Source organism: Botryllus schlosseri, chromosome 16 (genome assembly GCF_051294905.1).
Source record: "Botryllus schlosseri isolate E-star chromosome 16, Bs_hap1, whole genome shotgun sequence".
Classification (NCBI taxonomy): Eukaryota; Metazoa; Chordata; class Ascidiacea; order Stolidobranchia; family Styelidae; genus Botryllus; species Botryllus schlosseri.
Genome location: NC_137251.1, coordinates 2200108 through 2486243, shown reverse-complemented (window position 1 = coordinate 2486243; position 286136 = coordinate 2200108). Strand labels below are relative to the sequence as shown.

Below are 286136 nucleotides of genomic sequence, written 5' to 3'. Positions count from 1 at the left end.
ACACAATCTATTGCCAACTATGCGATGTACGCGCACAACCGTTTTGTGTGTTCTGGAGATGACACGCGAAAATATAACTCAGTACACTCCTCTCCTGGTATATATCTACATGTTATTATTATAGCTTATTTCAATTTATGTCTCTGTGTTAATGGGTTGGCTACTACAAATCGACTGATATATAAATGAACATTTTACGTACGAATCCAGCAACAGACTACGACAATTGGGGAAACGAAAGTAAGTTACATAGGTTGAACGAGATCTATGCAATTCATTGCAGCAAAAAGGTAGTAAAATCGATCCGTGAAAATCATATTGAATGCACGAAGTTCACATGTGGTCGACTGATCGCAATTGGAAAATTATGCGTTTAATGTGTGGAGTCCAGTGGTTTCCAACCTTTTTCGACGCATCGCGCCCTTACCAAGCTCGATAGAAATCCCCCCTACTCATATTTACAGACCCGTAAAAGTGGACATAAGGGGAAATCTATTCACCTAACTCTGATCGCTGGCGAATTGACTAAAAAAGGTGATTTGTCCGAGTAGGTACTTGCTAACTTGATGATGGCACTTGAGAACATTTGCTTCGACTATAAAGTAGTTGGAGTCAAAGCAATATAACAAAGTCCGACCCGAGCCAGCATGTATTTCTCCGACACCTAAGAGTGTTGAAAAATTAGTTGCACATCGACTCCACAGTTTTTACGTCGGCCGAATATTCATATTGCCTATCCCTGTGTCTAAATATTGATGATTTGATATATTCGTCCCTCGGCGGGTGGAATCAGAAGACGAGATGTTCGTTTAGCACTTTTAGACAGGGTGTTGCATTCGCTGCATTATCGACACAGTACATTACATCACACACAAGGTCACCGCTGGCCGTCAGGGAATAGCGAGTAGATATATTTTCCGATGTCTATGATGTTATAGCATTACAAGTAGGACTGCATTCAAAACCAAAATCAATTTAAAACAGAAATGTTTAAAACAGACCCTTGTTTAAAACATGTGTTTTTAAGCCATGACGTCGCGACTGTTCATATAGTCATAGTGGATTTGCACTGACAATGAAAAATATAGGGTAAATATAGCCCCTTTCGTATCTACGTACTATAGCTGTTGAACCGACTACTTTGAGGGTTCCAACCATCCCATATCGTATACGTCGACTAAATCGAGTGGTAATCGTCCGTAGGCTCATACAACATGTTTTTTGGAAAGTGTTTACACAATTATGGCATAATTAATAATTATACAACTTGAAAAAACACCATTTTGTTTTGAAAGGCCTTTGTTTAAAACACTGTTTAAAGCAGTGGTTCCCAAACGGTGGGGAATTCCCCACTGGTGGGGAATACAATGGTTTCTGGTGGGGAATAGACCTATTTGTTGAACACTATACAGAACAGTCTACATATTTACGGAGACACATGCGCAATTACCGTTACCAGTTAACGGCTCTGGAATGTATGTATCGAAAATTTTATTGCGTGTTGCTGACAAAATCTGATCTTTCAAGTCGGGTAACCTATGTTGGCGTCACAAACGCATCCAGCACGACCATTATGACGTGAAATAACGCTTTCGCAAAATTTGGAGGGTTAGCGGTATCGGTTCACCATACGTTTTATGTTGCAGCTATAGGCGATTGTATTGCGTGCTGGTGTGTTTGTGTGTCTTGTGTACTCAAACAAGCAATATAGCTGCACCGTAATCACAGAAACTTTGGGTAGTGGGGAATGAAGGCTCGGAGTAAATCTGAAGTGGGGAATGAAGACAAAAAGGTTGGGAACCACTGGTTTAAAGCATGTTTTCAGGTGTTTTAAACAACCATTTATTTTAAATGCAACCCTAATTACAAGATAAACTTTTTTCAGGGATCAGCATAGAATAGGCTTACCATATTTTGGAAATGTAAAAAGAGGACACTTTTTCAGAAATTTCAGACATGCAAAACTGGAGAATTCTCAAAAACCGGTAAATTTTTCCCACTTCGTGATCGGTTGACTAAAAAAAAAAAAAGTCTTCTTTTCGCTCAGAGCTAAAATCACCGCTTTTCCCTCCGAAATACCCCCCGGAGCTTCACTTCTGCGCTAATTTGCGGCATATCCATCGCAATATCCTCTAAATCTGAACTAAATTTTCAAAAAAGAGGACAAAATCTCAAAAAAGAGGACAAAAGGGCGTCCTCTGAGGACACTTTCAAAAATGTCAAAAAAGAGGACAAATCCTCTTAAAAGAGGACGTATGGTAAGCCTAGCATAGAATGAGTTAGATATCGGCGATATCGCTACTCTCTTCCGCCGTTGGTGGTGATGGTAAAAAAATTCGTAAAACATCTGCGTCATAGGGTTGGAAAGGTGTCGAAATTTTATAAAAAAAAATACACTACAGCCTCAGAAAATGAGAAGATTAAAAAATCAGAACTATGTTTTTCAACCTGTGGGATGGTGCACACTTATACCGATGAAAAATATGCACCGCGGATAATAGTTATACAGCTTTATGTACTTTTTCAATTGGCACAAAACCTCACAACCTGAAAAGGACCCCGGTGGACTAGTTTACATAAAATCGTCTCGAGACACTTGATGACCTAATACGGGAAGCTTTGGGGCATGAAGATGCGCCTAACTGTATGGTCTGAAATTGTCAGACATATTCAGCAGCAACCGAATCATTGATTAACTTATTGGAAATTTCAATAAAAAGTGTAATAAAAAATTAGAGTGGATGGTTCCCAGTAAGGTTTAAAAGCATTTAACTAGAGTATAACCACAATACATGCATCCAATTATGACGTCATATATTAAAATACCACACAAAATACAGGCAAACCGTGAGCGCATTGACCAATTTTCAGTTTGAGCTCAACTTCGTTCTGCTGAAGCAAGTGTTGTTGGTGGATTTTCATTAAAAGTCGATTCAAATGTTCATTATCAAATTTTATTGTGTCGCCACACTGCGAGGTTTAACTCTTGCGAACTAACGCACGGAACATTCTATAGATGTGGTTCTTGATGTGGGCCCTATCAGTGGTGGCTTTTGGGGTGGGCGAGGTGGGCGGTCACCCGGGCCCCCCTGGTCGAAGCCCCCGCCCATTTGGATTTTGCGCTTTTTCGAGGAGAATGACGAATATACATGGAAATCCGTGCACCAAGCAAGAATATGATTCCGTACAGATGTGTCAATCATCATCAAATCACTGCATTTGTTATAAAAGTCCCGTATCCCGATAATCATCACGTCCCTGGATGTGGTAGAATTACTTAGTTTTGATGTAGTCTATCCTTGCACACATGCAAAATAGACATGGCCGGATCCAGCGCCTGGGCAAACCTTTGCGGCGGTGAAAGATAGATAATAATAACCGATGCGAAAGGGGGGTCTGGGGGGCAGAGCTCCCAAGAAGTTACGGATAGATACTTATAGGCAGGCCGTGTTATTTTTGGCATATGCCAAAACTGCCAAAAATAGCTTATTTTTGGCATTTTTCAATTTTTATTTTTGGCAGTTTTGGCATCGACCTCTAAAGAGATATTTTGAGACTCGAATTCGTCATAAAAACGCTTTATTTGGGTCAGTATATCAATAGAGACCAAAAATGTGCAATATCCTCTTATAATCAGTACCAACAAACAATAATAAGAAGAAAAAACCTAGCGATTACATAGGTTAATAATATCAAATGAAACCACAAAATGTGCAGTATCCATTCGGAACCGGTGCCAATAATTAGAAAGAATGAGAAGCCTAACGAACACGCTCAACACCTGATTGTTACAGTTTTTAAATAGACTTAAATTGTTTGCACTGTAACAGTGCTTCCAAACTCGGGTCAGCAAAGTTTCTCCTGAATTAATTTTTCGCATAACGAATCTGGGAAATATCGGCTTCAACAATAGCCGTTGAGGGAAAGAATGTTGTCAGACCCCACAAAAGGTTTTCAGAGCTTCAAAATTTCGGAGGACAGAACCGCCTTCCAAGCATCATGATAAGAGATCACTGCGCTAGTGCTATCGATATCATCGCGGAAAGAATTTTCTTCCCGATACTTTTCCAGGAGTTCCCTGTGTTGTCTCTCAACACATTCTATTTTGTAGCGCGACCATCCCATCTCCATCAGTCTACCGATATATTTTAGGAGGACTGTTGTCACGTCAGATGGCTTTAATATTACCAACTCACATGGAAGAGTCCTGGGAAGGTTAGCTTGTTCAAGAACATTAACGCAACAAGACTGTCTGGCAAAACGAGACTGCAGTTCAGAAATAGCCGGACTGTTTGTTGTGTCACAATGTTCAACTCGATCACAATGCAAAAATCGTGGTTGAATTTGGGGTTTCCAGATCCTTGAGCAGAATACAGTAGAGCGGCAGCTTTCCATTGATACCCGTTTTGTGAAATTTAGCGCTCGGCAAGCCGGTCTCAAATGGCCGTAAAATTGCCTTTGGACAAATGGAAAATATGACGTAACCAAATGCAGTCAGCCGTTCAATCTCACTGTACCCACACCATTTAGGACACCATGCTTTCTCCCCTAATGGGTGGGCTGGACCCATAGAGTAAGAAACCTGCCCTTCTCACACGCTCTTCTCGCTTGTAATGCGGTCCTGTTAACACAACACCATGAAAGAAATACACTATTGGCAGGCCGTGTTATTTTTGGCATATGCCAAAAATTAGTTATTTTTGACATTTTCAAATTTTTATTTTTGGCAGTTTTGGCATCTGGCTCCTGAAATGCCAAAAATAACACGGCCTGCTTATAGGGGCCCCCGGTAAGTCTCGCCCAGCCCCCCCCCCCGTTCGTAGGGCCACCACTGGGCCCTATCACCCCAGGGAACGATGTGACTTTGGCGAAGGAAAATACTCGGGGTCGCGTGGACGCTACGGGGCGCACAAAGAAGTTGACATAGCAATATTTCAATAGTGCTCATCATAAATTAAGTTTAACTGTAGTTCTCCTGGATCAAGGCCAATGGACATGCCACCTCTTCGTAAGCCTCATAACATTGCGATAACCAGCTAGGAGTCAAATATATTGTTCAATGCGATGTGTATAATTTGATGTTATATAACTACGTCATAATGCATATTGCCTGACCTCTTTTCGCCCGTCAATGCCCTCACGGAATTTTTTCGGAGTTTTATTTCAAATTTAGCTGAATCATCTTGAAAACCGTCTTATATGTCTTATAACATTAGGCAAGCTTTTTGACGACTTTGGTTTCAAAACGAACCGACTCCAATAGAATTTCTGCTGCTGCATGTCAGAAGCGAGTATCAAAACCGTATGCAAACTTCAGGTTTCGTAATTACACGAGTGTTACTTTCCACTCTGGCTTATCTGGAAGGTGGCGAAGTAACGCGTCATCGCTTCATATCCCTTTGCGAAATATCTGACACGCATCACTCTCTCGACGCGATCAAGCAGGGGATTTGGGATATGGATAGGATATGTGTCCTACGATACCAGCGGTGGCTTGTGTTTGGGCTGGATTTTAAGAACTCAATCGTCATTGACGTGCGCTTCGTGATACCCCAAGAACACGCGAGCGGGAGTGTGAAACGGCGGATAGTGTTTCTTCGCGACTTTTGTCAGCGCTCAATTCTGCGTAAATGTTCGGTAATTTAGTAACATTGCGATTCTTATCCCTACGTGTACTTTTATTCGATAGGCTTCTTCGCCCCCGTGCAGAGTTTGGTAGTGCCCGTATCGACAACATGGATACGCCGTGAGACTTGTCGTGGTCGAGTTTGAATCGGTCGTCACGCACCCGTCGATATACAATGAAACACCACCCCTATACAAGTAGGATCACTGGCGTAGCAGCATGTGCTGCCGCCCCTGGCTCTCTTGAAAATGCCGCCCCCCTAGGTAGACCGCATCAAATTTCGACATAGATTGATGTTCAAGTAATCTTGTCAATAGGAATAATTACAAATAATATGCCGCGTCTCAGCCTCACCGTCTCGACGTTAATGACGCCAAAAATAATAAAGACAAGAAATAGCGAACGAATGTATTGTGATTGTGATTGCTGAGCGCCTAGCAGGATAGCTGCGGATACCATTTTTCGAGTCTTTGGTATGACCCGGCCGGGGATCGAACCCACGACCTACCGCTCGAGAAGCCGGACGCATAACCATTACACCATCTCGCTAGCGATAATATCCTCAAATTCAAGTTTTTGAACGTAGTCTCTTTCTATAGACATAATGGATAGAGCTGATAGCCGATCATTATTCATGATAGAACTAAATACTAATCAGTTTGAGCTCACACAGCTCGCAGTTGAAACACCAATGTTCAGATAAAGTTTCAGACACGAGCATAAATACGGTGTCGAATCAAGTAGCTTTGCATTAACCAACCACTGTAAAACATCAAACGTTGTTGCACTACGATCAAACGTGGTTTCACGGCTCCGCACCAGCCTCTTAACCCTTTTAAAATCTCAAGTTAAACAACTTCATATGATTATAACTTAATTTGTGTTCATCCTAGAGCAGTGGTTCGCAACTTTTTATTAGACACGCCCCCCTTTAGGATAGTGAAAAATCCCGCGCCCTCGTGTCGTCATATTACAAGATCCAACCGGGATGCTAGCAACCCTAACAGATTGTTTGATGGCAGGGAAGGTTATGACTGTTGATGAGAGAATTCAAAAATAAGAAACTGGGTCTATATATAGAGAAACACGCGTGAATTGGAGGTAAATCGCGCATAGCGCGAATAAATTCATTTGACCGATTCTTTGCGCCCCCTTAAGATGCTTTCACGCCCCCCCCCCCCCCAACGGGGGCGCGCCCCCCAGGTTGAGAGCCCCTGTCCTAGAGGCCTCATATTGGTTTGTACGAAAAGCTAGCAATCTTCTGCTTTATATGATCCCTAATTCGAGGTATAAGTATTGACAATTTTCGCAGCTAACTCCAAAAAGTCCACCTCGTCGTCAAAAGTGCTTCTAAAAGCGCTGGTGAATAAATTGTGACTTTCGCTTTGCAGCAGCGCGTGGGAATTCAAAAATCCAAATATATCATTTAAGAGGTGTATGCCGGTAAACCTAGTTTCAGCTTCAAGTTTTAATCTGTCCTATGCTTGAAACATGCATCGTCTAAATTCTTCAACAACACTGAGGCCAGCATCTTCTGTTTGTTCGCCAGGCATTCTCCTTTTTGTGTGAACTCTCCGAACCATCGGCCGTGACGGCTATTTCGGAGTGATTCCATCGCCATGTTAACATATTAATTCGTGTTTTCGGAATCAGCGCGACACTAGCTTTCGATTGAGACCTGTTTGATTAAATTTTAGCTCACGGGACGCCAGCTATAGGACTACCAAGCACTCTTCTTTTAGCCGGCTGTCTACGCGCCGCGCGAGATAGTGTAATGGTGATGCGTCCGGCTTCTTGATCGGTAGGTCGTGGGCCCGATCCCCGGCCGGGTCAGACCGAAGACTCGAAAACTGGTATCCGCGGTTATCCCGCTAGACGCCCAGCAATCACGGAGGAGAAAAAAACGGGGTGCAGACTAGATGACCTTACTATAAAGTCCTTATCGCATCTCCGTCGTCAAAGCATCACGATGATGCAGGCATCTCTGTCACTGTGCAGCCTCATTTTGCCGCCCCCTTGGAGCGTGCCGCCCCTGGCGCAGAGCCAGAACCGCCAGGTGGCTGCTACGCCACTGAGTAGGATTACTAGATTTTGAGATCCGGAAAGATAGATACTTTTCACAGGCTGTAAAAGTTACGATAGCGGACGAGAAAATCGTCGATTTTCACACCTGAAGAGATAATTTCGTTGGGTTGATGAATCTGCCGGGCCTGGCGCGTGGAACAGTATCCCACCGGTCATCCGACAGTCGTCGAGCATGTCCAGACACCCAATTCGAAACACAAACAATTGCTACTAAATAAATTCAAGTTCAAGACCGATCATCGCCCCCCAAATTTTGCGTACCTAAAATTGGGCATACAAACTGTAATCACCGGCGGGTTGACTAAAAAAAGGTCAACTTTACGGCTCGCAGCCTAATATTTGACACTTTTGTAACTAAATTATTTCCGTGGGTTGACTAAAAAAAAAAGATAAGCTCTTTTGACGCGTCATCGCCCCCTTCGCCCCCCTATCGCCCCTTCGTCATTTTCGCCCCCTAGGACGCCAAGTCGCCCACGTTGGGAACCACTGGCCTAGGCCAAGGTGGGTGTCTGATTCAATAGACTACTCAAAGTCGCTTGACACCTTCCTATCTTTTCATTGTATCGCAATTTTGTGGTGTATTGAACTGATAAAAGTGCTCTAAACCAATGATGATGATGGCTGACTCCCGAAACACCCGCTTTTACCTTATATTAATGGTGTTGACTAAGAAAAGGACAAGTCTTGAGGGAGGAAAAATCCTCACAAAGGAGGGCACACGGTAACCCTACCTGTAAGAGAACCAATAGGTGCCACTGTGTATCATTGCCTGTTAATTTTTTTGTACAATACTGTGGGTTGTTTCTCTTGTTTCTCACTGAGTGTATAAAGTATATGTGCAATTCTGCATGAACGTAGAATGTGATGCCTCAAATTCCTGATGTAATTAAGAGATCATGCATTCGATCAAGCAAAAGAAAGTGTCGCGGTGGTTTCTTTGTATCAATCATTTGGTCACCGGCAAAAGTACAAAGCTGAAAATTTCTTATCGCTCGTAAACGCAGTATACACGCAATGAATAAGACACGTTGCATGTTCATCAAACAATTATGCGGCACATTTGACAGCCATAGAAACCGAATATCTATTTGTACAAACGATGAAATCGACTCTTGCAGTCCTCTGGCCGACTGACGAAGAAAGGATGATTGAGAGCATCCCTAGCAGTTATTCTCCCGTCCTGATCCTTGACCAGCAACCTCGCGATCAAGTCCAGGGCTTCGTCGTTTAAACGCGGGCGAGTCTCTGGCAAGTCGTATTCTGTTTCTAAAATTCGACGTTGATTCTCAACGTCGTTGGCATGATAGAACGGAATAATTCCGAACAGCATCATGTAAAGCAGCAAGCCGCAAGTCCACATATCGACAGGCGTCCCATATTCACGGTCGAGAATCACTTCAGGCGCCAAATAACCGCGCGTACCTACCACTCCATATCCGTATCTTTGCACACCGCGAGTTTGCACAGCTAATCCAAAATCCACGATCTTCACGACCGTGTCATTATGCTTATTTGTAAGAAGCAAATTGGCTGGTTTCAGATCCCTGTGGATCACGTCTTTCTCGTGGCAATACTCGATGCCTTCGAAGATCTGCTTCATACAGCAAGCGGCATCGCGTTCGCTGTATCGAGTTCGTTCAACTATATCGTACAACAACTGCCCTCCCGTGATCAGCTCGAACACCATGGCAGTTTGAGATATCTCGTGGAAGCATTCCAGCAGCTTTACTACGTTTTGGTGTTTCAATATTTTGCAGATCTCCGCCTCGTTCCGCGAACGTTCCTCGTTTGGACATCTTATCTTTACCCTCTTACTCTTTTTAAACTTTCTGACGAACGGCGGGCGAATCCGAATCAATTTCGCAGCGTACTCTTCTCTGCTCTCGTTGTGAAAACATTTGTAGACTTCGCTGGATGAACCGCTGCCGAGTTTTTCGGCTTTCGTGTACAAGTCGTCAAATCTTCGCCCTTCCATTCGTTCTCGACGAGGAAGTTCGCAGCAACGAAGCGGTGGACATCTTCTCTGGATCGTCTCGTCGTCGACAGCGTGTCAAATACACGATCAGTGCTTCCAATCATGATGCGCGCATTCCTAATCGTCATTGTCGGGATGAAATGAACGACTGAGTTCATGAAATGCAGCCGTAGCCTCTGCGGAGGCAATTAAAATGTACTGAGAAAAACTGCTTGACGTATGGTGCGTGTTGTTGCGATATTTTGGAACAGCTTGTTTTCCGACATCATGGTGGCAATTCTAAGTTCATGCAAAACTGTAAATATGTGTCATGTACAGTAGGCCTACTCACTGAATGAAAAGTACGCTAACAGAAGATATCACAGAGAAAGATTTCGTTGACTATGAAATGTCATGTGACGGAAGGCGAATCGATGTCAGATCGTGGTCCCGTACTCTCGCGCTGGCTATCTAGTATCCAATCAGTAAAATCTGCTTGTGTTTCGACTTAGTGTGGAAAACTGGACACGCTCGCCAACCGTCTGGTACCCGGAGAAATTCCGTCCCTCATGCATGGCGGAACAATAATTGCTTGCAACTTGTAACTAAATTGATATCTTGGCAAATGGGTGTAAATGGGGCCGGAATCGTTAGCACCGGGAAGTGGCCTTTCGGTGTTGTCGACAGTATCAGCCGGCGGTCTATAGGAGCTGAATTTCGCAGTATTGCATGTTGGTCGAAAGATGATGTCTTGCCAAGTTCTGACTGAAAGATCCGCATACCACCATTCGATTGGTGTGATGATCGTAGCTGTTGGTGTGATGATCGTAGCTGGTCACGTGACTATCATATCAATCGGAATGACTAAATCGTCAGGTTGTCCAAGAAAACGATGCACACCAAATTTGACTCAATTTCAACCAGTAAAGGCCGTGCAATCTTGAATTGAAATTTTTAATTTATTATTAAAAATTAAAAAAAAAAATTCTCAAATTTTTCTGTCAACCCTTTGAAATTGTTGAGCTGTCTTCAAAGACGATGCAAAACAAATTTGAGTCATTCCGACTTGTAGAAGCGGAGTTATTCGCGTTTTTCGTTGATAATTGTCGGATTATCCTTGATCCAGGGAATATCAACGAAAAACTCCGCTTCTCCCTAATCTACATTCTACACACAAAAAAAAATTTACCTCGATTTAACGCGAAATGTCTGGAAGCAGGGTGGCCAGCCACTTGGCAGTAATATAACATTACCGTCACTCAATGTAAATTCAACTTACACCCGTCCGGTAATCTAGCTTTACACGCCAGACTGTAATGTTACAGTCACCTCTGGTATATTCAATCTACATTCTCTCCTGTACATTTACGAGGAGACTGTCATTTTACCTCCTACCTAGTAGGCCTACCTACAACCCTACATGCTGTCCTTTGTAAATCAGATTACATGCCAGCTTCTAAATTCACGTACATCCATACCTATCCCAAAGCAACGCGATGCCAAAATACAGCAAGTTTCTTCACGCTCTAAAAACGACATTGGGACAACTGTATATTCATTCATGATTCAAGATGAAAAAGTATTGCTGCTGGAGGTCTAATTCTTCTGTAGGAGGAATGCAAATATAGCACAAGTGGTCCCAAGAAAAGGTGAATTAATTCCACCGCCGGATAAACTTCCAATTGTTTCTTTTTCTCGTCTTCATTCCTTCTGTGTGACTAGTATCTTGCAGTTCCACTAAAAAGAACTCATGCGTAAGTCGCTATATTAAGCAAAGTTCCTAATCTAGACATGACAATACAATAACTACTAAGACAAATAGGCTAACAAAAATATAACAATTTTTTAAGTACCGGTACTGGTACATTTTGTGACGACGGCTCCGCCTTTTACATGATATAGCAGAGATTCATGACTTACTTTATCTAATGCAGCGGTTCTCAACCTTTTTGGACATGCGCCACCCTCGGCGATGGCCAAAAAGTTTACGCCCCCCTGCACTTATCGTCACGTCAAAAAGAGCACATCATCTAATACAGAGATAGGCAACCTTTTTGCTAATCACGGTCACATTTCAATTACTTAGGTAGCCTAAGGCCGCATTCCAGGGCATAGCCGCCGCATATCAACCTATATTGCATCTTAGTCTGTCTTAAGTAGTGCAGTTCGCCAGCTATTACCAACAGCTACCCAGCGCACTGAGCTTTAGGCTACTGCCAAATCTATGAAGTAATGAATGACTTACACGTGGGAATTGCTCTAAATCTTCAAAGAATATCAAAAATCTGCTCAAATGAAGTTGAATGCGACTGCTGGAGTTTGAATTTGGCGAGCTTTCTTGAATACGAAATAAGTTTCTTCTTCAACAATCGTCTTCTGAAAAGTGAAAATGGTTGTGAAACACATGTTTAGTCAGAATTCAGACAGACTTAGTCAATTTCTCGCGCCCCGCAGGTTGAGAACCACTGATCTAATGTATTGAAGCAAAAGGTTCCTCATTTGAGGTGGCATGTGTGCCAAACAAATCCAGCAGTGGATGGAAACATCTCGGCACTTCTTCGATAGTAGGTAGACATCGACAAGTGTTCACCAGGATCACCAATAAATGTTTCCCATGAACACGAATAAAAATTTATAAACGTCAAAATGAATTGTTTTTGCGTTTGGAGAGGGTTAGGGCCAAAGTTGGGTTTAGGGTAGGGTTGCCATACGTCCGGAATTTCCCGGACATGTCCGGAATTTCACTGTTCAAACTAGCGTCCGGGAGGAATTTCTAAAATATGCCAAATGTCCGGAATTTTGACGTGGGCTCCTAATTTTTTTCGTAAATCAGCATAAAAACAATATTTTTTGGGAATATTTATGCTGATGTATGATATTTTTCTTCGCGCTGCGCGCGATTTACTGTCACCTTTATTGATTTTAATATGGAGACTACCACCCTCGCAAAAACTGCCGTAAAATATAAATAAAAACGACCTTCATTTACTGGAATAAGCCTACTTGTAATCACAATTATAGGATAACGGTATATTCCTAGAGATCGTTAAGGCCGTTCACATGCTTTATTCAAAGATAGTGGTTTCAAACGGAAGGGGGTCTTTTGCCTTTATTCTGGGGTTTGTGTTTTTTTTTTTTTTTTTTTTTCAGGGTATTCGTGGTGTTTGTCGACTACTATGGTCATTTACACCAGGCCGATATTCATCTTATTTTTCCGTAACTGGGGTTTGTGAATATCTTGAACGTAATCAGCTTCCAAAATAGCCCGTGAGTAAGTCTGGGCAAAGGTGCTGACTTCTTTTAGTAATCAGCTCGTCAAATTTTGAACTGGGCCACGGAACATTTTCAAATTGGAGATGGAGTCGCGACCATAAAAGGTTGGAAACCACTGGATGTGGGGTGTTTATAAAGCTCCGTGGTGAGCACCGGCATAAGGCTGATAAACAATCTTATACAGGCAGAACATGAACATGACTTAATGATGTGCAATTACGCTCCCTGTATTTTCGAACTCATCATCCTCCACCAGCACTACCGCTAACTCTGATCGTGAGGGCGGAGAGTAGTAAGCTTATATATATAGTAATACATGGAACGACCAATATTATTGACAGAATTTATTCAAATAATTTAACGACCAGATGCATATAGAAACCAGATTCATAAAGCAAGCACCCCCCGCCCAGAAGTTGCATCGATTACCCCATAGTGTGGGCTCAAAACCATTGTTTATTTGGGCGGAAGGGGACTGAAAATATGTGCTTTCGGTCCCGGTTACATAACACACAGCCACATACTCCTGAACCGGACCGTGGCCACCTCTGGTCTATGAGCAAAGCTTTGCTAGTGTGACGTCATAACTCATTTTGAAATCCACTAGTGGGCGCTAAAGAGTGTTCGGAATTTAGGTTGCTGAAATATGGTAACCCTAGTTTAGGGTATCCCAAGATTAGGGTTGGGGTATTAGGGTGGGAGGGGGGATATTAGGATTGGGGTTAGGGGGATATTAGGGTTGTGGGAGGGGGATATTAGGGTTGGGGTTAGGGGGATATTAGGGTTGCGGGAGGGAGATATTAGGGTTAGGGGGATATTAGGGTTGCGGGAGGGGGGATATTAAAGTTACGGGAGGGGATATTAGGGTTGTGGGGGGTATTAGGATTGGGGTTAGGGGGATATTAGGGTTGTGGGAGGTGGATATTAGGGTTGTGGGAGGGGGGATATTAGGGTTGGGGTTAGGGGGGTATTAGGGTTGCGGGAGGGAGATATTAGGGTTGTGGGAGGGGATATTGGGGTTAGGGGGATATTAGGGTTAGGTTCAACTTTGGGGTTAGATTACCCCTAACCGGGGTTTAACCCACCTCCAATCTCTCTTTCACCCAACCCTAATATCCCCTCTCCCACAGCCCTAATATACCCTAACATCCCCCTCCCACAACCCTAATATCCAGCCTCCCACAACCCTAATATCCCCTCCTCCCGCAACCCTAATACCCCCTCCAACAACCCTAATATCCCCCGCTCCCGCAACCCTAATATCCCCCCTCCCGCAACCCTAATATCCCCCTCCCGCAACCCTAATATCCCCCTTCCTAATCTTGGGATACCTAACCCCAACCCACCTCCAATTCCCCTTTCCTCAAACCTTAATATCCCTCTTTCCCAAACCCTAATATCTCCCCTCCCATAACCCTAATTTCCCCCAAGCCTAACATCCCCTCCCAAGCCCTAATATCCATCTTTCCCCAATCCTAATACCCCCCCAACCCGACCCTAATATCCGCCTCTATAAAGACACAAAAAACAACAATTCATTTTGACGTTTATAAATTTTTATTCGTGTTCATGGAAAACATTTATTGGTGATCATGGTAAACACATTTCGATGTCTACCTACTATCGAGGAAGTGCGGCGCTTCTTCGTTATACGATCAGAGAGAGTGAGTGCTCCCCATGGTACCGATAAACAATGTTCCCATTGAACATGATACAATGTGACGTGTTTCACATGATATCAAGCTGTGCTGCCCCTGAACTCGATATTTTTTTCTACGCAGGCGACCTGGGTTCGATTCTCGCCAGTACCCTCTTTCTGTGAGTCGCTGCTTGGAGATCCGGTGATGGGCATGGAGATTTAAGCAAATGAGAAGCAGCAAGGATTAGAGTCTGAATGACGATAACCAAAGGACTTATTTTTATATTCAATGAACACAGTGTGAAAGTGGTTTTTACTCGTATTTCGCATAGTCATTATGCTGTAAAGATACATTAGCGTCGTATTGGAAGTTCGGCCTTGCTCACACGATCGCTAGTCATGTCGGCTGATTAATTAAACTAATTAAATTCAGTCGTTCAATCACACAATATATGCAGTTCAAAGAGACATTTCGGGTGAAAGTTGTAGAGAAGACAGACAGAAGTATATGTGCAACAATACTGTGACAGATAGAGTGACCTGTGACTCGGACTTGAGCCGCTGGTGAATTCTTGAGAGATTGACCTGTGACCAGGGCATGGTATGGTTGTTGTATGTTTGGTGTCAAATTGGTACCGACTTCACTTTTGTTGTGATTACCTTTCTGTGATAAAGATCATTCGTCGTAATGTACTGGCGTGGACTGTAATGATTGCAGACTGTCTACCTGTTTCGCGTACTGAGAACCGTTATTCATTTATGTTGCTGTTGTCTTAACTGTTGGTATTGCGAGTATCGTAGTCAAGGTATTAGTTCATTTAAGCCGAAGTAATAGACTGCTTACGAATATTGTTTCGTGCTCACAACAATGGTACGGTAAGGTATGGAAGCATAGGCGCCGACTTTTATTTTTGCATGGGGTGGCGGCAGGCGCGTAGCCAGGGGGGTGTCGAAACCCCCTCCTTTTGAAACGCAAAACCCCGTCCTTTTGAAATGACCATTCTGATGCTAATATTCAGTTGCATTCAACAAGTCGTATAATCAGTGTTACGCGCGGTCGCAATCAATTAGCGAGATTCGTCTGTGCACGCAACGCGATCTCCCGCTGAGATCATTGCGAAATTAGGTTATTGATTGCCGAGCACTCGGCATTCAACTCTGGACTGAGCAGTGACAGGGCACAACAATTCTGGAACACGAAAGACAGACAAGAAATATGATTACAAAAGCGTGCGGTCAATCAGTAATTAGTCCTTACCTCCAACACAATGGGCTTTTACTTCGTATTGAGTAGCTCGCATCGCGACAATTGGTTGCCGATCCACTTTGCGCTCAGAGAATATTTATCACAAAAATGGTTCACAAAATATTTTAAACGCGGCTTGCGGCCCTCATCGATGCAAATATTGCACTTTAATTCGTAGAAGGTGACCGTATATTTGGTCGTCAAATCGCGATAGGAGATGGTGTTTCACAGAGCGCGCGATGAATTCTAAGTTTCTAGCGATGAGGTCGAATTTTTACATCTCATAACGATCGTTAGAGCATCAGTACGCTGTGCGAAATACAAAGTAGTGATCAATTTTGTCGGACTGTACAATCGGCAGACAAGGTTGAAATGATACCGAAATTGCAGACATGCCGCAAACCCGCAATAATTACAATAACAGGGTGCGCTAGTCATACCTAAATGCCCAGATTCGGCAATGGCAACGAGCACGATTTGTTCAGACGCGGGCACAAGTTTTAATCAAAAAGATACATAAACACACAATATTACACTCAGAGATTGTTACTGCATGCAGACGCGCTAAATCAAATCACCGACGATAGTGCACATGAGATATCGATGACCCATTTCGCATATAAATGATTCCCGCTAATTTGCAGTACTCCGCATCGATAATACGAATTGCGAATTGACATTTCAAAAGGACGGGATTTCTAGTTTTAAATGAGAAACTCACTGGCTACGCACGTATAGAGTGTTCTAATACCGACAACGCGCTGGTTAATATCAGCCCGGAGCCTACGGCATACGTAGGTATCGATCAGCCAGTCGAATTAAATCGTGAAATGGTGCGATTTTAATTGTCAAGGTGTTATTGCAGCAAGAGCAATATGGGCGCATGCAGCAACCTTATTAATGCGAGTACAAATCCCAATGGTTTGAAACTTGTTCCGCGATATGGTTGCGCCCGATAGAGTCCGTCCAGCAATGAAGTCTATTGCAGTATTCGGGAACCTATGGCTCGCGAGCCATATATGGCTCTTTTGGGCATAAAGTATGGCTCTTTGCGAAAATTATATTTTTGTGTATAATTTATCAATATTGCTGCAACTTGTTATTAAATCTTCAGTGTGACCAGTATAATTATTCTTGTGGCAGTATAAACATGTCTTTGATAGATTAATACAGTGGCTTATTCACGGTTAGGGGCTCGGGACCCCTTTTCAAAATTCTCAAATTTAAGTTGTCGCACCTGCGATCAATACACTCCCGAATTTAAGTGTACCCGACACGAAATTTCGGATTGCACGATACGTCGATTGATCAATGAGAATAGCAGAAAACGTGACGCCTGTATGACAATGCAGTTTTCATATACGCATTGTCTTCCTGATCTATGGCGAGAAATGAACTGCCGTGGAAGTGACATTCATAATTACAAATTCAAATTACAAACAACGTCTTAGTTATCCACGTTCTTGATTGACAACGTGGCTTTGTAGTTGCTGTTCAAATGTAGTCGTGCCCACTCGTGTGGCACAACGCTGTTTTACCACCGAATACTTTGAGAATTGATAGGTCGAATCGAAATCGGTGCGACAATTACATTCGATTATTACACTGGTCAATAAGATGACAAAAATTTGCAGTACATCTGAGCGCCGTTTCTGGGGGTTTTCGAGGTTGCTGAATACGAATATCACATAGTTTCGCCAGATTGACTCTTGTTCAGAAGCTACTTATACCCCTAAAAGGATGTTCAGATATACTCCGCTATGCCTCCATTGTAATATCGCCGAAACCGTCGACCATTTTCTACTGAATTGTGCAAGATATGATTTTCAACGGTCCTTTCTCATTGAGTCATGCCGTAATCATGACATCCCATTCACGACTTATAACCTCTTGGTCCAGCCTGAGCTATTAACCCCTGTGGCTGAAGTCGTGCTATCGTGTCGTAGAATCCTTTAAGATTTGATTCGTTTATAGACGATGTTGAATTACATTGCAAGGGTACTTATACCAGGAGGTAATTTCAGACCGTGGTGCACCAGATCCTTAAGGGAGATAAGCGCCACTACAACGTTCTTCATGTCATACATGTACGCAAAATCATACAATTGTAATATTAAAAATGGATTCCATTTCATGGGTGACGCTCAGGTCGCGAGATGCCACAAAAATTGAGATTTTGGTGGTAGTCTAAAGGCTGCTTTACCATTATTAAACTGTGATGAATTCTGAAGTTAGATTGAACTAAGGAGCAGAACACGCACTCTCCTTGATCGTTTTGCACCTTATGTTCCAAGGCATAAGGCAAAAGCTTCAACACAACCATGTGGGTTTTTCACCCTTTCGACAAACTGGAGCCTCCGGGACCTTTGTGTCAGCTCTCGAAAACGATTTCTGCTAGCAAGCATTATTCACTCGCAAAAAACACGCTGTATTTTGGATAGGAGTGCAGAACAGTTTTTTAACACCTGGCCATCCAAGCACTAGTACAAGGCTCTTCAAGTCTTCAACCGGGTGTTTCGCACACCCTAGGGCAAGGGTGGGCAAACTTTTGAGCTCGCGGGCCGCATCCCACATCTGAATCCAGTCGCGGGCCGCACCATATAAAATTATGATTATAAACCAAAACGCAATATTGGTATTTAATTATATAAAGTGAGGACATGCTGGAGATGCTTATTTAAAACAAACCAAGCATTGCTTTGATGATATCGTACATGCGTCAGAAAGTGTGGCGAAATTTATTAGGCTGGTCGACCTCAATCACCAATTTGTCAAAACTATAGCGATGAAAGTCTGTGTCCCGATTCTTAGAACAGGATTGAAATTTAAATCTGGGAGCAACGATCTGTTTATAGATTTGCTAATACCACTTTTGGTTCAGTTCCAGGACACACAATGCTGACAGCATCATAACCATGTTAGTTTCAAACACGCTTCTACTGTGTGTAAAGCAGGGTTACCATATTTTAAAAATCGGACTTGCAAAACCGGAGGAAAGTCCTGAAAATATGGTAAACTTTTCCCACATCGTGGTCGGTTGATTGGAAAATAGTCACCTTTCCGGCCCAGTTCCCTAAATACCTGGCGGAGCGTTACTTCAGTGCCGGTTCACTGTCTCGATTTTACGATATATTTAACGAAAATTCTCAAACAAGAGGACATTTGGGCGTCCTCCGAGGACACTTTCAAAAAAGTCGAAAATATAGGACCAATCCACTTAAAAGAGGACGTATGGTAAGTGGTAACCCTATTGTAGATAAAATTTAAATACCCGAATTCTACGCATACAGAGAAAGAATCTACCTAAGACACGCGCGAATTGGTTTTTTATAAGCACATCCATGAAATAATCACAAAATGGAGTGGCCAAACTGAAATCGCACTCGTGATCCAAATTACGTCAATCTCCTTTATGACTTCTGTGGTGTTTAGTAGTCAAAACCTTTCAAACTTCTTGGGCTTTAATATCGGGCTGTCGCGCCAGACATTAAACATAAAAAATAATATAGGAAGTATTTACCTTAGAACAGTGGTTCTCAAACTAGCAAATCTAACTGGTAGTTTGATCCCATGGAAGGTGACGACTGTGGATGAGAGATTTTTAAGTATTAAATTCAGACTAAATACAAATCCAGATGTGCAATATCATACAACGTTCATTGTTCATATCAGCTGCACGCAGCCTGTAAATGACATTGCTTAAACCTTATGTGATGTGATAAGCAAATGCTTTTCACAATTTAAACGTTGGTAATTGACTTATTTGTTCCTTTTGGAGTATAACAGATTTCAGTTAATATGTTTTCAGCTTGCGATATCTTTCTATATAATGAATCTTGAGGAAATCGCGCCGCGAGAGCTCAGATATTTTGAATTGGTTCTTTCTGCGAGATGTTCATAAATAGCGCAGCGTACATAATTGCTGGGGTGTAGCCAGGGTGTACTGGGAGTCGAGTTTGAGAACTACCGTGTTAGATGGTGCTCCGGCCTCCGGGAACCTCGAGCACTGAACAGTATCTAGCGCCAGCCTTTCTCATTCTTGTTTCAACCGACCATATTGGTGGCCAACCTGCAGACGTACGGTCGCATGCAGCCGTTACTAATTATGCGTTGCCCCGAATATTTCAAAGACTTCTTTACCTCGGAATCAAAAGCGCACAAGTACAACACACGCGCGTCCACGTCGTCCAAATATCATATGATCGACCGAAAAGTTCATCGCTCTATAAAATATGCCGGACCTGATGTGTGGAACAGTATCCCGCCGGCCATCCAACAGTCGTCGAGCATGTCAACATTTAAGTCGAAATACAAGCAATTTCTGCTAAATGAATACTAGTCAGCCCTCACCATTTACCGGACCACGACCTGACATATCGATTTAGCCTCCTGTCACTTGCCACATAATGTTATCTTCTTTTACTTTCATTCAGTATGCCTGCCTCCTCTTTACATCGCCTAGGCCCAGGTAAGTGTCTGATATTAAGACTACTCCTAGCCGTTTCGGCATCTTCCTATCGTTCATCGTATTGCAGTCTTGTGATGTTTTGAAGTGATAAAATTTTATGAATATACTTGAACTTGAACCTTTATATGAAAAAGGCTGAGAACAACTGCACTACTCAATCTACCAGGGTCGTGACCAAGTCAGAAGGTTCCGAGTCGCAGGTCAATCTCTGTCTGTCTTCTCTACAACTTTCATCCGAAATGTCTCTTTGAACTGCATATATTGTGTGATTGAACCACTGAATTTAATTAGTTTAATTAATCAGCCGACATGACTAGCGATCGTGTGAGCAAGGCCGAACTTCCAATACGACGCTAATGTATCTTTATAGCATAATGACTATGCGAAATACGAGTAAAAACCACTTTCACACTGTGTTCATTGAATATAAAAATAAGTCCTTTGGTTATCGTCATTCAGACTCTAATCCTTGCTGCTTCTCATTTGCTTAAATCTCCATGCCCATCACCGGATCTCCAAGCAGCGACTCACAGAAAGAGGGTACTGGCGAGAATCGAACCCAGGTCGCCTGCGTAGAAAAAAATATCGAGTTCAGGGGCAGCACAGCTTGATATCATGTGAAACACGTCACATTGTATCATGTTCAATGGGAACATTGTTTATCGGTACCATGGGGAGCACTCACTCTCTCTGATCGTATAACGAAGAAGCGCCGGAAGTGCCAACATCTCTATGCTATGGCCCGAAAATTACATGAACAAACCAACAGTTTCAACTCCTCTGTGGCGGAGTATGTGGTATCACAGGTCACTATGTAAGTCGACTAATATCCCAAAATAGAACAGAGAATGCGGCGAATGAAATATTTCAATAATGAAATCAAAGTCATCCCGATGGTGTGCACAGTCGTAGATATTCACGGTAACAAATACTATGTAGTACTGTACCTTTTACGATGCGTATCCCATTCAGCATTCCTAGGAATCTTCAAGGATCCACTTTCTTCAAGCACAACAAGCTTCGCTCCACCCGGGTTGGAATCCCGGTACGTTTAGCGAGACACCGATGACCGATGCCATATTGGCGCTCCACCCTTTGCTCAAATCTCAATAATGGCCAGACGACGATACGACACTCGAACGATTTCAAATCGAGTGGTATTCATCCGCTGACATGCCACCAATAATATTTACCGGCCACGTTATAATGTTTGATTTAGGTCGTATTTTTTCATACAGAAACAATTATCATTACATATAGTCCCTTTCTTTTCCATCTAATCTCGTATAAATTGATTATATATTCCACGTGATGTTCACTACTTACTATACATATACTTACCCAGACGCTGCTTGTGATGTCACAGTTGTGCGTTGGTTGTTTACTACGAAACTCAGAAAAAGCAGTAACGCGTAACCCTAACCTACTGTAACCTATGACAGATCGCCATGTCCGCCATTAACAAATGGTCAACTTAGCATGCGGTGCTGATATTTCCAGTTTCCCGAACAATATTATACGTATCCTAAACTGATATTTTAACTTATCAACCTATCCCTGATAGTGGTAACCAACGAAACCGGCCGTATAGCCATAGCCTTATAATATAATATAATATAGTGGCTATGGTGTACCACATTAGCTACGATTGTCAGTTGTTTCTTTTACCCCAGTATGTACTTTACTGAAATTGGTACTAGGGCCAACAATTTCCGTATGATAGACCCCAGTCTCGCGAACGTGGTTGAATCAGGTCAAATCACCACAAAAAAATGATATCAGTAACATTCAGTTCCACGTATAACATTGGCCGCAGCGATTTTCAAGCTAATCAATTTTGCCAATAGCCTGATATACTGCAGGAACGATTAAGTGCCAGTAATTTTGCGAATAAATTCTGGTAACTTGACTTTACAGCTAAATTAAGGTAATATTACACATCAAAATGTAACATTACAAGCTACTCACAGCTATTGGCTGCGACTAGTAATTCGTTGCAAAATTTACAGAGATTTCCCAGTAAATCTACCAGATTTTTTTGTGTGTACAGTGTACACTCTACAGCAGTGATTTTCCATTTGTGGGTCATGAAAAATACCGTATAGCCTATGTTGGTCGGATGTCTTTCATTAAAAGATTGGATAATTGATTTTAAACAGACATATAATGATAGTGTATGCTACTTGGATTCTACTGGAATTTTCACCAAAGCCAAAAGTCCGACACCAGCCGCCATCTTTTCATCAGGAAATCACTATCTTTGAATGTCAACTGTAGAAGATTGCTCGACTAACTGCTAATCATATACTAAAATATTGAGTAACTGCTGAGTTCCTGAATGTCACAAGACTTCCGTCAAATCGGAAAAGACATTACCAGTCGTAATTTATTTGCGATATTGCAACACACACGAGTTTAATGCTATTGAAGCGTTTGTTAGCCGGCCCTCATGGCTTCGAGAAATCATGTCTGTGGTGGTGCCATTGTGACGTAAATTGGCATCCGCACGTGACAGCAGCATGGAAAATTTTGAATTTGAAGTCACAATAATGTCGCACAATCTGAAATAGTTTTACATTAAATGTTTGCAACTCTCGACGGAATGGAGGTATCAGTATCAGCAAGATTTCACGTAATCTGTTATGTCACCTTTCCGCGGACAAAATTGAGTATTATGATTGGAACTTCCGGATCTGATGCGGGGGCTTATTAGTATATATCGGGTAAGGGTAGCGTTGCAAAGTTGGTGTCGTCCGATCAGCCAACTAATCCTTTGTTCGATGTACCGTTTCACCGTCGACATTTAGAGTTAGCTCGAGGTTGGCTATCACCTATCATCAATGTGGTTGGCCAATTCACCTCAGTGTCAGTCAACATAGGTCAAATCTGTATAATTGACGGAACGTGTCCAGTTCATAGTTAATTGTAGGTATATATAATTTATGCTCGACAATTTTACAAATGCCTCAGATGCTAATAATGTGCGAGCACCACTCGAAATATATTTTACGATGTGTCGACAATTTATGATTCGTATTAAGCTATATTCGCTTGATTTAGTAACAGATAATCGAGATTCCCGCAATTGTGCTGCGGATCTCCCGCAGCAGCGCTGCGATTTTCCAAAGCAGAATTAGGTCTATTGGAATGATTAAATTAGGCTACAGGGTTGCATTCAAAACAAAAATATATTTATAACAAACATCTTTAAAACAAGGCCTAATTTAAAACATAGTTTTTAAGCCATGACGTCACGAATATTCAATTGTGACATCATAGTGGATTGACATTGACAATTGAAAATATATGGTAAATATATAGCTCCTTTGACAAAATATATGTACTATCAATGTTGAACCGATTATTTTGAGGGTTCCAACCATTTCATATCGATATACGTCAGCTATATCGGGTGGTATTTGTCTGTAGGCTAATAGAACATGTTTTTAAAAAAAAGTATTTACACAATTAAGGCATAACAATTTTACAACTTGAAAAGGCCGTTGTTTAAAACACTGTTTAAAACATGTTTTGAACAAAGTGTTTTAAAACACCATTTGTTTTAAATGCAACCCAACATACATATGAGTCGCAAGTTCTAACTGAGGTACGGTGTGAAAACAAATCACCTAAGTGCAACGAAGCGGTCATTAAAATTATGTAACTGTGAATCACCCACGGCACCGTCTAGACCCCCTTTCCTGGGGCATAGTGAAGGCTATTTGTTTTGCCCAACCATACAAGCATCATCAGTCGTATTCGCGGTTGATAATTGAATGGTGACTTCCAGGAATAGCCAAGATTGAGGTGAAATGCTGCAAGTGAAGCGAAAATACTCTTTGCAGGATTGTGATCTCGTGATACGCTCAATTGGCTACCGATCACCCTTTACAGCGTGTTGTGCGATATTATCACTATCGCTGTGACTGAAGGGGTTTCCGATGGACACCAAAGACGGAATTACCTGCAATAGTAATGAGGATTAAGTCACCGAATTGACTCATTCGGAGACAAGATTCATGATACAGATGTAATTGAAAAAGGCACATATTGAGACCGACGCTCAATCCCCGAAGCGGGATAAGTATAAGCAAGGAGTTTAGAATTCACAAGTGAATTTATATGAGATATATTCGACAGATTCAATACATTGTTAACAATTTCATCATTGCAATGCGCCACAAGACCGCGATACATTGAAAAATGGGAAGGTGTCGAAACGACTTGCAGTAGTCTTCGAAATCAGACACCCACCTGGCCTAGGCGATGTAAAAAAGTGGCATGCACGCTGAATGAAAGTACAAGAAAATAATATAGAAGGACAGGCGAGAAAAAGAGGTGACATGTCTCAGAAGGCGAGATCGATATGTCAGGTCGTGGTACGGTAAACTTGAGGGCTAACTAGCATTGATTCAGCAGAAATTGTTTGTATTTCGACTTGAATGTGGACTTGGACACGCTCGACGAATGTCGGATAGCCGACGAGATACTGTTCTACACTTCGGGTCCGGAATATTCAATAGAGTGACGATCTTTTACAACCAAATGGTCGATACAGAATTTTGGTGAATCCGAAAATATTCATACAGTTTAGTAAAGTTGTTTGTCAAGGACTAGGTTAGTGGTCCCCAATTTTTCGCCTTTTCGGCAGCGTATCCAAGGGTTAAATAGTTCGCGGCATCTTGGAAATGGATCAACATTATGGGGTTTCAGTATTTCAATGAACGACGGTATCGAATACCGCAGTACACGTTGTGAAGTGTAACGCATTTCGATCATCCTATTTATTCAAATTTCTTTGTAAAAAGTGGTCAAGTTATAAATTAAGCTGATAACGTGACGAGAATAATGCTTGAAATAATTTTTCGGGAAGAAAAGCTACTCGTTCAAGTCCCCTTTCCGCTTTTCTTTTAAATGAATACTAGCCAGTCTTCAGGATTACCGGACCACGACCTAACATCGACCTCGCCCTCCGCCACATGCTACCTCATTTTGTCGCTTGAGTCTTATATTATCTGCATTACGTTTCATTCAGTGTGCATGTCTCTTATTTACTTCGTCTAGGCCAGGGGTTCTCAAAGGGTGGGCCATGGCCCACTGGTGGGCCACAGAGCTATTTAGAAAATTTCAGTATTAATGTAAGTTCAGTTATATTTCATATGTTATTCGCTAAAAATACATTCGTATTATCTAATTATACGTAGGCTACATAAAGCTTTTTATCCGACTCTGATTAGACGTAGTGGCACGTATGAATGTCAGCTTGTACAAATCGAAAACGTTAGTGAGAAACGGTGGCTTTTTCTACAGGCTATGACAACCTACAGCTAACAGAAACTAAAAAAATTTCAAGCGTATAATAGGCCTAACTGGAAGATAATGCCGAAGTAACCAAGTATTCCAGCAGGGTCGTATGTCGTATGCCATTGAAAGGGGTAGTCATAATTGCAAATTATTAGCAACTTCAGGCGGAGGTATACTGCACCACCGCAACGAATCTTAATCGATTGAGGATTTAACGGAGCGCATTATTCTTGGAAGTCGGTTTAAGATGTCCGGCCTGGAAATCATTGTGCATAATGAAGACTCACATGAATAGATTGTATCATTGGATTGAATATTCTGACATCGCAACTTCAGTTGTTTTGGTACAAGACGTACAAAGTAGCCTACATCATGCATATTGGAGAATCGTTCTCCACTTCTCTGTAGTACCCCATTCACCAATGAATTGTTCGATGCTGGCCCAGAATGATTGTAATATTCCCCACAATAGTATCACTCAAGTCCTAATCGCACAGTGCGGGGATCTCATCATTGTGTTTCGCGACGCGAATGGAGCAGCGGACGAAAATAATCTACTTAGGAGGTTTTAGCATACGATGTACCAGGGCCGTAACTCCCACACCCACACCCCCAATTGGGGAGCTCGAAGGGGCCCAAGATTATTCCGTTGGCCGTTTATTGGAGGATATTTATTCAACTTGAAATATTTTTTCGCGCTTCGCGCGATTTCCTATCCCGGGAGATCGAGATTTAAATATCATCAGTTTGAGACAGGCATATCGGCGCTGTCCATGACGACGCATTAAACAGGATTATGACTGTAAGATATCAGGTGGGCCACAGCACATTTTATAACCGGAAAATGAGCCACGGCCAGGAAAGGGCTGAGAACCCCTGGTCTAGGCTAAGGTGGGTGTCTGATCTTATAGGCTACTCCAATTTGTTTCGACACCTTCCTATCTTTTCATGGTATCGCAGTCATGTGATGTTTTGAAACGATGAAAATATTGATAAACCTGATTGATTGATTGAATTTTTCAAAACAAAGATTTTTTATGTATATACCGCTACAGCGACTTCCCCACTCCACTACATGCGACTGCAGAAAGTAGTTGGTACTAATAACCGTGACGCGAAACTTGATACGCTCTGAAACCAGGACATTCGCTCAGAAAATCTAGTGTCCTATCTGTTTTCATGTCGAATGAATTATGATCCTTTTAAATGATTTATTTTAAACATTTTCACAGTCGAAATTGCTTGTATCCTGTTCGAGAATATGATAGGTGCGCTGTGTGACAGCAACTATTAGAGCCTCGCATCGGAATGCACAATTCATCAGAATTAGACATGATATTCCAAATGATGCATGTCTATCGCATGTAACCAATACCACAGATACCTTTATATCCCGATTTTCCACAGTTTGGCCTATAACTTTATTCATTTGTGACGTCTGTGACTGTGAGGGATAACTAGTTTTGCTTATGTAGCCTCATGATTCAACACAGCGCGAGGCATATGGTTAACTTGCCTCATTGAGTAATTACGCGGTCAAAGCCAAAGGATGCTTGTTACTGATAGCTGATTTAAGCCGGTATTATTTAAAATCAACTGTCGCTCTGATCCTGGAAAGGCAAGATGGGATCATTGACAGTGCACCAGAAACCCCCTCTAATATCGCATTGGATTATGACAATCGTCTTGGCTCCATACAACTGCACCGCAACAACACAACACTGTTGATTGTGACACAGCAATGTATTGAGTTTTAGTTCAATTCCGGTGTCTCCTCTTACGTAGATGTTCCAGTAATCAGTGCCTCACCAATTAAGTACCGAAACGTCGCCGGATTAGAAATAAATCAATGCCGCACATATCGGTTCAAGTTGAATAATGTAACTAACGTAACATTATATTATTATCACCAGCTATCCTTGACCATAACAAACGACACCATGTTTTATTATCACTGGACTACGCAATAATCAATTTACAGAGAATTATACAACGGCAATGCAACGCTTCAACGCGATGCATGTGCCGCTTGCAATACTAGTCTTAATATCATGTTGCGTGCATCTATCTTGCGGTCAGCGACTAAAGGGAAGGATACGAAGCTCCAGTTTCCAAAGAAATATGAGTGCAGTTACACCCGGAGCTGCAACTTTGGCGTTCGTTTTTGATGTGACTGGGTCTATGTGGGATGATTTACGACAGGTCACCGCCGGTGCCAAGAGGATATTAGCCACGACTTTGAACAGATCAGAGAAACCGCTGCACGACTATGTACTCGTGCCATTTCACGATCCAGGTAAGTCATGGGGATGGTGCGAGACTCTGTAAAAGTCCTGGATCGAGTTCAACAACAACTGTTGCCCGATGTTACAATGCTAACACAAAATCAATTCAATTTGTGCGCCTGAATTTATTGTATTCATTAATTAGTCAAAGTGCGCTTTGCGTTTGCGTTTGCGTTGCTGTGGGCGAAATTATCCTTCAAGGCTCGCATATATAACGTGATCGCGAACATTATGTACGCACCGTTTCTACCAGTTAGTCACATCAACTTTAATCCGGCTCACATCTGCTGAATTTTGTGAAATGTTGCGGGGGGCATGGAATATCCGGTTACGGTACGGCGCATCCGTGAGTCGTAGTAAACAGTTTACTGTAAACAACCAGAGTCGACTGAGCGTTCTAGCAATCGAAAACTCGAGCGAGATACCAGCGCAAACGTTTCACCTTAGAATCGTTACCTTAGTCTGGCGTGACCTACTTTGTGACTCACCTATGGGTGAAAATGGACAGTCGCGGATCAATGAATAGCAGCAAAACAAGACTATAGGTCCTACCACAACATTATGTTACTACGGACTGTTCGTTGAGTCAGACTCTTGAGTATAACATGATTTGTTGTGATATTTACACCTGACTGAAATCTTAAACCTTATTCTTGTAGGGTACATATAAATGACAACTTGCTCGAAAGTGTATCGTTTAAAATCGTCCAACGTACGGAGTTTTAGCTTCTTATAATTACCTATCTAAGAAGAAATGTAACAATGCATTTGCATGGAACGTGCCACACGATTTAACAGCACAGATACAGATATTACCAACGACTACAAAAGTTTGCATATGTCACGAATACGATAGTCGATAGTATCCTGTTAGACCTGAGTAAAATCAGTAAATCCTTAATTTCGAGTCGTCTATTTTCAAAATATGCCAACCAAGTCTATGCGTATACAAAAGGAATTCGTGTACCATCTAAAAAAGTACATTAAGCTTAAGCTCTCTCTTCTCCCCGATTATTCGAAATTTCATACGGGTGACGTCATATTTTGTGATACAATTGTTGATATACAATGTTCGTTCCAATTTTCTACTCGTTGCTGACGATTACCCCTGGCGAGTGTCAGCTGAAAATACTTGGGTTCATTTCAATATGAATATACCATTCCATTGTATATTCAATTTATATATAGAAATATATTATCTGTAAATCGTGAAAACCCAGGTCGTCTGTTGAGCAATCATAGGTTCGCGAGTCGTAACGCGTTCGCTAGTTGTTGGCTGCTCGAATCTGGCCTCCTGCCTGAAAGTTGCCGAACCCCGCCACAATAAAATTTCCCTCAAAATCACCTGATAGCATGCATTACAGACTTTTTTTGTTATTTCGTCCAACATCGCCATTTCTCAAAACACGTCTCTTGTTCCGATTTGTATGTCTGCGTTTAAAAGACCTTCGCTAGATCGTTTGATGGGCAATTCAGCACTGGATGCTGAATTGAAAACTTTTGAATTGTGTCAGAACGGGGCCTACGATATTCGTTTATTCAATATCGTACTTCCCGGTTAGAATTTTTAATTTACTCTGCATATACTAGTAGTGACCGAGAATCTGAATTTCAGTTGTCGGGCCAATAACGGTTACCAGCGACGGGGAATACTTCCAGCGTCAACTGAAGGACCTGTACGTCCGTGGCGGAGGTGATTGTCCGGAGATGAGTCTGACTGCTATTAGGTATATATGAATATGGCTAGCGCATCTACTGCGGTTGGTTTGGTCTTCGTGGTGTTTCTTATACTATATGGTCATTGGTCAATGGTTATATACAGTTATACACCCATGTAATGATTCCTGATCTGCCGATTATACTAGATTATTTTGCGGGGCCAGACTGGTTGTGACTACGGTAGGCTTCGTTGGATTTTACTGGCTGATCACTAGTGATAGCTTTCAAAATTGCAATATGTATATTCGGAACTAAGGCGGAATGGCGACAACAGTGCAATTCCCAAACAGTGCAAGTGCAATTCCCCAACTATATAATATGTTACCGACCTGTTTCTGCGACAATTTCCCCATGAAAGTGACACAAAGTTATCCAGAAAAAAGGCCTTATAATAGGTAAAGAACTCTAAATATTAAAAGTATATCGCTTGGAAAAACTCGAGATAACTAACCTACGGATAGATGAGCAATGAGCATGCGCATCGCCCGCCGCCACGCTCTAATACCCAGAAAAGTTTACAGCTGAGCAATCTAAGAGCAGCATAATGGGTCTGGTCTGGTCTCAATAGAAAGCTTTTGCAGTGCTGATTCCGAAAATACAGATAAAAAATCTTGTCAGGGTAACGGAACCACCCCGAAGTAGTACTCAAAGTCTAAAAATCGACATTGTTCCCACGACGGGAAATCCGCAACACAATGACCATAACAATGATCAATTGCGTCGAACGATCGTTTAAAACAATACCGATTTTCAAACTTTGGTGGCTATTTCGGGGTGGTGCCATTTCCGAAGTAGACGTGAACTTTGCTTAAAACCAAAATCACTCGAGCAGGTAGACAATTTCACTTAAGCTAGGGTTACCATATTTCAGCAACCCAAATTCCGGACACTCTTTAGCACCCACTAGCGCATTTCAAAATGAGTTATGACGTCACACTAGCAAAGCTTTGCTTATAGACCACTGGTGGTCACGATCTGGTTCAGGAGTATGTGACTGTGTGTTGTGTAACCGGGACCGAAAGCACATGTTTTCAGCCCCTTCCCGCCCAAATAAACAATGATTTTGAGCCCACACTGTAGGGTAATCGATGGAACTTCTGGGGGGGGGGATGCTTGCTATATGAATCTGGTTTCTATATGCATCTGGTCGTTAAATTATTTGAATGAATTCTGTCAATAATATTGGTCGTTCCATATATTACTATAGGAATACTATACTCTCCGCCCACATGATCAGAGTTAGCTGTAGAGCTGGTGGAGGATGATGAGTTCGAAAATACAGGGAGCGTAATTGCGCATTGGTCATGTTCATGTCCCACCGATAAGATTGTTTATCAGCGTTATGCCGGTGCACACCACGGAGCTTTATAAACACCCGATATCCAGTGGTTTCCAACCTTTTATGGTCGCGACTCCATATCCAATTTGAAAATGTTCCGTGACCCAGATCAAAATTTGACGAGCTGATTACTAAAAGAAGTCAGCACCTTTGCCCAGACTTACTCACGGGCTATTTTGGAAGCTGATTACGTTCAAAATATTCGCAAACCCCAGAATAAACGCAAACGACCCCCCCCCCCCGTTTGGAACCACTATATTTGAATAAAGCATTTAAACGGCCTTAACGATCTCTAGGAATATACCGTTCGCCTATAATTGCGATTGCAATTAGGCAATTGCAATGAAGGTTGTTTAATTTATATTTTATGGCAGTTTTTGCGAGGGTGGTAGTCTCCATATTAAAATCAATAAATGTGATAGTAAATCGCATTCAGCGCGAAGAAAAATATCATGCATCAGCATAAATATTCCCAAAAAATATTGTTTTTATGCTGATTTACGAAAAAATTATGAGCCTACGTCAAAATTCCGGACATTTGGCATATTTTAGAAATTTCTCCCGAACGCTAGTTTGAACAGTGAAATTCCGGACATGTCCGGCAAATTCCGGACGTATGGCAACCCTAACTTGAGCACACCGAAACAGAAGTACATCTTTAGTGACCACCGTTGGATTTTCCACAATATTAAAATAATTCAAGGATGGACTTAGATTTAAAACTAAACCACTGGGGTTCGATCAAATATATAGGCTATAACACCAGCGTTGACGCTCGCTATATCCTCACTCACAGGGAAGCACTTGAGATCTCCCTTCCCAGCTCTTTTATTTACGTGTTCACCGACGCAAGCGCGAAAGATTACGGGAGACTTCACGACATCTTGAAAATCATTCAACGGAAGCAGAGTCAAGTATACATCGCTTTCACGACTTTCGGATGATGACCTAAACTTGACCTAGACACATGTCATCACATACAGGTTGTGTTTGTTTTGACGGGCGATTGCAACAACCGTGAAAGTCCGGGATACAAGGCGTATGAAAAAATTGCAGCCACGAGCTCGGGGCAAGTCTTCTTCATAACGAAAGACGATGTGTCCGAAGTGAGTTCTAATTAAGAACTATGTATCAGCCACTCTAACAGATACTTGACCCCATTTGAAGAATGTCTTCATATTTTGGAGCTACATAATGTCACTATACCGCTACTCCTGGTGCAAAGCCATATTTATACTTGGATCTGATATTTCTCTGCAGTGTTGGGATGACTCGAGTCACCTTTTTCGTATGACTTGACTTGACTCGAGTCACTTTGCTAAAATGACTTGACTTGACTTGACTCGACGTATCAGAAATGTGGATTGACTCGTGACTCGGAGCAAAATTCAGGAGTCAATTTCAAGTCATCAGGTAATCGGTGTCGATAAAACTCACTGTATCTTTCATATGGTTGAATTGCTCACGAAACGCTGGAGTTAACCCGTGACAGCGATTATTCATTCAATGATCGTGCGTTTCACTGAGCCTCCATTGTTCTGTCACAAATAAATTGACCGCAGACGAAGTGATCGAAGCTTATAGCTTAAGATGTCGTAAACTAGTATCGTAAAGTAATTTAATAGCGAAATGTCTATTTCTGTTCTTACCTTAACCAAACCTCTTGTTTTATTGAAATTGAATTCGAATATAGTTTATATAGTCATTAACCATTGGCGCAGACTCGAATTGCATAATATCAATTTGTAAAACTGTAATGCATTGCATCTTATCAATTAGTTTCTCTATTCTCTATTTTGGCTGGTAGCTATAAACTGAGGCTATGCAATTTTACGCAGTTTAGCAGTTCTACGTATATGTGAGCGATACGGCGTCTTCTTTCGTGTATATTTAACTCTATATTCGTTCATTGGTTTAGAATCAATGACCACTCAATCTGTACTTCAGACAGCTAGGAAAATGCAATGACGTAATCGTGCCTCATACGTCGAAAATACAACTTGACTTGAATTGTGACTTGACTCGTGACTTGACTTGACTTGACTCGACTTGACTCGAGTCACCTCCAAAAATCGAGTGACTTGACTTGACTCGATCCACCTTTGAAAATCGATTGACTTGACTTGACTCCAGTCAAAATGTCCAATGACTCGAAATGACTCGTGACTCGAAGGTAGTGACTTGATCCCAACATTTGACCGAACTATGGCTACGAATTGCGTTCTGAATGTCTCATAATCATAGGCAATGGCTTATATTGTTTTTATCCGCTCAAGACACATAACACGCAATGCGATACACAAGACGAAATGCGACTTCTTTCAATCGAACACACATCTTGTCCTAATACCCGATGCAAGAGTGGCCGATCGTGATCTTTCGGCTGTTTCCCTAACACTTTTCATCTCAGGGTCTTTGTTTGGACTTGTTTGTTAAGATTCCATAGGAAGGATACGGTTACTCCTTCCTTACAGGTCAAGTCTCGTTCCACAGACAAAAATATACCTTGTGTGTAACTAGCAGGGTTGTAATGACTCGAGACATGACTCGACTCGAGTCAGTCTGTGTATAGACTCGACTTGGACTCGAGTCATTGCGCATGACTCAGACCAAGTCATTTGACTCGAGTCTCAGACGGCCAAGATCGACATTTCATTGGAATTTCGAAGAATAATGAAGTAATCAGACTACTGGTATTTCGTATATTGGTACTTGAAAATGCGATCGGAAAATGTTAAAAGTTAGGAAAATTAGTATATTATAAATTCGATCCATTTGATATCACCAAATAGAGTTATAGAAAATGGATTTAACAAGACTTAAACTCGAAACTGGGCATTTAACGCAATGACTCGGGCTCGGACTTGAGTCATAATAACATAACTCGGACTCGACACTCCGCTCAATGACTTGGACTCGGGCTTGGCTTGATGGTGAATTGAAAATGACTCCACTTGACTCGTGACTCGCCTTGTGGCTTGGTGACAACGCTGGTAACTAGCCTACAACATCATTCAATACTGAACGTCGATACTTTCAGTTGACGTATATAGTTCCAGACAAATCGTTTAATGTAGCCTAGTGAATTAACCTATTTTAACTGCTTTCAGGTAGTAAAATTCATCGAGGTCTCAGTGCAAGCGCATAAGGTGGTCTTATTGGCAACTGATCACGCAACTGCTGGTGATCGAACGTGGGAAATACCGTTTGATCCAGAGTTGAAAGAGGTGACGCTATCATTGAGCGGACCAGGTGAGAATTTGCGTTTAGTGAGAATCCGTAGACCTACTGTATCGAGCTTGTGTCCAAATCTAAACTAGGATGCACATTGCACATGTGAGGCAAACGTTTTCGACCCCAGGTCTACGCCGCAGGCTATATCACCGTTTTCACTGTACATAGTCTTGGTCATATTAATATTTATTGGGCAGATAGAAGGCTACGACTGATTGATCCAAGAGGAAGGGTATTCACTGAGCGAGACGGTTTGGAAACGCTATTGGAACTGGAATCTGTCTTGATTCTCAACATCAAAAATGCTACAACAGGCAAATACAACTGATGATTAATTATGTTCCTCCACTCTAGAATGTTATGCATAACGTTTTCCAGGCATGTGGCGCGTGTCCGCGTACAGCAGCGGGGAACATTCGCTTCGAGTTACGGGATTGAGTACGTTGGATTTCCAAGCTAGATTTTCGCGGGTTCCCACGTTGAACTGGGATGACACTGGTTTTCAACCTGTTGAAGGTGAGCTAAGAGTTATCATCCTCCGTCCATAAATGTAAATGATTTGGGGAAATCTGCTTCCAAGATTAGCACCATATCTAAGGCCTAAATATGTGTGTGGCGCTGAGATGATATGGATTAGGATTAGGATTTGTAAAAACCGGATTTGGGAAATTTTGCTGGATTAGGATTTGAGATTTTATTTTTATTGGGTTAGGATTAGGATTTAGGATTGGATTTACCGATTGGCGAATGGCGATAAAGTATTTCGTCATACAACGATTTTACGAAGTTTGGAAATTTATAACTTAATGTACTTTTACACTCATTAAGCTTTTATTTCTTTTTACAGAATTATTTAGGCATAAGATGTAAGTTATAGCTTTCTAAACGGAATTCCAAGTTTGAATCGTATTTGGAATAGGGTTATAGGATTTGAAGCATCGGATTTGGATTAGATTGGGTCATGGAAATTTTAACTTCACTCGTATCTGGTGTGGCGATCAATGAAGTTTGTTTATGTGCAGAAATTGAGAACTGAAATAGGTCATTTGCACATCAATTTTGAAGTTATTTTGTGATCAGTTTATCTAATCTTACAGCTCTACTGGGACACGTTAACTCTGTAATTACGTGGCAATTGTGATTCTGTAACTGCGTTTTTACTGCGACATTTCTATATTTTTAAAATGAGTGTGTCCTGGCTTGATCAACCTTTGACAAAATGATTTCCTGGCTCAACATAGCCCACATCAACTTTTCATTTAATTGAATACTTTTCAAATATCGTTCTATTCCATTTTGATTGAAAGTAGGCAAACTTCCAATTTACTGCTTGCATATACTTCAATAGCATAGGCAACAATAGGCATACTTCTGTTTAAGATTCCCGCTGTATACATATCTACGCACATATCCTTCATTTTGCATTGATCAGGGGCGACCACGTACATGCTGGTGAACGGCACTGGCCTGAAACCGCCTGGTGAATTTCGGGAAATCACTCTCAGGGATATCAGTGGCAATAGCATCAAGGTAATATTAGCTGGGAATTGAATGTGTATCCCATATCTCAGATATACATCACAGCTTTTATGATAGGCGATATGAAATGAGAAGCACGATTCTCAGTAGCACCGAATTTGTTTTAGGAACTAGTCATCATTATATGTAGGGTTATCGTAAAAACAAGTTTTGCTTTTGAAACCCCACTTTCAGATCCATCTACTAGCACAGTAAGGATATTCATTCGAGTCAAATTTATAAGGAAGGAATGAACGAATGTATGAGTTACCCACGGATGAGTCGTTTTGTGAGCAGTTTTGATACAACAAACGACAACATTGCTGTAATTCACCGGCTTCGCATATATTATATCGTCGTTGTCATCGATATTAGGGTTGCATGATTAACACCCAATATGCTGCCTTTAGTTAGTGCCTGATAAGCACGTGTTTAGGTGTGAAGACTTTATTGATTTTCATTTATGATAAGTATAATAGGTTATCAAAATGGCTTACGAACATCCACATGCGACATATGGTATAAATCTTTTCTATCTTCTAAAAGCGTATTTTTATCACTTTAATTGTTAATTCAGATCTAATCAGTCCGTTTTATTGTAACAGGTTAACACATTACGTTATTGGTTGAAAATCTATTTATTAAAAATACCACCAATGTAGCTGAGACATCTCTTACCTTCCAGACCGCGCAATCCAAATTTCTGTTTGTAGGATATTGAATTCGACTCTCCACCGGATCCCACTCAGCCGTATCTGTATGCGCCGAGATCGTTCCTAACACCGGAAGTGGACTTTTATGTTTACGTTAATGGCGTGACGCAAGGCAACTATCCGTTTCAACGTGCAACCAAAAATGCCATTTTAAACATCGAACCAGGTGCGTAATTATTTCCACAATTAAACACTGTACAAATACGATAAAATGTATTTCGAATGAAGTCGCTCCATCCGTATTTATGGAGCGGACTCACCCTGGATATTTCGACTATCCTGCGGAGATACCATGCCGGGTGACGAGCTTGCTCCCCTTCCATGTATCATGGGCCAGGAAAAAGGCCGGCCGTTGGATACCAGCTGGAACAAAGTCTTTACATCAGTAAGTAGATTATTTGCGCAGTAACACGCCGGCCCACAATCTTATTTCGTTGTGGACAAGTTGATCCTGGTATCTTCCTGAAGTGCCTAACAATGACAGGCTTGATGCGGTGTGCTGCCGCCGATGAAAACGTTGTGGATTTCAGACACCATATGACTTAGAAAATTACATTTGCTCTTCAGGTATTGCGTATAAACATCGGAATTATGGTATATATATATATATATGTATATGGGGACAGGCCTACCACAAATATTATGTTGAGTGACGTCCAAAATTGGCGAAGGTATCAACTGCCAACCTCGTAGGCTACTATTATTCACAACTTCTATGATCTGTGACTACGGGACACTGTTCATTTGTGCGTTCTAATTCACAATCACACGTCTTACGAGAGGGTTTCTGTACCAGAGACGGCCGGATTCCCAGATTTAGGAACCCGAATCCATCCAGCTCCAGCAGGCCATTTGAAATTCGGAGTCTGAAAAAATCCGGCTGGGGAATTTTCAATTCAGAGTCTGAAGTAATCCTGTCTAATTCACGCTAATGTTTTGTATTTCTGTGGAAAAATCTTGCTACGAGAAAAATCTTGACCAGCGAGATAGTGTAATGGTTATGCGTCCGACTTCTCGATCGGTATGTCTTGGTTCGATCCCCGGCCGGGTATAGGCTACCAAAGACTCGAAAATTGGTTTACGCAGCTATCCTGCTAGGCCAGGGGTTCTCAAAGGGTGGGCCATGGCCCACTGGTGGGCCACAGAGCATTTTGAGGTGGGCCACAGAGCTATTTAGAAAATTTCAGAAATAATGTAAGTTCAGCTATATTTCTTGTGTTATTCGCTAAAAAAATATTCGTATTATCTAATTATACATAGGCTACATAAAGCTTTTCATCCGACTCTGATTAGACGTAGTGGCACGTATGAAGTCAGCTTGTACAAATCGAAAACGTTAGGGAGAAGCGGTGACTTTTTCTACTGGCTATGACAACCTACAGCTAACTGCAACTAAACAATTTTCAAGCGTATAATAGGCCTACTGGAAGATAATGCTGAAGTAACCAAGTATTCCAGCAGGGTCACATGTCGCATGCCGTTGAAAGGGGTATGCAATGAACTCGCAATGAAATGCAATTGATGTACAGATTTACTGTACTTCGGCAGGCCGTATTATTGCAAGCTAAAAATAGTCATAATTGCAAATGTAGAGGCCTTTGCTCAGATAGGAAGTTTATTCACTCAGTCGCACTCAACAACCCAGCAGCGACGAGACCAAACACACAGAAGACACGCCTAGCATGAAATCACTAGAGCATCACAAGGGCGCCAACCCAGATAGGGGGCGCACGAGGGCTGCCACATCACCCTCCCATCAATTTTGAGAGGTGCTACTCAAGTAGACTCTCACAACAAAATACAAGCAATAACCAAGCAACAAGCATTAAGTGAAAAAAAGCAAAAAAAAAACTTTCACATAACATAGTCATTAAACCGTGAGGGCATTTGTCTGCTACGGCCGGGCAGGGCGCTCGGTATCTCTTCCGACACAGCGATGTCGGTCTCACCGACTGAATCGTCCTCCAGAGCTGGAAGCGAGTCAACATCATCCACGTAAGGATGTAAATTATCCACATGCACAATGCGATATCGTTCGGAGTTCACATGTTTTATCCGATAGAGGAATTGTTCAATTCTCTCTGACACTAGCCATGGGCCTGTCCAACCCGACCTCAGTTTTGACTTTGCTGGTGGATGGAAGTACCAGCACAAACTACCAGTTTCCAAAATCAAGGGTTTAACAGATGGATCGAAGTTTCTGGACTGGCGGATAGCAGACTTACTCAGTTGCTCACGGGCATACGCAAAAGCATCAGTACTAGCAATGTCAAACCACTTGACAAACTCAGTATAACAACGATAGGCAGTGTTACGTGGTGGTTTACCGAACATAATATCAACAGGAAGGGATATCTCTCTTCCTAAAAACAAACGATTAGGGGTATAACCAGTAGATGCATGCACTGATGATCTGTAAGTCATGGATAAATAAGGTAAATGTTCATCCCAGTTGTCTTGGGCACTGTTCACAAAACTTTTGAGCATTTGCAGATAAACCCGGTTGTTCCTTTCTGTGAGCCCGTCTGATCGAGGGTGATAGGGGGTAGTGCGAGTTTTCTCAATATCAAATAGCATACACATTTGCTTAAAAAGGTCAGATTCAAATTGCACTCCCTGGTCCGTATGGATTATAGACGGCGCACCAAATCTGGTGAAAATTTCAGTCACAAGTACATCTGCAGCAGAGGCAGCCAACAAGTTTTTTAATGGGAATGCCTCTACCCATTTTGAGAAGTAGTCAGTGCATACCATAATGTACTTATAACCCGACTCCGTCTCATTCAAGGGACCCATGAAATCAATTGAGATTCTGTCAAATGGCTCAGCACATAACATTTTCTGCAAATTAGCCTTGTGACCACCATGAGGAGTTTTCGATTTGGTACACACAGAACAGTATTTAATCCAACTTTCAACGTCACGTTTCATTCCAGGCCAATACACCCTATCTCTCAATTTCTTATAAGTACGATCACGGCCCAAATGACCTGCTGTTCGCAATGCATGAAACTGGTGAAAAATATCCTTACGAACCGAAATGGGCAGGACTAATTGAAATATTGGTTTACCCCCAGGATTAGAATGCACAAATTCACGATAAAGTACTCCATTTCGCAGACTGATGAGTCGCCATTGCGAACACAAGTCCCGGACCAGTTTTGGCTGGAACAGAAGTTCAGTCCCAGAAGGTCTACAATCTCTTGTTTCCTTCATTGAAATGACTGTTTTCAAGTCCTTGTCTTTCATCTGCAGCTCCTTCAAATTTTCTTCTGTGTATGACTGCAACCAGTTTGACAAATCTGGTCCTGTAGATGCAGATTCTTCAGCAACCTGCCCCAAACTCCCTACAATCACCGCAGCACATCTTGTTGCTGGAGGTTCCGCAAAATCACAACAGTCCGAGCATTCCTCTCGCTCACAGCGTCTACGGTACTTCCTGGAGAGACCATCAGCATTCCCATGCAACACGCCTGGACGATGTTCCACCGTATAATCATAGCTGCTCAGAAACGCAATCCACCTTGCCACCAAAGGCCCATGGGGTTCGCTCGAAGTGAGAAGCCAACGCAACGAAGAATGATCAGTCCTCAGAGTAAATGGTCTCCCCCAAAGGTAATGCCTGAAATGCTCAATTGCCCATCTTGCAGCATAAAGCTCTCGATATGTAGCACAGTAATTCCTCTGTGATTTGTTAAGAGTAGTACTTGCATAAGCGATTACCCTCTCAAGACCCTCTTGCTTCTGAGAGAGAACCGCACCCACACCAAAAGCGCTGCAATCAGTGTCAAGAATGAACACTTCACCATCTTCACGTGGGTAAGACAGTATCGGAGATTTCGTCAATAACTCCTTCAAGGTGTCAAACGCATTTTGGCATTGATCGTCCCAGTTAAAAGGCACATTCTTCATTGTCAGATGTGTCAGTGGGTAAGCGATGGACGCGAATGACTTCACATACTGCCGATAGTAGTTTGCGGTGCCTAGGAAAGCTTGGAGATCTTTCAACTTCCCAGGAACCGGCCAGTCACGAATCGACGATATCTTTGTCTCACTGCAGCTAACCCCTTTGTCTGAAATTTCATGGCCAAGATATTCCACAAGTCTTTGAAACAACCTGCACTTAGTTGGTTTGAACTTCAGTCCCGCCGTGCGTATCCTGGAGAAAACGTGTCGGAGGTTCTCCATTTCGTGCTCAAACGTTTTTCCAAAAACCATCACATCATCCAGGAAAACCAGGGCTCGCGACCATAATACATCAGCAAGAACTTTCTCCATCAATCTCTGAAACAGAGCTGGCGAATTTGCCAATCCCATGGGAAGTACAGTAAATTGGTAATGGTTATGACCTGGAACACTGAAGGCTGTTTTGGGGCGATCCTTAGGATCTATTGTGACTTGGAAAAAACCGCTTGCCAAGTCCAAACATGAAAACCACGAGGCGCCTCCCAACGAGTCGAGAATATCTTCTATTCGAGGTAACGAGTATGCATCTTTGACCGTTACGCTATTCAGTTTCCTGTAATCCAGAACAATTCTCCAGGAATTATCTTTTTTAGGAACCAGCATAATTGGTGCATTGAAAGGCGAATCAGACTCCTCTATCACGTTCTGTTCTCTCAGCTTTTCCACTTCTTGAATAGCCAACTTGCGTTTCTCCCAGCCCATGCGCCGAGGACGTACTTTGACAGGCTGCTCAGTGGTGAGAGTGATTCTATGCTGCAAAACTTGCGTCTGTCCGAGTTTCCCATCCGGCCCAATGAAAACATCCTGGAATTCAGTCAAGAGATCCCGCACTGCCGACTGCTGCTCCCCCGTTAGGTCCTGAACCCCATCCAACATGGAACTCAGATGACTTGGAAATTCGCCCGTTTGCGATTTCGATTCTTCACCTAAATAGGACTTCGCTTCACCCGGGGGCACCTCTTCATCTTCACTCTTCCTTATACTGGCAATGCCGGAAACTCTTCCATGTACATCCTGGAAGTTGTCTGCAGGGCAAATCATGCCAACAAAAGTGCCAGAGGGTATCTCAACCACACGATCTGAATCATTCACAACCAGAACTGGCACCGAGCATTCTGATGCGGTAACGAAAGCAGGACACACATACACTCCCGACTTATTCTGTGCCCACGAAAAATCCCTGACTGGCTCAACTACAGCCGTAACTCCCTTAACATCCACTGGCCAAGGGTGGTTATTCTCTCCAGTCACACATAATTGACCGTGAGCGGGGACCGAAATTGATTCCCTAATGTTTATACGGCTGCACGTGACATTAGTGGAACTCATTAATTGAACCGAGTCATCACCCACTTGCATTACTCCACGTCTGGCATACAAGGTGACATCAAAATCCTTCAGAGCATCCATACCCAAAATACCAATTTTCGCTCCGAGCTCAGCCACAAACACTCGCATCCTCACACAAACTTTATTTATACACATCTTGAGTGTGCAACTTCCATGCACTACTAGGGGTCTGCCATTAGCCACTCTAAATCGATTGTCGTCCGGACTCGATTCTAGCTCACCGACATCAATAAACTGCCGTAACCCAACATCTATGAATGTTACCGGACTACCGGTATCTACCAAAAATTTATAATCTGCCCTGGCAATACTAACAAGTGTGTACCAGTTGGTTGAAACATTGAGGGAGCAAATCAAGTTATCAAGATCATCATCAACTGTATTACAAGCGGGGTTACTGGTTTCGCACCCCGCTACTGCGAGTTTAAACGACCGTTCCAATTTCCATTATTATCCATAGTTTGCTGAGGTTGAGGGAAATATTGTGTTTGCGCATTGGGCCCATGCTGCCATGAACTATTCTGATTGGAATATTGACATTGATAATCATAGTGCCCTGCATTTCGACAAAGTGGACAAAAGGGTGCCCTACAGAAACGTGCAGAATGACCAGACTTGCCACACCTGAAGCATTTACCAAAGAATTTTGACTTGGGAATTTCACGGTTTCTATTTAGTGAATTCGGACGACTCGCATTATAGTCTGGAACATGATTTTTATTAAATAACTCGGTCAACTCATTTCTCAAAGACTTAATCTGGTTTTGCAATTCACCAATACATTCATCACATTCTGATTTCGAGTTCAAGTCAGCCTTGCGAGTAGAGTTATTAACCACTGCCACATAAGGTTTTATTGTGCCCGCATTGGCCCCATGAGTAGCAGCCATTGACTCATAGTTTTCAGCAGCACGAACTAATTCCTCTAAACTGTCACTCTCACGCACAGCAAGCATAGCACACAGTGTGACATCAGAGAACCCCTGACAAAATTGTTGACGTACCAGTAACTCGGCAGCATTCCCGTTTATCATCTTGTAGCCTTTACGAACCAATTCTCGGAGAGCAGCAGCAAATGCAGCAGGGGTCTCATTCGGCTTTTTCCTTCGGCTGTTGAACTTAGCTCTGTAGTTTTGTCCTGATTGCTCATTCCCAAAACGTTTTCTGAGATGCTCCACTATAAGTTCGAAGTTCTGAGAATCCTCGTCGGAAACCTCCTTGGCGTACTTCAGCGCGGGACCTTCCAGACTCCAGCCAAAATATGAAAGAATTTCACGTACACCCCAAGATGGGTTGCAGCCAACAACATACTCAAAATGGCTTAGATGGTCTTCTAACGTAACGTCCGTTGTTCCACTGAACTTATTAGGTAAAACATTTGGCGTTTTCGATTCCAGATGAATAGGCTTACCAGGCACTAGTATTTCGGTTGATTTCTTGCTGCTCGAAACTATTGGATCGTCGGAATTAATCATCCTATTCGGAGCAGAAACACATGGACGATCAACACTGCCCTTGTCGTCAGAGCTAGTCTGTTCCGGTACAGTACGTTGCATTTCTCTAATTAATGAAACAACCCTGGTCTCCCACGCCTGCATTTTTCGGTCGATCATCTCTTCTACAGCAAGTAGAATTTTTTCTGAGACGCGCTCAATCTGCCCCGAAAGTCTGCTTTCGTTGTTGGTCATTCTCACTTCGAGGTATTCAATTTTCGTTCGTAGCACGTCTAGTTGATGCGACTCGATCTCTTCTTCGATCTGTCTGGCCTCGTAAATCAACGACTGAGGTGAACTATCCATTCTGGTCCTGGCGTGCTCGCCAATGTAGAGGCCTTTGCTCAGATAGGAAGTTTATTCACTCAGTCGTACTCAACAACCCAGCAGCGACGAGACCAAACACACAGAAGACACGCCTAGCATGAAATCACTAGAGCATCACAAGGGCGCCAACCCAGATAGGGGGCGCACGAGGGCTGCCACACAAATTATTAGCAACTTCTGGCGGAGGTATACTGCACCACCGCAACGAATCGTAATGGATTGAGGATTCAACGGAGGGCATTAATCTTGGAAGTCGGTTTAAAATGTCCAGCCTGGAAATCATTGTACATAATGAAAGAGTCACAGGAATTGATTGTATCGTTGGATTGAATATTCTGACATCGCAACTTCAGTTGTTTTGGTACAAGACATACAAAGTAGCCCACATCATGCATATTGAAAAATCGTTCTCCACTTCTCTGCAGTACCCCATTCACCAATGAATTGTTCGATGCTGGCCCAGAATGATTGTAATATTCCCCACAATAGTATCACTCAAGTCCTAATCGCACAGTGCGGGGATCTCATAATTGTGTTTCGCGACGCGAATGGAGCAGCGGACGAAAATAATCTACTTAGGAGTTTTAGCATATGATCTACCAGGGTCGTAATTGCCGCACCCACGCCCCCAATTGGGGGAGCTCGAAGTGGCCCAAGATTATTTCGTTGGTCGTTTATTGGAGGATATTTATTCAACTTGAATTTTTTTTCGCGCTTCGCGCGATTTCATATCCCGGGAGTTCGACATTTAAATATCATTAGTTAGCGGTAAATGAGCATATTTTAGACAAATAGGCATATCGGCGCTGTCCATGACCACGCATTAAGCAGGATTATGACCGTGCGATATCAGGTGGGCCACAGCACATTTTTAAACCGGAAAATGGGCCACGGCCAAGAAAGGGCTGAGAACCCCTGTGCTAGGCGCTCAGCAATCACGGATAGCATGGAGGAGAAAAAAGAACGGGGGCGCAGACTAGATGACCTCACGGCCGTATCGCAACTCCGTCGTCAAAGCATCTCGATGGTGAAGGCGAAAAAGAATATCATCTCTCTCTCTCTCTCTCTCTCTCTCTCTCTCTCTACAATACGACTTTCAGAGAAAATGTAAAGTCTGGGTCCATTACAGCTACGTTCAAAATCGATATAATCATGCTTATACTACTGCTCATATTCCGGCTCCTCTGGTGTGTGTCCGCGTTTGTTTGCGAAGGTTCGCACTACAAGCTATGTCAGTCTGATGACAGCACTTCCACGCGAGATGTGTATGACGTGACTTGAAAACGGCGTATGTGTGGTGTGTGCTAGTCGATCGTTGATATGCGAAACGAATCACGTGGCCGAAGTCATGCAAATAGCCTATAAGAATTCGAAACGAGCTTTATTTTAACAGAATGTGTCAGCATATGACACATGTGAACATGTGAACATACCCCGTGCGGCATTATACAATACACTGTTCCACGCGATAAAAACCCGATTTTGTCACAAATAAGGTGATCCCTCCTTGGTGAACGATCTTTTGCCGCGTCGATGAAATCGGAACATCGGAATTCGTTGGCCGGATTCAGATCAGTTACATTTCGGAAAATCCTTCCAATAATATTGCCACATGAGCCTCGCTTACCCCGGTCAGTGAATCTCAGCACTATACCAGACTCTCTCGCTAGGTGGTATCATTGCCGCGTACCACTTGTGTCAGTCGAGGGTGCTGCCGCCAGAGCTTGCGGTACTCCGCCACCTAAATGCTTGGCGCATCGCGCTGTTATCTGGCTGTATGCATAGGCTAATTTTTAGCCGCGGCGGCGAGTACATCGGTGTTTGTGGTCTTTTTTGATACAGTAGTGTATTTCCGCCTCTATTAGTACCAATAACGGCGATAATAAGTTCGGACGGAATTCATCCGATGGCGAAGATTCATTTCATAGCGGCCTTTTAGTGTCAGTAGGTGGACAGCAGGAACAGCACATCGCACACTAGTAACTCAGCAATTACTAAACAGCTTAGTCCCTTCATTCAGCAAGTAGCCTATGGAGTATAGACTTTATTGTATAGTAATTTTGTATCAATCATGCTCATGCCCACTGCGCAGGTTTGGTTCGTGGACAAACAAATAAATGGGGTGCTGCAAGATGTTCGAAAATTCAATTTGCTCAGGTTCTTCTACTTTTATTTCCATTGTCCAGACTACATCCCTGTTTCATTGAGGATATTGGATGTACTGAATAGTTAAGAACATCAGGGTAGCCTCTAGAAAGAAATCAGTACCGGTAGCGCCATATGACAGGTCCAGTACGGCATGGTCCCGACAACGGCAAGGGTTCACAGAACAACAAAACATGCTTGGCATAATATTGCGATTTTGCTTCCGAGCTGACTATATTAGGCTACTGATTTATTAAACAACAGAGAAGGCTTTCGGATGTACTTAATTACATTCAACTAGATAGCAGTACTGGTGCATCTGAGCAAGGTAGTGTGGTATGCGGTGCGTCATATGCCGGGTTCAATGGCAGTGCGTAACTCTCGTACACTTCATTACTTTCGAAATTGATGCGTTCATTTATAAAAGATGAAGAGGAGCCCTACCTAACCCATGTTAAAATTATCGTCGTCAATTAACACCACTCAGAAACTTGTCAAGTTACATAGCCAAATTAGCCGACTGACAATATAAAAAACTATAGATGACATTTGCATATCGATTTCATGAAGCTAGGGTGGCATTGATCCAACTGCCGTGCATAAATGCTTACAATGTTACTACGTCAAACCCTATTCATTCTCGCTGGTTAGCACAGTAACACAGCCGAAACACAGTGGACATTTAGCTAACTGTAACAATATATTGGCGCAGTGGTATGGAGAATATTGTAAACTGATATTACCACGGGTCTCGAGGAATGCAGAATATTTTTACCAATCTTATCAAACCATAGAAAAATTTATGAACTTGAAGAAACTTGAAAGAGTTTTTCGATTCAAATATGGATGGTCTTGAATTCGGTTAATTTTTTTGGTACGCTGCTGCACCTGCATTGATCCTGACATATCCTAACTTATCGATGATGTTTGCAGGGATAGTACAACAGTATTCCTGCGCATTGAAGATATAACAGAAGAGGCGGAAGGATGGTACCGTTGTCTTGCTAACAACTCTAAAGGAATTGACTATGGCGAAACATTCCTCGATGTTGAAGGTAGGTTCCTGGCTGGACTAGTTACTCCAAATATCATTTATTACCTTTTCGGACGCACTTTAACATAGGCTTCATCTTGGGAATTTTACAGAACGACCTCCTGTAGTTACGGTTCGGAACAATGTAACAGCGGAACCTGGATCAGATGTAGTATTGACATGTTCCATAACAAGCAGCACTAATTATAGTGTCTCTTGGAGTCGGCAAAGCCTCAAGACGTTTGATCAATCAAGGTAAGTCATGCCCGTTCAATGTTAATCTGTCCTGTTAATCTCATTCAACTGGAATTGAAGGGTGAGTATATTACCAAACAACTCGCTGGCAATATTGTCTGTGGTGCCGAAGGATCAAAGTTTTTACAAATGTGCAGTTACAAATCCGGGCGGAACTGCTTACGGCCGAGTGTTTCTGAAAATACAAGGTATGATTATTTCAATTCCAAAATAAATGCAGGCTAAGTATGGCACCTGATGTCATATATTCATTGTGACGTAGAGTCCAGATGACGATACAATGGGCAAGCTGAAATCTTGCCGGCTTAGGATGTGTTGAGTAACCTATACATGAGGAACTGGTAATTCAACATTTACCGTTTCATCAGTATAGTATGGTGATATTGCTCTGAAAACTTGCAAAGTGCTATAGTTAGATCTCAGTGAACTGTACGCACAGGTTAGATCTGATTTAATTTGTGATCTTGTAACTGATTGCTGATGGCTCAAGTCATTGTCATAGCCTATCTAAAGATAGAGAAAGTGGTTTTGTAACTCAAATTCTGGGTCTTGTACATTATTCTTAAATTTTCGTTGTTATGTCGCACATTCCACATGGTAATTTATATACGATTGCGCTTCATCTGGCTTCACTTTCAGCAGCACCCATGATCTCGTTTACTCTCATGCATATTACAAACGTTCACTGTTCCTAAAATCATGAAATTATATGGTATTTAAAGAACCAAGCAGTTGCCAGAGTCACTGAATTTACCCAAGTAGTAATTCTGTAGAAAATTGTATTTGGATAGAAATAGGTAATTTTTGAGGAATAGGACATAGTATATTTTTGTCCTTGATGAGGTGTACGAGAGCGCTACTACAAGTAGAAATAGAAAATGATCTATTTGAAAGTAGGAGCAATTTGGGCAATCATACTTGGTGCTCTAGGCAAATATGGGTGTTTGATTAAAAACTGCTCCATGTCGCTTCTAGAGCTTAATATCTTTACATTTTATTGCAATCTTTTGATGTTTTGAATTGATAAAAATATAAATAATTGAATGAGTGAATGAATGAATACCAGTATTATACCGAATTTCGCAGTGGTAAATGACAATTTAGTGACTAAATCAGAACAGGTGACGGCACTAGAAATAGGGATGTTGGAGTAGTTTGCAGCATTTGTTGTCCAAGGTCATGGAAATAGAACTGGAACAATTCAAACTTGTGACCTGATCAGTCACTCTTCAGTAGGGCTGTTCAAAAATAACCCTTTTTCCGTTTTTCAGCCATTCACTGATTAAAGTTGTCAGGTTACCCTAAAACACACCAATTTTGGCTCAATTCTAACAAGAATAAGACCAAGAATAAGATCCAATTAAATTTTTAATTTATGAGAGAAAACAAAAAAAAAATTCAAATTTTCCTGTCAACCCCATGAAATTGTTGAGCTGTCTTCAAAGACGATGTAAAACAAATTTGACTCAATTCCAACTAGTAGGAGCGGAGTTATTTGATTATTTCAGTGATAATTCTCGGATTATCCTTGATTGGTGGATAACCCAAGAATTATCAACGAAAAACTGAGATGAGCTTGCGTACCTTTGGACATCATTAGTCAATACACAGACTAGACCTACAGAAAAGAGAACCTGTTTTGATTTAATTCACACAACAGTATTTTGTTTGGAATAGAAGAAGACTACTTGTGTACCACCTGGAATACTACTGCGTTGATAACCACACTCAAACATGAATACAAATTATAACCTCTCCTTGAAAATACATACAATTTGCCTTTACGATACCGTATCTTTGAAAATAAGAGTACAAAAAAAGGCCATTACAGATGGGTATAATCTATTGGTATTTTTCCAGAGTTGAAACTATAAAATATTCGCCTAAAAATGTGTATGACCAACGTGTAATCCTATTCGATAGAGTCCCCGTTCGTTTCTGTGCGTCCGAAAAGACCGATCAAGTATGTCACCGGTGACACTATTTCATTGAGGTGTATCGCCTCTGGATATCCTCAACCGACCGTTACATGGCTAAATAACTCTCAACCACTTCCAAAAACCAGAGACATACGGTATGGTAAAGATTGTGTTTATATGCGGAATCTATGAAAGTGAAGATTTAACGTTTTTTTTTGTTTACAGAATTAAAAGGAAAGGAACTGAACTGCGTTTTGTCAGAGCGCAGAAGGAGCACGAAGGCGTTTACACATGCAAGGCTACCAATATTGCCGGGTCTGCTGTGGATAACGGAAAAATCGTGTACACAGGTAGTGTAATATTGGTACTTTATGAAAGCACATATTGAAGTATGGAAAAAAACCTTTCAAATACAAACTTGCAAATAGGTAACTGAAAAAATGGGATATACGTACAGAACATTAGTAGGGTTGAATATTGCTGACCAGATGATGGAAGTGAATGAGTATTATTTTCAACGAAAGCTATCAGTGGTGAAATAGTTTGTTGTTGAGGATTAGATTTACAATAGGATGACACAAAAATAGCGAATTCTACTATCGATCGTGGCAAAAATTGATGACAGTATTAAATCTCAAGTCCAAAATGGAACGTCAGTACTAATCCAGCTTCATGTGAAGTCTACTTTCGAGTTCACTGTCACATTGCATCATGCAGTATAGGTTTGTATTACTGCGAGTGTACATAAACGTAAACCATTTGTAATATGTTTTATCTGTTCAAGACACACAATGCACAATGCGATACCATGAGCAGACATAAGTTTGTTAAAGTGCTAATTGACGTCTAGCCATTAAACATACACTTTGACCTACTGGTGTTCCTAGTAATAATGTTCAGCACAATATGTAACATCATTGATTGTCTCTGTTTTTCATGCAGCGAATACCATACTCTGGTGTAAGTCTGGACTTCTGTGAAAACATTCTCTTTGTTGCTATCGTATTTATCATAAATTTTTCAACACCAAGCATAATTTAGTATCAAATCAGCCCATCCTGCCATCTGTAAATTTCAGAACTGCCCACTGCTACCATATCAGAGAAAAATCTGTTGATCCAAGAAGGTCAGTCGTTAGATATCACGTGCGTTGCGACAGGCACACCGAACCCGCAAATATTCTGGTACTTCAACGACGCGCCCCTTGCCAACGGACAGCGACACACTATCACGGTATGACATATGCAGAGCTGGCAAATTTGAGCACGATTCCGATTTGAATATTAGAATTTGAGTCGAGTCGAGTGTTTGAGTATTACTCATTTTGACGTCATTACAGTATGAATGATGTGGAAAGTTCAGTTATGTACTTTTTATGGGACCACAAAGTAAATATTGCCAGTTCTGCCGAATTTGATAATTTCGTATTTTTTCGACCATACCCATCTCATCGCAATTTATGACAATGATATGCATTGATGACGACTTCGCGGAGAAGTCATTTCCACTATGCGCAGTAGGGTTGTTCAAATTTAACTTTTTTTTTCGGATTCTGAGGATTCACTTACTTTATTGTTGGGTTGTTCAAAAAGTAACCGATAACGTTGTTAGTTTGCCTAAAATAACGCTGCACACTAAATTTGGCTCAATTCCAACCAGTATACGCCAACGCAGAGTCAATTCAAATTTTTGAATTTATTATAAAATATAAAAATAAATTTCAAATTTTACTGTCAACCCCATGAAATTGTTTAACAGTCTACAAAAACAATGCAAAATAAATTTGACGCAGTTTCAACCCGTAGAAGCGAAGTTATCTGAGTTTTTCATTCACAAATCTGGTACTTTCCATTGTCTAATATGTGATTTTTTGCAAATCCAAAACTTTCATCTGCAATAACTTCGCTTCTACGGGTTGGAATTGCGTCAAATTTGTTTTGCATCGTTTTTGTAGACAGCATAACAATTTTACGGGGTTGACAGAAATATTTAAAAATATTTCCAATGAAGAGCTTCCTAAAGGTACAGAACTTCAATAAACAATAGAATAGTATATTCATATTGAAATAAACCCGTATATTTTCGGCTGACACTCGTCAGGTTGTTGACGTACAATGTCCTTTCCAATTCTCTACTAGTTGCTGACGATTACCCCTGACGAGGGTCAGCCGAAAATATCCGGGCTCATTTTAATACGAACGTACTATTCCATTATTTTTAATAGTAAATTCAAAAATTTCGATTGTCTCCACGTCGGCGTATACTGGTTGGAATTGAGCCAAATTTGGTGTGCAGCGTTTTTTTCGGCAACTCAACAATGTAATCAGTGAACCCCTGGAATCTTGAAAAAAAGGGTACTTTTTGAACAGCCTTAATGCGCAGATATGCGGTACATAATTTGAATGCGGGGTACAACCAATCGATGTTACAAGAATTGGAAAAAGTATGAAAACAATAATAAGTCTTGTTGATAATATAAATCTTGGTGGAAACTTAACATGTGGAAAATGCAAAATTTCTGTCGCAGAACGGGAACCTTCGGATCGACGCACTGCAGATAAGCGATGGTGGACGATACAGCTGTGTAGTTGTGAACGAAGTTGGACGTAGCAAAGATTCAATGCTCCTAACAATCGGAACTATTCCAGTGGTGTCACTGGAGTCCGATGCGGAAGTTACGATCGGTAGTGATCAATGCCCGTTTCGATCACTTCAACCGAATTTTTACCTTTTAAACTCGCTTTTCAGGGAATAGATACCAAATCCAATGTCAAGCCACTGGTTATCCTGCCCCGGAGATGGCTTGGTCGAAATTGGTCGACGAGGTGGCGGAAGAAAGCTTTGAGATTATTATCAATAAAGACGAGGGGGCTGTTTATCACGATAGCGCCACCAATCAGCTGGTCATCCAAACTATGCGGATAGGAGACGTCGGAGTGTATTTCTGCTCGGCGACTAATATATTTGGAAGTGATGCAAAAGCCGTTCAGATATCTATCACGGGTCTTGGTGAGAGTCCATCTTTTTCAAGCCTCGGTTTTAATTTTAACGTAGGACCGTTGGAAATTGATGTAATTGATGTTTATTGAGAGTGTAAATTGTTGCAAATTCACTTTATGACTAAGCACACGGATATCAATGGGGTTGATCATAGATTGGTTACTTTCTATTAGGGTTGTAATGACTCGAGTTATGACTGTTAGCACTGAGGAAAATTACGATACTTCGAATGCGAGCCTTTTTAAAAAAAGGGCCATGCTTTCCAAAAGCTTATTATTGACTAGGCTCGTCTGTTAGCAAAACTGGTATATCATGAGTTGATGATATGTCAATTAATCTGTAATCAACAGTTGTACCAAGGATTGCAAAACCGGATTTAAGTCTGCATGTTGTGATTGGAGAGGATATAGAGATCCCATGCAAGATTCTGGCTGGCACACCAGTGCCACTAAGGCAGTGGTACCGTAACAGGACAGTTATCGTGGAATCTGAAAGATTATTGGTAAGTGTTTATATCCTCATATCATTGCCGATCGATTGGTATATATTAAATAGTGCATTATAAGTGATTAGTTTAATCTTTGTACTGGAATGCAAAATACCTAATTTAACTCTGTATAGATTGATGATATTGGTATCACCCCTGTTGGGAAATACTCTGCCATATTGTAATTTTTTTCATCCTGATTGATCAAATATGTAATAACTCAAACTGACATGAAGCGGTAATGCTTTCTTGTATCAATGAGAGTAAGTTTGCGATTATCAGTTCATAAATAACTTGGGTATTAGCTCGAACTATGATGTACAATAGATTTTGCATAAAAATGCTTCAAATATCAGTAAATTCCATGTTCATAATCCTAATCACCAGTTCCAATATTTTCATCCGCCGAATAGGCTACACACAATGTACAATGCAATACGCAAGACATAAAGCGATGTATTTACCAGATAGGAGAATGGGGAAATGACTAAGTACGGTTCTCAATCTAAGATCTACCTCTGCCTGCTGCTACCAATCATATTGATGCTGAAAATAGAATCTTAATGGCTTTCGTTAAACTTGAATTAATTCTCATTTCCTAATTTGTATATTACTACTTTTCATATTTGAATAGTACTGCTTTTCATTGGTTGTTTAATTTCCACAACAGCATTTACTTTTCCCATCTCTATCGTAGAATGCAGTTTTCAAAAGTGCAATTATAAACAGCACTAGTGTGCCTTTTCCGAAGAGACAAATATTCAAGTTTCGAAATTACATCAAAGACTGCATCTACTCACGCCACATATGATCTACATTGACAAAGTGCCCGCTATTGCGATAATTCATGTACACTTATAAATGTATTATCTTGATGTCAATTATTTGTTCCTTATCATTTTTTCGTATGCATGACTTGTCAAGCACTGATGTAACATCTTCAATAGGTGAACAATGAAGGAAATCTGGTTATATCGGCTGCTCAGATTAGCGACAAAGGAGATTACATCTGTCTTGCTGGCAATGCTGCGGGCACCTTTGAAGCGACTAGAGACCTGGATATTTGGGGTTAGTACGTTTATATAAATGCGGAATACATTCATTTATACTTTATACTACAGTATCTCCCACGATATCTACCCCGGAACGAAGATATGAAACCAACGAAGGGGTTGCGGTTACACTGGAGTGCGTCGCAGACGGCAATCCGGAGCCAATTGTTCAATGGTACAGGAGCAGTGCGAGACGCACACCTCTCGGCTTTCCGGATTTTACTGTCGAGGACGGCTCGCTAGTGATAAGAAATCCGAACCGAGACCACTCTGGGACTTACACGTGCAGAGCGAGAAATCAAGTCGATGCTTCCAGTATCGAAGCCGAGTTGGAAGTTTTCTGTGAGTTGCAAATTGTGAAAATCGTCAGACTAGTTACCATTGCTCAGGGAAAAGTTGCTTAGGCTGCTCAAACAGTTACGGTGTGGCGATTTTTAAAGTGGGTCACACTAACTATTTGAAAGTTTGCATTGAAATAAATGATCTGAAAAGTATTTGAATGAGTAGTTTAGGATGAGGTATATCAGAGTTTTGTTTGGCCATAATGCGCATCAACTTTCAAAATCTTCAGTTGTGTCTCTGTTACACACGATATGGCTTATCGCAGTGGAGCCGACACTTGAGGGCTTCTCATGCTAATTTCCTTATCCTGGCGATACCTTGAGCCATGATTTGTGATCACACTAGTTGACCTCTGTGTTGGTATCGATACCCAACACTGTGTAATCACTTTGCTTCTGCATCATCATAGGCCTACATGCCGTTTGTTTGATATTTATTTCGGTTTTCTAAAAAAAAAAACACTCTCTTTCTCTCTCTCACACACACCAAACATTGCAAACCTGCTGAACCTATTGTCTAAAGAAAAATGTCATCGGATCATCTCAGGTTTAATAATGACTTCATTTCTGTTAATACAAAGTCTATTTAGTGCCAAAATGAATAATTCATGTTGATATCACCCGTTTCACCAAAAATGACCTATATTGACAACTGCTGAATGGACTTGATGATCCACCACAAAAGATTGCAATTTTCTGAGATTGACATTGTAATCAATTAGTAGATTGGGATCAGTGTAAGGAATCCCCTCTGACTTACTGTGTTAGAAATAATTTTAATTTTAAAGCCACAATCTGCAATCACGATAACGCATGGTCACGTGTCACACTAATATTGTGATCATGAATCAGGGCATGAATGCGACTTAGGACATAGCCATGACATCATGCTATTAAAAAGTATTTTCATATCTGATAGATTTGCATCATATTTCACAATCATTTTTTCAGCAAATGTAGTAGGCCTATTGTAGTAAAGACAGGCTGGGATATTAACAGGGAAACAACCGTGTGTCTATTACAGATAAACCAGATGCAGTTGACGGATATCAAAATATCTATACTACAACAGTTGGCAATCCAGTCACCATGAGATGCCCCGTCACTGACAGCAACCCTAACCCGGCATTTGTTTGGCATTTTGGAAATACACAATTGACAGAGTATGGGACACGTTATGAACTATTGCAAGATGGCACACTTAAGATCCTTGACCCGAAAGTAGCAGATGACGGTAATTTGCGTTGATATTACGGATGATGCTGTTTTATTAAAAATGGATATTTTTGAAAGGTTCATATTCTTGTACTGCATGGAATCGTGCCGGAAGTGTTTCGCTTGCAATGTCCTTGTCTGTTTACGTAATTCCGAAAATCTACGGACCCACTTCTATCAAGGTAATGTCTCTATCAAGTATCGCTTGATGGCACTGTCACACTAGAAATGATGGATGCAGTTGTTTATTTATGATTTCTGGATTGTAAATATGTTCCCCCGAATACTATATGTAATTTTGATGATTGCGGTCTTACGTTGCTATTTTATTGAAATTGTTACTGTTATATGTCTGACTTTCTAATTGATAGAGTTTGTAGTATCATGAAATATCAAGGACATCAATTGGATGGACATGCTAATTGTAAAAACTATTTGAGCACAGATAGACAGACGAAACATTTTTGGTACTGTGTATAATATATCTGCTATATAATTATAGATTACAGCTTTGCTTTGGACAGGCTTGGCATCAAGCCCGTCAGTCGTATTGACTGTTGAAAGTTCTGGTTTGATCGTAAGTGCGAAACTGTGTGTAAAGCATGAACAATACATAATCTCTCCCACAATTCAAGTACGCTATTCCCATTTTTTGTTGATGCCCTGAAATTTAAATGCTTAGATATCCTGATCATTCTTCTAAAGTTTCATACTCCCGTGGACTGTTTCTTTTCAACAGTTGAACCGATGTAATAATAATCCTCGTGAGATTTCAATCAATCAGTGGTTTGTTGAAAGAAATTTACTTCGTTCAATTTCAGGCATTGGCAAATGAAGATATAGTAATAAATTGTGAAGCCCGAGGTATACCCACACCGTCCATTGAATGGTCAAAGAATGGCGTTCAAGTCACTTCTGAGGGCAGATTCACGTTGACGAACCGTGATGGTATGCCTTACAATCAAATGTTGGAGAGAAAGTTACTTTTTATTGTAACTTCCAGGCGATGATTTTGCGTCGGGCAGCATCGTGATCACACCAGCCCGTCTGACGGACGATGGCGATTACGTTTGCACTGCCACAAATGTGGCAGGTAGAGATACACATGCGATTTCACTGGATGTTCAGCAAAGGCCGTCGATTCGCAATATTCCCAAAAAACCTTTCACGCCTTCGAGAGGGACGCAACTCGTGATTCCATGCACAGCAAACGGTGACCCATCACCTACAATACGGTATTATTCTATTTTCCTTTTAGGTATAGCCTTTATTTATGTGCTTGATTCAATCTGAAATGGACATTTTCCCTTATATACAGTATTAACTGGATAATATAAGATGATTGCTGCCTTGTGTTGCCAGTTGTTTTCAAGGAATTCCCAGACCATGGGTCATGTATGGAATTCCAAGGTCGCAGAAAGTAAATCAATTACACAAAAAGTACTCCATATTATACCATGGTACTTTTTAATGTTCAATTTGGAGACTTCAATTTTGGCAAACCTGTGAAGTTTTTTTTTCACGCATTCTATCACATTAACCGGGCATCTCTAATTCTCAGATGGTATCACGGGAATGTTGAGATATTGAACGGAGAAGATGAGTTTGATATCGCCGACAATGGCTCCTTGATCATTCGCTCTGTCGATGGAGGTCATGGAGGAACGTACGTTTGCGAAGCTGAGAACGACTTGGGAAGAAGCAATTCAACGTCGGAAGTTATAGTTTACGGTAAACCACTGTATCATTGATATCATGACCTTACTTTAGGGGCATACACTGATCACTGCCAATTGTGGAATTGCGAATTTGTTATTCTTGAATGCCGAGATATCGCGATATGTAACTTACGTAATGCATATCTAAACATCCCTAATTATTGTGCTATATAACCCCACATTTATCTCGTACACATCGTATGAGAGTCATGAAACGTATTGAAGTAACTTATCCAATGAATAGGCCTACACCTGAGATAGGAAACTATCTTTGTGCGTTTCATTGTCACTGCCGTCAGGTCAAGAACCTATACAGTACCATAGTATCTGATTGATACTGCAATTTGACAACGCATAAAGGATTCATTCTTTCTACCCATTCACACTTTAAATTTTTGATAATGTGATGTATATTGCCCTAATAAATGATTCTTCTAAATCTTGTTGCATTATTTCACATATTCAGTCATACAAGTACAATAGGCCTATGATATCTGATTCCTTGCAATAAGTCATCCAATTAGGATTGTGTCACACACTTCCGTGTGCTATTCTCAGAGTGTGTGTATGTAATCAACAGCTCAATCTGAGCATTATGACTTCCTTGAAATTGCTTAAGTCCATTGGTATGGAAGCCAACGTTGAACCAAATCCGTTCTCATTCTGACATAGTTAACGACATGTGCATTTGGAAATGTATTTGTTATAATATGAGGAATGATCATGTTTCATTTCTGAAATTTACCGTTGAATATAGTCTTTGGTTTACCATGGTCCGATTACAATGATAGTGAAGCTTCTTATTGGGACTGGATTTATCTTTATCAATGTTCTTTACCGGAATCAAAAATCTGTTGTTATTTATCTGCACAATTTCAGAGCCGCCTGAAATTACTGGATCAAACGACGTCACAAGATTGTGGGTGCTTGAGGGCGATTCGGTGGAAATGCGTTGCCCAGCTACCGCGACTCCAACGCCAACGATAGCTTGGTTTCGAGACGGGACTCCGGATATTAGGGCAAGTAAAAATTTGAAGAACGTCACTTTCGGTCGTTTGACCACAGATACCTAAGCAGTGCCTTGTGAGTAATACATTGACTATTACCGTCTTGTCATTAATTGAATTTATTTGTTTTTCCTAAAATAGATCTTATTTTTGTACGCAGCAATCAATAGTACCAGGTAATATAGTAGCCATTGCAGTTAGCCGTGGAAAATTATACCACCAGTTTGCTGATTGATATCTGTTTTCTTTTGACTATATTATGCTAAATGGCTGGTTCGTGGTACAACCCTTGAAGATTGCTTCTATCACATCATCCATTGCAATACATTTATTGTAAGTTTCAAGGGTTAAGAGCACACACACACACACCAAAGGGATTCAAATACAATAATACGAATAACAGTCCATGACATACAAAATCTAACTAGTGGCATATTTGTATGTTCTTCAGAAAATCTTTTGTTTGCATGAACAATTGAACATGAACAGGGATTGGTGAGCTGAATAATTGTTGATTTGAACACTTGAAACACAATGAAAATGAAGATGTCGTCATTATAGTTTTGCGCACAAGAACCATTTTCACTGAAATGCTAATCAATATACGAAATGTTACTGTGATATTGTCAAATGAAACTGATTTTACAACATTTTTACACCGGCGAGCAAGCTCCATATGGTCGTAGACACATTATTTGATATTTTGTTCGAGTTAATAAAAATAAATCGAAACAATAACTTCATATTGTTAATTTATTCCCTAAAAGCTTTTCGACTGACTCTCATCAGTAGCGAACGTTAGTGATAGGGTTAATAAAATTCGATATGTAGGAACTATTTTGTCTGTATGACATAATAATAAAATAAATAAAAATGTATTCAAACAATGAATGTCGTGATGAAAGAAATTGTTGAACCAATGACACTTGAAATGAGGAAGGAAAGTTCGATTTTCTCAATCTCAGATTAACCGAAATGAACCTGGCCATATCGAACTCTTGCAAAGAGACACAGTTTTCAACATAACGTCCGCTCGCGTATCAGATGCTGGAAGCTATTACTGCACTGCAACTAACATCGAAGGCACCACAAGGAAGGTTCGACGCTATCTAATTGCAAGGGATGAAATAAGCTCAACATTGAGTGTATTTGCAGGAATTTGAACTGGAAGTTTATGTTATACCGTCCATTGATGACAGCGATGTTCTCAATACCCAGAACGTTCCATTGGGAGATGATTTTACGTTGCTGTGCAATGTTGATGGAATTCCGTTGCCGGCTATACGGTGGTTCAAAGGTATCGCTATTAGTGCGAGTTTTATTGTTACGTTTCACAGCACGACAATAAATAGATGCCGTCATTGTGTAAATGTTTTAACACATATTTAAATTTTTTTCAATTCTTCAGACTATTTCTCATTTAATGTCCATTCTTCCATTTGGCTACTATAGTTCAAAACTATGGTGTGAGTTTTATTGGTTGACTTCGCCATTTGGACTACTTCATTTTCATTGTGTTACAATTTGATAAAAATGACAGTACAAAATACTGATACTGACCAAATCTGCTTTGAGTGCCTGGCTGGCATTTACTAGTTCACGAATTTTATTGGTGTTATAAGGGAAGACAGTGTCATGAAGTACTTGTTCACATGGACAGCTATCTGTTTCGTTTCATATAGGCCTCCAAGAAATCACGCCTGAGAACGAAGGCACCCACATCGACAGAAACGGGCAAACGCTGACGGTTTACGATAGCACCCTGCAACACGGCGGTGGCTACACTTGTCAGGCAGAAAATGAAGTTGGCGAAGCGGTAAAGAAATTCCATGTCAACATATTCGGTACAGCTGATTTTAGAAAAGCCACGATTTTAGAAATTACTATGTGTTTTCGTTATTAGTGCCGCCATCTATTGCTGGAGGTAATCAAACGCACGAGGTTGCCATCAAGAGATACTTGTCGATCGAATGCAGGTACACACTAGAGCTGAGGAAATTCAGTCTAAATATATGTCTGTCTCTCTTTCTATATATATATTTCTGGGGGCTGGTGGTGCTAAACTTGAATGTTGCTTGCAGTTTAATTTATCAACTCCTTCCCCCTTCATCAAGAGTCAAGGGTGTCCGTCAGGGTTGTAATGACTCTAGTCATGACTCAACTCGAGTCACGACATTTCATTGTAACTTCGAAGAATAGTAAAGTCGCCACATTATTGTTATTTCGTCTATCAGTCCGAATACTTGGAAAATAGGGGCAGAAACTGTTACGACTGAGGAAAATTATGATATTTTGAATGCGAGCCATATACCACTCGAGATAAGTTAAAAAAAGTGGATTGAGTCGGACTCAAAACTGAATATTGGACACGATGACTTGGACTCGGACTCGAGTCATAACACTATGACTCCGACTCGACCTTCTGCTCACTGACTTGGACTCGGACTTGATTTGGTGGTGAATTGAAAATGACTCAACTTGACTCGAGTCAAAACTAGAAAAGTGAGATTGGCTTGTGACTTGGAACGTTGTGACTTGGTTACCATCCTGGAGTCTGTTTGCATGCTTGTTATTCTGCCGTTTACTATCGATAAAAGACACACAACAAGTTTTGAGTTCAAAACTTAACTGTGATGAATGTTGTCATGGATAAAAAATATGTGCGTTTGCCGCGAAAGCATTTTTAATAGAATTTTCACTGTATTTCCGAGCGCTTCCATATTGTCGGTAACTTCCCGCTATCCCAATGGATCCTCGCTCTGTGACTCAATCGTTTTACTTGTTTAGGGCGACCGGGGTTCCCACTCCGGTTGTGACGTGGTACCAGAACGATAGAAAGGTGCCCATCGGGTCAAGTTCCAACTCGAACGGGGCCAAGGTCCGTGAAAACGGCCGATATTTGGAGTTTAGGAGAATCCATCTCCGAGACGAGGGTATGTATCACTGCAAGGCCACCAACGACGCAGGTGAAGACTGGAGAACGCACACTGTAGACGTGCTGGGTGAGAATTTTCGATTCTTCGGTCACGACACAATCGCTAGTCGGTTAATCCTTGATTTTCAACTTGACTGATATTTATTCAACGTATTTACTGGTTACCATATGGAGAGAGTCGGTATCCTAGTACTTAGACATGTTTGCAGTACTCGAGTAAGTTATGGCTACATATAGGGTGATTACTTCAGTGAAGCAAGCAATATGGAATGGTAACGACTGATTTTTTGGTTCCGTTCCGCTGCGGTAGCGAATCTACGATTTCTGACAATGGTACAGCTGGTGTTCAGAGCACAGAATTTAATGAAACTGGTCTCGATCGAAAGCTATTGTCGCACTGATTCCGGAAAAACAAATTAAAATCTGATCGGAGCACTGGAACTTTCCAGAATTTGCCCTCAAAGTCTGAAATTCCGACATTGTCCGAACAATCTGAGCGCCGCAATAGGTCATTGTTATAGTCATTGTGTCACGACGATCTGATTGCTCGGAACAATGCAGATTTCAGATGTAGAGGGTGATTTTGGGTGAGGTTCCAGTGCCTTGATTAGGTTTTTATTTGTGTTTTCGGAATCAGCGCGACATTATCTTTTGATCGAGATTTAATTCTGCGCTGCCGACAACAGCTATACAAAGTGCAAGCTAAATAAATTGATCGTTACCATTCCATGTTTACATTCAAACGTTATTGATACTAAAGTATTTGTATTTGTGATGTGTAGGAAACAGTAGAATTGTATCTTCGTCACTATCGGCTTCAGTTTTACCGGACTTCAAGTGTTCCTGCATTGTTACATAGTCACTGGTTGAAGTGACTTTTTGGCGTACAAAACTTTAATAAACATTTTGTTTATATATTCATTATATAAATATAATACAAAGCGGAAGCTTTTCGAGTTGAGACTTTTGAGGGGCAGGGGCAATGGTCAGTGAATAAGGAATTTCAAAAGCTTGCATCTAGCTGTATTCCTTCCCCGTTATATTTAGATACATGCAATTTTTGAAATTCCTGATTCGCCAAGGATTGCCCCTGGATAGTGTCGGCTTGAAAAACTTTGGGTTTTTAATATAACGAATATATTATTGAAACGTATATCACTGATTACAAAAATATACCATTTTTGGGGGCCAGGGCACTAGAATGAATTAATTGATTACTTTGGATCCTGAGAAAACTATTTGAGGACACCTTTTGAGGCTAGAATAGTATTACTGTGTTGTATATAGTGTTATAGCTTCTTCAACTTGTGTTCGTGTACAAATTTATGTCATTATTTTACTTTCAATTGAATACCAACAATGGCTGTTTTGACCACCTCTTGTTGCATCACAGTGCCACCCACTTCCGATGTACTACCAACTTGGCTGTCCCGGAATGAAGGCGACAACGTGACTATGACATGTGACGTTTCCGGTGACCCGACCCCTACCGTACAGTGGTTGAAAGACGGCACTCCCATATCTGACGGGAATCAGTACGAAATATCTGAAAGTGGGGACAGCCTGACAATGTCTGGTGAGATAAGAAATATGTTGACTTTTTGGGGAAATTTTTTAAACATAAATATTGACATAAACCCGAATATGAATAATGTAGTATAAATATATTTTAATCTATTATAGGCCTATTTAATTTTCACTGATTTAATTGTTAGGCTACTTGAAAAACACTGTACACCAAATTTTGTTCGGTTCCAACTGGTAGGTGTGAGTGCACAGGAGTTTGAAAATTCTGAATTTAATATTTGAAAATGTGCAGAAAAATTCGAATTTGACCGTCATCCCCACGAAATTGTTGAGTTGTCTGCTAAAACGATGCTAAACAAATTTGACGCGATTTCAACCCGTAAAAGGGAAGTTATTTCAGTTTTTCATTCATAATTCTGGGATTACCTGACTATTTTTGCGAACCTCAAACTTTCAACTGAAATAGCTTCGCTTTTGCCCGATTGAAGTGAGCACGAATTGTTAAGCCTTGTTCTTGAAGACAGCATAACAATTTCATGCGGTTGACAGTTAAATTTGAAGAAGTTATTCATATAATTCGATTGTATATTGAATTTCTGTACCTCCAAGAGTTTCTTTGAATAAGGGTGAATTGGTGAATTTTTACAATTCATTGCAGACATCAAGTCTTCCGATAAAGGGAAGTACACGTGCGTCGTATCGAACGTGCTGAACACAGTTCAACGTGACCATAACCTGGACGTTTTGGTCGTGCCAACAATTGCCGGGCCGGACGTATCTGATGTGGACATTCTGAAAGGCGAACGTGTGACTTTGAACTGTATGGTCGACGGTAACCCTGCGCCGATTGTGAGGTGAGTGCCGGCGTTGTTTTGAAATAGTGTGTCATAGAATGTTATTAGTGGTAATAAAATCAGACTGCCTATATGCCGAACATTTTTTTTGTTCAATAAATCGTTTAATAATGGTGATTCGACCTTAATATTAGAAATCAATTTGAATGGACAGTTCTTCATCTTTTTCGCTAGTTGTACCACATCTTTACCTTGCCCTTTCGTTTTAGTTGGGAAAGAAATGGAATTGCGCTTGTGCCAGATGATAGAGTATCGTTCAGCTTGGAAAACCAAAGAATGATACTCAACAATGTTGATGAATCGGACACAGGAGTGTACACATGCACTGCTAGTAATATCGTCGGTTCGGATTCGAGACTTTTCAACTTGAACGTACTAGGTGGGTGGAGCATAGGTGTTTTTCTCTGGAATAGCTGTTTGCAATAGAACTGCTATAAATAACAGTTCTTTTCAAATTTTACTGTCTACTTGATAAAATTGTTAGGTTGCCTACAAAAATGCTGTACACTAATTTTGGCTCAATTCCAACCTATAGAACAGTGGTCGGGAACCTTTTCTGTCCGAAGAGCCATATTGACCCCATATTTTCCATTTCAACTTCCAAAGAGCCAAACATTTTAATCAACTAATACGTCACAATTGAAAAATCGTGACGTCATAGTAGCGCGAATTCGTCGAATTTCGTCAGTTATACAAGATCGTAGGTTCGTCTTGACGATATTCTTAAATGCGAGGACCCATAGGGACATAAGTAGGCGGAGCCAAACATGATGGTCGCTACACAGAAGCATGCATTGCATATCCACTTTAATATGTGATGCGTGAGTGACGTGGTTTCAGGGGAGGCACGTGAGGCAGTGCCTTACCTGTCTACTAGATTTTGAACATTTTTACTACGGCCGGGATTAGCATAGCTCAATTCATCGTAAATATCACAGAATTTATAATAACTGATAGCACTGGTCAACACATATTTTTAGGCATACAAAGTAAAAGTGGTTTTGGTGGTTCTGAAGGTCACTGATTATGAAAATGACCTTGGTTTTTTCAAATCGGCTCTTGTGTTGGAGAAAACCCATGGGGACGACATGAGGGTTCTTCATAGTCAATTATTATCTATTGAAGTGCCGCCTAAAATTAGAAAAAACGACGAGTTTTTTCTTGCCAAGGGAAATATTCAATGGTAAATACAGTAATTCTGGACTTTTTGATGGGTACAAGAGCCAATCTCTAATCCAGAGGTCTCAAACTCAAATGTGCTCGCGGGCCAATTCCTACTTTTTGATGGCGCCGCGTACCGCAGCACCAATAATAGGGGAATTCAATGTATTTCATAGTAGGCCTTATTTCCGGGTTTCGAGCATAGGCCTACTCCTGATAACTAGGCTATATTGATCATGTCATTACCGAAGTCAAATAGAATCAGCGATTGATTTTACCTTGAAATGTTGGGACAGGTCAATAACAACTTGAACATAATGGAAACTGTGCCATAGCAATAGAAATGTGCAATCGCCGAAGAATCCATAGGTGTTACAGCTGTAAAGCGTAGGCTACGACTAGTTAATACTCGCCACATTAAACTGGCAATAATGACATATATAAAGATACCCAAGATGACACAGGATGTATCCAACTATACATCAAAGGGGTAACATAATGCCAATGGCGGTTTCCATACCTACCTGCTTAGATATCTCAATAAGCAACCCAACACAAGCTACGACTTTTCGATATTTTACCATTTCTCATACCAGTTTCATAGTTTGTTCATAGTGTCCTATATGGTGTAGACACAAGCAAATCTTACGGCTCAGTCAAATTGGTCTACGGCACACTTTTCGTTTGGTCAAAGGCAATTTGACGGTAATTTTCGATTGGCTTTTCCAGCATTAAATTTGATAAAACGGGTATCAATGGGAATCTATCACCGTACTGATTGCGAAAATATAGATTTTATTCTGCTCGTGGTCCTGGAACTTCCCAAAATAAGCCTCGAATGTTGCATTGTAAGTGAGTTTGGTATTGTGACGCAACCATACCGTCTGAGCAGCTCAGGAGCAAATGCGCACGGGAGTGAGAGTGTGAATGCTCAATCGCTTGCGTAAAAATGGCCAATGCGCTTGCAGCTTGCGGTGGTCCTCACCTGCTCCCGCTGCGTCACAATACCAAACTCATTTACAATGCAACATTCGAAGCTTATTTTGGGGAGTTCCAGGACCACGAGCAGAATAATTTTATATTTTAGCAATCAGTACCGCGGTAGCTTTCGATTGATACCCGTTTTATAAAATTTCATGCTCGGCAAGCCGATCAAAAAATTACCGTCAAAGTGCGTTTGACCTAATGGAAAGTGTGACGTAGACCAATTTCCCTGAACCGTGAGATTTGCTTGTTTCCACATCATATAGGACACCATGGTTTGTTGCGTGCGTGGTTACAAGTCACAAAAGTCCTTTTCTGATTGTAACGTTTGACGCGACGAGTACTAGTAATTCTACAGAAGGTCGCGCCCTAGTCCAAATCACAATTTTCAGTCACAAATCATCAACGGGTCATGTTTTACGATCATAAACAAGTAATGTCACGTAATAGTTGATCTTCCACTGCGTGGTAACTTTTGAAAGTGATGTATTAGTGAAGTTTGATGAGTAGTTTCAGGCTTCTGGAGTAGTATAGAGCGAGTTTTAAGTTCTAAAATTAAAAAAAAATTCGAGTCAAATATTATCGAATACTTCGAAATCCAAAATGCCGTCGCGGGCCGCACAAAATGTTCTCGCGGGCCGCGTGTTTGAGACCTCTGCTCTAATCACTAATGTGATATTCGTAATCAGCAACCTCGAAAACCCCAGAAACGGCTCCTAAATGTTCTGCCCATTTTTTTCAATCTGCCGACTAGTGTAATAATGAAATGTAATTGCCGCACCGATTCCGATTCGACTTCTGAATTCTAAAAGTATTCGGCGGTAACACAACGTTGTGCCACACGCCTACATTTGAACAGCAACTACAACGCTACGTTGTCAATCAAAAACGTGGATCACTATGGCGTTGCTTGTAATTCGAATTTTTAATTGTGAATGTCACTTCCAAGGAGTTAATTTCTCGCCGTAGATCAGGAAGACAATGTGTATGTGGGTGTATTTGTGCATTGTCATACAGGCGTCGCCTTGTCTGCTATTCTCATTGCGCAATCCACGCGTCGTGCAATCCAGGATTTCGTGGCGGATACTTCGAAATTCGGGAGTGATATTGGTCGCAGACGAGACAGCAACTTGGATTTGAGGATTTTGAAAAGGGGGTCCGAGCCCCTAACCTCGAATACGCCTCTGTATTAAACTCTGAAAGACATGTCTATACTGCCACAAGAATAATTATACTGGTCGTGCTGAAGATTTAATAACAAGTTGCTGCAATATTGATAAATTATGCGCAAAATTAGAATTTTCGCAAAGAGCCATACTTTATGCCTAAAAGAACCATAGGTTCCCGACCACTGCTATAGAATCATTGCTATATAAGAAATAAAAACTAAAATAGGAGTTTTTAAACTTTTACTGGCTACCCCATGAAATTGTTAGGTAGTTTGAAAAAAAAGTTTCTCAACAAATTTGGATCAGTTCCAACTAGTAGAAGCGAAGTTATTGGAGTACACAATTTTGGATCCAAAAAAAGAAAAGTATTTACATTGGCAAATTCATTTAATTAGTTAATTGATTTGAAATCCTACATTTTGAACATCAATAACTCAGCTACTACGGGTTGGAATCAAGCGATATTTGTTGTGCATAGTTTTTTCAGAGAACCTAATAATTTCATGGGGTAGCCCAGTGGGATTTCAATATTATATTTATTTTTATTAAATAAATTCAAAATTTTGTAGTCTAATAACTTCACTTCTAGTGACTGGAATTAAACCAAAATTGGTATGCATCAATTTTATTTGGCAACCTAACAATTTTATCAAGTAGCCAGTAAGATTTTTAAAAAAAGTTATCTTCAAACTGCCCTACTGCTCATTCTTCACCTGAGTAATTTCAATTTCAAAAAATCTTCCGAACCATTTTACGCTGTAACTGATACATTCGCACGCAGTGCCACCGAGAGTTTTGCCGTTCGACCGCGATGTATACGATGTCCTGCAATCGGAAAACGTCCATGTCTCGTGCGCCGCGACCGGCATACCGGAGCCTAAAGTTCGATGGTTCAGAAATGGCGAACTCGTGGAGAAGTCGCGTTATTTCAAGGTAGCTTATCTAGTATTAGGCGTTGAGTCGGGTATAATGCTATCACTCATTGTGACAACATACCAGGGGTGATTTTTTTACCTAAAAAATCAAAATTTTGACTTTTTTGACCTTACAAAACTTAATTTTGACAATGTGTTGCTCTCATGTAGTTTGGCCTGAAAAAGTTTTTTTTGACTTGAAAACTGACAAAGATTTTAATTTAATGCAATCTGGACCTATGAAGAATTCCGATAATTACGTCACGCATTATGGTGGAAATAATTAAAATTTGTTGTAGTATGAAAGATACTTTCCCACATTCTCGCGTAGAAAGTGTCTCTCCTTACAAACAGCTTGCCAATAATGGAGAAAGAAATGAAAAAGTTTCCTCCTTTCCGTATCCCAAAATATGGTTAACCCTATAAAGTAGGCTTACCATAATCCTCTTTTAAGAGGATTTGTCCTCTTTTTAGACTTTTTTGAAAGTGTCCGAGGAGGACGCCCTTTTGTCCTCTTTTTTGAAAATTTAGGTCAGATTTAGAGCAAAATGCGAGTGATATGCCGTAAATTAGCACAGAAGTGACGCTCCGGCTGGTATTTTGGAGTGAAAAACGGTGATTTGAGCTCTGAGCGAAAAGTGGACCTTTTTTTTTATTAGTCAACCGACCACAAAGTAGGAAAAATTCACCGTTTTTTGAGAATTCTGCTCCGGTTTTGCAAGTCCCAAATTTCTGAAAAATTGTCCTCTTTTTAGATTTCCAAAATATGGTAACCCTACTATGAAGTATTGAAACTGTAATTCTTGTTGATGTTGTGATTCTTAGTGGAATAGGCCGTGTAATTTCAGCTCTCCAAAAAATCGTCATTCACTTCTTGACTCGATACATAACGATTAATGCTCCATTTGAATTTGAGTGCTCGATCACTGCGCAGTGCGCACGGAACTAGTTAAGCTTTCTTCCGTTTAGCATCGGGATCGTGGCAGACTTCTGGTGATTCTAAACGCTGATGTTGACGTTCACGACGGTGCGTTCACCTGTACCGCCACAAATTCGGTCGGAGAAGACAGCCTCGATGCGACAGTGACAGTTTTGGGTACCGTAATGAAAATCGACGATTTTGCGATTCGCTCGCTTAGATTTGAAATTTGCTGCAGTGCCTCCGTCGATTTTCGGTCAAGAATCTGTGACGCAGAGAGATGTGATTGAAGGGAACGAGATTGCTTTGCTGTGTCGGGTTACCGCGGGAAAACCGGAACCTGAGGTTGGATATGATATGTTTGATTGTCAGTATTACAGTACTGCATTTTGATTTCTTGTTTGAAATAAACTCGAAAATCTTTGACTGACACTCGTCAAGGATAATCGTCATCAAGTATTGTTTTTGCTATATTTTTTGTACTTTGTATGCTGAGATTTAAAACTTGAACCAGCCGCGTATTATACTTGGGTGCAGACTCTATCCCAGTTTTCATATGCCTTTTTAAGGGTGCGTGTTATACATGGGTGCGTACTATACATGGAAAATTACGGTGGCTCGTTAAAGCAAGACAAAATTGATATGTTCCAGGCGACATGTTTTCAGGCAAAAACAGGCTAGCAGTTTTTCGGTACCATTTTCTTGTGTTTGATCTTGCATGTGGATATACCCGTTGTCTCTTGGTAGCTCGTCGAATTTTTAGTATTTGTTTTCACTCACCAATTTGTCGTGTTGATGCGAGCCTGCTATATTTCAGTGACGACAAGTCTTTGGACTAGTAATTCGAAGGCGCTAATATTGACCACGGTCGAAGTGATGCATAAATTGTTACAAATTGTAGATTCCATGTGTCATTGATATATACAATGCTTTATTTGTAGCAGTGTTACGTGTAATCAACATTGTGCTATACTACTTATCTGTTGACTTACAACAGATTGAGTGGTTTTACGAAGACGTCAATTTGGCTCCCGAATTGAACGCCAATTGGAATTTCGATTTGGACACCGAGATACTAACAAACTCCAGAGCTGCGACAGACAACAGCGGTTCCTACTGGTGCAAAGCATCCAATGCAGCTGGCGTCGCTATCAAGAGATATGTTGTCGGCGTGCAAGGTAATATTAAATCACGGTATCCACTAGAAAACTTCTGAATTTGAGCTGATTTGTGACAGTCAAACCTTTTATTGACGGTGAGCCCACGGAAAAGAAGTATGTCATCGAGAATGACGACATTTCTTTCGCATGCGATGTTACCGGCATTCCACATCCGATTATAACGTGGACCAAAGACAACGCGGTCATATCGAATGATGACCTTGGAAAATTTGAAATACAAAGAGTCGCAGGTACGTTGGCATAGGTTCTGTAATATTGCGGCTATACGGTTTTGACAATTCATGAAATTTTTCATTCTAAACATGATTGATTGAGTTGTAATCCATTGAACGCTAGACTTCACCATCATTCGTATTAGCCTTTGCATTCTGTAACAAGTTACACGACTTTCAACGCTTTTTGCTTTTAATACATCCGATTTATTTTATATGCAAGTAATGTTTTACCCCTCTCTCAATGTCTATATTGCATTATCGGTATGCAATTCAATACTGGTTTCTATGGGTGCTGTATTGATGATTTAGACTCAAATGGATACAAGCTGACGTTATTTGGAGCTGAGAGAGACGATGAGGGTGTTTACTCATGTATAGCAACAAACGACGCTGGCGAAGATGTCAAGGATTTCAATCTCTCTGTGTACCGTAAGTGACAGCTGTGAAGTGCTTTAGAACATTAGTCGTCTTTCTCATGGATAGTTTGTTTTCAGGGTCATTAAAAATTGTATAAAATGTACAAATTCCTTTCAAAAGTGAATTATTTCATGATTTATACATTTCATTCATGATGGTGCTACTTGGTTCTTCATTTGAGGTGAATTGGCGGTGTTACAAACAAGAATTGCTTGGTGTATCATCTTGAACACATTGTGTCACGTTACCCTCACCTGGGGGCCAACAAATCCAGGAGAACGTTGTTCAAAATAACTCAGAAAATAGTCCTGAATAGTACAGATCACAGGCTTTCCATCGGTACCAAAATTTATGCTCAGAAGAAATTACTCTTCGAGTGGCGTTGAAATGTGCGAAAAGTGTCTCATCTTACCTTCCTCCCCCTATCTCCAGTATCGTGATGATGTAATATAATTGTGATATTGCCGAGGGGTAGTAGCACCAGAAACTATAATGCGTCATTAGGGTTTGTCGAGTTGAACTTCTTGAGTCTATAGGCCCATACTTCAATGCTATATTACGTTTCTAATTTTGGGCATGCCTTGCAAACCACTACTATCTTTCAACCCTAACTTTTTTTAAACCGTAGTGCCGCCTTCCTACGATGGTATTCAGCAAGAAACAAAAATAGTATTTGAGAACGAAAACACGAGTCTCGTGTGCGACGTTGATGCTTACCCGCCGCCGATTATTCGTTGGTATTTTAACGGGCGTCCGGTTGAAGTGTCTCGAAGGGAACAAGAACCAGGGTTTGAGAACAGAATATTGGATATCCGCCAAGCTAAGGTGTGTTCTGTTATAACATTAGTGCATTATGATCTTCAAGTGACTTTTATACTTTGAGCCACGTCCATTACAAGTAAGAGACTGGTTTGTTGGTTGCCTGCAAAAATGAAAAGAGTTTAAGAAATGGGGTAGTACTTCAAAGTTCTTTGTTACTGACCACCTTATTATATTAGAAATAAAGATATACATACATTCGTACATTTCTATCGTGAGCCTCACAGATAATCGGAAATGAGTAATTTCAGAAATAAATGATATGCAGCATCCGTTCATGGACCATCATGTGAATTTCAAGGTCTGAAATTATGACCGGCACATCATACATTGCCACATTGGTTTCACTTTTTGAATCTGTTTGAAACCTTTTCGAGAGTTTATGTCTGTTGATAAGAGGTACCCGTAAAGTCTTTGAATCATACTAAATGTATACTTGCGATCGATGTTGTGAAAAAAAAAATATTATGAAAATGCTTCTCTGTCCATCTCACATCAAGCTTTCCGACGCCGGTCATTACAAATGCGAGGCCGAAAACATCGCTGGAATAACGGACAAACACATCAGACTGCACGTATATTCGATGCCGAAAGTGGTCGGAGACGACGTGGAGAATATCAAAAAATGCAAGTTTTTTCGCGTACCTTGTGCGACTATATAACTAACGTTATTTTTGGCAGTGGTGGGTGACCGTGTCAATCTCCTGTGCGAAATAAGAGGCGTGCCGCCTCCTGTTCTTTCGTGGCTGAAAAACGGCCAGCCTCTGTCGCTGGACGATGACAGATACTCGCTTGTGCTGGGATCTAAATCTCTCGTCATATCGCCTGCTGAGGTAATTGCTTACTGTTGTGATCTGTGTTTTTTAGTTGGATTTTTTTACTGCATGTACTTCGGACCCTAATCCTAATCCTGTCGTACCCTTACCCTAACCAATAACCCTGACTCATGCCTTGCCTGCCAACCGGAATACATTACTGCATACAGACTTCACACAGTTACAAACCAAATACAGAGTGCCATATTCACAATTCATTTGATTCAATATCACATTTCCTGCTTATATTCAGTGAAACATTCGTTTTCAAATATATTAGGCAAGGTTGTAACCAAGTCATAAGACAATCTCACTGTTATAGTTTTGACTTGAGTCTAGTTGAGTCATTTCCACTTCACCGCCGTGTCAAATCTGAGTCCAAGTCAGGGTTCAAAGGTTTGAGTCATTACCTACAACCTTGAAATTGACACACTGTAGAATAGATGCATCACACATTAAATTTCTGATGCCAGATTCACTGGTAACCACATACATAGTTAGAGTAGGCTACATTACGTATCAGCAGGGTTGATATACGTTATGATTACTAGTGACCAAAACAGGACAGGGGGTCAGCCAGAGATCCGAACCATTCTGGTACGGCCATCAATACCACCGCCGTAACCAGCAAGCTACTGTTACTTTGCTAATGACAATTGTTTCAATAATTAAATTTTGATAAGTTGACATCTGGTTTGATGCATGTAATAATGTATCAGATTTGTGTGATCACCCTGTCAATCGATTTGAACCACTTGGAAAAGAGATTTATTCGAAATGTTATCAACTTGATGTTGTTCAGCTCGACGATGGCGGAAGATATGAATGCGTCGGGAAAAGTCTGGCCGGACAAGCTGTCAAAACATTTGCTTTGGTTATTCACGAGCCAGCTACCATTTTGTCGGACAACGAGGTAAAAATATCATCATGCACATTTTATTGCGGTAGCGTAGTTTCATACGGTTATGAAGGTTCAATAGATGTGCTTGATAAAATATATGGTTGTTTGGTTAAGCTCTGTTCAATGAAAAAGGTAACCTGCTACTAATCTTGGATGCAATTGTGTATTGTGTGTGATAGTGTGAGATTGTTTTATTAACCGATAGATGCTAATTGATGTATCTTGCTCATATGACATTGGTGGTGTGTCATACAAGTTTTCAAGTAAATTTATTGTCTACTTTTACATAATGATGCAGATTTTTTCTAGCGAATTTATGTTTTTGTGAAAAAACAATTGATGCGGCCCATCTGTGAATTTGTCAATCATGGATGTTTTGTCTTTGATTTGTGCGGATTCTTGACACGGTCCTATGTTTTCTTCAAGCTAATGTCATTTCATTCAGAATTCATCCCCACATACAATACTGCACAATATAGAAACCGCAGTGTTAACTATTGGGTCAGATGAATTTATATGCTAACTATCGCAGGATCTGTATGTCAATAAAGCTGATGACTTTTCGTTGGAATGCTTTGCTTCTGGTACACCCGAGCCGGTCGTGACTTGGTATAAAGACGGGAAGCAAATTTTCGAAGACTCCAGGTATGCATCTTTTCATACTTTGTGCATGACTTGTGATGATGCTGCTATGTTTGTTGAGTTGAGCACTGATCAACACATATGGAATCAGGTAGCGGGTAGCTCATAGCGAGATTTTACTAAACGAAAAATCATTCATCATACTTGAGTCTAAAAGAGCAGTGATACTGGGACTCGCAGTGACATAATGCCAGGGATCCTAAAAATTGCGCCGTGGGTACCATTCTGCATCCAATTCCCATACTCAACAGATCATTTATCATTGATTCACAAAAGGGCAGTATCATATTTGTCAGCTACCAAATTGATGTTTATTGATGCAGCGTGACGCAGAAATTGCCGAGCTATCACATAAACTATTCCAAATTTAGTAATTTGCATTTCATAGGTTTGAAGCCAGCTTGAATACTCACAATCAAACGGGCACATACCTGGTTATAAATAACAGAAACACTATCACAGAACATCCGTGAAATATTCCAACGGTGGCCTTGTTTTAGGTCACCGTAACATACAGCATGGTTGCAAATGTGAGTCAGTATGAAAGCACCTTGATTTTATTATCAACAGACACAATACAGTTAGTCGCAATCAAGTACTCAAAGTCTGGAACACTTATTCTACCGACGCTGGAGATTATTACTGCAACGCGTCCAACGTCGAGGCATATGACATCAAAGCTATCCGCGTCAAAGTGATAAGTATGTTTCAATCTGGGTTTACAAAGGCGTACGCTTATTGATTTGGTGTCGCCTTTGATAGCTCCTCCTACTATTGACAATGCGAGAGACGAACAATGGGTGGAGATGGGACACAATATCAACCTTACTTGCAATGTACACTCGAATACACTGTTTGACATACAGTGGTTGCATGAGGGGAGGCCAATCTCTTCATCTGACACAACGGGTGTAACGCAGGGTGGCAGAAAGCTTATGCTCTACGATGTACAGGTAACCAGTCAATCGTAGCCCTGATGATTATTGAGGTCTGTGTGTGTTGTTGAAATAAATTCTATTTTTTCAAATTGGATTTGGAAGCCCGTGAAGTTGTTAGGTAGACTAGAATACCGTTCAATTCCAACCCATAGAAGCGAAGTAATTAAAGTCTAATATTTTGGATTTGAAAAAATTGAATTATGCGAGAAATTCCATGGTTTAACTATGCTGTAAAATTGTCGGTTAGTATGTGTGAATTACAAGTAATACTAATGTAGCCTACGTAGTTAATTCTTATATTTAATTGAAACAAAGACATATTGCTATACATTTGAATTGAGTTGGACATCCGTTGTGTTGAAAGAATTATGTTTTAGCAAAAGAAAAATTCACTAAAATATTGTGAATAACGATTTAACCAAAGAAACGATACATGTAAAACACTACCTAGGTGAAATTTGAAAATAATCGTTTTTCCCAATCAGGGACTGTGTCACACGGTTTTTCAAGTTTCATATTCCAAGTTTTAAAAACGTCATGCACTCATGGTATACATATACATATATCGTCTGTATCTATATCATGAGTCGGTGTATATGCCGCAAAAGCATCAAGGACAAATATACAAAACGACCTATCTCTATCATATTATTTTGATGTATTTTGTTAGCGCGAGGGAGAAGGTACGTACACTTGTCTCGTGAAAAATACGGCGGGCTCCGACCAGAGGAATACGCTGCTGCACGTTTACACTCAGCCGATCATTCGTGGCCCGCAGCTGGAACTTGTCAACGTCACGAAATCACGATCTGTCTCGTTTGTGTGTGACGCGTCCGGGTATCCAAGTCCCACAATTCAGGTATGTGATTTAAAAGATATGTACTCGAATTACAGCAGATAACTTTAAGATCTGTATATCTCGGATGACAATCCGTTTTTGTGTTTAGTGTTTTGTGTTTAGTGTTTAGTGTTTAAACATAATCTTGGAGGTACAGAACTTCAATATACCATCGAAGAGTATATTGATATTGAAATGAACCCGAATATTTTCGGTTGACACTCGTCAGTGGTAATCTTCAGCAACTAGTAGAGAATTGGAAAGAACGTGTATCAACAATCGTATCACAAATGATGTCACTGGCATGAAATCTCAAATAATCGGAGGGAAAAGAGCGCTTCAGCTCAGTATATTACACTGGTCAACAAAATGAAAAAAAAATTTTTTAGGCAGAACATCTGAGAGCCGTTTCTGGGGTTTTTGAGGTTGCTGATTACGAATATCACATTAGTTTTGTCAGATTGGCTCTTTGTCAGGAGATATTTACACCCCTAAAAAAGCCCAAAATAACTGTTTTTGCCCCTAAATATTTCACTTGGTACGAAAAAAATCGTAGTTTTTTTCAATGTTATACTGCGTATGAATAACTAATCGACTATAATGAGTCCTCATGTCATTCTAAGTCGTTCTATCAATATTAACATGGCATGATGCGAAATATTTGTTTGTCAAAAAAGCAGTTTTTGAAGCCTAAAATTTGTACTTTTGCACAACGGAAATACATATTCTCTTGTATCAATTGGTCATTCTACCAAGATTAAAGATTGGTATAAAACTATAAAATTTGTCCTTGGAAGGCTTAACTACAATACTCATATGCGTCTCCTTTCTTTCGACTGGTAAATTGATAATTTTCCGCTGAGTCAACAAAGTGGGTATACCTAGTAACCCTATCAAACGAGAAGCTTGAATCTGGTATCTGGTATATTCGAATACCGATGAAAGATGCCAATTTTACATTAATAAGGAGTTCCCGGCATGTAATTTCTCCTAAGATGTAGTAAATAAAACTTTTTAGATGATCATAAAGCACCCAACCACAAACAGTTGGTCCGAAAATTCGTATCTTCATATCGAACACTTGAGCACAAACAGGAGCATAAAAGTTCACTTCCTGCTCAGAAATCTTGATATATTTCCCGATCATCTTGTTGATTAGCAAGGGGAGAGGTTCTACCAAGACATCAGAACAACAAAAGAAAGATATCAAGGCAGATAAGATGAACAATTGAACATATTACGTCAGATCATTGCCGCAAGCTTTCAAGAAACTGCACTAAATAGCTTACAGGCGAAAATCTTACAAAAAAACAATTGTGATTTAAAATATATCAATAATATTATATTCAAACTGAATATTTCAACTTTACAATAGCTGATTGACGTTAAACTGATTGAATTAATGCCACGTTATTTGAGCATCAAGGTAAATACTTATGTAAATGACTGGAGTTTATTTAAGTACATGATATCCGTGAAAATCTGCAACTATGATAAATCTATTACCCCTAAATATAGTCCTGTCGCTGTATTTTGTTTTAAAAGAGTCTTCTGTGTGTAAAAATAACAAGTAGATTGATTTTCTAAACTCTATAGTACGACTGGGCCGATTTTATATCAAGTCATTATCGCGAAAATGGGAGATTTCGGTCAAAATAGCCCCATGGGTTATCTCCACAACAAGAGCCAATTTGAAAAAACCAAGGTCATATTCGGAATCAGTGCCCTTCAGAACCCACAAAACCACTCTTACTTTGTCTGCCTAAAATATGTGTTGCCCTTATCTTTAGATGGTACACGAACTCTTTTTGTAGGCAAAGACTTGGTTGGCGTATTTTGATAAAAATTGACTCCAAGGCACCCGAATGGACGTACAAGCGGTCTCTCGTGACAACACGAAATCTGTTATTGACTTCAACGGCTATTGAAGTGCATCACGTTAATAAATTCAATAAATGCTTTTTTTTTGGTCTGTGTATTCAAAACTTGAGTTAACATTAAATACGATTTGCTTCTTGTATAGGTTGGTAACTACAAGATTAATGTCACTGGGGAATTTGCCTGCCCCTCTGCTAGATGTAATAAACAATGTCTTACCAAAGACACAGCGTGCAAACTAACGTAGTTATGACTTTGCATTTAGTGGGCGAAAGACTTTAGATCAATATCGTCCAATATCACAAACCAAGGCAAACACCAAATCAGCAGCGGCGGCAGAGTCCTGACCGTCTACGATTCCGACAATTCGGACGTAGGCTCTTACGTATGTACCGCTACCAATATCGGCGGGTCAGATGACAAGGAATACAGACTGGATGTTCTGGGTAAGACAATTTTTGGTGGCCGTGGCTTATCATTTTGCCTCTTCAACACAATCTTTGTTAGTGCCACCTGAAATTGTTCGAAGAGGCACGCCAGAAACTATATCGGCGAAGGAATATTCGTCGGTGAAGATGGAATGCGCGGCCCGAGGTCATCCTGTGCCGGAACTAAGCTGGTTGAGAGGTATGGTTGAGTTTTTTCTGTTCTTTTTGAGCTAACTGACACCACGACTAACTATATATAGGGAGATAAGTAAGTTAGGGTGCTTGTGTAGTTCAACAAAATTAAGCTTGGTTCATGCAGCTCAGAAGAATGTTGCGTCCTTTACAGCACCATGAATAGACTAGGTTGATTAGATTTGAAGGGGCACTGCACTCTGAATACGATGTGGTCTAAAATGAAATATAAAATCGGGAAGAATTTTTGGCTGCAGCGTTTTGCTTCAGAAAGTTTTTGGGGCAGCAATACGATATAACCCTTTCTAAAATCCTTGAAATGAATACAGATGGGCAGCCTTTGCATGATGGCGATGGCATAGACATCAGTAATCCGTTCGGCGATTCGATCAGTATCCTGGTAATTGACCGAGTGTTGGAGAACCAGACCGGCACTTACACATGCATGGCGGACAATCCAGTGGGCCACGACGAATTTGACACAAAACTGGTTGTCAATGGTGAGGAAACGTTGCAATTGTGACACTTGAAGTTTTAACTGACTGCGTAAATGCATATTTTAGTTCCGCCTGTTATCAAAAACTCTGACCAACTCATACCGGAAGCCGTGGAGGCACCTATAGGCAACAGCGTGCTATTGGAGTGTGTCATACTCAGAGGCCATCCGAAACCCACAATTGAATGGAGGAAAGGATCGCGAAAAATTGTTCCCGGGTATTGTGAAAAAATCTTGATATGAATAAGACAATGGTTTTATCAGCTTCAAGGTCTTTCTTTCATGACAATGTGGCTCGCAGTTAAGATATTTTTTCTGTAAAAATGTTTTCTCTCATAATATGAATTCAAAATTTTAACTAGGCTACCTCAGAACTAATGAATTTTGATATAATATTGCAGCAGTGTTGACATTTGAAAATTCAACTTGAATATGGGTTGTGTTGGTCGTTGTACTCTTATGATAATCATGATTATCATGTGTGATATTATTCCCAACGTCAGTTTCTTTCATATGACATCAAAATACCTGCAGGAATCATTGCACATTTTGTAGTGGTCTGTGAATCGAATTTTTATCATGTATTCAATTTTTACAGTTCTATTCAAGCAATTGCCTGCTGATCGATTGAGATCGAGTGGTTGAACTATAATATTATCTAGTTATACCAGTAAGATTTGACGCAAGGCAATCGATAACGTAGTAATTGCAAAATGTAAGTGCAATGTTTTGAAAAATCACGGTGTTGACATTTCCAAGGGAACACATCCAGCAATTGAACGGCGGCCGGTTACTGCAGATATCTGGCATGACGCTCGGAGATTCTGGATTTTACACGTGCATTGCTGAAAATTCTGTCGGGATCGATAACAAGGAATTCAACGTGATTGCGTTAGGTAACGCTGCTGTGTAATTATGTTTTGTTTATTGTTGTCAATTGTATATCATATCAATGAAACGTGAATTAAGAGCTATTCGAAATGATTTATCGATCTTAATGCCCCCTTGCCCGTATCTGAAATTCATGTCTCCGAAAGGGTGCGTCTGTCATAGAAATAATTTGGCCTAATCTGAATTCCAGCATAGGACTAGAGAGAATATTTGTAAAGTGTGGGCTTGTCCATTGTTAGAATGAGGGTGTGAATCCCGGCTAGGTCAGACTAAGTGCTGGTCCGTGAGAAGTGGTGTCGACTCCTTGATAGCTTGTAGAAGAAAAATAGTCATGGTGAAAAGCAGCAGTTTCTTTGCATATTCTCGTCAAAAGACATTGGTAGTGCAGATAAAAACCAACCTTGTACCATTCCAAAACAATTATCCGAGAAAACTGAAAATATATCTTTAGAACCGCCGGAATTCGATATTCACGACAAGGGTGATTTGGACGTGATACTCCGTTTCCCCGTGTTCCTCACTTGTGACATCTACGCCCGACCGCTGCCGCGTATCACGTGGCTCAAAGATGGCGTTGACATCTCGACCGATGAGAATTATCAAAATTTTCACAACGGACGTGTTTTGCACATCAGAAGAACGAAGTAAGAAATATGAATTCCATTGCTTTTTCATCACTGCCAACAAACTAAAATTACTTCCCTTTCTACCATTACAAAGTACAACTTTCTTTATTGTCGAAAATCGCCCGTTCCAAGTCTTGAGGTAATTCTGCAAAAGCGCAGTCAAACCAAATAATGACCAAACCACAATAAACGCTGTGTTTTACACAACCATATCATACGAATGCAGGATTTCAGATACCGGAGTGTACACATGCGTCGCCTCCAACAAGGCAGGCTCGGATACGCAGACTACCAATATAAATGTCCTGGTGCCGCCCAGTATTGAAGACGACGAAAATAATGAGATTGATGTTCTGCTTGGGTATCCAACCTTCCTTAACGTGAGTAAGATTTGTAAGCAATGGGTATTGTTATGGCAACTTTCTTACTGTGCGTTTGTTCAATGTCAGAGATTCGATCTTGATCTAAACAGGTTTTTGGACTTTTGGTGATTCGTTCTAACCTCAAATCTGCTAACTTCTCTTTAATACGATGATCATTTCATTAGGCAAATCATAAATTAGTATATTCATATTGAAATGAACCTGAATACATATATTTTCCTGCAATGTCGTATTGTTAACAATCCCATGTTTCAGTGTACCGATACAAGAGGTAATCCGAAGTCTGAAATTTCATGGTTTCAAAACGGCTTCGAATTGAATTTCGACGACAGTAACTTCATCACATACAACGGCGGGCAAATACTGAGCATCGGGTAATGACGAGATACTTTTCTAAAATAAGTCGCATATACAACGCTGTCCCGTGCAGATCGTCACGGTTAAATGACTCTGGCCGATATGAGTGTTACGCCAAGAACGCGGCAGGATTGGATCGTAAAGACTTCAAGGTCAACGTCTTGGTACCTCCGACGATATCTGGTCCCGCGTACGAAGAGGTTGTATTTTTGGAAGGACGTCGATATCAGCTTGAATGTAACTCGAAGGGTCTTCCGACTCCTGTAAGTAATACTACAGTCTTGAAATATTTTCCTGTAGCCGTGGTTCGAATGATTTAAATTGCCTGCAGATCAACGAATGGTACAAAGGATCGACTGCGATAATCTCAGGGCGGCGGTACTCCAAAATCAACAAGGGATTACAATTGGGGATCTATGATGCTGATGAGGAAGATAACGGCATATACAAATGCGAAGCGACTAACATTGGGGGAACGGTAATGCCGCATGAGATATGTCGCTATAATCTGTTACTGTTAATGATTGAAGTCAGGTCAACTGCCAGCTCATGTGCATTTTGAAATCCCAATATAGTAACCCGAAATCTAATCATGGTTATGAATGCAAGAATTCAATTTGTGATTAGGAAGAGTGTCATTAATACATGAATAGTTGTGTGATAAATTCCATTTTAATTTGTAATATACTCTGCTGTGTATGGATTAAACTGATGGTATCAAGTATAGAATCAGATATCAAGCCATGAAGTCAGGACGTTACAGATTGACTACTTATCAAGATATCAAGTATCTCAAACATTATTCCTTCAGGCCACGAAGATTATCAACGCAACTGTTTACATGATACCGTATTTCTTCGATGGTGGCTTACCCCAACGTGTAGTCGTTACGGAAGGAAATAACGCCACACTGGACTGTGTATCGGATACATTCCCGAAACCAACTGTTACATGGACTTACAGAGGAGAAAACATTGACGTATGTGTACTCTGTACTGTACGTATGTCACCGATAACATTAATTTTCTTGTGGTTTAGATCGATGGGGAAAAATATGTGGTCTCCGAGAGCGGTTATCAGTTGAAAATAGTCGATTCAGATTTGGAAGACGCCGGCGAATATATGTGTGAATTGCGTAACGCGGCAGGTATGAAATCAAGGTGAGATCCATTTTATAATTGTTGAATTTCAGATGTTGCAATATGCGGGATATCCCATTAAGTGGAGGCCAAGGGTAACAGCTTGGCAGTTGGGATAAGATATAACTAATAATTGTGTGATTTGATCGTGAGCAGAATATTAATCTTCGAGTTGAGTATTTGAGTAACACCTCTTACAACGTTATAACAGTAATAATAACCTGGACAGTTCAAACATGTTTTTTTTATCGTGGCCAAGAGGGAAATAATGCTAGTTATACATCATTAAAAATATTTTTCTATTTTGAAACCCTGACTATTTCATTGTGCTTTGTCGTTTTCATGAATATAGGTAGGCTTGTACAGTGGGTTTGTTCAAAATTTATTCAAAGTTTTGCCGCTATTCGACGAAATTGTCAGTTTGTCCGATAAAACGATGTATCGCAAATTTGGCCTAACTCCAACCAGTAGTAATGTAGTTATTGGAGTTGAAAATTTTCTTTCATTTGAAAAAAATGATATTTACGGTGGGTAGTCTCAGAATTATTAACGAAAAACTTTCCTTCTACGGGTGTAGATTGACTCAAATTTGTTGTGCATCGTTTTTTGTAGACTGCTTACCAATTTCAATGGTTAACCAGTGTATTTAAAAAAATAAAATTCCTCCATTTTTAGAACAAAATCAAAATTTTAAAGCTTTACTTCTACTAGTTGAAATTGAGTCAAACTTGGTGTGCAACGTTTTTTTAGCCAGCCTAACAATTTTATCATATAGCCCATAGAAATTCGAAGATAATTTAGGTTATTTTCAAACGACCCTGTTGTTCGGCATATTTTGGATGATGAGACCAATCTAGGTTTTGAGGATTCCAGGGTGGGTTGAAAGTATGAAGAATATGTTCTTCGTTAATAAAATAACTATTCCTGTGAAGGGCGTGTGTCATCATTATTGAACAAAATTGATTCTTGACTGGGATTTCAGCACTTGAATTACTGTTCCCAGTTCTATTTATGATGTGGAACAATTTCAGTGACTTTACTAGCTTGCCGGCCTAACAATATGTTATCACGTGATATTCTACGCAGGGATATTGAATTGCTTGTCCTGCAGCCACCTAAAATTACTGGCGACCAGTTTAATTTCCTGGAAAAGAACGTCGATAACACTGTCCTTCTGGAATGCAACGCGTACGGGTTTCCGAAGCCAGAAATTCGATGGCTTAAAGACGGAGAGCCGGTTACGTTATCGGAACGTGTCCGGTACCTTTCGCGACTTCAATCTCTCATCATAGGTACGCTTTTTCATTCCTGTTTTACGAATGCGACAGATCAATGTTATAGCATGATGCAATAATATGCAAAGATATTCCATTAGTCTTGAAGGAGATGTCTTTTTCAGCCTTCTCGTGAATTTAAATCTCATTTACTTCAGACGTATCAAACTTATAGTTTTTCTCACATTATAATCTAGTAGCCCAATTTCTATTGAAGTACCGTATATTCACTGCATTCCAACATTGTTTTTGTTCAAATGGACAACTCCTATTTAATTCTTTGGGTATTCATTCTGTTGATGTAGCAATTATGTTCCAGCTGTTCGGCCTGTGGCCATTTCACTTTGTTCCCAATTCATTTTTGAAAAAGAAACAGTTAGCAACGTATTATAGTTTAACATGTATACCCCATGAATGCAGTTGAATAGAAAGTCTGTAAGATCTCCTACAGTTAACATTGCCGCGAACCGCATTTTATTTTAATTGTAATCATTGTTCAATAAAGTTGTTGATCCGTCTGTTTGATGAATATTTCGCACCTCTAAGAACGGTCCATGATTCAGAACACTCCGTGGAGGACGATGTGGGTAATTACACATGCATAGCCGAGAATGTTGCAGGACAAAACGATAAGGATTTCATGTTGGACATATTGGGTATGTAATTGTTGACAGCGTTCTCGCGGATCCAGTGTTATTATTTTGTTGTCATCTTTCTCACGTTTCAGGGCACTTCCATTTCCTATGTCATGTCACTTGGCATATATGTGTCAATATGTTTTGCTTCCATAAATCGTAATGACATTGGTGACGATGATTGTGCTGTTGAATAAGTGACATGCAATTGTCAATAAACAAATATTAATGTTCCAATGCTCTCTTCACCAAGCATTGTCGTCCAAAATATGTTGATACAGCATCAAACTATTATAGCTGTCCTGAGCACAATACTATTCTGCCTTAAATACTTTGATGGAATTTTATCGATTTTGGGTAAATGTAGTAAAATCGTAGTAGAAATATCATGGAAATAACCAAAACAGCAGTTTTAAAAAGTAGACTTTTTGAGCCAAATTTCAAGCATATACGGTATATATATATATATATATATTAAGACTTCTTTCCTCAATTTACATACAGCGGCATAAGGTAAGATTGCAGCACTGCGTTCCTCCATCAGGTGAATAAAATGAAACTTGATCTTGTAAAACTCTATGTTGCTCTATGGTTGTAAAACAGCATCTATTGACCAGTGCTTTTGACATCCTCGCTACTATAGAAATGACAGAAAGCTATTTGAAAAATTTCTAGTCGGTACTAATAAAATATAGAAATATCAAACTCCAATGGGTGAAGTATTGACGTTGCTACATATTCCAGTGCCTCCGCATATTGATAAGAGCATTGGAGACGATGACATCCAAGCAATCCAAGGAGAAGAAGTCGTATTGGCGTGTGCCGTGAATGCAGGAAACCCGATTCCCGATATAGAATGGTTCAAAGATGGCCAAGCGCTTCCCGGTAAAGCACAATTGCTTGAGGATGGCGGCCTTCTTATTATACCTGACGCCGAGGTATAGTACTGTGAGAGAGGGATTTTGATATTTGATGAAAATTGATATTTTGAAGGTGACGGATGAAGCGATATACAAATGCATCGCTTCGAATAAAGTTGGGCAAAGCTATCGTGACATCAGTGTCACCGTGTTAGTGCCGCCTGAGCTTGATACTGTCGGATTCCCCGATCATGTTGAGGTAATTTTTATTTATGTAGCTTTTTTACATTCCCATCGGTCTATCACGGTCTTGTGGTGCATGGAAATGATAAAACTGTTAGCAATAAATTGAATTGGATTGAATAGCTTTTCATTGACTAGTGTGAAGCTAGGAAAATCTTCTATTACTGGTGTGAGCAATACCTTACTATCTTATCATCATATCACCATCATGTGGTGCCACATACCGATGAAAATATTGCTAAAGCGAACCAGAACCAGTGTTCTCTACTCACACTGCATGCTGAAAGGGTTTGTTTCCCCTGCGGGTAGTTATGCTTCGAGTTTTGCTCTTGAATTACCTCAGCTCAGAGCCCCGTAAGTCCTGCTTAATTTTGAAATTAAGTACCGGTATGCTTGCAGCAAGATGAGTGATTCTGTGTAGATAACTTGGATTCAATTTTTAATGCGCTCGTGTGGGCTATTGACCGGCCAAATATGAGGCTGCGTCTCCCAAGACTGCCTCTCTAATCTTCGAGTGCTTGTGATATCCTTGGAAATCCATACTCTTTTTACTCATGTTTTAATCATGAGTGAACACTGTGAACAGCTGTGTGACTTTGTTGTCTTAACACTCGTGCAAAAGCAACCAGCATAGGCAATATGATTTGGCTAACTGAATCTTGGTAGGATGTTTTATTCACAAGCTTTGAGCACAGGATTTCAAGAGTTATTCAAACTGGTTAACAACTGAAAGCTACTGTTATTATATTTTTATTATAGAATAATAGTTGAAAATGTATTCTCTCAAGTAGGTAATAATATAATACATATCAAGGTTTCTTGTATTCCATCATTGTTAATTTTGAAGATATCATTTGTTAATTAAAATTTTACAGGTTAACGTGAATTCCACAGCTACCCTGCATTGCGATGTGTCGGGCGGCATACCGAAACCTGAAATCGTGTGGTTCCGCGAGGATCAACCTTTATATGTCTCGCAAAGAGTCAAGACTTTTTCGGACGGATATCGCTTGGAAATATATCAGACATCGGTGACTTTGTTTTGAATCATGGTGTGGATATAGTTTGATGACATGATAATATAATCACATTTAGGTCAGTGATACGGCGAATTACTCTTGTATCGCGTCTAACGATGCTGGATCTGTGAGGGACACTGTGCGTCTTGATGTATACGGTAAGTAAGGGTTGTCGTGACATGACTCGAGTCGCGATTTTCTGATGACTCGACTTGACTCGAGTCGTTTTCTCAAAATACGGAAAATGACTCGACTTGAGTCAATCTGTGCGTTGACTCGACTTCTACTCGAGCCATTATGCAAGATTTGGACCATGTTATATGTCTCGAGACTTGGATGGCCATGACCGACATTTCATTGTAGTTTCGAAGAATATTCAAGTTACCACACTATTGTTATTTCGTCTTTTAGTACTGCTAGTTAAAAATGCGACCAGAAACTGCAATATGTGGGAAAAATTAGTATATTATAAATGCGAAGCGTTCGATATCACCAAGCGGAGTTGTAAAAAGTGCATTAAACTAGAATTTACCTCTGCTCGCCGACCTGGACTCGGACTCGTTGGTGATTTGAGTCAAAACTATATTAGTGTAATTGAATAGTGACTCGGAATCTTGCGACTTGGTTACAACCATGTTGTAAGTAGTATATGCCGTTGATCTCTTATTTGAGCCACTGCAACTCTAACAACTGATTTTATGTATGTTGGAGGGTGTTGACATGACGATAGATGCGGTGCGGACATCTAGGCTACTGTAACAGTAAATTCGAATTTTTAGATAACAAATTTGCACCAATGGATCATACCACGCTGCTTATGCACATTGTTTTCTACACTGCTTTCTTATTTCTTTTTTCAGGTTAAGCTAAAAATATTAACATCATGGCATCCTGTCTCAAAATTGTTGCACTGGTAATAGGTAACTAATTGGAAATAGATTTTTTTTTATATATCAAATAGCAACATGTAGATTACAATAAAGGAAATCAGGCTTGTTGAAGGATGCTTCCTAGGGGACAATTTTTTTCGGTATAATTTTAGCCCTTTGGTCTCAACAAGGATTTTTCACGTTATGTTATGTTACATAAAGCCTACTAATTCTGTAGCAACGATTTACCATTCCTTTTGTTTTTGATGCGCAAAAGTTTGTGAGTTACGAATTGTAGAGGTGGGGACTGTTAAACGCATGCCATAATTTTCAGTGCCGCCTCAGTTTGCCGAACCCGGAGATTCCGAGATCTTCCTACCACAAGGAGAATCAAAAACTCTGGATTGTAGCGTTTACGGAAGGCCGGATCCTACAGTCACATGGACTTATGTAAGATATGTTTAATAAGTTCGGTAATGAAGAAATGCACTCTTTATATACATAGTACTAAGTCAAATATGCGTTGACCTTTATTTTATGGACAGTTTCACTACCAAGGTACGATGGAAAAAGAAGTAGGGTATATATAGCATAATAGGTAACCAACTATTAATTGATAACGAAAATTGGAAGTTGCTTCTACATGCCATTGAGTAGAAATTTAAAAAGTTACTTTTCCTTCTACTTGAGTATCAATGCTGACTAATTTGAGCAGACCTACTAGTATGTCATAATGAGTTGGCTTCATGGCTGTCTAATTACGCACTATATATTTATAGATTGGTTATCATCCAGTTTGGACGTTATTAATTGTATCTCTGTTACTCTTCACAGAATTCAGAGCGTAGCATCTCAAGTCCGTTACGAGAACATGACCGCTTGACAATCGGCTATGAAAATATTACAATTGAAGATGCCCATGTTACCGACACAGGCGTGTACACGTGCATTGCATCGTCCATCTCCGGAACTGCCAATAAAGCGTTCAAGCTGTTTGTTATGGGTGCGTTGTCTCATTTTGTGGTAGTATCAAACCAAGTTTTTGTATTTCACAATACTGGGCGGTGGGCATTGATGAGAGAGAGTAATTTTGCTGAATGTTTCAGACAAAAGTGATGATACTTTTTTGATGCAGGCCAATAACAGAAAAATAGGAATATACGGTGCCAAGGCTAGCTTACTTATCCAAGCCCAATGCTTTTTTGTGTCGTAAAAGCAAGGCAAACAGATGAATCTATTTTGTCTGCCCACTCTAGATGCTGCGATACCATGTGGTATATATTTCTTGTGACTTGGAGACATCAATAAAAACATATTTGTGAATTGGATCCTTTACTGAAAGCACTGTGGTTAAGACTCAACCAGGGTTGTAATGACTCGAGTCATGACTCGACTCACTTTAATAAAAATGGAAAATGACTTCACTCCGGTCAGTTTATGTATTGACTCGGCGAATTCAAGTCTTGTAAATCAGGAATGATAATTGAAAGATAGGCTCAGAAACTGTCTTCTATATGTTTGAATAAACATGTTTTGAGTGTGAAAATGATTATATTATGAATCCGAGGCCTTCGATAGTACCTAACAGTTTTATGGAAGTGAGTTGAACCTAGCTTGAACTCAACAATGAACAGTAAATACAATGACTCGGACTCAAGTCAAAACTATCAAAGTCAATTCGACCTGGGACTTGGGACCTAGTGACTTGGTTACAACCAACTTGGTTACCTTTGTGATAATTTCAGTTCCGCCCAAAATTGTCGGAGGAAACGGAGACAAATCGCTTCAAGTCATCGAACACGACGAGTTCACTTTGGACTGCGAGAGTCGTGGGGTGCCACCGCCGACCGTGGCCTGGTTCAAAGACGGCACGGCGATGCCCATGTTTGGCGATTCGAGGATACAAAACAACGGACAGCGTTTAGTGATAGATGATGCACGGGTGAATGATGAGGAAGAAATTGGTGTCTTTTTCTAGTATTATGAACTGGACATTTGGGACTCGAGTTGGCAAAATGAACTTGTTTAGTCAACAAAAGAGGATTTCCTGTAAATATTTTAGAATCTGCAGTTTTCCAGTCCTGTAGTCTAACTTTTGTGATTGGTAAAAAGTGCCCGCCTTTCTGGATCCCAAATTATGGTAACCCTACTCTTAACACACTAACAAATGTATTCTTGCAATGGATGTTGTGACAAAAGAATTATGTTAAGACAAACGCTAATTGATTTAAATTGACAGCTTAACGATATCGGGACTTACGAGTGTCTCGTGTCGTCCGATGCGGGTTTCGCAAAGAAATTATTCGACGTCGACGTGATCGTGCCTCCTTCGTCTGGAAATGCGTTCAACATCACGGCCGTTGTCGGTGGCGACGTGGAATTGGACTGCATGTCGGACGCAGTGCCACCCCCGGATTTTTTCTGGTTCAAAAACAACTATCCGGTAAGTGTGCCTTGCAGCGCAATACAATACAGGTGTTCAATTATTTTCGTGCACTCAAAACACAATATACGACGCCATATCATAAGCTGATAGGAAGATCTTCTCGTAGATAAAAAAAACTTCAATACACAATAGAATAGTATATTGATATTGAAATGAAAGTGGATATTTTCGACTGACACTCGTCAGGGGTAATCGTCAGAAACTAGTAAAGAATTCGAAAGAACATTTTATATCAACGATCTTGTCACAAATTATCACGTCGCTGTCAAAATTTCATGCCACTGACGTCATATTTTGTGATGCGATTGTTGGTATATAATGTTCTTTACAATTCTTTACTAGTTACATCAACAAAATATCATTCAATGTTTGTTTTATGGATAACAATCTTGAGATATTCTCTCACTATTGCAACAGTTCATGTTTGTCCAACATTTATCTGTGCATTTAATAATTACTTCTCACACATTTGGTATGCCATGACTCCTGGATCATCACCGGAACACCTGACTTTGTGTCAAGTTCTTTTAGAAGTGCATTCTTTTGTCATACTTGGCAGATTGGTGTTTATTGGAATCTCTTTTTAACTGCTTTTATTTCGCTGTCAACTCTTGAAAAGGGGCACACAAATCAATTAAATTATACTGCAATGAATGCAGTCCTAAAATCATGAGGTATTGTTGACCCAATCCTACAATCCTCACGGCTATCGCATACAACGTCTTTTTGCAGTTATCTGCCAAAGGTGCTGTCATATCGCTAAACAACGTTCAACTGTCAGATGCCGGCACTTATCGATGTGAGGCTGTAAACGATGCAGGTATGATAAGGTATGATATTTTAAAATTGTGGCCCAACTGATGATTGCGTCTCTTTCGCAGGGACCTCCACCAGAATGATCGGGCTGAATGTTTATCAGAAACCTTCGATATTAGCGGGTCCTCATAAAATCATTGCGCATGTCCGCGAATCTGTGAAGCTTACATGCGACGCTGACGGCGTGCCTGCTCCGACGGTATGAATCTTACTTTGTGGCAATCAATTATTGCCGAATAGTTAAATATGTTAGCGATTACGCTACTGCAAATAACAGCAACCTAGTTTGGTACTACATTTACCACTCTAGCACAGAGATTTATCGCAATGAATACTCGGTTTGCTTACAGTAGGCTACCTTAAAAACAAAAGCATCGTTCTATAGTGATTTTGTTGGGATGATTATATAAATATGAAGAATGATTATTAGGGCTGTTTGAAAGTAATTTTTTTTTAAATTTCACTGGTCACTTGATAAAATTGGGGTAGAGTTAGATCTGTAATAAATAATGAAATAATTTTCCGCCATAAATACTATTTTTTCCAAATCCAAAATTTTGTACAATAACTTCGCTTCTACCGGTTGGAATTGAACCAAATTTGCTGCGCATCGTTTTTTCAGACAACCCAACAATTTCATTGGGTAGCCAGCAATTTTTTTTGTATTGAACCTAACAATTTTATCAAGTAGCCACTAGCTAGTAGGATTTGAAAAGCATCCTTAATGAATTTACGTAATATATGTAATATGGATATAGAGAATATGTGGAATATATGCCACCAAATCAAGTCTAGCAATGGAAAATAAGAAGAAAAGAATAAATTCAGAATTAGCGAATACATTGTCTAATGAACAGTAACAGTATTGAATGCATATGGATTATTGCCAGCATATCTGATAACTGCGGTAGCGCTCTGCACAATCGAGTTTCATTCAGCCGTTTTCAAGCCTGTTTTCGGCCACGAGATTTTGTGCCAGATGAAATGCCATAAAAAAGTATTTGCGTTTCTCTACGTCGTGAATTTGATGATACCTCCTGACATTTTTCTCCCGCATTAGATTGCATGGTGGAAAGATTCTCGCAAATTATTGCCTGGCGCCAATCCCCGAATTGCATTCACTGAAAACTCCATGAATATATCGAACCTGCAACTAAGCGACCATGGAGAGTATACTTGCGTTGCTACCAACAATGCGGGCTCTGCGCGTAGGAATACACTGATCGAAGTTCAAGGTACTATAAATATCGTTGTATAGAATTACCACTTTGCCATCTTCTATTGTTGAATAGACCCGCCGATTATCGCGGATGGACCCGCCAATGTCACTGTCATTGCGAATTCACCGGTTACACTCCAATGTAACGCCAGTGGCACTCCGACGCCGGTTGTTACATGGTCGAAGGATTACAGGCCATTTGACGTTGATATTAAAATCGGAGGGAGGTATGTTTTGAGAACGTAATCTTTTACGGAACTTACCGACTCGACTCGAGTCAATCTGTGTAAAGACTCGACTTGGACTCGAGTCATTGTGCATTACTCGAACTAAGTCATATAACCTGAGACTCGGACGGCCAAGACCGACATTTCATTGTAATTTCGAAGAATAGTAAAGTAACCACACTATTGGGATTCCGTCTATTGTTACTAGAGCTTGAAAATGCCACCAGAAACTGCTAAAAGTGAGGAAAATTGGTATATTGTAAACGCAAACCATTCGATATCACCAAACATAGTTGTAAAAAGTGGGTTTAACAAGACTTTAACTAGAAACTGAGCAGTCAACACAATGACTCGAGTCTTAATACCATGACCCAGACTCGACCCTCTGCTCGCTGACTTGGACTCGGACTTGACTCGGTGGTGAATTGAAAATGACTCGACTTGACTCGAGTCAAAACTATAAAATGAGATTGACTTGTGACTTGGTTACAACCCTGATTTTCTGTATATATATATTATAAATAGAGCGATATAGAGTAGATATAAGACTGTTGCCGATAAAGCTAAAATTTTCTGTCAATATCACAATGTAACATATTTCAGTAGTACTGGCAGTTATTTAAAGAATATGTCTCATATTAACTTTGGATATCTGCAATAGAACTACTGCTGAGTAGGTAACCAACGACTTCCAGACCAAAACAGATGCGATTTAGGCTTTTTCGTCAAAAGGTGAATTTCCCGTGTTTGAATCAATCCTACAGGGCTAAAGACTCATTCACCTGAAACAATTTTAGTAATGATGGCGTCATTGGACAGACCAATGAATATGGACCATAGTTGGTCAACACCAATATGTCTGTAGAGACAGCTTTATAGCAGCCGTTGTATCGACTGGGCTCTGGCTTTGAAGCTATAGCAATGTGCATGTCGTCAACAACATTAGCTAGGTGCTATGGATTGTTTTTTTAGTGCCCTGAAAGCATAGTAGCTGACCTCATTATAATTCATGTCGCAATTACGTTTTCCAGGATGGATCAATCTGGCTCGTTACATTTTGGCTCGGCTTCTGTCGAGGACACAGCTATCTATACCTGCATCGCTAGGAATGATGCTGGTTCCGCTTTCAGAGATATCAGCTTATTCGTGCAAGGTGAGTATTTACGGCAAAAACAAACTTTAAATTTTCAATGTAACCCTTCTGTCATCGATTGTTTACAGTTCCTCCGAGTATTTTAAGCACGACCGGCTTGTATGTGAAGGAACCTTTCACCCGCGTTACAGTACCTTGCAAAGTACTCGGGGTACCCAGACCGACTGTGACTTGGAACAGAGAAGGCGTGCCTTTGGAACAGTATGATTTTAGGATTAACTTATCATTATGTATTGATATGAAACGTTTGTTCGTGCAGAATTCCTGGTGCGTTCGTTAATTCTTACGACAATTCCTTGGATATACCGTCGGTTGGGAATATGCACGTTGGAAGATATACGTGTGTGGCTGAGAATGCAGCAGGCGAGTGTTTTTGTAATAATATTTTTATTTGCTTGTATCACTTTTCAATTTGCAATAAATTCGACCCAGGATTTTCAAAGCTATGGGCTGGGCCATGATGCTGTTTTCAGCGGGCCATAGAGCTTGCATGGTGTATGGTGATATTTGAAAAGTCTGGATATTATGAGTGTCCAAGTGCCGTCATCATATACACAAATAGCTAAAATCTCCGAGACTGACCACACCAAGACATGGATATAAAATGTTGGCAAGCATGTGACTACGCAAGTGAGCTCGAAGAAGGATCGCGAGCGATGAGATTTCAGCCCACAATTATCGACCAAGTTATTAGTTAACTTTGAAATATTTTTGTGTCACACGTGGCCAGTACATGAAGGCACAGTGCACAATGATTCTTCATGACATGAATGACAGCAATTTTGGTGCATAGTAGGATAAGCCTTGCGTTCACCGTTACCTAACCTAGTTCCGAATGAAAAGTCACCAAAACTAGAGTGGCCCGTTCAATGACTTGGAAAACCGCATGTGATTGACTTCTGATGATACATTCAATATTCAAGAGAAATGGAAGATCGATTTAGCCCAGATAAGTTAGTATAACGCAACATTATTGATTTCAAGGTCGCGCCGAACATACGGCAGAGATCAAAGTTCAGAAGGCGCCGCGAATATTAGACACTGTGGGAGATGTCACGGCTCAAGAAGGCTCCAGCGCCACGCTGTTTTGCACGGCTGACGGCACGCCTGCCCCGACCATCACTTGGAAGAAAGGAACTCAGCTGCTTCCGGACGACGATAGATACGCCCTTGGTTCGGACGGCGTGCTTGTCATCTCCGATTTGGAGGTGAATAGCTAGAAATGGAATTGAATTCATGTGATTAGGCCTTGGCTCTACTCCGGGGCTCTACTCAGCAATGACTTTTTTAGAGTATTCAAGGATATTTCACCTACTTATACTTGAAGGGCGCTGTGCTCAAAATATGATGACTTTGCAGTGTCTTTACTCGAGCTCTATCTTAGCATTATATTACCCGGAAACATTCGAACTGGTGACTTTTAAAAGGAAGTACCGTAATTTTCCAAGTATAGTACGCCCCCATGTATAATACGCACCCCTAAAATAGCATGTAAATTCTGGGAAAAAGCCTGTACCCATGTATAGTACGCACCCTGCATTTCAGTACATGGATAGTTCCGATTTCGTATACGATGTCATTCTGTTTTGCGATGTCACTCTTGAACAATCATTACACGACGATCGCTAATCATTATACAATTAGCGGGATTGTCTTTAAACGATAGCAGATAGCAGCCAAAGCCTGCGAGGCGGGCGGCACGATAGTTCAGGCTAGCGACACGACATCTTGAGCACGAGGAGACCTTTTACATATGCGATTGCTAATCATTATACAATTAACGGTATTGTCTCTAAACGATAGTAGATGGCAGCCAAAGCCTGCGAGGCCGACGGCGAGTTAGTTTGGGCCAACGAACCGACATCTTGAGCATCATGCCTATTACAGATGCGATTGCGCCTAGGCTAACGGTTATGTCATGCGCAACAGGTCTGTTGGAGATGCGACTGATTACGCGAGCGATTATATCTTGCGCACATGGCCTCTTGTATATACGATTGTTCGGGCCTGTCGTTGACGCGATGCATTGGCGAGAATTGCCGCGTGCGAGTGTCTATTGCTGACCTCATTTCGCTCGCGTACAAACGACAAACCAACTCAGCAGGAGATCGCGTGATTGTGCGCACGGCTCTCGTTAATTAGAAACGCGCTTCCCTTAATTGGCAGCGCGTCACACTCTTTAATACGAATTACTACCCGTGATGGCTGAAAGTGATGCGTGATTGGAAACAAACATGAAGAAAGGTGTGATTTCAAGTTTTCTATCGAGGGAGATTTTTTTTCAAGCGTGTTGTTCCCATGTATAATACGCACCCCCCGATTTTAGGGCAAAAAATCGTGTAAATTTTGCGGATTAGACATGGAAAATTACGGTAGCTTCTTTATTAGTTTATTTCTCGATTTTTTTCTTCAATTTGACATCGGATATTCAGGCCGCATTGACCCTGTGATCAAGTAGCTGTGTTTTTCGACTATTTTCAATTTTAAATACAGGCTTTTCAGACAAAACTACTTCATTTGTCACAATCTGAATTTTGTGGAATGGAGAGCAGGGTTGCAATGACTCGAGTCCCGATTTTTTGATGACTTGACTTGAATTATTTTCTAAAATATGGAAAATGACTCGACTCGACTTGAGTAAATTTGCGTATTCACTCGAACAGGTTTCTGACACGGATGAGTTCACCTGTGTAGCGCAAAACATCGCTGGGTTCGAGGCAGCCACCGTCAGGCTCGACGTCTATGTTCTGCCGCAGATTATAACGGAATTTGGAAACGCCACGATTGCAGTTGCGGGAGAGGTGAGTAGAAAAGTTTGCTGCCTCGATATTGTTGCAGTTTGAAAAACCGCTTTTGTATTACAGCCATTCAAACTCGCGGTGTCGACATCAGGCATACCGGCTCCGCAAATATTTTGGTCAAAAGATGGCGAATCTGTTGATTTCGATTTGGATGCGCGATATATCACTGATAGCGATGGGTCGCTCATTATACCAGTTGTAGTGCCTTCCGATGAAGGTATTTGATGTTTCAATAATGGATTCTTGGCACAAAACTTGAAGATATCACGGCAGTCATTCCAAGAATACATATATTATATTAGCTGTTTCATCGTACAAAACTTGACCATCGCTTTCATCAGAAGAGTCATTGTAAGGATCCATTTATTATACCTTAAAGACTGTCGGGTGCCTTATATCAAAAGTTTTCGGCACAGTGATTTGTTTCGTGATCATCTATGGATTTATAAACCTGACTAACTTTGTGGTTATGTAAATAATAACTGACATATACTGGAAAATGGAATCTTCAGTAGTTAACCCCCACATTTTAATTCAGAATATGGTGTATCTATTTTATATCTACAATATATTTTACCGAATTGGAGGTCTCTGTATATTATTTTTGTCCATGATGCTTTTGCGGCACACACACCGACTCATGATATACATACACACGTCCATATCCATACCACTGTCCATATGCATACCAGAGTGCATGATGTGCATATGCTGTTTGACAAGGATGGTGCAGAAATAGCCTTGTTATGTTTTCTGAGTCTTGCACAACCCCTCCATGTTAACACGGTAATGTTCAGCGCCAAGCCGGAAAGTCATGGACACCAGTGTTACTAATCGGGTCCTTGGTCTGACCCGGCCAACCGATCAAGAAGCCGGACGCTCCACCATTAGGATATCTTATTGGGAGCCCATCCAACTACCCAATAAACTTAGGGATCGACACTATGAACAATTAACAATCCCTGTACTTGACGATATCTATTTTGCGCAGGTCTTTACAACATTTCCGCCAACAACAACGCCGGTTCCGCATCCGCGTTTACGAGGCTCACTGTCCACGTGCCACCAGACCTGCGCACTGCCGTTTCCGAGATTTCCATCAAAGAAGGGGACCAGGCTCTACTAGAAATCATGGTCACCGGCAAACCGAAGCCCGAAATAACATGGTCCAAATCAGGAGAGGCGGTACGCTCCAACTTTCGCATTGTGTTGATGTTATGTTATATATGTATATGTGTATGTTGTATCATATTTGACGATACAATTTTTGACATACAATGTTGTTCCCAATTCTCTACTACTGTCAGCCAAAAATATTCCTTTATTTCAATATCAACATATTATTTAATTGCATATAAGATATGTGTTATTTGTTAGATATCGCCTGATCATGAAAGAATACGACAAACATCCGATGGACATCTTGAGATCAGTGATGCCAAATCATTCGACAGTGGTTATTACACGGTGACAGCCACAAGCGTTGCGGGACGTAGCTCGGCGCAAATTAAGGTTTGTGTGTATATGCTGAATTGATGAAGGTACATGGTTGAAGCTGTTCACCGTAACATAGGTTCGAATTTTGATGACTTGTCTGAATCCTGATTTTAGCGCTTTGAGAAACAAATGTTTAGTGTGATATGTCAGTACAGGTTCTAAAATTAAAATATTTAATTCGAAATTGAATTCTTTTTCTGTAAAATAGTTTGTTTGCTGTTGTGTGATATGTGATATTCTTGTCGATGTTATTTATGTTGTGATGTCACTGCGTTGACGAGTAACTCTCACAGAAAAAAGTTCAATCCAACAAGCACATTCGTAGTTGGGGCAAACAGTCATGGCAGCAACAAATATTTTGATCTCTGATCAAATTGAAGATTAAATCGCATCAACTTGTCTGCCACCAGGTTACTGTGACAAGACAATGTATCTTGTACGAAGTTATGACGTCACTTCGCAATAGTAAACCTGTATGGGGAACAGAACACTGTTTGGTGGTCTTTTATTATTAAATATAAAAATCCTCAACAACCTATTTCAAATTGTTTGAATGAAATTGAACCGTTAGATTTATTAAAAAGTGTCAATCAAGTTTTGGCGTGAATATCCACAATATAGTCTGCAATTTGTGCAACGCTAAGGATAACCCTGTAGAATTTTTCTGTTACCAGAACAAGGTTTATATATTGGTGTCGGTCAAATACTAACACCAACGTCCACGATATAGCTGCCCACTTTCGCAGCACTAATGTTAGCCCCAAATAATTCTACTGTTACCAGGTAACCGTATTAGTGCCGCCCACTTTCACGGAAACTCCGGAAGATCAAGAGAAAGTGAGCGGGAGCGATTTGTCGCTCGTATGTTCCGCTACCGGATATCCGACACCTACCATCACCTGGGAATTCGACGGCAAACCCATTCACGGCGTCGGAATCGTCACCAACACATCGGGCACCAGCGTGTATGTACATTGTTTCTGTGTTATAGTAGATTTTGTTTCAACCCGACCACAAGTAGAGTTGACCACCTTTAAGTCTAAATACAACCAACTTCTGCTGGCTAAATACTAGCGTGCGGATTGAGACTCTAGGGCAGTGGTTCTCAACCGGGGGTCCGCGGACCCCTGGGGGTCCGTGAAGCATTTTCAGGGGGTCCGCGAGGCCTCTAAATTTGCAACACGATTGATCACCAAATTTTCTAAGTTAGGGAGATCATAAGGCAGTTTGGCTTCGTAACTGCTAAAACTTCAGGACGTACATAAACAGAATGGCCGTCTGAAATGGAATATCTTATACCAGTGGTTCTTAACCGGGGATCGGCGAGACCTCTAAATTTGCATAATGACTGATTACCAATTTGTAACTTTTTTAAATTAGGGAAATCACGAGGCAGTTTCAATACGAAACTGCTAAAGCTTCAGGGCTCACATCAATAGAATGGCCGTATGAGATGAAATATCCAACCATGAAAACTAATTTAATTGCATATACATAGCATGCTGATACAAGCATATTGCTGTTTAGATGTGTTTTGTTGAGGTTTGTTGAAAATTATTTTTCCTACAAAAGGGATAAACCCACGTCACGGAATCCATTTTCTCCAGTGATCTAAATATTTGGCAGCGTTGCTCTACAATACTGTCTCTTATATCAATTGTATTAGGATTGCGTCGTGCTTTCACTTGCTCTATTGTATTCGGCGGTCGGACACTTGATAGTTGATAAATTCTCTGCAGCAGTTGCTGAATCGTGCGTGATTAACTCAGGTCTTTGACCCATATAACCACTATATTCCAAAATATCTTGAAGATGAGTTGCTAGACAGAAACGTGATGACTTCACTGAAACCTGTTCCTCAATGTTGGTGCCAAATATGTTTTGATCACACATAAAGGTGTCGTTGGAAGCGTCAGGCGGTAATGGTACATTCGCTGCCACCTATATACCATTTTGGAAATGGATTTCGGCACTCGTTCATATCAAATCGATATGCTTGAATTTTCAAGACACAACCACATATATGCAGCTGATGCAGAATTCGCTACGGAATGGTAAAAGAACAGCCAATTTCTACATATGCTGTGATATTATTGTCAAGAACGATCATTTTGTCGCTGTTTATGACATGCCTATAGTCGATATTTGCACAAGATAGATGCCGGTTGCACGATAATTGAGCTAAATTTGAAATAAAACGTTAGGGGGTCCGCGGGGTCGGTGACGGTTCAAAAGGGGTCCGCGAAGACAAAAAGGTTGAGAAGCACTGCTCTAGGGCTTGATTTTGAGATAACATTAACCTGTCCCCTTGCTGTATCGTTTCTCTTCTTCGCCTGCCCATCTTTTGATAATTGTGCAGGCTATTTCTCCCTGGCGCTTGAAGTGCATACCTCTTTAACACGTTCTTCAAATTATTTCAACTGTTTGCACACCAGCGTGGAAGTGGAAGTAGACGAAATATGGTAAATATCTACTAGTAGCCCAAAAGTGAGAGTAGCAAATTCCAAGTACATAAACAAGTATGTATTACAGGCCTAGTTTGCCATGGGCAAAAATGCACCTCTGGTTTTGTATAACTGGCGATTCATCTGACGTTTTTACTAAACCAGATTGTTCATCGAAAACATTGGCGAAAAAGACGAGGGCACTTACGTGTGTCAAGCCAGTAACGCCGCCAGTACGATATCGCACGGCGCACTGGTCCTGGTCGATTCGCCCCCGGTTCTGACTGGCGATTACGAGACGGAGATTGTCACAAATCTCGGTGAGGTCGTAAGAATCGATTGCCTTGTCTCGTCGAACCCGCCACCCGTGATATCATGGAGCAAAGATGGGAAGGTGAAGATGTCTTTGAGTTTGTGTTAATTGAATTGTGTGATTGATTGATCTCGCCTTCCGTCACAAGCCACCTGATTTTGCCGCTTGTCACTTTATATTATCTTCTTCTACTTCCATTCACTGAACATGCCTCCTCTTTACATCACCTAGGCCCAGGTGGGTGTCTGATCTCAAGGACTACTCCAAGTCGTTTCGGCACCTTTCTATCTTCCATTGTATCGCATTCTTGTGATGTTTTGAAGTGATGAAATTTTATGAATTAACTTGAACTTATGTAGGAGACTGCTGATTTCAACTTTAGTGACATCATAAGCTAGATCGGTGGTTCTCAACGCCCCCAGTGGGCGAAAATACCAAAGGGGCGGAATGTTAGAACGTCCAGTTAGATGTATTTAATTACCACCGGCTTTCCGGAAACATAACCTTTTTTTAATCAATTCACCAGCGATCAGGGTTGAGTGAATAAATTTCTTGTTTATGTGTCCATCCTTACGGATCCGTAAATATGAGGGGGGGATTTGTGTTGAGCTTGATAAGGGTAAGATGATTTGAAAAAGGTCGGGTACCACTGAGCTATAAACCCTTCATTGTATTCTAGTTGGGCAGTCATCACGTCAACCTAAACTATAGTTAGGTTTTTCCATTCCTAAAATCGGATAACTAATGACTGGACAAATTAGTCTCACTCACACCATACAGTATTTGTGGCATAATTGCTCGCAAATTTACAAATTTTATCAAATATTGATTTTTGTCGTTTTGTACTCGAGGCGGTTTGTAACAGTTTCTGAAAATTCGTACTTCCTGGATAGTGTCGAAGTTTGTGACGTTGATAGTACTTTGACTCGAGTATCACCGGTGCCCTTTTTCTCCACACATATCCTCAGTTTTGTTTTTCATTCAATTAAAACAGGGGCTCTTAAACTGATTTCCATGAAAGGCCAACTCTGAATCTGTTCAAGCTTCCCAAATTTTTAGATTAGGGTTAGATATTTAAGAAAATTAATGGGTCGCACTAGTAAAAGGTTATGAACACCCGAATCAAACAGTTCCACCTATAATCTTTCCTCTGTCTTTCAGAGAGTAATTTCCTTATCTACTTATCACTGATGGTCTTTTTGACGATTTGTCTTTATGATAAACTTGCATAGCTGTGTCGAATAATGAATATGATATTTGTCTATCAGGAAGTAACGTTCAACGACAGAATCTCCATGTTTCCGAACGGATCGTTGCTGGTCGTGGACATTCATTTGGGTGACGCAGGCGATTACAAATGTTCCGCATCCAACAAAGCTGGAAACGTATGAACTTACACTTTGTTGTGTTTTAGTATAGTGTTAGACCGGTATTTTCTCGCGTCCATAAAGTTTGAATGTTTTTCAAATATTTTAAAAACTGAATTTAGCCAATTTGAGATATTTTCAGGAAACAATATCTTAGAGGGCCTTGTGCTGATGTTTTGTGACTTGGAAATTTGTAATAGACTTGACTTGACTAACCATCTAAAGGCAGTGATTTCAGCCCACTATGCAATGCTGTATGTTTAAACCATAGCACTACTGGGTATTAGTCAAGTTATCCGTTGCAAAAGACTGGCAACGTGACTTAGCAGCACACCTTGTTTCGAAGCCCTAAAATTTTGTTGAACAGCCCTCAGTCTTGATGTGATTGACTTGATTATATTGCAGGTTGACGCTAAAACCAAACTAAAACTTCGACTCGCGCCATCGTTCGTACTGAAACCGACAGATATCGTCGCTGATGCCGGCAGTGCTGTTGTCTTTGATTGTACGGCCAAGGGTAGCCCAACACCAAGAATTCGTAAGTCGTTTTTTCTCAATGAAAACAACCCTCAGTGTATTAATGAGGCATTTGAGGGCAATTTTTTTCCATATTTTGAAATTCAATCCGAACACATACTACACCAAAGTCTTCCATGAGTCAATTTACTGTTCACTACATAAATGCTTGTGTATTTTTTTGTCAGGATGGAAGCTAAGGAACCGAAGACTTCCTCGTAACGGCCGATTCAACACGCTGCACAACGGGTCGTTACAGATTTCAGACGTGCAGTTGAAGGACACGGGGGAAGTCCGCTGTTTCGCCACTAATGAGATCGGGGCCAGGATGGCGTCTGCGTCATTGACAGTCAGGGTAATGCACCGTTGAAATTCGTCAATAAGAATACGAAACGTTAAGCACTCCGGTAATTAGAATTTCCAGCGGCATTTCCACTAAATTTAAATTGATTTTGGACATAGTTGTCATAGGTATTTTCAGCATGATATTCCCGCATTTTCTTGTGGAAAACAAGCTTACATAGTTAAACGGTTCAACCTGCAGACCCGGGTTCAAATCACATCGGCAACTGTCACCCGAAGACCCAGCTGTCAACAAACAGAGTTCACTCCAAAGCACTGATATATATAAGTAGGGTTGCAACAGGATGGGTAAAATGAAACTTGTTTAAAGAATTAAATGAGGGTTACTGATCTGCTGCAGCAAACCCCACACGGGAAATGTCAAATGAAATGAAGTAATAGTCCTGAGGATTTGCTTATTGGTATGATTTTAAAACATTGTCAGTTAAGGCGCTATCAAATGGACATTTCTTCAGTACAGTGCGTTGCAGATATCTCTTACCAGTTCTAGTAAATATCATCGCCATTTCCGCAGTCCCTGAAAATTTCCCCTTTATGCAGTGTCATAATAGAAAATGCAGTGGCATTGCGTAGATACTTTGAACTATGTCTTAAACCGCATTGTAGTACTTATCGCATTAGCTCTTTTCAAATCTATCTGTTTAAAGCCTCGATATGAATACTGCGGGTGGCGAGTGGCGTAGGGGTACGTTTCAACATGCCGGTGTGAGTCCGTCCGAAATATCTCCATCCCATGCATTGAAAAATCGCAACATCAGTACTAACGGTCCAGCTTTCAGCTTGTCACCATTTCGCGAGCTGTACATTCAGGCACAGAACTGGTTGCGACTGTGAGATTTTCTTTCCTGGCTACATCACATTTTTTCATAGGTAAACGGACAGTTCGGGGAGTGGACCAAATTCGGACCTTGCTCCGTCACGTGCGGTAGCGGCAATCAGAGACGGACCCGTTACTGTGACTCCCCGCGACCAGCAAACGGAGGCAAACCGTGTACCGGCGAAAGCGTTAACACCAGAGTATGCCGACAAGGCTCATGCCCAGGTAAAATACCACACTGGCGAAGAATTAGATATCTCGTGTACTATTTCAAAATATAATCATATTGAAATAAACATGGATATTTTCCACTGACACTCGTCAGGAGTGATCGTCAGCAACTAAGAGAGAATTGACAAGAGCATTGTCCATCAACAATCTATTGTTGATTGTTCATTACGATTGTTAATATGCCATCTTCTTTTAAATTCCGTATTAGTTCAATTCTCTACTATACTACTCTATATATGAACAATCGATTGTTGATTTGCAAAGTTCTTTTCAATTTTCTGCTACTTGCCGACGATTACCCCTGACGAGTGTGAGCCCGAAATATTCGAGTTTCTTTCATTCTGAAAATATTGTTTAATAGTATATTGAAGTCTGCACCTCCAATAATCTCTTTGAATACCTTGTCTAGTGCATGGAAATTGGGGAGAGTTTGGTCCGTGGGAGTCGTGTTCGGTGTCTTGTGGACGCGGACAGCAAGCTCGCACCAGGGAATGTAACAACCCAGCCCCGGAATACGGGGGCGATAGGTGCCCCGGCGATGGAAGTGAAACACGCGAATGCACTGCTACCGCGTGTCCAGGTAAAATAATCTTATTGGGAACGATGTGCCTACATTATTACACCGGTGAAATGAATTTTGTGTGTTTTGTGGAAATAGTCGGATGATGTAAAAGTAATCAGTGTTGCTGCTGAAGTAGAAGTAGAGCTATAGATAGCAATGTCAAAAGTACTAGAGTATGTACTTCCGAAAAGTAGATTTATATAGGGGTTGTATACATTTATGGATGAATATGGCTAATGTAACTACAAACAGATAGAATCTTTGGCGTTTCTTCGCTATACGCCCCATATCTAACCAGTGTTCTCCATGAAAACAATGAATGTTTCCCGTGAACGCCGCACCAAAATTTATGGTGTTTTGGGTTGTTAAGGTGTGAATTGAGCATTCTCGCGACCTGTTCTTTTGTTGACCCCGTAATTCGATTACAATCTCTACAGTGAACGGGGGCTGGTCGTCTTGGAACTCTTGGAAGCCGTGCAGCGTTACTTGCGGGGAAGGGGTCGCGTCTCGTACCAGAACCTGCACTGACCCGGCTCCGATACGGGGCGGGGAAGAGTGCCACGGATCAGCCACCGAGACCAAGATGTGTCTGCTCAGAAATTGCTCGGGTAAGCGCTGGTAATATAATAGGAAATTATGTACTACTTCTGGCAGAAGTCTGGAGTTTTCTTAAGCCTAAGTAGTTTGAACTTGCGTATGACGGCCAAGCGAAGATTTTTGCTGGAGATAAATGAGTAGGGCATTGTGACCTTCTTACATCTACGGGATCAAATGATAAATGCTGCAGTTGGTTTTGGTTCAAAACTGAGGTGAATAAAATATCATTATTGAAATAAGCGTGAATATTTTCGGCTGACACTTGTCCGTGGCAATCGTCAGCAACTAGCCTAGAATTGGATAGAACATTGTGTATCAACAATCGCGTCATCCATATTTCATGCCAGCGACATCATATCTGGTGATACGATTGTCGCTATACAATGTTCTTTCCAATTCACTACTAGTTGCTGACGATTATTCCTGACGAGTATCAGACAGAAATATTCGGGAGTCCCTCAAGACAAGTCAATTCGCTACGAGTCACTTATGGCTAATGACATGATCTGCTTTACAACAGTTAATGTCATTTCCTTTTACAAGGATAATTGGTTTATTAGTTTGGCCAGGAAATCCTAAAAGTAATACTGGTAAGAGATGTAGGCTCTCACTCTCGAAATCGGTAATGGCTAAAGTTTCCCAGATTCGAACACTCTGCAAGATTACAAGACCTGGTTGGAAATGTTTCGTTGAGAAAACCGATGGTATTGAAGGCTTTGCCGTCTAAAATATTGTTCGTGAAACAAACAACCCACATTTCCCACAAAATATTATGGAAACTTTACGCACACCGTTTGGAATATTTCGTGAAACGCGAAGAAAAATTTGATGTAACGAAATTTCAAATGAGAACAGCATTGAAATACTGTTGAAATAAGAATCATTGTTCCACTACACCAGAACAATACAACATTGTATTTTTTAGTGAACGGCAATTGGGGAGAGTGGGAATCGTTCAGTTTCTGCTCGGTATCGTGCGGTGGTGGGACCCGGAGAAGGGTCAGAACCTGCTCAGACCCGGCGCCAAGCAACGGAGGAGAAGTGTGCCCCGGATCCAACGCGCAAGTGGACAGCTGCAACATAGATCCGTGCCCAGGTGCTTCAAGTTTGATTAATCTGAGCATCAGTTTTATTCAGAAAATGGTGCAAGCTTGGAAATCTATGTAGCATACTACGATAACTTTTGACAATCTGGCTTCTTTCTGCGCACAGTAGCCTGAATTCTAACTATCGACATCAGTCAAATGTTAGTATAGAAACCTGCTGTCCATTCACGACATATGGCATTGACGCTATCTCAGAATTTGACATAATTGAATAGTATATTGATATTGAAATGAACCCCAATATTTCCCGCTGACACTCGACAGGGGTAATCGTCAGAAACTAGTAGAGAAATGGAAAGGAACATTGTATATCGACAATCGTATCACAAAATATGACGTCACCGACATTAAATTTCAAATAATCGGGATGAAGAGAGCGCTTAAGCTCAATGTACTATTTTTAGATGGTACACAAACTCCTTCTGTAGGCACAGACTTGGTTGACGTATTTTGTAAGGCACACAAAGGAAATTGTTTCACTTTGGATTGACTGTGACCAAACATTTCGAATCTAATCAGCAGAAATAATCACATTTTGAGAAGACATGGGGGTGATTACTGTATCGATGCAATCAATTACAATTACTGACAAAACATGTGATTACGGTTACAGCAAAATTTTTCAGTGGTTGATTCCGATTGCAGGGAAAATTTATGACATTTTTCGGGATTGTATTACGCATAAGCCATTTGTTACAAAAGCCTAGGTCGGAATAGGGCTGTGCAAAAAGTCTGTGACCTTAATAAAGAATATCGGCCTAGTACAACATTACACCATGAATACTGTAACAACCATGATCGCATTTTTCCTGTGTTTAGTCGTCACCGATATAAGTATCAGGTGTAAGCGGTGTATACTTCAATTGAGAAATAAACCCTGATTTTCAGTGAACGGAGATTGGGCAGACTGGGGAAGGTGGTCGACGTGTTCCGTGTCGTGCGGACAAGGTCAACGTCGCAGATACCGATCCTGTTCCAACCCAAGACCCCGGTACGGCGGAAAATACTGCTCTGGCTCGGACGTTAAAACCCAACAATGTGTCGTCAGAACCTGTCCGGGTAACTGTCTCATTTTGACCGTCGAGGTGGTAATCTGGATTTTGGGTTTTATTGCAGAGGACGGAAATTGGGGGTCGTGGGGTGAATGGAGCTCTTGCTCGGTCACGTGCGGAGATGGCGTCTTGACGAGACGAAGGTCGTGCAATAACCCAGCGCCGAGGAACAGCGGGAGGTTCTGCCGTGGAAATGCAACCGAGATTAACACTTGCACGCGTCAGGCTTGTCAGAGTATGAGAATAATAAAATACTTGTCTGTGCTCGAGATTATCTGACCATGGTGTGGCATATTGACTTGGCTTACTGTGACAACGAATTCAGCTCAATTCCAACCAGTAGAAATGAAGCTATTGGAGTTTGAAAATTTAGAATTTATGACACAAAAGTTGATAAAAAATCTTTATTCGAGGCAGAGATTTTTTGACGTTGAGGTTTGTGCTAACATGTAACGCTTCGATCATAACTTGATGTAAATTCTACTGCAACGATCTCGGTTTTTGTAATCCGATATCGATATCTGTGTGACAGGTAAAGCGGTGACCGCGTCCGGCGTTCTTCACGGCAACGTGAACGGAATTCCTATCATCAATTCCGCCATCTTGTCGCACTCAGTCGATGGGGATGATAAAGTCACCGTCATTTCCGTGATTAAGGATATTCCTCGAGAAATTGGTGAGTCAGCAATGTACAATTGTACACTGTATCTTTGTGACTACCGCAAAATGAATGATGACACTGCAAGCCTTCAAAAATATATTCAATTACAGTGATACATGGACTATCTTGTGGGTTTTCTTGACAACGTTACTGGTAAAAGTAATGCACACTTATGATTGTGCTGTTTATTTTTCAAACAGAAAATTGTTAGATGCAAGCAGTTTTACCTAAAAAAAAAACTGAAAGGGAGTGGAAGTAATCTAGAAACATTACCTGAGTAAGTGATGAAAATACGCGAGACCTGCTAAAGTACTTTTTAGAAGTAGTAGAAATGCTTCTTTATTTACCAGTAGGGTTGTGCAAAAATAACTTTTTTTTCGGATTCCGGAGATTCACTGATTAAATCGTCAGGTAGACTAAAAACGATGCACACCAAATTTGGCTGGATTCCAACTGATAGATGTGAGCGCACAGTAGTTTGAAAATTTTGGATTTATTACAAAAAAAGTTATAAAAAAATTTCGAAACTTTCACTGTCATGACAATATGACATTTTCGCTCTGAAAAGTGATGCTCACTCATTCCAAAACTGCTTTCTACTTTTTAAAATTCAGAGTGTGAAAAAGAAAGTGGTTATACCAAGTAATTAAAATAAGGGAAGATAGTCGAAGCATATCGCAACGCCACATCTAATGGTCGCGATTTGCAGGTGACGACTTGCGGAATCAAATATCGATTCTCACCCCGATCTATTGGACGTTCGCAAAGGAGATTAACGGAGCCTACAACGGCCACACGCTCACTACCGGGCAGTTTTTAAGACAAGTCAACGTAAGTTATGCCGTAAAATACACATGCAGTATAAGGATTCGATGCAACCTGACTTTCACCAGGTGGTTTACAATTGCATAGGAATAGTTTTCAAGATAGAAATAGAGCTGGTTCAAGTAATTAGTGTTGCCCTTAATTGCAAGCAGAATTAATTCTGTAATGCTGTCAAAATTATAAGGAGAAAATGAAGGCTTCAAAAATACCCAAAATTCTCGTTTGAAAAGGTAGATTTGATCGTGGGGTCCCATGCTTTAAGCGTTTAATCGAGGTAGCTACATTCGCAAATAACAATATGACAATTTCGCTCAGAAAAATGATGCTAACTCGACCCAGAACTGCGTTCTACTTTTCGAACGTTGAAGTGTAAAAAGGAAGCAGTTATGACAAGTAGTGTAAAATAAATAGTCCAAAAACATGGCAACCAAGTAGTACAAGAAGGCAAAATCTACTTGTGCACTCCGAAAACGTAGAGGTACATCGATGCTGACCACGTCTGGTTAGTGATGGTACTCACAATCTTCGCATTCCTGTTTCTAAACCCTTTCACGGATGAAAATTTTCATGTTAATTCAGCGAGCAGGTGGGTAAAATTTGGGGTTAGAGCCGGGTATGGTTTAGATTTGGGATTGGGTTAGAGTTAGGTTTGTGGTTAGGATATATATACGGGTTGATTTTAGGATTAGGGTAAGTTTTGCGGCTGTGCTAAAGTGTCGCATGCTGATCTGTCGTTTTTTATTGTGTCGTATGCTTATATGTCAGGCGACCGTCTGACCTATTAAATTCTTGTGATAGGTCGAATTTCCAAGCGGGGAAATCGTCGAGATGTACCAGAACGCAAAAGGCGTGAACAAGTACGGTAATTTGGACATTGAAATCGAAATCAATGGCGAAGTGCCGACGTTTCCGGCCGACATCGATCTCAAAATCAGGGTTCGTCTCATCGTCAGTAAATCAAATTGCGTGTGTAAAGTATATGCGATTGCTCACAGGACTACAACGAGGACTACGTCCAGACTGGATTAGACTCTATCTACGCACACTCGGACCGGCTTTTCACAGTAGACGGCAACGTTATGCTCTACACGTGGACTCATAATATCGACTACGATGAGTCTTGGGGTGTTGTAAGTTTACGAAACATTATCTAAACCAGCGATTCTCAACCACCAGTGAAACAGCGCAAGTCTGTGTCAACTTTCAGTTTCGTTCTTATCTGTGGAATTTAAGAGGCTCGAAGGATTGTTCATTGATTAGAAGAGGAATAAAACAAAATTTTAGTCATATTCAGAAATTTATAATGTAATTTTGATTCTTTTTCAACTGATATAGAGTGATAGGAGGAAAATTGTTAGGTCAGTTGGTTCTATCACAAAAATTCTATTTGTCAGCCTGTTCTATTATAAAAATTCATTGACAGTAACTGGCAATGCGCATCTGATAAAATTCGGTGTGGCAATTCTACAGAACCCCGCCACTGAATATAGAGTTCATAGTCTACTTTGGAATGTTCCTGCGTCGCAATGCAGAAAATGTTGTACAAAAGTTCCTTTACAATCTTAAAATATTTCAATATTATACACTGTCGTGTGTCTGTCCCACATTTTTAGAAAATTAGAACATAATTTAGAACACTTTCTGATGTGGTATAGAGTTTGTGGTCTACTTTCCACATATATTGCATCCAACTGCAACTAGTATCAGACCAGTAATATGTGAAATCTAATAATATTTTTTATACAAAATTTGGCAAAAATCAACAGTACAATTTAGAGACATTCGACAGTATAATAGAATCTACTGAGGGCGCGTATTTCAAAAGAAAGCCAACAGTCGAAACGCAGTCATGGTAGGTGGTTTTCTCAGGACTTTGCCTGTCAAAACATCAGATACGTATCAGATACAATTTGGAAAAGACGGCATCAAATTTCTCATTATATTCAAACTATGATTCTTTGCTTCGAGATGCGTACTTTTGTTGTATGTGAATGTAGATTACGAAAAGTTATTGATCCATGAAATTTGCTTTGAAATTTTACCTGCCCGCGTTCTTAGAAACGTTGAGAATCACAGCTGTAAAGTTTCTGATGATGTAACATTGTGATTTGTGACAGATGCCTTACCTGCTGGAGCAGTTATACGGCGGTAACATCGTGGCGGAGTATGATAGGAAGACGAAGGAGCTACGATTCCAAATCGACGTTTCCATTACGAAGGGAGACTCGGGAGACGAATGTCCGGAAGGGTTTGCAATGGATGAGAGTCGGAGTTTTTGTACAGGTGATGGAATTGTAACTCGAGTCATTACAACCCTGATTAGAGGGATCTAAATGATAGTTCCGTGCAAAGCATATTGAATACAATCTATTTTTTTGTATAGATATCGACGAATGTGAAGTACTGCACCCCTGTTCCCACTCTTGTCTCAATTTTGTCGGGACCTACATATGCGAATGTCCGGAGGGATTCCACATGGGCATGGACGGACGCACTTGCGAAGGTACTGCTCTTGACTTGTGTCGTAAATTGCGTGCTGCTGTACGACGGAATTGCGTTTCAGACGTTGACGAGTGTTCGGAACGATTACACGACTGTCAGGCGCCACGCGTTTGTGAAAACGGAAGGGGAACTTATCGCTGTGTGGTGCGATGCGGCGCTGGGTTGCAATTAGCCTCCGATGGGCAATCGTGCGTGGGTAAGGAATTATGTAGACTTATCATCTTGGATGATGGATTTTGTCACTCCTGGATCATATCCTATGTAGTACGGCAAAGTCCTATTTTAATTCATGCATTTCAGTATCTATGTAACTCTGATGCATGTGTGAAAGTATAATTGAAGGACTCTCTGTATTCTGTGACTATTATTGTAATTCATTTGCTGTTGGTTACTTGTGTGTAAAGATCTCACTGTAACACATCTGTGCAGTACAAGTCCAGTAAATCTCACAGGGTTGTAGCCAAGTCACAAGTCTCCGAGTCACAAGTCAATCTCACTTTTATAGTTTTGAATCGAGTCAAGTCCGAGTCCAAGTCAGCGAGCAGAGGGTCAAGTCCGAGTCATGGTATTATGACTCGAGTCCAAGTCATTCTGTTGACTGCTCAGTTTCCAGTTAAAGTCTTGTTAAACCCAATTTTTATAACTCTGTTTGGTGATATACCAATTTTCCTCACTTTTAGCAGTTTCTGGTCACAATAGTATGGTTACTTTACTATTCTTCAAAATTACAATGAAATGTCGGTCTTGACCGTTTGAGTCTTGAGTCATATGACTTGGTTCGAGTCATGCGCAATGATTTGAGTCCAAGTCGAGTCAAGACACAGATTGACTCGAATCGAGTCATTTTCGTATTTTGAGAAAATGACTCGAGTCATCAGAAAATCGTGACTCGAGTCGAGTCATGACTCGAATCTTTACAACCCTGTAAATCTGTGATGTCAGAGGTGTCCACCATCTTGCATTTCCATTCTGAATGCACGCATCATGTGTAAAACTATCGTGTTTCGATCAAATTGTTACTACGACAGAAGAAACATCTTGGCTGCAACGCAATGTAACAAAATGTGTAAATAATTTGTCATCATTACAAAACCTTGATGATGCGAGCATTCGATGATCAGTATGGTGTTATTTACTGTCAAGCTAGAGATGGCTCCTGTACTTGTGTACCGAAAATAGTTGCTTAGCTTACAGATGGTTGTATTCCGATATGTGTGCCTTCAAACAGACTACAATATACACGGGACACTGCATCATATTTTCAGGTGTCTGATAATGGCATCTTTTTTCGCCTATACCAGTTTTACATTGGTAATATTGTAACTGTCATAGAATTGATTTGATTGATCGTGCTGACCTTGCGTTTGATCCCGTCAATCATTAATGCAGTAACTGCGGATTCAAACACTAACATTCCACTTGAAGCGATTTTTCGGATGAGGTAATCATATACATATCAAATTAATAGTTATATCCTCACTCTTACACTGCGGACTTGTATCCGTGGTTGTAAATTTTGAAAATTATAACGCTATTCATTCCCGTACAGATATCGACGAATGCAGCGCGTCCACGGAGAGGATTTGCGAGCACACTTGCGTGAACACGCATGGCAGTTATGCTTGCCGTTGCCATGATGGCTACAGGCCCGTGAATACCAGCAAGTGTGAAGGCAAGTGGATTTTGTTCGTTCTTAGCGTTTTCGATTCTGACCTTGCTATGTTTGCGACAGATATTGACGAATGCACGAGTGGCGCTTGCGGAGGCGATATCACGCAGTGCTACAACACCCCCGGGTCTTACACTTGTGTCAGCAGCTGCCCCACTGGGTTCAGAAGGGATCTGGTAACAGACACATGCGTAGGTGGGTTTTTTGTCGTTAAATCTAGCCGTATAGTGCCTCGAATTCGGGGGATTTAAGTGTGAGTGTAAATCTAAATGTGGAAATCGTTTCGTACATAGTCCATATTCAAATGCCCATAAATGACTGAAATTTTTCCAAAAGTCGCATGAAAATTTGAAAGTACAGAAATTCTGTGGTCATTTCAAACCCATAATCTTGCGGTAAACTCAAAATCCACCCTGATTACACCGAAATATTGAAATCCCTTTTTTAAAATGAAAGTCCAAATCCCCGAATCATTTTGTATCAATTCCATATCCGGTAATGCCTGGAATTTTTTTAAAAGTTGCATGAATTCATCATCATAAAAAAATTGCATGGCCATTGGCCATGTCCGAATCAATATACGACTTAAAAGACATCAGCAAAATGAAAGAAAATCTCATTCCAGCCAAATTCTCAAGTCAGTTATGTTTTCAAACCAAAAACCTCACTTGATAATGTATTACGCCCCCAGTATTGACCAAAGTTTTCTCAAAAGACGCATTAAAATCGTAAATATGATGTTACTAGCATAAAATTTCGAATAATTGGGGCAAAGAGATAGCTTAAGCTCAATGTAATAATTCTAGATGATAGATACACTCCTTCTGTGGGCACAAACTAAATTGGCTCATTTTGATAAAAGTAGACTCCAAGACAGACAAGCAGAATTATCCGACAAATGTTTGCCAATCACACAATTCAAGACCTTTGCCTGTTTTGATTCAAGCTTCAGGAGATGAGTCAAGGGCAATCTTATCTCCGAACGTGATTAGCGTGTTCTAAATAATCTGAGGACATGCTGTTTTATGCGGCCCTGCAAGACACTCCTAATCAGGCTTCAAGAAAATTTGTGAACTCAAATCTAAATTTTAATTTCCGCCCGCCACAGACACGGACGAGTGTGCCGACGCTCGTCTCAACCACTGCGACCAGATCTGTGAAAACGTACGCGGGTCCTACCAGTGCTCGTGCAACGTCGGATACATTCTGGACGGAGTCACCGGTCTATGTCGAGGTTTGATTTTTTCGCTACGATTTCTTCACTGCGTCAGTTTTGTGACGGTGTTTTTTGGCAGATCTGGACGAATGTAGCTCTGGACGCGGACCGTGCCAGTACGGGTGTCTGAATCAGGAGGGCAGCTACAGGTGCTACTGCCCGACCGGATATCGGATCACGGCCAACGAACACTCTTGTGAAGGTCGGTAGAGTGTGCTTAACAGTTGAATCAGTGGGAATTGCTGCTCATGACCAGGGCAGAGTTAGTAAAACTAGTCATTGTAGATGCTCAAGTAGAATTAGAAGTAATGTTGTGTATTTATGCTTGAGTACAAGTGGAAGTATCCATTTCCAAGTGAGTAAAAAAGCAAGTAGTCTAGCGTTGGTTTTGCCTAGAAAACTAAATACTCTTAAGTAGAAGTTGCGGTGATCTAAAAACATAAGTACTTTGGTAAATGGTGCAAACAAGAGAAATCTACTTGAGGTATAAGTCGCCCTTCCTTGTTACCGGCCACTGCAGGCGATGGAAGCACAATTTTCGGTTGACTCGAGTCATTCTGTATTGACTCGACAAATTATTATTCAATTATCTTAAAACAGGTTGATAAGTATATTATGAATTAAAGGCCTTGGATATCACCCAAGGCTTGACTTGAACTAGATACTGAACAGTAAACAATATGACTTGGAGTCGGACTTGACTCTGTAGCGAATTGAAAATGACTCGACTTGACTCGAGTCAAAACTATAAGAGTCAAATTGACTCGTGATCTGGAACCTTGTGACTTGTTTACAATCCTGTTGACAATAATTGAATTTCTAGACATCAATGAGTGTTTGGAAGGAGAAGCCAAATGTACGGGTTCGGACGAACTGTGCGCGAACATGCTCGGCAATTACGAATGTGTCGACATCGCCTGTCCGCCCGGCTACAAGATGAGAAACGGGTGAAACAAAAATAAATTTCTTATTTAATCACTTGGAAAGCATTGTCTCGTTTAGGGTCTGCATTCGGACTTGCGTAGGGGAAGAATGCGGCGACGTGGCGAAGAGCGTGATCAGATTCAACTCGACTTTCCTACGGGTGGGCGTGCCTCAAAATCAAGACCTGCTGTCGCTGGCGGTGTCCTATTCCAGCGGGGACGGTCAACAGTTGATACACGGCAACACAGTGTAGGTTGCAGTGCGTATTTATAATAAAAGCGTGTATATTGTGTAGTTGAGATGTCTCTCAACAGTGATTACTGGGAAAAGTTTTTGTAACTTTTGCGACTTTTTTTACAACTTCCGGCTCCTCTAAATACTCAGAAGTTATGTGGCATGGTGTTTTAGGTTGGTTGGTCGAAACTTATGTTGCTACTTTTTGTAACTTTTTCGATTTTTTATGCAACCAACTTTTTACCGGAAAAATTTGGCAGTATATGGAAATTGATTGTTTCACTATCGTTTGAATTTGAGGTCCTTTCTGTTTGACGTAAATTCAGGCTGGATCGCCGAAAATTATATTTTCACTGGTTCATTTTTTTCAGGCTATTGATTTTGTTGAATTCGCCATCATTGAGTTTGACTGCAACAAAGACTTGCCCTAGTCATTATCTTCCATGGCATGAAACTATTCGTTCATCGAGGGGGGCGCATCTAAAAAATTCGAGAACCACTGCCCAAAGCAAAACCGCAGTCAATGTAAATTCATTTCACATTTCAGATTCCGTCTATTGACCCCTGTGACAGACAAGGCCCGCAGGCTATTTGGTCTTCGAGTGGTAGGAGACCACGGTATCATTTACACCAAGGTTCAAATAGGGCCGCAGGACGTGGACTGGTATCGTCTACGCGTGGCGTCGCATTCGGAGGGCGAGGACGGGTCCAATCACTTCGAAACCATTTTCAGCCTCTTCATCAACGTGGCGCCCAATCCATTTTATTAGCTAGCGGCGTGATTGTATCAATTCAAGTCGAGTGTTCCGTTTTCGAATGCGTCGGAGACTGATGTTTATAGAACTGAGTTTGTGAATTGTGATGACTTCCTTGTAATAATAACATTTGGGATATGATGATGGTATTGTAGTTGACAGGGCCTGCTGTTCCTGAAGTAACAACCGAATATTGTGGGTTAAGCTGTACCAGTACTCAAGTTATTTCCTGCTATCCTGCGTTTGGTGAAGTCTCAGCCCACAGATCCACCCAAAAGATATATATCAGATGCATTCGTTGCAGGTTTCGTAACAGCGAGTTAATATTGCCAATCTATTACGAGATACTATTGTAACACTTGTGCATTGTGCCATTTATATCAGGGTAACTAGCAGAGGTGGACACTAACGAAGTACTTCTACTTTTTGAAAGTACTCAAGCAGTTTTCCTCTACTTCTGATACTTACTCAAGTAGATCTGATTTTTTCTACTTCGTAATATTTTGTGATCTACTTACTTACTTTTCGGCATTTTCAGTTGGTCAAGTAGAAGTAGTTTAATCCCACAATACCAAAGATAGCCTGAGGAATGTCGGGACTGTTTTCACGGAGTACCAACATTTAACACTCATAAAAGTCAAGTAAAGCCAGAAATTTTGTTGCGCTTCGTGCACAGCAGTTGTGGAGTGACAAATATGTTTTCACGAAAGTATCAGTGAATATAATGTAGGTACCGGATTGCTTGGTTCCGCTCACACCGCATTGTCGCCCTAATCAAATATTTCATCACAGTAAATATGGCCCACCATAACGTTTCAAACTACCGTTTCGCAATCTAGCATTCGCAATTACCTATCATTTCGTAATCCAGCAGCCTATGGCATGCCCTGCTATTCTATAAAATCCGGCTTTTTTGAACACCTGTCGTAGCAGATCACCTTTGAAACTTTATGGACAAAAGGCATGAAATTTAGTTTCCGCTTTTTAGAAGTGGTATTTGTATTTCACTTTCAATTCCGAGTATCATACTTTGAGTTCTAATTACTTTCAGTTCTTTTGTCTGCAGAACGTACATGTTGAAGCATAAAAGCAAGCGTAGCCTAGTAATGCCTTTATTTTCCGAAAATAAAGCTACACTAAATATAACGTTTGCGATCCACAATATTTTTTATTAACGTATACTAATCACGCAAAGTGTTGAAACCGTATACGATAGAACTTCTCCGTATTGCTCTTCGCCTAAAATTGGGGCCTTATAATATGGAATAGGGTGCCATGCCATGATATTCTCTAAAACGGCGTCTTACGTTCGAATCCTAACAATCTCCACTAAAAATCCATGCGAATCCGAATAATGCCGTCCAGAATCCGAAAAATCCGAATCAAATAAATTTTGCGAAGAATAGGCTACTAATTGTACAGCTCAGCAGTCTTTACAAAGGCTAAGGTTAGGGTTAGCTGATTTACATTTGCTTGGATCTTGGACAAAACAACTTTAGAGTGCTACCAATACGATCAGAGCGTGTTTTCTGTCCATGCTTGGTTGTCGAGCTGACGAGACTTGGAATGAAAAGTCACGTCTGGTCCGAGCTATCCGAAGCAGAAGTTACAAATATCCGAAACAAAATCTGCAACAGAAACCCGATCCGAGTCTCAAAAATTGTGCAAAATCCGGTCCGAACGCTATCCGAGTCCGTCCGATGCTCATCACTGGTCGTCATACCATTGCCATTTTTTAAAATGGGAGCAGATGCAGCAAAGGTTAAAAAAAACAGTGAAACAATCGAAGATACAAACCCTTATTGTTTAGAAAAAAGACTAACTATACCTATATGGGGCATGAAAGCTGATTAAATATTTCGAACGAAGTAGCCTGATCATACCTTCTGTGAAACGTTGATAACTCAGTGATCTAAACATTTCTTATTAAATGTCATCCGCTCTCATTATCTGATTCCATCCACTGAGCCTGAAACAATGGACGTCAACCATAATTTCAGCTATTGCATAATCTATACACGACAATGACTATATAGGCCTAGATGTCGGGATAAAATACAGATGATATATTCATACGTATCAATTTACTTGTCAATTTAAAGAAGTGATCAATTCCAGGATGGCAGCATGCATATGAATTGCTATACAGATCAGAGCGAATGTAATTATTTTCATTCAAGACATTGATTCCTCGGGGAAACAGACAACGTCGCTGCATTTTGGCATGTTATTTTCCGCAATACCGAAATAATATCAATCTCTTCGAGATACAATGGGCGATAATTTCTTGTATCATTTCTCTACAATCGAACCGATGTATTGGAATGTTGTAATTGTATGCACCAGACATGGGGTGATTACTTTATGAATGTAATCGATTGCGATTACGATTACTTCGGAATCACGCGATTACGATTACGATTACGATTACAGCAAAATCAGGAAGTAGTCGATTACGATTACGATTACATTGTAAAAGTAATCACGATTACTCACGATTACATTTGTTTTGCTTAGGACTATAATCTTAAATGATATATTGGAAGACAATACAAGGATTGCGATCAAAAGGCTTAATGAGATATCAACTTTCTTCATACATCATACGTCATTTGCATATTACGTCATAATATACCAATTGCCCAATTTTATAGTGGATGATTTATCGCATCCAACGATTTGCATTATTGCCAGGTCTTTACCTGTCGCACCCTAAATTCCTTAATAGGGTGGGGAGTGTGATCGAAGGGGACTCAAAAGTATTTCGTAAACCAACATAAATTATAGAGTATTTTCGAGAATTTAATTAATTCTTGAAAATGTTCTTCGAGCTTTGCGATTCAAATGTCTCTAGTATACAGGGGTCACCAACGCGGACCAAATGAGTCGCCCGCGGTCGCTGTAGTAGTGGCGGCTTTTGGGGTGGGCGAGGTGGGCGGTCGCCGGAGGGGCCCCTGGTCGAAGGGGTCCCCTATTTGAATTATGCGCTTTTTTCAAGGATAATAACGAATAAAAATGGAAATCCGTGAAAAGCAAGTTTGGATTCCGTACAGATGTGTGAATCATCATCAAATGTCTGCATTTGTTAGAGAAGTACGATATCCCGATAATCATCACGTCTCTGCATGCGGTAGAATTACTTAATTTTAATGTAGTCTATCCTTGCACACATGAAAAAATAGACATGGCCGAATCCAGCACCTGGCCAAACCTTGATAGATAGATAATAATAACAGGTGCGAAAGGGGGGTCTGGGGGGCGAAGTCCCCCATAAGTTACGGATAGATACTTATAGGGGGGGCGGCAAGTCTCGCCCAGGGCCCCCCCGTTCGTAGGGCCACCATTGCGCTGTAGCAAATATCCAAATGAGAGATTTGGAAGTTGAAGCTGGTTTCATATGAGCAGCAGTTGAACATGGGTCGGCCGACCCCAATAAACATACGAACGCAGTCGCTCGGGGCATTGCTTGTCTTTGCCCACGCGGCGGCTCAACGGGAATCTATAGTTAATATTCCCGAGTCTCGACGCGGAGATTGGCGCTTCTGTGCGCACTGCAGCAACGCAACCGAGCTTGGAGGAGCTGGTGTGAGTCCCTGCGAGTGAGCGTTTTTTGTTCTAGGTAAGGGGTGGAAACCCGGCCCAGTGCTCTGATTGTCTTACTCTAAGTGAAGAAATCCAACTGAACACGGATAAACGGCGGGAGTACGTGGTAACCTGTCGGTCGTCGCAATAATCAGTACACACTACACAAGAAGTAGCTTTTTGTTTCAAAACAGTTGGTGACCCCTGCTCCAGTAGATAGCAGGGTTTGACATGCATACCTCTTCCCTCAAGAAAAAACATACATAGGCTATTTTATGGGAACAGGCATTTCGGAGCCGGTCATCAACGTGCCACGATCCCACAACAGACCAAAAGACATATGCAGTTTCGGCCAACACGCAACTCCACGGGATGTGATACCAAAGAAATACGTTGGCCGAAACTTAGGGTATTCGTCCATTGTCAATAGCCGCGCTGGGTGGGGGTGACTAATAACTCCTGTCCTTCCAATCTGGGCCCACAATGCAAATGTCACCCGCCGCATCCACAAAGGAATAAAGCCATGGCAATTTGTGTGTGCGTCTCACATAAGATATTCTTTTAGTCTGCTACGTTTGGGCGAGTACAATATCTTTTGATTATACAACGGACTGGAGGTCGCGAATTAACAACATACAGTAACTATAACAACATACCAGATGCTATGAATATGAATTACGTGACTCAGCTTTACAGGTAAATCCGACACTCGTGGCTCAGAGAGGTTATAAATGAATAGTAATATAATGCAATTACCAATATTATTGACGAAATTCAGTTTTGAAAATTTACCAACGGTTGGACAGGGGAATTGCTGTTTTGGCTGAATTTCTGATTCTAGCTACAACCGACGCTAACATGTCAGGCTATATAAGCGGATGGTAGTGGCGGCAGGTCCAAATGCTAATTAACGAACTGTGAAATAACGATTGATGCCCGTTTCAAGTAGTTATATGAGAATAAGATATAGTTAACATAAAAATTCTGCCTTCAACTTAATACATATACAGCGAGCTGCTGTTACGAGAAACGGCTAAGCACGGCTCGGTTACGATATATATTAGCAGCTGTTTATTTGTAATGCTTCGTGGTGGAAACTGCAATGTTTTATTCGACGAGTACAAAATTCCGAATCTTCGTCAGGTGCACGTGCGTACGTAGGCCTCCTGCTCGCCAAGCAGCAATGGTAAACTGCGTTTAACTATAAGCACAACCAAACATCAATTAGTTACTATTAGAAACTGTAGGCAGAGTGGTGATCAATATCCTGCTGCGAGGTAGGGGCTTCTGTAGTGTATTGATAACCTGATATACACCACGGGAGGTGTTCTTACAATCACACTACAACGTCCATCGCATGTCTGTTTACATCGCAATGACGAGCGGAGCTAATACTTTTGACGTAATAATGACTCAGGGGCGTTTGAAAACAGACGTTTGTGCTATCGCTAACGTGGTATATTATCTCATTCTTGTTCACGAATATTCAGTTTATGTCATAGTCCTTGTACAAACAAAAAGTAATCGTTCTTTCACAAAATAATCGATTAGATATGGGAAGTAGTCGATTACGATTACGATTACTTCGGATTTTTTTCGAATGTAATCGATTGCGATTACGATTACTTCAAAATGCTGTAATCGTCGTAATCGATTACGATTACTAATCGCGATTACCCCATGTCTGGATGCACTCATCTGTTCTGAATTCCGGCTGATGTGAAAACAATATCGAGTTGTGAGAAGAAAGTTTCGCCCGTGGATTTCTAAAATTTCTAGAAATCCCTGGTTTCGCCGCACCCTGGCAGACGAGAGAAGATTTCCCGGAAAAATAATACCAAAAGATAACATGAGATTTCGAATTATGGATGAACGCAAACAAGCGGGTCTCCGTCCATATGGTTCACCAAGTTCACGCTCAGTTCATAGATTTGAAGAAGAATGAACGAAATTAATATAGTTCATAAAGACTAAAACGCTACTGCTAAACCGTTGTATGCAAGTTAGATCAGCGGTTCTCAACCTATCTGATCTCGCAGACCGGTAAAAACTACAAAACAAATGTTGCGGACTGGCGAACTTTAAAAACCAAAATTCACCCTAAATTTAATTACGATAGATGCGTTACAGTAACTTGCGAATGGTAGTGTGTAATGATGGTTCCATTATCACGAAAATATGATGATTGTTCGGAGAACGAAAGCAGAAAGTCAAATTCACGTCATTTTTCCTGCGCGTCGCAGGCTCAGACGTGCTGATGCACTGTATACCTGCCCCTGCATCCGCTTTCCAACCAAACTTAATAATCACAATGCGCAAATGTAATAATTATAGTGCGCATATTTTAATTCACTACGGCTGGCGTGAGACAAAGTTTTTGTACAACCCGCGATTAGTGGTGCGTCGTAAAAGTCAAACAAGTTTTCACAATTGCGCCACAACGACAAACGTTAGGGATCCACTGGACTTGACTTTTCCCATTAGGTTTATTTGAATTATTCCACGTCAGAAAAAGTAACAATTATTTACGATTTCCATCCGCACTCATCCGCACCACGTGTGTCATCTGCACTGCATTTTTTTCATCCGCGCAAGTGCGTATCATCCCACGGGTGGAAAAGCACTGTACTATAGCTCTCTAGTATACTGCCAAGCATCGTTTAATTGTGCTGTGGGAACTTAACGAAATTTGTTTAAAAGGCTTCGCATAGCTTTCATATTTAGCTATACTATGCACAAAAGTATATACCTACGCCCCAGGGATATATAGAGCTCTATAGTTATCCCTGTTACGCCCAAAGTCGCCCATACAAAAATGCGTCCCAACCTGCTACATACATTTACAATTTGATAACTTAGTTCTCTAATTAGAAAGTGTCCAGCTTCTTGCATTTTGGAATTGATATAAACATTTCTAATATATCTGGCGGACTGGCAGGAAGCATACCAAGAAATTAGATAGCGCTAAAAGAATCGTCGTTTATAGTTATATCCTTGAAATCCTCCTCGGGGTTTTAATTGCTCGTACAATGTCGAGACGACGGCCACGCTAACTGTTCTTCTGAGCAAGCGAAAAAAAATTGATGTTATTAGGAGATATAGTCAAAGTAGTCAGCTTTTCCACTCAAGTAGAAGTAAACGTAACGCCTTTAACTACCAAGCGAGATAGTGTAATGGTTATGCGTCCGGCTTCTCTAGCGGTAGGTCGTGGGTTCGATCCCCGACTCGAAAATTGGTATCCGCAGCTATCCTACTAGGCGCTCAGCAATCACGGATAGCATGGAGGAGAAAAAACACGGGGGTGCAGACTAGATGACCTCATGGGGCCGTGTCGTATCGCAACTCCGTCGTCAAAGCGTCTCGATGGTGCAGGCGAAAAAGAATACCATATCTATCTCTCTCTACTACTTGAAGTCCGTAACAGCACTTCGTCAGCCCTCCCCCCCCCCCTAGAAACGTTGGTCATAGGGTGATGACTGAGTCTTGTAAAATGTAGGACCCGTAAATAATAATTAAACATACCCGCTGGTATAATGAACTCGTTACATGATGTTATTTGACCCCCTGTCTGCTATATCAAAAGATAAAGAAATCGCCCAACATACTAAAAAATTGCTATTTTTCAATAGTAATTAATTTGTCCCTGCGGATGCCATTTATCTTGTGGGGTTCAGATTGCCAGGACAGGAAAATTCGGCGCCAGACATTTAAAAGCCTATGAACAATTAAACATATATGTATATTGTATATATATATATATATATCGAAGTTTTCGGTCGGCATAAGGGCAGTCCTATTCGGCCAAGGTTTAATCACTGCCGATCGTTCTGATACACTTCTTGAAGTCGCATATACATGGTCTAAAACTTTGTATGTCTTGGAGCGTCGTGTGCGGTAATGACCGACGCCGAAACGCCCATTTCCATAAATCATTCGCATTTTTTCTTGGTGGAAGAGTACCCAATACCCAAGATATTTGGAAAAGTTGAATCGCGCACTGCGAGAAATTTTTTTGAAAAGTTCCATAAATTTCAAAAAACCACTGTACTATTTATGCTAATGCACGAAATAATTTTGAGCCCCCTTCGAGCTCACCCCCCCCCCAATTGCGTGCGGCAGTTACCTTCCAGCTTGAAGTAATTCCTCACTTAAAGTATGAGTCGCAACCGCATCAAAGCGATCGCTTTAATATGTATGCTGTTATACTTCGCTGAATTTTACAACATAGAATGGAACACCACTTCATTAGAATGTGTAATTACGTGCCATTATTTTCGAAGACACCACATACCAGGGTTGTATCGAGTCGAGTCGAGTCGCGATTTTCGGATGACTCGCTCGACCCGAGTCATTTTCTCAATATACGGAAATGACTCGACTCGAGTCAATCTGTGTATTGACTCTACTTGAACTCGAGTTATTGCGCATGACTCGGACCAAGTCATATGACTCGACTCTCGTTGCAATTCCGAAGAATAGTAATGTAACCACACTGTTGGTATTTCGCCTATTGGTACTGGTACTTGAAAATGGGACAGGAAACTGCTAAAAGTGTGGAAAACTAATATATTCTAAATGCGAACTATTCGATATCACCAAATAGTTATAAAAAGTGGTTCCAACAAGATTTTAATTCGAAACACGGCAGTCAACGCAATGACTTGGACTCGGGCTCGAGTCATAATACCATGATTTGGACTCGATCCTCTGCTCGCTGACTTAGACTCGAACTTGACTCGGTGGTGAATTAAAAATGACTCGACTTGACTCGAGTCAAAACTATAAAAGTGAGATTGACCTGTGACTCGTAGCCTTGTGACTTGGTTACAACCCTGCCACCTACGCAACTCCACCAGTATATATGATCACATGGCCTGAGAGAAGACTAAACAATGACATTGATTGAAGTAAGAACATATGTTATTGACAAAATTCATACATCCCCTTTGGAAAATTTGGAGCTTCGCTCATATGGAGATCTGACGCGCAATGATACGTAATAACAAATACACGTGCGATTACCATTGCAAAGTTACCTTGATTGACCAGGGTAGACAGCAGTTTAGGAATATGTTTGCGACACTTTAGCGAATATTTCACTCATTACACTGGATGAAATAGCCCCGTATCACGGTAACTGAATATAATTACGGAAACTGCACCTGTTTGTAGTGTCATTCGTGATTTTGTCGTGAAGTTAAAGTTGCATATCGCGAGTTCGAACGTAGCCACCTATGGCGGATCAGTACACGAATTCCCCGCCATACAATTACCATCCCTAGTAATCATTAGCGCCGATTGTGACCAGCACCGTCGTCTGATGAGGACTCGCCTTTTAACTGACGATCGACCGACGCTGTCGATGTGTTCATGTTGAAGAATAAAGTTGCGGCCGACTTTGACGACTATATGTTGCGGGCCGTAGAGGGAACATAACGTCTCGCATAAGATAGCCGAACGTGTGCCATACACCTTCGACGAATTGCTAAAATTATGCGACCCCCAGACCATAATTACTTTAGAAACTACTTATCTTCATTTTACTTCATTTTCTATTTCAACATGAGAAGCTCTGACATGCCTTGGAAATCACTGCATCTACTTGTGACTGGGTAGAATTTTAAGACGTGATAACTACCCTATCTTTGAATATGACAAATTTGGTTATCAATCATGTTGCTAATTTAGAGGGTTCGCGGAATCCCGGTTGAGAACCACTGCTCCACGCTCTACTCTCCACTACATAGTACATGCCGGTCATTGACATTCGAAATTAATCATTTCGCGTGAGTCTGTGTGACGTTTCAATGGAAAGAGAACTTTGAGACTTGGCAACCCAAAATGCATGAACACGTCACAAATCCACATCTACTCTGCAAGCGATGTTTATGAAACGACATCGGCAGGTTACACGCGACAAATCAGGATTTTACATTCAGCGCGATCGGCATATCGCAACATTAACAGGCGTTCACTGTATCCAGATGAGTTTAGACTGCTTTTCATGTTTATGTGGTGGCGAACGTGTGCTTGACTTGATAAAGTCATGTATCTGTTTCGGTTTGGAGATTGAAGCATCCCTCGTAGCGGGAAATTCTTTGAGTAATTGATGAGTAACACGAGAAAAATAAATATTTCCATCTCAAAGATTATAGTACAGGATGGTGTAAATCGATTAAGGTCTGACTTCAGTAACTGGGCAGCTTTACAATATTTTGGTATGGAAGCGAGCCGGCGATACGTAGCACTGGTTTGTCGAATTAGGATCATGCATGCGCTCATGCCAACGACATCAGAGCGAGCGGTGATACAGTTTAGCACTCCTGGCTGAGTGTGGCTAACTGACTATGCAAGTGAAAGAGATATTGACGTCATATCCGCGATGGCTGCACTACCAATTCATCATAATATGACAAGATTTTCCTCGTTGCTATTGCACGTATATTGTACATAATAACAGGTAGGTCATGTTCTTCAACAGTCGGTTCACGTCATTTTGTTAGCTGTTTTTTACCAAATGTTTGCGTTTTATATATAGCACAGAGTTTGTTTATGTGGGCGTGATATCACTATGCCGGGTGCAACGCAATAACCTGAGATGTCGTCAGTAATATATCAGCTAGTTCTCGACTGCTATGGAATTCTGGTAATCAACCGACTGTAGTCACGCGCTACTGCATCATGGCATTCCATCGAAGGTACGTGAAAAGCTTTATCTATAAATACAATCATGTTTACCTAGATACGTTCTCACGGTAGAATAACTCTGTAGTTGCGGGCATGCAGGTGAACGGCGTAGTGTAACGTCATATCGGTGCATCACGTAACATTGCGTTGGTTGATAGCCAGAGCAACGTCAATATGTAGCAATTGATCGCCAATTCGCTGTTTCGGTGGGCTTAGCAAAATTACGTGATACTCCGGCGTATCTTCTAGCTTATTTTCGCTGTTAACGAAACTGAAATTTTCATGTTACCTTAACTTGGTTGATATTGCGGTTGTCAAAGCGAATTGATACAATATTTGTATCCAGAGATATATGCGAGGCAAAAACCAGCCGATGGTTAACGGCAGGAGATGGTACAGCAATGAAGACTTCAACGTCCAATCCTTCATTATCTGGGTCGCCGTCGGTTAAGTTAGTTGAAACTAACTCAAAGTCAGCTCAATCTCTTGCAACTTACACTCGATCGTCAAGCACTAGCCCGAACTTCAGCGTGCGATTAAGGCAAAAGAAAGTGAATCGAAACAACCCCAACGGAGCTAGGCCGAAGTCGATGGGACCATTGGGATTTTCAAGCGCGAATCACAAGGTTCCGTCCGGATCTCATAACCGGATGTGCCTGACGGAGGCATTGCAAGATAAAAGTAAGAACTATACGTAATTTTATGCCTTGGTACACAAGGCCATGGTAATAGTAGAGTAGAGCCGATAACTATAACACAATAGAACAACTTCCTCTCTGGATGATTAAGTAGGCTACGCGAGTGTTCCATTTCCTTTTACTTAAAATGTTCCCTCGTCAGCAAGATTTAGCGACGATGTCATAGTAAATGAATATAATCATGGACTGTAATCATTAACAACGCTTTGATACATTGTTTTCGGGGCCTTTGTCCTCTTTGTTGAGAAAGCGTATTTGAGTTAAGATCTGCGAATATCTTGTAGTAGCACACTAATGCTACGAATATTCGTGAACTTGTTGGTCGGTAATCAGGGCCATTCCGATTGCTAGCTGCGACACAGTCGCCGGTTATGTTGTTCGCCGTGGCGAAGCATTCCTACGTCATATTGATGTCCAACAGCAGCGAAAGTCATAAACCCACAGTGTTTGAAAAGGGCGTCTAATATTTGCAATATTTACAAATAGGTGCGATGGCTATTTATTCGGAACATAATTCACGTCATTTTCGCGTGTAAATATGCGGGAGGTTTGCCGAGATGTTTGCCCGAAGTGTGGCGGTACGTCGATATTCAAGTTTTACTGCGATGTGTTTTCGGTGTCACTGGCCTTTGGCGATATGTCGGTGTGGGATTCGGTCGTGGTTTGGATGGGGATCAGGGTTTCGAAAATGATCTTAATGACGTATGCAATAACGACGCAATATGTACCCCATATCCATACGAGTTAACGAGTGTCTTTGAAAGGGCAAAGATAGACCCTGATCTAATTATAATTATAAAATTATTACCATTTAACGTTGCTTGTAGTGACTTTATTTATTACGAAATGCTCCCTCACAATTATAGCTCGTGGACATACGCTTCTTCTATGCGTTATACGACTTTTTGCCAATGCCTTACTCATATGAATGTCTCGATATCGTCTTCGATTTATCAGACGGCCTGACAGATTACCATTCGATCATTGCTAATAATGGCATAATGGCATCACTCCTGAAATGGTTATCGATGAAGGGCATAGTTTCCAGCACTGCTCTGGACCGAGCAGAGTTTATGGTGATAGATTTGGTCGTTTCAGTCACCTTAAAATATGCGCATTCTGTATGTCTTGCAATTTTACATGATACATAATGATGAAATGACAGCACTGGACAACAACACCTTGTTTAATGCCTGCTTTGCCGTGGACGGAAAGCATTTAGTTTTTTAATGTGTCTTGTCTGCATAACCTCGGTTAAACCAATATGTATACCTCGTATCCTCGATAACAGAGTACGGGATGTTGGTCATCATAATATTAATTATAACTTACTTTGTGGGCGCAACCAGGTTGCAAAATCATTGCAACAACATCGAAGAACACATATACGTCGTCACGATGTTCAAAATGTAAAATTGTAGAAATGCGAAAAAGCACGTGCCAATCATTGGCTTGCCGTAATCGCTACTGTAAGATAATTCTAGTTGTATAATGCGACAAATTAGATCGAAATTCCGGTCATCTAATTATATTCTAATTTGTGAAAGGTTGTTGTTGTATTTTCCTAACTCGAATTAAATTTCAAAGTTTTTCGAATTCAGTAATTCTAATAGTAATCTAATTTGAAAAGGGTGAGGCGATCATGCTATTTCGACGGTCGTACGCGCCGTGTTCCGATGCCATGTGTTAAAATGATACACCTGAATGTAAATACTGACTGCTAAGCGACAGATTACTATACTCCAGTCCTGTGGTTCTCAACCGCAGGTCCTTGTCGAGCTGCCTGTCAGCCCCCTAAATATTTTACACCTTTATAAGCCAGTTTCAAAATGAATGGAGTTGGACGCTTTTACATTATTCTGAGAAACCTCAAATTTTCAATTCGTTTATAAGTATGGAACGTATGTTGTATGATGTCACAATAGAGAGTTCATGGTCTGCTTTAAGCGTTCGTCGCAATGGTGTGAGTCAGTGGTTCTCGACCTTTTTGCCTTCGCGGACCCCTTTCGGATTGCCACGGACCCCCGCGGACCCCCACGAACTTTGAGCTCAAATTTAGCTCAAATATCGTGCCATAGTCATTTGTCTTGCGCGAATGATAACTGTAGGCTTTGTGATAAAAAAACAGTATCAAAATGACTTTAAAAAAAAATAAGATCATGTACTATTCATGTAGCAATTGGGTTGACTTCTATTATTTCAAAGCGAATTTTGCAAATATACTTCTTGAAATAGGCCTACGTGGTCGTGTCTTGAAAATCCGCGCCTTCGATTTGATATGAAGGAGCGCCGAAAATCCACAAATATAGGTGGCGGCGAATGTAATAATAACGCGTAACGCTTTCGACGACACATTTGGGTATGATCGCGACGGCACCAAAATAGACCAACAATTTTTTTAATTGAATATTTACCGTCAAACCTGGTCATTTCTATCAAGCAGCTTATCTTGAAGTTATCATGGAAAAATGGTTATGTATATCACAGGAGAAAATGAATTTTTGTACACATTTCGAAGTCACCGTGATTGACCTTAATCGTCCAACTTTTTACCCACAATCCCCAACAAAACAGCTCTAAACAGCAAAGTGTTTGTATCAGTAGGCTAATGGCAATTTAGCAATCAAAATGAGTCTACACAGTAGGGTATTCTATCTCAGACGGCCATTCTGTTGATGTGACCTCTGAAGTTTTACTAGAAATGAAGCGAAACTACATGGCGATTTTCTTAATTAAAAAAATACAAATTAGATTATGAACTGTTTTGATGCTTCGCGGACCCCCTTTTGAGAACCGCTGTTGTAAGTGTTACAAGAAGCTGTCCAAAAACTGGTATCGGGCAAGCTGTAAATGCTGTGCAAGCTACGAAGACGTTTAGGCATCGCAATTAAGCGATATTTGTCAGTATAATAAGGCTACAGCAACCAGTAAAGTCGCACTTCTTTCAAAGAATTCCAAACAATCATAATCAAATTAATGGTCTGTAACGGGACTGGACGAGCTTCGGCAGTGTTACAGCTGAGTCGCATGGATTTTAATTACTCAAATTTAGGATTAATTTTGATTTCTAAAGGTTCACCGGTCCGCAACATTTGTTTTGAAGTTTTACCGGTCCGCAAGGTTAAAAAGGTTGAGAACCGCTGTCCAGTCCATGCCCCAAATCACAGCAAAGTCCTTGGTTCTTCGCGACATCGAAAGTGAATTTCTCAATACAAACTGCCAGATTGTTACGTAATAGCGCTACGAAGAATTGTTTACTACGTTCAGTCGCGCTCGATACAAGATAACTTGCATGATTCACAGAAGGGGATTTTGACGTGATATGAGAACCAAGCGATGATTTTATCACAATTTTCGCTTCACATAAATGGATGTCGGTGAAATAATGACCAAGTGCCGGCGAGCGATCCCGTTGAACAGCCTAATGACATCATCTTGGTAATGCTATTCTCTTATCGATTGCTGACCCGTTGTGCGGCGTCCGGCCAGTGTGAAACTGATTCCGTAGTATTGAAGTACTTCTTCTTTTACAAGACTCATCAAGTAGGTCTCGTCTACTTGCATCACGTACTCAAGTGGTTGGTTTTAGCTGTACCCACTTCTACTTGAGTACTTTAGGTGAAACTACTGACCATCTACATTTTGCGTTTCTATATATAAAAGTATAGTTTTAGGAATTCATGGGAGGCAAGTGAGGCATTGCCTCATCTGTCGTCAGGATGAGTAAAAGAAAATTGTGAAACTTTCCATGATTATAACACCAATTATGATGTGTATTTTCCATTGATGTTCATGACCGACTATAATTTTGAAACACTTTAACCTACAAAATCACGGAATTTACGTTTTATTGTTTATAAATTTCGCGCCAAACGGGAGCTAAGGCACGGACTGGTCAAACCCCGCCCGTGATAGCGTAATTCATCATAAATAGCTCAGAATTTGTGATAACTAGTATTAATCGAATGCTATTGTCACGTTGATTACGAAGATCTAAATAATTATAATAATCAAAACTCTCCAAGGACTGTGAAATTCGGCATCGTTACGTACCGTGACAGCGTGGAGAAATAACGATGACCAGGTGAGGCACGGATGGATTTGCTTTACCTTCTGTTAGCTGACAATCCGACAATCCTAGCGTAATTATACAACGCACTATATCGACTTCGCGGCCAACGGTGCAGCATCTATGAACCGTGTAATTTCGACGGCTAACATGCATTGCGGCGCAAATACGTTCCCTTACTGATATATCTGTCATGTATTTTCCATCCGTATCGATACCTTCAATTGCTCATAGGCAATGTTCCCTCTAATTTTTCACGAGTCTGCGCAAACACGTTAACCCACTGCGCAGGCCCTTGGACAATAGTGCGCAACCAGCCCCCACATAAGGTGATAAATTTAACTTCTGGGGGGCTTCGCCCCCCAGAACTCCCTATCGGGCTCTGCGCTTTTGCCCGATAATTATTCTCTAAATCGGGGGCCGGTTTGGTGGGTGTGTCGCCTGAACGCGCGAAGCGCGAATATTTTATATGATTCATGATTGAACCGATCAATATGATCGGGAATTTCATATATCTATTGCTATCCATTTTTATCCTCTCTCTGCTCATATAATCAGACTTACAGGTAAAGCTGATCGAGTGAGGTGTGTTAGAAAAAGTAGGTCCTCTAAATATTAATTAAACATCTTCGGGCGCACCCGTTGGTATAATGACTTCGTTACATGACGCTATTTCGTGACCTCCTATCGGCTATGTCAAAAGACATTGAAATCGCTCAAACGTACTAAACTAACACACGAACACGATTTAAAATTGGTATTTCTCTACTGGCAAATAATGTTCCCTCGATATGGCATTTGTCTTGTTGTGGGACTCGGATCGCCAGCACATGAACATACAGCGCCAGCCATTTACGCGCCTATGGACAACTAAACTTATATGTATGAATCGAAGTTTTCGGTCAGCATATAGGGCAGTCCTTTTCGGCCAAGGTTTTCTCGCTGCTGAGCGTTTTGGCGCACTTCTCGAAGTCGCATGTCACATAGCCTATAACTTCATATGTCTTGGTGCGTCGTGGCAAGGCAATGGCCGACGCCCAAGTGCCCATTTCTCTTAATCACACGTATTTTTTGTTGTGGGAAGGGTACCCATTAATGAAGATATTTGAAGAAGAAAAATTCCCAAATATTACACCCTGATTTATGTTAATTCACGAAATGATTTTGGGCTCCCTTCGATCTCGGCCCCTAATTGAGGGTCTGGGGTGCGACAGTTACGGTCCTGAGGAAATCTTACGCAATGTTTATGACACGCGGAGAAGACGATGCGCTGGTTTCTCGCAGATTAACTTCGAGCTAGCCCCTTGTTATTTATAATTTTGTTAAACCATGTTATTTCGCCATTCCCAGAAAATAATGCGCTATTGAAATGGTAACAGTATCGCTCACGCGTACGAGACCATACTAAAAGAAAAGATTTTTCGTTAGGCGCTCGTGATTTCAAAGTCTCATTTCTTCACGGAGCGCAATATTTACCTTTGCGGGTCGCACTTGTGCCTCGGTGTAATACTTTAGCGATAACACTATTTGCCCCTGGCAATGTTCCGTCTAATTTTTCACGAGTTTGCGCGCCTGCGTGGTCCCTTGGACAACAGTGCGCAACGACTTGAAAAAAAACATCACTTCGGATTTTTTGTGCGCAGCTTAGATTTTCTGTGCGCAGAGACCGCTTCAGCACTGCGCATTTGCGCACGTGCGCAGCTTAGAGGGAACATTGCTCATAGGCATATGAACAGGATTGAACCCGAAAATGAACTAGCAACACATGATGAATTGCTCCCTGCCTTCTTCAAAACCCCATTCCTAACGTAAACTCGAAATGCCTCCAGGCTCCAGCTCCATTCCGAGTGCTGAAGTGCAACATTGCAAATCTCACGAGCGAGAGTCAACGCCACGCCTGTTCCATTATTAGAACTGCGACTGGGACTTCGGATGTTCCTGGAGTCGGAGTACAGCGCGGAGAATCTCGATTTTTGGCTGGAGGCCGAAGAGTATCGGAAGTTAAAGACTCATGACGATCGGCAAAAATGCGCGGACGCAATCTACAGGGCGTATATTGCAATCGGATCGCCAAATCAGGTAGGCGGGCTGAGCGGTTTTAATCAAAGTGTTCGGAGAGTTTTAATCAGAGATGGTCAGTACGGCTGATCAACTTTTGTTTTATAAATTCTACTTGTTACTTTGCTAGATTGCCTAAAACGTTGCATGCCAATTTTGGCCCAATTCCATCCCAGAGAACCATTGCTATATTAGGAAAAAGGCTTACCATATTTTGGAAATCTAAAAAGAGGACACTAAGATCATCTTTCCGCCCAGAGCTAAAATAACCGTCTTTCATTCCGAAATACCCGCCGGTGCGTCAGTTCTGTGCTAATTTACGGCATATCACTCGCAATTTGCTCTAAATCTGACCTAAATTTTCAAAAAAGAGGACAAATCTCAAAAAAGAGGACAAAAGGGGGTCCTCCGAGGACACTTTCAAAAAAGTCAAAAAAGAGGACAAATCCTCTTAAAAGAGGACGTATGGTAACCCTAATGTAGCCGATAACATTTTTGAAAAAAAAGCTATTTTCGAACAGCCCTAATGGTCAGTAGGACTAATTAATGAATATATCAAAGAGAATTATAATTTCGATACTATTTTCGACTGCTGAAGGCTGTGAACATCGAGAGGACGTATGGCACAATAGCACAAAGCTACGCACGTTATAGTGGAAATTTCATTTCTATAAAGCCGTGATCAACCCACAACATTATCGCAAAGTGCAATGAGATGAGCATAGTCGAAAAATGCCTAATCATCTTCAATGTTGTGTTGAACTGGATTTCTATTTTTGTGCTCGCCTAACAGGTAGGCTACATTTTTAACTTACCAGTAAATAGTATCTTGAATTCGTTTTCTGGTGCGATTACGTTCAGTGGATGGGGCCATCAGCGTCTAACTTGGACTATTGTCCACATTCGCAGACTCAGGCTGCGATAGGCCATGTTCAGATCACATAACATGAGGAAGTTCCGCTTGGAATTGCGCGTGATTGTCAGGATATTACACGATAACCGAGTGTAATGCGATAGAAAGACGAATTGTGACGCATATATTCGACCAGCGCAGTTTGCAAGCTGACGGATGCGGATCTATTAATGATCTAATATCGGATATTGTTAAGCCAATACAATATACAGCTGGAGAGAACAGCGATCAACCTCGCGTGGTCCCGATAAGGCTGTCGCTTTATTACAAACTATGGTTACACGAGCTGTGCAACAATGAGCACGCGAAAGTGTAGGATTTCATTTAATCCAGATTGTATTAAGCAGGGTGAACCAAACCCTGTCACGCTAGCCGTATACTATACGAGACAAAATCGAAAATTTACTATCCCTCGCTAAATAATTACTTATTGCAATAACGATACTCTCGGAAGCACTTCGGAAATTTTAAATCAATTTAAACCGCGTCCGTTGCAGCGTAGCAGCTAAACCCGAGTACAAACAGTTGAGTGTATCTAATCCAGTGGTTTTTCACATTTATTAACCAGGCGAACCCTTACGCTAATCTGCAAAGAGAAAACTTTCGACGAACCCAAAATTTACGCCTGAAATCGAGGCCTACCATATTTTACATTTAATACATCACTTCAGAACACTGTACCGCGAGATGAACTGTGCATCTACAACAATGTTAAAAGAACAAAACCATTAAAACATAATTCTCACGCAAAACAAAACGACTATAATATAGTATTTACTGCGTATCAGTGTGACCTCTGCCGTATGAGTCGACACTCGACAGTCGAGTGTGAGTCTTGATCCCCAGCCAACCCCAGAGACTGGCTTATCGAACCCCTGGTTAAGAACAGCAGAGAAAAACCTTGGCATCAGATTCACAAATGGTTGGACTTTCGTGTATTAGCATTGGGACAGACCTGCATATCAGGCCTGTCTATATTAGGGTTACCATGCGTCCTCTTTTAAGAGGATTTGTCCTCTTTTTTGACTGTTTTGAAAGTGTCGGAGGAGGACGCCCAAATGCCCTCTTTTTTGAGAATTTTGGTTAAATATAGGGCAAAATTCGACTGAGATACAGTAAATCAGCACTGAAGTAACGCTCCGGCGGCTATTTCGGGAGCTGGGCTGGAAATTCGACCTTTTTTTTTAGTCAACCAACTACGAAGTGCAAAAAAATTCCTATTTTTCAGGATTTTCCTCCGGTATTGCAAGTCTGAAAAACTGTCTTCTTTTCCGATTTCCTAAATATGGTAACCCACAGCGCTCTTGATAGGCGGAAATTATCGCGCCAATCCGTGACAGCGCGTTGATGTCGCCTCGCACTAGTGCTCAGATCACTTTCATGCCGACGTTCGGGACATCCGCTGTTCGTAGGGAAAAGCCAAAAATAGCGCTGCGTATGAGACATGGCATTACTCATATGACCGACACGCATTGTGGGAATGCTTACTTCTATCCGCGGTGTATTCGATATACGTCGGTATATTTGAATATAGAGCGCACTATCCTATCGTCCCATCACTATAAGAATCTAATTTCCCCGCCTGAACGAAAGAGCATTTGAGTCTTTTTTCAGTTTCACCCACGCTAACGCCATTTATGAGAGCAGCCATTATTTAAAGTTGTGTACCATAAACTCGTAATTCCGCCGGCCGACCGTATGTCCAGCTATAAACGTGGTCATGTGGTTACTGTAGATGTACTGTAGTTTTTGCTTTCGATTGAACCATCCTGTGGAGCAGCGGTCCTCTGTCTTCTCAGATTGCGGGCCGGGTGATCCTTAAAATCGAAATCAACCGATTATACAATTGCGGAAAAAGTATGTAACTTAAGACAAAGAATCGGAACATTAATTTGATGCCTTGCGACAGGTTGTGCTATATTTACTTTAGTTTGAATCTGGATTACCTGTGCGCAGTGCGCACTATGTAGGCTGCGAGATCACGGCACGTAAATAAACAGGCTTCAAAGTAAACGCACGCCTGATTCAGTTTATACAGCCTATGGTTTCAGTTCGCGCATGCGTTCAACAATAAGTTTTATGTACCATGAACTCCAAATAAATAGTATATTCATATTGAAATGAACCCTAATATTTTCGGCTGACACTCGTCAGAGGTAATCGTCAGCAACTACTAGAAAATTCAGAAGAACATTATATATCAACAATCGTGTCACAGAGGAAAGTAACGCAATTTAACGCATAAAAGTCAACAGAGCCTACCGAACGAACAACCAAAGATGTTAACATCCATCTTCCTTGGATTGGCCCTATTTCCACCCGCTTTGAAAAGCAATTGATTTAAGCGGTCAGTAAGTGTTACGACACAGGAAGACCAACATGATTTTACGACAACGCAACTGCTCCCCGCAAGTCTGCAACACGTGAAGAGTCTATAGACGTGCTTCCTGCACTTCAACGAGGCAACGTAGTTTACGAATTCAAGTGCCAGTGTGATTGTGTCTACTGGGAAGAACGTCAACGCGTTTGCAGCAACGTATAAATCAGCATGTCCCTAGATTTATTGGAACACGCGCATCACGCTCGGTGATAAGCTCACCCTTGACTTATCCGCTCAAGATTGATGCGGAACAATCAAAGATAATGAATTCTGCAATTGGCAAGCATTTGTTAGATAATCCCGTTTGTGCGAAAAGTTTTCGGCACGACAGATTTCGTGTCGTGGGGCCGTTCCCACTTCCAATTGTGTGCCTTGGAGTCGACTTATATCAAAATACACCAGCCAAAGGCTGTGTCAACAAAAGAGTTCGTGTACCTTCTAAAATAATTCATTTCAATATGAATATACTATTCAATTGTATATTGAAGCACTGTACCTCCAAGAAGCTGACCATGAACTCCGTGTCACGCCAGAAAGCGTTCTAAATCACGTTTTATATTCTAAACCAGTTCAAATCAACCTCCAAAATCTAAAGCTGCATCAAACTTGATTTCGCACCGGACGATGACATAATGTAAAGTCATTGGCGGTTCGATTCGAAATACTAAGTTTATTGATTCGGGGTATTGCAGTCTATTACACGAATCGTTTGTCGCGGTAGTGTGATTGAGGTCGGCCCAAATTGTCCGTGTGTCTGAGATTGTGTTTCAAACTTCGTCAAAGAAACCGCTTGCTTTTGAATTGCATTGTCGTGAAGGTATCACGTTTTTGGAAACATATAAATATCTGTGAGCAATTCCCTGTGGAGGGTGTTCCAAAAGGAATGGAAATGGTTATTGTATCCTCAATTATTTTGGTTTAAACTCCTATACACGCATACGATATACCTAGATGTGACTTCTATGGAATCAAATACTGCTGCGAGCAATATTATATCTGAAAGGAAAGTCAGAAAGAATCGGATTTGATAGTTATAAGTGTTTAAAACAGTTTGGAAGAAATGATGATAAAACCTCTTAACGCTTGACCAACGGAAATCATTCAACCGCGTCTCAATGAGTCTTTCCGCTCGTTAACGATGATAACTCGCGTGTGTGGGTACTGGGTACCTTTTATACGAAATTGAAAATGATGAAAATAAGATGGCCTACCCAAAATGTTGTGCAATTCATGTAGCGCGAAGGGTCACTGGGACGGCTCCCCATTCGCAATGTATTCGTCATAATCGTCAACTACTGTGCGATCTGTCATCAAGTTAACAGTGATAGCTACATTCCATGACAAACTGCATTGACCTGCTACATCCGGAAACCGAATACTTTTACACATGCAAAGATAACATTACATATTTGTAACGCACAGACGATTAACCTGGAAACACTGGAAAATGGCAGCTGTTTATTCTACGGTAGTAAGCTAATGATAGGCCTGCACAGCCCACAGCAATATCGTGGTTCTTCAAAATTTGTCATGGACGTTTTGGTTGTCGTTACATCCATAGCCTATGATAATTTGCAAACTATATATGCGTTGGTGCACTTATGCCAATTTCCTGAACGTCGGGCGTCCCGTTTACAATTCACCAATTGTAACTCGAGTTGCTAGTTCCATTCAAGGTGCCCTGCCGGCTGGAGCGCCGTGTTAGGAACAATTGAATGTCAGCCGTTTCCAACTCCTGCGCTTATTCTCAATGCCTCACGTCTTTACCGATGCCAAAGTAACAATTTTCGATGCGAGGGCTTCCTGCGATTTTCTCAAAACCGCGATACCTTGCGGATTAGTACGCCATGAAGTATATATAATCGTTGAAAGTAGCCAAATTCAAATGGAGTTTGAGCAATAATCTGGTTTATTAGCACAAAATGAGTTCCACGACCAGGTTTAATCTATACTATCGAGCGTATGAATTTTGTCGCGCAGCCCCATGTTATTTATACCAATCCACGGAACCTGGTCGCAGTGATGCTATCGGTTCAAAGTAGTAAGAATAGTCTGTCTTGAATCGGACAGTGGTTTCTTCAGAGTTCCTGAATTTTATTCGCATAGCGTGTAATTAGTAGTGTTCTTTGTACTGAAAATTGGCATCTGGAGGCTTGATCTGGCTGAAATTTCAACTGCCATGCTTAAACAACATTCATCACTACCGCGTAATTTGACCACAGAGTGATCAGGTTAGGGATGGCGTGAACTCCTCAAAGGCGTTGGTTGAAATGTTGTCAAGGCTCTGTGTGAACATAAACGTGAAGGCGGACTTGTGATAAATCTTACATTAAAGTCTCCACTTATAGGAATTGACGAAAAATCCGGTTTGAATTCTTGATTTTGTGTAATTTTGGTTCGATAGGTGTTGCACTGGAGAGCCATTTACTGGTAATTGGCCTACAAACCCATTTCTTTATAAGATATTGGCGCAGTAATGGTCTTTAATACAGTGGTATACGTTTGGTGCAATTCGTAAGATCTGCCTTATAACGATGTGACTTGAACGAAATATCTTGTGACCTGATGTGATAATAACAACAATAACTCGCTAGCAATAATATATAATTATCCCAGGTCACTTTGTGTCCTTAAAGGCCCTGCATTGGCATATGGATAGCTGTCCAGACGCGTGCAAGCTCATGGCCATGGTATATTTACATATCGCGGCGCATAGTGGGAGGGGGAAAGCGTAGTGGTGAGCGTCGGCGGCGGTTATTCTGGGATCCTCGTCCCCCGTGTCTCTGTTCTTACGGCGACAAAAAAGAAATAGCTTCTAAAAACGAAGAAGGATTAACATCGAAGAATGACTGTGACATCGGGCACTATGTCGAGGTGGATGCCAGTTTAAGAGACCCCAACTGGTCGGTCGTTCGGCATCTCCGTATCTGTTGATTACGCAGCATTGCATATCTGGTATATCGCATTGTACATTGTGCGTGTCTGGGCAGATAAAAGATAATCTGATAATTGTTGATTATTGATTATATTGATAAGGCTTGAAAAGTCATAAGCACCACTGTTTTGTCATGTTATGTGATGACTGGGGCAAGTTTTTGCAACTTTTGCAACTTTTTTGATAACTTCCGGCAGCTTCGAAAATACTCAGAAGTTATGTATCATGGTGTTTTGAGCTGTTTGGAGGAATCTTATATTGCAGCTTTTTGCCACTTTCCTTTTTTATGCAACTAACGTTTTACTGGAAATATTTGGCACTTTATGTAAATATATCGCTTGATTATTTCACTATATCTTTTATATTTGCGGTCCTTTCAGATTTGACGTACATTCAGGCTAGAAAATTATATTTTCACTGGGTCAATTTTTTCACGCTATTGATTTTGTTGATGTCGCCAACACTGAGTTTTGCTGGTGTGCCTTGGATACGGAACTTGGGGTATCTCATGCCCTAATAACTTCAAGGAACATGTCCATAAATGCAACTTTTGTGAAACATAAGTGCAACTTTCCACGGATTTTACTGCAACAAAAACTTGCCCTAGTGATGGCATTTTGGTGCAATATCGATTCGATGTATGAGTTACATCAGGACAGGACTGTTGACCTTAAGTGTTGCTTACAACGTGTCGCACATTTAAAACGCACCTACTTCGCGTTCAGATCAACCTGGACCACTTCAATCGCGGAAACATCCAAGAAGAGCTAGCGGCCGGCGGGGTGCCTTCCCGGGACTTATTCGTGGGCGCTCAAAAGTACATCTTCAACATACTCGAGAACGATTCTTTCGCGAGATTCACGCGATCCAGACATTTCGCAGCTACCCAGCCGCCGGCCAGGCGAAGTCCCAGGGAACTTTTGCGGGACTTATTTCCTAGTCGGAGAAAACACGTAAAGCCCGCCGCCCCCGACACTGTATGAAGCCAGCGATCACTGCTCATGATGTTTGGTTCCAGCTATACCATGGCAATATCTAGTAGCGATGTACGGGTCATGTACAGTACATCCAATCCTATGTGTCAGGAACACCCGCCAAATTCCTGTCAGGGTAGAATACCAAATCATGATCCTGTGTAACCGCTCGGTTACGGAGCCATAATGACTCCGGACTATCTGGTTGCAAGACCAGTCATGCGTAGGGTAGCATGCGGTATTGGGAACATATCTCTGATATCTACCCTTCGCAAGCCTAGTGAGCCGTAGTTCTGGTTAATATTCAACTGTAGCTATCACTGTCGCAAATTCAAATAATGAACTATTTTTAGAACCACAAACACTCCTAAATATCAACCAGCCTACAATATGGGACCAATATATAATGAAGGGAATGACGCAGTCACGGTCAAATGATATTTGCTGATGGACTGCTAATGTATTGTCGATTTCATTGCTTGTTGAATTCCGTACTGAAACATTCTCGTTCCGTCGCCGTAAAAATGTCGCCATTTGTGTTCACTTTGCTGGTATGTAATCAGCGTTTTTGCTATGTATTGTAATACGTAATAGTAATAATTATCCTTGCAAGAGTGGCACGGGATGCTACGTTCTACCGTTAACATTGTCGAAGATATGAACGATTTTTATGACTGACATATTCACGGCCAGTTCAATCTCTGTTTTTTCTTCTTCTGAGATTCTGTACGCCTGTGTTGCCTTGTGGCGAGAATACAATCTTTGAAACTGTTGTGTCGTGTTACCATTAACGGTAACACTACTTCCTCTGCACTATACATAATGCAGTCCATAGGTTGAAAACCGCTGCTCTACACCGACAACTACAGCTGGTTAACTCTGTTGTCGCAACGACCACCTGTTGATATAGTCAGTAGGTAAAGTATCATCACGGAAAATCTAATGTCGCGTAATTGGTTTATTTGAATTCACATCCATAGATAGAGATACCCATTAGCCAACTTTACGAAAGTGATAAATGACAGTATATTCGTCTAACAACAATTCGAACATGCTGGTCAAGCTAGGAAGTTATTGAAGTTTATATTTTCGTTTTTGTAGAGAGAAAAACGGGTTGCTATAGTAGGGCTCTAACCCGAAAAAGATCGCTTTAGAAACATGTTCTTCAGCTATATACGTGCGATATCAACAGCTTGAAAATGGTGGCTCGATTAGAGCGAACACTGTGATTCCGAGAGACTGCCGTTTCTCCGTGAAGATATAGATGGCGGAGACGAGGCATGGTGTGGACCGAGAGGTGTAGAATGAAGTATAGAAACCGCAAAATATTGATTCTAGGTATATGATATGGAGCCGCAAAGCTCTATAGTCCAGGGATGTAAAACTCGATCCGGAATGAGATCTTTAGATCAGTGGTTCTCAAACTTTTTTAGACAAGCCCCCCACCCCCATATCGTCATATCACAAAATGCAACCAGAATGCTAGCAATCCCAATGGATAGTTTGATGGCATCGAATGTTATGGCTGTTGATGAAAGAATTTCCAAATTTCGGACCATTATGGCGCTCAGGGCCGTCTGTCTATTGCGAGACATCACGTGTCACGTTCCATCTTGGGTCCGCGACAAAGAGACGTCAATGAGTGGGGCTGAACTTTATTCTCCAGCAAAACACACCAGCAGTTTTAACGTTAGGCAATCGAATCATACATAGCGTAGCTGCATCAGTCGTTCTTCCGTGAAAGATCGCACACATACAGCGCCGCTGGATCGTCAGATAAAAAGAAGGTCTTCTTTAAATAGTCAAAATCCAGATTGGGTCGCGCACAATGATCACCAATGATTGTAGTTGATGATCCGGCGTCCAGAGAGTAGGATGTGCTGTGTGCACCAATCCGCCATTATACACAGAGCAATAACTATAAATTGTAGGTAAATCGCGCATTAGATCGTCTGAGAACCGTATCAGTCGAAACATCATCATCATTCATCATTGGTTTATTAGCAATTTTATCAGTTCATACCAAAATGTTACGACCGAATACATACCGTTGTTTTTCACTGAAATGATTCATTATCAAACCCATGCATTTTGAATAATCTTCCTGGTCACAATCGCAAGTGGTCGATTGTAGCAACACCTTTCTTCGCAAACAACGGAATTGGAAATTATACATATACAATGATCGGCTGATTGAATACAGTTATAAACTACTAAAACAGTGGCTCTAACTGACGGGTGACGAAAACATTTTTCGAGCACCCAGGGACGTTGGACTTATTTTGAAAGGGCGCATTTGCTTGATAGAATAGACTAAATCTCTTTGTGAGGCACCGTGCCTTTGATTCGGAAATTATGTAGCAGAGAACATGTTCAACATTGACTGTCATTAAGATTATTTTAGAGGAAATATTTCAAACCTCAAATTTTGATAGCAAGGAGCTGGATATTATAAGCATTTATCAATAACTCAGCAATTCTTTGCGGCACGGATGAAATCGGGCCGTCTGTTTAAAACTCCAGCTATAATCTCTCTTATGAGGAGGTGGTCAGACTGGTCGCTGGTCAGGTGAGCGCGGTAAGCTTACTCATGTAGAACCAATCGCTTAATTTTCTACTCAAATCAATTTCCAGAACGTTTTAAAACTACTTTAAATGAAAGTAGATAACGAAAGGTGTGAAAAGTAGGCCTACTCAAGTAAGCAGTTTTAAAAAGTAAATTTGGTCGAAGGCTCGCTTACATTTGACAGTTGCTTTTGGCGGTTGTTGCTTCTTCAGAAATGGCAATTTGTTGCATATTCTCGACTAACGTAGAAGACTATTGTCTCTGCAATTCAAGTACAATCTTTGAAGATATATCCAACAGTTACTGCGATGGCAATTTCACGATTTTTATGACGATTTCACGCCTAAAGTGACTCAAAAGCTATCTCAAAACTACCATAGACTCTACAAAATGCGAAGTTTAAATCGTAAATAGCTTTGCCTAGAAACCGCCCACGTAGAAGTGGGAGTATATTCTAAAAACGTGATAACTTGAGTAAGGATAGTGCAACTTCCTTACTGACCTGATCTGCTGAAGCCAAAATGTGGAGACCAGCTGGTGTTGTATATGAAGATGAAAAATTTATTAATCCCGCGGATGCAACTCGTGCTTAAACGAAAAGGGGTTTCCAATAACGATATATTTTCCGAAACCGAATCAATATCATCCATAACGCAACATTTACTACCGGTCGGTATTCTTTGTAGAAGTGGTGAGTGTCATTGCGTGCTGTATACTGACACCTATCGGAAGCTAGCTGCACTTTTTATCTGTTTTATATTTCATGAACTTACTGTTATGCGCGTCTGGTAGAAGTGACGTAATGGAATGTGAAAATCATTGCAATCAAAACCTTGAAGGCCTATCTTATGACAGATCCGCGCTATGGTAAGACCCTAGTTTAGGCCCAGGTGGGTATCCGATTTCAAAGACTGTTCCCAGTCGTTTTGTCCCCTTGCTATCTTTTCATTTGTATCGCAATCTTGTAAAGGTAACATTGGCGATAAAAACTCAACTCAACTACTCAATTCAGTGCTTCAATAAAATTGACCCGCACTGTCCGACTCGAATCACTAAAATCAATACTCAACGAGGATTCTGGTACTCGTATCTTTGCAACTGAACCTGATTTAGGGCAAGTTTTTGCAACTTTTGCAACTTTTTTTTACAGCTTCCGGCAGCTTCCTAAATACTCGTAAGATATGTAGAATGCTGTTTCAAGCTGTTTGAAGGAATCTTATAGAGCAACTTTTTGCAACTTTTGTCCATTTGTTCCATGCAACTTTTTGCAACTTTCTCGATTTTTCATGAAAGTATTTTCGAATTTGGGGAAATACACGGCCAAATTCGACTGAAACACCGTAAATCAGCACCGAAGTAACGCCTTTACGGGTATTTCGGGAGCTGAGCCGAAAAATTGACCTTTTTTCAGTCAACCGACCAAAATGTGGTCAAAATGCAACTTCTGCAACTTTTCAAGTTTTTTCAAAAATAAATGCAACTTTCCACGGATTTAACTGAAACAAAAACTTGCCCTACTGATTATGAATCAAATTACATCTCCGTATTGAAGTGAGCCATTTATCTCGTCATCATTGCAACGTCACGTGAAAATATATCAAATGGACGAGTTCTATCGCCTATAATGACACATATAAATGACCTGGTCAAGAGCGACCAATTGTAGCTCTGCAACATACTGCATCGTAGTCGATACCAGGGATTTCTAAAACTAAAAATGCCTGATTGATACTTGTACCAGCCCCTTTGAAATTACGAACCCCTCCAAAGTAACTCGATATATAATGTTCTCATTAGATTGGGCCTACAGGGTGCAGAAATTTTCAACAGTAGGCCTAGAGTACTTACGTCGTGGGTATTTTCTGATGTGCCCAACGAATAACATTCAAAAGGTCAACGGAGCAGTTAGGACAGGTCGACACCCGTGGGGTGCGACCACAAATGGTTGAGACGAATCACTGGCCTTCAACGTTGCATTATTAATGCAATCCTAGTCGGTAACTTTCCATATGTTACTAAAACAATGGTTTTGTTTTGATAGTGTAAGTCATGCGTGTATAGATGCTTAGAAGCTCAGTGAGACCATGAATAATAGGCTGATCTGAGGAGTACGTAGCCGGAAGTTGTAATGGTAAGACGCTACGTCGTGTCACTCTCACCTGACCGCATTACTATTTATTAGTAGAGGCGATCACTGTGCTGCCTGAGGTTTGGTCAGAAAATTGCAGGCCCGCGAACCCAAGCGGTTCAAGCCAGTCTAGATTTATGAACGGATTCCGCAGATAAAATAAACTCGGGACAATACAACGAATGCGCATTTCCCCGTGATGATGAGGTGCTACTTTACAGCGAGTCAAATATGGAATTCTGAAATACAATGTCCGCCGTTTCATTGTTGTTTTGTTGAGAAAAGTTACAAGAATTGAGTCAGTACAGAGTGATAGACAGTTATACACCTGTCATACCTTTATTGTAAAAGAATATCCGATGTATAAGAGAATATATTTGCCTCTTCCTGCACGCGGTGTCGATGTAGTTCACAAACCACTGTGCGTATTGGATTGCGATTTCAGCTAATATAATTCTCGGACTTTTATTTTCTGCAACAACTTTAAAATTGATCGCTTTGGCTGAGGTAGACTGCTTTAGTATCATTGCGGACTGGATGAAGACGCACTGTAGCCAGGCGTATTTTCAATCTTCTACCCGTACTTGTGTTAATTGGTTGACTGGTCGACTAACTGCAACTCTATTCATCTTCTTGGCTATAACTATGTTATATTGAGAGTGTCAGAAACAGACTTGACTTAAACGTATTGGCCAATATGCAGAGATAATATAACAGATCATTTTTCATAGCGTTTTAGTTTCACGCAGTGATGGAGTCTGGTCATAGGAATTCGTATTATGAGAATAAATCACCCGTTGTTTCGATGGAAGACCGTAAATTACGTTCAAACACCGTGGCATATCATCGGGACATCTCTGGAACAAGAACGAGGCAGGCCGCGGCGTCCTCAACAACATTACACCCGTCCTCCCCAACAAGTCCGACTTCTCCACGACTTTACACACCGCATAAAAAAGGTAAGTGGAAGTTATCAGTGATGGACATATTAGAGCGGTGATGGTTCTTAAACTGAGAGCGCAAAAGAGTCTAACGGGCGCGAGGTCTTCTGAGGGTAATATTGCATTCTTTAGCTATAGGAATGAGATGGACTTGTGTCGAATCTTCAAAGTGTTTATAACTGACAACAATAAGCATAGCGATTTCATTATAAACTACATTAGTGAGTGAATCCGTCTCTATAAAATATTGTCGTCAACGGGGAGGGGCACATCCCGAAATGCATAAAAAACAAAATTTAATTGAAATAAAATATTTATAATAAAAATAAAATAAAACCAGAAGCTTTTAGAACTGTTACTCTTCAGAAGCAGTCGCCTTAAAGTGGGGATTATAGAAACTCGAGTATAACTAATACATTCTATGCAACATCAACGTCAAGTCCTCAATGAACATAGTATGATATCCTAGCATAAACAACCCGATTTCCAGAATCGCTTCCCAATTGAATCTTACGAACATGATGTAGTGCATGTAGTTTAATTTTAAGTATTCCTAGCCGTGGATATCGACGCTGGAAACGCAGAATGTGTTCTATCAAACTATGAACAAATGAAGGTTCATGAAAGAACAGACAGATGATATTCGCACAATTTCATTATTTAAAACCGCCACCGGTCCTTAATAAATATGGAATGCATCGTATTATGCAACATTAAATATATTGTGAAGTGCTTCCGGATGCCGTAGGCTTGTATGCCGTTGCGTGAAGGCTCTTCTCCAAACTGTTTGTGTCGAGAATGATGATGTTTCAATACCCCCGGCCCACGCCTCATAGTAGCCTATATCAAACGAAATTGCGTTTTGGATATCGCCTCAAAAGCTGTTGCCACATAATACCTGGGGCTATGTCATATCAATTGCTTCGCAATCTGCACTCTTCTGTAGCCGTTCCTGTGTGTTTTCTTATCGATTCGGAGATTAGATTATTGCAACCTTGTAACTGAATGCACACAGTATACTGCCAGTCAAAACAGGTGACGTGTTTATACGGAAGGAAACTGAGAAGAACAGATTGAATGGAATACTTCTCCCAGGTATTGTTAATCGACGGGAACCACAGTTTCGATTAGATACGACTTACGACTAGAGAAACGAGTATAGGCTTTTTGAACTACAAGAAGCAAAACTGTATCCCTCCAAACCCGTCATCGTCACGTATCCTCGTCATGTATTTGGATTCTACAAATTTGAAGGCAATGCTTTCTGGCATAACAGTTATTTCACGTCACATATGTCGATATACCGAGTGCTCCTATAAAAGGTTTTCGCTGGGGCGTTCAAAAGACATATTATATGTACCATATGGTCGGAAGCCAGCTGACCACGCGGTAAAAGATGTTCCATTTCGAGGTTCAAACATTCTCGAGCATGCTTACTGCATACGACCGCATAATTAACGCTAGCATTGCATGTATTGAGTTGTAGCTTACGTTGCCTTATAGTCTTCTAAATGAACATTTACAAAAATTCATCACATTTAGTATGCGTACCAACAGTCGCCTTGATCCTAGTGACGACCGGCTATGTTGAATAGTATATATTCGTATTGAAATAAACCCGTATATTTTCGGCTGATACTAGTCAGGGTTAATCGTCAGAGAGAATTGGAAAGAACATGAACAATTGTATCACCAAATATGGCGTTACCGGCCAGAAATGTCGGATAATCGATGGCGAAGAGATCGCCTAAGCTCAATGTACTATATTTAAATGGTACAACCAAAGGTCGTCAGCAACAATGACCATAACAATGACAAATTGCGACGATCGATTGTTCGGAGCAATGCCGATCTTCCGACTTTGAGGGCAATATCGGGGTGGTTACATTGCCCTGACCAGATTTTAATTTCTCTTTTCGGAATCAGAGCAACACTAGCTTTCGATCAAGGCCAGTTATATCAACTTTTAGCGCTCGGGTCGCCAACTATAACTCTGCCAGCAGTAAAATGCACTGCTACAAGCGTAACGACAGGAGTTGCATATCTGTCCGTTGGTTAGTAATATATAATTGTACAAGTACATGTACTGTACACTAACATCACGCTCTCGATCATGGTGGATGAATAAACAGACTTAAAAGTAAATGCATTTCCGGTTCTGTTTATATAGTGTATAATTTTAGTCCACGCGTTTGCATTCAAGAGTAGATTTTATGGTCTAAATTCCAAGTAACTTTTCGCGGGCATGTCAGAATCCCGTCGTGAGCCGTGAAATGCCCAGATCCGCTCTATACACTGTTCACGTCGCAGATTACCTGGATGATAAAGAGGTAAATATCAAATCAAAGATCAACGTAATGCTGGTTGTAGGCAGGACCGTAACTGCCGCACCCCAAACCCTCCAATATTTCGTGAATTAGCATAAATTATAAAGTACTTTATGAAATTTTATGCAACTTTTTCAAAAATTTTGTGCGCTCTGTGCGATTTCAAGAAACCGAATATCTTGATTTTGGGTACCCTTCCCCCAAGAGAAAATACACAAGACTTATAGAAATGGGCATATCGGCGATGGCCCTTACCGCGTCACGATTCACCAAGACATATAAATTTTTAGGCCATGTAACATGCAACTCCAAGAAGTTTGGTTTATCATCATATAGGGGCCCGGTGCTGTTATTGCCCTGGTTGTAGGTCCAATATACTAAGGTTACCATAAGTCCTCTTTTAAGAGGATTTGTCCTCTTTTTTGACTTTTTTGAAAGTGTCCTCGGAGAACGCCCAAATGTCCTCTTTTTGAGATTTTGACTTCTTTTTTGAGAATTTTGGTCAAATTTACGGCCAAGTTCGACTGAAATACCGTAAATGGGCACCGAAGTAACGCTCTGGCTGGTATTTCGGGAGCTGATCCGGAAAGTTGACCTTTTTTTAGTCAACCGAAAAATATTGACCATTTTCTCAGGATTTTCCTCCGGTTTTGCAAGATTGAAAATTTTGAAAAAGTGTCCATATTTCAGATTTCCAAAATATGGTAACCCTACAATATACTTTAGTTAGGGTTGCATTTAAAATAAACGGCGTTTTAAAACAATTTGTTTAAAACATGTTTTAAACAGTGTTTAAACAAAGGCCTTTTAAAAAAATTGGGTTTTTAAATTGTAAAATTATACCACAATAGTGTAAATACTTCCGAAAAATATGTTATATGAGCATACGGAGAATTACCACCCGATATAGCCCACGTATATGGATATACGTCGGCTCAAATAGTCGGTTCAACAGCAATAGTACAGATATTTCGTCAAAGTATCTATATTTACCCTATATATTTTCAATTGTCAATGTCAATCCACTATGGCGTCACAATTGAATATTCGTGACGTCATGACCTGGAAAAATGTTGTAAACAAGGGCCTTGTTTTAAACATGTTCGTTTCAAATTGGTATTTGTTTTAAATGCAACCTTAACTGTAGTAGGCCTAAGAAAAAGCCTGAGATTGAAGGGGTTGTGATAAGATCGGTGATAAAATTCGTTAATATGTTCGATCATCTCAACGGTAATTTCCTTCGGTATTGATTTCACTGTTTAACTATGCACGGGTGCACTGTTCAAGAAATAGTACATGGCAGAAACATTGAATAGAAATACTTGCGAATGCAACACCGATCTCTGTAAGAGGCGTTGACGTGGACACTGGACATGTTAGTATCTCCATTTTGTTGGAATGCTACTGTAGCTCCAGGTGTTTTGACTGGTCTTACCGTGCCATAGTTTCAAGCGTGTTTGCTGCTTTGAATATTATATGAACTTGTGACAGTATAATTGGTAGGAATTTCCTGTATGCAGGGTGTAGGCCATAGTTATGATTAACAAATTTTAAAATATTTTTGGTAAGTTTAACTAGCATTATTGCAATTCTGATTGCGTCAAAGGTACCAATTGGAATGTTGAAGTACTTTTTTACCATATATGACGTTATGATCAGTGATGTACTCAACTCGACTCGACGTAAAACTAAATCAATCAGATGCTAGATTTGCGCAGCCACGGTTATATGTTATGTCGTTGGCTTTGGCATATCGCATACGTGATGGCATTACGCTACGCACAATCCGATCATAACGCATCTTAACATCGATGACCAGTTCGCCACGTAACGAAATGTATACAGATTGCTGATGAATATAACCACATGCATGCACTGCACATTAATCAACCACATATGATGCAGTATTGCTCACGAATGCTTCTTAATGTAGCGGGTTGCCCGCTCCTGGATCTAAATCTAAATATAGGCTACAGTAGTTGTTGTCACGTATATGGGTACATAGGAGACTGAGTACAATGCATCCCTCAATTTGAATTATTCGCTAGTGGGGTTTCCAAAAATCTAATCAACGCGTTGACTGATGCTACCGTTGGGAATGACTTAACCATTTGAGTCACATCCGGATTGACGTTGAATCTTCACAGGTAACGATACATCCATATTGACGAACCCGAATATTATTACTACAGTGGGGTTATGATATCAGATAGTCATGTTTCGTTCGATTGCTATTGATTTTTGATCAGCCGCGTGGCAACATGCATGAATCAGAGCAGGTACAGTAAATATGATTTGGTCGAAGCATCAGTTCAAGCGTAGTAGGCGTTTACGCTTCCTCGTTGCTCCGGTATAATCTATATACCTTAACGACTAAGAATGTACGGACATCGCATTTGTGTTGTCTTACATAAGTTGGAGACGTACTAGTTGTGATTAGTTGGTATGCGCTACGATTGTGTGTTCCGGGTGGTACTACGGTGAGGTGTGAAACCATATATGATATAATTAGTCTTATTGGTGTATGATAGAGAAGTGGCAATGTTAACAAAATTTGGGTTATCACAATGCAAATTGTGTCATCAAAACGCCCCCGCCGAGTTTTATTTATTCTGTAACAAAACCGAAGCCAATTTATTTTTTCTAGTTTGCTTTGGTTTCAGTGATTCAATACGCTGATTAATTTCCTGAGATAGATGACTATTATTATCCATCCAGATCGAACGTGGATATAGTTTTCCCGCTTCTCGAATTAATCAGGATTGAACTAATGAAATTCCCATCGTTGTTTCATTACTGGATCGCGTCGACACATCTCTATAAGCGTATTGATTGAAATTGACGAGCTACTTGGAGCCACAATAGCAGCATTGGGCGGTGCAGTCTTTTTCATTTTGTGCGGAATGAAATTTTGACCCTGGAAAATTAGATAATGGCTTCTGTAATACTGGCGTTATTAATAATATTTTTGCAAGAAGAAATTGGGTGAAACTTGAATGAATTTGCTGAGTTAACACGTTTATTGTGATAATCTACAAAGCACCCTTCTACGAATCCAAATAGGCTTACTCTTGTTTTAGAAATGTATACCGAATTTGGGATAACAATTTTTCCAACGTTATGTATGCTATGATTTCCAGTGCAAACAGATAGTGAGTTGTTATGCACGTTCTCTTTTGCGATGTGACCAGCAAAATGCATTGTTGATATTCAGAACCACTGACTCAAATCAAGTGCAGAAACTTATTACGTGTATACGCCACACGGCATATGATAGTAACTAAATGCACCTACGTTCATAGTAGTGGCACTATACGTAAACAAATTCTAAAACTGATTCACTAACATAGATACGCACAACACGAAGAACAAACTTATTGTCAACTCAGGTCTGTGACGCGCAATCATACTGTAGTAAACCGAGTCAGGCAATCTTTCTGACATAATATTCACCCAGTCATGGCGAAACATTGATCGGATGTATTTATATACTTGTGTACAAGAATATGCATAGTGGCATTCGATTGAAAATGTCTGCGTATATGTGGCCTACGTATGCTTATTACGTGTCTATTGAAATCATTGGTATCATAGCATTGTTGTTGTTGTTGCTAAATCTTATTCTCTTTTATAACCAAGCCTAATGCTCTATGTCTATATATGACTAATAGTCGTGGGAATATGTCATGTACATGCAGTTGATTTGTTTCAGGAAGAAACATGTTTGAGGAAGGTGAATACGTGGAGACAAAATCGTTAGGCCTTGCAGGCGGTCGTGACTGTGTAACGATGTCTAATATCCAGAAGAAGGCGGCTATGCATTCTATGACAGTTCGCCTCCCGAAAAATCCGTTCCGTAAGTCTCTTCGGTTTTAAATTTAGAGTTTTACACCCAGTGGTTTCAAAGATCATCGGCTCACTGCGTGTGTACGTAGACTAGAGGCTACGTACGTACGGCAGCAATTGCAGCTAACGATAGCGGACTATATTGTAACGAATGTTGTTGAGCACCATGCTATGGCAATGAATATGTGTTTATAAATTATTCACATATAGGACTATTGATAGCAATTGGTATTAGGGTGAATGGCGCATAACTCAATGTGACGATGAACACCAATTTGGTTCAATAACAATTCGTCCGTGGTGTGGCACAAATGCGCGCCTCTGCTGATAGACAACGAACAATTGGAAGATACGGACACCGAACATCCATGCGTCATTGAGCTAATCAAAGGGCGGGCAGAAGACGCTTTTACCCCTAGCAATTCTACGTTTAAATAGTGTAGCGTCACAATGAAGGCATTCAGTAATGTAAGCCTTAATGAGAATGCAGGAATTAAAATTCTGGCCCCACCCAATTTAGTGACGTTGTGCATATGTGGTTCATAGAGACTTCATAAAATATATTGCCTTTGGAATGAACCATTTGCAGTCACTGAAGTCACTCAATATATAGTATAAACAGTGTTGTCATGTAGTCAGCACGATTTGCATCAGTTTGAGACAATCACGGACCAATTTCTCTCTGTATAATAGTGGAAGAAGACTACGCCGATATGACGGGTCATCAGCGGAGCCCGGTCAAAATGGACATGATGAGACAAACTTTGAAACATATGCCGTCAAAGCGAAGGTCATACAGCACTTCAGCCACCAACCTGCAATTGGACAGTCTCGAAAGACCAAAAAGACCCACAGGTAACCCATAGATAACAGCTTCGCGTTCTATTTCGGAGATGTGTGTCTCATTTAAAAGCTCTTAACTATTTAAACTGCCTTGCCGTAATCAACTCTACAATACTTGTATAGTTTCAATGCCTTACTATTTTACACTGTGAAAGCCTTGAAACCTTGATTTGTTGTTCGCAGCATACGACACATGTAGTAAAAAGCAAAGTAACATTATTGGTAACGACTGATGATTTGGGAGATTTTTTTGACCAAAAAGCTTAATTTTGACAAAAGTTTGCCCTCATATGCAAATTTGGTGTTTTCGCTCATAAATTCTGGAATTGTGCTACTTATCTTGATTTCTGGTTGGAACTGTCTGTCCGTACGAAGTGGTTTGGCCTGAAAAAACTTTTTTGACCTGAAAACTGTCAAAAAAATTTATTTTAACGAAATCTGGACCTATGAAGAATTTTAGTAGTTACATCACGCATCATGGTAGAAATAATTAAAATTTGTTTTAGTACAACGTAAGATACTTTCCTACATTATCGGGTAGAAAGTGTCTGTCCTTACTATGTAAGTAGCTTGTCAGGAATGGAGAAAGAACGTTCAACAGCAGCAGTTCGTGGCTGGAAACACTGAAGTTTTGCGTACACTGCTGGTGACACTCTGACACCCCGTCTTGCTTCATTCTAACAATGTTGGCTATGCATTACATTTTTTCATCATGAGCTTCTTGATATCAGAACCAATGTCCAATTGTCCATGCAGTCTAGCTTCAGTTAGGATATTGCGGTACGTTGAGCATAACAGCATGTTAACCTATTTGTTTCATTTGACCGTTTATGATTCGCAATGAGCAGGCCGTCTACAACGGCAGGCCTATAAAGTACCGTAATTTTCCGAATATAGTGCGACCCCATGTATAATACGCACCCTTAAAATGACGTGTATATTCTGGGAAAAAGCCTGTGCCCATGTATAGTACGCACCCTGCATTCGCAGTACATGAATAGTTGCGGTTTAGTATTCGATGTTGTTCTGTTTTGCGATGTCACTGTCGAACAATCATGACATAATGATCGCTAATCATAATACAATTAACGGCATTGTCTCTAAACGAGAGTAGATAATAGCCAAAACCTTTGAGGTCGGCGACGCGATAGCTCAGGCTAGCGACATACGACATCTTGCGCACGTGGCCTACTACAATTACAGATGCGATTGCTTAGGCCAACGGTTATGTCAGGCGCACCAGTCCTGTTGGAGATGCGACTGAATACCCAAGCGATTATATCTTGTGTGCATGGGCTCTTGTGTATGCAATTGTCACGGCCTGTCGTTGACGCGATGCATCAACAAGGACGCGATGAATCAACAAGGATTGCCGCGCACGCCGGTAGCACTCAGTGACCTAATTTCGCTCGCGTACAAACGGCAAATCAACTCAGCAAGAGATCGCGTGCTTTGCAGACGACACTCGTTAATTAGAAACACGCTCTTCGTTAATTGGCAACATGACTCTCTATTTGTCAGCGCGTTACACTCGAATATACGAAATTCGGGGCTCAATGGCTAGAGGTGATCCGCGATTTAAACAAACATGAAGAGACGCGTGATTTCAAGTTTTTGATGGAGGGATTTTTTTTCAAGGCTTGCTGTACTCATGCGCACCCCCCTGTTTTAGGGCAAAAAATCGGTAAAATTTTGCGCATTATACATGGAAAATTACGGTAGGCTACAATATGGAACATGTCAAATGATAAGTTCACCGACAGTGCAAACATTAACGATACAAACGAAAAGCAGATTGCCAAAAGATTTGGACTTTGTAAACAATTTTGACAATTTTTTGACCCAACGCTACAATTTTGTCATATTTTGACATGTCGAAAACTCGCCCAGTCATAACCCAAAAGGAAATACTTTCAGATCTTGAATATGACCAAACCGACGGGCGGATACCACGGTCGGAAGAACGATCGAGAAGCACCACCGTCACGTCACATGCGTCGACAAGTTCGACTCTGAAGAGCAGCCAACCCTCGATAGGTAAAAGTACATTAGATTAAGTTCACTCGCGTATTGATTGGTTGTCGATGGTTTCGAATAGTACTACAGCTACGGCCCTAATTACGCAGTGTAAGTGGTGGATTTGTGAGATTTTTATACTAATCGTCTTCAAACACAGGAATTTGGAAGGTTTCGCTAGTTCTGATCTTGTATAAGTTTTCTGAGCGAAAAGAAAACGGCCGTACCTTTTTGTAAAACACGACTGTTGTCTAGAGTTCCCATACGTCCTCCTTTATAGGAGGATTTGTCTTCCTTTTTCAGGTTTTTGAAAATGTCCTCCGAAGACGCCTAAATGTCCTACTTTTTGAGATTTTGTCCTCTTTTTTGGGAATTTGGTTAAACACAGGGCAAAATTCGACCGAGATACCATAAAATAGCACTGAACTAACGCTCAGGCGGGTATTTCGGGAGCTGAGCGGAAGTTGACCTTTTTTTAGTCAGCCACCTGCTAAAATGAAGGAAAAAACAGTATTTTGGGCGTTGAGCGAGTTTTTTTCTAGTCAACCGACCACGAAGTGGAAAAATTTTACCATTTTTTCAGGATTTTCCACCGGTTTTTTAAGTTTGAAAATTTTGAAAAAGTGTCCTCCTTTCCCGATTTCAGAATAAGGTAACCCTAGTGTTGTCTAATGTCTTTTACCAACTATGAACGAATGCTATTCGCTGCGCTCGATATCAGCGGACCACAATATGACCTAGCAGTTATTTCGCTTACTAACACACCTTACTTACTTCAGTTTATTCACTTCTCTTTTTCATGCTATCTTCTGTTCGTTTTAATCCAGTGAACATGCCTCTTGTTCAAATGGTCAGGACGCCAATGTCGACGTTTGATTGAAATACCACCCCAAGTCGTTTCGAATCCTTCCTATATCTTTTCACTTTCGCAATGTTGCGAGTTTTGAAATGATGAGATTAATAGTATTTAACTGATTTCAATTAATATAGCGAGTAGGGATGGTGTGAACCTCTGAAAGGTTCAGGTTCGTCTGAACGCGAACCTTTTTGAAAGGTTATGCGTGAATGCGAACGTGAACCTAATGACGTCACATGACGTCATATTGCTAATTCCAGCCCTACATTTCAGTGAAGTGGTATATAATAATGTGCACGATACCTAGCGACGACTCGGGCCACCTAATGCCACAATTCTGAAGTACGTACTGACTTTTAAACGTCGCAAAATTTATCAACTGAAGCAATCAAATGATATAATAATCTCATAGAATCAATATCTTTCGTCGCTTTGCCAGCAATGTCGACGAGGAGTTGCAAGGAATATAAGCTTACGCCTTAACGGTCTAGGCCAGACAGGACAATGTATTCGTCGTCTGAGTATTGCTACGTTGATATTGAACAGAGTGTAAAACGGGTTTTACCCATTAACAAGTTATACAGCAGTAGCCAACACCCCAATCGTACGGTTTTGGTTTTTATGATACAATAAACATATAAAATCGAGATCAATTTCATTGATTGATGGTTGAATAAGCATCATCCGGTGACTATCTACATTCTACATGTAGCGTATTTCGCTCTTGATGTTGTGTGATTGCGGGTCAAGCTCACAGCAGAAAGTCACTAAATATTCACGAACAGAAAGCTGGACATTTCGAGCAAACTTTTGTAACAAAGCAGGTGAAATGTTTGAGATTGCCAAAGTGCATGCTCGATTGGTTTTGATTTTGTATGCTGCCAGCGCCATGCATACAGTGGTCCGTGGTTGCAATTCAATAAATTTCAACCAAAGATGCTATAATAACGTGAAAATTGGAATAGATGAAAAAGGTTCACAGTGCAGAACCTACCAAGGTTCGTTTGTGAACGTGAACCTCTAAATTTCCGAGGTTCACACACAGAACGCAAACGTGAACCTCACGTTCACAACATCCCTAATAGCTAGCTGATATAGCTTCAGTGTGTACAATAACCTGACGCGATTTACGCGTATTACGTGTAAATATGACGCGCAATTCCGAGTATCGATTCTGAAAGATATTGGTATCGTTACTAGTTGATGTTTATTGCTATTACAAACGTTTCAGCTGAAGAAAGATTTAGCGGCGGGATGAGCCCCACATCAACATGGTGAGTCAATAAACAACAATCCATTGACCCAGTGAAGTACACTTATATCGTGCCAATGTTCAATGTGCCAATAACTTGATGTAGAAGAGTTTGTATGGATTTTGTGGATTGGGGCATAATTCCGAATTTTGTTCAAGCTGATTTATACTGGAGTAATCACATTCAATTCAACTACGTCATTTTTAGCTCACCCAAGATCACTCTTTCGCCAAGTGATACCAACACAGAGTCCTTGAAGACTACGCCACTGTCAGCCGAATGTTCTGGTGTAAATCACGGTTAGTATTGTCGTTGTTCATTAGGGTGGTTCAAAAGTAACTTTGTTTTCATATTTTCGCGGCTATTGGATAAAATTGTTAGATTGGTTAAAAAGCAGCTGCAAACCAAATTTGACTCAATTGGCCGCAAAAATCTGCAAAAAAGTTATTTCAGAACAACCCTATCGTTCGTATTTCTAGGCCTGGTTGGCAATAGACCTAAACTCTAGCGTACGTTGTTAATGAGCAATATAGACGCGGTAGTTTGCTTGAAAATAAACCTAATTTTATTCAAAGTGCGTATTAGATATCGCTGGTCGGTGATTTACACGGCATAAAAATGACATCAAGTGTGAAATATGCTTATCTCACAATATCGACAACGCTAGGGTGGCCAAATATATATTCCTAAGTCCGCTGCATTATATTTTAACTACATAGACTCAGGGACTTTACCGCGGCCCACGAATGCATGTTATTGTAGTTTTTCTCCCTTAGATCAGGCGCAAGTGGCTGTTGTCATTGAAGAGACATCCCCACAGATAAACTCGTATTCGACATTCTCGCCGGGCATGCATCTCAGCAAGGGAGACGGAGCTTCCCAGAAAGACAAGATCTTCTCCTACAAAAGTTCGATCAAGAAAAGAACTGCGGTCGTAATTGCGGTTTTATTTATTGTATGTTGCGTCGCCGCCATCGGAGTTTTAGGTAAGATGTTAATCACATGCAGAGAAATGGGTGTTAAACCAGCGAGGAAATGTTATAAACCATTCTGCTGTACACTATTCGGAAATCAGCGGTTCTCAAACTGGGGAGGGAGGTTAAAAAGGAAACAAAAAGTATCTTGAGAGAAATGATGAGTTCTCGAGCTCGGAGTGGACGACATTATGTCGATTTGTCTTCAATAACTATAATAATAATCATAATTTTATTTAGAGTACGTCATCATTGCGTCGTACCATCCATGCATACAACGATGCTTAATTTTGACAGATATCAAAGCTAGGAAAGACTAGTAAACATTTCTAAGATAAAATAATTGGTGAAGGCGTGCAGCTGTTTGCTGTTACTTTTAGTTTCGATATATTTCTTGTCAAGATCAGTCATCGATGAAGAGTGCGTAGAAAGTGATAAAGTTATGGCTTGGTGTATAATGTCGTTGGCTATGTACCCAGCTTATGTCTTGAACTGGGATTGCTTGAGCAATGCCCCCTCCTCCAAATCAGAGATCAAAGTATGGTCTGGACTTTGGCTGTTCAATCGCTGGTGACAGCTTTCAAACCGGCAAGATGATTAATTGTACATTTGCAGCTAAGGTATAACGACTTTCCCGTATGATCATTTCACAGATATGAGCATTGATTTGGATTTCGACTTTAAAATAAAAATGGATTTGATGATTTTTATCGAATGTGTATTTGGTCGGATTTGGATTTGGGTTTTGTTATTGCTGCAAATCAAGACTTGAATTTGACCTTCCGGGATGGAATTTCCAAAGATGTTGGATTTTCATGGAACATTTCAATAAATTCAATGTCAATACGAGATTTGGATGCATGGACCTAAATTTATTCCTGAAATTAGATTTGGACTTTGATTTGAATCTCATATCCGGACAGGATATTACAAGATAATAAATCGGCTGTAGTGTATACTTTGCTATATTTTAGGCTTACCATATTTTGAAAATGTAAAGAGAGGACACTTTTTCACTTTTTCAGAAATTTGCAAGATGCAAAACCGGAGTAGAATTCTGAAAATCCGGTGAATTTTTCCCACTTTGTGATCGGTTGACTGAAAAAAAAAAAAAAAAAAAAAAGGTCATCTTTTCGCTCAGAGCGAAATTCACCGGTTTTCACTCCGAAATATCCGCCGCAGCGTTACTTCTGTGCTAATTTGCGGCATATCACTCGCAATTTGCTCTAAATCTGACCTAAATTTTCAAAAAAGAGGACCAAATCTCAAAAAAGAGGACAAAAGGGCGTCCTCCGAGGACACTTTCAAAAAAGTCAAAAAAGAGGACAAATCCTCTTAAAAGGGGACGTATGGTAAGCCTACTATATTTTACGTTTTAGGTTATATCGTCTCGGAAAAGGACCGTGAAATTACGAGACTTCAAAATGAAATTAACGCGCTTCAAAATAGCGAATCTGGAACAGTGACATCCACACTAGAGAACACTCTCACGACGACAGTCACCGCACTGTAAGTATAAGATCATCTTACAAGATCTGCCGTATATATCTGCACCAGTGTTTCAGAACCTTTACTAACCTGGCGAACCCTTACGCTAATTTGCAGGCCTTCGGCGAACCCAAAATATGCGCTGAGTCATGAAAGTCAAATTCTAGTCTACCACTAGGTATGGTGCGAACCCCTGAAAGTTGATGGTTCGTGTGAACGTGAACCTTTTTGAGATATTCTATGCGAACGCGAACGTGAAGACGAACCTATATGGCGTCATATGACGTCACAATTCTAATTCCAACTCTACATTTCCGATACCTATAGCGACGACTGTGGCCACATTATTAAAGCATTCGAGTAACAAGTAGGGTTACCATATTTTGGAATCGGGAAAGGAGGGCACGTTTTCAAATTTTTAGACTTACAATACTGGAGTAAAATCCGGAAAAAATAGTAAATTTACCACGAAATTGTGGTTGGTTGACTAAAAAAGGTCAACTTTCCGGCTTAACTCTCGATATACAGTTTCAATTTTTCTTTCACATTTTCCATTGATTGGACGGTAACCCTACATATAAGTATGTGCTAACTTTTTCACTATCACCAAATGTATCAATTGGAACAATCGAGTGCTATAATAACTTCATGAAATCAATATCTTTCGTCGCTTTCCAAACAATTTCGACGTGGACTTGCAAGGAAATAAAAAGCTTACGCTGTAACGGTCTAGGCTCGACCAAACAATATATATTCTTAAGGCGTCTGACTATTGCTACATTGATATTGTTCGTAGTGAAATTCCTATATACTTGCTATACAATTATGCGTAGAGTATCTGAAAATTAAGTTATGCAGGACGACACGCTATTTCATCCAACCCCCGAAGCAGTTATAAGTATATTTGAAGGAATGCTTATATTATTCAGGTTATTTCTAACAAAAGTTGAGATATACTTCTGTATACTTTCACGTAAATATCCCACAAGACAGCAGATGTCGAACAGCTTCATATAGGCCACAATATAACCATCCGACGACAGTGTTTCAGTAGTTATCCACTAAGGCAAACCATCCGAGGTCAAACCGCTGCATGTAAGCTACAGACTATATGGGGATAATAATAATAATGATTAGACATGATCCAAAAGATCACGTTACTGGGCACAGAGAGAGAGAGAGAGAGAGAGAATTCTTTTATTCGTCAACCATGAAATATAGTAAAGGCAATGTCCACAAACAATTCACGTCCAATAGTATACATTTTTTTTCCTACTATATTTTACATGGTATAGACTGGGAGACCCGATATGACCGAAGTCTTCTAGGCCGGAGTCACCCAAGCATATTGGCAGTATTAATAATATTATGAATCAATTTTTTCTCTCAGTCGAGTAGCACCGCAAAGAGTAACGAAATAAACAAAAGTAAATAAAAGACAGCAACACTAGTGAAGGACGGTTATCATAGTTAACAGTGTGATCAGACAATTTGACACATGTACACAGTGGTAATATTATTGTAACATATAAAATGAAACAAAACAATAAACAACATCACTGTGGTTATGAGATATGTTCTTAGTACTTGGATAATGTAAATTTGCAATAGCGAGCTTTAAACGTATGATAAGGAAGAGTGCATACAGTGCATACGACATAACTAAAATTACACGTTTACGCGTAAATCACAGCATGATTTTTGTAATTTCGATTCTTCATTTTCAATCATCTCTACCTATGCAACACTTGCCATCTACTTCATCTACCGCAATTCCGTAATATGACCTCTTAGTATATTGCAGAGGAATAACAATTTGACTGTATTACTGAAATTTTAAAAATATACTTCAATATCGCCATTTTCCTTAGGGGGCAGGTTGATCTCCCAGATTATGTGTGTATTCACCAGTTTTACTGTGAATAAAGAATATAATGAACCAAATTCAACGTCTCATGTAATCCTTACAACGCGAACACAGGACCAACACCATCGCGAATTCGCGACTAATTCAAAGGAGGCATAGTAATATGCAAACTTCGTCCTATCCCTATACTCGTACTCTCTATATAGCTTACTAAGACCAATAATTTTTTCAGTACCACAAGTCGAGAGTTGAGTACTTCACCAGGCGATCCTACGAATCCGTCTCTTACGTCTTCTCAACTCTCTACTACGCTACCAATCACGTTATCAACCGCCGAGAGTATCGCAGACACTTCAGTCTCACAAACGACACGCTCTTCAACTGTCGTAAATGATGTGTCCACGACCAGCGAAACCAATATGACCGAGGTGGCGTCTGGTGAAACGGTCGCTATAAGTCCTACAACGATGTCCGTTACGAGTTAGCGCCAGCATGATTTGGATTATTTCGGTTGAGAAGTGAAATTTTAGTATTCGTCACAACTTCTAAACTAGAAGGACTGGGCTCACCAAAATGCTTCGAGGTAGAGGAGTTATATTCTCGCTATCGATGGCTGGCGAATAGCTATGACATGGATGCGATAGATATACCGCTCATGGAGGGCCATCGTAAGAACTTATGAACTCCATACATTCCGACACACATTCAAAACCGTTCTATAGACATGTCTACGAAGCGATCCGATGTTCCATCTACGCTCGGATTTTCGGGCGATTTCAGATTCAAACCACATCTTATTTCCGATCTTCGGATATTTCCTCCATAATATCACACGTAGCATATTGGAATTTATTCTCTAAACCTCAAAATATCTCTGATAACCAATTTTGAACCAAAATATTCGACTTATCACTGATTGCGAATATGTTTTACGTAGTTTGTTCCACGTTCCCTGACTTTTCTATGTCAGAAGGCTTGGTGCAATCACGCTGAGACCGTGGTGGTGTCGCGAACATATGTAAGAATACAACGGAGCAGTATTTGGGAAGTGTTATCTTCCATTCTCAACGAACCGTAGAGATAAATATTGACGACATTAATCCTAATTGGTCTTCGATTGGTAAACAGGAGGAAAATCTCACTAAAATTATATTCGCCGATAATTTACGCTGTCAATGAGAGGACTGTACCCTATGCAACGCTAATGCGTGCTGCTTTCAATGCTGTAATGTAAAATAGCCTCTATTACTAGTTGCGCATTATTCAATTCATTCAACTTTAACAGCTATGAAAGTAATACTTGAATGCACCAGAATTGAAACTCATTTTCGCAAGCCATGATGCATTCCTCGTATCATCTCCGTGTGCATGACAATGGGCCTCATCCTACATTTATGTCCGGCTCGATTCTGTTTATCACTAATATGCAATCAATGTAATTCTTTTTCTATCTCGAATTGTACGTTATTTTATGCTCCGAAAATTTCATGAATAGCTGTCAGATTTATATTGAAATATTTACCCATTTTGAGTCTATTCTTCAAATAAATGACATATAGATAATTTGGCTCCTGTTAAAAATATTGAGTGTCAAAACTACGACTATCAAAATAGCAAGTTCAAAACAGTGAGTTTGATAAGCGCATCATTGAAAATAGCGCGAGTCCCAACCAACACAAAGACGATCAAATTAGCCTCTCAAAATTTTGAAATAATTCGTGAGAAACGGCGTAGTAGGCTAATGTATTTTCCCGAATAGCTACTCCCACAACCATGACTATAATCCACGATTCCTCCGATTTCTAATTCCCACTTGCATGTATTCATAAGTCTCGCGGTTTCCATGGATTGATTTTCAGATTTAATCCTACCCTATTGCCTATACCCCATATACAATGGCCACAAAGTGACTAACAATGTGATTCAAGTTAAGACATCGATGAGAAGAACAATCATGGCATGTTGGCAAGAAAACTAAAATAGAAACGGTGTTTGCGGTTCACGGATCCATCAAAGAATACGGGCTATCTTTACATTTGTTGGCGTTCTATCCCTTTGTCGGACATTGGATATATCAGGGCTTCTGGGACTACAAAACTTCTATCGCTACCGATATGTCCATATTGCGAATTGTATTACAAGCTTCTCGACTGACTACTCTCACAGGGAGCGATCGTCAGTGAATGTGGTTAAATGTGCTATCTTATCTTGATCAACTCTATTTTATCAAAGCTGAAATGTCGATGTAAAGTGAGGTAGTAGGCATGTTCTCTTCGGAGAGTCAATACCGCGATATTTAGATATTTATTTATTCGTATTTATTATGATGTAGTAGGACATCAACAGCCAATAATGCTGTTGACTAAAAATGCGCTCGCTGCTTCGTGTTGCAAGATTCATATGTAGCCTGATTGCAAATATTATCATTATAAAGCTATTTGTTAGTCTCAAAGCCACTGATGCTCCGAAGCACGGCAGTGAAACTTTTATGTCTAAAGCAAATATGCGCACTTTTCACCATTCACGAATGACTCCATCTGTGGGATAATACTATTTAACCACAGGGGTAGGCTGTGTAACGTTTGTTCCCGACGAGAAATGACTGAAGAGCCGCGTGTCCGAGCGTTTATTTCAGATATTCCGTTTCCCGTAGTCGCAGTAAGAAAAAGTCAGTTACGGAAATAGTAATAGATGGTATACGGAATCAGCAACGTCGAAGGTGAGATCTAGGAATATATGACTATTAGAATAATTACTCATTATCATCATGATCATTTCTCCTGGGGTAGTGGGGTGAGCAATCTGAGGATTCACTTGGGAATTTCGACAAAACTATACCAATCGTTATTGAAGTCCTTCAGGACGTAACCTCTGCAAATTTATGACCTGAGGAACTATATGGTTTTTGTTCCCATGTTCCCACTCTTCACTGCAAACGATATTTTATGTCAGTTTCGTAACATTTTTCAAAATAATATCCAATTCAATCATCGTCAGATAATATTTTCATCTCCTCAAGACAGACACACAACGCAATGCACACACAATGCGATATATAAGACGCAATGCAATGCAGAACAAATCGGCGGATGCCGAAACGATCAGTTGCGGTCTATTAATCAGGCATCCACATCAGCCCAAGTGCCGGATGTCATAGTCTTCTTCATTGTCAATCCTTCTTTGTCGGCCATTTTTAGACGCTATTTCTTGTTATTTTCCTTTCTTTCCTCATCGGGTCATCGTGTCGCAAGAACAGCGACTCGAGTGATGAGGAGCTCAGAATAACCTCCGACGTCGGGACTTGAGCCCGGGCTGCCTGCGTAGAGGACGCCAACGCTCACAACCTAGCGAGATAGTGTAATGGTTGTGCGTCCGGCTTCTCGAGCGGTAGGTCGTGGGTTCGATCCCCGGCCGGGTCATACCAAAGACTCGAAAAATGGTATCCGCAGCTATCCTGCTAGGCGCTCAGCAATCACGGATAGCATGGAGGAGAAAAAAAACGGGGGCGCAGACTAGATGACCTCATGGGGCCGTATCGCAACTCCGTCGCCAAAGCATCTCGATGGTGCAGGCGAGAAAGAATATCATATCTCTCTCTCTCTCTCTCTCAACCACGCTATCTCCCATGAAATTCTTTGGAAAATGTCTCGAAAACAGACACTCGAGCCAGAATAATATGTAGTTTTCAGAGTGTATGCCTACTGCCGCATCGTGGTCGCAACGAGTGATATAGTAAGCTACGAGCCTTTCGTTCAGGTTCGTGTTCGGTATGGGAACCTGAACTTTATGTTCGCAAACGTAATTGACATATGGTTCTATAAATCGAACATTTTTTGAGAACCACTGCCTTAAACAATAGACAAATGATATACGTACTAACGGCACAAAAGACGATGGCATGTCATCGACGGAAAGCAATCAAGTTCAATGATGGCAACTGCAGATAAGAAATAGCAAGCTGCAACGCCAATACATGATCAGAAAATGCGTATTGACGTATATTTAAATCTTACAGAAAATCCTTTGGCCTATATATCCGAGTCCCAAATAATGCATGCAAATATTGGATGAGTCAAGAGAACTCCGCTCATAAAATGATGGTCTTGAGCCCCCATATGACGAGCAACCCAACTTCTAGGCTACTCCAAGTCGTTTGAACACCTTCCTATCTTTTCATTTTATCGCAGTTTTGACGTGTTTTGAAATGATGAAAATATAAATAAACTGATACTGATACTATTTTGCGATTTTTTTGAGAGAGTGCGCTATAGTTCGGTATAGTTGTGATCAAGATCAGACTAGTTGGTCGACCTCATAGTCGCATCCATTATTCCTACGATTCCGAATGCTGTGTTATGCGCTTTCTTCAGTTTCGACGGGCCACTTTTATTGGTAACGATCGAGTGTCGATTTCTCAGGCGTCGAATCCTATCTGCCCCCACAATCAGGCTCGAACAATGATGTCTGGTGAAACGAGAGAGTAGCTTAAGAGAAAAAGAGCGGACATCATTGTTGCGTTCCAATGCCAATCTCCACAACAATGAAAAATTCGAGGCTGATTGTGGGGGTTCCAGGGCCGCGAACGGAATAAAATTTATATTTTCGTAATCAGTGCAGAGTCAGCTTTCGATTGATATCCGTTTTACCAAATTTAATGCTCGGCAAGCCGGTCAAAAATGACCGTCAAATTGCCTGTAGTCAAATGGAAATTGTGACGTGAATCAATTTCACTGAGCCGTGAGATTTGCTTGCGTCGAGACCATATAGGACACTATGGTTTGATGAGCATAAAGACTTATCTCTCTGACCCAAATGATTTTTTTATCCAACTCGATGCTCAAAGCTGACTGCTCACTGCTCAGTGCTCTCTGCTGTAGCTCATACCTGGAAGTGAATCCTCTGCTATTGAACATGCCCGATAAGACTTTCCGAGGCAATTAAATGTTATATTCAAAAGGAATCTTTACTTGTTGCTGACGATTACCCCCGGCGAGTGTCAGCCGAAAATATACGAATATATGAATAATATTGATTAGGATATGCTTGAGTAACAGTGCTCTCATGCGAGATTGACACATCGCCAACTTGCGGTTATGGGTTGGTTTGATGTATTTGATGTATATTTGCAAATAAATATTAAATAATCGTTGGATCTATGGAAGAAGTAGTGAACCCGCGGGCATGATGCTGCGTTGGGAACTGGCATTGCAAAAGTCTAGCAGTCCAGCTATGTGTAAACTATGTTAATAATTTCTTCTAGTGAATTTTGTAAATGTGGTCAAAGTTCTGATCCTGATATGAATGTGAATTTCACTGGGACTGGATCAGGCCAAATTGTTGAGGAGCAGTGGAATACAGTACAGTCGGGCCGGATGCCGGTAGTGTATGATATGTATGATCAGGAAGCGAAAGTACGAAAGCTGGCGTGTATTGTAATACCAATAGTCTACTTCTGAATACGCTTATCCAGGATTTGATGCTACAATATATTATACTGGTGCATTGGTGCGAGTGTAGTTTAGTCAGTGTGTGCACTACAAAAATAAATGGAACCAATTTGATCATTGATCTTTCTGTCTCAAATCGATTTTTTAGCAGAAAAAGTCTTATAGACAAATTAGTCTTACTAGGTAGGCCTACGGTACTTTCTGTCTCAAAAGTATGACCCAAATTGATCGAAAATAGTAGCAGTGCTTTGGGGGCATACTTTTCAGTGTTAGGCTCCGAGTGAAGCATGAGAGAGACCTGAATTTGCAGTGTTGGGATAATACTGTACTAAGGAGTTTACAAGACATTCACTAGATAACGTTATATCAAGATACCTGCCACCCAGAGTGGAATTGGTGGCAAACGTCACGCGCAACTTTCCATTCAATTCCTTAATTATTTTAGGGAAGAAACCCTTCTGTCACGCGCAACTTATTGCCAAAAACAACCACTAATTCCAGTCTGGCCTGCCACCCAGACTGGAACCGGTGGTTGTTTTCGACAACATGTTGTGCGTGACAGACGGATTTCTTGAGTGATTGAAAAATTCCATTGGCGTGACGGAAATATTTTTCACTCTGATTCGATACTGAATTATTTATTAAACAACACAATGTGCTGAAATAGACCTGGTATACGCTGGACTAGGGTTACTCCGTATATTCGCTATTGCGCAAATGCAACGCTTACTTGCGTTCATTGTAAAGCGCAAGCGCCTTATTCTTGATCTGGACTCTGGTATCGCTTTGTGACGTCAGCATAATTCATTAATCGGTGTGATCAGATATAACTGCTCGCGTCACGTTGCGTGTGCCGTTGCCACCGATTCCACTCTGGCCTGCCACTTACCACTCAACATGTATTATTCAGAACAATATATACGCTTGTCTGAGTCAATACTATCATTTGTGGTGAGTGGGTAAAATGAGACCAAAAAACTGCAAAATTCGTCTTAAAAACAAGACTAGAAAGACTGAATCATCAAAAATTATCTCGATAAGCTAGCTGCGTGTAACCGAATTTTATCAGAGTCACCTTTCCCGCGGGTCCTATGCAGTTGGAATGACTGCAATCTGTTTAAAACGACTGCTCAATGTCTCGCTCCATCATTTACTGATATTTATTGTCTGCTACTATCTCGAATTTTGGGCAAAATGTTTTTAAATTGTGTGATCAAGTCTCTAGCTTACGTTAAACGGACCCACACCCACAGGCCACATGTAATTGCAGTAGACAGTGGTCATGATGGCCTAAGTGGCACAGTACAACTAACCAGTAGGATAGGATTACCAATCCGCTAGGCAGTCTATTCATATTTACAGTAGGTATAAACAAGCAAGCTTACTGGTGATGTGAATGCTGGAGAGATCACGCATGTCGTTTTGCATCACAATGTGTGTTGCAATGTAGGTCTACATTGTGTGTCTTGAATGGAAAAAAGGTATAAAACCGCGGATTATGATTATCCATCCAAGATGAGATTTTGATTCATTTTCACTTGTCTCAATATTCAGGCTTTATTTAATTCCCTTCTAGACAAGACTCAATAGTGTACAATCTGTGGTGAGCTGTCCAAATAGCTCCCAAACTTACTTTTTAGTGAATGTATCTATATGAAGAGTTTATTGTACGGCCATGAATTAGTATTTTCATTTGAATATAGTAATCAAACTTTTTGTCTTCGCACCACAGGCAGGGTATGTAAAAACAGCAGAATGTACCTTAATTGGCTCGGTAAATACATTATCGTTCTAGTTGCGTTGCGGGAAGTTTCGACTGCCGACAAGAAAGAATGTACGGCGGACATGATCAAGTACGAATACACAGAATGCAAAGATGGCGCTCGGTGGAAGGTCGCGGTACCAAAATCGTCCGATTGCGTCTTGACCGCCCCGCCAGCTCCTGTACACCAAGCGGGATGTGAAATTTCATGTTTGCGTGGCGAATTCTTAGACGAGAACACTCAAACTTGCAAGTCTTGCCCACCTGGCACATATTCTTTAGGCAATGGAATTCGTTACGACAGATGGGACAGAATACCTGAAGGATTTTCTGTAACGACCACGTCTTCGTCTTTCCCTGAATTCGGGTACAGTCCGAAAGTATCTAACTGTTCAATGTCAGGTTGGACTGCGAGAGGTGGTTACATTAGTTCCAGCACCGATGACTGCTCTAGCTCATTGACTTACACAGTTGATATCGCTGTTAAAGGGTCTATGTCTTTCGTGTATCAAAGCACTGATGAAGACTTGATTTTTCATTTCTTTGTAAGAAACGGAGACTGTCAAATCTCAGCGTCCGACAGGAATAACACATTCCTATCTACCACCGGGACATCTTGGAAAAAGTACACATTGCTGTTGGAAAAAGGCAGAAACTTGCTGACTTGGAAAACAAACGGTTTGCTGCTGGGTAGTAAAACGAGACTGCGGCCTGCATTGATCAAAGAAATCGAGATATTCGGGGTGTCTTTCCTCACGAAATGCCATCCGTGTAAACCGGGTTATTTCAGTGAGACAGAAAAGTCCGATTGGTGCCGTCCTTGTTTAGCAGGTACGCACAGCAAGGAAGGCGCGATCCACTGCACAAAATGCAACGAGACCGAAAGTTATTCTCATGCTGCATCTGCCGAGTGCATCGAAAAACAAGCTTGTACTGTAGGTGATTACTTCCATACATTATCGTCATGCAGAAATGGGAAGACAATAGTGTCGTATGATTGGAACTCTCCCCAAATTTGCCGTGAGGATCTGCAGGACTCTGTGGCATTACCGAAATCGGGAATGCAGGAAGCTTGCGCACCTTGTAACCCTGGTTTTTACGGCGGTAAGACTGGCTGTGCCCCGTGTCGCAAAGGGTCGTATTCCAAAGACGGTAACTCGACTTGTAAAAACTGCCCGGTTGGCAGTCACCCGGTTTTTGCTTACGTATATCACTGGTGGGACACCTTGCCGTCGAACATGGCTGTTTCTTGCTTGACGACTAACCAGGAAACGTGCCTAGGACCGAACGGATGGTCGTCAAACGGCGGTATGATCGCGAGCACCGCTAGTGAAACCCCTGTTGCGTATCTGCTTCTGAAATTGGAAATTCTCGGATTTCGTAGCGTGAAACGTGACGCGGCTGGCGAAAGCGAATATGGCAGACTTACGTTTGTGTTTGAACTCAAGTGTTTTGATGATTGTGTTTTGTACGTAATGAAAAATGCGAAAGGCGGTAGCACGCGGGTGCTAGCGTCGTGGCACAAAAAGACAGAGAAAACCAGTTTCGAATATGTCTTTCGCAGAAACGAGACCATGAACATCACTCTCGCTTATCAAAAGACCAGCAGACAACTTCACGTCGACAGGCAATACTCGGGTGATATGGCTGTTATTTACTCGATGGAACTGTATAACGCTGTAGGCGCGCCCGCCATTGACTGTATCGATTGTGTGGCCGGTTCTGACGATTCGGGATGCATACCCTGCCCCGCCGGACACAAGATCGACTCAAATTCGAAATCGTGTGTCAAGTGTCCGCCAAACACGATTCTACCTCACGAAACTATCCAAAGTCAGAACTGTTCCATGTGTTCCACCGGTACTAAAAGCAATAACGCGCAGACAGCGTGTCGAAACGATTGTGCGTTTGATTCGTTAATTACCAGTCGTTCCTATGACTTCGGTAAACTATCGACAAACCAACTCAGTATCACTCCGCCGAGTTTTACTGGCGGTCACAAATACGTCCATTACTATAATTTCAGCGTTTGCGGAAATAACGGCTTCGGGAACGCGCGATGCTCCTCAAATAACACAGGAAACTCTGTGATGAAGGAGGAAGTGTCGGGGATGATATGTCGTTCGACTAGGTTTACGTCGTTGGGCGACGCTGGCAAAGATATGCATCTGTTCTCGCAACCGAAAGTTATCGCTTCCGTGTTGATGGAAGTGTACGAAGACACCAGCTCTAACGCTACCGATAACAAAATGTGTGGGTCTCAAATATTCCCTACCGGCCGGGAACTGTATTTCAATGACATTGTTTACCGATACGCGCATCCTACTCCGAGTGATGACTGCCCTAGCGGCACCACAGCGTCTGTTAGGCTGCGGTGCAATCCTGAAGTCCTCGCCAAAGAATCCACGATCGTAATGCCGAAAAACTACCCTGAAGGTTCTTGCGATGGGTGTAATTTCCATTTTCTGTGGGAGTCAGTAGACGCGTGCCCTATGTGCGAAGAAACCGATTATTATTCTATAAAAAGTGGGTGCGAAGACGGCTTTATTACGACCCAGTATTTGTGGCATTCGTATCCGAAACGGTGTAGGGGCGGATCGCTGCCCGAAGATAGCCAAACAGCGTGTACGGACATAAAATTCTACGTTGAAGTCGGTGTGTTAGCGGCCGCTATGCTTATATCAGCGATGATGATGGTGACTTTTCTGTTTTGGCGGAAAAATCGCAGTTTGGAATACAAGTATCAGAGATTGGTCGGTAATTCGGATGGAAATTCGGAGTTGAAAGCGGCCGATACTTGCGCGATGTCGGGCAGCGAGTCAGATAGCGATGACGACGCCGTTGTTTTTCGTAAGAGGAAAGCGAAAATGATGAAAAAAGACGAGACCGTTCCTCTCAACCACTCTCAAAATTTCCTCAAAATGTAATTGGTTCTGTAGTGCGAAATCGTTCTACGTGTGTTGTCGATGATATGCAGCGTTATTTCTTGGTGCTAGAAATCGTTTTCGCGATGCAGTATGTTTTATAACGTAGATTGTATCTATTAATTGTACTTGTCTTACAGCGATGCCATACAAAAGTACCAATATCGAGGCTAGAATTACAGATTTCTAAATCGTTGTCACGCAAATCTGTCCGTTGTGTACATTGCTATGGATGAAATTCACACTTTTTCTTCAATGCTTTTTCTTTTCTGTAGTTTGATTACCAAGTGAACGTGGCTGGTCGTTTGTGGCTTGAGATTATCTGACATTTCTGTTAAAAATTTCGTTTGCTTACATTGTCTATTCGGAGATATGTGCAAGTGTTGTCTATTCGGAGATATGTGCAAGTGTTGCAAGAGATTCCACAAAATTACTATGTTGCAATTTTGTCAAGACCAAGTGACTTTACTGAAATGACGACATGTTCCTTGTTACTGAACTACTTTAGTTGGTAATAGATCCTTTTTATGCGTGATTTCACAGAGTAGGTATGTTCCTTGGACCATATCCTAAATGGAGATTATCTTGCTTACTGTAATTCAGTATCGATGTCTTTTGTGATTTGATTTGAACTATTCAATGCACGCAGTTGGCTGCTCTAAGCTTCGCACAATGCTTAGAAAATCTATTTTGGATTCACTATCTCATCATTCCAACACTAACTAATCAATTTAATCTTGAAGGCTTTGGGTAGAAAGCATGGAAACAAGGTGATTGGTGCAGTATTGATTTTGTTTTCTTTTTCATATTGTTATAATCAGCCTGCAATATTCGCGACTCTGTACTGGGTGCTGCAATGAAATATACTAACAGGAATTAACATTCGTTTATTATCTTGTGCTATCAACTGGGTCTCACCTAAAATCAAATGAGTTTAATCATGGTCAGCCTCAACTTGAATTTGTACTGTATTTTATGACTTCTGACCCCCACGTAATCTCACATCGAACTGTACTGCGTATTCGATTTAAAAAAATTTTCCTCATCGTTTTTACGTGTTGCACATTTTTTACGTTTTCAATTATATTTTGCCGATCATGGATTGATATGACCAAAAGTTTCCTATTTTTTCGCCGGGTAAATGCAGTATTTGGAAATCGTGCTTTGACACAGCGTGTACTATTCGTGGTCTTCATATTTTCGGGCAATTATGCTGTGAGATTACTTTTATTATACATACATCTGTTTGGTGTGCTTGCATTTTGGAGTTTTGCGCGGAAAATTCTTCAAATAACGCGGTCCTGCGTGCTCTTCGTGGTGATATTATATATTGTGTGTCACTGTATTGTTATTGTAGTATTGTATCCAAGGTAGCTGTTGTCATGTGTCGTTGAGTACTTACAAACACTTGTCATGGTTTGAGTCAATAAATGTGTTCTGGGCATGTGATACTGGTCTCGCTATGTAACTATCTTAATAAAAGAGACATGTAAATACTTCTGATAGCAGACGTCTTGATATTTTTTGACACGGAGGCTGTGCTGATAGGATGCCTGCGACTTGAGGTGAATGTATGTGTTCAATTCAAAATAATTCAATTCCTTTTCAACATGAGAACGACCATATGCAATCCTCTACACCCCATGTCACGACATGTAAATTGTCCAACATTACATGCAATGTTTATTTCCAATATAATTTGACACAAAAAATATTTGTCAGTGCCGTGAAATGATGCAGCGTCATTTCTTAATGTCCGGAACAACTACAACTGAGCACTACATCGATCACTCCTGATTCCTGGGAGGCATCATCGCAAACAAACACTTCAGAGTTTTGAACTACTCTCGGGTCGCAGCATGCACATTTTGCTGTAATGAAACAAGATATCCGGTAAATATCACGTTAACCATGGTATGAATCACAGAGTAGATGTCACATTTTCGAGAGGAAAGCTTGAAAAGTAGTTCTCTGAATTTTCGCCCTCATCAATTGGATCGACGATAACGTTAATTTAAATACGGACCACAAGCAAAATTATAGTAACACGGTTTTAACTTTTTCAAATTGTTTCAGTTGTGAGTCCATTGATCAAGGATAATCCCAGAATTATCAAAGAAAAACTCAAATAACTCCGCTTCTACGGTTTGGAATTGAGTCAAATTTGTTTTGCATCGTTTTTGAAGACAGCGCAACAATTTCATGTGGTTGACAGAGAAATTTGAATTTTTTTTTTGAATTTTTGGGTAAAATCAAAATTTTCAAGCTGTACGAAATCCGCCATTATTGGTTGGAATGAATTCATATTTGGTGTGCGCAACCTAACGATTCAATCACGTAGCCAGCAAAATTCAGGAAAAAAAGTTTTTTTTGAACAGCCCTACTGGTCAGTCATGTTGAGACTCTGCATAACTGATGGGGCTATGCATCCTTGGATAATGGCAGATGTGGTAAAGCAGTCAACGTTATTACTCAAGTAGAAGCAGAAGTATTGCCGTAAGTTTCTACTCAAGACCGGACGTAACAATTTCCAATATTTGTCAAAACTACTTCCAGTGGAAGTTGAAAATGAAAGATCTGAAACTACTCCAGTAGGGTAAGTAATTTCTTCCAGCTCCTTTAAAAATTGCAGGATCCATCTTAGCGATTAGCATAAAATCTTCGGAACTAGCACTACAATCTTCGGAAACATATTTTCAGTCAATGAGGTATTCGTGCAAGATAGTGTAGTGGTGAAGCGTCCGGCTTCTTGATCGGTAGGTCGTGGGTTCAATCACCGGCCGGGTCAGACCAAAGACCTGATTAGTAGCACTGGTATTCATGACCTCCACGCTTGACGCTCAGCATTATCGGGTTAGCATGGAGGGGTGGTGCAAGACTTAAAAAGGATATATTTGCGCCATCCTTGTGCAATATATATATATCATGAGTCGGTTTATATGCCACATAAACAACAAGGACAAAAATACATCACCTCCTTTTCTTAAAAGTTCTTATAACAATTTCACTCATAAAAGAGATAGATTTCACCACTCAATGAAAATTATCAGAATTAATTTTCGATTCAGGTATTTGAATCCTTGCGCCTAGCCCTAAAACGAATTCTTACGTTCAATCGCTCCTGTCAACGGATTATGATCAATTATCGTCGGGCATGGGCCTGTGCAAGTCCCAACGTTTATTCTGTCTGCGGTCGTGCAGTTTACGCCATTGATGGTACGATTGACAAACTCTCGCTTTTCCTGATATCTGCACCACAAACCTGTAAAAAGTCAGTGGTCAGAAATACAGTTGGTCTTAAACAGGCAATAAACTTATTGAGACTAAGTTTGATTAAGTCGCCAAAAATCTTAGTTTTAAAGTGGGGCATCAACATCCTTACCTTCAATCATAGTAAATATAAATTATTTTACATCTGAAGTCAACCAGAAGGTTATTTATCCTGTATTATCTGGATTTTGTGGCCCCACTGGCAAGAATACCGGGGAAAAGGTCATCACAAATCCATTTCGAGCAACATAAAATTTCGAACTGTTACTTGAACCTGTCTATGCAAGAAGCTTTCGTTCAATCCCATTAGAAACTTAAATAATACTACTGAATTCATAAGCCAAAGTACCCAATATTTTTCAAAATTGAAATGGTCGCCGAGCGTGTTGTCACGCATCCCCGAACGAAAACTGATACTGATTTAAAATAACCTGTAGTTGGATTACTATGACAGTTTTGAACACAGAGGAGATGAAAAGAATTTAGTAACAAATTAAGAATGGACTTAATTACAGCATATTTCAAGAGGGGGAATATAAAAGTAGGATCGTATTTAAGTGACCAGCTACGGTGCTAATGTAATCCTTAATCAGGCGTAATATAACCGACCTTTCACATTCAAAATATTGCGACTAACATATTATAAATGACGAGAACGACACCAGTGAAGGAACTGTGCAGACGACATTTCAATATGAAACTGCAATTTATGAGGGGATTAAAAATTAAATCTGGAAAATTTGTGACGTAAATTTCGTGTTTCATGATAAAAGATGATACTAGTTTTTGAATTGGTGGTGGTTTAAATGTTGGCAATACGGAAGAATTATGAGTGGTACCAAAGAGTTTGAAGCATGGAAATATTCATCGGGGATTAGGTTATACCTAACTGAATACGAAGGTCTTTGAACGAGTAGGTTCTTGCCGAAGAAACTGCATTTTCAGACTTTTGACTAATCAGTAACTATTTCTAATTTGAAGATGATGGATTTGCGTTTGTACACAGAATCATACCAATCTTGAATTGAATGAGGTAAATATGGATGTGACAGTTACTAAATCAAAGATTTTTGTTAGGAACTATCATATTATACAAAGAACATAAATGTATCGATTTATTGTAACTTTCCAGTACCAATGATCTTGATTAAAAATGTGTTTCAAAAGCTAGATATATTGTCCCAATGTCAGATAATTTCTAATTTCAGAAAGTGACTTACATTCCTTGCAGCACCCATGTGTGTCATCACGAATTTGAACGATACCACCTCTCTGAAAAAGGTATAGCATTACGCAACTACTTCGATGGTGACGTCACGATGCAACTTACGTTTGTGCACGAAGTTTCGTTGAATGGTGGGCAATTGTACGCTTCAGTTGTTATGGTCGGGCAATCGGCGGTTTTCGAGCATGTCATATTTTGGCAATCTTCCATCCAGCTGGTGCCCACCTGGGTATAGACATTGCCTTTTGAAATCGATCAACAAACATTTAGAAAATCAATTTTAAAAACTATGACAGAGAGGATATGTTTACAAAGTAGTTTTCTAATCAACAATTATTGCAGATTGATTTATCAACAGTCACCAGATTATGATAGTAATATCATGTCAATAATTTCAATCCAACGGAATACAATGCAATATAAAACCTCTCTGATGTAAACTGAGGTAAATAAGTGTGGCAAAATCAGGGCAGGTGCCAGCAAAATCCTACGAGATAAATATGCTTTTAAACCTTTCAATGTATTTTATGCTGTGACATGCCACCATACATTTCTGGCTATGTTCATTGGCATAGTCGTTATTGAAATTTAAGAGGGAAATTCTATTTTCCACCCAAATTGCTGTCACGATAACATCATTCTGAAGACCATGGTCGTGATATTTCCACAAATGAGTTATTCTCAGTCAATATACATAATACATATGGGTTTGCTTTTTCGAATTCATATATATCATACAAAATTGCCTTGTGCGACATTACATCGACATATCAGTATAGATAATTGACCTGCTGATAGACACCCAACAAGTGACAGCACAGTCAGGCAACCAGAGCGGCATAGAAATCGGTATTGGTGAGAACAATGAGAACGCCACATCAAGTCATTGTACTATGACGCTCAGATTATTCCAAACAATGGCAGTTTTTGTCTGTTACGGGGAATTTTCGGGCAGTTGCAATGCTCAGACCAGTTTATAATTTATTTTTTCAGATTCAGTTTGACAGTAGATTTCATTCAAAACCACTTTTAGTTAATTTTACGTTTGAGTCACAAGCTATAACATTACTATTGCAGTTGCTCGGCAACTTAGTATCACAACCATGATGTCACAAAGTCATAGCTCTCGATTCACAAACCTCATGTTCCACACCCTTCGACAAGCATTTGCTGCATTTGCATCTGTACGTCGGACAGCATCCTGACGTGGATTCTTCAACGAGTCGCTGACCAGGTGGACATTCGGTGATTGGTCTCACGCAACGGCTGGGATCACAGGAACAAGTGAAATTCGGACAGCAGGCATCTGTGGAATCAACCTGTGAAGAGAGAGAGAGAGTGATCAGATCTATTTTTACTTGCATCATCGAAATGCTTTGACGATGGAGTAAGGTCATCTAGTCTGCACCCCCATTTTTTTCTCCACAAGACAAAACGGTTTGTTTGGGTTTGACAGCCCGAATGAGTTGAAGTGCTGCGGAATTTTAATGGTGGGGAATTTTGCTGTAAATAACAAGTTCAAGAAGAGAAAAACCCTACTAGTAAACAGCAAGGAGTTTGTGTACCAATTAAAAATAATACATTAAGCTAAAGCTCTCTCTTTCACCCAGACTATTCAAAATTTTGTGCCGGTGACGTCATATTTTGTGATACAATTGTTGATATACAATGTTCTTTTTAATTCTCTACTAGTTGCTGACGATTACCACTGACGAGAGTCAGCCAAAATATTCGGGTTCATTTTAATATGAATATACTATGCAATTGTATATTGAAGTTCTGTACCTCTAAGAAACACTTTGAATAACAAGATGATATCAGGAAGTACATGTACAGGGCTGTTTAAAATTAACCTTTTTTCCGGATTTCAGCCATTCACTGATTAAATTATCAGGCTACCCTTAAAAACGCTGCATGCCAAATATGGTTCAATTTTAACGAATATAAGCCGCCGCAGAGCCAATTTAAATTTTTAATTCAATATAAAAAATAAATAAAAAAAGGATATTTCAAAATTTGTTGTCAACTGCATGAAATTGTTGAGTTGTCTTCAAAAACGATGCAAACAAATTTGACTCAATTTCAATCCATAGAAGTGGAGTTATTGCAGTTGAAAGTTCTGGATTTGCAAATTAGCATTGACGGTGGATAATGCCAGAATTATAAATAAAAAACTCAAATAACTCCGTTTCGAGGTGGATGCCAGTTCAAGAGACCCTAACTAGTTGGTCGTTCGGCATCCCCTCATCTGTTCATTACATCGCATTGTGTGTCTTGTATATCGCATTGTACATTGTATGTATCTTGGGCAGATGAAAATATAATCTGAGAATTGATTGATTGATTACTCACTTTTTTGAATAGCAGAAAGTAATTTTGTGGTTCACTTTTATGAGTGAAACTGTCATAAGAACCGTATGAATAGCCACTGTATTATGGTAAGAGAATATAATTTCGAAAAATCTACCTATTTGTAGTGTCAGTGGTCATTTTGCATTGGTCGCGAAGATACACCTTGCAAATCTAGAAGTAGCCACCTATCCAGTTATCGAGGCCAGTTGAAGAGGTTGTTATGACAATCTCACACACAACAGTAATACAAATGGCCTACATCCCAAAACTACTTTCTACCTTACAATATGTGAAGTGCAGAAATAGTGAGTGAATGAACAGTAATAACAGTAGTGCTAGAAGGCAAAGCCTATGTCAGTAGTGCAGTAAAGTAGAACTAGTTTGTTACTAACGATATTTGGTTACAGCTACACAACCAAACCAAAACTACAATCATCGGCCATGGATACATTTCACTTGACATAAAAATTGGACCAATAAACAATAATGCTTATCCCGGTAATGCCAACAATGAAAATTCCTCATCATGCAAGAGCAGATCAGTAGTCCTGAATAAAACATCCAGCACTGATCACGGCGAAAGAATCACACAAAATTAATGCGGCAACAAACAATAGCTTCGAGCAAAATGCATATATTGTTTGTTGCGATAACTGACGTTCGCTAATGATTGAGATCAGAGTTGTAATGACTCGAGCCACATTTTTTTGACGACTCGACGACTCGTGTCATTTTTTCAAATGCGTAAATTGACTCGAATCAACTTGAGTCAATTTGTGTGTTGACTCGACTTGTAGTCGAGGCATTTGGCATGACTCGAGACTAGGACGGCAAAGACAGATATTTCATTGTAGAATAGTAAAGGGCCAAAAACTGTTAGGAGTGAGGAAAATTACGATATTGTGAACGTGAGCCATTCTATATCACTCGAGCACAGTTCAGAAAAGCGGGTTGACCTGGATGGAAATCAAAACTGAACAGTAAACACATTGACTTGGACTCGGACTTGACTCGGTGGTGAATTGAAAATGACTCGACTTGACTCGAGTCAAAACTATAAAAGTGAGTTTGACTTGTGACTCGCAACCTTGTGACTTGGTGACAACCCTTACTGAGATACAGTGAAAAGATTAGAGTCGAAAATATTTGGCAAAATGAACACCTTTTTGTTGTGATATCGAAGCCCATTAAAATGAAAACCGCCTGTACCTTCGCAGCCACATATCCCTCCTCCGGGCAGGTGTAGTCATCCGGAAATTCGCATATGGGTCGCAATTCACCTTTGCTCTTACAAACACAAGTGTGATTATCGCAACATTCACCGGTGCCATCCATCTTTGCCACTGCAACTCTCCGCTCACTAGCAGCGCACACAGGTCCATCGGCGGGACAAACGTTACCGTCGTTGCAGACGCATTCATACTGCACGCAACATGGATTGTTCGGATCGTAGGTGTTCAAAGCCAAGGCTTTCTGATACGGTACCGCACAATTGCTAGATTGATACGCGGCGAGAGTACCGCACGATGTTGACGGATCTGTGATAACAGTTTGACACTCTCCGTTTACTTTAGTACAAGTGTGATTGACGAGACAGCCTGGATGTGTTTCTTCGCTCCAAATTCCGCCAAGATTGAGAGGGCTTTGGTTTTCAATAAAGCAAGTGTCGCATTCGCATATGTAATCAAAGCAACACCCGTCAGTGTTAGCATTTATGGTCGACTGCTTAGTTGGTGCAAATCCAGTCGGACAGATGTATTCACACCGCTTACATTCACATTCGTACTGAGCGCAGCATTCGAAGAAATCAAGATAAACGGACTGTCGATATATCGAGCAATTCGGGGCTTGCCGGCTACATGCTTCCGCCAGCTTGGTGGTGTTTTTGGTACAAACACATTCAAATTGGTCGCAACACGTGTATCTCGAGAGACGCTCGGACACCCTGGCTTCTTCCACTTCCATGCAGTTTACCCTGTAGGCTTCGATCGAACCGCAAACATTGCTGTCGTTACGGACAATGTCGACCGCATGGCAACCACCAGTAGATTGTAGACGCTCGGAACAAATTCTGGAGACTGTGCAGTAGTTGTTGGTGGTCGTCCAAGTTTGACCGGGCTGCAAGACATGTGTCAGTAAGCAAGGTTGTAATGACTCGCGTCGTGACTCGACTCGAGTCACGATTTTTAGATGACTCGAGTCATTTTGTCAAAATACGGAAATGACTCGACTCGAGTCAATCTGTGTGTTGACTCGAGTATTAGCTCGAGTCATTGCGCATATACTCGAGCTAAGTCATATGACTCGAAATTCAGAGGCCAAGACCGACATTTCATAGTAATTTCAAAGAATAGTAACCACACTATTGGGATTTCGTCTATTGGTACTGGTACTTGAAAATGCGACGAGAAACTGCAAAAAGTGAGGGATATTAGTTTATTATAAATGTAAACCATTCGATATTACCAAAAGAGTTACAAAAAGTGGATTCAACAAGACTTAAACTGGAAACTGAATAGTCAACACAATGATTCGGACTAGGCTCTCTGCTCGTTGACTTGGACTCGGACTTGACTCGTTGGTGAATTGTAAATGACTCGACTTGACTCGAATCGAAACTATAAAAGTTGGAATGAATTGTGACTCGGAGCCTTGAGACTTGGTTACATCCCTGTCAGTAAGTCGGTTGCAGACTTTAACTACAAAATAATAATAATTACCGTATCTAATTAGTGCAAAATGCTGGTGATCAAATTATGATGTAATTTGTCAAATGCTTCTATGCTATAATTATAATTTTAGTCTCAATTCAGGTTTCCGGAAAATGTTCCAGTAGAATTGAATAGTGCGAGACGAGTCAAGCTTTGGTGCTCATATATTTGTCATTATATTGCTTATGAGATTGAGCTCTAATTTGATATCAAGTGAACGTCATTTTTGTGGCATTTCTTTCCGATTCAGAATCTACACCAATTTCGAAGTTTGGCGAATTCAGTAATTCTAATTCTAAAAAACCTGTGTAGCTAAATTTCTGATTCTAATCTAATTTGAATAACGGAAAATTTTCCAGTTATACACTCTGGTGAGTTGAGCTTATCAAAAAAACAACAATTCGCAACAGATTTAGTTCTCCACAGGCTGTCGACAGTTGCAGGTACAACCTGAATATTCTCAAATACTCACCCATAGAGCATATCACAATGAATTACGCAATGACATCTTGACATAATTCTAAACCAGTGGTTCCCAACCTTTTTCGACCCATCGCCCCCTTTTCAAGGTCAACACCGATCATCGCCCCCCAAATTTTGTGCACCGATAATTGGGCATACAGACTGTAATCACCAACGGGTTGACTAAAAAAAAAAAAAAAAAGGTCATCTTTCACCGCTCAGAGCTGAAAATAACGTTTTTTCGCTCCGCATTGCTAGGTGGATGACTAAAAAAAAAAAAAAAAAAAAAAAAAAGGTCAGCCGTTTTTACGCGTCATCGCCCCCCTATCGCCCCCTTCGCTATTTTCGCCCCCCGTCGCCCCCTTTGTCCATTTTCGCCCCCCTGTCGCCCCCTTCGTCATTTTCGCCCCCCTAGATCGCCAAATCGCCCCCTGGGGGGCGATATCGCCCACGTTGGGAACCACTGTTCTAAACCGATTAGAAAGTTATATAATTCGGTGAGAGCGATACTGAACTTCGTTTATTGCAGCATTGCAGCGTCAAAAAAGCCTAGCGAATAATTTTAGATATCAAATCTATGTTATTTATCTGGAACATAACGTAAAACTCATGCTTACCAACGTCTTTCGCACAAAATACCACTTGAGTGCAGATGTGACATACGTTGATACAATGAACATATTTCTATAACTAGCTACTTACAGCATAAACCCCATCACTTGTGACGCAGCTGTTGCATTCACAATACCCGCAGCATTTGCTGTCGGTATCCCTGAATTTCAGGATGTAGCCCTCATCACATTTTTCCGTACAACTTTCACCCATCGCGGAAGCGTTTTTGCAACGGCAAAATTCTTCTTCACAACACCCATTCGCGGTTACCATATACTGAAAAGAGTGCGGAAAACTTGTAAGAAATCTAAGAAAAAGGATAAAAGCATTTGGATTGCGGTACTGGCGTAATCCACAGAGGTTTTTACACCACAATGTAATTCAATAATACATATCCCGAGGTTATGTCATCTGTTATTATTTCCATGCCAGTCACATCATATTTAGTGGTACTTGTGTCAGTCTCAACCGAAAAACCAGCATCTATTTCAATATGAATATATTATTCAATTGCACAGTGAAGTTCTGTACCTCCGAGAGACTCTTTATACACCACAATAGTTTAAAAAATTATTTATTACTTTGCTATTTGTAGGCCGATACAGGCACTTCCTCGAGTCATTTTGACTTCTTAATGAATTTTAATATCCTCCAAATCACGTGATGTTTTGAAATGAAAATTATGAACGGAAAAACATAACTTGGCATAGATGCCATGTACCAGTATACAAGGGCCCTACGTGCACAAAAATAAATCCGAAGACAACAGTACCAGAGACTTTTCAAGAATATCTAGACCCTCATTAATTAAATCCCGACATTTTTTTGATGACATGGGTAACAAATAACCTAAAAGACTACAAAAGCCTCACAATAACTTTATACCAATGCCTGTTGGTATTAAGGGTGAAGGTAATTGATTGTAAGGACCACGCAAGTATCTGACTGACGAGACATTGATACGAAAGTTTAATCTAATCTTATAATCCTCCAAGATAAGTAAGTAACCTACCGAGAGCTAGTTACAGAAGCATTCCAAGTAGTGTAAGTAGTTGATGGTTTTACCAGTTCATAATCAAAGATTGAGCACAGCAAAACACAGTATTCAAGCGGGATAGTATCTTACCGTGTCCTGATATTCGTTACAATTGGGCGCTGGTTTCGTAAGACAAGCTGAAGTGTCGCAGACACAATTATACTCTAGACAGCAGCCTCCGAGCAAAGTTCCCACTGTTCGAAGAACCTGGTTCGGCCCGCAAGTCGGTGCAATCGGGCATTTAGTGGTGTCGCATTCGCATTGGCAATTGCACTCGCCGTCCCTTAAAAATATAAGTCCGTTGACAGATAGACTTTGCAGGTATGAGATGAATGGGGGTTGTCGAAAAGGATTCCTGTTTTATCATCAGGGAATCAACTTTGAGCACCATATTCGATAGCATTATAGACTTTATATTGACGAAAATGCTGATTAGATTTTGAAAAAAGCTTGAGAAAATCTTCAAAAGACCACATTTTTGCCATTTTCAGAGGGAGTGAGTAACGATGTAGGCTACTTTTGTTTTTGGATCACTAACGCATTGATGATTTCAGACCAACTCCACTTCTTTAGCAGAATTTAAAGTTGAACTTATTACTTTTCACATTCTCCATTTTTTCAAGTGGTAAGCAGCGTTACAATAGATTTACATTACTTTTGTGAGTTAAATTTGCATAATAACCGGGTGATGTAACCAATGAATTACTGCACTGCAACAGAACATAATTTTGAAAATTGCACCCTTTCGAAGGGGTATTATTCATTACATATCATACTTTTGTTGCCATTTCGAAGAATATCACTGGTGCTTTATTATGATATCCCATTCTAAGTTTTCAAGCTACTTGCTCCAGTAATTTTCAAACCGCATTTTTTCTACTTCGAGTAGTTCCGGAATGACTCAGAAATTGATTCTTCTGCTCGTGATCGAGTAGGAATTAATGGCGTTACTCCTGCTGATCACTTGGCACCATGAATGACTTCCGTAGCACGACAGATAGGATGTGGGATGAAACACTTCACCATCACAACAAACGATATATACTTATTGCCAAATATATTCCACCCTGAGATTAACGAAATGAAAGAAAACGCCAATATGGATATTAAGGTTGTTCAAACATATGGAAAATCTAGAAATGTGCTGTTGTCAAGTTTGATTCTGTTGATTGTTGATAGAAAACAGCAATGAGCCTGCAAAAAGTTCACAGGAAAATCGTTAAGATTTCGGGTAATGCGTTTGAAAGTAGCTGCCCAAGAGTGGGGGTGTCGCCGATCATTCAACGTCGAGAAGACTAGTAATCACGAAACCTTTTCTGTGACATTCTTGCAGGCTCATCGTATTTTTATCAATAAGTAATCTATAGAATGAGACATTAGACTGGGCATTCTTGAGATTTTCCAAATTTTGGACAACACTAATGGATACATTGTTTGTTGCGATATTGAAGTTCTGAACCTCTAAATTTTTATTTATTATGAAATACTTGTACAGGATAAAAAAAGGTTAGCTTATGTGCAGTCATCAGAGCCTCACAGTTCCGACTGTTATCGGCACTGCTTCAGCGTCAATGCATCCCGAGTACTTTTACATTGGGTTTGATATTTTCAGGTGGTTTGTGAGAATTTGTGGGGTGAAACAAGGTTGCTTGTTGGAGGTTAGGCGAAGCAAGAAGCCAAATAGCAGTTCAAACCTTGTCTTCGCAACCTGCGCTTCGTTACATGTCAGCGACGAGCAGTCGCAATCGCATCGAAATTTGGGACAGCAGTTGGTAGCCGATACGTCCTCCACTTTGACAGTCGTGTAGTTAGCCGGGCAAGCATAGTCCTCACTGTAATCACATTTCGAGTAGCCAGTGTTCAATGCTGCAGTGCGATTGTGCCAAGTACCTGTACGTGCAGTTGAGCATTCCCGGGCCCTTACACTTGCATTGCTTCAAGGGGCAGCAAGAATGAAGGGGCTGTGACCCCGTGACTACCATTTCCATATTGGTCGGGTCGGCGCATCCCGAAGTGTCGTTTTCAAAGTTATCGCAAACTTCCTTCAGCATTTCTTCAGTCTGCAAAGTGGATAGTTTTGCGATGGAAATAGTGAATTACAAGACAGGGAAAAGCGTCAAGAACGGAGACTAATGTTACTGGTAACGCTGAGCAAAATCAAGTACCTGAGTATTTCGATTCTGAATAAAGAATTAGAATTTGAGTCGAGCCGAGTATTTTAATAGCACTCATTATGTCGTCATACCAGTATGAAAAAGTGGAAAGTCCAATTTTGTACCATTTATCATACTGCAAAGAAGATATTGCCAGTTCTACATCACATTCACGACGGTTTGACACTTTTTTATTGCCCGTTCATATATTTCATTGCCCATGGTGACAGCGCTGTGGGTTCATCCTGCTTCGCAAACATGTCATTTCAACAAACGCTTTGCCATCTGAAGTCGCCAAAGTCCCTCTGCCTTATAAGTGAATCTGATCACGTAGACTGAGAGAGGATGAAAAATTGATAGCAATACATGCAATTATCAATATTATAGACAAAGTTCAATCCTGGATATGTAATTTTTTGGCTCCCCCAGCGGCCACATTCGCATACGCCAAGACTCCCCATAAAAGGAGAACCTTCATTTGTAATAATGGTAAAAAGTTCCTTAGTGAAGGGAAGTTTGGCTTGTGTCACAAGACTAAATTTTTTTGGGCGGACCTGACAAAGTACTGCTTCGGTCCCGTATATATGCATAGCTGCTATGACTGTGATACAGGTACTCGTGACATCTCCATTCAAAATAATGATGCTCACTTCCGAATACTTCTACTTTTTGGACAAAAATAATTTGCACATCACTACATTCAAAATCCAAAGTCTAAAGAAATGTTAAATTAGAAGCAGGATTAGTCTGGAAGCATAACCCCTCGAGTCAAAGTAGGTGAACCTCGATAGTAATCTGATAAAGGAGTAGCAATTTGTTACTGGCAACCACACTGAGAGCATTATTTCTACTACTGCTAGCCTTATACTCCGTATTATACGTACCTTGCATATGCAGGTTGTGTTCGGACAGCACTCGCCTGCGGCAGTTACATTTTCCTGAACTTCAAATCGATCATTGCATCTCACCAATGGGCAGTCTAATGTCTTTTTTTGTGAAACGGGGCATAGTTCGCCCAACTCTGAAAAAAATGACTTCATTTAGGGTTATTGTACCATAACGACACATTAAAAAAGAGTTGGTTGACAAACCAATGGTGCTACATGTCCCAACAAAAAATATTTCTCAAAAATCATAATATGCTAGATCGAATTAGAAGTATATAAGATGTTTTGAGTCCAAAAATGCCATTACCTTTGCCGAATTTCCGAATAACTGTAATTCAATTTTCACTTTGATCAGATTTATAGGCATAGGAACCTTCGTGTTACTTTTAGTATTATGAAAGGAGAATCCTTTGAAAATACCAATAAATCGGGAATTTTTGTGTTGGATATATGGAAAAGATTTAACAGCACAGCCTCGTGCAGCTGATTTGATTATGTCTCTATCTTATGAACATTCTTGTGGTTTCAGTGCAGACAGACTTACTAAAGCATTTCATATAGGCTGTTCGGATAAAATGGAATCTAGTTCAAATTGTATGAAAAATAAATAAATATATTCGGTGATCTGATTTGCAGAAACTGTTGCCATTTTTGAGCTCAGCGCCTGTGATATACCCTAAAAGCGTTCTCTCCATGATGAAATTTTTTTTCGTGGGCCATTGTTATTATTTTGCACACTTTGGGTACATAGATGGGTGTTAATTGTCAGATTTGTACAAATTGCATACACCGAGAATATTTAGAATGAGTGTGAATGAATATGCTTCTTCTACTTATGATACTAAATCAATCGTTTTTAACAATTAAAACTATTATTGGCTACTTTCCAAACTTTTATTGATTTCAAAGAAATGGCATTTAACGTAGTTTCGCATTTGCACTTTTGTATATACGTTGCAAAGGATATATTTTTTGGAACGAAAATCTTGAGGTCAATAAAGGTCATTACTTCGGATTTTTTGTTCGGAAAGACCGTGAAAGCACTTCGCACTTTTGTATATACGTTGCAAAGGATATATTTTTGAAACGGAAATTTCGAGGTCATCTTCCTAAGGTACGATTACCATGCTTGCTCCATAGGGAGGATTTGTCCTCCTTTTTCGCAATGTGACCTCCATAATAGCTTTGAGAGCCAGGCGATCGCACAGAGACAAAACAAAATGCCATTAACAACGCGAAATTCAGATTTAGAGGCAAGGTTGGCTAAAGAACGTTGACGCCAACCATATTCAAGTGGGTTCCGGTCTTTTGAGGATTGGGCTGGAAAAATGACATTTTCACATCTTTTAGTCCATCTAATATTATATTTACCTTCAATTTTTTAGATTGCTTCTTTTCTCGTCTGCTATTACATCGCTTGTAACTTGTAAAACTGTGCTCTTTAAGGATTATCGAAGTATCGTATCTTGAAACTGATCCACTCAAGCCCCCTCAAATATTTCATTGACCACTTCTACTTCTTGTTTCGGAAGGCAATTTTGACCATGGACTGACTTCTAAGAGGTTCTGGAAAGGCCATACTGAATTCCCACACCGTAAACAAGTGTTGCCAACCTTTTTCGACTCATCGCCCCCTTTTGAAGCTCCACACCGATTATCGCCCCCCAAACATTGGGAACCGAAAAACAGCACTGTGTCAGCCACCCCCTCGAAAAAAACGTTGGCCTTTGGCCCCCATAGGGTGATAAACCTCACGCCAGACCCCCCTCAGCCAGTGGGCTTTTTCTCGTTACATATCAGCTATACCCTATTCCATGTACTGTTTCGTGAGTCACCGTATTCCGCCTAAACCCACAAAGCGCGACAAATTCATATAATTCATGTTCGAATCGGTCAATATGGTCAATATGGAATGCTGGAAAAGGTGGGACCCCTAAATAATAATTAAACATCTTCGTGCGGAATCGTTATTATATTGACTTCTTTACATGATGCTATGTCAGAAGATATGGAAGTCGTCAAAACGTACCAAACTAAAAGACGCATATGGTTTCAAATTGATATTTCTGGGCAAATAATATTTTCCTTGCCGGATGGCATTTGTCCTGTAGGGTTAAGGTCGCCAGGACAGGAACATTTGACGCCAGCCATTGAGGCGCCTATGGACAATTAAACATAAATGTATTTATATATCCAAGTTTTGGGTCAGTACAAGGGCATTCCTTCTCGGCCAAGGCCTTCTCGCTGCTGATCGTTCTGGCACACTTCTCGGAGTCGCATGATACATGGCCTCTAACTTCATATGTCTTGGTGCGTCGTGGCGCAGTAATGGCCGACGCCGGAGTCTCCCATTTTAATAAATCATGCGTAATTTTGTTGGGTGACGGGTACCCCAAAATCAATATATATGATAGTATGAAATCGCGCGCAGCGCGAAAACTTTCCGAATAAGTAGCATGAATTTCCGAAATATTACTCAATAATTATTGCTACTTCACGCAATAATTTTGGGCCCCCACCCCCAATCGGGGAGTTTGGGATGCGGTAGTTACAGTACCGACTCCAATATAGTCGTTTTAACGCGCCATCGCCCCCCTATCGCCCCCTTCGTCCATTTTCGCCCCCCTATCGCCCCTTCGGTATTTTCACCCCCTCGACCGCCAAATCGCCCCCTGGGCGGCGATATCCCCCACGTTGGGAACCACTGCCGTACACCGTCACACAAAACCACGAAATTTCACAGTTGAAAAAATCATATCACCAATGTTCCCTCTAACTCTTGACCAGTTTGCGCACACTCACCAACTCACTGCGCAGACCCTTGAAAAATAGTGCATAACAACTAAAAAAAAGGTCATTACTTCGGATTTTTTGTCGGAGAGACCGTGAAAGCACTGCGCACTACGCAAGTGCGCAGTTTAAAGGGGACATCGCACGTCTTTATGCAGTACTCATTCATATGTCTGAAAGTAATATTTTCGGAAGAGTGACAAGCAACACCTGCGTCATGTTGAAGGATGAAGTGAATAATCAAGTAGGATAGTAAACACAGCATGATTTTGATGGGACAGCCGCCCACGCAAATGTTTTATCAACACCTTGGATGGTAGAATGAAACCAATTGGCATGGTAAGATAATTGAAGACTTATTACCAATTGTATATTTTAGCAGTAGCATTATTGACTTACCTCGATCTTTCTTATGATAGCACTTATTGTTGCGGTAGCAGCATCCAGCCTTGAGGCATTTACTTCTTGAAATCCCAGGCCGGCGGCATTGTTTTCTTTCACTTACAGCGATCGCGCAAGTACCCGCGGTATCTAGGAGATAGAGAGACGGATTATTGACAAATTTGTTATTGGCAAAGTAAAGCAATATCTTTTTTTGTCATTCCACTTTCACGTGATGGGTTTGCCAAAGCAGATCATGGATCCTCAGCAGTTTTTTGCAGGCTCTCTATACTAGTCAGGTCTGAGAGCAGAAGAGGAATGCATTATCAATGGCTGAGTTTTAGGTTGACTGACGCCGACACGATTGCAATACCAGTTATGCTGCGATTGCTGAATGTTATTAGGACGTTATATATTTTAGTCCTTGATGTTTTTGCGGCATACACACCGACTTATGATTTCCATATCGTATACACCATCTGTGCATATGGACACCATGAGTGCATGACGTGGATATGTCGCTTGACAAGAAAGGATCAGAAATAGCCACTCCATGCTATCCTGGTAATGCTGTTCGCCGAACAGGAAAGTCACTGATACCAGTGTTACTATTCCGGTTTTCAGTCCGAAATGGCCGGGGATTGAACACACAACTAAACGATCAAGTAACTGGACACTCAACCATTACGCTATCCTGTCAGTGATTATCACTGAGCCAGGATGGCTGTACTCCAGCAATAAAATCAATACAAATTACAGTTGCAGTGTGGTGAAATGCAGAGGCAATGCAATGTACTTTCTGTTAAGGACATAGAAATACTTTCGTTGTAGGGACTGTCTTATCGTATATGTACATTGTACAGATTATATTTTCAAAAGACCAAAATTGATGAAGCTGCAGAGCCGAATTCCATTCCATCTACTCAAAATCTACAAATTGAAGAATCGAAATATTTTTTGCACGGTTCTTGATACGCCGGTTGCAATCTGCTAGTGTTCTGGTTTTCAAACTTTTTTCCACACACCACCCTTTATGACAGCGAAACATTTTGCTCCCCCGCTTATCGTGATATCGAAAAATATTAAAGAGAGATATCAGAATGCTAACAATCCCAACGAATAGTTTGATGTAATTGAAAGTTTTTGCTGTTACAGAAAGAATTCTGAAAATATTTAATTCCTAGTAAATCTTGTGGGCGGGAGTTTCTTTTTAGTTAACTGCGCCTACGCGTCCCTTCAGATTATTTTACGCCCACCAGCTTGAGAACCACTGTGCCAGTGGATTGTGAAACCATAAGTATATTGTGTTGTATCGAATAGATTAGAGTTCTCTATCATCCACTCTATGTTAAGTTCCATTACAACATGAGTGATTTCAATTTGGCCTTGGCTGAATGTCATCAGTCACTATCCACGTCCAGACTGCAGAATGAAAAAATTGATTCAGCCGAAGCCAACAAGGCAAATTTGGGCAATGATAGAAAATGTAGCTAGTTGATCGTGTACCCTCTCATAAATACCTCGCATTTGCCTGACTTCGAGCAACTCTGAGTGAGATTTGGGTGACTATATACTAAATGTCTAAGATTTATTGGTATCTAGATCTGGAATGAGTCTTATCGCTAACTAGTAAAAGTGATGGGCAGAATACAAAAGCTGATATTTTAAGAATTGATTAAACTGAAAATTAATCACTGAGACTCATCAGGCATGAGTAAATAGGATTTCAAACTTCTTTGGGATGTATGATGGACATAAATCAACTTATCCTTCTATAACATCGGGATATCAAAGTTATCAGATATTATCCGGTCCAATTAATAGATAGTTAACAAAATCGGATGTTGACTGATTAATTGATGCCGGTGTTCAGCAGAAACTTGATAAACTTACTTGCGACGCAAGTGTATGATTCACAATCGTTGCCGAGGCTGTAGGTGTTCCCAATGGTGTGAGTCCCGTTATTGGCATCCACGCACTTGTCACAAACACATTTTCGAATTGGACAATTCACATATTCACAGCCCTCGACAGTCTATAAAAATGAGTTCAGTTATTGAAACAATACACGCACCAGGCTCCATATTTTATGAAAGAAGATTGAGCCGAGTAAAATCCAACCTGAAATCGTAATGATCTCACCTGAATGAATCAGAACCAATTATAGAAGACCTACTGATAATGAAATGTTTGTAATGACAATGAGATAGAGATATATATTTTACTGCTTTGTAAACTGAGATATGAATAACAAACAAATCGAGTTGGTGAAAACTACCGTCACAGCAATACTATATGCAAGAACTTACATGTACTAATGAACAGTATATTCATGTTGAAATATTCGCGAATATTTTATTATGATTACAGATTAATATCAAATAAGTTCCTTGTGGTACAGAATTTGACTATTGCAACAAACAACACATTCATATTCGTAATTTATTCACTATAAGCTTTTCAACTGACCATCGTCGGTAGTAGCCGTCAGTTTAATACGAAGATTGCAATTTGAAATGTAGAGATGAAATAGGTAGTGCGACGTAACAATGGTATAACAACAACAACAACAACAAGAGATTTAATAAAAAGAGAGCATTAGGCAAAAATGCAATTAGTGCAATATAAATAAGCTATAATATATAGATAGAGACGCAACACTAATGAAATACATGGAGAGAACCGAGACGGTCCTTTTGTCGACAAAGAATAGGTTTGTCGAGTTTTATTACAGTCGATTCCAGAACCTTTAAATGGAACAGACTACGTCCACATGCAAGAATTGAAAATTTGTAATCGTAATACGATTTTGCACACTCTGGATGCGTCAGAAGGTGCTGACCTATTGGAGAGTTATATGCCGTTGCCTGGTCATAGTCGCGCAAGAAAGGATTACTGGTCTGCGATTGACTGCATTGACGTCAGGTTTTTTATTCTGGTTGGGCACATGTTGGTTGCTTCTTTGTTGGTGACGTGAAGAACGACCCACACACTGACTGTCGCAGTGTCACACATAATTGTAAATAATACTACTGTGTTTTGTGGCACGTGGTACATCCTTCTGTGTTGCAGGAAAAAGAGATTTTGTAGTGAGAACAATCCTACGTTGTACCCATATGAAACATTGACTGACAGACGACTTGATTTGCTTGTCAAATCTACCAGAAACTTTATCAATCCATGGTAAATCTAAATAGACTGGATATTGACTGGGTCCAATGAATTTAGTGGCTCTGAAGTCAACGGTGGACTTCACAATGTGATCAGGGATTTTCCGTATAAAATCTAATTCAGATTCAAGTTCCGACTTAGAGCCCTGTGAACAAGTGTTCGTATCAGATTAGTTTTGCGCTTTGTCGGACAAAATGAATTACAAGCGAAATATTGGCCAGTGAATGTGTCTTTCCTAAAGACTGACGTTAGGAACCTCCTTTTTTATACGAAGACATCAAGGAATGCAAGAGAATTGCTATGCTCAGTCAGTATTTCGCAAAGCCACTTTCACTGGCCAATATATCACTAGGAATTCATTGTTGCTTGAGTTCATTGTAGTTGTTATACCATTCTTACCTCACACTACCTATTTCATCTTTACATTTCGAATTTCAATCTCTGTATTATACTGACGGCCACTACCGACAAGGGTCAGTTGAAAAGCTTATGGTGAATAAATTGGGAATATGAATGTGTTGTTCGATGCAAGATTAATATTAATGCACATCTATCTGTGTAACAGAACAGGCAGGTCTAAGGTATGACACCTGTAGCTGATTTATACCACAGTGGATAAATGGATGAAACCTAGCTGATTATTTGAACAATGCAACAGCAAATCGAGAGTCCATTCAATTAATATTTAATTGAATATTATATTAATATCGAAATAAACCCGAATTATTTCAGGTTATCGTTAGCAACCAGTCAAGTATAATTCAATATCAATGTACTATTAAATTGTGTATTGAAAATATGGCCTACCAAGAACACAATAGTGACCAGCCTTTCTGACCAAAGGGTCACATGCCACAGGCCACTTTTGTATTGATTAGAAAATGTTCAACAGAAGCCTTATCTTACCATACGCACCAAAATCAGTGGACATTTATGTCATGAACAATGAGTGAGCATTCATGCACTATCTGCGCAAAGCAAAAAAAATATATCAGGTAACTAATGAACTCGCTCAGTAATATATGTATGTATCTAGATTGCATGTCTTGCGGTTCTCATTTACACAGCAGCGCACGTGGATCAGTTAGGGCAAAATTTCTATCGCTTGCGGGAGATCTAACACGAAGTCACGTATTTTCTCACATTTCAACTGTACTGTCAATCCTCAAGATTATCAGACCACGACTGACCTATCGATCTCGCTTCCCATGACATGCCACCCCATTTTTGTCGCTTTCTTTTCTATACTATCTTCTTTACTTTTATTCAGTGTGCATGCCTCCTCTTTACATCGCCTAGGCCAAGGTGGGTGTCTGATTCCATAGACTACTCCAAGTCGCTTTGAAGTCTTCCTGCCTTTTCATTGTATCAGATTGTTTGTTTCATTGTATCAGATTATTTGTGATGTATTGAAGTGATAAAATTGCGAATAAACCAATGATGATGATGATGATGGTGTGTCCTGGCTCGGAGATAGCTGGTGCTAAAAAGGCGTTCCCATGGGCAACACGCCGCTAAACTGAAGCTTTCAACATGTGATACCGGAATTATTACGTTTTCTCATAACTGTGAATGCAGTTTGACTGAGTTTTTGAAACCAAAAGCCATCTGTTGAGTGTTCAAGAAGGTTACTAAAACGTAGAAAGCTCGGGACAGCAAATTTTTCAAGTAAGTCAATCTGCACCACCCCATGTTCATTTACAAAAATTTTCGGAAATCTAATATTCGAATGCTCTCTTGCTCTGCCCATGGCTAGGTCAATGCGTCAAAACTGTTCTTTTTATACTGAACCTCCTGAATTTCACGGTCAAGCTAATCAAACTTTTGGTTGACATAGCCCGTTCACAAGAAATTATGGTGGCAATGCATTGTTAAAAATATATCCAACTTCAAAAATTATCGTGTTGGCCAGTCACCCTGTCAAAAAGTCTTGTAAAACGAACATTTCCTTAAGATTGATTCAAGGAATTCAAACAAATGATGAGGACACAGGGTTGTAACGAAGTTACAGGGTTCCAAGTCGAAAGTCAATCTCACCGCCGAGCAAGATAGTGTAATGGTGATGCATCAGGCTACTCGATCGATAGGTTGGGGGTTTGATTCCGGGGCGGGAGAGACCAAAGACTCGAACACTGGTATCCGCGGCTATCCTGTTAGGCGCTTATTGATCACGGATAGCATGGAGGAGAAAAAACGGGGGTGCAGACTAGATGACCTTACTATAAAGGCCGTTTCGCGATTCTGTCGTCAAAGAGCATCTCGATGGTGCGAGAAAAAAAAGAAAACCGTCTCTCTCTTTCTCTCTCTCTCTCTCTCTCCCTTTCATAGTTTTGACTCGAGTCAAGATGACTCATGTTCAATTCGCCGCGGAGTCAAGTCTTGGTCTAATTCAATGAGTATAGGGTCTTTATAAACCTTACTCAGTGCTGTAACTCATTTTGCGTCAACATTGCATAAGAATTGGTATTCAGAATGGCTTCATCGTTGACTACGTGGGGTATTCTCAAATCGATGGACATTTTTCATCCCTTGCAATACACAATAGTAGATTACCTGGCGCTTCATGAATGTACTCAAGGTTGATCATTGCAATACCGTTAAAAAAACTGTTTGTCCCAGTGTATGGTGGAAATATCAACCACATCACACGGCACCACCACCCATCATCAGTAATTCAATAAATAACTTGTGCTTATTCCTGAAGATTTCAGGATGAAGTCTGATGTTTAATTATATGTAAATATTTGCATTGGCTAAAACAGTATGTCAGATAGTCCCTAAATTCCTATTAAGCTTGAGAGATATAATATATGTTTACCGATTTGAAATGAATGGGATATACGGCGAGCTATACTTGAATAGATCAAGCTACGGTGATGTACGGGTAGTGGTTACAGATAGCACGGTGTTATTTCGTCTATACATCCATTGTAGAATCTCCACACAATGTAATGACGTAATTGAGGGCAATACTATGCAACCAGCCTGACATCTAAACCGTGGATTGCCAGATCGCGAGCAATTAGCAGAACCGTATACGTCTGCAAGCAGTCGTCAGCTGTCAAATCTATTGAGTAAAGACTCAAAACTGAGCTCCGCTCGAAATCCTATCCGAATGCCAAACACTCTATCGATCTGAGCTGGACTCAGCCCGTGCTTGGTTCACCACAACTTGAGTTTGAGATAGAGACGAGTCTCGGAATAAAGGCCATATTGTTGTGACTCGAGTCCGATTCCAAGTGATTACGTTCACTGTTCAGTTTTGAGTTCAATCCGGTGCGACCAACCTTTTCAATTCAGCTACAGTGATATAGAATGGCTCACTTTGAACTCAAAAAATAATTTTGCTCAGTCCTAACAGTTTCTGGCCTTATTTTCCAAGTATCAGGACTGATATTCGAAATACCCATATTATAGTGACTTTACTATTCTTCGAAGTTACAATGAACTGTCTGTCTTGGCTGTCCTAGTCTCAATTCATATGACTTGGTTCGAGTCATGCACAATGACTCGAGTCCAAGTTGAGACATTTTACGCATTGAAAAAATGACTCGAGTCACCAAAAAATTGTGACTCTAGTCGCGTCATCACTAGAGTCATCACAGCCCATGCGAAGACGGTTAGAATTTCTAAGAAATGTGAATTACCTTATACGAAGTTTGCAATACTCTCGGAAAAGCACACGAATCAGGCCCTGCTACGTAGTCTGGTCCACAAGATTTCTCCGCAACGCTACAAAAACAGAGCACATGCGGCTAGGGTTGTGAAAAAGCGAGTAACCAAGATATGAGATTCCGAATAAAAAATTACGCTTCAGGCCGAGTCAAGCATTCATTCTTGTTACAACGTAGAAATTTCGCCAGTCACATATGAAATTGAGGATAAATAGGTATATTTCCGATTATTCCTTTTTAATTCTGATTTGCGACAATGATGGGTAATCGCTACGCACAACAATGCCGTTTCTACATAAGTATATAGTTTTGGATGATACCATACGGCCAACCAAGATGTCAAGGCTCTGAAGGTGGGAAGAAAGTAGCAATAGCAATTCTTGTTATTAGTATCACACTTGGTTGAAAGAGGTGTACAAAAAAAATCTTGCCTCAGTAGTTGACTAGAACCATTACAATCAATACCCAAATCGAATTTGCCCTTCATGCAGTATATGAGTAAGATCCAAATTACTTCCGAATTACCTGTTTTGAGGGCAGCAATTCGATGAGAAGCCGTTTGCTGTCGTAGCACTGGGAGAGGCAGCCGGAGTCTCCAACTCTTGGTAGCATTTCAATAGTGGGGCGGGGCTACACTGGGGTCTCTCTTCAGTCACAACATAGCAGCCGTCCGCATCTTTGGCACCGTTCGTGCATGTGTATTTTGTGCATCTTTTAAAACACATTGTATAGAGTGAGAGATAATTGAAGTGGTCGCTTACACTTTTGTAGTAAAGGTATGTAATGTAGAAAAGCTTCGATCTCGCACAGGTACTGATGGCTGATTTTAAATTAGTCCATAATGCTTCAAGCATAGGCGCGAATTGCTGGCAGGGTTGTAACCAAGTCACATGGTTCCGAGTCACGAGTCAATCTGACTTTTTTGGTTTTGACTCGAGTCGAGTCGAGTCATTTTCAATTAATCACCGACTCGAGTCCGAGTCCAAGTCACCGTTTTAAGGGTCAAGTCCGAGTCATAGTGTTATGACTCGAGTCGAGTCCAAGTCACACTATTGAAGTCATGTTCAACTTATGTTTTCAATCCTGCTTGGGTGATATCGAGTTTCTTGCTTGCCAAACATGCTTATTTTGTCCCTATCATAGTCTTGGTACAAGTTTATTTAGTTAGGCAGATAACAGACAGTTCCTGGCCTCATATACCGATGCTACAGATAGACGAGACATGCCGCCAATACGATAACGTTATTAATCTTAGAACTTTAAATCAAATATCTGTCTTGTCAGTCTGATATATCACAAATAAAAGCATTAAGTTTTTATAACGAGCACATCGACGACCGCTCACCAATAGCTTATAGAGAATTAACGAATTCGCGTCTACATACTATCTGATAGAAGACCTCCGAATTCACGTCTAGCTAGATACAAGCTGGTACAGATTCATCAGATAAACGCTTATGTAGAGGTACAGTTTTGCTTTCACATCATATCAGGTGGTTGACCAGAAAAAAAGGTCAACTTTCCTGCTCAGCTGCCGAAATAGTCGCCGGAGCGTTACTTTAGTGCTGATTCACTGTATCTTAGTCTAATTTGCCCTATGATTACCAAAAAAATTCTCAAAAATGAGGACAGAATCTCAAAAAAGAGGCTACTTCTTAAAATTGTTAGATTATCTAAAAGAACCTAAATTTGGCTTAATTCCAACCAGTAGAAAGCAATGCTAAGAGAAAATATTTTGGATTAATTACAAATAGAGACTTTCGAAATATACCGGCTACCTCATGATATTGTTAGATTGTGTAAAAATATGATTCATAGAAAATTTGGCTCAATTCCAACTAGAAGAAGCGGAGTTATTAGAGTAGAATATTTCGGATATGAAAAAATAGTCGACTTACTGCTAGTATGTAATTATATTATATGAAATCATTTCTCACTAAAATACTCCATGTATTTTCAAATCCAAAATTTTCTCCTCTCATTTCATTGATTCCACTTTTTCAAATTAGGCCAGATTCAGTGTTCTTTTTATGCAACGTAGCAATTTTATCATGTAGCCACCAAATAGAATAAAAAAGAAGGTATTTTTGATCGGCCCCATTGTACAAATATCACACAACATTAGCCATTCATTATTATCACGTGCACAATGCACATACCTAACAAAACGTCAAACGGACGGAGGGTATTGTGTGTTTTCACAGACACCAGATCAAATCAATGAGTTACACTTGAAAAATACTAAAGTGAAAAGGAGATTCTCATATATGTTGAGGCGGCATGGCCTTAGAATAATCCACATCCACTGGATACACGTTCCTCTGGTGCATTAGATGCAGGAATTGAAATCCAATTTTGAACCACACTGAAGACCATTAGATACTCATCCATTCTAGCCGGCCAAAAATGCAAAGAATCATCGACTTCATATCTACACATGAGCTTATCAGTCTCTTCCAAGTAGGCTACTTGACCATCCGAGTCATTTCTTTGGCTCTAATTGGACTTTGCTTCGATTGTTTGCTTGTATAATTGAAATGTCTTGAGTACTTTGATGGCGGAGGATCTATTACCTCTTCATCACTGGATGATTTTGTACAATGCATTGCTCTTTGCTACTATGTACCATTGTCTTTTGTTTTTACGGCGGCGCATATCTGATATCAGAGGAGTGCAACGAAAGCAGTGGTGACAAATAACGATGTCGACAGAATTCGTGACATGCGTTGATCTAACCATCGTGATTCGCAACTTTCTTCACCTTCAAGTCACATAAAATAAGCCGAGTCAATGACTTGAGTTGAGTCACGCGCAATGACTCGAGTACAAGTCGAGTCAATCCAAATATTGACTCGAGTCGAGTCGAGTCATTTTCCCATTTCAAGAAAATGACTCGAGTCAAGTCGAGTCACAAAAAATTCGTGACTCGAGTCATTACAACCCTGATTGCTGGTTTGGTGATTATATGAATGATTAAATAACATAGAGCTTCTTGGAAGTAAATGGCTACGATATACAATTAATTAGTAGCCTATATTCACATTTTAATGAACCCAAGATTTTCGACTGACACTTGTCAGGGGTGATTGTGAGTAACTAGTAGAGAATTGGAAAGAGCATTGTACATGAACAATCGCGTCGCAAAGCTCAGCACAGACTTGATTGGAGTATTTTTCTAAAAGTAGACTTTGAGGCACCCAAATGAATATGTAAACAGCCTCTCTTGTTAACACGAAATCTGTCGTCTCTATAATTTTATTTAAAGCTGTGGTTTCTTAGTACGTAAATATATTTCAAGTTTAACGGAAGTTTTAGTGAACTAAATACTGAAGCAGTTTATATATGCACCCGGGTATATAGAAAAGGTAAAATCAGTTTGTTATTGAACCTTTCTACATAAAGATTTCGCGTGTCTTTAAAATCGAAATATTTCCTACCTGTCCGCTGAAAACACAGGCTCGGAACCAACGTTAAGGGTGCCATTCGGATATTTGCAAGAGTTGCAAACGCAAGTTCTATGCGGGCAACATTTATCGATCATCGGGCAGTCAGCAACATTGGACACGGTCGAGTCAGTGGAGTCTGCCGCTGGGGTCGTATGCAGATCGAAACCTTCCGGACAAGACGTCAAAATCGGGTAAGGGCATTCGTTGAGAACGGTTTTGCAGGCGATTTCCTTGTTAGGACAGCACGTATCGTTCGAATAGTCCAATTTGTGCTGAAAAGAACCAAGAGTAAATCTCAGGAAATATGGAACAGACAAATGACCATAATTCATCTATGAAGAAAGCGGCTCTGTCTTGCTATCCATTGCAGCGACCTGTTTTGAGATGAGGAGTTTTTCCATAACCCTAACCCCAACCAAAATAATAAGACCATTTCAATGGAATTTACCTAATAAGGTATTTTTTCATCACAAACTAGACTTGTTTATTCACGTTGCTTCTCAACACCCTTGATTACACAGGTAATTTTTACATTATTAGGGATATCAAATTCAGTGCCTTTGAAAACTCCAGAGGAAAATGACTTCATCTTATAATTATTGAAATGATAGACGCCATACATAGTTTTTTCAATTTAACATTAAATATTATGGCACAGTCGTCACACAGCATCAATTACATTTCATCAACCAGAAATTAATATGCATTGCTACAATGTTTCAGGTATATATAGAAACTATAGATATCACTGCAATGTTTTAATGGTACTGAACGTTGAGGTAGCAGAAAACAATGTGTACGAACGGACAATTTAGTCACTCTAACATTTTGGACAGAGGCCTTACAAGAAAAGCTTAGAATAATGAATAGTACAAAGGTATATTTCGATGGTGCTGTGGTAATGTATCAGCATTTTTGTGGTTACGATGTATCGTGCGTTTTAGCGGCCGATGGTATCTTGGGATGTATGTTTTGTCTGTAAGGGTATGTCACAAACAGTAATTCTGATAATAGCCTACTTCTGATTTGAAGCTATGTATTTCTTGATGTTTGCTTTCGATTAGAGTCAGTTGAAAGTTTAGAGTAAATATATTGGCAAAAATATTTCGACAAAATATCCCAAACATAATAATAATATAATAATAATCTGTAGGTCGGTGTTCTGACTCTTGGAACTGACAAGAGTTTTTGCGACTGAGAATGTAGAGCTACTCCAGGATTTTACATTGACACTAGCTCACAAAGATACGCTGGTGCACTGAAGACGTACAGAAGAAGCTTGTATTCAGACCTAGATTTCAGGGGTAACCGATAAAAGGATATAAGAAGACACTTATCTGTTCCAGATGAGTACATTTCGACGGAATGGTCGTATCTTCTTGTTCCGGACAGGGCTTCGGCACACACGTCAATTCCGGACAACAGTTACCGTTGCATGTAAGAGCAGGATTCGATGTCGGTTTCGTTACTTGCAGCTCTTGGCATTCGCCACAAGACTTTTGAGGGCAAGTCGCGTTGTTGCACTGACATACTGCCTCGGTCACGCAATTGCATTGGTTCGTTGACACTAAAAGCAAAGGATATAATCATGATATGGCTTATTCAACTGTGAAGGATTCCTGCTTCCTGTCTTGGAGGTGTATCTATACTCGTACTGTTTTATAAAACCATTGAGCCAAAGTTAATTTTGCCAAAGGTTTAGCAATTATGCATAGTCCTGGCGTACAAATGACCGTGGTTGCGAAACGGCATCAAATGCCGTAAACACAGCAATACTTTCGAATTGGGGTTTCCAATTCTCAAATATATAGGAGGGACTTCTATATCATTTAAGCAATCATTTAAGCCAGGGGAGGGCAGCTTCTTCAGTCGATTAGCCTGGTAAGGAAAAATGAAGTACTTGCGGGCCGGATTCCTGAATTGATACATCCACCTATACATGGAAATAATTGTATTTAGTGTCGGCTTCAAGTTTAAAGCTTAGAGACATAAAAACAGTATCTCATGAATTAGATATCATAAAGTTCTTCAATAGCTGTTGAAGTCAAGAAGACATCTGTGGTCGATCAAAATTGTTAACAAGTTCGAGGAACTCTGGCTGCCTGTCAGACTTAAAAACCCTTAGTATAGACAGCACATGAACATCTGTTAGACTGCAACGCATCTTTGTCTTGTTAATGTACTCCAATAGATGTTGAATGCAATGAGACATATGTGGTAGATTGCGTTAGACTGTGACCATGGTACACATTATCATGTAAGACCGAAAACTGTCTGCGGACAGCTCAAAATCCCGTTTCGGGCCGTATCTTACCTGCCTTTGACGTAAGAATAAACAGGGATAAGATTAAGCTGGACTTACCCGGCTTTTGCTCACAGCCAGTTGTAGAGCTGCACATCAGATTTATCTCTTCGCAAGCGCAATCCGCACCACAAGTGACATGATAATTCAAGCAGCATTTTCTATCTCCAGGAGGCTGGACAGTAACCTCCTCACAGTATTCTGATCTAGCTGTAAGCTGGTCTCTAGTGACAGTAGTGTTGGGACAAGTGTCACAGACACATTCATAATTGGGACAGCAATGGTCCGGGTGCTGTTTACCCCCAGCGGCGCCTGATGATAGCAAGCGAGGCTTCTCATACACCCCACAACTTGCAGTTTCGCGGCACGCCTTCAAATTCTTTTCTTGCATTGGCTGAACGCAAGTGCAGTTTCCAGGGCAACGAGGATTGCTCTCAGTCGGTAGTCTGACTTCGTTTGATGAATCGCAATTCCATGTTGAAGTTGTGCATGGCTCTGTTGAATATGGATTTCAACATGAAGTTCACATTTGATGTGTTGCCGTGTTGCGAAGAAAACCATTGTTAAGCAACTCATACCATCAATTAAATTTGAAAATTTTTCATGGCCTGGAATAATAATAATTTCCAAATACATTAGCATTCTTTACATATACCTCTGTACTACGTCTTTGATAAATATTATAAAAATATATTATTTATTCACAGTAAAACTGGTAAAAACACACATAATCCGGGGAGCAAACTGCCCCAAAAGGAAAAGGGTGAGGTTGGAGTAAATTATTAAAATTTCAGTAATACATTCAAATTGTTATTCCTGTGCAAGCGATGGAGAAGTCAGATTACAGATGATTGAGAATGAAGAATCGAAATTACAGAAATTATGCTGTGATTCACCAGTGTAATTTTAATCCATTGGTGCATTCAAGGCTTTTCGAAGAATATACACAGTGTCCAATAATGTGATCTTTTTTATCATGTCGAATCGAACGTTACCCGGAATCTGTTGGATATGTCTCATGAGTTTTTTGCTCACGACCCCTGTGGCGCCAATGATTATCGGCACAATGTTTATTTTGCATCACCACATTTTCTCACATTCCATTTTGAGCTCTGCGTATTTGGATTGTTTTTCTGAATCTTTTGTGGTATGTTGTGATCAGCTGGGACAGCCAGTTTAATGAGTCAGCATTCACTTTTTTTTGCGCCAATTTTTTGTCGAAGTGGTGATGTTAAAATGTTTGCATAATTCAAGATGAATGTAGTGACCAATCCTATTGTCTCTCCATGTGTTTTCGGTAGCTGCAAGTGCACCACAGCCGGACATCAGATGTGCTACAGTTTCATTTTGGTTGTGTCACATTCTGCATTTGCCGTCCGTGTTTTGCTTCTGCATAGTGTCTAAGCGTAACCATGATATATTGCCACATACGGAATTGCATATTGTAATTGTAACACATGCATATTATTATGGTATGCAGCAACTATATACTGTTTCAGTCCACATAGGCCTACACAGTTGCATGTTCCTGGAGACTGGAGTTACAATCAGGCAAATTGCCATAGAGTGTACCATTAGCCAAGTTCATTGTGAAATTCCAACAGATAACTATTTAGGACTTCATCTTTTGACAAAACATTCTAAAGGTAACAGTCACCAATTCTCAAATATGCCTTCACCCTTCATTCTGATTATACGGATACTCAAACAGAATTGATGAGCAAAAGAAAATACTATTTGGTAAAACAGAAAGGCTCACCACAGCGGTAGCTTGGGCAGCATCCTCCCGGGCTGGTAATGTCAACCGCATGCTCAAACGCAGCACAATTATCGGCAGCATAGGCATCAGCAGATGTATAGGAACAAGGAACGTCTCGCTCGTTTGAGACGAGTTTGTGGCAAGTGTTCGATAGCTTTTCGTTTGAGCAGTGATGGTCGATGATATTGCATTGCTTTGTTTCAGTCCATGATTCGCCGACCTGAAAAAATGTTTAACGAAATCAGAATGTTGATGAGGAATTGCGGGATTAAAAATGAATGCGTGAGGAATGGGGACCCAAACATCATGTATGTATGTGTTTCTAGACTTGGTTAGCAAGTGACTGCATCACTGAAATACTGTACTTGGACAGGTTTTGCCCGAATCAGTGGTTGAGTAGAAAATTGCAGCAATACTTGTACGTGCAGCTGAGTACAAACAAGGTAACAAGCTTTTACTGTGTTTGGAAACGTTACATAATTCTACTGTGTCCAGTGACATGCTTCGAAAAAACATATACTTGTATCCATTTATTGCTGTGATCATGTGGTCTATCTTTACTTGAATAAAGCGGATTGGAGAAAATTATATATATTGGAAACAAGCACTACCATACCTTCACGACAGTTCCATTTTCCAATTTGCAACTGACACACTTGCATTGCACCTCGCAGCATATCCCAGAATTGTCATCTTCAGACATCACTCTCGCTACATACGGCTCGTAGCCTGTCTCGCATTCGCTGTACGCGTTCCTGCTTTCGTTGCAAAGTCCACGCAGCACATTCGGATCCGGGTTACATTTGCATCGATTTTCTTTTGGGCAACATGCGGACACTGAGTCCTTCCAAGGATACTGAGAAATTTACGGTCAATTACAGAATTTGGTGCGAAAAGGGTCAGGCGCCAAAGAGTAGGTATGGAAACAGATGAAAACAGATTCTGCTTAAAATGAGGTATGATATGCCTGATAACGAAAGATAGTAACTGTAACCATGCTAATGTGGTTATAAAAGAATTCACTATGGACAGTAAATATTGCCATATTTTGTGATTAAATTTAGATTGATCAGCTATCGATGTAAAAGTAAACCCAGTACGTTTTTAATTTGACATGATTTAAAAAATGGCTGACTAAATTTTGTGCTGTTGGGTTCGTCAATTTACGAATACACGCACACGATTTACGAGTAAGGTAATCAAAATATCAGATTTCATACTAATTTCATTGAACAATGAATTATATGTATATGTTAATACCATAGTGAACCAGAGTTTATTGTTGACCAAAAATATTGAAGTTTATATGCACACAGTAATCGGTAATTCATTTTGAAATTAAATATTGAATATAATACGTGATTCGAGCCTAGTCAAAAGTCCGGATTCGAATAATCAGGAGATTTTGATATCAACTGATTTCTGATGAACTCACATATATATAATGCATTATATGGGACAGTCTCGTTTCAATACGTAATGCCAAACGATACACAAATACGGGGACCAAACTCGACGAGAAAAATGATTTCAAGAATGGATTGGTCTTGCAACAAGATGGATGGGTATATTGAGAGCACTTTGTTATAGGGGGAGTATGAAATATTTATTTGGGTATTAAATTTTGTCGAGTATGTATCCAGGCAATGTAAATGAGGGTGCATATGATTATTGTTATGTATGGGTCTCTCACACTTACACATTGGGAAGGAAGCTTGATTTTGAACCTAAAGTGTGCCTGGCTTGGATTTCAAAATCGAGAGTGGAAACAATATATGTCATATATGGGTATTTTGTTGATAATTCCTAGCTCTGTTCAGATCTCAACAGTAATATTATACTTCTCTTGATAGCAACATGAATGTCACCTTTTTGGAGTTGAAAACAGCACATACCTAGTCAACTTCATCATCAGAACATGTAAGATAGCATACCCAGAAGAGGAAATCTATATATTATTACCTCTACTTGGTATTTGTCACAGTCAGCAGATGGTAATGTCGGGCAGGAGCTTGTGTTGCACACGCACTCATACACTGGGCAGCATCCAGCATCTGTTGTTCCCGTTTGGGATAGATATTCACCGGCAGGACAAACTTTTTCCTGGGCAACGCAGCGATTTGGATCACAAGCACATTTGCAATCACACGTGCCTTCCGTGCTGAAAAGATATCACTCAAAGTATTACCGCCACAATCTCAAGATGACTATTAAGTTATTAACTAGCAAGCAGAAATGTTGCATGATACCTGTTTACAACATAAGAAGGGTAGTCGCAACGAGTCTCAGAGCAGTCGCATTGACACTCAAAATCTGCGCAGCATTTGTCCTCCGTTGCCGGTGCAGTTTCGACCAATTTGTAATTTCCGCTCGGACAAGTTCTAAAGACAGCACAGGTATTTTTTTATGACACGCAATAATGTAACTTGAGAACAGGGCAGTCCACATGTTCTATGAGTCCACAGTATCTTGTTTTTTGCGTTGATTGAACTGTGGGCTACTCCTAGTAATGAAACGCCAATGCCAAAGTGACTATTCAGACTGCAAGCCTCAATATTGAAAAAAAACTGGGAATTAATTCAATATTGTAGAGCAGTGGCTCCTATTTGTTTTATATCCATGGCCAACTTCCTTTTTGTAAATATTCTGTGGCTCACTTCTGTACAAATCATATGAACTGCAATATACAATTGAATGGCATAGTCATATTGAAATGAACCCGAATATTTTCGGCTGACGCATAAATTCTGCCATTGACACAGATTTGGTGGATAATCCTGTTTGCGCGAAAAGTTAACGCGACCACATTTTTTGTGTTATCTGGAGAAGTCGTTTACACTTTCATTTGGGTGTCTTTGAGTCGAATAAATCCGCAAGCCAAGTCTGTGCCTACAGAAAGAGTTTGTGTCGCATCTGAAAATAGTATGTTGAGCTTAAGCGCTCTCTTCGCTCCGATTATTATTCGAAATTCATGCCGGTGACGTCATATTTGGTATTACGGTTGTTGATACACAATGCTCTTTAAAATTCTCTACTAGTTGCTGACGATTACCCCTGACGGGTGTCAGCCGAAAATATTCGGGTTCATTTCATTATTAATATAAAGTTCAATTTTAATGTAAAAGAAAATACGGTTGTAATATATGATTCACTTCACTGTTGCTATCAAAGAATTCATAACTATTAACCAGCTCACGGTTTCGAACAGGTCAGAATCTCTTTTGGTTTGCACATGCAACTTTTGTCCGGGCAACACTCGTGGCCTTTGAATTTCCCGGTGAGCTCGACCATCATGTTATCTGGGTCCGAACAGTTGCTAGCGTCTTCCACCCAATTGTCACAAACATTTTTCAACATTTCATCAGGCTGGAATGTCAACAATAAATAGTGGATTGCGCTCGAGATCAGCCCATTGGTGTTTCACATATCTACAGCCACAAGCTCATCCCCAATTTACATTGCTTGCCTATTTTAGGGTATCTTTGGATATTTGTATCACAATACGCATACCTGATATGCCCCATATTATTTTTTGTTAGTTGGCCAAAGTTGATGGACTATTCCAAGTCGTTTTACTACTTCCTATCTTGTTGCATTTTGAATATATGAAATTTCAATTGAACTTGAACTGAACAACAGGTCAACAAGTCTCTCAAACTGCATCCATCTGTTAGGACCCATATCAAAACTTATACAATATTGGGGTACATGTGTGGACTAGAAAATGTCAAAACGACCCAGTACAGTATGGGCATGGTTATTGATCATTCAGCTAGGCCTATAAAATCATCAAAATCCTCGGTTTCGTCGAAGATTAGAGGCAATGGCAACTGAACAAGGAAGTACAGTGTCCCAAAGCAATGACAGAGGAAGCGAAAGATATTTATTTCGTCAACAATGACGCCAAAATAAATAGAACACATATAAATATGCAGGATTTAACAAAACAAAGAACAGTGGTTTAGCGGTATTGACTGATACCGGCGATAAGATCATGACGACAGACATGCATATACCGTTAGTAGCATCTCGGAGAATGTACCAAGCCACAACCACAAGTGTGGCATTATTTTAAATGATGTTAACTATACATCATACTGTATGACATATACATCATTCATTGATTGGCTATTTTTATGCATTCTTATTCCGTACGCATGTCCAATTTTATCATTCTTATTTGCTATCTATAGGTCGTTAGCTTGAGAGACTTAAATTCATTTGCACTCCTCACCATCTTTTCAGTGTGGAGCAGTTTTGATTAAGATAATATTAATAACTAAAAATAAAGTATATTGAAGTGCATATTCTCAGACGGGCTGCTCTGTGTGTGTCTCTATGTTGCCCCAACTACTGAAGTGTCAGTCATGTAGTTATCACTTGTCTGGTGGTTATTGGATACGAATATTTCCTGCATCTTCACAATCATACAACCTTCCATAGTTTACCTTGCAGTAGCATGCCTCCTCATGACAGCACTGTCCAGGTACTGCTGTTGAATTCATCAGCTGATACATATCGTTGCAAGTTAGAGTGGGACAATCAGGCACATTCAATTTTGGCTGTGGGCATAGGCTGTCTCCACCTGCAATGTCAAAAGAATCATTGCAGATATAGCATAGTTCTGAGAGTAAAATAAGTTTAACCAATCAAGAAATTGCCACCACTCGGACATTGATGGTATAGCAGTGTGCAAACATTCAATGAAATGTGGCTTTTGAAAAGTCAATAGGAAATTCCTATAGCACTGTGTTATTATATTGGAAGGGTTCACTGTTGGAAAAACTATTGTTTCCCAGCCAGTCGCATGTCACTAAAGGTAAAACAGGACTGTAATTTTTTCGATATTCTTGAAATCCTTACACTTAATAACCTCACAGGAAAGTATAGTCGTGTTCTACCTACCTTGACCGATATGTTTTGTTCTAGGTATCTAGGTTGCTGAAGTGAGAACACTTCATTTGACTAACTCGATAGCCACAAAAAATTTCATAAATCAACACAATTCGCGATGCCTAGTCTAAAGAAAACCTTACCGGTATTTCTCTTCCTAAAGCAGCGTGCATTCTCCAGCGCACTCCCATCATAACAACATCGCATTCGAGCACACCTCCTTGGAGATATAGGCGAGGAGACGCAATATTGCCTGTCTGACGTTGCTACTGCACACTCTGCACTTGAATCTGAGTACATAAATCAACAGGTAATTATTCGGACAACAGCGCCACAAATAAGTTTTAGAAATGCACGAAAGGAATATGATTGTTGCTTGCAGAGCTTTTTGGAGGTACGCTACTCCAATATACAATTCAGTAGCATATTCAATTATTCATATTGCAATGAACCCTAACATTTTCGGCTGACACTCGTCAGGAGTAATCTTCAGCAACTAGTAAAGAATTGAAAAGACCATTGTATATCAACATTCGTATCACAAAACATGACGTCACCAGCATGAAATTTCGAATGCAAAGAGCGTTCAATGTATTATTTATAGATGGTACAAGAACTCCTTTTGTTGAACTTTCATTTGTGTGACTTGGAGTCGACTTTTATCAAAATACACCAGCCAAGGCTGTGTCAACAAGAGGAGTTTGCATATCATCTAACATCTAGTACATTGAACGCTCTTGTATTCGAAATTTCATGCTGGTGATTTCATAATTTGTGATACGATTGTTGATATAGAATATTCTTTCTAATTCTCTACTAGTTGCTGACGATTAGCCCTGACGAGTGTCAGCCGAAAATATTCGGGTTTATTTCAATAATGATAGATGATAGAATCATTGCAGATATGGCATAGTCACTGCACTTATTTAGAAATGTGATACCGTTAACGATGGGACGAATCCAAGAATTGGTGTCTTGGAAATTTTCAAGCAATTTTAAAATGCAATAATGCTTCTATTTGACTATCAATGCCTCCGCATGTCTATTCACTATAGTGCAGACTGCAGATACAATCCAGTGAAACGAATTGATTCGATCCAAGATTTATTACCAATTCGTATTAAATACTATCACCACAGAACGCAAAAGGGGATATAGTTACTCAACACAAGGTGCAGCTGGCAAGGTAAATATCATTTATCGTACCTCTCAAGCACGTGTAATTTTCACACTTGTTCCCGTTAGAATACACAGTTCCGATATCGTGTGTGTTATTATCGGCGTCCACGCATTTGTCGCACACACACCTGGCAATCGGACAGTTTCGATTTTCACAGGCATCTACAGTCTGGTGGAAGAACATATTCACAATGTGTGCATATCGAAGGAATGGAAGATTTTACCTCATATGATATCTCCCTCGTTGCTGGGTAAGGACAGGATGCTGGACCTGGATTATAGTCGACGGTGCATTCTTTATCTTCAACTCTGACATTTATGATTGCTTTTAATCTATTTCGCCCAATGTTACCACAGATAAATACCTGTGCTCCGGACAACAGAGTTGTTTCCATTGTCCTGTTCTGTTCACTTTTGTTGTCACGTTTGCGGGTATCGTAGTCAAAGTTTGATAGCATTCAATAGGAGGTGCAGGCGCACACTCAGGAAACTTTTGTGTGACTTGGTAGCAACCGTCTTCAGTTTTGACGTCGGCCGTGCATGTAAAACGCGAGCAACTGAAATCAAAGTTTTGCATCAAACACAAAATGACGGACGCACCCTCGCGTATGTATCATTGATTTCAGGTGGAGTGTGCGATTTCATGATAGTCATGAGAAGGTTTCCTCTATTATGTGCGGGTATGAGGAGACTTCTGATGTCATAAGAACTCCAGATTCGTGATATCAGGGTCGCACGAAGACACATTTATGCGGAATATAAAATCTACCTGTTCAAGCTTATCTGATCAATGCAGAGTTTGAACCAGAGAAAATCAGACAATGCAGCAATGTGCTGTAATATGCTGTATTTGCAGGTTCTGCACTTATGGCTGTGCAAGTTGACATGGCATTGCTGAGTTGCTATCATCATTCAAAATACAGCTCTGAAGTTGAGCATTCCCACATTGCAAATTGCTGTTACAATAGCAATGCTGAGAAATTCCAAATACATTCAAATACAAATAACTCAGTTTCAATCATAAATTGCCTGATTGATCTCCTAACTAGATGGTTTATAACTGTATATCGATATACTTCATACAACTGATTCCCTTTACTGGAACAGAAAGGGTCTGGTGGATCTGGTTATTTACAGAGATGGCTACAAAATGGTAACGGTAAGGACTGTGTAATGTAATATTCGACTTATAACTTATTGAAAGGTAGTAAAATAATCACTGATACAACTTATATGGATGTAATATGGTTATAGCATTTTCGAAAAATCCAAGACAAGAAAGTACTCAGGTAAGTAACTTCAAAAGTATTTTTCGGCAACGGATGACAGGTCTTTATTTGGTAATAATCTGATACAAACATTGAGCCTGTTATCGCAATGCGGAAGGATCATAAGTAGTACGAATTGGAACCCTACTTTGCCACTGTCATGCAGATGGATGTCGCTGATAAAAAGATGCCGATTTACTCAATGAATTTCTACTGGGCATTACATGAAATGCAAATACCGGTAAGTCAATATTACAGCCAAAACATGCAAAAGCAAAATCGAGTGGGTTGGTGCAGGTAGAGAGAATATATTAGAGGAGTGGTTCTCAACTGCCGGTCAAATATTCAAGAATGTCATATGACAATTTAATAATTGATTTAGAAATTTGGAACGTATTTTACTGCTTGGTTTCGTGCTATAGAGTTCACGGACTTGACGTATGTGACAATGCTACGGGTGTTGCATGAAAGAGCTCCAAATTAGCCTACAAAAAGCCCCGTTTACGACGATAATTATATGTGAAAGCTAAGAAGACTTTTTGAACAAACATTGTTCATTTTTGACAGTACAATTTAGCGACATTTGGCAATATAATAGTGGCTATCCAGAAACAGTCACAATATTTTCGAAGAACCGGAACAATCAAAATCACGTCAGTGGTTTTAACATGTCTTCGCGTTACAGAAAATTCAATAGAGCCGAGTATAACGCTTATAACGTGTCTAATATCAGAAAAGCAGCCTTACTCAAAGTCTTTAGTAATTGCGTTTGAGTTGCATACATTTATCGCAAGTATATACTGGGTTAAATTTGAAGTATTTAAGGTTCCCCGGTCCGCAACATGTGTTTAGAAGTTTTCCCGGTCAGCAAGGTCAAAAAGGTTGAGAACCACTGTATTAGAGTACTGCGGTCACAGTACTTATTCACTGCTAATTCAACCTATTTCTCAATCTTGACAACAATTTATGACATCTCTGTGACATTCACCAGGCTTCTTACAAACTACTCAATCGGTAAAAAATGTGAGAGATTAATTGTTACCCATTTTCGGACAAAACACTGCTCCCCAGTCGAAGCCTTTTCCCGTTTTCGTACTCGCAAGATTTGCAAATGCAAATCGTGTGCGGGCAACATGTCTTCACTTTCGGGCAATCCGCGATTGCCCGTACGGCAGAATCAGGAGAGTCTGTGGGGTTGGCCGTGTTCAGGTCGTAGCCTTCACTGCAATTCGTCTGCTCCATATTGTCCGGGCAATTGCCGTCGCAGGCAAGTAATTTACGTGATGGGCAGCACTTGTCCTCTTTGGTGAATATCTCAGTGTGCTGAAAACAATTTGATGTGTTTTGCACGCTGCATTGGTAATAGGAATAGTGTTTCAATGACATTTTTTTCGAATTTCACTGGCTACTTGACAAAATTGATATGTTGCCTAATAAAAGCCCTGCACAATATTTCGGCTCAATCCTAACCTATAGAACCGTTACTATATAAGAAAATAGTTTTGGATTTATCCAATGAAAATAAATATAAATTTTTTTCAAATTTTACCGGCTACCCCATGAAATTGTTAGGTGGCTTGAAAATACTATGCACAACAAATTTGGCACAATTCCAACCAGTAGAAGCAAAGTTATTGGAATACAAAACTTTGGATTGGAAAAAAAGAGTATTTACGGCGGCAAATTCTTCTTCTCATAGATCTACCCACCGTAAATACGATAATTTGAAATCCCAAATGTTAATAGCTTCGCTTCTACGGGTTCGAATTGAGTCAATTTTGTTGTGAATCATTTTTTCATACAACCTAACCATTTCATGGGTAGCCAGTAAAATTTATAAAAATTTTAGATGAATTTTTAATAACTAATTACTAAGATTTTCTCATATAGCAATGCTTCTGTAGGTTTGAGTTGAGCCAAAATTGGTGTGCAGCGTTTTTTTAGGCAAAATAACAATTTTCTCAGGTAGCCAGTAAAATTTGACAAAAAAGGTATTGTTGAACAGACCTATTGAGCAGGGGTGGTTAAAATAGTAGGCCTAGTAGTTTCAAAGACAAGTCAAATCTACTCCAAATAGCAGCGGAAAATTTAAAAAGTTTTCATGTAATTAGCAGTACGGTAGATTTTGTATTTTAGCAGTTAATCGGAGACTTTCGAAATTGTAGGGTGCGTCTTCGCGGCTAACACAAAACAACCAATGCATCTGAAAATGGAGGCAATTTTCGAAAATGTACTCAGTTATCAGTTATTTTGGAACAGCATCTCGCCGGCTATCCTACCGTCGTCGAGCATGTCCGCATTCAAGTTGAAATACAAGCAATTTCTTCTAAATGAATACTAGCCAGCATTCAGGATTACCGGACCACGACCTAACGTCGACCTCGCCCTCTGACACATTCCACCTCATTTTGTCGCTTGCGTCTTATATTCTCTGCATTACCTTTCATTCAGTGTGCATGCCTCTTCTTTACTTCGCCTAGGCTAAAGTGGGTGTCTGAACTTAAAAGCTAATCCGAGTTGTTTCGACACCTTCCTATCTTTTCATTGTATCGCAGTCTTTTGATGTTTTGAAATGATGAAAATATGAATAAAAACTGACTGCCAGATTCCGGGGTTCTTTCGCCCAGACGTCGTGAGCATATCACTCATAAAAGTGGTGCGTGCATATCCCAAATCCACTTTCTACTTGATAAAATCCATGGAGCAAAAATTATGTAGTCTTGCCAATATATCTGTCACGTATAAATGGAAGTAGTCAAAAGATATAACGAATTCAGCAAACAGTAAAAGAACCAATTTGAACCACGGCTTGCAGAGTCCAAAACCAATGCCTATAATCACTGACATCGGACAGTCATAAATATGTAAGACTTATCTGTTTCAGAAAGGTGCATTGCGAAGGAATGGAGATGTCGTCAACAGGCGTGCAAGTCTTCGGCTGGCATGTGACATTGGGGCAGCAATTTCCCCCGCATTGCGAGCCGGAATCGAAAGGAAGGTCAGTGCTGGTCTTCACTTGGCATCTGCCACAAGTCACCTCCGGACACGCCTCAACATTGCAGGAACACGTCGCCTCTACTGGACAGTTGCATTTGTTGGCTTTCGCTGAAAGCAGAATATTGTTACCGTCTGCGGCACTACAGCAATTCTGGAATTAGAGAGATGGTAAATTTGCGAAGAAAACAACCGTGTCTTTGTTTTGCCATTTTATGCTGGTTCGGTTTTTATACAGTATGGTCAGATTTTGATGTGGATGTAGAATTTTATGGTGCCGAATAGGATCATTCCGTGTCTAAGGATTGTGTTGCTTCCTAATTATATATACTTTTATTGAATACCATCAGGCACTCGCCGAGGCCCGTGCAGCTTTGAAACCGTTTACATTAAAACCTGTAGAAGAATGGAATCGCAATACAAAGGCATTAGACTACTTGTTTCTAACTCTTTTGTAGTTAACCGAGTACGAGTGAAGGCCAAGTGATTTAAAGATAGCTTTGCTACAGTGGATGATCATTGACGATGTGTATATAGATATTGTATAATGGTTGTACACAAAGGGAAACTTCCTTTTTTATAGTTTCAGTATACTGTCGTTGGTCATGGAGAGGTGATTCTAGCCACATCCAGTGTTCAAAGCTACAAATTACACAAGTTATGTGCATCCCATCAAAACCATGACTTAATTCTGATACAAATGATTACTTTTTACAACTAATACTATTCTCCGAATGCAACCCTGGATTTCCAAGTACTTTTCGGATTCAGAACATTGCCTGCTAACTCTAATTAGACACAAATATACTGTCCACATATATATCGTTAGAAATATAGGAATCCAAGAGAATTATAAATTGGACTTACTGACAGTCTGCGAGCATCCTTGTGTTTCTCGGCAATTCAAATCCAACGTGGGGCATTCGCAAGATTCCCTACACACAATCTCATGATTCTGACAGCATTTCAGGCCTTCGGGAGTGGCACGCACCTCCTCACAATTAGTCGCATTAGGTGACAATGCCCCTGGCCCCACAATGGCCGATGGACAGGTGTCACACACGCATTTGTAGTTGGCGCAGCATTTGTCGGTGTGCGCCGTCCCGGTTTCACCGAGAGAGATATCAACCGCTTTCTCGTATTCGCCACATTTCGCGTTTTTTAAGCAATATTCCTTTTGATCTTCTGTCATAGGAGACGCGCATACGCATTGTCCCGGGCAACGCGGGTGTGTGTCGTTGGACTGTCGGACTTGTGTGATGTCGTCGCAGTTCCAGTTGGAGCTACCGCAAGGTTCTGTCAAGGAAGCACTGATTACGGATCGTTTGCATTAACGTGAGAAAGAGAGACGGCATTAGGAGGTGCAGAAATCAAAGCAAAGCTAATCCCAGTTCAAATGACTTCCATTAAAAATAGAGGCTGTAAACATTGTAATGACTCGAGTCAAAATTTTTCATTGACTAAACTTGATTCAAATCATTTTCTCAAAAAGGGGAAAATGACTCCATTCGACTCGAGTCAATTCGTGTATTGACTCGACTTGTACTCCAGTCATTATGAATGACTCGGCACATGCTATATGACCTATTCAAGTCTCGTATCTCAGGACCGAAAATTGAAAAATAGGCCTAGAAAATATCCTTTATCTGTTTGAATAAACATATTTAGAGTGCGGAAAATGAGTCTATTATGATTCCCAGGCCTTCGATATCAGCCAGGAGTTTCTCACAAATGAGTTGAGCCTAACTTAAACTCGATAGTGAACAGCAAACGCTATGACTTTGACTTGGACTCGAGTCTTAACACTATGACTCAGACTCGACCCGACCCGTTGTATCCTGACTCGATGATGAATGGAAAATGACTCGACTTGACTCGACCCAAAACTATAAAGGTCAAGTTGACTTGTGATTTAGAACTTTGTGAATTGGTCACAACCCTGGTAAACACCAAATAAACTCCTGTTATAATAAATGATTAGCAATCTCATGACATTCACTTGATGTAGCGGGAAATTTGTATTTCTTTGTCATAAACAGTGAGATCTTAACCAAAGTACAACTGGTGTTGTATGCCGTTGCGTAAGTTTAACTAACCAGAATTCAAATTTTGTTAAAACCTTTAATGCTGTTCAGTCTAGTGCTAGTGCTAGTGCTAGTGCTAGTGCACATATTGTTAATACAGAAATTTAACACGATATTGCAGAGCAATATTATTTAACAATGATTACAAAACGGTTGACTTGGTAACTGATGTGGCACCAAGCTACAAATACTAGAATTCATAGGATATCAAAGTGAATTCATGGTAGGAGTGGCATACATATATAATTTAGGAGATGAAATCCACGATTACAATATGTATATATTGATCATTGTGATGAAGCATACCAACCATGCATACGTGCAGATAACTGTAATCGACATACCGCAAGTGTACGTGGGACAACATCCATCTGTTCCAGTTTCCGCGGCGTACTGATTAGCACCACAATTTTTAGTTTCAAAGTCTCCGATGGACGAGTATGTACACGGCAGAGTTTCTTCGGTTGTGATAATCTTATGGCACCCGTTGTCTAGCACTTGTTCCGAGCATCTGTGCCCGACACGCTTGCAATCAGTGATTTCGCTCCAAACAGATCCGATCTGGAAATGAGAATGTTAATCATTGTTTTGGCAACCTTTGCAGAATATGTTTCACCATGGTGGTTGTTTAATTCATTTATTGAATATTCTCAGTCGTTCATTCGGTTGTCCGGCATTTGAGCATGCGACACAATGGAAAACGACAGCTGAGCGTGTTACACTTCAACATACGTCACTGTGGTATGTGGGTTCACAACTCCAAAACTAACCCGTACTCTAACCCTAGCCCTGAAATTAACCTTTACATATATCCTTATATGTCACATGCTGATGTATCGACGGACAGTTCATTCAACCCGCTCCATATCTTCTCATGATGTCACAATCGTGTTTGTGTTTCATAGATAAATATTTAGTAAAACTGAATTAAACTGAATAATGATGAAGAAGAGTAGCATTTGTGGGTCAAGTTTTGATCGATTCATTTCACCTAATATTCCAACCTACGGAAACCTCTTACCTTCATATGTTGTTCAATTTTAATAAGCCCGCTTTTGAATTCCTCATCCCGCATACTTGCGCATTATACAATGTGTTTTTATTATCATTTGTAGATGAAAGTCGACGATTAGGATTATTATCAGCGTCAACAATCTATAACAAGTCATTTTGACTCTTTCCAATCTTTTTATAACATCGAAATTCTGCAGTACTTTGAACTGACATGAACATCAGTTTTACAGGCAAACTGTCCTCCACTCGAGCTACAACAGAGGATCAAATTGATCAACATGATATCACTGCACTCAATTTTAATTCCCATGTCTCAAATGTGTAACAAAGCTATAAGCTATCACTGATCTTTGAAGCATTTTCATGCCTAAATTCAAGACGAACGACAAGGTGAATATACGTGCTGACTTCAGCTACTACGTCATACCAATGAATGCTTTTACTGACATCCATCACCTAGTTCAATGTGATTGTTTCAATATTTGATTTTTATTCAGTGGACAATGATTACGGTATGGCTACATCAAACTTCATTGCACTTTTTGCTACCACAGACAATATGAGTCACTGGTTCAAATTCAAACATCGTAAAATCGAAAAGATTCATTGTTCTCATAGTTGTGAGAAAAATTTTACATTTTTGCATTTTGCCGGCTATATGACAGGCATCGAGCATGGCCTCATTCAAGTTGAAATACAAACAACTTCTACTGAATCAATATTACTTGACCCTCTAGTTGACCGGACCACAGTCTGACATATCGATCTCGCCTTCCGGCACATGCCATCTTTTCTATCACTTGTCCTTTTATATTATATTCTTTTACTTTTCGTTCAGTGTGTATGCATCCTTTTTTATATTGCCTAGGTCAAGTGGGTGTCTGATACCGAAGACTAATGCAAGTCATTTCGACATCTTCCTATCTTTCGTTGTATTGCAGTCTTGTGATGTATTGAAATGATGAAGATTATCAATAAATTGAATTGAATTGAATTGTAAATGGATTTAGTTTAAATCTGGATGTGAAACTGATTTGGAGAATGGATGATCTCTCTGCTTCAAATTACCTTTTAAATAACATTGTAATTTCCAAGTTGCTACTACATAATCAAAGAACTTGAACATGAAAAGTTTTTACAAAAGTCTGTACAATGACGTCATATGGTCCAGACATCGTGTAAATTTCCGAATTGTCACCCGTACAAAATTGGATACATTCCCGCAACGATACCTCTTTGACAGTTCCATTTCCCGTGATGCAACTGACACATTTGCATTGCACGTCGCAGCAAAGTCCATCGTCACTGTCGGCCATCACTCGCGCCACGTAAGGCTCGTGACCTGCAGCGCAACCTCCCGAAACCTCTCGGCCGGTTTCGTTACAGAGGCGCTTCAATTCCTCCGAGTCGGGATTGCATTTGCAGCGTTTCTCAGTCGGACAGCAACTCGAGACTGTGGGCTTCCAAGTGTACTTCAATAAAATAGGGAAGCATCTTGAAAATCTGTATTTACCGGTGATTACGGTAACTATAATTATGTACTGCGCGGGAATACAAATTAAAAGGGATTGATTATCATTGTCTCACGAATACAAATACAGACAATGTCCAATGATATAGGCAGATGGACAAAAAGGTACACGTCAACTTTTCAAGGAACTACACTTAACACCCTATTTGGCTCATACAGGGTTCTAATCTAGGCTATAGAACGACATTATTAAAATGTGGGTAATTGGTGCAGATTTCTTGATATAGTCCCAGGGCAATCCACCTTTTTGCCAAAAGGCCACATGCGGTTGACCAATAATTGCTATGAATTGTTGAGAATTTATAGTTTGATATATTTTTAGTCATTACATCTGGAAGTGATAATTGAAAAATAGAAAAATAGGGTCATAACTTTCTCCCATTTCAAAAAAGCTCCGCGGATAGCTTTCAAGGTCGTTGAGACTGATGGATGACCTAGCAATTTTACAAGAATATATGCGGGGCATTAACGTGATAATGTAACTAATTTCAAAAATCGCTGTGGAGGCCCGGCTTAGTCACCTGTGAATCTGGCTCAAATTTTGATACAATTTTCCCGAAATGTGATGTGTGTGTACACTGTACACGAAACTTTAAAAAACTCAAAACACGGAATCCGACCACAAGTGGCATTGAGTATTCGTTTGGAAGTAAGATTTCTTCTGAAATGGACTTACTTGACTTATCTTTCCAGTTACCTCAAATGCATCAGGTCGAAATAGGATTACAATTTAAGGGTACTAAATTTGCATCTCGTAATTTCTACTTATGCAAGAGTGGAAATCATCCATACAATGACAAAAATATTCTCTTGCAATGCTCGCATTAATTAAGTCTTTATCGAATTGATGAAGGGTAATAACAAACCTTACCAGTACTAACAACTGAAGAAAGTCGTGGCAACAGAACTTATAATTCAAAGCAGCAAGTGAATTTACGGGTTGTGTTTTATTATCAAAGAAAGTATCAATGTTAAACACATATATCAACCAATGAATAGTATGTTCATATTGAAATAAACCTGAATATTTTCGGATGCCATTCGTCAGCAACTAGTAGAGAATGGGAAAAAGATTGTATATCAACAATGGTAATACAAACTATGATGATAAGGGCATGAATTTCGCAGTTGCTGATGATTACCCCTGATGAGTGTCAGCCGAAAATATTCCGGTTCATTTCAATAGGAATATACCATTCAATATTGATGTTCTGCAGCTCCAAGACGCTCTTGATATAACAAAGTCAATCGTGTGGGGTCATTATCACTGAGTTTCAAGAGATCTCTTGAATGAGTCGGGGCGCAAAGTAGTCAGGATTATGTCTCCTTAGTACACAAAGAGGTAATAAAGAATTTACCTCAGTTTGAAGGGCGTTGCAGTCTGCGCTAGGCAGAGTTGGACACCTTGTGGCATTGCACCTGCATTCGTACACAGGACAGCAACCTCTGTCCGTGGTACCCGTTTCTATCAAGTCCTCGTGGTCCGAACACGTGGGACGAGATGCGTCGCACAAATCTTTATCGCATTCACAAGTGCATGTACATGCCTCATCCCTTCATATGTAACAAGAGCATGGTTCAATTTTGTAGGCCTAGTAATGTAAAAGCGATGAGGAACCTTTTCGGTTTCCAGGTCTTGTATGGACATTCTTGTTCTGTGCAGTCACAAACGCACGAGTATTCGTCGCAGCATTGCGTTGCGCTGGCATTTGATGTTTTTACGGCCTTGTTGAATTTTCCGGCGCATGTCCTGTCGCGTGAAGGACATAAACTCAAATCAGGCCAACGAAGTTGATGGACTGCTACAAAATTAATTCTCATATTTTTTCTAGGGCAGGGGTTCTTAACCACGGTTCGATGGAGCCGTTGGGGATACAAACCACCAAAGCAGGGAGTACGAGATATAGTGTGAAATTACACGCTTTTTTATGACCAAAATGATTTTTCAAATCGGATTCCTGACTGGTGTATGACAGGCATTGGAACAGCGTGTCCTGCACAAAGTGCTTAAAATTTACACTTCAGACCTTCTGCTGAGATTCAATGTATATTGACAAGCTTTCCGGTAATTTTCTATTATAGTGTTATTATCAACCTACATGCACGATTGATAAGTTAATTTTATAATAGTATTCCAATCTACTCCCGACTAGAAACCTTGCTCATACTCCAAAACCGCAGCAGTATTTAATGATAAGCTACTTCCTAGAGAAACCAATATCGTGGGATCGACATAGCAAAACAAATATGTTATCATTAGCGCGGTTATTTTTTGACATGTCAAAATTTGTCAAAATTTTGCCAAAATTGTAGCATTAGGTCAAAATTTGTCAAAATTTTTCATGAAGTCAAAATCTATTTGACGTCTGCATTTCGTTTGTAACATAGATTTCGCACTGTCGGTGAACTTATCATTTGATATTTTACAGCTTATAGCCTACTTTATAGGCTTACCGTTGCAAACGGTTAATTGTCTGCCCATTGTGAATCATAAACAAATCAAATAAAACAAATAGGTAGACATGGTGTTATGGTCAACGTACCGCAATATCCTAACTGAAGAAAGACTACTTGGGCATTGCATCATTCTTATATAAGAAGCGCGTGATGAAAAATTGTGATGTAGACAACATTGTTGGAATGAAGCAACAACTGAGCCGACAACTGCTGCTGTTGAACGTCCTTGGCAAGCTTCTTAGATGGACATGCACTTTCTACCCAAGAATGTAGGAAAGTGTCTCTCGTTGTACTGCAATTTTTTAAAATTATTTACACCATAATACATATTGTAACCACTGGAATTCTTCATGGTATTAGACTTTGTTAAAATATTGTTTTTTTCATGTAAAAAGTTGCCTGCTTCTAAGCCAAAAACTTTTTTTCAGACAAAACTACTCAGCCAGTTCCAATCAGAAATTAAGATAAGTGGTATAATTTTAACATTATGTGGGAAAACACCTAATTTGCATACGTTAAGTCGAAATTAGGTCAAAATTCAGTTTGTTTATGTCAAAAAAGACAAAATTTTGATTTTTCAGGTCCAAATTTTCCCTTTTTTGACAAAAAAAAAACGCTCTAGGTATCATACTTTCGTTGGCATCTTATTTGGTCCTTTTCTTTGCAGACGCAATCCTTTTGCGGACAGCACTGATGATCAACAAATTTACCATTCGGTCTCAGTACCATGTTTCCAGGGTCTGCACATGAGCTCGTATCGTTCCGATAGTTGTCGCAAACTTCTTTCAACATTTCATCGGTCTAAATGTTGGGAATCAAGACTGCTATTATAGTCGAGTTATTTTGAAATGCAATGAATCTGGTTCTGATTTCTTTAACATCAAGTAAAATGATGGGCCGGGTGTGAAAATAGCTCACATTTGCAATATTTGTTAGTTAATAGCCTAAATAAAAAAAAATCGGCTCCAAACAATACACAGCTCAGCAAGGGTCGGAGGTCGTGGTGGTAGTTCACAAGTTGACAAAATTCACATTTAGAGATAAACAATCTAAATTCATCTAAGGGTAAATAACGTAATAGTTTTGCAAAGTTGTTGTAGCTTTTAACTGCTGATTACATTGATGTGCACCACAACAAACTGGATATCAGTGTCGCAGTAATGTGAGTAACCATGAACAATCTATAGAAGGAAAGAGTTAATTGTGACCCAGCTTGCTGCATTAATTTTTGACTGGCTACTCAAATTCCAAATTTAACACAAAACATACCTTGCATATGCAAGTACGGTTGGGACAGCATTCTCCAGCAACAGGAACTTCTTTCAGCACCTCAAACTGTGCGTTGCAAGAGGGTGTAGGGCAAGAAGATTCCTTTTTTACAAGAATGGGACATGTCTCTGCTGGTTCTGAAAGTAAAATAAGTTGAGCTAATCATGAAATTTACACCACTCGGACGTTGATTGTATCAAATGTTGCTTCTGAAAAGTCGATGCGAGAATGATTGTAGTAAGATATTCTGCTAACACCGTGTCATTGTGTTACTTCCAATTGTGAAACAATGCCACAAAGATTTTCGATACCATGGAAGGCCTCAATTTTGGGAAAACTATTGTTTCCCAGCCATGCACATGTCACTAATGGTAAAACAGGACGGTAGTTCTTCGATATTGTAAAATGCTCACTTACACTTACAAGCTCAGAGGAAAGTATAATTGTGTTGTAACAACCGTAATATATATGTTTTGTTCGCAGTAACTTGCTTGCTGAAGAGAAAACACTGCATGTGACTAACTCGATAGCCACAAAATATTGTATAAATCGACACAATTCACAATGCATAGTCCAAATGAAATCTTACCGACATATAAGTAGCAGCGTGCATTCATCGGTGCAGTTCCATCATAACAACATCCTACTTTTTCACAGATCTTCCGAGGTATAGGTGTGGTGACGCAATACCGCCTGTCCGATGTCGGTACTGCACATCCAGCATTTGAATCTGAGTACAAAAATCAACAGTTCGGGGAACGGTGCAGCAAATAAGCTTGAGAAATGCACATAAGTATTAACGAATTCAGGTTTGAGAACACATGTTTTTTGTTCAGGTTAAGAGAAAAAATTGGATACCTGTAAAGAGAGAATTAACAGAAAATGTACTATTTTGAACAGGGTTGTAAAATGACTCGAGTCACGATTTTCTGATGACTCTTCTTGACTCAAGTCATTTTCTCAAAATACGGAAATGACTTCACTGGAGTCAATTTGTGTATTGACTCGACTTGGAATCGAGTCATTACGCATGACTCAAACCAAGCTATATGACTCGAGACTCACACGGCCAAGACAGACATTTCATTATAATTTCGAAGAACAGTAAAGTAACCACACTATTGGGATTTCGTCTATTGGTACAGGTAATTGAAAATGCGACCAGAACGTGCTAAAAGTGAGGGAAATTCGTATATTATAAATGCGAACCATTTGATATCACTAAACAGAGTTATATAAAGGGTGTTTACCAAGACTTAAACTGGAAACTGAGCAATTACTTGAGAAATTACTTGACTTCACTCAGCGCTTCACAAATGATGATTGACTCATGACTCGGAGCAAAATTTAAGAGTCAATTTCAACTCATCAAGTAAATGGTGTCGATTAAATCACCATACCTTATGTATGTTCGGATTGTTCGCGAAATGTCACTTGCGAGAGCAGCCAGTCATTCACTGATTGCACCTCTTACTGATCCTCCATTGTTACATCACAAATAAGTTGACCGGGTACGAAATGATCACAGCGTGCATTGTCATGGTAGTAGTTGATTAATCTAATAGCAACGCGCCTTTGTTTCTTAGATGGCTCAGAGCTTACATTGCGCAGTCCTCACCTTTACTAACCCTCCTGTATAATTTAAATCGAACAGATATAGTTTATGCGTTCCATTCTCCCGGATGTGAAGATGGGTAGTGTATTGTACCATATGAATTTGTTTAGTTGCAACTTCTCGAGGGTTCGTATTCGATCCAGTATTTTAGCTGATAATAACAGAATGTGGCATGTAGCTGTCCAGTTACTCACTTATTTTATTAGCAGTTATATACGTTATTTGATTCCAAATAAATGGCCAATTAATCTGTCTCTCACCCAGCAAAATGTAATGACTTTGCATCATCACTCGTACTTCGAAAATTCATTTTGACTTGAATCGTGAGTTGACTTGACTCGAGTCACCTTCGAAAATCGATTGACTCAACTTGACTCCAGTCAAAATGTGCAATGACTCGAGATGACTCGTGACTCGAAGGTAGTGACTTAATCCAAACATGGATAGCAGTATTTTTGTTGTAGTATGGCATCAGTGCTTTAGAGCATTGGGAATTCACTTCAGTTTAGTTCAGTTTATTAATAAAAGTTTCATCAAATTGTCACACCATATGCTTCCGATACAATGAAAAGATAGGAAGGTGTCGAAACGACTTGGAGAAGGAGAAATCAGACAACTACTTGGGCCTAGGCTATGTATAGTAAACGTATGAACACTTTATGAAAAGTTGTAGAAGATAAGATAAAAGGACAAGCGACAGAATGTGGTGGCATGGAATGAAAGGCAAGAGTGTGGTCCAGTAAACTCGATCTCTAGTATTTATTCAGTAGATTCCAGTAGAATTAGTCAAAAAATGCTTGATGATTTAAAAAACTATGATATTGCATATTTGATATTTTAATACAGACAGCGTACAGTCACTGGTTAACTCTCATTTTAGAAACAGATGGAGTACTAAAGTTACGAGCTTCATGAATGACGACGCTTCTACGCAATTGGGGAAAGTTTCATGATTATACAAGCTGTTTGTAAATAATCGCAAACATTTCATGAATTAGCTGGATTTGCAGCGACGGATCATGTATCACTGTTCTAAGATATATGATTTATTGATACCATTACAGTGTCACTTTGTCTCTTACTATCTTATTGCTTTATTCTCTGAACTGAAACATATTGATATATATTACCTTCGGTTCGATTTATTAGCAATTTTATCAGTTCAATACACCACAAAAATCGCGATAGATAGTAAGGAGTAGTCTTTAAAATCAGACTCCCACCTTAGCCTAGGCGATATAAAGAGGAGGCATCCACACTGAACGAAAAGTAAAAGATAATATAGAAAAGCAAGCGACAAAAATGATGTGGCATGTTAGGGAAGGTGAGATCGATAGGTCAGGTAGTGGTCCGGTAATCTTGAGGACGGACCGGTATTAATTTAATACAAATTGCTTATATTTCGATTTGAATGTGGACATGCTGGTCTACTGTCGGATCTCTTCAGCAACAACTTGGATGGACAACCAGGCCCCTTTGGGGCCCTAGCTATGATAAGGAACAGAGTACATTATGTTGTAGTTTTTGCAGTAGCTCAAGTGCGGTTTTACTGGCAGCCCCTCCCCCCAACACAGGATGCCATATTGTAACTTCAATTGGATTAAGGATTTAAAGAGCATCAGAAGAACCCAGGCTGGCATGCAGCATCTAGGGCCGTAGAACAGGCCACACCTCTGTAGCAATTCGGTGCAGGGGTGAATTCAAAGTTGCAGCACGATATAATAACGTTCTGAAAGGGTTTATTTAAAAAGTTTATTTCTGAGATTGCCATAAAGGTAGGTAACTACAAGTCAACAAGAAGGTCTTTTAGTTCATCACGATGAGAATTAGATTGCAATCCTCTGATATTTACATGAATCAAGCAATTTGTTTACCTTTTGATTTACCTTCCAAACAAGTGTAGATGTCACACCCGTTTTCGGCAGTATATTCCGAGCCGATAGAGTGAGTAACGTTATTCGAATCCAGACACGCGGTACATACACATTTCGCGATTGGGCAATTCGGATTAGCACACCCGCTTCCATCCTAATAATAAAAGATATATTAGCATTACCATACATTATATTACTGTAGCATCCGATTCACAAATGTTCAAGTATTCATGTTTCCATAACTTGTAAGATAACTAGTGTTTTATTTTAAGTGTGTGTATTTATTTTAATTTGGAATACAGTTTTGACTGTTGCAAAATAGATTCTCGCCAACCTGTTCAGATGTAACTTCACGTTTTGCCGGGTAAGTACAGTTGCTTGGTCCTGGATTGTAGCTCGAGCTACAGGGGTTATTCTGTACCCTATAGATGAAAACGATGGTAAAATTATTTGATCGATTATTGATTGCACACTTCGGCTACTTACTGATGATTGTCACAACATGCGCCAGATGGCCTCTCAGTAGTAACTGACTGGTAGCATTCAGTAGGTGGCGGAGGCACACACTCGGGGTGTTGGACAGTGACGTTATAGCAACCATCATCACGTTTCTGCTCCTGATTGCAGGTGTATTTGGAACAGCTGATAAAGGAATTTATCTATTTAATACATGGACAATGCACATGCATATACATCACATCAAACCACATAATTTTGATCATGATCGGTTTCAAGCATGTCTGATGACTAATATTTTAGGACAAATTAGTTTATATAGGCAAACTGGAGCCCATGTTTTTGAACTGATCCAACTTCCGATGAAACATTCAGGCATCATAAAAAATAATGTTACACATCAATATGCACATCGAAATGTGTTTCATTAACAGGTAAAAACAAGTCTCAGATAGATCTTTCCAAGCAAACTTACAAATCTACAAATTTTTATTTGAGTCTAATCACATAGATTTGTATAGAACAAGTCGATTATATTTCGTAGCCCCGCATGAGAAGCAGAGGATATTGTTCAGGACATGGCCATAGGTTCTAGATCGATCTGTGCGATTGTCTCGTCCTTTACATAGTTAACGAATTAGTACTTGATAACATTTCTTCTCCACTGTATATTGTCTCCCTCCTAATTTATTTATTGGTACCTAATAGTTGGTGGCCTAGCTGTGTCGCGTATAATGCACGTTTTCAGTTAATACAAGCCTTGGATACTCTGTGAAATAGAGGTCACCAGAATTTTATTAACTGAAAAGATCTACTATCGCGTCGAACTAGACACTCATTCGCGTATCCAAGTTAAAGGCTGTGCCAAGGGATGATGATGCTGTTCAGGCGTTCAAGCACTGGATGGGCGTAATAAAGGCGTATCTAAAGTTTCCCTTGATGCTGCCAGAAGGGATGGCGACTCAGAGATGGATAGGTTCAGTATAATGGCAGGGTACTTGTCGTCTGGATCTTTTTCGCTGGTTGAGGAAGAATCGACGTTTACGGATGCGATGAAATTTCTTGAGGGCTTGTACGTGAAAAAGAAGACTCTTGTCTATGCGGGTCATGAGTTAGCCACAATAGGAATCAGCAGCCTTCGAACACCATGTCTGAGTACGTTCAGAAACGCCGTGCCTTTGCTAAGCAGTGCGAATTCAAGGACATTTCGGCGGAACAATACAAGGAAGAGTCCGTGATGAATGCAATGATAACCGGTAACGAATAATCTTTGTGTTACAGAGAAGGGATTGACGTATCATGTCTTCCCTATCTATACCGATGAATAATTTGAAATTTTCATGTTTTCCGTGTGAAACAATTTGAATAAATGATCTATCTATCACTGCGCTAATCTTACCCGTCCGGTGAAGTGACAGGCGATGCGCCAAGGTCCATCCTTCCTCCTTCATAAACGCAGGACTTGCAAACGCATACGCGAATCGGACAGCACTCGTCCACCATCGGGCAGTTCATAGCCATGCGCACTCTCATGTCAGTAGAATCGGCAGCGCGGATAGTCTCGAGTTGATATCCAGGTTCGCACGTAGTCGGGCTTGAAATCGGGCAATCGGAAGTGTTTGTTGTACATTTGAGATCGATTCTTTCCGGGCAGCATTTATCGTTGCCGTATACCTCGTTGTGCTGGTAACGAAAATTATCACCTATATTTACTTCGGTATTTTCATTCACAAAATGCTACTTATCTTTTCGAGGAAAGGGCACAGAGGCGGTATGTTCGGCACCGTTACGGACGGGCAAGGCTTTTTTATGCACGTTCTTATCTTGCAACAGCTGCCAGAGCACGGTGCCAATGAATTCACCACAGGATCCCTCTCGTCCATGATCTCGCATTCACTGCATGTCACGGTCGGACAGAGGTCAGGATTACATTTACATTCGGCGTTGACCGTGCAATTGCATTTATTCGTTGATACTGGAAAAGATTTTGTGGAATTTTGTCTCTATACGGACTAGGGATCCTCAAATTGTGAACACATTTTATGATGAGTAAACGTAATTGTAGGTTGACAGGACAACACGCAGTCTTATAAAATCATAACATCCTCCATTAAACGTTTTCGTCTTAGGGAATCCAGCAAATGCGATGCCACCATCAAACATATGTGCTTCTGTGTTTGTATAATGATAGTAGTAAATATTGCTAGGAGATTTTAATCTAAATCCGATGGTTATGATTGCCTTGTTCTTGTCGGCGTAACTTGATGTTGGGTGTAAAAAATACTTCATAGATTGATGCGGGACATACACAAATAACGACTTTGGAACAATTTTCCATGACAAAGAGCATTTGAAGATTCAAAATCTACTGCAACAACATTTTCAGCATCTCGATTAGGCCAGTCCAACTGGTTAGGTGATAATTAAAAAATAACCGCGTACGGACTTCTCTTTTCACTCTGACGAGGTTAAGGACCTCAATTACTGCAAATATGAGTATGAGCATAATTTGTTTATTGCTGCTGAAATCGGGCTTGGTGGCGAGAGATTTCACCGATGAGTTCAGTCCATAGATAAGCGCTATCAAGTCTGCTGGATCAATGCAATGATGGAGTACCATACTTCTGGTATACAAGAAAAGCTCGTACAACAGCCAAATTTTGAAGTTTTGATTCTTTAAACAGAGTACATTTTGTTACTTGCGAAGATTGTGATTGAAAAAAACTGTTATATAATAGCTCATTACATGTTCAAATGAGCCTAGCCACATATCAATACCATTTAAAATCGAGTGCATAGGCAGTATTCAAATACATATACGACAGGCACACTACTTGCAGAGAAAAAAATAAGGTCAAAATTGATAAGCACGGATCATACAATAAACAATTTTCAGACTCAATGTTCCATAAAACGTACATTGGAATCTAAAATAGGAGCAAGAAAAATAGTTATGTAGCATAATAAACAGGGTTGCAATGACTCGGGTCATGACTCGACTCGAGTCCGGCTTGAGTCACTAATTTTTGGTGACTTAGCTTGACTCGAGTCATTTTTTAAACGGATAAAACGACTACATTCTACTCGACTCGAGTCAATTTGTGAACTGACTCGACTTGTACTTGAGTCATTGCTCATGACTCGAGCAACAACGCTATGTCACAACACTATGACTCGTACTCGACCCGCTGCTCACTGACTTGGACAGTGACTGACTGCACTCGGTGGGGGATTGAAAATGTCTCGACTTGACTCAAGCCAAAACTATAAAAGTGAGATTGACTTGTGACTGGGAACCTTGGAACTTTTACAACCCTGATAATAAATGGCTACTTTAAATTAGTGTTTATATATTCGTTGGCACTCACCTGTAGTTTGCAGGCAAGCCGCCTCTTCCGATTGGCAGTTCAGATCTATCGTTGGGCAAGTGCAAGACACATCACACTGAATTTCGTGATTCTGGCAACATTTTTTATCCGCATCCGAAGGACTGACAACTGCAACCTCACAATTGTCTGTGTTCGGAGTTAAAGCATCTAATGACACGACTGAAGACGGGCATTCCGCGCAGACACATTTGTACTGCGGACAGCATTTGTCCGCGTGAACAGTGCCGGATTCCAAGGCTGCCAACGGACTGGACACTTCGTTTCCGCCACACACGGCTTCCTTCAAGCACCAGTCGTTTTGCTCTTTCCCGAGCGGGTTGGCACATATGCATTCTCCGGGACAACGAGGATTTGAGGCGTTGGCGATTCTGGTCTCGGCATAAGAGTTGCAAGACCAGTCCTTGGTCGGACAATTAACTGGAAGAAATCGATTAATACGTGGTTTAGTGTGGTTAGTACGTCAAGTATCAGGATAATTGAAAGAGCTAGGAATTTAAGGAAGCTAAGGCTGTGATTTTCAAAGTTACATTGACCATTGGCAAGTGCCAGGTTTGAGGAGAATATAAATCCAATTAATTAACATGCTCCTGAACATACTTTTGAATAGTTTTTCATATGAACAGCATTACAAATCAATAATTATACCTCCACTTCTATTTTACTTACCAATATTACCATTGTCAAATACTGGATATTTATAAGTGTTCTATTTTATGGCGTCATGGGTTGACGAAATAAATCTCTTTCTTTATTACAAGCAGTGGTTTTGAAATGAAATATTCCACCAGAAAACAACCAAAATTCATACAACGAGACCATAATAAGTCTTCTTACATCCGAGTATTTCGAATTATAATCACGAATCCGTTCAAATTGACTGCCTGAATAATATCATGAATGAGATGCAGAAAAACTCCCAGAACGAACTCTCAACTTTTGTATTTCCCTGCGTTTGAAATGACAAAAAAAATACTGTGAAATGTTTTAAAGTAGTGAATTTGTAGTCAAAGATGCGTCATATAATTCTACATGATCAATAGTGGGCTTGCCCTTGCTACTAGCCAATATTTTTTCACAACCCAACACTACCAGTCTCACCGCATTTGAACTCCGGACAGCAGCCTGCCTGTGGCGTAGCCTGTACCGCGTATGTGTTTGCTGCACAATTTTTGTCCTCATAATCTCCCAGTGATGTATACTCGCACGGTACATCCCGTTCTTGAGTGACTAACTCGTGGCATCCGTTTGTCAATACTTTTTCGGAACACCTGTAGCTTATAACCTTGCAACCGACCGTCTCCTGCCACGCGGCACCAATCTGAAACGATTTAGGTAGTTTTGTAAATATTGAATCAAGACAAATTACAAATGCTGGCATGAGTCCCGGAATTCAATTACATGAGATGCCAAGTAGTGCTGGTCGAAGTGGTAACTGTTGATACCTAATTAAATGTACTGTCACTAATTTCTATTCCATTGCAAGTAGAAGAGACGGTATACAAATCATGTCAAAACAACTCAAGGAGTTACAGAAAGTCACAGAAATCTCAGAAATTCAATGAAATGATCAATTCATTAGGATATTGAATGGTTGTAGATCATGTTTGAAAATTGTAAGATGATAAAAAATGCAAATCTATCCATATACTACTTTCCACATGAACGCTCTCTTATTCGAGATCTCATTTCATGCTGGTGACGTCATATTTCGAGATATGATTGCTGATATACAATGTTCTTTCCAATTCTCAACTAGTTGCTGACGATTAACCGTGAAGAGAGTCAGCTGGAAATATTCAGGTTCATTTCAATATGAATATGCTATTCAATTTTATATTGAAGTTCTGTACTTCCAAGAAGTACTTTCCACTTGTAAAAATCTGAATTCTAAGATTCTCGGCTTCAAAAACTGTACTACTCTATCTTTCCTCAACTGGTATGACTAACTGAAGTGGCAATTTTTCAGACCACTCCCAGTTTTATATCCAGTGTTTGTGAGCTTCTGGGCATAAGTGCAGATCGTGTGTATGTCTTTCATGAGTCGGTGCATATGCCACAAAAACATCACGGACAAAATATATAAAGTCCCATTCCTGTCAGTTTTCGATTAAGAATCTCTGACACTTGTGAAGTCACGCATATCACGCATTTTTACCTTTAATGGTCGATACCGATATTTCTTCCAACACTGTGTAACAGCATTTTTCTATAACTCATTTATTTTATGCCGTTTTGTGTTATATGGGGTGCCATGTTCGAAAATCTTATTATTTTTCATCTCATCGATACTTTTAATTCGTCACCTCCTTGTTTTCCCCACTTACTAGTGAAATGTATCTAATTTCATGGGTGTTTTTGTAATGTAATATATAGCAACTGGGAATCAAATGTAAATAATCAAAATATCCAAGATTCGTCCTCCTTGAAGTCATCTGTCATGTTCAACTATATGTCTATACAAGGGTTAATGGTCGATGATAGCGACAAACTAATGGCACTAATCGGCACCCTAACATTAGCCAAGAACACTGAACATATCAAGTTGAACGGAGATTTCATCACATTTTGTTTTGTTTCCTAATAGTACTGCTGAAAACAGCATCTCACCTCCACAGTTGTCCCATTCCCCATTTCACAGCTGACGCACTTGCACTGAATGTCGCAGCACATTGTGTCGTCTTCAGAAGCCATGACGCTCGCGACGTACGGCTCCCACCCTTGGCTGCAGTTACTGGGCATCGTGCCCTGCGTCGTGTTACACAATCGAGCCAATTCTTCCGAGTTCGGATTGCATTTGCACTTGTTCTTAGCCGCGCAGCAATCCTCACTTGATTCCTTCCATGGGTACTGAGAAAAGAAGTTGGATGAAATAAGAGGTGGTCAGTACCCAAGTACCTTCAATTTTTCCAAGCACACCAGTTGATTTTAGCTCTTGTACTACTTATTCAAGGGGATATGCTTTCAGACTAATTCTACTCGCCAGTTTTAAAACAAAGCTACTTAATTTTAAACCTTTTGTAAAGTGGAAAGTAGTTTTGAGATATGTTTGCGTGATTGCGTCAGTTGAATTGTCGTGACAACTATGAGCGAAAGAGCCTTGGGATCATAGTGACTGAATATATTTTTTGAAAATTGCATCTATTTGCAGTATCATTGGCTGTTTGAAGTTATTCACGAAGGTGCAGCTCGCAATTTCCAAGGTCACCAATTCTGAATACCTGCTAAAAATATGTGGTCCATCTGCCAAAATCCTTTTTATAACTGCTTGCGTACTTCACAGACCTACATATCCTTCTTTCTTTGAAATCTCTACCTCTACTGGTAAATAATATATATTTACAGAATTACTTCTGCTACTAATTGAGCGACAAAGCTGATAACTTTGACGCCCTCTGGGTGAACTTGATTAAGAGCATATTCAGTATATTTAAAGCAGCATAATTTGTCTGTGATATTCCAAAATCCATAGCATGTTTACCGTCTTGTAATGATCACAATAAATGGGACTACATGAGGCTGTGATGGCTTTTCCAAATCTCATATGATAAATATTTAAATCACCTCGACTTGATATTCATTGCAGTTTGCCGTCGGTATAGCAGGGCAAGTGGTCGTGTTGCACACGCATTCAAAGACTGGACAACACCCGTCATCTTTATTTCCTGTCTGTACGACGTGCTCTCCAGGTCGACACGTAGGCTCTCGGGTATCGCATAGGTTTTTGTCACATTCGCATTCGCAGGTACACCCCTCTTGATTACTGACAAATAATTGCATGAATACGAGTAAATTGGCAATTAATACTAATGTATAATGATAAATTTTAGTATATTCAAAGTCCCACAAAAAGAAATTTAGATACTTTCATAATATCGAAGAATGGATGCTAGTAGTGGCTGGTAATATCAATAGCTTATGAAGTAATATACGCTGCTGTTAACATAATACTGCTACACCGGATTTCCAGGGTCTACCACTGCCCTTCATGTTTTGGAGTATACATTGTTAAGCTAGCGTCCTGTCTTATAATTTATCTTATCTTATGTTCCTAAAAATTATATTTTGAATACTGGATACAGGAATAAAATATTTACCAAGCTAATTATGAAAAAATTCGATATTTTGAGAGTTATTGTTGTTGCCAAAACAGTTGACAAACACAATTATACTTACGCATTTTCCTGTAAGAGCCATGGCATTAGCAGAAGAGTGAATTCAACTAAGTGCGCTGATAGTATGACAGAGATATGCCCAATGTAGGTCGAAGCTCAAATTTTCTTATTGGATAGAGAATGAATTAGCCTATACTTTGATAACTTTATACATGCTTAAAATGAAAGCGAAGTCATAGGCTCTCAATAATATTACCGATCACACAGCCATAAATTTGGCTGAATAGAAACTCCTCAATGCAACATTACAGGTATGTTATATTGTTCTTACTTTTTGACCACCCAGGTCTCGTACTTGCATGTCTTTTTGGCACAGTTGCACACACACTCATAATCGGCACAACACTTTGTCCTACTGGTGTTACTTGTCTTTACCAAATCATAATTTTCGTCACAAGTTCTGGAAAAAAAGTCAATGGTCAATAAAAACGTAGAGAACTTGCTCTGGGTACATTCCGTATCTATCCCGAAGAGTGATTTTAATACCTAATGCAGAAAGGTGTTCGTGTAATATCCTGCTTTCCAATGAGATGACATATTTAAATTTACATCATTACATCACTTGATCACAGTGTTTCTCAATTGTTTACGACAGTTTGCTTTTTAGCCTTGTTCTTATTTTGGAAGAAGGCGTCAAACCTGCAACATATGTGCTGGCACATTCGAATTAAAACATTCCGAGCAGTTTAACTTGTTTAAATTAGTAATATTGTTTCAAATGAAACACCAACACCAATCTAGATAATTCAATATATATGCAAGGAGAGTTACATATATATGAATATAAACTTACTTCTGCATATGAATAATGGATATGATAAATATGACTCATAAAAATCTCCCAATACTGGTTTAAATAGGTCTATCTGAGGGACAGTAACATTCAACATATACGTAAGCAAAATATTTCCTATAACAGGTGATGCGAATTTATTTGTTTTTATTGCTTACGATGTGAGTGCGGGACAAGATGAATAACAAACGATATAATCCCATTTTTTGCCAGCAGAAAGAAGTGAACTACCAAAATTTGTATTTCCACGACCTTGGCTCAATCTAGCAATAAACTGAGATACATACTTGGTTTCGCACACCAGCTGACTTTCAGGCTTGCAAACGCATTGCTTCTCGGGACAACATTTATTCTTGAAATATTTCCCGGTATCCTCCAGCATCATATTTGATGGGTCGTCGCACGTAGATGTGTCATTTTTATAGTCATCGCAAACTTCCTTGAGCATGTTCTCAGGCTGAGAAAGATTAGTTACAATGTGTGACAGAAGGATTTTGGTTAAGAATTTTCGAAAATGTCCCTAAATATTCAGGTGTAATCCATAAATGACCACATATCGTAATGGGTCACAGTATCTGTAATAATCATCAATTATATATACGATTAATATCACACATATATACTCAATTACTAGTCGAAGTAGCAATTTTAACCACACGGCCACACCATCTGTAGCAGAAGGGGAAAAGTCAATATGAAAGCAATGTGTACCAAATATTCTCTCATCACAAAAAGCAACAATTTCTAGAATGGTTAAAACTGCTGGAAAAGTGCAATTTGCAAACCGTTCTCTGTTAGATTCAGGTACTATACTGCCTAGAAGTACATATTTTGTGACCGCGACTCGATTGCATTTGAATTTATATTTATGGAAATTTATCCCATGCATTTGAGGTACAGAACATATACATATAAACTTATACAAAATATTTCCTGTATTTTTATTTTGATTGATTGTATTGCCTGTACAATGGTACATGTACTGATAAGAGTCAGTCGGAAAGCTTTTAGTGGAAATGTTCGCAATACAAAGTGCGATATCCCAAGCGAAAAAACAGCAGCTCTAAATTTTGCATCACCTTGCAGATACATTCCTGATCCGGGCAACACTTGGTCGGGTCTTTCTCTGATTTCAATTCCTCAAAATCAGTTTGGCACAATATTGGGCTGCATTCCTGGCGAGTGATTTTCAAATGTGGACACTCGGCACCCTCCGCTGAAAGAAATCATGGAAAATGTTGCTTGGTCTAGGTATTATCGGACCAAGCCGGCATAAACGGAACGTTATTTGTGATTTGGCAGAATATTGAATACAGGAATTCCTACACTAACTCTATGGCTTGAGTGCAGGGCTGGTATTAAAACGTCACATGTGTGTTTTAACACTGTATGCACACCAGAGGCATGCAGTAAAGTGCATTCTAGTGTTTCTATGACATCATTAATAAGGAGGGATTGTGACGTCACATGATTTTGCATATCCACACAAAATTCGGTGCCAATGGCCTCTCATTTTCATCATAAATTATTTTACACACCCAGATCTTAAATTGCGTGAATAACGTATAGATTAGATCAGCAATCCGGTTTCAAGAAACTAGGTTGCATAAAAGAGCTGAGATGCATGACCTTCAATTGAGGTCAAACGTTCATAATACAGTACTACAATCAAAAGTCTGGTTTGTGAATGTATCAAGCCATCTTACCTCTGACACAGGTGTACTCGTCACATTTATCACTTCCCGGAAATACTGTGCCGATGGCGTGGGTGACATTGTCCTCGTCGATGCACAGGTCACACTTACAAGTGGCCTTTGCGCACTTCGGATAGACGCATCCATCAATGTCCTAAAATCGAGCAAATAATCGGCACGGAAATCAAGGCGGCAAAGTTACAACCACTGACCAAATATTCAACAGTTCTTTTGGATGGGGCAGTGCACGCGCTTGGACCAGAAGGATATCCGTCCGGACAGGGCAAATCTTCACACCTGCAAGTGTTGAAGCCGAGAAAATTGAAGTGAACCGAGAGCATTCAATGGAGGAGAAACGTACGTGTATCGTGGGCAGCACAGTGATAACCATTGGCTGACGTCAGTGGCGCCGCCAGTGGGCAGCGTCTTTTTCAGTCTTTGGTTACAGTCGCATATGGGAGGATCTGGACATGTTGGCTTACGTTCCGTTACTTGGTAGCATCCATCCTCCCCTCGGACACCAGCCTGACAACTGATCCTCTTGCAACTGTTGAAGCGATGAGAAATTTGATATTAGAATTGCATGGTATACAGGCTGATATTTGTTAAGAATAGTCGTGATACAACACATTGCTGCGCTGATCAATGATATTGGGGATCGCTTGAAGTTTCCAACTTTTGAGTCTCGTATAACGCAATGTTTTTGCGGTATTGTGCTGATCAGGTATTTCTGCCTGATTCAATAGGCATTACCAATTGAATAATCTGATTTATGGAATCTTAAAAACAGATGTGGAATCTCAAATGAAAAACAGAGAAGGACAAAAATTTATTATTTACACACAGGAACCAAATATTTCCTATCCGATAACAGCATTCTTTGATCTCTCACCCATTTTCATCCAAACGTTCCTCTCCTAAGAGAAGTCTTCCTGACCCATCCGTACATGATATACACACACACTCCTTGTATTTGCAGCATTCGTCAACCATTGGGCAGTTTCGATATAGTGATACTTTGGTGTTTGACGTTTCGTTGACCTTTACTTGTTGGATCTCGTATCCTGGCTCACACTCGGACGGAGTATTGAACACGTCACATTTATTTTTGACGCAAACCGGACTGTATTGTTTTGGACAACACTTTTCTGTGTCATCCTTGTCATAAGATTCTCCTTTATCCTGAGAAAGAATATATAATGCTGCTTTGGAGAAATGCGGAAAAGAGTTAGCATATCTGGAATAGGTCAGAGTCAAAACCACAATCTCCCTCTCTTCTCACATAACCTTGGGCTGTCTGCCTCTTACACATAGCATCAGTAAATTTCAATCATTTTTAAAGAATTCAGGTAGACTGCACAACTACTAGAACCTTGTGTCTCGTAAATTATATCATTGCAGGTCACTTCAAGGCAAAATTGTGCGAGCCTATGAAATAGGTGCATGTTACATGCAGGTTATTGTAATATTGAATAGTTCTCGGTATTCATGAAAGCAGAATAGTATGTTTGATAACTTAAATGTTCATAACTAAATGTTATTTCATTGGAGGAGCCTACAATATGACACATGAATTGTAAAGTGGCCAGGAGATAAATTAATGTTGTATCAAAAGGTAGGATAATGGATTGGAAAAACCAGGGATATCTGTATATCCCTGGGAAAAACATATTTGCAATGGGACGCATGCATCAAAATCAAATTACCTCTAAAAACGGGCATTCCGCAGTATAATTTTTTGGCGTTGCCGTATCCGGTGGGCATGTTTTGGGGACACAACGGCCGACTGGACAACAATTCCCGCCACAGGGTTGACTGTCATTTTTGGTGGGATATGACGTTTCCAGCTTGTGGCATCTGTCGCATGTTGGCAGAGTGGGGCACAACGCCTCATTGCATCTACAAACTGCTTCCGCTGTGCATCCGCAATCGCCGATTTTCTCTAACAACACCAGAAATAGTATTAGTTTTGTTTTTTCAAGAAGCATTTGGCATGCAACATATCAGAAGGAGTATGCTAAATGTGTATTAACAAATAATAAATCATTAAATTTCAATGACTTTATACAGTGGCCATCGTTAGCCTCCATTCAGAATCCATAACACAATGATACTTTCAGTATTCTGTCATGTCAGTATTTGCAAGATCGGTCCTTAAACTGAAACCGGTCATGAACATGTAGTATCCTACAAAAAATATAACATATATCGCAATGCTATGTAGTAATTATGTGAGCCTTCAGACATAATACCGCATTTTAATTACATAGATGTCCCATTTTGAATAAGTTTCTCGGTGGTTTAAATAATATGCTAAATATATAGGCTACTTATAATAGTGATACAGACATTCGGTTTATCACATCAATCCAATCTTATACCTGTGACCCCACACCCTGGAGATGCGCAATTGATATCCGTGTCCACAGTAGGACATACCGGAACAGTAGGACATATGCAGATAGTGTGGTTACATCCAGGAGTGCCCTTATCTGTCAGACTTGGTACTTTGGGTGAGGCGCAAGTTACATTGTCTTCTTTACATTGACAGATTTTCTCAGCGCAGCAGTCTTCCGAGGTTTGACCTGGTTTTGGCACGGCTTCTTGGTATTCCTCACACTTTGGTGTGGGGCAGTCGCAACCTTACAAATAATATGAAATAATCTGCCAAAAGAAACTTAAAACCAGATTTTGGTGGTATATTTATTTTTATTATATTGAGTTGGACTTTTGGCGATTAGGATTATATCACCATCATATGGCAAATTCTAGATTCTGGTTCTGTAACCGATTGAACTCAAATCCAATCTGTTCACTAGATTGAATTCGGTCAAAAATTTATCGAAATTTCGTTTCTAAATTTTGTATGACTCCCACCAATTGGTACTAATATAATATGCAAAAGTCAAGAGGGTCACATAAAACGATCCATGGTGTGTTTCCAGGGTGCGTAAATATCTTCTTCTGCAAAATACCTGAAATATATTAATACCTATTTTCAAACTCACATCTCTCTTCCACGCATTTTTCTTTATTTTCATCGAGGAAAATCATTCCACTGGGACAGCTACATCCGTTTGCATCTAAGTCTGCACATTCTCCGAGAGTATTTCTATTTGCGCATGTTCTCGCCACATCGCATTCGGTGACACATTCCTTGAAAATCTGACCCTTTGCACATGTGGGAGCTGCAAAATTCATGAAACTACGTCACGTCACCTATACATCAGGAGATAGGTCAGGTCTCACAAAAAACATTCTATTTGAAACAGGAACTCTTGGCACAAGTCATTCACATGCTGGAAATTATCAACGATTCAACTATTATTTACCCTTGAGATCGGTGGAACAGCTATGTTCCAAGGTTTCATGTAGTAAAACTAATGAATTTTAATTCTAGTTTTAACAATCTAGAGGAGAGCATTATTTAAATGTACCTACTCATTAATGTGAAGTTACAAAAAAAAAAAAAACTGGTAGAAGAAAATTGGTGATTAATATTTCTTAAATTAAAGTATTCAAGCTTTATACAAGCTTTCTCTCTCTCTCTCTCATCCAATTTTCGTTAAATTTGTGAACTTTTCATTCAATCCTTTTCGTACTTGAAATGACAAAATATGTTCTCAATGCGATAATCTTGTTTTAGACAGATTTCTAGCGAGAATAAGGCAATTTCCCAATTACTTTATGTTGAATAACTCACTCCCTCGAATTGAGTTCGAAATCTTAAAATTCGGGTAATACAAAATCCATTGTAAAATTTCATTAGGTGTCGAAATTTAGGAAGATCACATGCTAATTCAGCACATGTGGATTGGTTAACCATTTGGAGCTTTGGAAAATGTGAAAATGTGAGATATAGTGTGTGAATATAGTGTATCAATCATTCAAATTATATTGCTAAGCTGTGAAATTGAAGACCTTACAGATACAGATACCATGATCAGATGGCTATTTTGAATACTTACTGCAGTTGAATGCTGTTCGCCATTTCACACATTTTCCGCAATTTTCCGCATATTCAACAAAGGAGGGGGTCGTACAAACAGAACACTGTAAAATTATTTTTCGTGAACATACGACATCGCTGTTAACTAGCTATAAAGCATAAATACAAGATTCATCAGCAACCGAATACAAACATATTTTTGTTCAACCATGGTGAACAACTGTAACATTTGGACCTTGAAGTTTGCCAGAGCGTGATTTGGAAGTGGTAACAGCTCATATGGTGACCCACTCTTCCTTCCTTTTAGATATATGAGACAGCTTTTTAGGGTAAAGAGTTGTGGGCCATCCAATACATATCATAGCGTCATACAGAGTATTTGCAGTGAAATCTCGGTATAAATTCCATACCGGTGGTAGAAACTTCAATTTAAAACAATCAGATCATGCTTTAAAATTTTGAGTGAAGTCACATCACTTTTATAAATATGGAAGGAAACAAACATAATCCACAGTACTAACTAATGCTAAACAGAATTTTAAGCACAACATGAAGTAGGCCTATTGAAACATCTTACATGAGCAACTGATACTCGATAATCAAACATTTGAAAAAGTTTACTAGAAATATGTGCTACCAGTCTGACGACTACTGTACACAGATCACATAACAAAATCTATAACTTGATGATCACAGTCAACGCAAGATCTGGGTTTACATTAATATAGGATGAACTGGACAGAAGATTGTTGTGTATAACAGTATAAGGCATACATAAATTCACCTGATATGCACGATTCATGGGCTACTGTAAAACATGAACTCACTTTTTTGTCATTGTTTTGATCAAAATGGCAGCTTCTTTCAAATTTATCCGGTTTAATTGTGCAAGTCTTGTTCAAGATCGCGTTCCGCAATTCCTCACATGGCTTATCGTCGGTGCACCTTGTGCATCTTTCTGGCAGTTCTTGCCCAGTTCTGAAAACACATAATTTGCTTGCAATTCGCAAAACTAAATTCGCAAGTGACCATCAGGTGACTATACACATCAGATTTGAAATACAGAGACTGATGTTACAAAAATATATGACTGAAATATGCATGTTTACTGGGTCTTCAGCAAAACCATGTTAATGGTTGCTGAGCTGTGTGTGATACAGGCATATGAATTCGTTAAAACTAATGACACAGACAACTGATAACTATGGAATGCCAGATCCCTCATATACAGCAATATACCTTTCATGAGAGAGGATCTGCTGTTACTTTAAATAGCTAAACCAGGATGATATGTTAACCAATCAAAGAAATAATGGTATGCCTCTACCTACAAATACATTATACACTATTAATCACATTTACACATTATGTACAGAGAATCATAGCTAGAATACTGAATTTAATTTGAGAAGACAGACACCATTACTGCAGTTGGAATATGCAGCGCTTAATCCAATGGGGCCAGATTTAGAACAAACCATTTAGTGCCCGTGTCAAGCAAAATCATCGTTTCATGAAATGGAAAATTGAACGTATAGACTGAACTACCGAGACCAGTGAAGATATTGATTGATGCAACATCAAAAATCAGTACTAACTCCAGTGCCCCGAAATGTTACTAAGACAAGGCAGATGATTTTTCGAGAACTTTGTCATAAACACCAGAAACTCCCAAATCAAATGGGCAATGTTTCTTACTTTCTAAGCTGGTCGCATGTCATGCACTCTGGTTTCTTGGACTCTTTGCAAGGCAAGCAATTGTCTTGTGTCTTATTATGAAGCCAGCTGTTGCCAAACTCATCTTTGTCATCTGTACTGTTCTCGTGACTAGTTTCAAAGTCGTCGTTGCGGTCGTTCGAGCAAGTTCCTGAATAAGAAGGATGTAATCAGTTTCTGAATCGGATTCGGATTTTGAAAATGATGGTTCAAAGCAGTCGCTCCATTTTTGCACTGGTTAGGAAGGACTCTGACATCACGACGCCATTTCTCGTCTCTGCACAATGATTGATATGTGTCGTCGTGTCATTGATTGGAATTTTGTCCTTTTCCGTATTTCCAAATGCCCAAAACATCTTGTGATATTCTCGACAAAAGCACTAGTTTACATGGACGATTTTACCTGTCAGCTACATCAAAAGGTAACATGTACGGCCACTACAAACACATTTGCGCAGTAAATTGATGAAGGAACATCTCCTACAGCCAGACTTGGACAACTAAAAAATTTTCAGCTCTTCCATATTAGATTAGAATTAGAATTACACCACACCACACCACACAGTGTATTTCAAATTATATCATAATTAGAATTACTGAATTTGCAAAAACTTGGATATTGAAAGAAATTGAGAATGAGAAAGAAATACAGCTAAATCAAGTTTGGTTCATATCTAATCACAGTGCATTCCGATACCCAAGAGAATGGTTAACGTCTGTACACCAAGCTTGGCTCGTTTTGTACTTCAATAAAATATTACTTCTTTTGTGGAAACCATGCCCACCGACTATGTTAGTGAGCACGGCGTTGTACTAACGTAAAATTTTAAAAACGTGGTTGCTCAACTGTGTGGCCTATCTTATCCCGATATTGCATTCTTGGGCCCGCGACCTCTACGAAATTTGAAAAGTGACCTGTAATGCGTTTTGAGTTGGCGAATAGCGACCCCTGCATTATACATTTCTCTTGCATGGCTGAAAGCCTTGAGATGAGGAAAGCGATTTTCTCTTTTCCAACAACTCAAAGCATCACAGTCCAGGCTCTCACGCTCTGCTGCGAAATATCTTTCCACTTCATCGTCTCAGAATATTTTCCTCTGCTTAGATCTGAAGCAATTATCCTCTTTTTTCTTGATGTAGTTGAGGGCATGAAAGTGAACAAGCTTGTATTAACTATCTTTTTTTCTTTGTTGCTGGTATGTTTGTGATCGAAACTAGAAGGCTGTTCACAGACTACAAGCTACTATCCTAACATGGCTATTATTTGTCACAATATCACCGTAAGTATTTTGATGGCGGCTTGGCACCCGATTTCTCTGCGCGAAACTCACTGCAAAATGCCACGGACAAAGAGGCATTTTCAGGAAAACAGTAAATTAGATTAGAATCAAAATTAGAGTATAGAAACATTTAACTTAGAGCATAGAAACATCTCATAAATTAGATTATAACTAGATTACTGGCATTTTGCTGTAATTTAGTGAAATTGACAACTAGAATTATCTAGTTGTCCAAGTCTGCAAACACCCAGGGCTGTAACAGCACTTCGTCAGGCCCCCCCCCCAAAACGTTGGTCTCGGGCCCCCCATAGGGTGATAAACCGCCCTCAGCCTCTACGCTATTTCCGCTATTTATCATCTGGATTAACTCTGTGTAACACTGTCTTGTCTAGCCCCGCGAAGCGTAAAGATTTTTTATAATTAATGATTGAGTCGGTCAATATGATCGACTATTGCATATATATTGCTATCAATTTTTATCCTCTCTCTGCTCACGTATTAAGATTTACTGGTAGAGCGGAGTGAGGTGTGTTTGAAAAGGTAGGACCACTCATCAATAATAATAATTAAACATATCTGTAGGAAGGAACGAAACAGTACTTCGTCAGGCCCCTTAAGAACTTGGGTCTTGGGATCCCATAGGGTGATAAACCGACTCTCCCCCCTCTATCACGTTGTTCGCTTTTACCACGTAATTAGTAGTATTATTTAGTAAGCACGCGCCACGCGCAAAAATTTTCAATGATTCATAATAAAATCGGTCAATAAGATCGAGAATTGCATATATATTGCCATCAATTTCTTGTCCTCTCTGCTCGCGTAATCAGATTTACCGGTAGAGCTGAGTGAGGTCTCTTGGAAACTGTAAGGCCCGTAAATAATAATTAAACATCTTCGGGCGGGCGGACCCGGTGGTATGACTTCGTTACATGATGTTATTTCGTGACCTCCGCAATATCAATCGCATAAACGTACTAACACGCACACGATTTGAAATTGGTATTTCTTCACTGGCATATAAATTTTCTCGTGTGGGATGTTATTTGTCTTGTGAGGTTCAGATTGCCAAGACAGGAACATTCGGCGCCAGTCATTTAGGCGCCTATGGACATTGGACAAATGCACTTATATGTATCGGCATAAGCGCAGTACTTTTCGGCCAAGGTTTTCTCGCTGCCGATCGTTCTGGCACATCTCTTGGAGTCGCATGTTACATTACCTAAAACTTTAGATCTCGGTGTGACGTGGCGCGGTAATGGCCAACGCCGATATGCCCATTTCTATAAACCTTGCGTATTTTTTCTTAGGTGAAGAGTACCCAATAATCAAGAAGTCTGGCAACCAGAAATCGCGCCCGGCGCGAAAATTTTTTGAAAAAGCTGCATAAATTTTCAAAAAATACTCTATAATTTTGCTAATTTATGAAATAATTTTGGGCCCCCTTCGAGCTCGGCCCCCCCCCCCCCAATTGGGGGGTTTGGGGTGCGACAGTTACGGTCCTGCATACACCTATGTTCTTTTGCGCTGCGACAAGCAAGGATACTCAACGTGCCCGTTCTATTGTTAATAAGCCAGGCAGCAGCAACCAGCCGTTCGCTATGGGTACTCAATTCAGTACTGCAGCATTACGCCTTTAAATATCATGCGGATATATGAAAAGAATAAAAATAAGAATGCTAAATGCAGTTATTGATTATATCCAGGGATTGCACATGTAAAAATCTGTTCATGTTGTGCTAAAGTGGCTTCACTAAATATGTACTGAAGCAAAGCAGAACTGCTTTTGCAGCTTGTAAACTACTTCTCAAAACAGTTCAGCGTAAAGCAACGTGTAGCCATTTGAATTCTTCCCCTTGTCAAAAATGTGAAAGCTTGACTAACGAAGAGACTCTGAGGTACAGAACTTCAACACACTATAGAATAATACACTGGTATTGAAATATACTCGAAGAGTAACTCGCCAGGGGTGATCATACGCAATTAGTAGAGAATTGAGAAGAACTTTGTAAATCAACAGTCGCATCACCAAATGTGACGTCCCAGGCATAAGATTGCCTACTCTGTAGTACTTAATAGTTGCTGACAATACCCCTTACGAGCATCAGCCGAAAAACATTCGGGTTCATCTCAACATATATACACCATTCAATCGTACAAGACCAACGAGTTTCGAAGCTGACTTAACCCATGTAATCGAGCCTTATGACTGAAGTTAATTCTCCGCGACTGTGTCAAGACATATCTGTTACAACCATTTGAGAAAGATGAAATATCCAACGATTCACTAGACAAGCGTCCGGTTTCTTGATTGGTAGATTGTGAGTTCAATCCCCGGCCGGGTCAGACCAAAGACTTGATTAGTAACACTGGTATCAATGACTTCTCTGCTTGGCGATCAGCATCACCGGGATAGCACAGAGCAGTGTTGCAAGACTCAGAAAGCCATACAAGGCTACATCTATACTTTTTTGTACAGAGGCATATGCACATCATGCACTCATGGTATGTATATGCAGAGATCTTGAGTATGTTTATCATGAGTCGTGTATATGCTGCAAAAAAAGCATAAGGACAAAACTATACTACATCCTATTCCTATTCCTAGACACTAGCAAGCAGATCTCACCACAAAGTCCGACGGTGTTGTTATGCAGTTTGCTCATTGGTACTTTAATATTGACATTCCCGATGCCGTCAACGACACGGTAATACAGAGTCAAAGCAATGGGTGAGATGCGTACGACGACTTCGCCAGTTCGACGTACAGAAACACGGACGTCTCGCGTTATTCGCCGTGGTAGGCGTCTCCGTGGAGTTTGTACTCCGTTGATTTCAAGCTGTATAAAGTTTATGTGTCAGTACATATTACTGAAAGGTCTTTGATTGAAAATTACTTTGTTATCAACTCCGATCACTATTTTTATGCCTTTCCAGTGAATAATGACGTCTTTGAGACAACTTGCGGCTTTCCCACCCGGACTACAGCCTTGGTTGTCGCTGAAAGAAAGAGCGATCAGAATATATTACAACCTGACGTGGTCAGTAACAAAGTACTTGTACCGTTTCGGAGTACTTCAGTACTGAAATAGGTTTTGCCTGCTTTCATTACTTACTCAAGTTATCATGCTTTCAGACTAATTCCACTTCTACTTGAACCATTTTTAGGTTGAACTGCTTACTTGTACAACAGGTAATTTTAGTTTGCATCACTTCTTATGGGTGAATTCACCATGAAAATCACACCGAAATAACCCTCTTCTCACAGTAACTAAATATGTATTTGATGATTGCATATATTTGTAGTGTCTTTAGCCATTTTGAGTTTGCCATGAATATATAGATGTTGTAATTTTGAAAGCAGTCACTTCCGATCAACTGCAAAAAGGCATTTGATTACTCAACCAAATCTACTTTTTTACATATATATATTTGCTGATGCTGCTAATCAGAGACATCATAATGTCTCCTAAATTGGCAAAATATTACATTTGTGGCATGAGTGCGTCGATTCTGGATGCCTAATCAAACATCTAACTTTTTATTCATATTCGACTAAATTCAAAGCGCTCTTCATCTAGCTAGCTAGATATCTAGGTGCAGAATTTACGAAATCCCTAGCATGAATTCATATTCCAATGTCTGTTGAAATTAATAAGATAAGTTTGTCATATCTTCAATACGTGGGCTTTTGAAGCATATGCCAATACATATAGATCAAAACGTAACTCACCCGATGATGTGTAGATCATTGGAATCCCGATACTTGACTAATGTGTATTGGCACACTCCTTGAAATTCATAATATTTGCCATCGAATGTGTTGTAATGAGGGTCACCATAAACTCGACATTCACCTGAACATTAAATTAATTATGTGGTTTCTAGTACCTATCACATGTTGTGGTTCCACATTGTGGGTTTTGGTTCCGAGATGACTGTGAGTTATATTGAAAATAGAGTTGCATATTTGGCATCTCAAATCTTAATGAAATTTTCCTACAGACATCCGACAGTTGTTCGTTTTCATCTCCATTCACATACCTTTACCAATTAACAGTCATCCTGTTGAGTGACCGGTGCCTTTTCTTGCCCATTTTACAGGCAACTTAATTAGGGGTCGTCTGAAATCACCACCGTGAACCGTTGGTACTAAAAGTCTTGGTACCAGGCAATGTGTGCAGTGCACACAATATTAGGATTCAATAGAGAGATCAGGCCAACATGGTATTAAAATATCAATTAGTAGATGTATGTGAAGAATGAAAGGGGCAGTAGTACTCCGGAAATGTAAAAGTACTTCATGTCTGAACAATTCTAGGTTTGCCTCAACGTCATACTGTCTCTCTCTCTCTCTCTCTCTCTCTCTCTCTCTCTGGTATGCAGGTCTGCCCGAAGCAGTAATAGTGAGGGCGATGTCAAAGCACAAAATTATAAGAAGTCTTACAATTGCATTTGTATGTAGTGCAGCATCCGTCCCGAACTGGAAGTGATCCGAAATGTTCTACATCCTCGTTGATGCATTTTCTTGTATTAACACCGGCGCAGGACACCACGTTCTCTTTGTTCACGCTGCACGTGTCTTCATCGCACCGGCAGAATTCATCGAAGCATTGACTTCGTGAAACTAAATTGCCATTCTAGGAAATGGAGGAATCGGTTAGCATCTACGAAGAATTCGGTAGAGTAGCGGAATCAATAACATCACACTCTATCAAAATTACATGGGTGTTTATTCTCACCTTTAGAAGGTTAATGACAATCTAATAGTATTTTGTTGTTGTTTAGGGTTAATGGTGTTTAGCACTTTGACTTTGATGAAAAAACGCCATGCAGATCAAATGGCACTGAGATGCTTACATTAATCATACTGTAACCCACAACGCTAACTACTACACTGCCACTCTAATGTGGAGTGTTTTGAAGCTTGATGCTTATTGGCAAGAAAAATCGGAATTTCCCATTGACAAAGTTCAAGTTACAGTGAGAGTCTAATCACTTTCTATGCATTTATGCACAAAGCGTTAATCGTAACAAGCGCACGACCGAATGAATTATTAGGATGAATCTGCATTTTTAAATGCGTTATTGATTGATATTTATTGGGAGAAAAACAAAATTTTGCTCTATAGACAGTTCGGAATGAATAAGAAACTCCAAATCTTTTATTGAGTCTTTTAAATATTTCCCACAAGGGAATGCTGACGATGTTCTTTTCCATTCCCTACTAGTTCCTGACAATTACCATTGACAAACTTGTGCAAGCCGAAAATATTCGGGTTCCTTTCAATATGAATATACTATAACAAGGAATGCATTAAAATGTATTTACGGTGTATTCTTTTCCGTTGTACACACAGGTCGGGTTGCATTTATAGACATGGCAGCAGTCATTAGTTCTGTCTGAATCGAGTCGAATTCCCGCCAAGCACGATGGGCTTGTCGGACAGAGAGTTGGGTCACAAACGCATCTAAAACATGAAACGAGTTCACCCCCACAAATGCGTCATACTGCAAAATTTGTTGACGCACTTCTTTTTTGGGCAGCAAGGATCGCTGTCGTCTGGCATGGTCTTGTAGTATCTCTGACACGTGATATTGGGTGCTTTTTGTGGGCAGAATTTCCTACGGTCACTGTCGATAACTGGGTCTGGACATGAGGCTCTTTCACATTCCTGCAAAATTCAGAGATTTGAGGCCAGAGATCAGTTGCTTAACTATGAAAGTATAGGAAGAGTGGGATGATTAATATTGTAAAAGCTAAGCTATTCCCCTTATATATCTAACATGAAAACATGAGAGGGCCTAATCAGTCCCACAATGTTGCTAAATCATGGATCCATTGTGACGTAAAGAATCCGAGATGATATCTGCACGTCACCTATAATATCATGCAATGTTTCACCAGTTAATGAACCCAATCCTTCTAACCCGATCCTCTTTTCAGCTTGATGTGTGTCACTATCAGGCGTAACGAGTAGTTTGTAGTGCTTTCAGAAAAGATGTAAATATGTGGTTCTCAACTTTTTTATCTTCGCGGACCCATTTTGGACCATCACGGAACCCCGTGGACCCTCAAAGTTTTAGTTCCAATTTAGCTCTATTGTCATGCAACCGTCATCTGTCCTGTGCAAATATCAACTGTAGGCTAGTGATAAACAGCAACAAAATGACTTTTCTTAAACACAACATCACAATCTAAACTATGTATAAATTGGAACACTTTTATTATTTCACAGCAAATTCTGTAGCTAAATTTCTTGAACTACGCAGTTGTGTTGAACATCCGCGCCATGTATTTGATATGAACGAGTGCCGAAAATCTATTTCCACAAAGCTAGGTGTTGTATTGATAATGATCAACGCTTCCGACGACACCTTTTGGTATGATCGCAACATATATGGCACCAAAATTAGGAAACAGATTTTTAGTGAACATAAAACGTCCAGCATAGTCATTTCTATCCAGCAGGTCCAGCTTGTCATTTTTTTTCAAAACCCCAACAAAACATCTCTAAACAGCAATATGTTTGTATCAGTAGGCTATTGGCAATTTGACAATTAAAATGAGTTTGCACGGTAGAATATTTCATCTTAGATGGCCATTCTGTTTATGTGAGTTATGAAGTTTTAGCAGTTATGAAGCAAAACTGCCTCGAGATTACTCTAATTAAAAAAATACAAATTAGGTTATTAACCATTTGCAAATTTGAAGGTTTTGCGGACCCCATGAAAATGCTTTGCGGAGCCCGGTTGAGAACCACGGATGTATATCATTTTATATAACAGGTTTCTATGTAACCTCCTGATCATTATATTGATATTGAAGAACTTTTTCATTTTTTGATGCAGGTTTTGGCCGTAGCAGCTTTGCTTTAGACTACTTTAATTCCTATACCAACTACTCTACAGGCATGGCATCCCTTGACAACAATGATAAAAGCGGTCCAGAAAGCAATACATTATTTCCCACATGCAGCTCTCATTGTGACTAGAACATACATACATACATACTGTTTTGTGATCCGCAAATTTAACAGTTTCAGAATTCCTAGCCTTCTGTATAATGCCAATGACTTGAATACCTAAAAGTACTATTCCGAAATACTTAATAAAAGCCAATGGGTTGATATCTTTAGAAACCAAAAATCATCGTTGAACACAGTCGGCGATTACTGGAAGTTTGATTTACCATATTGACGCAATCGCCATCAAGCCACCTTTGTGAAACATTGTACGTCTTCCCTTTGTGTGTGCATAGATTGCATTCACACTCGAAGTGATCACAATCGCATTCATCAGTTCTCTGAAAAGACATTTTTACATCATATATTTGGCTTTGGTTCCAAATAAATTTTTTAAACCATACACAGAACTAATGTGAAAAGGGAGTTATGAAGTGGATTTTAAGCACAAATGGTACAAAATGAATCCATATATTATAGATGTTTACGTTGTATTTTTGGCCTGCTTACTGTCTACCAATATGGAAAATAGTGCAGTTTCTCAGGTGTTGCATCATCACTGTGCTTGAATTGAGATATCAAGTATTTAAGGGCGGCTTGGAGTGTGTCACCTGTTTTAATAAGTTGAAGCACGATAAAATGTAATCTCAATCTTACAAGGAAAACTTGTCTCTCGTGGCTTTTGCATACTGGAGGATCATTGCACGTTGTCAATTTCTTGGTAGTATTGGCGCATCCATTCTCGTCCTCATAGCAAGTTACTTCCACGCATCCCTCAAGCCATGTTTCACCATAGGACTAGAAAAAATCATACTCGGTTACCGGACGGTAATTCCCAATGAGAAATAGCCAAGAATGGAGCCACTACAATGGTGCAGGTAATCATTGGTAACGATAAAAATCATAAATTTTGGTGGCTGGCATGCAATCGAGTTAATCAAGCAAGCTACACGACAAGATATCTTTACCAAAAACTCATAATGCATAAAATAAATGCAGAAATTATTCCGACTCTGTGCCATAATATGATGAAGCAAATAATATCAGACATTTATTCACAGCACCAAAATCGCAACCAATAGATATGTTGGTTAAGACAGCACGTAAACAGTTTGGCGCACAAATGATTTTTAATTGTAAAACATGGAACATCTGGCATGTGATGCAATATGCGGTGACAAGGGGAATTATAGTACAGCTTATCATCAGTTATAATTGTTGTGGGGGAATTCGGTTGCATTAGCATTAGTATTTAGGACTTGGGATAATGCAAAGTCTTGGAGCTGGATTCCGATCAAAGTCACACTGATATGATTCCACATATGGCCGAATGCCAGGTCTTTTTGAGTCTGGTAACACTTTGGATTTATTTTTGAAAGAATTAAAAATGTATTTATTTACCATCATTGTACATAATATATATTGTAGTTTTACATATAAATCATTTATACAACTATCATAGATTATCGTGATTTCAGTATGCCAGGTGTATGACTTATGTCGAAATAACTACTGTGAAATACCTACTACTATATGCAGTGAAAGTTCACTGACCTTGCTAAAGAAAGACTAACATATGTTGCAGGATATGTCAATGATACTCAACCATTCCAATTGACAAAAATTCTATGATAAATGCAAAATCAAAAGATGTTCAGGAGGCTACATGAGAATGTGGGACAAATCTATCTTACCTTTTTCTTCCCAGCATTCGTTGAGCACGTATTGGGGCATAGACGATAAGCTAGATGATACAATTATAAATAAGGTACATTTGAGCAGACATCTCTTGTTTGCTTGTGGGGGATGTAACAGCATTCCGGCACTCCATTATATTTTGATACAGCACATTATTAAAATTTGTGAAGTGAAGTTCAAAGCCATAGGCATATATTTACCTGGTGTGGTGGTGGCAATTTCCTCCGTTGGACTTGTTGTAGTAGCAAATAATTCTGTATGATATGGTACACACACGTTTGAATGATTAATACAAAGGATACCGGTATCATAAAATTAGTAGCGACAAGAATGATAAAACAATGATAATTAACAATTCAAATGTAAAATAACTTCACCATGATAAACTCGTTGGTGATGTAAAATTTCAATTCCTACCTGTGATTGTAGGTGTGGCACCTGCAATTTGATAGATGATTATTCGGTAACAGTAATAGTGAAGATGAAAGATGAAGCATAACACACATCCAAGGCCAAGGATGTTAGGACAATTGCTTGTATTTACAGTAGAATAACAGCAATATATTAGATCCGCAGCAGGATCGTAAATAATGAGGTCTGACAAACTTCTTTGTCTCTGCTTTTAACAGTACATTCATATTTCATTGACTCGAACAAGGTTGGATTCAAAACCAAATGGCAAATTGTGATGCAATAATGAAAATTTATAAATAACATGAATGGAAATTGAACCATAGCAACAATGCAGCGTATATAGCAACAAGCAGCTTGAAAAAGTGGTGCGAGTGAGGAACAGAATACAAATACAGTGAAACAATGCAGCAACACAGGAGAAAAATTGCACAAAAGCATGGACGAACAATAGCTAAGCAAAGACAGCTAGTGGGTTGCTTAGTTTAATAAAAGTGGATTCCAAAGCTGTCAAATGAAATACAGATCTACCCTTCACCATGTTTAGTTCACATTTGTCTAAGGTTGAGCAATTTGCACAAAAAAGTGCCTGAATTTTCAATTCTTTAAATTTCGCAAAGCTGAACAGATTTTACTGAATAATGTTTGCCAATTGAAGGCATAATATCAGTAACTGCTAGCATTCAAGTTGATCTTTATCCAGTAGTGCATTTTTGACCACTGACAATGCCTGAATTACGAAATATCCTTATTCACTCTATTGACAACAGTCATCATTTTAGGCAATAGTTACCCAGTCCACCCATTGGAAATCGGTTTGATGATTATTATTTAGGACTACTACATTGGACTACTAATCACACACACCACTCCCATGAATGAACATCGTCCAAAATCGAAAGTAGTGCGGTACAATATATCAAATATATTGTATAATACATACCTGAGGTTGCTTCTGTTGGAACTGTTAAGAAAGTAGATATGTTAGGTTGATATTATTGTTATGTTGCAAATGCTGTACTTGGAAAAGGTAGTTGATAGCTTCAAATGTGCATGGCATGTTTCATCAATTACTTAGCTACCAATTCAACAATTCGATAAAAGAAAACCGTGTCACTAAATCATAGAGACATTGCTTTGTAATTCAAATGCTACAGGAAATCTACTGATGCGTCATTTTGTTTTCATCAATGCAATTATTTTTGGGAATATTTATGACTATTTATTCATCAGTTACTGTTGCTTCGGCTAGCAATCCAAATTCAGTCCAAATTTTATTAGAAAGTTGGGTCCTTCATCTCCATACTACAAGGTAAAGCATATACATTGTACAATATGCGGTGGCTATTGCACAGTACACATCTGGTTTTAATTTGTTCTTTATAATTGAGATCCAAAATTGTGAGAAGTAAGATAGTTTACCTCAGGCAAATGTGAAACAGCTAAAATCGAATTTTGCGAGCAAGAAAGCGATATATTTTCTAATGGCAGAGCTACCTATTAACAAGATTAGATTCATAAAATGCGTCACGATGGTATTCCGTAAATATTCCATAAATGTCATACAAAAACTCGTCTCATCGTATGACTTGTTAAAAATACAAAACTTTGGCCAAATGAGAAAAATATCAGAATTTTCCTGCATCGCAATGTATGTAGTCGAACACTCAAGCAGTCGAGTTCATCACAAGCATACTTTGAATGATATACTTAATTCAATTCGGAAATGGTAATTGCATGTACTTACTGATATGAGTAGGAGCTTTTTCACACAGACAATCCTTCTCTGGGACGCACGTTCCATTCTTAGGCTCGAACACTGTACCATTTGTGCAACTGGAAAAAGAATAGATATCGATAACAGGATTCAGTTTGCGGTGTTTGATGAGTCCTTGAATAATACTAATAATATGTTTTGGTTCATTATTCAAAAATTCATAATAAGGGAGAGAGAAGATAAGGGGTATTCTTTTTCGCCTGCACCATCGGGATGCTTTGACGACAGAGATGCGATACAGCCTTTATAGCAAGGTCATCTAGTCTGCACCCCGTTTTTTCTCCTCCATGCTATCGGTGATTGCTGAGCGCCTAGCAGGATAGCCGCGGATACCAGTTTTTGAGTCTTTGGTCTTACCCGGCCGGGGATCGAACCCACGACCTGCCGATCAAGAAGCCGAACGCATCACCATTACACTATCTTGCTATGGTACTATGATTATGGATCAAATGATATTCAAACTTTGCTGTCTATGCTTGATACAAAAGGATGATCAGAGAGAAGTGATATCCACCTTAATATACATACCGTTTCCAACATGGGTAGAAACATGACTTGGCCATTGCAGCGAAACCATGATAACTTCACAAACAAATGAGCACACTATGCTGAACAACAAGAATACCTTGGGAAGCAGCCTTCGAAGCAGCCTCTTGCGCATCTGCTGCAGCAAGTCTTCACACAAGGCTTGCAAGGATCGTATTTGATATCACACAAATTCGAATCAGGACTGGTAAATTCGCGGCATTCGACAGCTGCAAGGAAAACGTCAGTGATATTGCTCTACAATTAGAAGTAAGAATCACCATTGTACTCACGGCATCCTGTCACAAGTCTCCAATTGGATATGGCTCCTTTCCTACCACAGGCCTCTGCGTAGGCCTTTACTGCGGAGCAAAAGCATTCGCACTGCCCGCCAGTTTCGCAAGTGCAGGTTTCTTCGATACAAGTGGCGTAAAACGGTTTCGGATCGATCTTTGAAAAGTGCGGGGCATGTTGTTATTTTTAGCAGTCGATATAATGGAACGGTGCAAATTTTCAACTTGTCTATGTGTTTGAGATCAGCCTCCTCATGAGGTAGAGTCCATCTCGTTTTATAAGAAAATACACAGTAATCATATTTTCTTAATCACGGAATGCAATTATGTGAATCTATCATACTGATTCACAGATTTTACCCATGCTGTGGCACACTCTTGGCATATTTCAGTGTACACTGTGAAAGGCTTTTCTAATATGAATTCCAATTTAGTTTACTGACACTGAATGCGCAACTGGGTATTTGCCATTAATACTCCCCCAATATTTTTGCATCACCCAAACCTCCTTCAGTGTATTGAGACGCTCTGAGGAAATAAAATCAATCATCATATAAATAATAACGTATTTCTAACAACAGTCAAAAGTTCAGTTGAAGATATTTTTTTTTTCAAGCTCAATAGAACGGATTCTATAACAGACAATTCATATAATACCATGCATTCAAAATATCTTTCCACTATACAACTGTATTTATTGATAGTACATTGACAACTATGTTATAAAATATATGTTTTTCGATGTAAAATTTGGTATAAATTAATATAACCGATCACTCTCAGCCATTGAATGAATGTTTGATATGCTACAAGGGAATTCAAACTCAACAATACTAACTTTGCGATGGCATGCGGCGAACAAGGGTCCATTGAGGACGTTGCATTGACGTTTAGCATTCTCCTCTTGGACCGGCTTCCCATAGCAAGAGCTAATTTCCTCTTTCGGGAGCTGTGCACAGTCCTCTGACCGCCATTGGTTAATGAAAGTAATTGGATCGCTATGGCCATATTTGGTCGTAAAGTCGTTTGAAGAAGATCCATCCAAATCCCCACAAAGACCACATAACTTACGGCCATACTTTGAGTTGGCAATCTTTAAAATGATAAACAAATGGACGAGTGAGAGACGTATATATCGATCCAAAATTTGTGTGTTTGAGGAATATCGCCAGTTTTACAACAATAAAATCCAGACATTTTGTCAGCTATCTCAAAATGAGAATACAGGAAACAAGCAAACAAACTTGAAGGCATTGAGAGCAACTAAATATGGACTCACCGAGACATTTTTCGACACTTCAATCGTCAAACTGGTTTTCATGTCATATCTTAATTGTATATAATAATCGAAAAAGTATTCAGCTTCTACGACTTGATAGAAACCAAGGTTCATCTTTCTCGAAGACATTTCATAATATCGAGGATTGTTGATACCGGAACGAAGTTCTTGTATCTCACTCCCTCTTGCAAGGATGAACTCATCGTTCTAAAAGAATGGAAACCATATTACCAAACCAAAGGAATATTCTTACAATAACTATACTCCATAATTGTAACTAGCGATCAACTGCATGGAATACTGTTGTAATACTCCATGATATAATTGGCTAAATGAAAGTTCCATAGATTGTATTGGTGACGCTATAGTAGGATTACCATATTTCGAGATACAAAAAAAGGACACATCTCACACACAAGTTACAAAGGTTACAATAGCGGACAAGAAAACGGATAACTTGGCAGCTATTGTGATGAAAAGGACGAATTGAAAAAGAAGAGGACATTTGGGCATCCTGAGAGGATATTTTACATTTCTTGAAAAAATAGGACAAGTCCTCTTAAAAAAGGACAGATGGTATCCCTACGCTATGGTATGCTTTTATAGCGTGGTCTAACCCAAGTTATGGTGAACTGAGATTTCATCCTGTCCTGAGATTATCTTTCCACATAGCAACATCTCATCCCATCTCAACTTGAGTATCTTGATATAGCAGCGATAAGAAATACAAGTACTATGCTATAATGTACAACATAACATAACATGAATATGTTTATGCTCAGTGACATCTCTTTACATGGTGATTCAGGCAAGGGTATCTGAATACCAAGTTGATATTTTCCCACAACAACAGTCGTTTGATTTTCAAAATAACAATTATACCCAATCTGGTTATCCTTCTACTACAATTTAAAAAATCCAGTAAAGTGGGCTTTCCGTGTTGGCTCAAGGTGCCTGACAATGTGAAAAATAAATAAATCAGATCTTGAAAATGTTATCATCGCTGCTGGTGCAAGTGACAAACATATAGATAAATTTGCAGCATTATCTCAAGTCTGTTCAGGCTTCCTAACCCATCGATGAATTCCTTCAATATAAGGGATTGCAACAAAATGATACACAGATTTGCTTCATCAAGATGACGAACGAATTCTACTCGCAAAAGCACAAGAAAACACATTATTATTCAAGTGGAATTACCCAGAACTGGGATTGCATTTAAAACAAACGGTGTTTTAAAACACTTTGTTTAAACATGTTTTAAACAGTGTTTTAAATAAAGGCCTTTTTAAAAAAATTGTGTTTTTTCAAGTTGTAAAATTATGCAATAATTGTGTAAATACTTACCAAAAAACATGTTGCATGAGCCTACGGACAATTACCACCCGATATAGCCGACAAATATCGATATAGGATGGTTGGAACCCGTAAAATAGTCGGTTCAACATTAATAGTACTGATATCTCGTCAAAGGAGCTATATTTACCCTATATTTGCAAATGTCAATGTTAATCAACTATGATGTCACAATTGAATATTGGTGACGTCATGGATTTTAAAAAAACATGTTTTAAATTAGGGCCTTGTTTAAAACATGTTTGTTTTAATTTGATTTTTGTTTTAAATGCAACCCTACCCAGAACAGTCATGATGGATGTTTTGATGGACTTCTGAATGGTGAGACTTTTATAAAAAGCAAAGATAATAAAGTTCATCCTATTTGTATGTTATAACTATATAGCAATAGATCGAAATCTTACTCCAAATCGTGCATGAATAGTAAGGTTGCACATCTTATATCCTGTGTCTTTGCAAGGGTGGCTTTGTGCGTAGATTTCAAAATAATTTAGCCTATCCGGCGACCCGGGACACTTGTCCGTCATCATCACATATTTGCATGTCCCACGAGAGTGAAAACGGCTATCGTCAAACGTCTTATAATAAGAGCCACTGGTGACAGAGCAACTTCTGGTACACAAGTTGGTTCTGGTGCATTTCCACTCGCCATGGTTGCATGTGCTGTGAAAGATGAGATTCCGAATCTTATTATCAGTAATTTTATAGAATAAAAATACCACAAGAATTGCGATGGATTGAAGTGGAGGAGGGGTGAAGTCAACCAGTCACACACATATTTTGGCATACAAATGCAGCATTAAATTCGAGAAACATCTTTTAAGGAGAAATCATCATAGTTAGTAGCCTATATCCTACTAGCCTGGTATGAATAATGATGTATTTCATGGGCCAGATAACCGTAGATATGGACGTGAAAATGACATGGCGTCACACATACATTGCCATGTATTGAAGACATATAATATCGCAACGGTACAGTAAACCAGAGAAGTATTTGTGGTTTACACAAAATTGCCCCTGCCGTAGAAGAGTATTCAAATTGGTCAGGTGTTACTGGAAATCCAATTTCATAACTGCTGGAATTAAAAGCAGAACAATTCCTCAACATTTACATTTTCAGTAAATTGAATCCATGGTGGTGGCAACTGAAGGCTCAGCATGATTCAGTTAATCTTTTATCACATTCAAAGCGGAAACAGGTACGCACCATTGGCTACAGTCATCGATTACTTTTTCGTTATGGGAGTAATCTTGTCCTTCAAATGTACATGGGCATTCTTTCAGTGGCAGACATCTACCTTTATGCATGTATTTTCCTCGGGGACACCCGCAACCTGAGAACAACAGATATATATATATATACCGGCACCGAGTCTCTCTCAATCCATCATAGACCTCTCATAGGGAAAGTATCAAAAAATTCTCTCAATCAAATACTGCTGATGTTTGCAACTAGAGCACTGACGATGTGTGTCTCAGTAGAAATATTCGTATTGGCCAAATCCAGTTGATACTTATTTGCCTGTCCAATTATGGAATTGTTCAAGTTGGACATACTTTCATATTTATAAGGACCTTGAGATCTCACTTTCAGAACACTAATAAAAAAAACTTTTGAACTGAAAGTACTGGTAATTCACTTAGTTGGAGTTTGATTGTAAATGAATGATAAATTGAATGATAGGATACATGTTCAAATTAAAATGTCACAATTTGGCATTGGTAGACAACACTGGGTTTATCGGCAAATCTATAGTCTATTATGTTGGTGATATTGGTATCTGCTCATACAGAGAGACATCATTCAAACAATAAAATATCAGTGCAAGTATTCACCACAATGTTTAATATGGAATATAGGTACAGCAAAAAAGTAAGGGGAATGTTTGATTTCCATGCCAGCTTCAGCGTAAAGCTGAATATCAAGCGAAATTAAAACAGAATAGGAAAAGAACAATTGATAAGGTTTGATGTCTTGAAGCTATTGAAAACTGATGAAAAACCTTTTGAAATGTGCACGTTTCTATGATACTCTGGATTCAAGCATGGACAAGTCTTGCAGTACCTGAAATACAGGCTCCAGCGCAATCTGGATTCTTATGCCCACACGTCGGTTGGCAATTGGCTCCAACACCGCCCTTGTCGCAATCCTTGTACACTAGTTCTGTTCCACATTTAATATCTATAACACAAAATCAAACAGTCAGTCATATTCAAGGTACGTTGAGAGTCGACCATTCTTACTCTTTTCCGCCGAGCATGTCGCCACACCTTTAATGCAGTCACTAAAATGAGAAAGTTACATGTATATGTATATTTCACTATTGTGCAAGAAAATGTATTGCCAGAATGTAATTTGGAGTCTTCATATGACACATAAGGGATCAGGGTATAGACTTGGAGTCAAAGCAAAAATGTTCCAACCAACATATTGGATAAAATATATACCGTAAAACTGGCGATCTTAAGATACTTATGGGGGAGTCAAATGGTATGTGGTCAAGGAAGTCATAAATGCTAATCCAGTTGAAGTAGGCAAGTACAATATACCAGTTTGTGTATTCGCACACCGCAACCTGCGAAGACTGTAGAGTCGCAAAATCCAACAAGATTTGGGTTCACCGAAATATAGTCTTACATATAACTTTAAAGATGTGATAGTAATCACGAAGATACCAACCAATCTCTTTGATTATACACGAAAATGCCTCCATTCTCTCTCCATTCACCGCCGTAATAACAGCCGCAGCTACTTTTTTCAACGCATTGTCCGTTTTTATTTTCAAACATCCCTGTAAATCAAAAGAAGTACAAATAGAAATTACTATTACGGTTCCCACAAGCTACTGAGAATGTTTGTTCTGTATGGCTATTGACACTAGAAATATCAATCGGCAAACTGGACTGGAGGATCACAGAATCACAGAATTAGCCTTCAAGTTTGATGTCCAGCATGATATAAAACAGTGATGTGATGTAAGATAGATGTAAATTAAAACCATTTATCACTATCTGTAGTGAGAATTCTATTGTATGCATTGCAATCAATGTCCCTAACATTGTAGACCAGTTAAAGACCAGTTATGAAAAACACAGTCCTGTGCGCAACTGTAATTTGTGATAGAGAACAAAGCTTGGAGCAAGTAATCGGCCAAATCCACATGATCAAAAATCAGAACGCTAGCTAAATTTACATGCATGGGTTTTACCAGTATATGCACATGGTTACACAGTTGCTTGTAAAGATGCTATGGGAAGCAATCTATGCATAATATACCAAGTGAAATATTAAAGAGAGGGTTGCATTGATTTACAAGAATTGCACATCACTTAATGCGTACATAAGACATGAGTGCGTAGCAAAAAGGAATGTACGAGATGCTACTGAAAGACAGAGAGATCGTTTATTTCAGTGACAGCACAAATGAATCATATATATAAAATATACAAATGGAATATGTGAGTTTAACGTGATGACGATATTCCAAGATGTATGCAAAAATGCATATGATAATAAAGTACACCACACCTATTTAGTTAGTGGTCAACTATACCATAACAGCAATTGTTTTATCGATATATAAAATTAACGGGTGATCGCATTAAGATACGCCATGCGCGTGATATACATTGTGAATTATGCAACATTTATGCTACCTTGTGGGCATACGCATCCTTCGGCTTTTGGATCATTCTCTTCGCATGTTTCGTTGGTGGTAATACCACGGCACGATCTACCACAGGAACTGGTCCACGGTTCATACACCTTGCCGTTTTTACATTGGACATCTAATTGAAAACATCGGTATTATTATTTGAAATAGGGTCGCAAAGTATACAATATTATTGAGGTATGTCCGCACTTACTGCAAAAAGTACTATTCCTCCAAATCGGAATGTGGCCTTTCAATGAACACAGCATCGCGTAAACCGAGAGAACTTTACAAATCTCGGCTTGCTTTGCTGGGCCGTAGGTTGCACACGCGGTCTCGTGGCAAATGCTCTTCATTGGCTGTTCATCGCTTGAGACGGCGAGGCAGCTTTGGAATGCTGGATCTTGGTAAATGGCTTGATGGCACGTGTCTCCTGCGTGGGAGATCATGGTAAGATGCAACTAATATTATGGTTTGATCTCGAGAGGCGTCTTGTATATTTATCATGGATTCACATTCAATTTGTCTCGGACCCTAATGTGGTAGGTTGAAACTTCTGCAGAGAGGGCGATAAGAAGTTATAGATATGACACAAAAATCACTTAATTCCAGCGTAAACGAAGTACTTCTACTTTTTTGAAGTACTCAAGTAATTTTTGATAACTTGCACTAGTTACTCCAGTGGTTTTAGACTACTTTCACTTACACTGGAACACTTTAATAAGAATTACTTGGTCTTTACACTTGAGATTTTTTGGGATAAGTTTGCATCACATGTCTATGAAATCGTCATAAGAACCGCTTGAAATAACCATCGCAGTAATTACAAAATATGTTTCTGACATTTTTTCCTAATTTTCACGCCACAAATCATTTTGCGTCATCTTGCAACTTCAAAAGTAGCTACCACCGATTAACTGCAAAATTAATGTAAAACGTCGACAAAATCTACTTTTCAAAACTTGAATACTTTTCGGACCTTAAATTATATACTTGCACTTGACACAGTTACGATGAGTCTAAGAAATCGCTACTTGTACTTGTAATTGAGTCTAAATGTACGGCGTTATTTCCACTTCTACTAGAGTTTGGCAACCACTTTCAATAACTGCATAATTCAGGGAATATCAAGTCGCAGCTTCAGGACGTAACCCTAGTGATTGCAGTAATTCAGATTGTTCAAAAAAACACCATTGCCCATGATATTATCGTAATTGTATGCCAAAGTGCACTGATTGAAATGATTACACTCTTTAGAGGGATAATCGTCCGCAACTAGTAGATTATCCCAATTGAGTGTCAGCCGAAAATATTCGGGTCCATTTCAATATGAATATACCATTCAATTGTATGTTGAAGTTCTGTACCTCCAAGAAACTCTTCAAATATTTCTTTGTTCATCATTTGTCATATTATCAATACTTCGTCCCACTTACTATCTCCATCTGACAGCTTGCATGTTTCAGTGGTAGCAACAGCGGGAGCCGCACACTGTGTACGGGCTTCCCATGACTGGACAAACAGTGCTGGGGTGTGTTCAATGATTCCGCTAGGGGTCAAAAACTCATCGGTCGTTTTGTCATTGAAATTGCCGAGAAGTCCGCCGATTCTTCCTGCAAAGTAAAACCAGATTCTCTATACGACATTGGATTGATTATTATTATCGCGGTATGTCTGAATATTTGAGTCTTTGTGAATTTTTATCCTATTCCTCTCCATCTTCCTCTCTCATGGGGATATGAACAATTACAATGCAAGTTTGTCATTCTCCTGCTAGTATTTCATGACCGTGAATAATCCGTCAATTCTGTTGCAACATTCGCGAACATTTGTTCATAGTAAGTTGATAGCTGTTTGGATGGTGAGTAATTAATGGATTGACGAAGTTTTATACCTGCGTATTTCCAAGTCTATGTCATGCAGAGTGAACCTATGTGCCTGAGATCAATAATTGTACTTGAACTAACTCGAGTGAACTTTCATATACCCCTTCAGTTCGGATATCACCAATGACAATACTAGTCCAGGTCAATTCCCACAGCTACGTCATGCAAAGGAGACCAACTTATCTCCAAGTACACAGCTAAGCATATTTAGGACCATAGGCGCCGACTTTTATTTTTGCATGGGGTGGCGGCAGGCGCGTAGCCAGTGGGGTGTCGAAACCCCCTCCTTTTGAAACGCAAAACCCCGTCCTTTTGAAATGACCATTCTGATGCTAATATTCAGTTGCATTCAACAACTCGTATAATCAGTGTTACCGCGGTCGCAATCAATTAGCGAGATTCGTCTGTGCACGCAACGCGATCTCCCGCTGAGATCATTGCGAAATTAGGTTATTGATTGCCGAGCACTCGGCATTCAACTCTGGACTGAGCACTGAGCAGTGACAGGGCACAACAATTCTGGAACACGAAAGACAGACAAGAAATATGATTACAAACGCGTGCGGTCAATCAGTAATTATACCTTACCTCCAACACAATGAGTTTTTACTCAGTATTGAGTAGATCGCATCGCGACAATTGGTTGCCGATCAACTTTGCGCTCAGAGAATATTTATCAAAAAAATGGTTCACAAAATATTTTAAACGCGGCTTGCGGCCCTCATCGATGCAAATATTGCACTTTAATTTGTAGAAGGTGACCGTATATTTGGTCGTCAGATCGCGATAGGAGATGGTGTTTCTCAGAGCACGCGATGAAATCTAAGTTTCTAGCGATGAGGTCGAATTTTTACATCTCATAACGATCGTTAGTTTGCTGAAATCAGCATCAGTACGCTGTGCGAAAAACATAGTAGTGATCAATTTTATTGGACTGTAAAATCGGCCGGCAAGGTTGCGATGATACCGAAATTGCAGACATGCCGCAAACCCGCAATAATTAAAATAACATGGTGCGCTAGTCATACCTAAATGCCCAGATTCGGCAATGGCAACGCGCACGATTTGTTCAGACGCGTGTACAAGTTTTAATCAAAAAGATACATAAACACAAACAATATTACACTCAGAGATTGTTACTGCATGCAGACGCGCTAAATCAAACCACCGCCGATAGTGCACATGAGATATCGACGACCCATTTCGCATACAAATGATTCCCGCTAATTTGCAGGACTCAGCATCGATAATACGAATTGTGAATTGACATTTCAAAAGGACGGGATTTCTAGTTTTAAATGAGAAAATCACTGGCTACGCACGTAGTGTTTTAATACCGACAACGCGCTGGTTAATATCAGCCCGGAGCCTACGGCCTACGTAGGTCCCGATCAGCCAGCCGAATTAAATCGTGAAATGGTGCGATTTTAATTATCAAGGTGTTATTGCAGCAAGAGCAATATGGGCGCATGCCGCCACCTTATTAATGCGAGTACAAATCCCAATGGTTTGAAATTTGTTCCGCGATATGGTTGTGCCCGATAGAGTCCGTCCAGCAATGAAGTCTATTGGAACATAGAAGGTTCCCGCTCAAACTAATCGATTAAATTTAGAATTTCCGCCACAGAGAATCTCTTGTTGCATCAATGTTTGACAACGTAATTCAACGCCGTGCACTGCACAATGCGCAGTATTAATAACAAATTAAAGGCTGACAAGTGACATCAAGAAAATACGAATGTATAAATCAGACAAGAATTAGTAGCCTACAGTTGTTAGCAAACGAGAAAGCGCTCCTAATCAGTTATTCCTCAACTTCCGTACAGCACAATGAGGTTCCGAGTCTAATATCGCGACAATTGTTTGCTCATTATAACAACGGTTGAGCTGCGTTGCTGCATTTTCCGCTAAAAGTCAGAAAAGCCTTGTTAGAGTAATGAATATGCACACTTTGCGCAGGAATGTCTTTCTATTCGCAGGCATACACAAACACACTTTCCTATTCCTCGCTCCAATTAAAAAGACTATCACCAAACTAACTCAAGAATTAGTTTGTAAACGAATATGCGCGCAAATACAATTTAATTGAGAGAAGTAGAACGTGAATACGTTCGTCTGGTCAAGAGAGGAGCTGTTGTTTCTCAGCACAAGCGTGTAGAAATCGACGCCGTCAATGAGGTCGCTTCGATTGTATGATTAGATTAGTGATTAGTTGATTACTAATCACGGATTACACTTTATTGGGGCGTTTTAAGCACTAGTTCGTCGTCGCCGACGAAGCTGAGTATCCAATTATTCACGCGCGTATTGATTATTGGTAAATAGTTGGCATTTACGCGACATCACGGACTCGCTAATTGACAGCGCAGACGGAGGGCGTTTAAGAATTTTGCATGGGGTGGCCGCCACCCCGTAACTCGGCGCCTATGTTTAGGACCGTAACTGCCGCACCCCTAACCCCCCAATTGGGAGGGCGAGCTCGAAGGGGCCCAAAATTATTTCGCGAATTAACATAAATTATAGAGTATTTTTTGAAATTTATGCAACTATTTCAAATTGTTTTCGCGCTGGGCGCGATGTTAAGTTGCCAAGTATCTTGATCATTGGGTACCCTTCCCCCAACAAAAATACGCATGATTCATAGAAACGGGTACTTCGGCGTCGGTCATTACTGCGCCACAACGCACCAAGACATAAAAAGTTATAGGCCATGTAACATATGCGACTCCGAGAAGTGTGCCAGAACGATCGGCAGCGAGAAGACCTTGGCCGAAAAGGAATGCCCTTGCGGAATGCCCGTTTTCTACTTGACATGCTTTGAAAATCGCTGCTGTATAGTTGTGTAGAAATTTTTGTTGTAATTCAGGGGTGGGCAATTATTTCCCTCCTCGGGCCAAATGAGAAGCAGAAAATATGTTGCCGGGTCGAGAAATTTTAGCTGTATTCTCCAGCGTATTGATTTTATTTTTAAATTGAAAGCTTCGCCCTCACACCAGACCCATCAGGATGCATGTTTTTAACACTACTCCTGAGCGAGATTTCTTATACACACTAATTGGCAACGTTTTACGCCCTAATCGCGCTAAGCGCGGAATTTCTCCATGTTTCATGATTCAATCGTTCAATAATATTGGTAATTGCATACATATACGTATATTTTTAAATCTCTTTCATCCCTCTTACACAGTTTTATCACTAGAGCAGAGTGAGGTGCTGTCATCGAAATAATATTCAAGAGTGCCTGTTGGTTTAATTAATTCGTTACATGTTATTATTTCGTGACCTCAAGTCTGCTACTTGAAAAGATATTGAAATCACCAAAGTGTACCAAACTAAAAGACGCACACGATTCCCAATGGATATTTTTTCATTGGAAAATATTGCCTACGGACAATTGGACATCGTGGTTTTTGGTCAACATGAGAGCAGTCTTTTGGGTCAAGGCTTTCTCGCTGTCGAGCTTGTACTTAGTTAATTTGATCAGCAGTTGCAATTGCACTGGCTTCTCAGATTCCCGTGTTGGCCTAAACTTCCTATATCTTGGTACGACGTGGCGCGGCAATGGCTGACGCCGAAATACTCAATTCTATAACCCTCGATCTCGAAATCGCGCCTAGCGCAAGAAAAATTTGAAAGAAATTGCATGAATTTTCAAAAAATACCCTATAATTTATGGTCATTCACAAAATAATTTTGGCCGCCCTTCGAGCTCGCCCCCCAATTGGGGGTTTGGGAGCGGCAGTTACGGTCCTGGGGATTCCTTAAAGCTTATTGTCTTGGTAGCTGGTTTACGAGAAGTGTGCAGCTTGCCGAAATTGCCTTGTTGTTAAGCCAAGCTTGCAGTTATTCCGAAATTCGCCGTCCCTTGATCGAGTGTAGGCCCTATGTCTCCGTGTTTTTGTCATGGAACCGACTTGGATTCTTTGAACACGGCGGCGTGCTCGGCATTAACTACTAAAAAGACCGGTAGTAATCAAATATTTAGTCCTCCGAACCATCTTTGAATTTCAACTTTCGGCTTTCTTTTTTGGCATCCTTTGTGCATGGGTGGTGATATACTCATAGAAATCACGGACAGTGAATGACTGGTTAAGGATTTGGAAACACATCACGTAACAATTTGAAACACAGACCGTGTAATTCGTAATGTGACAATGGCAACAAAGAAGGTTTGGTGACTTGTTGTGACTTTAATTGTAAAGGAATAATTTGCTACATTGACTTCACTTTGAATCTGGATTCGGCACGTGAGGTACGTATAGGCTGCGTAATCACGGCATGTTAATGAACAGGCTTGATAGAAAACGAATATCCGGTTCAGTTAATACATCCTATGGTTTTAGTCCACGCAGCAACATTAAAAAGTAGGTTTTATATTTTCAATTTCAAGCAACCTTTCGCGGGCCGCACTTCGCCCAGGCCTGTTGTAATTTCTACTTCTACTTAAGTAGTCTGAATTGCTTGAACCCCGACGACTTGATAGTAAAATACCCACGATATACGAAAAAGTATCTTGAATACAATGGAAGATATGGTTTCATAAAAGTATGTAAATAAACAGATTAAAACATATTTGCTAATTTTTGTCATAATACCCAAGCAAATCTGGCATACGGACTGACCTTTCATCGAGTTGGGAATAGTGATCGCCGCTAGACCTTCCGAATTCCATTTGACTTTTATGTCAAGAGTCACCATGTTGATCAGATAGTACGACGACGTGAGACGATGTATCTCAAGTTTGCCCTCTGAGATCAGAAATAGCGTCATAAAAAGGCAAATTCAAGTCTTCAAGCAAGATTCTCTCACTTTTGATGAAAGGCATGTCCACATTTAGATCATCAACGCTGATGTGACCTTTGTAAACCAGCTTGACGGTGGGAGTCACTGCCGACGAGATGATGATGTTGCTGCAAATTATCGGTGTATAACAGCATTAACAGGAAGTGTCATTTTGCATTGCAGGACTGCATCGCTAGCTACGACACAACCCATATGGGATATGCCTGGGTTGTATGTGGTAAGATACCTCTCTCCTTTTTCAAAATCTTGAAAATGTATATTAATTGTTGACTGCTAATTCTAATTGTTCATTCCTCCGGTTATTTTGGTAGGGAAAATGCTGTGAATTATCTTGGAGGTCGAAAATCGTCTTCAAAATGTTGACATTCATACATTGAATTAGCATCCCACAATTAATAGTGTCAATTTAGCCAGGGATTTATAGAAATCCCTGAATTCAGCAAACACTTTCGTGAAAAATACCCCTATTTCCACTTCAACGTTTCTGTGTCAGTATTTCTCTGGTATAGCAACAATGATTTCTTTGTCAAGTCTGTAATTAACAAGTCTGTAATTTTCGTCATGCCAGCAAGCACATAGCGCGCCTGGAAAACTTGAATAAGAATTGGCAACGCTCGGATGAGACAGAAAAGCACATGCAACGAAGCGCCTGTAATCCTGCATGTCATATGACAAGGCAGTTTTCCAAACCCTCGACTTCGTGATAAATACAAAGAATGGACTTGTTTGAACGTCTCGCTAGTGATTCAACAAACACAATTCACTGTTTCCATTTTCGATTGTTTTATTGCTCACCGTGACTGACGTTACAATATATTCTTGTAGGCCTATGTTAAATCAGTATACAGGCAGTAACATATGCCGTTATCTGTTTATCTTCAGCACACATGCCATAGCCATGTCATACGTTCAGCAGGCCAGCAGGATTCGCACAGTGATTTTGTTTGGTGCGGCCGTTCGTCAAAATACTCGATTTTGGATGAACTGTGTGACAAACTAAAAATGACTCGAGTTGAGTCGGGTCCAGCGTTGAAATCAGAGAAGGACTCGCGCCTCGGAATAGTGACTTGGTAATCCTACGGACGCAACAATCTATGAATCTGTCATGGGGAATAGTAATATATCAAAATGCCGTAGCTTGGGTTACGTGGGATATATCTAATCAGGACAGTATGGAAACCATTGGCATTCTGTGGCGACCCTGGCGTATATTTGGTTAAATCCTAAGTATTGTTTGTTCTCTTTATCCATGTTATTATCAGTTGCGAGTAAGGTAGAGGTACGCTCCACAGCTGTATCACCAATGGATTCTTCGGCGATTGGAGGTTCTTAACCAGGGGTCCGTAGCCCATTCGTGGTACGAAGCACCCCATCAGGGGGTACGAGATGCATTGTGGAAATAGGTCTATATGCTATGGAATATTTTCTGGGCCAATTTATTCAACTGGAAATATTATTAGCGCCATACACTCGATTTTATGCGAATGGGCTTTCTGATTTTTGTATAGGTACCATCAAAAGTTTTGTTGAAAATGGACACGGGCACGGGAAATCTTATAGAAAGCACAAGGGTACGATAGCTAAATAGGTCAAGAAACAATGCTTTAACTATGGCACAATAATGAGTATATTTAGATTGTTATTAATCTGTTCCAATATTAATCGAAGAAATATAACGCTGGTTTAGTTTGACTTCGGCAATGAAAGTAACAATAACATACTTATCACGACTATATCAGAAACCCGGATTAGGCTACACCGCTCACATGCTCTGATATCAGATCAATCTTTAGTAAATTTTAAAATATTCTACATAAAATTGTGGCACGTCAAAGTTCCACTATAAGCTGCAATATTATAAGCCGACAGCTGTTACGATGTCATCATCCGTCCTCTCGCATGATGTCTATAACTCATTATTTTAGCAAATTATGCCCAGCACCAATATATTTTTTCTCAAATGTTTGAAAATGTCATTTTTTCGTAACAAGCGGGAATAGTATAATAGTAAATTAGATTGTCGCGATGTTTGTGAAATGGCTGTCTGCAAGGTGTCGTCAAAGAAGGCCTACTTCGATATTATACATTGAATACCCCTATCATTGATACTGCGGCCCGCGGCGTCATCAGAAATTAGGAAATTGGCCCGCGAGCACATTTGAGTTTGAGACCTCTGATGAAGAAGATATTACTCACTCAATGCAAGTATGCGAAGCTTCCGTTCCGCACTTTTTCGTTGTTATTATCATTCTCACAAAGCTGGGTGAAGGTCCACGCATAAGTGTGAAGGAACACACGGCATCGTACGTGTACCACAGCCCATCGAAAGTTAGGTAGTGCGGTTTTCCAAACACCAGCGCAGTGCCTAGGCAGTTTTGAAACAAGAATAGTTAGTACGCGGAATAAGCATCACAGCACACAAAGTACAAGCTTACCAGCACAGGGCTTTGATCTGCATACAAGCGCACCGTTCAAGCATTGACTGAAATAAAGCGACGATATTATGATACAATATGCGACCGTGATTTGGAAACTTCAATTGCTAACGAGCTGCTGGTTATGAAACATCACTAACGAATATGTTCCATTTACTTCCGGTATATTATCACACAGTGGGTCCATACTAACACACATACAATGAAAGGTTCTTAATTCGTACGAAATTGATTGCAGAATTGTAACTATTCACATATTTATTCAATTTTCCCTGCAGCGTTTTGTATTTTATATTTTAGTTAAGAAATACAGGTACAACGAAATGTTTCATGATCATGGGCTGCGCACGATACCAGACAACGCCTTTCAGCGACGAAAGAATCCATATTGGGGCTATAGCGAGACACGGTACTCGCTGAAAGACTATCACCACACAATGCTTGATCTTGTGGGGATGCCTCAAGCCGTTTTCTAACCGCTTCGGTCTTGACAGTGTCTGAGTCATTGCACGTCGTAGCAATATTCCCAATTGCCTATTTACTATCTCGGTGTATTCTCCCTCAATTGAATGCTGTTGCGATCGCTAAAGCTGATGCAGCTACCGAGGAATACTGATGTTGGGCACAGTGGAATAGCTTATTTTGAACAACAACATTTTGAAACGGAAATCAAAATGCTTTATGAACCGTTCTTTCTAAATCTCAAATCAAATCGCAGGGCACAAAATATGACCCTGAGGGTCGTGTTTTGATGAACCTTGCTCCAACCAAGGCTCACAATTTCAGCCTATACGTTCTCTCGCGAGCGACGGCATGGCCTTGGAAACGGATATGACTAGATCTCATAAGATCCCAGTTGCCCATAAACAAGATTGACTGAAAGTCATTTTCGCAAAATGTAGGATTGATTTTCAACTTACCAACTTCGACATCTTTCCTCAAACGTTTGGCCCTTGGTATAACTAAGATCTCCAACGTGGCACGGACAATCTTCCTTCGACACGCAAGTGGTGCCGTCCCAGTACGTGTCTGTACAGTGTAAAGTAAGACGTGAGGCATGTAATCCTGGATTATGATACCGTAAGGCCAGAGTGTTTTGTATTTGGTTTATCACGGAGTGATTGAGAAGAGCACACAAGTTCTTATGGCATAGAAACGTGCAATTATATGAAAGAGACCCCAGTTCTCATTAGTTCTACTCTCGGCAGCAGCAAGATCCAAAATGTTGGAAGTTACTTTGGGCTCATTCTATGCTACATTAAAACAGCTTCATCGAGAAAAAGCTCAGGGTAAGGAAAGGTGTCTGAAAATGAAAGACAGCCGAAACACCAAGATTAAACACTGTTGCATCTGACATTAGGACAACGTCGATGTTAATTTGAGAAACCGTATACTTTGTCGTTTCGACACTCTCCTATCACGTCGCATTGTGTCTTGTGTGTCGCATTACATATTGTGTGACTTCAGCGGACAAAAATAATGGAACCACCGGTTATTGAATTATGTTAAGAAATCTGACGCAGAGTAATAATAAGCCCCGTAACATGTTATAATTGCTGTCCGCTGTGCGCTGAAATGATGGGCTATAGATCTAAAAAGCAGTTGCCAGTTACGTATAGCTGCAAACCACTGCGATAATTCGAATGAAACATCATATTACACAGCTACTCAACTATTTTAGCAAGTTTCCAGTTACCAAAGTTTAAAATGTGCCTTGGGGCTGCTCAGAAAAAAAACATATTCTTCAGATTTCACTGGCTACGTGATAAAATTATTATGTCAGCTAAAAAAAAACTGCACACCAAATTGGGCTCAATTTCAACTAGTAGGAGCGAAGTTCTTGCAGTAGAAAATTTTGTATTTACTTCATAAAAAATAAATTAAAAAAATTAAAATTTTCTGCCGGCCCCGGAAAACTGTTAAGCTGTCAGTAGAGACGATGCACACCAAATTTGGCTCAATTCCAACCACTAGAAGCGAAGGTATTGCAGTAGAAAAGTTTGGATTTGAATGAAATAGTATTTACGGTGACTAACTCTTTCATTATATAAAATCATAGAATTAGAAATTTTTCTACTGCTATAACTTCGCTTCTAGTGGTTGGAATTAGCCAGATTTGGTGCAGCTCATCTATACTGGTAGTCTAACAATATTATAAGGCGGACAGAAAAATTTAAAAAGATTTGTTTTTATTTTTCAAATAATAAATTCAAAACTTTCTGCTGCAAGAACTTCGCTTCTACAAGTTGGAATTAAGCGAAATGCGGTGAGCAGCCTTTTTTTAGCCAACCTCACAATTTTGTCACGTAGCCAGTGCAATCTGAAGAAAATGTTTTTTTTAACAGATCTAATGTTACTGGATCCGTCATATTTTACAGTCAAGCAAATGCAACGCTATGTAACTGACAAGACGGCGTAGGGATGAAGCGTCCAGTTTCTTGATTGGCGGGACGTGGGTTAATACCCCGGCTGGGTCAGACCAAAGACTTGATTAGTAACACAGAGATATAATGAAACGGTGGCGCAAGACTCTGAAAGCCTTGGTAGGCTATATCTGTACCTTCCTTGCCCAGCGGCATATGCACATCATGATATGCGCGGTGCACTGGCCGATCGTGTGTTTGTAGGCCCATATCATGAATCGTTGTGTATGCCGCAAAAACATAATATAATAATTCCTATACTATACACGAAATACGGTAAAACCGCATTAGAAATGTATTAGTGGCAATGGCAGTGGTTATTTGCCTATTTTTTTTATATTTCTTCGTAGTTCTTTAAATCTTGGTTCAATAGTGGTGGAAGTGAGTTGGAGGCAATGCTGAAGCTTCTCACTGGAAGAGTTGCAAAATCTGTTCTTTATAAAGTTCATGTTTAAAATCACTGACTCTCTACTTAGTTTTTCTCTTGTCACTGAGAACAAGGTCCAGATTCCACACTGAAAAGCTCCGCATACAGACCGCGGTCCGCTAATGTAGTATCCGTGGCATATTAAATTGCATTTTTTTTTTAACGGAGTTTTATAACATATTTTGAAAGTGTGTTTTAAACAAATGTCTGTATTAAAAGAAGATGTGTTTTTTATCAAACGTTGTCTAATTTTACCATAACTGCATAAATACTTTCAATAAAACATGAAATATGAGCCTAGAGACGATTTGCACCCAAAATAGTAGACGTATACGATGTGGGGTGGCTGAAACCTTCGAAACCGTCGTCGGTTCAACAGTTATAGCATGTAGAATGTAGATATAGATCATTGATGCGGAATGGGTGTTCTGATGATGAATACCGCCGACCGCAAAAATGCTGCGATGTGGTGGTCCTGGTTAAAGGTATTTTTAGTCGATTTATGGCAGTGCTCTTTTCTTCGAAGGAGCCATATTCACCCCCCATTTTCCATTGTGAATGTCAATCCACTATCACGTCACAATTATAGATTTGTGACGTCATGGCTTGCAACCCCACTGACATATAACACAAGTGAACTTACCTCCTGGGCAGGTACAGCCATCGATGCACTTATCTTTGCACACGGCAACAGTCCCTAAACTTTTGCATGTTTTAGCACAATACGGCGCACACTCGCTGAAGACTTGATTTCCCGGACATGATTTTTCTTCGAAAATATAAGTAATGAGTACGGCTCTTTACAAAGCAAATAATGCACGCGTGAATTACCACAAATTCCGTTCCTCCATAGCACTTCTGAAGCGAGCTTGGCTCTAGCGCAGTCACGGGCATATTGGGTTAGCGATGCACATTCGCATCCGGCCCTGGCTTTAAAATCACAAATTCGCATGTCATTCATACAAGAAGAGTAATACTGTGCAAGAGGAAGCTTCCCGACGCAGCCGGCAAACGGCGGAGTCTTCAGGTGATTGCATATGTTCACGGCCTGGAAGGCAAATAAGAAAACGACATGATTCAAAGGTTATATACTGAAACATGAAAAGATCGGAAGACGTGAACCAAATTGACTATTAATTATAATGATTCAGGTCGAGTAGTGCGAGACGATTTCCTCGAATACTTAACTTTTACCCCCTTTTGCACTCCGAATTATTATATCATCGATAACTCTGGCTTCGGTGCATTTTACTTAACGTGGAGGGCTTGAAACCTCGATGGCTCCAATCGCAGTATCCCAAACATACAGTATACAAGGCTACGCACTTTAGAGTTGAAATGACAGTTCTGCGAAGTCGTGAACATTGAACAACCCATAGCACTGTCACAAAGTGCAAAATAATACGTATAGTCGAGAAAATATAAAATTAACTTCATATGGTATCGAACTGTCGCTGTTTTGTTCGTGGTAAGAAGTCGCATACATAAGGAACTCCCCGCGTCTTCCATATTGTTATGACTAGGGCAAGTTTTTGCAACTTTTGCAACTTTTTTTTATGCAGCTTCCGACAACTTCCTAGATACTCAGAATCTATGCACTATGATGTTTCAAGCTGTTTGAAGTGCAGCTTTTTGCAACTTTTCTCTTTTTTTCATGCCAATTTCAAGTGCAAGTTTTATCAAATATTGCGTAAAAATGTAAATGAGTGGTTTAACAACATGCCATGAACTATTTCTAGTAGTAGTATAGTTCTATTCTTTTTGATTTGCATAACAAATAGCTATATGATGGGTTACCTGCATCTCACTGTTATCTATGACACAATGGCTTGTAACCAAGATGTCCAACTACCCCTGCCAGCTACCAAGCAACACCGTGCACGAACAATATGTAAATAGATAGCTTTATTAATTCTGTCGTTTAAATTTGAAATAGTTTCCAATTTCACGAACGCCCAGGCGAGACCGCCGAAAATTGCATTTTCACTGGGTCCCCTTTTTCAGGCTATTTATTTTCTGAAAGTCGCTAGGAGTGAGTTTTTCTGTAATGGATTGGATTGGGTCAAGTCTGCAGACCTAGGGGGTTTGGGCTGTGTTATTCGACTTGTTTTAATGGGAGGGGCTATGCTGTTTGGCTTTTTGGGGGGAAATTATTCCCGCATTGCGTAATTTTCTTGTTGTTTAACGGGAGAAATGTAATTTTTGACGATTTCGTCAGACCGTTAGATGGCGAAGTAACAAATTTGGCAGCTCTGCTTGAACTAAGTTATACAACGGAATCTTCCGAGTATCTCATACCCTAATAATTCAACTAAAATTATAAATGCAACTTTTTACTGCAGCTTTTGTTAAAATTAAATGCAACTTTCTCGCGAATTAAGTGCAACGAAAACTTTCCCTAGTTATGACCGTATATTGAGCTATACACGAACACTGTAATAGGAATCGAATCATGACTTGTCGCGCCATCAATCAGGATGCTCAGGAACGCATTTTCGAAATGCATGGAGCCGAAGTCAACTCACCACAGTCTTCTGTCCTGTAAACGGAATATCGACTGTCGATGCCGTACAGGATTTGTCCTGATTCCATACTAGAGCAAGCATCTCGTCGTCTTTAGCCATATTACCTGTTACAGAATGATACATATGCGGAAATTGGACATCGGTTTCTGCCTATGTAAACAAAATCACAACACCGACTGTTTTAAAGATGGTGGGTAACGAGGTATTTCTACATTTTCATAGTAGTACTTAGTAGCTTATCATTTCCTGACTATTTCCATGATTATACCAACCATTTTTGAGGCCAAATTACTTCGTTTTACATTCAATTTCGCAGTGGAAATTAATATTTGGGTGCATTTACAACATATTGTGTGTGAGATTTTCACGATGAGCGGAACGATGAGAACGTCACATCGTTCTTTTAATGCAGCAAGTATAAATGACTAACCGGATGGGGCCATCATATCGTCTGAAATATCGCCATTGTAATTTCCACACAATCCCCGACACTGGCCTTTCATCGGCGTTTTGACGATGATGTGAACCGAACTACCGTCAAAGTCCGCTTCGACCACAAATTCTTCATCTTTCACTCGGATTTTGTCGTACTTGTCTTGGAGCTCGAAAGGTCCGTAAAAGTTCGGTAGCTTCAATACTCTAAAATGGTATATTGTTCACTGTAAATCTATGTGTGGAAAAAAGGTGCATTTATCAGATTTCCGTCGTAGAGCTAGTGTAAAGCAAGTGAACGGCACTTGGAGGTACCAAATTGTGCTTCCACGCTCATTCCAACGCGTGAAAATGAGTAGAACGCACCAATACTTATTGAGACACATCTCAAGGGTATAGTGCGGAATACACCAATTCTCATATGGAGATATATCACAAGGGTGTAGTGCCGAATACAACCATACTTATGGAGATATATCACAGGCTGTGGTGCGAAATACGGCCCACAGATTGGGAACCCCTGCAGTAAAGTATATCTTATACCGGACTCGCCCCCACAAATTTACTTAATACATAGCATATAATTAAAATACTGTGTCGTTTTACTCCTATTTCACCACTCGCAATCATACTTTCCGTTCAGGGCTTTCGCAATCATCTTCCCAGTATCGTCAAGAACGATATAGACGCTCTGAACTCCACGGGTCACAGTCACCTTCTTTATAGACGACGCGCATTGCTCTTGCACAGGCTTCATCGCCACAAAAACCTATGAATAGCAGATGGAAGATAATTGCTAGTTGAGCCCTCGGCTACTGATACCGCGGTAAAAGAAGAGGGCGCCAAAGTCGTATGCACTGTCGCCAGGGGTAACGCCGTAAACACTTTGTCTAGATTGTAAGTAGAAGTTGCTATTTACAATCCCTCTCAAAACTATATGAACTGGACTTGAAAATGATAGTTCAAGCAAGTAGATTCTGTCGCGGTATCGCATAGCCTTATAATGGTGAATCGCAGATGGCTGCGTAACGGATGCAAGATGCATTTTCGTACGTAGAATCAGCATATGTGTGCCATTTTCGAAAACATATTCTTCCATTTTATTAGGACAATTTCAACGGGATGCAAACCTCATCTCACACTACTTTGAAGTATAAGAAGAAAGCGTTTTTGCCTAGCAAACTGTAGTAGGAGCGATATTGTTTTTCTGGACATATTAGAATTTTCTCAGCATCACTTGTTCGCTGGTAGCGTTGGGATGTTAATCAATACATTTCTGTTATATACCGTCATTACAGTTCCATTTTATTGCGAAGAATTTACTCTCGAGAAAATTGGGAGGGAATTTTGGTTATAGTCCGCAAACTGGATCACAAAATCTGCATAAATGCTTTTTATTCAGGAAGTAGTCAGCTAAAAATATGTTACGTCGTTTTCAAACGCTAGCTTTTCGCAATACATTTCAACGCTTTTGACGCGTGCACAGTAGGGCTGTTCAAAAATAACTTTTTTTTATAATTTTACTGGGTATTCGATAAAATTGTTGGGTTGGCTTAAAAAAACGCTGTGAACCAAATTTGACTCAATTCAAACCTGCAAAAGTTTTGCTATGATCGATGGAAGTTTTTTATTTATCGAATAAAAATAAAAATAACAAAATTTCAAAATTTACCTGCAGCCATGAAATAGTTAAGGCTGTCTAAAAAACGGTTTACATAAAATTTGGCTCAATTTCAAGCAGAGGAAACGAAGTTATTTCAGTAAACAATTTTGGATTAAAAAAGTATTATTCACGGTGGCAAATTCGTACATTATTTATAAAAATCTAGCCATCATAAATACATCATTTTTTTAAATCAAAAGTTTTCTGCCGCAATAACTGCGTTTCCACTCGTTGGAATTGGGCGAAATTTCATATACATCGATTTTATAGAAAACCATGGGATATGCGGTAAAATTTTTTAAAAAAGATTTTTATTTAAAAAATATAACAGTTTTCTAAAGGCTGGAAATAAGCCAAATTTGGCGTGCAGCTTTTTTTTAGGAAACTTACCAATTTTATCAATTCGCTATTACAATTTAAAGAAAAAGTTATTTTTAATATCCCTAATATCAATCTACCTTGGATTGACCCTATTTCCACCCGCTTTGAAAAGCAATTGATTTCAGCGGTCAGTAAGTGTTTCGACACAGTGAAGACCAACGCGATTTTTACGACAACGCAACTGCACCCTGCAACACGTAAAGACGTGCTTCCTGCACTTAAACAAAGTGATGTAGTGTACGAATATAAATGCCACTGTGATTTTGGCTACGTGCGAAGAACGTCAAAGCGTTTGCAGGAACGCATAAATCAACAAGCTTATAGATTTATTAGACCACGCGCCTCACGCTCGGCGAAAAGCTTACCCTCGACTCATCCGTTCAAGATTGATGCGGAACAATCAAAGGCTATAAAATCTGCAATTGGCAAACATTTGTTGGATAATCCCGCTTGTGCGGAAACTTATCGACACGACAGAATTCGTGTAGTTTGGAGGGGCCATTCGCACTTTCATTTCACAGCCAAGGCTGTGTCAACAAAAAGAGGTCGTGCACCACCTATAAATAGTAGGGATGGTGTGAACCTCTGAAAGGTTCAGGTTCATGTGAACGCGAACCTTTTTGAAAGGTTCTGTGTGAACGCGAACGTGAACCTCATGACGTCATGTGACGTCATATTGCTAATTCCAACCCTACATTTCAGTACAGTGATAGACTTTATTGATGTACACCAGTGGTTCCCAACCTTTTTCGACCCATCGCCCCCTTTTCAAGGTCAACACCGATCATCGCCCCCCAAATTTTGTTTACCGAAAATTGGGCATACAAACTGTAATCACCGGCGGGTTGACTAAAAAAAAAAAGGTCAAATTTTCGGCTCGATGTCTAATTTGACACACTTTTGTGTTTCCGTGGGTTGACTAAAAAAAAAGGTCAGCCGTTTTAACGCGTCATCGCCCCTTCGCTATTTTCGCCCCCCGTCGCCCCTTCGTCATTTTCGCCCCCTAGACCGCCAAATCGCCCCCTGGGGGGACCATTGAAGTACACGATACCTAGCGACGACTCGGGCCATATAATGCCACAATGTTGAATTCCATTTTGACGTTTTAAACTTCGCCAAATGTATCCACCAGGCCAATCAAATGATATAATAATCCCATAAAACCAATATCTTCCGTCGCTTTGCCAACAATTTCGACGAGGACTTGCAAGGGAATATAAGCTTACGCCTTTACGGTCAACGCCAGACCGGACAATGTATTCGGCGTCTGAGTATTGCTACGTTGATATTGAGCTGAGTGTAAAACGGGTTTCTAAACTTGCTACCGATATTACCCCAAAAACAAGTTATACAGCAGTAGCCAACACCCCAGTCGCACGGATTTGGTTTTTATGATACAATGAACATATGAAGAATGACACCGTACGCCTGCTGGATTTATTTTTAAATCGGATAACGGTATCAAGTTTCTTGATTGGTTGAATAAGCACCATTCGCTGACTATAGTGTATTTGGTCTTGATGTTGTGTGATTTCGGGTCAAGCTCACAGCAGAGAGTCACTACATATTCACAAACGGAAAGCTGGATATTTCGAGCAAACTTTTGTAACAAAGCAAGTAAGATTTTTGAGATTGCCAAGGTGTATGGTCGTGTAATGTTGATATTTTTATGCAGCCAACGCCATGCATAGAGTGGTCCGCGTAGTTGAAATGCAATAAATTTCAACCAAAGATGTTATAATGAAGTGAAAATTGTAATATATAAAAAAAGGTTCACAGTGCAGAACCTACCAAGGTTCGTTTGTGAACGTGAACCTCTAAATTTCGGAGGTTCACACACAGAACGCGAACGTGAACCTCGCGTTCACACCATCCCTAATAAATAGTACATTGAACGCTTCCGTATTCGAGATGTCATGCTGGTGACGTCGTATTTTGTGATACGATTGTTAATGTTGATAGACGATGTTCGTTTTAATTCTCTACTAGTTGCTGACGATTACCCCGACGAGTGTCAGCCGATAATATTTGGGTTCATTTCAATATGAATATATTATTAACTATTCAATTGTATAGGCTATTGAAGTTCTGTACCTCCAAGAAGTTGTTCTAATATCCCTATGCACATTGCACTGTGGGTCGGGCACGGCAATTCACCTTCGCATCCTTATACTCCAGCAAAGCATACTCGCAAGAAGTATGAATGCTGAACAGCTTGCCGTCGAAAGTTCGTATATTTTTCTGGCCGAAAATCGCGCAGCTGTCGCGCGGGGCAAGGTTCCCTTCGGCCACATCGGCTATGAGGTTTGCACTCGTTGCGACAACTGTGAATCGTATACTGCATCGGTTACAAAGCTCATTGAAATATACATCGAGGAATAGCTACCGTATTTGCATCGAAACCCGGCATATCCGCTCGCACAAGTACACACGCCATCGGAAACGCAAGTGCCGCCGTTGTCACAAGGTGGCTCGCAATTTGCTTTTGTAAGGAAGACATCCTATTAAATTAACCGGATACGACAATAATAATATTCCAATCTTACGAATTTTCTCATGTTTGAACGTTATATTGAAACCTCTCCCGACCCGATTGTCGTTGGTCACGAATCTTACGTTAACGCCGCTCATGTAGGGTCCATACTTTGTGCCGGGATCACGCGTCCCACAAATCCTCACGAAGTTGAAGCTGACGTAGTCGGGACTGAAAATGCAACCCGCGATGCAATCACGTTCATGACGGATTCAGATGGCTTATTACGGGGAATATAAAACTGGTGATATAACATACGTATGTAAAACGCTGTGCGCTGCGATGCAATTATACCACTAGAGCTGTGTGTGTGCTCGTTGTTGTGCAAGGCACTCCAGGGTATTCAAATACAACATCTTATTCGAATTTTGGCTGTTATAACATAAAACTGTTAAGTTGGTTAAAAAGACGTTGTGCACCAGAGCTGGCTCATTTCCGACTAGTAGAAATGAAGCTATTGTAGTTTAAAAATTTTAAGTTGTTGTCAAATGTGAATTTGTTGGAGTCAAGTCACGATCATATTCAACGGTTCTATCCATGGTTATAAAGACTCGAGTCCTGACTCGACTCGACTCGAGTGAATTTGTGTATTGACTCGACTTGTACTCGAGTCATGGGCGCTGCCTCCAGAGCAGTGTGGAGCTTAGTGAAATAGCCTTGATGTTTTGAAATTCGCCCTCCCTTGACCGAGTGTCTGTCTTCGTGTTTTTGTCATAAGATCGACTATGATCAAAATCCTTAATCTCGGCGACCTGCTCGGCACAAACTAAAATGACGGGTGTACCCCAGACTCCAGTATACAAATATTCAGTGCACTAAACAAGTGGTTCCCAACCTTTATTGATGCCGGGGCCGCATTTCGAACTTCAGAGTACGTATGGAGCCGCATGAAAATGCTCAAGTACTCATAACGTCTACAATGTACATATACACTTCTATACTATGCATCGGTAATTTTAGGATTGATAGACGCGGCTTGGCGAGTGCAATTAAAACTGCAAATGCGTAAAATACCTCCAGGTTAAGAAAGAAAACAGTGTATTTCGCCGATTTTCACCCCAGCGTAGGGTGTAAATCATGTAATCGGCACTTTCAGGTAGAGAATTATATTTTGGCGCCCTTGTAACGTGTGCAAATAAGTCAGACACACAAATTCTGATGGAGGTATTTCATAGGTATATCCTGTCGATTCTGTTTTCGCGTAACACCCCGACAAATATCAGAAAGCTGTTATGGAAACAAAAGCCATTATAATACTCGCCTGCTGCGGGGATGTACGACGTACGTGCAGTTGTGCCATCGTGCATTAGTATTGAACGTACTGCTATTTATGCTTGGCTATTAGCCGCTATCTCGATGCTGGTAAAATTGTACAGAGAAATATCTATAGAAGTCTATATCACCAGTACAGGTAGAAGTAAAGTCAATGAGAGCCTTGTACGGGACCGCATGCTACTCATACATTGCTACATATTGACTTTATTTTGAATGTGGATTACGCATGCCAGGTACGTAGGCAGCGTAATCGTGACATATTAATAAACAGGCTTCAAAATAAACCAATTTCCTGTTCAGTTATGTAGGCTATGGTTTTAGTTCACGCAACATTCAAAGGTAGGTTTTATGTCCCGAACAACCTTTCGCGGGCCGCACTGAATAGGTACGCGGGCCGCACTTTGCCCTGTCTGGTGAACACAATGAATTGGAGTCTGACTATCGCCACAACAGTATGACTAGGACTCGACCCTCTACTCACTGACTTGGACTCGGACTTGACTCGGTGGTAATTTGAAAATGTCTCGACTTGACTCGAGCCAAAACAAGAAAAGTGAGATTGACTTGTGACTCGGAACCTTGCGACTTGGTTACAGTCCAGGTTCTAACATTTCCACGCTGTTAAACCAGATATGTAGCCGACTATGAATTATAAAGCAAGCCCTGATTTGCATTAATTTGAACGATAAATGCTAGCTTCTGTTGCAATTTCACGTATTTGGCGAACGTCAATAAATTCTATATGCTAAAGAAGAAGGAATCGCAGCTCACCAACGTCCCACGAAATCCCTTTCTTCGAGTTCAAAATATTTCACCTCAAGGTGAATTCGATAGCCCAGTTTCCGTGGTATGGTCCATTCGCACGTTTGCTTGTTAAAGTAAAGGTTGCTGCCGGGCATTTTCGGTGTCGCAAAAGACCCTTCAAAATCTGTGAGCTGTTCGCGGCATGGTGGCGGCGCCCTAAATTGATGTCATTCCGCATGAGAGGATACGTTAGTTTATTTTCATCATCGAAGTGCTTTAAAGATGGAGATGAGAAGGAGCCCTCATGTTATGGAGTCTGAAGCACCATTTTATTTCCACACAATTGCGGTGTCCTGAGCGCTTGCGTGGAAGCCGTGGATATCAGTTTTATGAGTATCTCATTCGTCTGGCCCGGCCGCGGTTCAAACCCATGGCCTATTAAACAGACGTCTATACGCTCCGTCATTATGTTATATCCTCGACATAGCGCATGAAGTGACAGTTATTCGTTACAGTCGTTACATGCAACACAGACGCGGCTTCTCTTAATGTCTTATTGTATCTACGCCTAAGGTAGCCTTCGGAACTAAGCAGGCTGGTCTCCAGTAGCATGGAGCTATAGCGTGAATATCGCTCCAGTGATGAAACATGCCTTCGAAGTTAAAAACTCCGGTTTTATTACCCGTCGTGGAGAAATAGGCATTATTTTCCCGGATTTCGCTAATATTACAAGCTGATGTACTCCCAATTTCATTTTGTACACCCAAATTCAAATACACATGCATTACGATTTGCCGAATAAACTGAAGGCAAGATGGCTTGCCGCTACATTCTCCATGTTTTGTCGGATTTGTAATCAATGGACATATTCTAAAATGCGTTCAGGTCTATTGTTCTAATCGCAAGCACTGTTTTCTTGGTTTCACTGCGTATTGCATCACCTACAAACGTACAAACCCGGGCATAATCTTATATTATAGCCGGCCTGGTTAAACAATGCATTGTCAATTTTTCAAATGGGATTACATCCAGAGTCTAGATTTACTACAATACAAGATTATAAATTTCTGATTCATGAGCGTCTCTATGGACTTCGAAAAAACTCATCGGTGTTTCGTTACTGCGGTACCTTAATGGCATGTTTAATGGTAAATTGCAATGATGTCATGATAATGCCTTTTTAGCGAATGATATCGAACAGTGTGCATTGACACCCCTAGTCGCCGACACGTGAGCGGGAGTTGTGTCGGATCGTATTTTTAATTTGGAGACGAAAACGCCACTAAAATTTCGCCGAAACGGATTAAAATTGGATATCGAAATACGGGATGTAATGCGCCCGTCTCAATACACGATGGACGCATTTTCTAACTGTTACGCCATAGCATATTTTCATCCTACCTACAATAATGCTGAGACACAGCGTGGATTTTTCTACTTCTCTGTTAGAGCAGCTTCTTGGAGGTACAGAACTTCAATATACAATTGAATAGTATATTCATATTGAAGCGTACGAAGCATAAAATAGGGCGCCTAAGTCTATGACGACCAGAGACGCGTTGGGACTTGTGAAGAGAGTGACGGCCTGCATGCCAAAAAGCTCGAAGGGTTTGTTTAAACAACCCTTTTGTGTAATCAAGTTTTGATTTTTAACGCAAGGACACTTAGATCATCTCAATCAGATAAGATGAAAACAAACTACTCACAAATCGTCCGGTACTTGACCTGCAATATATTTACAACACGTTAGATCGAAATTCCAACGGGCGAGACAGGATCATGAAGGTGTCACATATAAGGCTATAATTAAATGCTATATTTCAATGGTATTATGATATGAAAATAGGCGAGGTGCATTTTATCAAGCGGTCCGGAAAATGCTAACTTCAGCAGTGACAGCTCTTTAGTTAAGGAAATAAATTTCACGAGCACAATGATAGCTACATTCAATTTATTTCTGATCTCGTCATGTGATTGCATATTTTCCCACCTCCGACGGCGATGATGACAGCGTAAATCAATGCTAACACCATCGGTATGTTTTCTGGAATCTTCGCCATCTTGAGTCAACGATTAACTGTTGAATACAAGCGTAACACATCAGAGGATACACTGATCGTCAATTATCCGTGGAATAATTAGTTATATGGATAGTGACAGTCCTATGGTCACTTTATTGTCAACTTTTGGTACTCAATATTTCCTAATATATCTAGCGATAGGCTATAGAGTTGCAGGTCACGCATCAAATCTTAGAAATAGCGGTATTATCGCAATTTCTTATTAAAACATCTACATCCCAAATATTACATTTTTATATATATTTTTTTATTTATATTTATATTTTATATATTCAAATTTATTCATATTTATTAATTCGAGAAACTACAAAATTTCATTTTGAACAAATCCGACCCAAAACAATTATGTTGCACTGCACCGCAATTGAGCAGACTTTGGAATGAATTCTGCTTTCCTGAAAACTTCCTTCTCGGGGACTGCTGATCTGGGTGTGGCAGCTACGATACTGAGGAAACAAGAAATAGTGAACTTCATGTATATCGGATCGATTGTGGTCAACGTTTTGTCGTTTTTCCCTTCTTTATTTCGACAGTTGACGGACATTACTAAAATTTATGTTCGATTTCGGCGTAATCAATAAAAGGTTACCAGAGGTAGCGGGAAAATGCTGCTTGTTAAACCTGCTAAATTGCAAGGTGAAGCCAGAATAATAAGCAATTTAATCATGGCAGTGTGGAGACGGGATCTAATGCTACGCCATAACCATGGATTTATCCCGAAGCCCGGTCAAACTGTCATAACACAGAAATTGAGAGAGTATATTCGAATCGCTATAATATTTTACGGAGGACTGTAGTTCCTGTGCTACCATAAAGAAATGAAAAAAACTTGAACTTATAAAAAGTAAAATTTGAATAAGATCTGTGCTATCACTTATTTGTGACTCAATTTCCCATCATTTGCTATACGAGCAGATCCAAGTTTTTAATTAAACTGACATTATTGACGAGGATTAAACCGTGTTGTCAATCATCGACGGAATTAAATATGTTTTTACAGTGGTACGATTAAATAGTCGTGATTTTATCATCGTAGTTACCTCGTTTCAAAACGACTATAGTTCTGTTCCACTCTCAGCCAAACTATGTCGATCAGCAACACTTGCTCGTCGTAACCACCAACGTATAACTAGAAATTCTATATAGCTTCTCTGGCGATGATCCGCCTCGAAATGTAAAATTTACTAACGTCGTTAGGCGTTATATACCCATTACCCAATGATGATTCGGCAAGAGATCTCAATTGGTCGCAATTTAACTACATAACCCCTCATGCATATTTCTGCATTTGTGTCATTCCAAACTGTTTGTAAATCGGAAATCATCCGGTGCTGATATGGGGTTATTCGCCTGGCAACGATCAATAGTAATTAGTACACCATTTCCGATTTCGCGACAATCTTCCGCATGACGGAGTAAATTAGTCGAAGTTTCATTACGACTTATGGTCGCGATTGAATATCGTTTCAAATATCTGAAACATAGAATCAAATGAAGTGGTCTCATTTGATTTGTCATAAGTCGGGGGTAAAGGGACATAGCGATCAAATTGAGTATCATAGTTCCGGCATGACATATGTTATTAGGACTATTTAGTGAATATATGGTGCTAGTATCGCGCAAATATAGCGTATCCATAAGCCCATATAGTGAATCAATATTGAAGCATCACGATGTTTGCACTTGGTGATATGATTATTCGCAATTATGTCTTCCTGTTTGATAATGTTTACTTCGCTTGCCACAATATATAGCATGAAGTTTTCTACTGAAGTCAGCGATTTCCTCGCAAAGAAATGTATGGATATTAGGCAAGATTGATGTTTCACAAAACCGCAAAATAAGCCCGTGGCATCATGGTTCGGTTTCTGAAACCGGTGCTGTATGACGTCTAAATTACTCGATTTGTGACATCGTTTGATCTTTGAATGGTTATGGGACACTGATCACGATGACCATATCATTGCTGCCTGCAAAAAGACAATTGGATAAAGATCATGGCCGAACACGGTTACATCAGGCACTAGGCCGATATGGATGTCAGATTAAGGGACAGTCACGGTCACGGGTCGTATCGGCATCTTCAGATCTGCTAATTACATCGCATTGCCTCTTGTGTACCGCATTGCACATTGCGTGTTCAAGGCGGGTTAAGACATATAATTCTACGATTATTACCGTGGTGGACACATTTCCAGTAGCACAGTCAACATTTTTCGTAAAAAGTGTGACGCCGGTATTGCCCTATTCTCGTTCGAGCTGCGCTCTGCTACCAGTGGTTACCAACCTTTTTCGACTCATCGCCCCCTTATCAAGCTCGACTCCAATCACCCCCTTATTTACGGATCCGAAAAGAGGACATAAAACGGACATTTATTCGCCTAACTCTGTGATAGCTTTTGAATTGACTAAAAAAGCAGGTTATTTTTCGAGTAGGTGCTCGGAAAGGCGGTTTCCGCGTCTACTTTCCGCTGAGTTGACCTTTTTTGTCGCATCATATGCAGAGTAAGCCGTCTTCACATGTATTTTTTGTCGTATTAATTAAATATATATCATTGGACGTTCTAGCATTTTCGCCACCCGTACCCCTCCCCAGTCGCCTTCTTTGGTATTTTCGACCCTTGTTTTTCGAAATG

At 40.2% G+C, this 286136-nt stretch overlaps 5 protein-coding genes, 2 long non-coding RNA genes and 1 pseudogene across 13 annotated transcripts; 4 read left to right on the top strand and 4 right to left on the bottom strand.

Moving 5' to 3' along the window:
• Nucleotides 1-8612: 8612 nt before the first annotated feature.
• Nucleotides 8613-9737, bottom strand: LOC145459194 (calcium/calmodulin-dependent protein kinase type II delta 1 chain pseudogene; annotated as a pseudogene).
• A 1473-nt stretch (nucleotides 9738-11210) lies between these two features.
• Nucleotides 11211-21805, bottom strand: LOC145459148 (uncharacterized). The gene is made up of 3 exons (XR_013921291.1): nucleotides 21239-21805; nucleotides 11911-12041; nucleotides 11211-11402 (listed from the first exon to the last, which is right to left on the bottom strand). It is a non-coding gene; the product is annotated as an uncharacterized LOC145459148 (long non-coding RNA).
• LOC145459149 (uncharacterized) lies at nucleotides 20369-21008 on the bottom strand. Its single transcript, XR_013921292.1, has 2 exons — nucleotides 20977-21008; nucleotides 20369-20859 (listed from the first exon to the last, which is right to left on the bottom strand). It is a non-coding gene; the product is annotated as an uncharacterized LOC145459149 (long non-coding RNA).
• A 5751-nt stretch (nucleotides 21806-27556) lies between the features above and the next one.
• Nucleotides 27557-114684, top strand: LOC145459145 (hemicentin-1-like). The gene is made up of 108 exons (XM_080337772.1): nucleotides 27557-27891; nucleotides 29496-29607; nucleotides 31735-31852; nucleotides 31922-32044; nucleotides 34049-34190; nucleotides 34370-34486; nucleotides 34551-34688; nucleotides 35605-35702; nucleotides 36404-36569; nucleotides 36632-36788; nucleotides 46618-46739; nucleotides 46831-46972; nucleotides 47033-47160; nucleotides 48896-49046; nucleotides 49117-49241; nucleotides 49970-50124; nucleotides 51419-51575; nucleotides 51640-51900; nucleotides 52242-52393; nucleotides 53326-53446; nucleotides 53500-53772; nucleotides 54796-55005; nucleotides 55065-55168; nucleotides 55808-55934; nucleotides 55990-56221; nucleotides 56548-56717; nucleotides 57584-57723; nucleotides 58677-58808; nucleotides 58867-59008; nucleotides 59394-59555; nucleotides 59615-59687; nucleotides 60499-60713; nucleotides 62040-62222; nucleotides 62832-63027; nucleotides 63237-63406; nucleotides 67123-67274; nucleotides 68225-68351; nucleotides 68413-68519; nucleotides 69172-69352; nucleotides 69412-69585; nucleotides 69880-69999; nucleotides 70616-70812; nucleotides 71307-71433; nucleotides 71488-71639; nucleotides 72424-72534; nucleotides 73055-73167; nucleotides 73735-73865; nucleotides 73927-74117; nucleotides 74773-74961; nucleotides 77084-77264; nucleotides 77326-77445; nucleotides 77768-77938; nucleotides 78002-78152; nucleotides 78694-78830; nucleotides 79277-79469; nucleotides 79678-79831; nucleotides 80090-80208; nucleotides 80265-80454; nucleotides 80523-80669; nucleotides 81003-81170; nucleotides 81230-81351; nucleotides 82417-82622; nucleotides 83168-83260; nucleotides 83984-84177; nucleotides 84233-84358; nucleotides 85218-85373; nucleotides 85438-85519; nucleotides 86565-86680; nucleotides 87065-87233; nucleotides 87976-88172; nucleotides 88470-88673; nucleotides 89409-89496; nucleotides 89558-89691; nucleotides 90553-90727; nucleotides 90785-90938; nucleotides 91970-92091; nucleotides 92160-92292; nucleotides 92351-92454; nucleotides 93076-93299; nucleotides 94755-94892; nucleotides 94956-95109; nucleotides 95884-96077; nucleotides 96270-96404; nucleotides 97173-97354; nucleotides 98999-99227; nucleotides 100415-100531; nucleotides 100919-101051; nucleotides 101218-101384; nucleotides 102263-102434; nucleotides 102850-103020; nucleotides 103440-103610; nucleotides 104525-104695; nucleotides 105594-105764; nucleotides 105822-105992; nucleotides 106290-106433; nucleotides 107128-107249; nucleotides 108042-108179; nucleotides 108239-108373; nucleotides 109361-109526; nucleotides 109627-109746; nucleotides 109807-109941; nucleotides 111295-111417; nucleotides 111478-111609; nucleotides 112523-112648; nucleotides 112710-112832; nucleotides 113454-113577; nucleotides 113633-113803; nucleotides 114336-114684. Exons 1-108 carry the CDS (start codon nucleotides 27594-27596, stop codon nucleotides 114556-114558), a joined length of 16572 nt encoding a protein of 5523 aa, XP_080193898.1. The 5' UTR covers nucleotides 27557-27593; the 3' UTR covers nucleotides 114559-114684.
• Nucleotides 114685-124312: 9628 nt separating this feature from the next.
• Nucleotides 124313-139610, top strand: LOC145458478 (regulator of G-protein signaling 5-like). 2 transcript variants are annotated; one of them, XM_080336854.1, is made up of 5 exons: nucleotides 124313-124585; nucleotides 124664-124823; nucleotides 125159-125493; nucleotides 131492-131658; nucleotides 138591-139610. In XM_080336854.1, exons 2-5 carry the CDS (start codon nucleotides 124807-124809, stop codon nucleotides 138846-138848), a joined length of 777 nt encoding a protein of 258 aa, XP_080192980.1. In that variant the 5' UTR covers nucleotides 124313-124585; nucleotides 124664-124806; the 3' UTR covers nucleotides 138849-139610. The 2 variants fall into 2 exon arrangements, with proteins under 2 accessions (XP_080192980.1, XP_080192979.1); XM_080336853.1 differs by lacking the exon at nucleotides 124313-124585 and having other exon boundaries at nucleotides 124604-124823.
• Nucleotides 139611-143905: 4295 nt separating this feature from the next.
• LOC145458926 (uncharacterized) lies at nucleotides 143906-161505 on the top strand. 6 transcript variants are annotated; one of them, XM_080337437.1, is made up of 9 exons: nucleotides 143906-144492; nucleotides 150514-150657; nucleotides 151341-151502; nucleotides 153408-153533; nucleotides 155594-155636; nucleotides 155823-155914; nucleotides 156392-156601; nucleotides 157969-158098; nucleotides 160177-161505. In XM_080337437.1, exons 1-9 carry the CDS (start codon nucleotides 144285-144287, stop codon nucleotides 160427-160429), a joined length of 1368 nt encoding a protein of 455 aa, XP_080193563.1. In that variant the 5' UTR covers nucleotides 143906-144284; the 3' UTR covers nucleotides 160430-161505. The 6 variants fall into 6 exon arrangements, with proteins under 6 accessions (XP_080193563.1, XP_080193564.1, XP_080193566.1 ...); XM_080337438.1 differs by having other exon boundaries at nucleotides 143916-144492; nucleotides 153408-153527; XM_080337440.1 differs by lacking the exon at nucleotides 143906-144492 and adding an exon at nucleotides 148639-148948.
• A 3638-nt stretch (nucleotides 161506-165143) lies between these two features.
• On the top strand, nucleotides 165144-171573 carry LOC145458924 (endosome/lysosome-associated apoptosis and autophagy regulator family member 2-like). Its single transcript, XM_080337436.1, has one exon. The coding sequence runs from the start codon at nucleotides 167045-167047 to the stop codon at nucleotides 170078-170080; it is 3036 nt and encodes a 1011-aa protein (XP_080193562.1). The 5' UTR covers nucleotides 165144-167044; the 3' UTR covers nucleotides 170081-171573.
• Nucleotides 171574-171747: 174 nt separating this feature from the next.
• Nucleotides 171748-284685, bottom strand: LOC145458923 (uncharacterized). Its single transcript, XM_080337435.1, has 89 exons — nucleotides 284541-284685; nucleotides 283410-283496; nucleotides 283126-283144; nucleotides 281447-281635; nucleotides 279414-279571; nucleotides 279254-279349; nucleotides 279025-279191; nucleotides 275456-275592; nucleotides 274822-275030; nucleotides 274392-274495; nucleotides 272698-272914; nucleotides 272510-272635; nucleotides 269937-270045; nucleotides 269017-269063; nucleotides 268778-268946; nucleotides 266588-266688; nucleotides 266401-266526; nucleotides 261329-261505; nucleotides 260107-260325; nucleotides 259897-260028; nucleotides 258920-259031; nucleotides 258484-258524; nucleotides 258305-258421; nucleotides 257447-257573; nucleotides 256641-256899; nucleotides 254881-255087; nucleotides 254440-254694; nucleotides 253602-253758; nucleotides 253409-253538; nucleotides 252754-252842; nucleotides 251950-251970; nucleotides 251013-251033; nucleotides 250796-250849; nucleotides 250592-250641; nucleotides 249555-249695; nucleotides 249125-249238; nucleotides 247465-247607; nucleotides 247265-247403; nucleotides 246380-246572; nucleotides 245666-245789; nucleotides 244830-244932; nucleotides 244562-244772; nucleotides 240638-240806; nucleotides 239767-239917; nucleotides 238959-239043; nucleotides 237999-238178; nucleotides 237372-237632; nucleotides 236697-236932; nucleotides 235883-236172; nucleotides 235352-235537; nucleotides 235203-235287; nucleotides 235003-235144; nucleotides 234376-234512; nucleotides 233584-233753; nucleotides 232775-232903; nucleotides 231893-232091; nucleotides 230939-231178; nucleotides 229430-229649; nucleotides 228311-228748; nucleotides 226688-226917; nucleotides 226342-226622; nucleotides 224973-225128; nucleotides 224821-224908; nucleotides 224499-224640; nucleotides 207345-207491; nucleotides 206757-206893; nucleotides 205505-205674; nucleotides 204558-204689; nucleotides 204271-204469; nucleotides 202925-203164; nucleotides 202309-202528; nucleotides 200610-201044; nucleotides 199585-199814; nucleotides 198239-198516; nucleotides 195327-195512; nucleotides 194775-194859; nucleotides 189850-189991; nucleotides 187975-188106; nucleotides 184783-184919; nucleotides 183636-183805; nucleotides 183440-183577; nucleotides 181836-182028; nucleotides 180800-180985; nucleotides 178134-179042; nucleotides 175712-175891; nucleotides 174678-174797; nucleotides 174568-174619; nucleotides 173187-173339; nucleotides 171748-171948 (listed from the first exon to the last, which is right to left on the bottom strand). The coding sequence occupies exons 2-89, from the start codon at nucleotides 283477-283479 to the stop codon at nucleotides 171827-171829; spliced, it is 14688 nt and encodes a 4895-aa protein (XP_080193561.1). The 5' UTR covers nucleotides 283480-283496; nucleotides 284541-284685; the 3' UTR covers nucleotides 171748-171826.
• Between the last annotated feature and the right edge of the window lie 1451 nt (nucleotides 284686-286136).

Bases quoted from the DNA above. Each gene is read 5' to 3' on its own strand.
- LOC145458926 (XM_080337437.1), top strand. From the start codon at position 144,285: ATGGAGTCTGGTCATAGGAATTCGTATTATGAGAATAAATCACCCGTT. The intron at 144,493-150,513 runs GTAAGTGGAAGT...GATTTGTTTCAG, and splicing joins TTACACACCGCATAAAAAAG to GAAGAAACATGTTTGAGGAA. The intron at 156,602-157,968 runs GTAAGATGTTAA...TTTACGTTTTAG, and splicing joins CGCCGCCATCGGAGTTTTAG to GTTATATCGTCTCGGAAAAG.
- LOC145458923 (XM_080337435.1), bottom strand. From the start codon at position 283,479: ATGGCGAAGATTCCAGAAAACATACCGATGGTGTTAGCATTGATTTAC. The intron at 279,192-279,253 runs GTAGCTATTCCT...TACGATTCACAG, and splicing joins CGGGTTTCGATGCAAATACG to TTGTCGCAACGAGTGCAAAC. The intron at 225,129-226,341 runs GTAAGATTAGCG...TTCCTTTATCAG, and splicing joins CCTGTCACTTCACCGGACGG to CTGTTCCAAATACACCTGCA.
- LOC145458924 (XM_080337436.1), top strand. From the start codon at position 167,045: ATGAAGAGTTTATTGTACGGCCATGAATTAGTATTTTCATTTGAATAT.
- LOC145458478 (XM_080336854.1), top strand. The intron at 125,494-131,491 runs GTAAGAACTATA...TTCCATTATTAG, and splicing joins GGAGGCATTGCAAGATAAAA to AACTGCGACTGGGACTTCGG. The intron at 131,659-138,590 runs GTAGGCGGGCTG...CTTCGCGTTCAG, and splicing joins CAATCGGATCGCCAAATCAG to ATCAACCTGGACCACTTCAA.
- LOC145459145 (XM_080337772.1), top strand. From the start codon at position 27,594: ATGCAACGCTTCAACGCGATGCATGTGCCGCTTGCAATACTAGTCTTA. The intron at 79,470-79,677 runs GTAAGAAATATG...ATACGAATGCAG, and splicing joins TTGCACATCAGAAGAACGAA to GATTTCAGATACCGGAGTGT. The intron at 109,747-109,806 runs GTACTGCTCTTG...ATTGCGTTTCAG, and splicing joins GGACGGACGCACTTGCGAAG to ACGTTGACGAGTGTTCGGAA.